Below are 288,358 nucleotides of genomic sequence, written 5' to 3'. Positions count from 1 at the left end.
ATCCAGGTTTTCAACCTTTGCTCTGCAATAATGAAGGCTAGAAACTCCTGAATGAAAACTGAGATTCTCACAGTCATGCTCCACGATAGGAGCACCATTTCATATTTTAACCGTGATCCCCAAGGCTATTTAGGCACCTGAAAACGCAAAAGTTTTTAAGCTTCAGCGGGGTAGCCGAGTTAGTCTGTAACTGGAAAAATTGTAAAAACAACAAATAGTCTTGCAGCACCTTAGGGTATGTCTAGACTACATGCCTCTGCCAACAGAGACATGTAAAATAGCTACCCGACATAGTCAATGAAACGGGGATTTAAATATCATTAAAATAAAAATGGCCACTGCGCTGTGCCGGCTCAGCTGATTGTCGGCACAGCGCCCAGTCAAGATCCGGATCGGTCGACAGAGAATGCTTTTATCGACTGCTCCCTTATGCCTCGTGAAACCTACATATTCGGTAATCCGACCATGTGTCGGTCCCATTTAGGTCGGATGATAGGGACTCTACTGTATAAAGAATATAAGAACATAAGAACGGCCATACTGGGTCAGACCAAAGGTCCATCTAGCCCAGTATCCTGTCTACCGACAGTGGCCAGCACCAGGTGCCCCAGAGAGGGTGGACCGAAGACAATGATCAAGCGATTTATCTCCTGCCATCCCTCTCCAGCCTCTGACAAATAGAGGCCAAGGACACCATTTTAATCCACTGGCTAATAGCCTTTTATGGACCTAACCTCCATGAAATTATTTAGCTTCTCTTTAAACTCTATTATAGTCCTAGCCTTCACAGCCTCCTCTGGCAAGGAGTTCCACAGGTTGACTACACGCTGTGTGAAGAAGAACTTTCTTTTATTAGTTTTAAACCTGCTACCCATTAATTTCATTTGGTTTCCTCTAGTTCTTCTATTTAGGGAATTAATAAATAACTTTTCTTTATCAGCCCTCTCCACACCACTCATGATTTTATATACCTCTATCATATCCCCCCTCAGTCTCCTCTTTTCTAAACTGAAAAGTCCCAGTCACTTTAACCTCTCCTCATATGGGACACGTTCCAAACCCCTGATCATTTTAGTTGCCCTTTTCTGAACCCTTTCCAAGGCCAAAATATCTTGTTTTAGGTGAGGAGACCACATCTGTATACAGTATTCAAGATGTGGGCGTACCATAGTTTTATACAGGGGCAGTAAGATATTCTGGGTCTTATTTTCTATCCCTTTCCTAATAATTCCTAGCATCCTATTTGCCTTTTTGACCGCCGCATGGAAGTTTTCAGAGAACTGTCCATGATAACTCCAAGATCTCTTTCCTGATTTGTCGTAGCCAAATTAGCCCCCATCATACTGTACGTATAGTTAGGGTTATTTTTCCCAATGTGAATTACTTTACACTTATCTACATTAAATTTCATTTGCCATTTTGTTGCTCATTCACTCAGTTTGGTGAGATCATCTTGGAGTCCCTCAAAGTCTGCTTCTGTCTTGACTATCCTAAACAGTTTGGTATCATCTGCAAACTTTACTACCTCACTGCTTACCCTTTTCTCCAGATCATTTATGAATAAGTTGAAAAGGATTGGTCCCAGGACTGACCCTTAGGGTACACCACTAGTTACCCCTCTCCAATCTGAAAATTTACCATTTATTCCTACCCTTTGTTTCCTGTCTTTTAACCAATTCTCAATCCAAGAAAGGACCTTCCCTCTTATCCCATGGCCATGTAACTTATACAAGAGCCTTTGGTGAGGGACCTTGTCAAAGGCTTTCTGAAAATCCAAGTATACTATATCTACTGGATCCCCCTTATCCGCATGTTTGTTAACCCCCTCAAAGAATTCTAATAGATTAGTAAGATAGGATTTCCCTTTACAGAAACCATGTTGACTTTTGTCCAACAAATTATGTTCTTCTACATGCTTCACAATTTTATTCTTTACTATTGTTTCGACTAATTTGCCCGGTACTGAAGTTAGACTTACCGGTCTGTAATTGCCAGGATCGCCTCTAGAGCCCTTTTTAAATATTGGTGTCACGTTGGCTACCTTCCAGTCATTAGGTACGGAAGTCAATTTAAAGGATAGGTTACAAACCACAGATAATAGCTCAGCAATTTTCCATTTGAGTTCTTTTAGAACCCTTGGATGAATGCCATCCGGTCCCGGAGAGTTGTTAACATTAAGTTTTTCTATGTGTTCCAAAACCTCCTCTAATGACACTTCAGTCCGGGACTGAAGCTCAGATTCATCACCCACAAAGGACGGTGCAGATTCAGGAATCTCCCCAACGTCCTCAGCCATGAAGACGGAGGCAAAGAAATCATTTAGTTTCTCTGCAATGGCTTTATCTTTATGCTCCGGAGCCCTTTACATGCATAAAAATTTATGCGGCACCCCAGCGGTCCACTGATTGTATGTGTTGTACCTATTGATGTTTCCAGTTTGTCAACTCGCGGAGCCCCTGGAGGTGTCTCGCAGAGCCCTGGGGCTCCGCGGAGCACAGTTTGAGAAACACTGCCCTAGGCTGTCTGGATCCATCTGTTGGCTCTTCTTTTATACTTAGAATGCAATCTCTTTATAGTATAGATTACCTCTTGGTTCTGCGCTTGTACAGCATCTAAGGTTCTGATCCACCACTAGGTCTCTGGGGCACTACAGTGATACAAATAATAAATTTCTTAGCCCCATATTATAAATTATTTCTGGTATTGGGTATCTTTAAACAAAAGAGAACCCTTAAATCACTAAGACATTGCACCAAGTTTGGATGTACAAATAGTTTTCACTCATAGATATTACAAAATATCCAATTATTTATGACCCTGCAGCACTACAGAGGCATTCCTCTTCCTTAAATTTCTATCACTTTGTTGTACTCATCTCCACAGACAAATCTGCTGTAACTGGAAACACTTGCTTCTCAATTAGATTAGATTAGATCTTTTTGTTTGGGGAAAGAGGAATCTGTACTACTCTAACCTGTAGAAGGTAAATCACCTTGGCTTACAGACAACGTCTGCCTTTTTGGTGTTCGGTCAGAAAGAAGAGTATGTTGCACATTTAAATCACTCCCAAATTGTCTTAATTCACTCCTGCATCCAACACTCGTGCTGTTCTCAGCAACAAAGATTCAGGTTTGAAATACCCACGGTGGAGCAATTTCAAACCTACAGATCCGGACAAGCCATGCGATGAAATATATTGTGTAAGCTGCAAAACACAGACAAGTATACCGAGGAGAAGGGGGTGTACAAAGGTCCCGGTGCCAGGAAGTTGTTGGACGTTGAGGCAGCAATAAACAGGGACCCGGAGCAGTGGGGTGAAGTTTCCCTCGTCCCCTCCCCACCCGAACCCTAATCACGACTCTCGTCCCTCTAATGATCACAATAGCGAGTACCTAGTTCTGCAACAGCCGCTGCACAGGCTGACAGCGTGAACTTGCTGGCTCGGGGCCATCTCTCTGGGAAAGACAAACTCCTCTCCTCCTGGGGGCACATTCAGCTTGGAACATAACAGGCTAACCCACCCAAAAGAATCCGTAAAGAATTAAAAGTCAGCGAGTCACTCGCTTGCGGTCATTTTCCCAAAGGTCCAGCAACACCAATTAGCACTGACTCCACGCCACTCTCTCCTGATAAGTATGCTCCAAAGTCTCTGCTCAGTGACATAAATAAGTCCCCCGGAAAGGCTTCTGGGAAATGTAGTTTTTCATCTAACCTCTGCTTAATCTTTCTCAGTGACTAGTGAAAATTGGGTTAAACACTGTTATTGGCACTCCCCGATATTCCAAAGTCATGAGTCAGTTCACCCAAATCATGACATTGACTGGAAACTAATGAGATTTTTAAAATAATATTCTGAATTCTGTTTTATTTGCCTTCTGTTATCTGAGTCATCAGTAAGATCCAGGTTTTCAACCTTTGCTCTGCAATAATGAAGGCTAGAAACTCCTGAATGAAAACTGAGATTCTCACAGTCATGCTCCACGATAGGAGCGCCATTTCATATTTTAACCGTGATCACCAAGGCTATTTAGGCACCTGAAAACGCAAAAGTTTTTAAGCTTCAGAGGGGTGGCCGAGTTAGTCTGTAACTGGAAAAATTGTAAAAACAACAAATAGTCTTGCAGCACCTTAGGGTATGTCTAGACTACATGCCTCTGCCAACAGAGACATGTAAAATAGCTACCCGACATAGTCAATGAAATGGGGATTTAAATATCATTAAAATAAAAATGGCCACTGCGCTGTGCCGGCTCAGCTGATTGTCGGCACAGCGCCCAGTCAAGATCCGGATCGGTCGACAGAGAATGCTTTTATCGACTGCTCCCTTATGCCTCGTGAAACCTACATATTCGGTAATCCGACCATGTGTCGGTCCCATTTAGGTCGGATGATAGGGACTCTACTGTATAAAGAATATAAGAACATAAGAACATAAGAACGGCCATACTGGGTCAGACCAAAGGTCCATCTAGCCCAGTATCCTGTCTACCGACAGTGGCCAGCACCAGGTGCCCCAGAGAGGGTGGACCGAAGACAATGATCAAGCGATTTATCTCCTGCCATCCCTCTCCAGCCTCTGACAAATAGAGGCCAAGGACACCATTTTAATCCACTGGCTAATAGCCTTTTATGGACCTAACCTCCATGAAATTATCTAGCTTCTCTTTAAACTCTATTATAGTCCTAGCCTTCACAGCCTCCTCTGGCAAGGAGTTCCACAGGTTGACTACACGCTGTGTGAAGAAGAACTTTCTTTTATTAGTTTTAAACCTGCTACCCATTAATTTCATTTGGTTTCCTCTAGTTCTTCTATTTAGGGAATTAATAAATAACTTTTCTTTATCAGCCCTCTCCACACCACTCATGATTTTATATACCTCTATCATATCCCCCCTCAGTCTCCTCTTTTCTAAACTGAAAAGTCCCAGTCACTTTAACCTCTCCTCATATGGGACACGTTCCAAACCCCTGATCATTTTAGTTGCCCTTTTCTGAACCCTTTCCAAGGCCAAAATATCTTGTTTTAGGTGAGGAGACCACATCTGTATACAGTATTCAAGATGTGGGCGTACCATAGTTTTATACAGGGGCAGTAAGATATTCTGGGTCTTATTTTCTATCCCTTTCCTAATAATTCCTAGCATCCTATTTGCCTTTTTGACCGCCGCATGGAAGTTTTCAGAGAACTGTCCATGATAACTCCAAGATCTCTTTCCTGATTTGTCGTAGCCAAATTAGCCCCCATCATACTGTACGTATAGTTAGGGTTATTTTTCCCAATGTGCATTACTTTACACTTATCTACATTAAATTTCATTTGCCATTTTGTTGCTCATTCACTCAGTTTGGTGAGATCATCTTGGAGTCCCTCAAAGTCTGCTTCTGTCTTGACTATCCTAAACAGTTTGGTATCATCTGCAAACTTTACTACCTCACTGCTTACCCTTTTCTCCAGATCATTTATGAATAAGTTGAAAAGGATTGGTCCCAGGACTGACCCTTAGGGTACACCACTAGTTACCCCTCTCCAATCTGAAAATTTACCATTTATTCCTACCCTTTGTTTCCTGTCTTTTAACCAATTCTCAATCCAAGAAAGGACCTTCCCTCTTATCCCATGGCCATGTAATTTATACAAGAGCCTTTGGTGAGGGACCTTGTCAAAGGCTTTCTGAAAATCCAAGTATACTATATCTACTGGATCCCCCTTATCCGCATGTTTGTTAACCCCCTCAAAGAATTCTAATAGATTAGTAAGATAGGATTTCCCTTTACAGAAACCATGTTGACTTTTGTCCAACAAATTATGTTCTTCTACATGCTTCACAATTTTATTCTTTACTATTGTTTCGACTAATTTGCCCGGTACTGAAGTTAGACTTACCGGTCTGTAATTGCCAGGATCGCCTCTAGAGCCCTTTTTAAATATTGGTGTCACGTTGGCTACCTTCCAGTCATTAGGTACGGAAGTCAATTTAAAGGATAGGTTACAAACCACAGATAATAGCTCAGCAATTTTCCATTTGAGTTCTTTTAGAACCCTTGGATGAATGCCATCCGGTCCCGGAGAGTTGTTAACATTAAGTTTTTCTATGTGTTCCAAAACCTCCTCTAATGACACTTCAGTCCGGGACTGAAGCTCAGATTCATCACCCACAAAGGACGGTGCAGATTCAGGAATCTCCCCAACGTCCTCAGCCATGAAGACGGAGGCAAAGAAATCATTTAGTTTCTCTGCAATGGCTTTATCGTCCTTGATTGCTTCTTTTATAGCTCGATCATCTAGGGGACCAACAGGTTTTTTAGCAGGCTTCCTGCTTCTAATGTACTTTAAAATCATTTTGTTATTTCTTTTTGAGTTTTTGGCTAGCTGTTCCTCAAAATCTTTTTTTGCTTTTCTTATTACATTTTTACACTTGATTTGACAGTGTTTATGTTCCTTTCTATTTATCTCACTAGGATTGGACTTCCACTTCTTAAAAGATACCTTTTTGTCCCTCACTGCTTCTTTTACAAGGTGGTTAAGCCATGGTGACTCTTTTTTAGGTCTCTTGCTATGTTTTTTAATTTGGGGTATACATTTAAGTTGGGCCTCTATTATGATGTCCTTAAAAAGTTTCCATGCAGCTTTCAGGGATTTGGCTCTAGTCACTGTGCCTTTTAATTTCTGTTTAACTATCCTCCTCATTTTTGTGTAATTCCCCTTTTTGAAATTAAATGCCAGGGTGCTGGACTGCTGAGGTGTTCTTCCCACCACAGGAATGTTAAATGTTATTATATTATGGTCACTATTCCCAAGCGGTCCTGTAACAGTTATATCCTGGACCTGATCCTGCACTCCACTCAGGACTAAATCGAGAATTGCCTCTCCTCTTGTGGGTTCCTGCACCAGCTGCTCCAAGAAGCAGTCATTTAAGCCATTGAGAAATTTTATCTCTGCTTCTCTTCCTGAGGTGACATGTATCCAATCAATATGGGGGTAATTAAAATTCCCCATTATTATAGATTTCTTTATTTTGGTAGCCTCTCTAATCTCCCTCAGGATTTCAATGTCAGTATCGCTGTCCTGGTCAGGTGGTTGGTAATATATCCCTGCTGCTAATTTCTTATTATTGGAGCATGGAATTACTATCCATAGCGATTGTATTGAACATGTTGATTCAGTTAATATTTTTATTTCATTTGATTCTACATTATCTTTCACATACAGTGCCACTCCGCCACCCACCCGGCCTGCTTTATCCTTTTGATATATTTTATATCCCGGTAAGATTGTGTCCCACAGATTTTCCTCATTCCACCAGGTTTCAGTGATGCCTATTATGTCAATCTCCCCATTTAATACGAGGTACTCCAGTTCACCCATCTTATTAGTCAGACTCCTAGCATTTGTGTACAAGCACTTTAAAAATTTGCTACTGCTTATTTGTCTGCCCTTCCCTGATGCATTGGATTCCTTTGTATGCGGTTGTTTGTCTGCTCTGGCCCATGGTTTGTCCTCTCCCTTCCTCTCTTTCTGACTACAGCTTAGAGAATCTCTATCAATGGATTCTCCTCCAAGAGAAGTCTCCCTCCGATTTACGTGCATCTCCGCACCAATCGGCTTTCCCCCATCTCTTAGTTTAAAAACTGCTCTACGGTCTTTTTAACGTTTAGTGCATTAAATATAACAAACTCAACTCCATATTTTAATTTTATATGTACATTTAGAATAAGCAGGAGATAAGATATTCCTAAGTCCAAGTGCCAAGTTATCAGTTTTAGAGCCTTAACACAGATAGTAGAAACACAAGTTTTTAATCTTGGCACACTATCTGTGGTAGAGATAAATAAAAAATAATAAAATCTGCTTACTTCCTCCAACGTGCTTTGTGTTACCACAATTATCTACTCTATTTTAATCAACTGTTTTTCACTCCACTAAAATGTATTTATTAATTTTAACATACATGATTAAGTTTCTCTCCCCTCTTTCATAAAGAAAAAGAATTTATTTTTCTAATTATTTATGTCTACTGATCACAATAATGTATGTAATTCCCTAATGTTTGACTCCATTGTTACTGTTAGTTTCAGACATGGAACTGCATTTATTTCCACCCGGATTTTAATTTATTTTATTTATATAATAAATATATGTTGAAAATAAGAAACCTTCAAGTGCAGTGCCTAAAATTGTGTGTTTAGATTTTTTTAAGTGACACTGCTAAAGTGAATGCAAGCTAAATTCATATTCTAGAAGGATACTATTATTTGATTATATCACTTTTTAAATGATTGACAAAGCACAATATGGTACTAAAAGTAATAATGATAATTATTCCAGCCAGGAGAGCTTAGGCATTTTAGAACAGACCAGTCAAAAATGAAAATAATAGAACTGTAATCCTTAATGAACTTCAGAGACTATGTGCACTGCCCATTTCAACAGCCAGTACTAAGAAGTAATAACAACGAATCATCTTTGGAAAATCATGGAAGACAGGAGAGATTCCAGAAGACTGGAAAAAGGCAAATATAGTGCCCATCTATAAAAAGGGAAATAAGAACAACCCAGGAAACTACAGACCAGTCAGTTTAACTTCTGCGCCAGGAAAGATAATGGAGCAAGTAATTAAGGAATTAACCTGCAAACACCTGGAAGATAATAAGGTGATAGGGAACAGCCAGTATGGATTTGTGAAGAACAAGTCATGTCAAACCAATCTGATACCTTTTCTTTGATAGGATAATGAGTCTTGTGGATAAGGGAGAAGTGGTGGACGTGATATACCTAGATTTTTGTAAGGCATTTGATACAGTCTGACATGATATTCTTATCAATAAACTAAGCAAATACAACTTAGATGGGGCTAATATAAGGTGGGTGCATAACTGGCTGGATAACTGTTCTCAGAGAGTAGTTATTAACACTTCACAATGCTGCTGGAAAGGTATAACAAAGGTGGGATTCCTCAGAGGTCTATTTTGGGACTGGTTCTGTTCAATAACTTCATCAACGATTTAGATATTGGCATAGTGAGTACGCTTATTGGCTGTACTCTTAAAATCAGGAATAAGGGACCTTTTGGAAAAGGCTTTATTTTCTGAAAGATCCCGTCTAGACTGGCGCTTTTCTCCGGCAAAGCCCCGAGCCGGAAAAAAGCGGGAGCCATGTTTATACAAATGAAGCGGGGGATATTTAAATCCCACGCTTCATTGCAATTCCGACTTGTCTCATCTGCATCCCTTTTCCGGAAAAGGTGTGCAGTGTAGACACAGCCATTAAGTTTACAGATGACACTAAGCTGGGAAGGGTTGCAACTGTTTTGGAGGATAGGGTCATAATTCAAAATGATCTAGACAAATTGGAGAAATGGTCTGAAGTAAACAGGATGAAGTTTAATAAGGACAAATGCAAAGTGCTCCACTTAGAAAGGAACAATCAGTCTCACACATACAGAACTGGAAGCAACTGTCTAGGAAGGAGTACTGCAGAAAGGGATCTAAGGGTCATAGTGGCATGAGATTATAATGTGGCATGAAACGCAGAGCACCACCGTCCCTACATGGTGCCCCAGCTCCAAGAGCTAGAACTTCAATAAAAACAGCCAGAATTTGTGGGGCTCATGAAAGAAATCACAAGAGTTGGCAACCCTGTTATAAAGGAGGCCAGACTAACCTCCAAAATGGAGATCTGCAAAATAATAAACAACCATCCTTTGCACTTAAATGGCACGTTGCTGTCATTGTTATACGGAAGTCTAATCATTTCTATTTGTATTTTAAAGATGGGGAACCTGAGGCACGGGGCAGGCATGTAAATTGCGCAAGGTTACACAGGAAGCCAATGGTAGCACCATAAAAACAGCCCCGGGCATCCAACTGTCACAACAACATCCTCACACTTCACCGTGCTGCTTCCCAAGAAGTAAGCATTCTACAGAACGCGCAAGATCACCTGTTCCACTGGCACGCCTTCCTGCCTCCAAAACTGTACAGCCTGGCCTCACAGAACTGAGACAAGGCACCCATCATGCAACTGCTTCTCTCCTCCACTGAGTTTTCCTTGCATTGCACCCTTTCCTGCCATAGAAGCACTGTGCAGAATCCATTCCTTTGCAAATACATGCCTTGGATTAAATAAAACATCTGGATGATATCAGGGTGTGATTCCTACCAGCTTCCTTCTATATCCCTTACTTATGATGAATATGTATTTCATGTTGCTGGAATTACATGGGTTGGTAGGAGATTACGCAACATAATAAATAATAATAATAATAATAATAAATTAATTAACACTTTAAATTATTTATCCTTTGTATTTATCATAGCCCTGCCAACCAGCCTCAGGACCTAGTTATGGGACAAGACCTAGTTATGGGACAAAACTCCATTGTGCTGGTTGCTTCACGCACACAGAGCAAAGAGTCTCTGTCCTGAAGAGCTTACAATCTAAGTATAAACAGAAACAACAACTAGACACAGGCAGATGGGGAATACACAGAAACAAATGAGACAACATTTGACATGATAATAGGCTGTAATCTCAGGACCTGAGCAGCCGAAGCACTGCTAATTGTTGGTAGGAATCACAGCAAGGAAAGCGAAGGAGGTTTTTGAAAGAGGACAATGAGAAAGTTTTATGGATGTTCACAGTGAGGTTTTTCCCAAGAGAGAGGGGCCGCATGGGAGAAAGAACACAGGTTCCGGGTTGTGCTTACGCTCAGTTCCTGCTTTGCACACAAGTAGTCCCATTGAACCCAACAGGTCTACTCACAATGTGTAAAGTTATTCACACACATAAGTGTTTGCTACAGTGGTGGCTTTGAGGCAGAGATTGCATTGTCTGTACATTCTGCAAAGTTCCTGGCTTTGTATGGATCAAAAGTCTGCAAAAAGTGGTTATGTAAATTGTTTAACGGGGTATAAATTAGAGGAATTTGTTTTAAAAACTCTGGCCCAGCCCTTCACCGAATGAATGCAGTGGGAGCCTGTAACTGCCTTCAAAGGGAGGCGAATCCCAGTGCAATGTCAAACGAAACTAGCAAACGAAACCATGTCAAAGGGATGCTATGATATATTTTGCAACTTGTTATTGTAGATTGTAATCATTACTCTCCGCCTCGAGCATTGCTCTGTGTATTCTATATATTTTGTTGTACTTGTAAGAGTTGATAAGAACATATAACAGGGGTGACCAACCCGTTCCAGACGAAGAGCCACAATAGCAGTGGAGACAGCATGAAAAGACGGAGCAAAGTTGTTGAGAAGAACAAACAAACAAACAAACAAACTCCGCATCCTAGGACATGGCTTTTTTTGGGGACAACTTTCCCCCAGGCCTTTGCGGCCCTGACCGTTTTTTTGTTTTTGTTTTTGTTTTTGTTTTTTTGGCTCAACAACTTTGCCCTGGCTCTTCACACTGTTTCCACTGCTATTGTGGCTCACAAAAAAAGTCCTAGGGAGGGGTGAGAGGTGCAAGCTCTGGGAAGGAATTTGGGTGCAGGAGGAAGTAGAGAAGAGGATGCTGGCTCAGGGAAGGGGTTCCAGGCTGGAGAGTGTTGGGGTCAGGTGGTGAGTTGGGGTGCGGAGCAAGCTGAAGGCTTGTGGCTGTGAGGGTGCAGGAGTTTGGGCTGGGATGCATGAGGGGCTTCGGGCAGGGAGGCTGGGAGTATGATGGGCTCAGGACACAGATTTGCAGTGTGTGGATGGTGCAGGAGTGTTGAGGCAGAAGACTGGGGATGTGGGGGTGCAGGAGTTTGGGGATCTGAGAGGCTCAGGGCAGGGGGATCTGAGAGGCTCAGGTTTGGAGCCTGGGGGGAGGGTGCAGGAGTGTTATGATGCTGCAGCCAGATGGGGGCTTGGCCCCAACTGGGGGCTGGTTGGCCAGGCTTCATTTTTACATATAATATTATGTCAAACAAAAAATGTTTCAGCATTGTCTTTATTTATGAGAGGGGCGGGGAACCTGTTTTGAGTCAAGGGTCACTGATCCACAGAAAAGTCAGTCAGAGACACACAAGTGAGATGCAAAAAAACAACCCCTCCAACCCCCCCCCCCCCCAAGCCTCTCTAATGTGGCCCCAACTGTGCTGGTGGAAGCAGGGGACAGGGTGTTGGGGAAGGGTACTCGTGGGGGGGTCTGGCCAGGAGGAAGGGACAGAGATAGCTGGGGCCACTACCTCGGGATCCCGGGTCTCAGGAAGCGCACCTTCCCCCAGGCATCCCCTTGCTCTAACCCAATCCACCTCCCTTCCCCAGAGCCAGGCACACCCCCTCCAATCCAATCCCCCCCAAAGCCAGGCACTGACCCCCTCTCTATACCAATTCCCCTCCCCCCCAACCTAATTCTTGGGTCCCATGCATCTCCCTCCAGCCACGTGTCTCCCTCCAGGCGCTGGGGTGCGTGCGCTGAGTGGCTGGCCTTGAGACGTGCTGGCTGGGATGCCATGCGTGCCCCCCCCTTGAATCCAATCCCCTTCCCTTCCCTTCTCCTCACCTCCCCTCCCCCACACTAGAGTCAGGCACCCCTCACCCTGCTCTAACCTAATTCTCGGGAGCCGCCGCCGCTACAGCCATGCATCTCCCTACAGGTGCTGGGGCGTGTGCGCTGAACAACCGGTGCACTGAGCGGCTGCCACACCGTGCACACCCCCCCAACCTCCCTCCTCTCCCCCAGAGCCAGACACCTCCCCTTCCCGCTCTACCCAATCCCCCTTCCCCACTAACCTTATGCCCAGGTCCTGGAGCCGCCACTGGCGCCGCCGCCGCACCCGGAGCCGCTGCCACTGCCGCTGCCTGCTTTCAGCAGCTTGCTGCTAGCTCATGCAGCCTGGGATGCTGTGTGCGACCCGGCCTGCATGTGCAGGATATGACGCAGTGCGCTGGGGGCCATGAGTGGAACGGCGCGGGCCGTGGGCACGCATACGGCTTACAGCGGCCCGGACATGAGAGCGGCTGACCTGAGTGGTTCCGGGTTCCATCCCGGTTCCATCAGGTGCCGCAATTTTGCGGCTTGCGAACTGTGGGTTGGCCACCCCGACATATAAAAACAGCCATACTGAGTCAGACCAAAGGTCCATCTAGCCCAGTACCCTGTCTTTCAACAGTGGTCAATGCCAGGTGCCCCATAGAGAATGAACAGGACAGAGAATCAACAAATGATCCATCCCTTGTCATTCATTCCCAGATTCTGACAAACAGAGCCTAGAGACACTGTCCCTGCCCAGTCTGGCTAATAGTTATTGATGGATCTATCCTCTATATATGTATTTTGTTCTTTTTTAAACCCATTATAGTATTGGCCTTCACAACATCCACAGGCTGACTTCGTGTTGCGTGAAGAAATACTTCCTTTATTTGTTTTAATCCTGCTGCCTATTAATTTCATTGGGTGACCTCCTAGTTCTTGTCTTATGAGAAGGTGTAAATAGCACTTCCTTATCTACTTTCTCTAAGGCCCGGTCTACATTAAAGGAGAAAATCGACTTAAGATACGCAGCACTCACTGGAGTCGAAGTATCTTAAATCGCATTTTGGCGCCATCCACACAGCAGGAGTCTCCCTTCGACTTCCTTTACTCCTCACAGGAGCAAGACTGCTGGTATGGATGGGCGCGCCCTCTCAGTTTGAATTAGCGTGTTTTCATTACACCCACTAATTTGAAGCCTGGAAGATCGATTACGGCAGTCAAGCCCTAACTAGTTATGATGTTATAGACTTCAATCTCATCCCCATTTACTTTACTCATCTCCCCTTGTTCCAGTCTTATTAATCTCTCCTCATATGGTAAGTGGAAGTGTGAGGTGTGAGCTAGTTCCACAATGAATGGTCCATCAACAGACCCAACCACTCCATCACGCATGTCAAGCAACAGCCACACCCAATTCTTAAATACAAAATAGTTCTTCAGTTCAGATATATTCAGCTCATTTACGCTGTGCACAGTACAATGCACACCCATGTGTGCAATATAAATACTACACTACATCAATAAGGGAGCCTCAGAAGCAGCAGCAGAAGCCACTGTGGAATCAACAGCAACATTTCTCTACATCTGTCATTGCTGTTAAGGAGGAAATGGACATAGATATTACTGCCATCTTGTCTTTAGTCCTTGGACTTATCATTATCATGTATTTTTTGTTTCAGCCAAGAAACTCAAAGTCCCCACCTTGTATCAGTGGTTGGATCCCTTGGTTTGGAGCTGCGTTTCAGTTTGGGAGAGCTCCTCTGGAATTTGTAGAACAAGCCAGAATCAAGGTAATACACTTGTAGACAAAACTGTGTGTGAATAAGTAATTTATTAATGGAGAAAGTTCTTATGGGTCAGATGAAATCCTGCCCAGGTTTGCAGTGAATGAAAATTGTTAAATTCAGAAGTTTATGTGAATGGATTTGATGCATACAATTGGCTCCTATTTTGCAGTCTCAGAGAGTCCAAGTACATATTTTTTTTATCCTGGAAGCAGATCAAATGTGTATTAGTATTAGTGTCATACCTCACTGTACTATATAAATAGAATAAAAACATGTGATGTTGTTAAAACATTCTAGGGTCAAATTTTTAGAAATCAACTTTGTTTTTTGCAATTTAGGTTATTTAAAGGTCTAAATACCAAATTGCATCAAAATACTTCTGCAAGCAAAATAAAATTCATAAAAACAAGTCTAATTAAGATCAGGCTGAAAATGTTTCCTCATCATTCTGGTAATACATAATTTGAGCTATTCAGGCCTTTTAAACATTTTGAAAAGTTAGTCCTCAATCCAAGTCTCAAAAGTCATTGACCAAAATTCTGAGTGCAAGTAAATTGTTTTCACAACTGGAACCATTTAGATACTCAATTATCTGATTTATGGATGCAGTCAGTTAAGTAGGCTTCCAAATTAGTACATTTGCAGGTTCTGTTTAATTATGCCTATAACTTTGCACCTGTATGTGAATGCCAGTTCATCATTGTGCCCACAGTGTAGGAGGACGTTTTAAAAACTGAGCTCTTTCTGCATAACATATAATACATAAAGAAAAGAAAATGATAGTTCAACAAAAGGATGTCTCCATGAAAAGTTCTCTGCATAAATGTGAGTCAATTCATATTGCTCAGTGCTGGAAATTAACACACAACTGCATTGTGCTCGTACATGAGAACCAGATAGTGAAACTTACAGGACTTCTTGCATTATCCATGGAAATGTAAAAGGTTAAACCCAAAGCATTTTGAGCTGATTTAAAGTCCCATCACTAGCAATACAATAAGTAAAGATTAGTTTTATTTACTGTCCATTTCATTAAATCACTTTTACATTAGTACAAATCCATTGAAAATGTTCCCCCACAAAATGTTCCGTTCAACAAAGTTAATACTATCATGGTTTTGTGGACATTATTTTGCATTCAGCGACAAGGAGTCCTGTAACACCTTATAGATTAACAGATGTATTGGAGCATAAGCTTTTGTGGGCAAAGACCCACTTTGTCAGATGCATGTGATGAAGTGGGTCTTTGCCCACGAAAGCTTATGCTCCAATACATCTGTTAGTCTATAAGGTGCTACAGGACTCCTTGTCACTTTTGCAGATCCAGACTAACACGGCTATTCCTCTGATATTTTGCACTCAGTTATTTGTGGATATAGTCTGCTATATAGGCATCTAAATGACCAAAATTACAAAAACAAAGTCAACTTCTAAAATACCTGGCCCCATAATGTTTTAACACCATGATCTATTATGTAAAACTGTAATAGCAGAGTGCAGAATCAGACTCATAATTTTTCATTTTGGCAGTGTCAATTTAAAGTGTGTTTTAACGTGTGATTAATTGGTAAAGTTATGGGAAATATCTTGCTCCTCTGTTCAACTCACTAAGAATACAGCTATATTTGTCAGGGTATTTTTTGTTATTGTTTGTTATAGTACGGACCTGTATTCACCATGTACATCCTAGGAAATCGATTCACTTTTGTGTCTGAGACAGAGGATGTCCTTGCCTTTCTGAGGTCTAAAGAAGTAGATTTGGACGAGGCAATGCAGCAAGCCGTCAAACGCACAGGTACAGGATATTCTCTAACGCAGACCTCAAATCTGGTCACACATCCAGATTAAGAAGCTTATTTGGATCCAAGGTCAAGTCACAAACTTAAGGAGAAGATTCCAGTACATCAAAATATGGGGCTAGATGCTCAGCTGGTGTAAACTGGCATATCTCCATTTGGCTTCTGATGCATTGTTTTAGTAGTGCCCAAAATCTCAATTCAGGTTCCGCAGGGGACATCTACACTGCAATAACAAATTGGCAGCCCTGAGTTTCAAAGCTCCCATCAGCTGGGTGGGGTTCACAGGGCTCAGATTGCAGGATTCTGAGACCTTCCTCCTTGGCAGTGTCTCAGAGCCTGGGCTCCAGCCTGAGGCCAAACATCGGCACTGCTATTTTATGGGCCTACAAGCCCGAGTCGGTGGACCTGTAGCCTGCTGCAGCCATGGCGTGGGTCTTTTATTGCAGTGTAGACATAACCTTGCTGTTAGATGTTGAAAACCAGAGGGGACAGTTTGCCAACGAGCTTTGTTTCAGTCCTCTAGAGGGAGTGATTGTAACCTTTTGAGCACTCCCTACAACTCGGCCAAGAAGACCAACTAGACCTATGCCATCTGCTACTGTGGCAACAGCAGCCACCAGTGCCCAGGGCCCTTTAAATCACTGCCAGAGCGCTGCACAGTGCACTCCAGGCAACACTGAAGGTGGGGCGCTCTCTGGGAGGCACAAAGGACTCATTAACCCCAGCTCTGCTCCTTTCACTTGTAACCTCGCCTCTTCTGGGGGCGCAGAGCAGGTTCCCCACTTGATCCTAGCATCAGTGGACATGGAGAATAATTGATCACTTTTCTCTTTAAAACAGCTCTTAACATACCTGAAGCCTTATCAGGTCCCCCCTTAATCTTGTTTTCTCCAAACAGAACATACTCCTGTTATTTAATCTTTTCTTGTAGGTCAGGGTTTCTACACTTTCTAATTTGCCCATATTTTTCTTAAAGTATGGCACTCAAATCTGGGTCCAATACTCCAGCTAAGGACTCACCAGAGAGTAGTAGAGCAGGACAATTAATTTGTGTGTGTTTCATATGACAATTCTGTTGATACACCCCAGAATATTAGCTTTTTTTTTTTTACAACTGCATCACACTGTTGGCTCATATTTAATTTGTGGTAATTAGAACCACCAGACCCTTTTCTGCAGTGCTATTATCTAGCCTCGTTATGTATTTGTGCATTTAATTTTTCCTTTCTGCATGTAGTGCTGTGCCCTTTCCTTCTTACTGAATTTCATCGTTTTGATTTCAGAGCATTTCTCCAATTTATCAAGGGCATTTGGAATTCTCAATGTGTCTTTCAAAGTGCTAGCAGACCCTCCCAGCTTTGTGTCATCCACAACATTTATAAGCAGGGCTCGACAAACTATAGACAAACTATATACATTCAGCCGCACGCCCTGTTTATTGGCGGCGCGCTCATGCACAATTCTGCTCTTGCGCATGAACAGAGTAGGCCTGGCGAGTGGCTTTCACCACCGTTTGTCAAGCCCTGTTTATAAGCATACCTCCATTCCATTCAATGTTTTCATGAATGACTTGTGTAGTCATTGTATATATGTATACATTGTCTTCTTGTATTCTGGCCTTTATACTTGTATGCTGGCCTTCAAATTTGACACTATAGAATCACAGAATCATAGAACACTAGAACTGGAAGGGATCTCGAGAAGTCATCGAGTCCAGTCCCCTGTCCTCACAACAGGACCAAGCACCATCTAGATCATCCCTGATAGATGTCTATCATGGGGGCAGGGGACTGGACTTGATGACCTCTCGAGGTCCCATCCAGTCCTAATATTCTATGATTCTATCTAACCTGCTCTTACATATCTCCAGAGATGGGGATTCCACAGCCTCCCTAGGCAACTTATTCCAGTGTTTCACCACCCTGACAGCTAGGAAGTTTTTCTCTCATGGCCTGAACAAAGTTATGAACTGCATGGACCATTATATGCAACACCCAAATGACATCAAAAGCTAAGTATGGGACACTTCCATCCCACTCAATTAGCCTCATTAGTACAGGCACTACAATTGACAGGTGACCCCCCCTTCTTTTTCTGTTGTAAATTGGGATGCTCCCCTTTTTTTTCTCCACTCTCATCTGAGGAAGCAGGTTTTGCCCACCAAAGCTCATAATACTATATATTTGTTAGTCTCTAAGGGTACGTCTAGACTACAGGGTTTTGTCGACAGAAGTTTTGTCGACAGATACTGTCGACAAAGCTTCTGTCGACAAAGAGCATCTAGACTACATCCAGTTCTGTCAACAAAGCAAGCCACTTTGTTGATATAACAGTGTGGACGCAAAGGACAGTGTAGATGCAATAATGCCTTCAATCGACAGAACTCTGTCGACAAAAGGCGTTATTCCTCGGAGAATGAGGTTTACATACGTCGACATATCTGAAAGGCAGTGTGGACGCAGGTATAGTTTTGTCGACAAAAGTCCACTTTTGTCGACAAAACATTGTAGTCTAGACACACCATAAGGTGCTATATGACTACTTGCTGGGTTTTTTAAGTTACAGGCTAACATGGCTACTCCTCTGAGACTTGTATAGTGCCAGACAAGACAAACCTCTCTAGGATCTCACTAGGAACATCCTCCCAGTTTAACAGTAAATCATTGACAATTATGCTTTGAGTATGACTTTTCAGCCAGTTGTGCATTCACCTTGCAGCAGTTTTCTTTAGATCACATTTCCCATATTTGCTGTGCTAACATCAAGATATATGACATCAGCTTCCCTCCACCCAGTACACTAGTAACCCTGTGAAAGAAGGAAATTAGGTTGATCTGGTCTGGTTGGTTCTTGGCAATCCATGTTGACTGATACTTATCAGCCTGTTGCCCTGTAGGTGCTTACAGATTGATTCTTTAATCATGTCTTCTAGTATCTTTCCTGGCATGAAGATTAGGCTGACAGATCTATAATAAAAATTTCCCTTCCCATCAGTAAAATTCAGCTTTAGTGGGTGGGAATTGTTGGATTTCAAAAATGATGTATATTTTCTATTTAAGTTTCAATCTCCAAAGAAAGCTTTAATCAGAATCGCATTAGTCTCTTCAAATTGCTAACACAACAACTGAGTTCCTCTAACATGCATCAGTTCTCTGAGACTCTGTGTAAAGAATTCCATGAGCATATGGAGCACTTGGGCAAAGAAGGATCAGAGGACCTCAATCTCCTAGTAAGGTTTGTGGATTTACAATCTAGTTCTATTACACAGATATCCAGTATGTTTATTAAACACCTAAGTATTTATTTATGGTGGGTGAAATTCATGCCCACATTGAGTATCTACACAAAAATATACATTTAATACACATTGAACATTGATTTGGGGGGTTTCATGGGAACTGAATGATCCAAGGATCTTTGTGCTAGCCCTCTGGAGCAAATTTCACCCGGAGTGCTTTGTGAGCCATAATGGAATCTAATTCATCTTCCCATGACAGTGTTGTTTCTGCAGGGCTTACATGAGTAAAAAGTTGTTAATTTCTTTTAAGTTAGCAGTTCTGATTCTTTTATAGGTAAGCATCTGATCTGCTGAATGAGATGGTTCTATTTTAAATAAAAGACAGGACTATGCAGCACTTGAAAGACTAACAAGATGGTTTATTAGGTGATGAGCTTTCGTAGGCCAGACCCACTTCCTCAGACCCACTTCCTCAGGCCCACGAAAGCTCATCACCTAATAAACCATCTTGTTAGTCTTTCAAGTGCTGTATAGTCCTGTTTTTTGTTTCAGCAAGTCCAGACTAACACAGCTACATCTCTATTTCTATTTTAAACAGTCAGTTTCCCCACCAGAACCATGCTTAAATACTCGTATGCTAACCAGAGAGATTACATTCTTGTCTATAAAATGTTTGATTGCTTTTACCCTTCTTTTTTCACAGGCATGTCATGTATCCAACAATAACAAAAACTCTGTTTGGGAAAAGCTTCTATCCAACTGACAAGAGCACAATTGATGAGTTTGAAAGGCATTTTCAGATATATGATGAAGGATTTGAATTGGGATCCCAGATGCCAGAATTTTTTTTAAGGTGAGTTTTATGCTTCATAAATTGTCTCCTAAGGTGCATTTAAAATACATTTCCAGTTATTATCTTTCCCTCTCACAGGAACTGGTCTAAATCCAAAACGTGGTTACTTAAAGCATTTGAAAGGATTGCAACAGACATAAAGAAACACAAAACTTCAGAAAGTGACTCTAAGGTAAATCTACCAAAGGACATTTTTTAATAAAATGCCAGGTTAGCATTGGTATAGTTGTGGGCTAGTCATTTTAAAAAATGACTATTGATTTTGGGTGCCTCCATTTTAGAATGCTCAAGCTAAGACATTTTTGTAAGACCCAAGAGCGTGAAAACTTAAAAGGATGGAATTCTCTGGTATCTCTATTGGAGAAAAGTCAGCTGTGGTCAGTTTCAGTTACATGAATTAAATTATACTTGCCCCACAATTCCAGCTTCCACGATTTGTTCAAAGTTCAAGCTGAACAGGAGGGAGGGGGAAAGGGCTGTATCCTAATACCCAGGACTGTTAAGTAACAGGACTTTTTTAATCAATAAATTAATGTGCTAATCCTGTAGGCAGAGTATGTTAGCAAACCATTCCTTAAGTCAACATCTAATGTATGTATCCATCCTCTTTATGCAAGACACTAATGCAACATGTCCTGGACAATTTGCATGGAAATGGAGCTGCTGGTTATTTGCTGCTTTTGTTCTGGGCTGCCCAAGTTAACGCTGTTGCGGTAAGTACACTGGCTGAGAAATGCTTTCTTGTATTTCTGATTTGTTAGAAAAAGACAGGGAAAATATAAGAGTTATATCTGGCAGATTTATTAAAAGAGTAAATAAGCTTGTTATGTCTACACTGAAGCTTGTCTACACTGAAAATGCTACAGCAGCACTACTGCAGCTGCACCACTGTAGTGTTTCAATGCATACAGTACCTATAAGGATGCAACTTAAGTTGTCTTAACTACACCACTCAGAGTTTTTCACACCCGTGAGCAACATAGTTATGCTGACCTAATCTTCTAGTGCAGACAGCATCAATATTTGACAGAAAGGAATTCAAATTCAATACTAATAAGGAAAGGTCTTATTCTCCCCTCCCCATTTATTTCTTCCACATTCAACAGTCAGTAACATGTACAAAATAGCAAAGGCTGGCAGGCAGCTTGTGGACAGGAAACTCTTAGGACTTCTCCAACTTCCTTTGGTAGAGCAGGGTCCAATTAGCTCACAAAGCAACAGGGAAATCTCCCAGGAGATCTCTGATCCCCAGCCAGACACAGTTGCAACAGAACATCTTTGTGCTGTGAAGGCAAGACCTGACTTTTTGCTAATGTTCTTGGCATTCTCCTCCATCCACACATACTATGTCACCTCCTCTATTTAAATACCCCTTTGATGGTGCTGGCACTGCTGAGGAGCAGCATAATGAATTGTTAGTGCTGCTACCAGGGAAGGGAAGATACTGCTGGCATCACAGAGCTTTTCCACCAGGTCAGAGGTGCCTCCTCAGGTGATGACCTTGAAAATCCCATTCTGCATCTCATGGAGTTCCTCACACAGCAGGGCAACATGCTGCAGGCCATCCGAATGGCTTGTATAAAGAGTGCCCAACGTGGCCTCCTCACTGGACTCAGGTGGTAGCAGCACATGGAAGATATTTCAGCAAATGCTCAGGCTCTCGCACTGTACATTGGATGTTGTAGAAAGCCTCACTGAAAACAGGCATTATTTTTCTGCAGGGGCGGATGAGAGTTTTGCAGGGCCCAGGGCAGCATAATTACGTGGGGGTTCCCTTTAGAGAAAAAAATAGAAAAAAGGCGTCCCCCCTGTGCCCACTCCTCCAGTAGCCCCACTCTGATCATGTGAGCTACTCCTCCTCATCCCCTCTCCTAACACCTCCCTCTACAAACCTCCCCTGCAGGTGTCTGTCCTTCTGCTTCACCCCCAGAATCCCCTGGCACTTGCACCTTCCCTTACCCCTGCACCTTCCTGATGCCTCCCCCTTCCCTCACTGCCCCTGTGCCCTTTGCCCTCTTTTTACCTGATGCCCACCCCCTCACCGCTGCCCCCATTCCGCTCATGCCCCTGTGTCCTCACACATGACTTGGTCCATCCCCACCTTCCTCATGCCCACCCCTCCTTTCAAGCTTTCTCCCAGCACCTTCCCCTCCCCCCTTTAGTCCCCAATGCCCTTACCCCCTCCTCTTTCAGCATCACCCTGTCCCCCCTCCCACTGACACCTCCCTTCCTGCCCTTTTCCTCATTGTCTCCACTTGGCCTCCTGGCATTTGTCTCTCCTCCATGCTGTCCCTTGGTGCCTTCCCCTTTCTTCTCCTGACCTGCCCCCCTCCCCTCAGCACAAGCCCCTTCCTCTGCCATCCACCTTAGAATCATAGAATCATAGAATCATAGGACTGGAAGGGACCTCGAGAGGTCATCGAGTCCAGCCCCCCACCCTCAAGGCAGGACCAAGCTCCGTCTACACCATCCCTGACAGATGTCTATCTAACCTGTTCTTAAATATCTCCAGAGAGGGAGATTCCACCACCTCCCTTGGCAATTTATTCCAATATTTGACCACCCTGACAGTTAGGAATTTTTTCCTAATGTCCAATCTAAACCTCCCTTGCTGCACTTTAAGCCCATTACTCCTTGTCCTGTCCTCAGAAACCAAGAGGAACAAATTTTCTCCTTCCTCCTTGTGACACCCTTTTAGATATTTGAAAACCGCTATCATGTCCCCCCTTAATCTTCTTTTTTCCAAACTAAACAAGCCCAGTTCATGAAGCCTGGCTTCATAGGTCATGTTCTCTAAACCTTTAATCATTCTTGTCGCTCTTCTCTGTACCCTTTTCAATTTCTCCACATCTTTCTTGAAATGTGGCGCCCAGAACTGGACACAGTACTCCAGCTGAGGCCTAACTAGTGCAGAGTAGAGCGGCAGAATGACTTCACGATTTTTGCTTACAACACACCTGTTGATACAACCTAGAATCATATTTGCTTTTTTTGCAACAGCATCACACTGTTGACTCATATTCAACTTGTGGTCCACTATGACCCCTAGATCCCTTTCCGCCATGCTCCTTCCTAGACAGTCGCTTCCCATCTTGTATGTATGGAACTGATTGTTCCTTCCTAAGTGGAGCACTTTGCATTTCTCTTTATTAAACCTCATCCTGTTTACCTCTGACCATTTCTCTAACTTGCTAAGGTCATTTTGAATTATGTCCCTATCCTCCAAAGAAGTTACAACCCCACCCAGTTTGGTATCATCTGCAAACTTAATAAGCGTACTCTCTATCCCAATATCTACATCATTGATGAAGATATTGAACAGTACGGGTCCCAAAACAGACCCTTGCGGAACTCCACTTGTTATCCCTTTCCAGCAGGATTTAGAACCGTTAACAACAACTCTCTGACTACGGTTATCCAGCCAATTATGCACCCACCTTATCGTGGCCCTATCTAAGTTATATTTGCCTAGTTTATCAATAAGAATATCATGCGAGACCGTATCAAATGCCTTACTAAAGTCTAGGTATATGACATCCACCGCTTCTCCCTTATCCACAAGGCTCGTTATCCTATCAAAGAAAGCTATCAGATTAGTTTGGCATGACTTGTTCTTCACAAACCCATGCTGGCTATTCCCTATCACTTTATTACCTTCCAAGTGTTTGCATATGATTTCCTTAATTACCTGCTCCATTATCTTCCCTGGGACAGACGTTAAACTGACCGGTCTGTAGTTTCCTGGGTTGTTCTTATTCCCCTTTTTATAGATGGGCACAATAGTTGCCCTTTTCCAGTCTTCTGGAATCTCCCCTGTCTGCCATGATTTTTCAAAGATCATACCTAAAGGCTCAGATACCTCCTCTATCAGCTCCTTGAGTATCCTGGGATGCATTTCATCAGGACCTGGTGACTTGCTGACATCTAACTTTCCTAAGTGATTTTTAACTTGTTCTTTGTGTATCTTATCTTCTAAACTTACCCTCTCTCTGCTTGTATTCACTACGTTAGGCACACCTCCAGACTTCTCGGTGAAGACCGAAACAAAGAAGTCATTGAGCATCTCTGCCATTTCCAAGTTTCCTGTTACTGCTTCTCCCTCCTCACTAAGCAGTGGGCCTACCCTGTCCTTGGTCTTCCTCTTGCTTTTAATGTATTTATAAAAGGTCTTCTTGTTTCCCTTTATGCCTGTAGCTAGTTTGATCTCATTTTGTGCCTTTGCCTTTCTAATCTTGCCCCTGCATTCCCGTGTTGCTTGCCTATATTCATCCTTTGTTATTTGTCCTAGTTTCCATTTTTTATATGACTCCTTTTTTATTTTGAGATTATGCAAGATCTCCTTGTTAAGCCAAGCTGGTCTTTTGCCATATTTTCTATCTTTCCTACACAGCGGAATTGTTTGCTTTTGGGCCCTTAACAACGTCCCTTTGAAATACTTCCAACTCTCCTCAGTTGTTTTTCCCTTCAGTCTTGCTTCCCATGGGACCTTACCTACAAGTTCTCTGAGCTTATCAAAATCTGCCTTCCTGAAATCCATAACCTCAATTGTGCTGGTCTCCCTTCTACCTTTCCTTAAGATCATGAACTCTATTATTTCATGATCACCGATCCTTCCAGTTTGCAGGTTGGCTGCGACCCCAGCCCAGGCTCCAGACCATGTCCCAAACCAAGCGGTGCAATACTGGGCTGCACGGTTTTAAAGTCCCAGGCCGTGACGTCATGCCACGCACGGGCGTCTCCCCTCTCAGCGGTTGCACGGCATTTCAGCACACCGCACATGTGCTCCCTCAGCCCCACATGGCCCGTACTGGCTAGCTCCAGGAAATTTAAAGTGCGGGGCTGCGGCGCCCTGTCACAATCCCCCTCCTCCTCCAGCAGCCACCAGCTGGCCCTTCGGCGGACAGGCCACTGGGAAATTCCTGGTATCCCACTGGGCCAGTCCGCCCCTGGTGCTGGCGTGGAGCCTACTGAAGCGCGGGGCCTGGGGCAGCTGCCCCGCTCACCCTGCCCTATATCTGCCGCTGTTTTTCTGTCACCCATTTCAGACCTGAGTGACTGGTCAAAGTTCTGGGGAATGTTCCAGCGGGAGTAGAAATGGATGATGGAGTTTGGGAAAGTATTTTCTTGGAAGCAATATTGCTTATCTGCAAGGAATGTATGAGGAGCTGCTGCTTCAAACTCAGGCCTCGTTAGCCAGCACCAGAACCAGAAGTTCTCTCTCTAGTTTCTTCCAGCATCATGCCATGCTTACAGGCTTCTCCTTGGATTTCTTCAAGCTAACTCCATCGCATACATGCCCTTACCCAAAACAAAATTCAACCCCTCCTCCCACACCGTCCACCCACAAATTCTAAAACTCCTGGGCAGGGTCACATGCACTCCCTTTGTTTTACATGGGGCCATGTGATTAGCTTAACCTTGTACTTATGTTAATTGAAGGATGCATGGCATCCATCAACCTCCATGAAGCTTTAATTAAATTCTTAATGAGGTTTCACCCAACTCATAACATTTCCATCCCATGTCTCTTGGCTGCAGTCACTAAATACAACATTGGACACACATTTCTGATAGCACAGTGGTCAGCGGTGGTTGGATTCTTGGTTTTGAGTCTATCCTTTATAAAGATAAAACTTAAAAAACAACAGATAGACTAGTAGCACCTTAAAGACTAACAAAGCATGTAGATGGTATCATGAGCTTTTATGAGCGCAACTCACTTCTTCAGATGTCATCATGAAACCATCTACATGTTTTGTTAGCTTTAAGGTGCTACTAGTCTACAGGGCTGGCCTTACCATGAGGCAAACTGAGGCAGCTGCCTCAGGTGCCAGACTGTGCGGGGGGTGCCACTAGGACCCAGAGTGTATAAAAATTGTGTCTGCTGCTGGTGCATATGTATTCTCTCTGCACTAGATGCACAGAGATGGTGGAGTGCCATAAGAGTAGAACAGAAAGAAGGTAGAATTGAGACTTTTCAAAGTTTTGGCCCAAGCGAGGGGGCATGGGGGCATCATTTGAGCTCCCCACCTCAGGTGCCAAAATGTTGTGGGCCGGCCCCGCTAGTCTATTAGTCTGTAACAGAGAAAACTTAAAAAACAACAAACTCGGCTACCCCCTGAAGCTTTATAAAGATAGGAACCCTGTGGAAAGTTCATAGTTGAATTGGGATTCTGAGCAGCCTGGATTTTTGGAGGGATACAGGCTGTTCAGTTCAGGCCCATCAGTAGTTTTGGAATAACAAGTAATTTTTTCATTTGAAATAAATATGTTGGAGTGTAGGCGAGTTTCCCAATCGGCTTCAGGGCATACAAACACTTCCCTCTGAAGTGGACAGCTGTAATGATATCCATTTCAATGGGAGCCAGAATAGGACCTAGTTTTGCTAGCCACATAGCTGTGCCAAAGTTGGCAGTTTCATTTTACTAGGTTGTAAGAAGGTCAGCTGCCCCTTGAGCACCTGGTCATGGAAAGATGTTGCTTTGCCATTCCTTGCCTCAATTCCTCTTCCTGGACTTCTCTGCGGGAGCCTCACTCACTCACTGCAGCTTCTGTTGATTTTAGGGGAATCACTTCTCTGTCTAGCGTAACTCTTCAGGAGTCAAGCTTGGCTTGCTCCATGCCTCCGGGCCATAGGGTTAAGCTTCCCTGTTCCAAGGGAACATTGTGGGACCGATTCACCAGTGCTCTCTGGCTGCTTTGCACCACTCAGCAGCCATAAACATGGTAAACCTTCCAGAGGATCATCCCACAGGAGCTGGAGCAAACTGGTGAATCTAGTCCCCATGTTTGGTTTTGGCACCTGTGCTTTTGCATCACAACTTCCGTTTTGAGTTCTGTATTTGGGCAGCCCCCAAAACTCAGAGCAATCTGCTGTGTTTCCGTTCATATTATACCACAAACACGAGAAACTGTGAAATATTCCATGACCCCTAGAGTCATTTGAAACCAGGCTCTGGTTCACTGCAATGGTTTATAATCTTAGCAAATCCTTGATGAATCAGGTAAGTGACATGGGGTATGTCTATACTGCATGCCGATTTCAAAATAATCTATTCCAGAATAGTAATTCTGAAATAGCTTATTTCAAAATAACATGTCCACACTGCTGGGAAGCCTCCAAATTAGTCCAAGGCAGGCTTCCCTAATGTAGATGTACTATCTCGATTTAAAGCCCCAGGCGGCACTTGGGATGAATAACTTAGAATGGTCCAGGTGAGGGACTATTTTGAAATATCAGCAGTAGAGCATCTACGCACGCCTTATTTTGAAACAGCTATTTTTGAATAGGCGTTATTCCTCATAGAATGAGGTTTACAGATTTTGGAATAAGCTGTCCATTATTTCAAAATTATTTCAAAATAACAGAATGGCTGTGTAGATGCTCGCATTGTTATTTCAAAATAACACTTGTTATCTCAAAATAATCGTGTAGTGTAGACGCACCAATGGTGCTTTGTTGTGAAAACAGTTCTAGCTGCCAGCTTCTCTTCTTTTACCCATTTGTAGACACAGAATGCTTAATTTTTAAAGGTGCTGGCCTCTCATAATTCCAGGGGAAGATAAAAAGGGCTCAGGTTTCACTCTGAAAACCAGGCCTGTAACTTATACTGCTTTCTTTTAAAACATGTTATATTTAATTGCATTACCAGCCCTGCCAACCTTATTCACCTGGAAGCCTTGTTCACTAGATAAGGATTACTCATGTGAATAAAATAAGCAGGCTCTGACTCATTATAATGACAGTTTTAATTTACCAGAATTGAAGATCACAGAGGTAATTTTTGTGTCTTTTTAGGGTGCCTTTTGGACCCTGGCATTTATACTCTCCAATCCATCTCTTTACAAGGACATCATGGAAGACATAGTTTCTGTTTATGGCAAAGCAGGTAATAAGTCAGAAATAAGTGACTGCTGTGGTATTGGAACAGAAAATAAAACCACAGTTAACATACAACCAAAACTAGCAAAATCCTCATTCAGAGTTTGCTCTGCCATTACTCAGCCTGAATAAGGTCTTGAGGCCCACCTCTCGGAGATGTGCTTCACTTTCCTTGATTTCTATGGGAATGAGGCATCTAAATGCTGCTCAGGATCTGGGCTTGAATAAAGTCAGGACAACTATTTCTGGATTTAGCCTCCAGTGATTTGGCCCTTATATGTGTGTAAACGCATGAATATCTTCAGCTAAATGACATTTCTTTCATGTGTGCTGTTCCTGTAGACTCTCAGGGGCTTCTGTGAGCGCCAGCCTTATTGAAGTTAATAGGACCCCTGTAATACTGAACTCAAACAAGTGTGTGGAATAGTCACACTGGGTCCTTACTACTGGTTTGTGCCATCTACCCCAATGCAAAATGGCCTCAGCACAGAGGTGAAATATGTCTCTTCCCACCCCCACAGTACAAAGTGGGTTCAAATTACTCCCATTCTGTTTTGCACTTTTCTAAACTGAAAGGGGGCTGGCATATGACTATTCTCTGTCTGTGGCATGCCATCTTGTTTCAACAGAGAAAACCAGGATTGAAGTTGTTGAAGATGACCTTCAGAAGCTTGTATCAATTAAGCGGTGTGTTTTAGAAGCCTTGCGGCTAATGGCCCCAGGTGCAATCATAAGGAAAGCAATGAAGCCACTAAAAGTTAAGGTGTGTATTATTTTAAATGGGCTTTGCATTTTCTTGTAAGCCTTCTAGAAATAGATGCCACCAGTTCATTCAGATTGTCTAGCCCATTATTTTAGAACTCTATGGTAGTTACAATAATAGCCCTGCCAATAAAAATGGGTATTGGGAAAACAATCCAAAAATGTGTAAAATCACAAACAGAATTAATTTTCTTAAATTCACAGATTCCAAGGCCAGAAGGGACCATTGTGATCAGTCAGAGAAGACTGAGAGGGGACATAATTTTGAAGTATAGAAAAGGTTGTTACAAGGAGCAGAAAGAAAAAATGTTCTTACCCTCAGAGGATAGGACAAGAAGCAATAGGCTTAAATTGCAGCATGGGTTGTTTAAGTGGGACATGAGGAAAAACTTCCTACCTGTCAGGATAGTTAAGCATTGGATTAAATTACCTACCATGGTTGTGGAATCTTCATCCTTGGAGATGTAAAAGAGCAGATTAGACAAAACACCTGTCAGGGATGGTCTAGAAATCCTGTCATGAGTGCAGGGGACTGGACTAGATGACCTTTAGAAGTTCCTTTCGATTCCATGATTGTTCCAGAAGCAGCTGCACTGAACTCAATTAGACTGCTTTGGGACCAAGGAATTGCTCACTGTAAGGGAAGCAGAATGCTTAAAATTAAACATTAAAAAATGTCTCTCTCACAAAACAGAAGTTGGCCCAATAAAATATATTACCATCCCCTACCCCCTTGTCTCTCTAATATCCTGGGACCAACCTGAATACAACATTGCTATTTTTAATTGTTTGGGTTTTTTAAAAGTAATGCAGGAACATTTATATGTTCTTAATTAAAATAAAATGGCAGATTTACTCCTTGAAGAGTTTTTCATGATTAGTGGAGATTAAATGTTACCATTGTAACACCTGCTGTGACAATGGGGCGGTAATCATTTTCAGTCTTGTCTCTCCCACCCTCAAGATTCCCTCTCACTCTGGTAAAGGACAAAAACGGAAAGGCTACTACACAGTCTGAACTCTGCCTCCCAGGAGCTGGCTCCAGTGACTGGACACAATGAGTGTGCGTGGCAGCTGTGTTCACGGCGTCAATTGTAGCTGTATTGTGTGGCAGAGGGACTGCGTGCAGCAGCTTGGCAAAGCAGGGCACAGAGTCGTCTGAGGAGCCTTGGCAGAGCTGCAGTTGTGATGGAGGAAATTTGTGAGGGCTCTGCACTCTGGGACTATGTCTAAACTGACCCCGTTTTGCACAAGAAATATGCAAATGAGGCTCAGCATGGAATATTGCCGAGCCTCATTTGTGTAATTAACGAGCACCCGCTTTTTGCGCAAGAGGCTTTTGCGCATAAAGGAAATGTCTACACGGCTCCTTTTTGTGCAAAATCCCCCTCTTGTTCAAGAGCCTTTTTTCCGAAAAAAAATGCGGAAGAAAAACAAAAAGCGGGTGCTCATTAATTATGCAAATGAGGCTCGGCGATATTCCACGCATAGCCTCATTTGCATATTTCTTGCACCAAACGGGGGCAATATGGACATAACCTCAGTGGTCTGATCCACTCCTCCTATTTTTATTTAAAGGAAAGGGCTGCATGCGTAATTTAAAGGATCCATTCTGCCTAATTTCTGTGGTCAATTCGTTAGGATCAGACACCAGCAGTGCAAAGGGATTTTCCTGACAGGGTGATTCTACTATCTATGGGGTGGGAAAGTGGGAGGACAGTTGCTGTAGTATGCAGTCAAGGTACTAACAAACTTCAAGAGGACTTTATTTACCAAAAGCGAAACCTCTTTATCAAGTTGCTGCACCCCTTTGTAGCCAGGGGCGGCCCATGAACCTAGGCAGAGTTGGTGGTCGCCTAGGGCGCTGCCAGCTCGGGGTGCCCGATGATGACGTCACAGGGCACCCGGGTACCCGATGATGACGTCACGGCCATTGCCAGCCGTGCAGGTGGGGGCGCCAATCGTGCCTTCCGCCTGGGGTGCCAGCTGCCACAGCCAGCCTCGGGCCACTCCTGTCTGTAGCTCTCACCTTTCACTCAGCCCTGGCTAATCTTCTCCCCCCCTCCTTCCTGTTTTCTGTGCTTCCAGACTCCCAACAGCCAGTGCTCCCACTTCTAATAACTACAAGCAGCATTTAAAACACCACAACAATGTTCAATGAACTCCTGTGGGTGAACTCAGAGGTGCTCTAACGGAGGCAATGGTGGGGTTGGCAGAGTAGAGGTGGGTGTGCTAATAGGGTCTGGTGGGGCACTGCTTTTGAGAGGGTTGTTTTGCTGAAAGCATTATTCTGCAAGAGGACAATGTACCTCCAGACAACCTTAATTGTGCATTAATTAACTCTTGGGGCCTTTAATTTCCTGGATATTTTTAAAAACAAGCTACCCTCGTATAATTATTTAGGTAAGGAAATGAAGGCTAAGAACTGCAGTGATTTGCATGAGCTTTTCTCCCAGGCCAGAAAGAAAAGCCAGGTCTTCTGAGTGCCAATTCACTGTTCTCTCTACTAGGCCACATCGTGATTTCTAAATGTGCCCCAGCCTAACTCTATGAGCTGGGGAGTAATGGGATGGAGCTGCTGGTTACTCTTTTGTAGTGTTTGGGGTATAGAGTTGCTGAATGTAATCACATTTTCAGCCTCTATTTTAAAAAAGCACAAACATTCTATATTTTTCATATTATATCCTCAAACCTATTCCATGCATCCTACCTTGTATCAGCTTCATTGTCAAGGTGAGTCATCTATTATTTACATAGCACATTAGGGGCCTGAGAGTCTGTATGGTGGAAAAGTGTGCAAACTGCCTGAAAAGTTTAGTGTACTGATAAAAGTGTTAAAAAACAATGACTGTACGTTGCCCATTATTGATGAAAATATGGGGTGTCATCAGTCAGGGTTTCAGAGCTGTCCTGGTGGGTTCCTGACAGGTCCTCTACTCCGTTGGTGATGATAAACTTTCAGCTGTGCGCATACATGCGTGTACTCCCTCTACCTAAAGCATTAAACCCTGTGCACTTGGGTCAATACAGTAGACCTATGAGAGCCCCCGGAAATGACAGATTCAGGCAAGTATGAAACCAATCGAGCAGCTTTATTGCCAAACGCTATGCATTAACAGTTGTTAGCAGACACTCTCAACGCTAAGCCATTGTGCATTCTGCAAGCCTTGGAAATGTACTGACACTTAGCAGGCCTATTGCCAAATGACATACATTAATAATTGGCAATGACCCCCACCTATACAAGTGCACATAGCACTCCCACTTCCCCCCCTGGTCAGTTGAGACTCACCCTTTGTGGTACCCTTTTATAGACATGTACAAACAAGTCACATCACTTCTTACGTACCACATTGCCACTCTTTGTTACCTAGTTACCACCTCTCACCTTGCAGAAGGGGGGTCTTACTATCCTTCATGCTGTCAACTTCGGCCCAGTCCTGAACCTAACTTGGTATGTACATTAGTTTTTGGGGAGTCGGTTGGTACCAAGATGTTTCTTATTTAAATGTTCCGCTACTCCCCTCTGCTTCAAAATCTGTATTTGATCCTTTGTACCCGGTGTCTCCCAATGTTCTTCCACAATTACTAATAGGGCCTCTTTCTTGGCTGCCATGTTACTGAACCAAAGTCTTGCTCGCTAGATTCCAGGCTTGTGGCTGTTTTTATGTTACGGGCCTTTATTCAGGCCTGCTGACTCCATGTTACCGACCCTCAACTTACTACCCGGGGCACATTTCAGAAGAGGATGAACGTCTTATTTATCCACTTTGGCTTAGTCAAGAAGGTCTTTAAAAAATCCGCCTGTTTTCCAGTACTGTTTCGTTTGACTTTTAGTTGCTTAAGATTGGAGTGTCTCCTGTAAACAATGCCTCAGTCTTAACAGAAGAAGTGCCAGAATGATATGCGGAAGCATTTTGGAAGGACTTGAGCCTTGTCTACAGGGTGTCTTCAGTCCACACTTTAGGATAGTTAAAGTAACAAGAATATGTATCACTCTGCCAGTGAAATCAATGAGAGTTTTGCCATTGGCTTCGGTGGGGGCAAAATCTGCACATCACTCCAGGATTTCCCTCCCTTGCACAATTTTTATTGGACAAGACATTCTGGCAGCCTATTAGACTGGCAGTTATATAGTCCTTTGCTGATGATTTTTGTTCCTCATTTAGAATTTCATCGTTCCGGCTGGTGACTTGCTGATGGCATCGCCCTATTGGTTACACAGGAATCCAAAATATTTCCCTGAGCCTGAAATATTTAAGCCTGTAAGTTATTTCTTTCAGTACATTTATTTTACTCTGTCTTTACTGTGGACTGGAAAGATGGAGCCATGTGAATGGCTGAAAGGCCAGCAAACCACGATCGAGGAAATGGTAAGAGCTCCCTGGAAGTACTTACAGTATAAATATAAATATATATTGCCTGTTCATGAAGAAAATACTGCAGTACCCCCATAATTAATTGGTCAGACCCTGCTACCACCCCTCCCGCATCCGGCTTTGATTTTTCTCTGTTTTCCCAATAATTAACTTTAAACAAATCTGAGCACTCTGCAGACCTATGTAAAACTATTAGTAACCCTATGCTAAAGTGCCAGCTATAGCACCTGGACACTGTTCCTGCAGCACAGAGGAGGCTACAGGCTTATCTGGAAGCAAATAACTATTTCTGTTGGAGAAATTAATGACACATGGGTGGCAATGTGCCCTCTAATTTTTCCATCTGTGTGCAGAATAATTTTTGTTATAGGCACCAAGGGCATATGTGTGTGTGCACCACCAGTAGAAACACTTGTTGCTGCCTGTAGATACTCTGCTAATCAGCTGGCATTTGAATCTCTCCTGGGTTGGCTGCCCAAGCACTCAGCTTACAGGGAATACTGATAGGTGCTAATTGCTGTGCTAATGAGACAATTGACTCTGTAAAATGGGAGGAACAGGCAAGGGGAGTAGGTTGTGTTTAATCCATGCTCTGTTTTGCTTAGGAACTGAAGAATAAATGTACATGTGGCAAAAGGGAAACAGCCAGGATGTGTCAGTATTGAGGATATGTCTACACTGCACACTTATTTCATAATAAGTTATTCCAGAATAGTTATTCTGAAACAGTTTATTTCAAAATAGCACATCTATGCTGCACATCTCCACTCTCACTGTACTAGTTGGGTGGGAATAATTCCCCACTTGCTCAAATACCGCAGTGAAGGGAGCAGCAGCAGCAGAACCTTAATACAACATAATTTTTGTGCATATTATGGATTTATAAGTTGACAAAATTAATCTTTTTTTTTTAAACAAGTAAGGAATTTTTTACAAACCCACAGTCTCGGATCAGAGTGGCAACTGGAATTAGTAACAACAAGTTGAAAATAAATGCCAGCAACAATACAATTTCATATGCAAGGATTAGCAGTACAAGGTCATTTTGAGCCTGGAGAAATAAAGTTAAGCCTATTTATACAAAGTTTATTTTGAAAAAAAAAATTCCCACAGGATCGTTGGGAAGAGGCAAATTTAGAGAAGAATGCTTTCTTGGACGGCTACTTGGCATTTGGAGGAGGGAAGCACCGGTGTCCAGGAAGGTCAGTGGAACAGCTGGGATTTGTTTATTCCTAAACTCTGTGGAAAACAACTTTAGTGGAGGTGATTCCTCCTTTATCTCCAAATGCATGTTAATATATTTGCTTTTTGCACCACTGATCAGTAGCATGCCATTTCCGGGGGTCTGTCCAAGCTCAGTCTATTAAAAGACTGCACACACAGGAAGGCAAATTAATCTTTTGATGGATGGGAAAGCAGCATAGAAGATTGGGAGGTTGGGTTCTGCAGAAGAGGAGTCAGAAGTCAGCCCAGATCTGCTGTTCTCCCAGCATCTTTTCATCAGTGGAAAGTTATTTTAAATACAGGATGTGCCAGTTTGAGCTCACAGCATTGGAGTGGCCATAAAATTGTCTTTGCTTTTGAAGTAAGGAATAATGCACTAATCTAAGAGCTTTTCTGCACTGGAAATTTTATAGCTATAGTCTATCTGATTAACACTCTGAGTATGCTCATACTGATATTAGAGGTAGCTTTTTTTTAGTTTAAATCCCTTTTTAGTTTAAACCCCTTTCCAAGTGATATAAACTAAGACAAAAACAGCCCTAATACTACAGTAAACATGTCCAAAGGGGAGGTTATATCAATATAATTTTAAATAAACACCTATAGTTACATTGAAAAAACCTCTTCTGGAAGCAGGATTTAAATGGTTAAGAGATATCAGGAACTAAACATACAATACAATTTCTGTATAAATTATAATACTATAGTTTAACTAATGTGACCCTTTTTCTTGCAGGTGGTTTGCTCTACTGGAGATTCACATGCTTGTTATTATGCTCCTTTATAAATACCAGTTTACTCTTTTGGACCCACTACCAAAGCAGGTAACATGTAACAACATTTGACAATGTCAGTATCTGGATCGGATTGCTTTAAATGCCTAAATCTTTTACCCACAGAGCTTATCTACATGCAAAAGTTTCACTATGCTGGTGTGGAGTGCAAGCAATACAACCACACCAGAGAATAAATGCTTTTACAAATACAGTTTATTCCATACAAGAAAGTGAATAAACTATACGGCTATGTCTACACTGGCAGCTTCTTGCACAAGAACAGCTGTTCTTGCACAAAAACTTGCCGGGTGTCTACACTGCTCACGCGTTCTTGCGCAAGTAAATTTACAGAACAGCGTCGGAAAACAGGGCTTCTTCCGGAAGAGTTATTCCTTTCCCCACGATGAATAAGCCCTCTTGCACAAGAGTTCTTGCGCAGTGTAGATAGGCAACATGAATTTCTTGCGCAAGAAACCCCTATGGCTAAAATGGCCATCAGAGCTTTCTTGCTCAAGAAAGTGTCCACACTGCCATAGACGCTCTTATACAAAAGCACATCTCTTGTGCAAAAGCACATGCAAGTGTAGATGTGCTCTTGTGGAAGACTTTTTGCACAAGAACTCTTCCGCAAAACAGTTCTTGCGCAAGAAGCTGCCAGTGTAGACGTAGCCTACTGGTATTGGGCACTTTTATGCTCATAGCACTGGGTCCAAACGATAGGTTATACTGGTAGAACCATGTTGTTTAAAAAAAACCCATACATCCTTTCCCAAAATAGTGATGTTGATACACAATGTGTAGGCCAGACCTCAGTTGGAATATTTATCATTTTGGGAGGGAACATTATAAACAAAACACAAAGCCAAATTCTGCAGCCCTTCTGCAGCAGAGTCCCCCCCCCAATGGGGAATCAGTAGGCAGGCTGGCCCAGTCCCTAGTCCTTTATGCAGATGCTTTATTTGTGCCTGGACCAACTAGCCACATTCCTGACCCACCCACGTCCCCCTTCACAGCATGCTGTGTGAAGCTTCTCCATAGCCTCACCCTTCCACTCAGTGTAAACACCACTATGCCTTCTCTGAGCATGGACGCCTGCTCAGGCTCTGTCTGAGAATGAGGGATATGGCCAGCTAATGCTGATGGATACTTGGAGCAAAGTGGCATTCCAATGTAATTGCTGATTGCTCGGAGCTGTGGCACACATCAAACCACGTCAGGCTCTCAGTAGTGCACCAACTGTGCCACAATTCAGTGACGAGGCCCCAAGAAGTGCTAGCTTTTTTGGGTCACATTAATAAAACCTAGTCCTTATAGGCTATGTCTACACTCGCAGCTTCTTGTGCAAGAAATATGCAAATGAGGCTAAGCGTGGAATATTGTCAAGCCTTATTTGCATACCTAATGAGCCGCTATTTTTGCAGAAGAGGCTCTTGCACCAGAAGGAGCTGTCTACACTGCCCCTTCTTGCACAAGAAAAACCCTCTTGGTCAATGCTGTTATTCCTGAAAATAATCAGCGTAGCGGCATTGCGAAACAAACATGCCAAATTTCATAATAAGCTATTTTGGAATAGATTCGAAATAAGATACGCAGTTTGGGTAGCACAAATTGCATATCTTATTTCAAGTTTAGGATGCTGTGTAGACATACCCTTAGGCTACGTCTACACTGGCATGATTTTCCGGAAATGCTTTTAATGGAAAAGTTTTCCGTTAAAAGCATTTTCGGAAAAGCACGTCTAGATTGGCAGGATGCTTTTCCGCGATCGGGGCTTTTTTGAGGAAAACAGTACTATGCTGTCTACACTGGCCCTTTTGCGCAAAAGTCTTTCGGAAAAAGACTTTTGCCCGAACGGGAGCAGCATAGTATTTCCGGAAAAGCACTGATGATTTTACATGAGATCATCAGTGCTTTTCCGGAAATTCAAGCAGCCAATATAGACAGCTGGCAAGTTTTTCCGCAAAATCAGATGATTTTGCGGAAAAACTTTCCAGTCTAGACACAGCCTTACTGTTTTAGTCTTATACTTCAAAGGTATTGGAGAATAGACCTAACCCACAAAGTCAAGCTTGATAAAGGCTCATGAACATAAATCTCACCAAATGAAACAGACATTTAAATGTACCGTGCAGTATCTTCAAATTGCAATTGACTAATAAAGAGTCCAGATATCATGCTGGTTTTACAGTGTGTACTCAGTGAAGTTACTCTTCAGAACATTAACAGTAGATTTCTCCCCGATGGGACAGATTCTTACAGTGTAAAGGTGAATATAGTGCCCTGGACTAACGCTGGGATGACCCTGTTCTATTCCCAGTTTACTCCTGGGTAACTTGGGACAGTAGCTTCCCTTTCTGTGCTTCAGTTTCCCTACCTGTCAAATGGATATAACAACACCACAACCCTCCTCTGTAAGTCACTCAGAGTGGCTGATGAAAACTAAGTAAGGGCTATTATTACACTAAGACACCTTTATACTACTCCATAGAGTACTGCCAAGTGTAATTTATTCCTACTTTAAGGGCTCTTTACACTGCTCTTAATACATGTGTATAACTTTAATCTGTATGTGTTTCTATTACTTGTGTGTGTGTGTTTTTTTAAACAGAGTCTTCTCGAATTAGTAAGGGTGTGTCACCCTGCTGGACCATTCAGAGTGCAGTATAAACTCAGGGAATGAAAGATGACTAACTCGGGTTCCTGTACCAGCAACCTCCAGACTGATGGACCATTTGGCATTTTTTCTGTTCTTTAATGAATTCGCAGTATTAAAATTTTTGACTAGAAAAAGGGTCATATGCTGAGAATGTTCAGAGTAATAGCTTTGGTTGGTATAAATGGATGTATCTCCATCGATTTTAGTTGCCTTCAGAGAAGCTTTGTCAGTTTACACCAGCTGAGAACCTGGGCCTCAGTATGTAACTGAAGGACAACGTATTGTGAACGGAATGTTTCTGGGAATATTCTGGCCTTGCAATCTATCAGCAATCTAGTCCGACTTCCTGTCTAAAATAGGCCATAGAATTTCCCTGAAATAATTCCTGTTTGAACTACAGTGTCTCTTTTAGAAAAAAAAAAATCCACTTTGATTTAAAAATTGTTAGCAATAAAGATTACACCATAACCCTTAGTAAATTGTTCTAGTGATCACTTATCCTTATTGTTAACATTTTACTCATTTGCAGGATGGTGTCCCTAGCCTCTGTTTGCTAGAAGCTGGGAATGAGCAACAGGGACTGGATCACTTAGTGATTACCTGTTCTGTTCATTCTGCCTGCGACAGGTGGCATCGGCCACAATTGGAGGACAGGATACTGGGCAAGAGGACCTTTTGTCTGACCCAATATGGCTGTTATGTTCAGTCAGAATTTGTTTAATATCAGCTTCTAACCATTAGATCTTATTATGCCTTTGTCTGCCAGACTAGAGCCCATTATCAAATGTTTGAACCCCGTAAAAGTACTTAGAGACTGATCCAGTCACTCTTTAATCTTCTCTTTCTCTCTTTTTTATCAACATTCTTCTTGAGTTATGGACCTCAGAAATGAACATGGCATCCCAGCAATGGTCATACCAGAAACAGGGGTAAAATAGCCTCTCCACTATTTAAGATTCCCCTGTTTATGCAACCCAGCATCCCATTAGCCCTTTTGATCACAGTGTCATACTAGGAGGCCATGTTCAGGCGATTATCCACCATGACACCCAAATCTTTTTCAGGATATTTGCTTCCCAGAACAGAGTGTCCCATTCTGCAAGCATGGACTTCATTCCTTTGTTCCTAGATATAATAAACACAGAGAGAGAAATAATTATCTGTAGGACTATCACTATGTCCTTGCTACTCATTGCAGAAAAGAAAATGGATTTTCTCTCTGTGACAGAGGAGACCAGTTAGGCAATTAAGACATGTAGCCTCTAGGACTTCTGTGCTGAAAGACCCTATAGAGAGGAGGAAATCCCAATTACAGTAGATTAACTCTTAGCTGCAGAGCCAACAGAACATATCATAGCTGAGTCCAGAGAATTAACACAAGGGGTATGTCTGATGCCTGTGTTAAGACAAGCCAGGTCCATAGATACAAGGCCTTTTCTGGAAACGGGAGTCAAAGTAGATTTGGGGCAGGAAGGCGGTGGAGAGAGAATTCTCAAGGAGCAAAGCATGACTCCCTGGTTTCTATCAGTAGGAACCGTATCTTAAAACTGCCTCCTGAAGTAAGGTGAGGACATGAAACATAAGGACAGGTATCACAGGCCTGGTATGAGGCCTGAGGCCTAGGCGCAATAGTCAAGACTTTGCTCAGATCAAACAAAGTCAAGTTGTGAGCAGGAAGTAAGCTTAATTGATAAGATTAAGTATACATAAAGTTAAGGGTATCAAACAATAGAAGGTGTCAGGTACAGATTGTAAGAACATTTCAGGGGGATGGTAACAGAGCGCTTTACTGGGAGACATCTTGGTACCAACCTCTTTCCCAGCATACCAACCCAGGTTCATGACCAGATCTAAACTGACAGCATGATAGCTGGTCATCAACCCTCCGCCCTCTTGTACAAGGGAGGGGGTGGCAACTAAGCAACAGGAGGTGGAAACCTGATACGTCAGGAGTGAGCTATAACTTGTTTGGACCTGTGTATAAAAGTGAACCCCAAAGAGTTGTCTTTGTCTAGCCAAGGGGGCAACGCTGAAGTCCATTGGATTGACTTCGCTAGGCCATTGTCATGGGTACACATGCATAGTGGCTAGCGGCAAGTATGTTCGCTAACAACTATTACTGTACTCAGGAGCGGCCTGAGGCCAGCTGCGGCAGCTGGCACCCCAGGCGGCAGGCACAATCGGCACCCCCACCTGCATGGCCATCAACAGCCATGACTTAATCATCAGGCGCCTGGGCACCCCGGGACGTCATCATCAGGTGCCCCGGGCCAGCGGCACCCTAGGCGACCGCCAAGTCTGCCTATGCTCACGGGTCGCCCCTGACTGTACTTTCCTTGCAATAAACCTGGCCTGGTGCCTTTATTCCCTATCTGATTTTGTGGTCTTTGGGGACTCTCTCAGAGTCTGTTGTGTTGACTAATTGCACATGTTTAACACCGTAGAGAGGGGAGTACACGCATGCGCACAGCCGAAAGTTTATCATCAACGGAGCAGATTTGTCAGGATGCCACAGTGGTGAATCCTGGTGAATACTTAGGGTTGCCAGGTGTCCGGTATTCACCCGGACAGTCAGGTATTTTCACTTCCTGTCCGGTAAAAAAAAATTCAGAGAATACCGGACACCTGAGATGTATGGTGTCTTCTGATATTTTCCCCAGCCAGAAGGCAAAAATGCAACCCTACAAACACTCAGCGCCCAGTCCCCCCCCCCCACTCCATCCCCAAAACCCTCAGCCCCTCGACCCCATGCTTACCTGGTTCTGCAAGGCTGCCAGCACAAAATGGCTGCCGGCCAAAAGACCAAGGGGAAGAAATGCTTCCCCTGGGTCTTAGTGCTCAACCGCTCCCCTGTTCCTATCTCTGCACTCACTTTTAAAGGGGACGTGCTGTTTTAATGCTGTTTTATTTTAATTTTTTTTTTTTTTTTTTTGCTCAACAAGTTTGGTCTCCCCTCCTCCCCCTTTTATTTCCTTCAACAGAATTTTTTCCAGGTTTTTTTGTGGGGGGTCTGTATGGGTGGCGGGGTGTTCTGTATTTCGTTTCAACCATCTGGCAACCCTATGAATACTACACTTCCCACATGAACTTCAAGACTTCCAGATACTGTATGCCAGGTGACTAATAAATTAATTCATGTGGTTTTTTGAGACAGCTGCTTGCTGCCACTACACAGAGTGTTATGCCCTGAAAGGGCAGAAAAAGTCTGTGGGAATCTGGCTTGGCCAGACTTGCTGCAGGGAGCGGGAGAAAGACAAGCACTGTTGGTGCCTGAAGCCCGAATTTCAAAGTAGAGATGTAAAATCCCATTAAAAAAATTAAATCCCGTGGCAGGGGGCTGTTCCAGCTCAGCGGGGCCTGCCAGGCTGCAGGCTGCTCTGGCTAGTTCAGACCAGATGAGCCCAGCCCAGCCACAGCCGCCCTCCACCTGTGGTGCAGCAGGTTTGGCCTGATCCACCACACTGCAGGTGGGGGACGGTTCCAGTCAGATCAGGTGGGCTCATCACTCTGTGCTGTGAGTGGGGGGGGCTACTCCAGCCAGGCCAGGTAGAGCCTGCTGCACCACACTGCAAGCAGGGGCTGCTCCAGTCTGGCTGGGCCCTCAGGCTGCACCAAACCTGCCACACCATGCGGGGAGTGGGGTGGGGGGGAGAAGCTGCTCTAGCTGGGCCAGGCAGGACCTGCTGCACCATGCTGCAGTGGGGGATGGCTTCAGGTAGGCCAGGCCAGGCCACCGGTTAACCGGTGACCTTGGACTGCATGCTGGTAAGGTTCATGCTTTTCAGGTAACTTGGTAACCCTTTACATCTCTATTTCAGAGTCATGTAGGCCACAGGCCTGCCCCTGAGGCATGGTGTGGATCGTTGGGGGCAGGCAAAGAAAAGGGGTTCTCTCAAAAGATTGGTTAGAGGCACGAGCATAGACCAGATCCTGTGAATCTGTGACAATGGGCATTTATATTTAGCTGTATTAAAATGCATAGCTTTTGCTTATGGCCAGCTTACCAAACAAGCCAAATGGCCCTGTATCAGTGACCTTTACTCATCGTTAATTACCACCATCTTCCTCCCCATTTTGTGTCATCACCACTGATGAAGTTTGCAGATTTTACATTTTTTGGCTGGTTCTTGATAAAGTAAAATAGCCTGGGAGCAAGAACTTGATCCTGGCAGGACTAGTGAGCAGCACACCCAACTGACGATACATCAGCATGAAAATTCATCTGCCATTTTGTCGCCCTTTCACCTAGTTTTATAGGATCCTTTGGAAGCGCTTCACAATCTGCTTTGGACTTAACTGTCTTGAGCAGTTTAGTATGATCTGCAAATGTTGCCACCTCACTATTTACTCCATTCTACAGATCATTTATGAATATGTCGCATAGGACTGGTCCCAGTACAAACCTTTGCAGGACACCACTAGTTACCTCTCTCCATTCTGAAAACTGTTATACCAAAGGTACCTAAATAGACAAGGACTCAAGGATTATACAGAGTTTAAAACAAGATCTTTTCCTGAGATAATCAGTACCAATCAGTCAAAGACACTCAGTGATACCATATGCTGCAATTTAGTGTATTGATCCTATTGCCCAGAACCATTGATAAGTGCAGGTGTGTACTACAGGACTATCCTTACCGGTGAGGTGTGTCTCATCATGATGGCCCTGCTGAAGTAAGGCAAGCTGCTAGGGCAAAAGGCCAGGTGATGGACATCCCGAGTGTTGATGGAGGATAGATGTGGTCCTTCAGGAATGAGCAGATGCTGTCTCTGTAATACATGTAAACAGACTATAAATAGCAGAGGTTAATGCAAAAATGGTGCCAGTCACAGGGCACAGCACTCACCACTTATCAGGTACCTCGCCTGATGCCTCTGGGGATTAGGTGGAGGCAGACACCCATTTCGGTGGTTGCACAATGCCATGTTCTCTTGCCAGGAATGTCAACATTCTCTGTATGACTCAGACTTCTAGCTAGATTGCTCACTGCTTTCCCCCCTTAAAAGGTGCAGGCCTCCAAATTCTCTCAACCCACAGTGACAGAGGAAGTCTCCCCATTCACTGTACCACTAGGACCACTTCCCCAAGGGCAGATGGGGCACCTAGGAACACAGGTTCCAGTCCAGGGACCCTCAATGCTGCAGTTCTAGGATTCTTCCCCCAACCCTCACTGATCCTTCCCTGAAATGTTATCTATCACTCCTGGCCCTGGGTGTGTCAACTCCAAATCTCCTCCCAGGGAGGAACTGCAGCCTACACAGCTCTGTCACTACCAAACCCTCTTCCCAGGAAAGGGCTGCCCTTTCCCAATGGTAACCTGTGTCTTTGGCAGCTTCTTGGCTTGACTGGTCCTGCCTGTTCCTACACAGCAGCACCTGCTTGCAATCAACACCCTACTCCCTGAATCTCCTTCCAGGTGCAGCCTGGAGATTTAAATAGACCTCCCTGGCTATCTTAGTTCCTTCCAGTCCTGTGTGGGGATGACACTCTGTCACAGATACTTGTTAGCCTGATAAGATTGTTGTGACATTGCACCTCCATATGTCTATGGAAGTGTGGTTATGACTATGCATATCTCATGCTAAAACAGGGCAAGTAACCTATCATTCAAGAGCCTGTTATCTCCTGAATGTGTATATTCTATTTGCAAAAATTTATCTTTCTTGTATATGAAGTTAGAAATGTAAAGTGTAAGCCTCTTTTAAATCAAGGTCTCCTAGTGAAAGCCAGCAGTGGTACTTCAGGAACTTAGTGGCTCGGTGCTCAAGACCAGAATCTGTGAATAGCCTTGTTTTTTCCTGTAAGACTAAACTGTGCTTGGTCCTACAAAGATATGTGACCATGCCACTTTGTATTGGTACTCAGTACTTGAATTTGGTATTTTGCCATGGGGGTGGGGAGACTGAGACAAAGAGTTCCCACCCTCGTGAAATTCCATTTAAGGAAAGCCATTCTGGAAAGCCAAACAACAGGAGCAGCTGCCAGATACTGTGACACCCCTGTTTATTATCTAAAATGTTTACTGCAATCACCTGGAAGGATTGGGCACAGATGAGGAAGTCTACCCAGGCTGAGAGAGAAGCTAATTAAAAGAACTTGAGGGTGAGGTTTTACATGTAACGTTTCTTAGTGTATTAAGCTTAGCGGGTAAGTTTTGTTTTAATTTGCTTAGTAACTGACTTTGAACTTTCTTTCCATTACTTCCAGCCATTTAAATCCGACTTTTTATGCTTAATAAAATCATTTTTGTTTTAAGAAATCCAGTGTAAATAATTGTTACCAGTGGGGCACCAGCTGTGCATCTCTCTTTCATGGAAAAGGGAGTGAACAATTTATGAGCATCTGCTGTGTAAAACTTTATACAGAGTAAGACAGACTTATCTGGGGTTCTGGTGCCACAGGGGCTGTGCACCTGGGTACAGTGTGGAGTCCCTTTGAATGAGCCTTCCCAGAGCCGAGCTGATCTGTGTAGCTCTGCTGTGGGTTGTGACCCCAAATCTGCGCCAATGCTGAAGGAGACTGGAAGGTCTGGCTCAGCAGGACAGAGTAGTGGGATGCCCCAAAGGGCAGGCAGGTGAGCTCAGTGGTATTTCATCCCATCAAGTGACAGTCTCTAGGGGATCTCTGTGACTGAACCCATCACAACTAGGTCAAATACTCATAAGACAGGAAATGCTGAAACTAAGGACAGCAAAATATTTTAATGTTTTTCCAGTTTTTTCTGTCTCCGCCCCCCCCTGGGACTAAAGCATTAAATCTGACGTGAATTTGCAGATCATCTCAGTGTTGCCAAACAAAATTTAGCTGACAAATTTCCCCCAGCTCTACAGGCAGCCTGAATGATAGAGCTCCAGGTATCCCATTCACTGAATAAGATCTGACTTGCACACTATACATGAGGCAGGCGTGCTGTGAACTAATAGGAGTGATTTTTCTGTAAACGAGTCTGTGATTGCATAGCTAAAAGGTCTTGACAAGCCTTTGCCCAATGGAGCAAGCCCACAGCAGTGTGAAAGTTGAACAGCTGCCTTACCCTCACTTCTAAGAACTTCACTTTGCAACCTTAGTACTTCTTGAACATCATTTTGTTTAAATAGAAACAAACCACCAACTCCCTCTCAACCTCTGTGTCACTAGCTCCTGGTCATTCCTGGTCTCAGGGTCTGCTTCACGGAGGTTATTTCCTAAAGCTCCAATAATTGCATCAGCAAAATCATTGTGCAGCTACAAATCTTACTTGAAAGCTGCTCTCAAGGCTAAGGATCTCTATGCAGTAGCATCACCGTGTACTGCAGAGGATGCTTCGGGGAAATGTAGTTCCTCAGCCACTTGCAACACACAAGACACTCAGTTTGAGAGGAAGTTGCTGTATATATATTTGTGGCTGAGTAGTCTCACAGCTATTGGAATTTAATTGCTAGCCCCTTGCTATGAAGATAGATAACCACAAACGTTTGCAGCTTGAGTTAGATTTAAACTGCTGTAAATCTTTTCCAGCTCACTGATTAGAAAGCAACCCCCCACCCCCGCCTTTTCAGAGTGGGCAGAACAATCTGGCTGTGTCCTTTGGAGTCTGGGCTCCATGGCAAGAATCAGCTTGCGACATTGATAGGATAGATAGGCTTTTTCCACTGGCCTGGATTGAGCATGGGCAATCTTTCAAGCTGGAAACAGCAGCAGTCAGTCCAAAGGAGCAGCTCCCCAGTCAGAGTACAGGAACATGGACATAGCTCTGGCTATTCTGTTGACCTTGCTTCTGGGACTTCTTATGGCCAAGCTTGCTTTGTTTCAGCCAAGAAACCGAAATTCTCCGCCTTGCATTAGTGGCTGGATCCCTTGGTTTGGAGCTGCCTTTCAGTTTGGGAAAGCTCCCCTGGAGTTTATAGAACAAGCCAGAGTCAAGGTAAGAATTATAATAGGGTACATGCATCTGTGTGTTGGTGAGAGAGGAGGAGGGAAGGATTTCTGGGGCAGTATCAAGAGACAGATGAGGGAGCTTTCTGCATTAAGTTAACCCCTTACACCATTAATAAACTTTCTGTCACTTTTATTGTAACTCAGAAGCCTCTGGGTGAAAAAGGGGATATTTATGTCAGCTGATTGACAGGTTACCCTAGGTACCTTGTGCTTGATGTTACACTCACTGTATTCACACACTAGTACCTGAGGACCTTCTCTGGTCACACAATACAGGCAGCTTTCTTTCTTAGCTGGGTACTGATCTGGGTCCCAGGTGAGAGGAAGCACTGAATGAAGTGCGTCAGGACTGTAAAAGTTTGTGTGAGCATATTATGTGAAATTTTACCTAACACATGGTCAGTAGTGCCAGCGTCATGTGTTCACAAACCACGGGGCACCCCCTAAAGTCAGGATATTTTAAAAAAATAATACATTGGGGAGGTTTTTAAAATTTTCCTCCTTTTTGAGTCCTTTGTGTTCCTGTGCTCTGCAATGAGTTTTACAAACTTGGTAGGGTATGTCCCCCCACTTTCCCAGCTTATCCCATGAAACCTGAGGTTAAAACATAATCTCATGACTCCATGAGCTGGATCTTTAAGGAAAAACTACCAACCATTGCACAACTGGCAGTAAAATAAAGCTTTCAACAGTGTGTTCAGGAAGAACCCCACAAGTTCCTGCAACCTAGCTGAGCTGCAGAAATACTCCCTGGCTTCTGAGTGCATAATAATAAATAAATCAACCCTAATGTTGCATAATTGTAAATTTCTCCCTCAGATCTCTTATTACCTCTCATGTAAATTAAACATCAGTATTAGAGCAGGTGCCTGCAGGACCAGCTTAGGGCCAGGTGAGCATGGCAGTTGCTCCTCAACTTGTGCCTCTCTGTATTTCAGTTGCCTTGTGTTTCCTGCTGCTGCTACACTCCTGGTCAATTATTAACTGTGCTCCCCAGGGGTGGACTTTAGGTTTCTCAACCTGTTGCTTCCTCCCCATTGTGTTTGATCAGCATGTCTGTGGGTCAGTGAGGTCTCTTGTTGACTTCTCTGTTTCTTTTTGTACATCTCCTCCTCCCTCCCCCTTGGTTCCCTTGCCATTATGGTTGCACATCTCTGTGCTGTTCTTTTCAGGGTCGTATTGCTTGGTGTCTAATTGTTCCAGCCCTTTGGAAGGCAGGTACGCTGTTGGCAGCAGACTTTGCCTCTTAGCAGCACTAAAACATGAGGGGATGTTCTGTCAAAAGCTAGGGAATCGCTCAGTTTCCACGCCACAGTTTAACCCCTCCCTCTCTGCTGAAACCACTACTGACTGGAAAATTACTCAAAGGAGACAGGATTTCTGGTCAGAGTAGGCAGAGGAAAGGTCCCCTTTTCCTTTCCCCCAGCTTCAGTGAAAGAGCAAACAAACCTTCATCCCCCACAATGGAGAGAAAAGCTCCTACAATAAGGGCAAACTTGTGAAGTCATATTTCACATAGGGACACAACATAACTCCAGCACTAAGCTTTAAAGGTCCCAGATTCAAAGCTGTCTCGTGGCGGTTACACATCCATGCTACCAAGCCTGTTATTCTGGAATAAGGGGACGTGGAATTCAAACTCTGTAGTCTTGCTTTTCATGAGGAATGTTTTTCTCAAAAGTGTAAGTCTGAAATACCATTAGTGTGGATGCTCTGGTACTGCTAATTTGAACTAATTAGTCTCTGGGAGGCCTACCTAGGGCTCTGAGTCCAAGGTAGTGCGTCCACATTACAGGAACCTGCCTCAGACTAATTCAATTCTTCCCTGCACTGAGGACACGGAACTTTGAATTTGTAAAATCAGGTGCCCAGAAGTCAAACTTAGTCTGAATTTACTAATCTTGAGGGCTATGTCTACACTCGGGGCTTCTTGCACAAGAAGTCTTGCGCAAGAAAACATCCAGACTGCCATGTGCGCGCTGTGCATTTGTGCAAGAGCTCCCATGGCAGTGTGGACGCTCTCTTGCGCAAGAAAGCTCCGACAGCCATTTTAGCCATAGGTCTTTCTTGTGTAAAAAATCCCTGCTGAGCATCCACATTGCCCTCTTGCGCAAGAGCTCCTGCGCAAGACGGCTTACACCTCTTAAAAAGAGCATAGCTCTTGCGTAAGAAGCCCTCTCTTACCACGCCATACTGTACATTTCCTTGCACAAGAGCGAGCGGGCTGTGTGGATACGCTGTGGATTCTTGCGCAAGAAGGGCTATACTTCGACAAGTAGCCGTGAGTGTAAATATAGCCCAAGTATATACATGGCCAAAGGGACTTCCACTGAGATTTAGCATTCAGTGGCACTCAGGGGGAAAAAAGCAATCACCATGGATACGGAATGAAAAGGCCTCCGAATAAAGAAATGTGATTATTTCATGACCTGAGAGCTGCCCAGCTGGACTATTGAAAAGAGACCCGGGACTTGCAAGGAGCAGGGTATTGGATGAGGAGAAGGGGGTTTGATGTTTGAGCTGGGAATATTTGAATGTGTGGGTACATATATTAAAGGTGTGCAAATAATAAAGTTTAAAGGGAACACTAGCCTGTGAAGCTATTAGCTGGTGCATGTTGTGCTCACCATGAATGTATAACCCACAGGGAATAAAAAAGATGCAAGCTCTGAACTGAGACAAAAGTAGGTCAGTCAGCATGGCCGTTTTTGCAGTTTGAATCGCCTAGAATAAGGAAAGTTTATTGCAGAGCCTTGACTGGGCTTTGAAATACACGTCTGGTCAACAGTAGCTGTTGCTTAGCCCCGCTTTGCTCTGCTCCTAAAGTAACAGGGGTTTATGTGTCAACAACATCATCTATGTTCCCAGAGATTCATTATATGTTTGATTGTCACTATGTGTGTACTTAATATATTGTTTGATTTCTCAGTATTTTTGTTACCGTGTTGTGAAAACAAACATTGTCTTTGAAGCAGTTTATTCTGTGTACTGAAGTCTTGGTGGCCACGTACAAAGGGATGCAGTTTAAAAGGGCGATGTTCTTTTTAGGAGAAAAAGATAACCTTTCTCTAGGCTTTCTTTTTCCATTGTTTCTCCGTGACAATTCTTTTTCCTGTCTTTTCTCACCTTGATCGGGCACATTTCAGAATCAGTAATATTTTTCTAATAGAAAATCAGTGTTTTCCTATTTGATAAATGCTGGTGGCTAAAGCAAAAAAATCTTAACATTTCTCTTCTCCCTTGGAAGATCATCCCAAATTGAACATACAGTAAAGACTGTGGGGACACAAGCAATTATGTTATCTGTTCTTTATTGAGTTCCTTAAAACAGAGCTAATGTCTAGTACATCTACACTACAAAGGAAGATTGAAGCTGCCACTGTCTGTCTGCCAGGATTGAATGAGCAGTCTAGTGAAGACAGCTAATTCAAAGTGAGAGAGATGCTCTGGTCAATGCCGGTAACCCTGCTTCCGTGAGGAGTAAGGAAAATCGAAGGAAGAGTGTCTTTCCTTTGACTTCCTGCAGAGTAGAGAGCACCAAAAGCCGAGTTAAACTACTTTGACTTCAGCTACACAATTAATGTAGCTGAAATTGTGTATCTTAATTTGACTTTGTCCTGTAGTGCAGCCATACACTTAGACCGTGGGCAAATAAGGTCCTTTTGGCAAATCATCTCTGGCATAATACTGCAAATTATACAAACCATAGCTACTAGAGATCAGAAGCAAAGGGGGGAAACCCCCATGAACACCAGTAACCTTGAGTAATCTAGCCATTAGTAGGCAGTGAATCCAAACAGTGTTAACATCTCACTTTAAGATGTCTAGCTTTTTGGGTAGGGGTGGGAGGGTGAAGACTCAGGGTTCCTTGATACACTGTAGCATGAACTTTTTTTAGGAGCAAAAAGCATCAGGCCATTTTTTTAAATGTTGCCCACCAAAACATCAGACGTTGTCATAATGAATGTACACATTTTAGTATCTCAGCCAGGGCCCATTGAAGTGAATGTGTAATATTTTAAATAGAGATGCGGGGGTAAAAAATATTTTAAATAAATAAAGTTTTAAATAAATGTGTAGCCCACATAGCTAGTGTGGTTCATTGTCCCATGGAGTGGCACTTAGACTAGTTACAGCGAGAGATAAGTACAAGTATAAGCTGACAGCGGGCTGACTTTATAGCTCAAGCTGTAGCAGCTTCTCCACTAAGCTCTGAAGGTCCCACCTTCAAATCTATCCTGTGGCAGTTACAAATGGAAACTCTGTAACTGATTTCGGTGAGGTCTGGCACATCTCCTTTTTGTTTAAAAATAATCACTAATATGGAGGCTGTTGCACCCTTATTAAAATATTTTGTGAAAAGCTTTAAAATCTGTAAGATTCCTGTTCCTTTTTAGGGGACTGCTTGTTTTTTAAAAAGGACCGTCACATAATTTTAAAGGTGATTGTTAATTTTACCTTCATTTATAGTAAGAGAGTTCTCTCTCTCACAAATCTTTACTAAAATTTCACTGAAGAAAGGCATAGTATTGTGCAAAACAGACACAAACTACAGGGGGCCATGTTTACATTTTTAGAGCTTCATTTCAAATTGTGATCATTGTTACCTTTTTAAGGAAACAATCGAGTGCTTTCATATTGTCACTTTATCCAGCAATACCATAATGCAGTGTTAGCTTAATACACAGATATATTAAACAGTACTGTGCAATCTACTTTTTACTGTTTTTCTGCAATTAATAGGATTTTAAAATCATATAAAATAAGTACTCAGCTTTGACGAGACATTAAGCAAATGTTGTTTGTGTTTGGCTTCATGCTAGAACTTGCAACATCCATGCCTTTAACTCTGCAGACATACCAATTTGTGTGCTCTAATTTCCATTCTCTGAAGCTAAGTATAGTTAAATTGTGCTAACGCTCAGCTGGGAGATCACGCACATAAGAACGGCCATACTGAGTCAGACCAATGGTCCATCTAGCTCAGTATCCTGTCTGCTGACAGTGGCCAACGCCAGATGCCCCAGAGGGAGTGAACACAGCAGGTAATCCTCACGTGATCCCTCCCCTGTCATCCATCTCCAGACAAAGAGAGGCTAGAGACACCATTCCTATCCATCCTGGCTAATAGCCATTGATTAACCTAACCTCCAGGAATTTCTGTAGCTAGTTGCATAGTGAAAAGTACCCTTTCCTCCTGGTCATTACTGAATTAATTTGTCAGCACTCAACTCTGTGCTAGGGTCACCAGTTAAAGCACTTTGTTATTTCAGCTGGATACAACATTCTTCATTGCTTCTCCTGTGCTAAGAGGTGGTGCTGCCATTTTTCAGCTTGAATGTGGCTTACCCTCTGGTGGTAGGTGAAGCGATCAAAAGTTATATAGCATTATAGTTTTGCTGTGGAAAGAAAGGGTGGTCCAATCAATCTATTCCAAATAACTGAGTAACTGTCTGAGAAAAGAGGCGCCTTCAGAACAGATGTGAAATGTATGAAAAGCAAAGTATTTCCAATGCTTTGCATATTTCGAAGAAAAATTAACATTTCACATACAAAGGATTCAAACAACTGTCGTCTTCAGCCACTACTGAAGAAAGCATTTAGCTGAAATATTTCTTGACAAGGCATATACTTATTTGCCTAACATATCTCAAGTTTCATACTCATTTATTTGTTGGCACTCTATCTTACCCTGCACTATTGGCTTCAAAGTGAGTTTTGTCATTGATAGTAGTGGTGCAGGGTAAGGCCCATATAAACATGAGCATCTACCAGCCAGGCCCCGCTGTCAGCGAGCCATCTTGGCTGCAGGGGCAGAGGCTGTGAAGGGCAGGAGTAGGGTTGCTAGCTCTCCTGCCACCATAGCTTCTGCCCCACTCTCCTCTACACACAGAGTGGCCTTGGCTGCTTCTCCCATGATGGGGTGGGTGCCAGTGCAGGGTTGCATAGGGCACCAACATTGGTAGGGACTAGGTCAGAACCTTTAAACACACACTGGTTTAAAGAAACAAAATACAGGACTATGTAGCACTTTAAAGACTAACAAGATGGTTTATTTTGTTTCAGCGACACCAGACTAACACGGCTACATTTCTATCACTTGTTTAAAGAATGTATAGTTTCTGCAGAGACTCGGGCTACGTCTACACTGGCCCCTTTTCCGAAAGGGGCATGCTAATTTGACAGGTCGTAATAGGAAAATCCGCGGGGGATTTAAATATCCCCCGCGGCATTTAAATAAAAATGTCCGCCGCTTTTTTCCAGCTTTTAGAAAAGCCGGAAAAAAGCGTCTACACTGGCCTGATCCTCCGGAAAAAGCGTCCTTTTCCGGAGGATCTCTTATTCCTACTTCAAAGTAGGCTTTTTTCCGGAGGATCGGGGCCAGTGTAGATGCTCTTTTCCGGCTTTTCTAAAAGCCGGAAAAAAGCGGCGGACATTTTTATTTAAATGCCGCGGGGGATATTTAAATCCCCCACGGATTTCCCTATTACGACCTGTCAAATTAGCATGCCCCTTTCGGAAAAGGGGCCAATGTAGACGCAGCCAAGGTGAGTGAGGTAATATCTTATATTGAACCAACATTGGTAGGTGGGAGACACAAGCTTCCAAAATCTACAGGGCTAATCTTTAGGTCTTGGGTTCGAGGAAGTGGGTGACACAACCCCATCAGCCCAATCAAATATATTACCTCATAGACCTTGTCTCTCTAATATCCTGGGACCAACGTGGCTACAACAACTCGGCATACAGGTTCGGCAGGTAAGCCAGGAGAACTTCCACCCTGTGCCAGGTGAGACCAATGGCTGGAAAGGGAGCTGCATATGGTCTCTTAAGGGTGGGGTTGAAACCTGCAGCTCCAGAACCACACGTGGATCGTTGGCTGCCCCCTTGTGGGCAGCCATTAAACAAACCCTGAATTTACTCGCTTCTTTACACTCTGCATAGTGGTCACCAACCTCTGTCAAGCCTGAAGCCTTTGCCAGTCAATCACAATCTCCGGGCCACTAAAAGTCCAGCGACACAGCAGGGCTCATGGCCCTATGCCTCTCCTGGAAGCGGTTGGCTGCGGGCACATCTCTGCGTACCCCCTGGCTGGGAGGCGGAGGCTCCATGCACTGCCCCCGCCTCCAGCACTGTTCTCACAGCTCCCATTGAACTGGCCAATGGGAGCCGTGGGAGTGATGCTCATGGCCATGGGCAGCACATACTCACAGCAACCCACTGACACCCTCCTCCCAAAGGGCACACAGAGATGTGCCAGCAACCACCCACTTCTGGGAGTGGCGTGGGGCCATAGAAGGCAGACAGCTTGCCTGAGCTCTGATGTGCCACCAGCTGGGAGCTGCCGGGGGTAAGCACCTCCCACCTGGAGCCATCTTGTGTCCCCTCCTGCACCCTAACTCCCAAGCCCAGGTCAGAACGCTGTCCTGCATCAGACTTTCCCAGAGGCCAGCTTATCCCATCAGCTATTTTGTTTGTCAGAATTTGTCATCTGCTATATACTTGCTATCTCTGTGTATATGTACAGGCAGTTTTGCATGTGATGTGGCTCTCAAAATGTTTTGGTCAAAGACCAAAAAAATGTCGTCTTCTGCTAACCCCAGCCTTAGGGTCATCCTAGCAATCATGGTGTTACCTTGTGTGTACTTGATCTTACATCCTTAATGCTGTCTTATTGCTAATCCTTTGGCATAGATCTGTGGCACAATAGGTCACACTAATAAGCATTCCCTATCTTTCAAGTGATGGAGCAAGCTCTGTGTAATTAAGCCTTTCTAGCAAAGGTCAAACCTTTGAGGCTTTTCGAGGGTGTTGCTGAAATAAACTGTCACATCACAATGCTATTATTAACAAGCATTTTTAATACAATATACAAATTGAATGACACAAGAGTCTTGGCAGAACTCTGACAGTCTCATCACAACAAAAGGCACATTATCAGTTCATAGAGAAATCATATGTTACTGTGAGATCTAGCACTAAAGACTGTGTTGCAGTTAGAATTGGCTGGATTTTTTTTTTCCTTGTGGGAAATTTGGAGTCTGTCAAACAGTTAAAAAAAAAGACTGAAAATGTTTCCATTTTCAGCTACCAGCCACTGTAGATTTTCACCCTAAATCAAAATATGTTTCAGCTGAAAAGTTTTGGCTTCCATGTTTCTGGAGTGGCTGGTGGTGGTGGTGATCTTTGGTTTTCTAAATGGGAAAAGGCCACTTCTGTGAAAATCTTTGCTTAATCAAAATCCAGTTTTACACACACACACACACACACACATTGTGGATGATTTTTTTTCTAGTTCTAGTTGCAGCCATCCAGGGTGACACACAACTAAGGTTACATAGGCAATCTTAACTTGAGCACTTCATGATTCAAGGGCTTACCCACAGAAACTTCACATCTTCTAAATATATGAGTGGGCTGTTAAAGGGATTTTTTTTAAGATGGGGAAAAGATAAATTTTATGATTAAAACCATGATGTTGACCTTGCTACTTGAATTATTTCAACTAGATAGATAGTTTGCTATTAAAAAAAATCGTTTAATCAAATACCATATTGGTGCTTTCCCCCTTTACCGCTATGCTACTGCTCCTCAGAAGAGTAACGTTAGTTCAAACCAAGGGGTTTGATTTGAATGAACACATCCAGGAACGTATTTTCTGGTTCGAATCAGCTGTTGAGCGGAGTAACGCACGGGCAAGATTATGCTAATGAAGCGCAGGATATTTAAATCCCCACTTCATTAGCAATGTCGGTTGCATCCCTAGCTCTAACTAGGGAACAAGTGTAGACGTACCCCGAGATACCCTGAAATGGAAAATTCCATACAATGTGGATACATGGTCACAGGCTGTACATCTGCCACAGACTTCTTATTATACTATAATCCTGCATGGGCGTGCTTTTTATAGGCTGGGGAAGGCTGTGCCTTCCCAAACAGCCTCACATGGAGCCCTGCACAGTCCTATTCTGCGAGAAGAGGCTCTGGTTGGTTGCTTTGTGTTTTGACCCAGCACTTCCTACAGCATTCACAACTTGCAATTAAATATTTCTTAAGAAACACAAATCACAGTAAACTTTGGTTATAATATCGAAAAGCAAAGCATCAAAGCAAATAAAATAGAGTTAAAGTAAAATAGGAATTAAAAAGCTGCAATTTAGGGTTTCTATTAATGAAGTCTTATTTTCCTTGAGTCTGTGGAGTTTGTTTAATTTACAGACAACAGAATTCCTAGGAATTTCCTTAGCATGGATATTTCATATCATTGAATAAAAATATATGCAGAGGAGGGATTTTTCTCAAAGCACCATATGTAGAAAAATAATTATATGTATCTCCCAAGATTCAATAAATATACAGACATGTTTGTAATGACTTTAACATTTTAAAATAAATTATAATAATTTTATTAGTATCATGTTTGCCTCAATATTGAAGGCTCTTCTTTATATTTCCACTCACTGTTTGTCAAATACAGTTTTATGGCTAAAACTACATTTTAGTCATGGTTATTTTTAGTAAAAGTCATGGACAGTAACAAAAACTCCAATGGATAGTGATCTCTTTGATCTTTATCTCACCAGCCCTGAATTCATTTTGCTACTGCTCTTTTGTAAAATCTATTTTATGTGCTTCTATAATCCCCATTACCATAGTAATCTAAGCACCCCACCTCCTTTAATGTGTTTATCCTCAGAATTTTCCAGCAGAGAACTATTATACCCATTTTATAGATGGAGAACTGGGGCTCAGAGACTAAGTAATTTTGTCCAGGGTAACAAAGGACATCCATGATAGAATGAGGAATTGAACTCAGTCCTCTCAAGTCCTAGACTAAGGCCCTAATCGCTGGACAATCCTTTCACTCTATAAGTCAGTGTGTTGGTTATAAGTCTGCTTACGCATACTTTACCCATCTCCCTCACATAAACTTAGGGTACATCTAGACTACAGAGCTTTTCTGGGATACCAAAGTATCCCGGAAAAGCACTGCTGCATTCAAGGAACGCGTCTGCTTTTCCGAAAAAAAAATTCGGAAAAGCAGACGCATTTTTTTGGCATTCCTGTAAACCTCATTTTATGAGGAAGAAGGGATGCTCCAAAAGAGGGTTTTTTCTGACATTTGGCCCCATGTAGATGGGCCAAATGTTGGAAAAGCCTCTTTCAGAAGAAAAGTGGAAAAAGATACACAAATTGCAGTTCACAATTTGAGTATCTTTTTCTTACTTTTCTTTGTAGTGTAGACATAGCCCTAGACCCTCAATGATAGCTCTGCCAAACAAACTACACAATCATTACAGCCCAAATGAAGTTCAAAGACAAAAAATTGGTAAAAAGTAATGTCCTAGCTTCCAAACAGTTGGGAAAGTTTGGATTCCAGTAGTGATTTCTGTCATTACTGGATGTTTTGGGAAATAACGGAGTTGAAGAGATTTTAACTTACCCTTCTTTTTGATAAGAGTCAGTCTTATTAAATGGGCTCTTTAATCTAGCACAAATTAATGAGAAGATCTAACATTTGGAAGTTTGTTATAAAAATTCAAATTGGAGATAAAATGTGACTCCTTCACAGTGAAGATAATAACTATTGGATCAGATTACCAAGGAATGCACTAGTTTTTTCATCATTTGGAATCTTTAAGTCAAGACTGGGTGTCTTTTTTGAAGTGTATGGACTAGCTCAACCACAAGTTGTTGTGCTCTGTGCCGAAATCACTGTGTGAAATTCTGTGGCTTGAGAAATTCTGCAGCAGCTCAGATGAGATGATAACAATGGTCCCTTCTTCCCTTAAAAATGTATGAATTCAATTATTTATGTCTGTATATTCTTGAACAAGGATTTTAGATAGTGAAGCTGCACTGCTCTATCCTTTCTTTGATTTTATTTTCTTTCTCTCCACCCTCCCAATATTTCTAATATACCAGTGCAAGTCCTGTTGCAGGGTCGGAGCCTTGATCTTCCATAAATGGTCTCAGCAATAAAGTCATTAACTTTTTAACTCCTTGTTGTTGCAGTATGGGCCGGTATTCACAGTGTTTGCTCTGGGAAACCGATTCACCTTTGTGACTGAGGAGGAGGGGATTGAAGCATTTTTTACATCTAAGGACTTAGATTTTGAGCAGGCGGTGCAGCCAACGATCCAGCGTACAAGTAAGAGAGAATTTCACTTTCAATGAAAAGCTAATCTAGCCACCCATCACAGTTAAAGATGTGATCTGTAGCCCATTCATCTTTGGGATAGGTTTTAAATGCATATCTTAATCCACAATCAACCCATAAAGTTAAGGGGCAAATGCAATACACAATGGGCTGGTATATCATGAGAGGATCCGACTGCATGGGCTGATAAAGTCTCTGGATCTGGGTAGTGATAGATCACTGTTCCTAGTTCTGGGACACTCAGGCCCACCTCTGAGGTGTAGATTCCATGGCTGACAGCCCTCATGGCAGTCCAGCCACCTAGACCCCAGAACCTGTGTTCCAGTCCTCCTGAGACCCCAACAAGTTTAGACCTGTTCCCTCCAGCATCTAACAGGATGGATGAGTTCTGGTTTCTCCAGCTGCATCCTTCAGGAGCTATGTAATTAAAGCAAGAAGCTTCACATACAGCTTCACACACACACCTGATTCACTGACTCATATAGCTTCAAGGGGTAGCCGAGTTAGTCTGTACAGGATAAACTTAAAAAAAAAACCCAAATGGTCTAGTAGCACTTTATAGACTAACAGAACATGTACAGCAGAGTCCCTATCATCCAACCTAAACGGGACCAACACATGGTCGGATTACCGAATATGTTGGATGATAGGGACTCTACTGTAGAGAGCAATGGGGCAGTTGATACCACTCCTGCCAGGGAAGAAGCGGCACCGGCAGGAGCAGCATCAGTTGTCCCGTTGCTCTCTAGGAGCAGCTGCTGCCGCTCCTGCCAGGGCTGCTTCATCCCCGGCAGGAGCAGCAGGAGCAGCAGCAGCAGCAACAAGAGTACAACGAGACAGCTGATGCCGCGCCTGCCGGGGAAGAAGCAGCACTGGCAGGAATGGCATCAGCTGTCCCATTGATCTCTAAGAGCAGCTGATGATGCTCCTGCTGGCACCGCTTCGTCCCAGGCAGGAGTGGCAGCAGCTGCTCCAAGAGAGCAACGGGCCCGTGCTGTATCCGACCCTGCAGCTCCCGGGGACTGCAGGGTCAGATAAAGCAGAGTGTTGGATTACTGGGTGACGGATAATCTGGATTCCACTGTAGATGGGATCATGAGCTTTGTGGGCACAGCCCACAGCCCAGGAGAGTAAGAGACCTAGGCAAAATAAAAAAAAAAACACCTGGATGCATCCTTGGGCTGGACTCACCCTTTTATTTGTGTCCGAGGTCTGCCTGTGTGTTGACTGCTTGGATACTCCCTTGTTTCCTTTCCCTCTTGGTGCGGGCAGTGGCCAGCCTCACTCACGCAGTACCCTTCTTGCCTACAGTCTTGGTTATGAGCCTCTCGTATGAAAGCTCATTCTCCATTCACACTGGATTCACATGCACAACCCCTTTTTTCATAGGGTAGAAAAGAATCACTAACAAGCCCATAGTACTTTGGAGCTGGCTGGATGACACCTCTTGTATTAGCTCTCTCCAGGTTGAAAAATGTCACTACCTGTCCTGTCACTACCCAATCCAGTCCTCTCTGACCTTGTTATACATCTTGAGCAAGCCACACTTGTTCTAGTTCAAAATGGCACTCAATGCCAGACACTCAGGTGAGTCATATCCAAAATGGAGGTTCTAACCACGATGCAGGTTACAATTATAAACAATCCATGAAAAGGTCATAAAATTCATAAACTGAAATTCATAAATTGATACCAACATATTACCCACACTGTCACACACAGGTGTAATGATTTGATGTCCAAGGCCCTGAACATGTATAATGACCACAGCACATATCATCAGTAGACTTTTGAACCAATGATTACTATATTGTTATTTGTTTGTATGGCTTACTAATGCCAGTCAGATACCAGGACCTTTTTATGGTGGGCATTGTATGCATGTGTAAGAGCTTCAGAGCCATAGTAAAAACTTCCCTCACTTGAGCAAAAGGAGAAACTGTTAGCTGGCAGCAATACTAAGCTGTTATCCTTTGCCAGAACAGGCAGTGGAAGAGAATGCAGGTCACACTTTGCTGGTGTGTTATGCCAACTCTGAATCCAATTAACACTTCCTTTAAGGAAATGGAAAGCGGATTACGGGGGGAAGTTCTCTTATTGCTGGGAGAGAAAGTCGTTGATAGAAGAGGAGCTGTTTTGCATGTTTGTAGGAATGAGAGCCAAAATCAGGCAGGTCTGACCTTCACAAAAACGGGTCTGTATGGTGTAACGAGCTGCTTCTCTGGTACGCTGCACTTTCCACCTCCAGGTACATATTGTGTAATCTGCCTTTGCTAGCCATAAAACAACAGTGTACCAATGGACAGCTGTGCCAGGCCTCCCAAGAGTTTTCTTTGCACAGGTGTTAAATTACCTATTGCCAGTATTGCCAACCTCAAACTTTCAAAATCAGGAGCCAGACTCACTCCCCCCTCCCCCAAGGCATGAGATTATTTTAAAATAATACATTGGGGGGAGGAAGGTTGCTGCCTGCTGGGCAACTCAGGTCACATTTTCAAACTTTTATTCAGTGAGGAGGGCCAGAAGCTTACTTTGTTCTAAAATGAAAGCTGAAATTCTCATGCAGTTGCTTGATTTCAGCGGCTGGGGCCTCAAGGTATTGCCAGAGTTAGCAGCACTGTATAATCTCTTGGACACACTGACAAGTATTCCCACACATTGGTCCAGTCCAGGCCCGCCAACAAGGGTTGGGGGAGGGGAACTGCCCCGGACGCCGGCCTTACAAAAGGGCCTGGAGCTCTCAGCTGCTGCTACTACTGCCCCCCATTGCCCATGCTGTTGGCCATGCTGGTCCTGCTCTTCTTTCACATTTGCCACAGAGGGAAGATGAATATAAGCTGTGGGAGAACGGAATCAGGCCCATTTACTGTGAAATTTAAAAGCACGCCCATTACGAAAACCCCCACAGAAATGGTGCTCCATATTGGGTCCTGGGACCTGCTGTGATGACACCTTCTATTTAATATCAGGCATAAATAAAGAGAACCCACTGCAGAAGGTTATATAACAGAAGTTACAGCTATTCAGGCATATCTGCAGAATGAGCGACGAGCGAAAAGTTAAGACCCTGATATTTGGCATAATGGATGGTCTGAATAAGAGAGACAGACCCCACAGAGAATGGGTAGAGGATATACAGCGACTCCCCGACTTACGGATACACTGACTTACAACCATCCGTACTTACGACCAACCTCCCATTAACCCCATTATAATATTTTTGAGTTGACTACCAAGTACGTCAAGTTTTTCAAACGGCACGGGCAGCGCGTTTAAGGGTATTTCCAACTTACGACCAAATCGAGTTACGACCACGTGTTTGGAACGTAACCCGTTTGTAAGTCGGGGACTGCCTGTAGAAGATTAGTGCGGAGCTAGTCTATAGAAACTAAGCCACTCTTCACTGGACAGGTAAAGATGGAAGGAAATAGTGAGGGAGGTGTCGGACACCAACCAGCATTGAGCTCATGGCTGTTGTTGTTGATGATGTTGATAAATAAAGGGAAACAATTATCAAAGTGAACAAAAGGCACCTATCACTCCACACTTAGTCAGGGGTCTGTTCTCTACACTTAGCCACTACTCTCACCTTAAGGGCTGGTGAGGCTGCTGGCTAGAGCTCTTGCTTACAGGCCTGTTGGTGTTAAAGCCTTCAGCTGGGACCTGGTGGGGTTGTGGGGTCGTCTTTGTACCTCCACCAGCCTTCCCTTCAAAGTACTATTGTTCCCAAGTGTGGGAAATGGCTTCCGAGTGCACAGCGGCACCTGCTGTGGAGAAGAAAGTAAGGGGGACTGTTGAGCAGTAAACACTTAGCTCCAAAGACCACTCAAGCTTTATAGATTAACAAAAACTCTTGAAATCCCCTGCCCCACACCTAGCAGGTGGTCAGTGAAGGTAATGGAGCAGTGATTCTGTATGCTCTCAACAGGACACTCAAAAATGTGCCTTGGGAACTGCCTGGCACATAAATCAGGGGAAGTCTCTGTCTGGTATGTTTATTTCCAAGACAGAAGGAGGAAGTTCCATACTCAGTAGAAGAAGTAAAACTTAGTGGGGTTGGGGTGTTAACCGCTGCCGAGCCCTTTACAAGGTCAGAAATGAATGCTGTGGGAATAAAATCTCAGCAGGTACAGATTTCGCCCATGAAGAGTAAGATTACAATAGACTTAAACCAGTATGACAAGTAACATACAAAGTGGACACTTTTTACATTTAAAATGTACCTCGGCTTTCTCCAAAACCTTCCTGCCCCTACCCCCCCTTTTTGTATTTAAAGCTTCAATTCCTGCAGACATCTTTTATCGGAACCATACTCGACTCTATCTCACGATAAAGGGAAAAGTGAGTCTCTCTAGACTGTACCTCTTTGCTGGGACTCTGTGCAAAGAATTACATGAGCACATGGACCACCTGGGCACTTCAGGAACGGAGAATCTCAGCGATCTAATAAGGTACATGACGTTTACGATCTTGCTCTGTTGAACTGATATCCATGTTCTTTGCTACCTAAATAGTAACTGCAGCAGTGCCAGTATTATAGAGCCAGAGACTATCAGAGTTGGAAGGACCTCAGGAGATCCTCTAGTCCAACTTCTTGCTCAAAGCAGGATCATTCCCAGCTAAATCATCCCAGCCAGGGCTTTGTCACAATACCATCCCAGTACTTCACCACCCTCCTGGTGACTCTCTCCAATTTGTCCACTTCCTTTCTGTAATGAGGGCCCCAGAACAGGATGCAGTACTCCAGATGTGGCCTCACCAGTGCCAAATAGAGGGGAATAACCTCTTCCCATGATCGTCAGGCAGTGTTCCTACTAATGCAGCCTAATATGCCATTAGGCTTCTTGGCAACAAGGGCACACTGCTGACTTACATTTAGCTTCCTGTCCACTGTAATCCCCAAGTCCTTTTTTTGCAGAACTGCTGCGATAGCAGTGCATAGGACTCTTCTGTCATAAGTGCAGGACTCTGCACTTGTCCTTATTGAACCTCATCAGATTTCTTTTCGCCCAACTCTCCAATTTTTCCAGGTCACCCTGGTCCCTATCCCTGCCTTGCTTCAGGGAAAGAATTTGCCAGCAGGAAAAGATTCTGGTAGAGGTTAGGCTGTGGGGAATGGTATTTTTCCATTGCCCCTACCCTACCAGAGCCTTTTGCTGATGTGTATAGCTACACACCACAGTGTCGACACAGCTTGTTTTTCACAGAGGCTTATAATTACACATTCTCTATTTCCCGTCCTGCCAGTGGTGTGCAGTGTAGGCATAGCCTCAAACTTAACAAGCCAGGCAGGTCTTAACTACGATAACCAACTGCACAAAAACATAGGTGCTGGCTTTATCATTGTCTCAGGGTGCTCAACGCCTGCTTCATCCCAGGCACCACCACTTCTTCCTCTAAGCCTGGGTCCCACCCTGCCTCTTTCTGCCCCCTCTGCCTGTGCCCTTCCCCTTGCTGCCCAGTTCCACCCTCACTCCCCTGAGCACACCCAGTCCCCACTCCTCTGCCTTCCCTTAATACCTTCTGCATGCATGAAACAGCTGATCGAGGTAGGTGGCAGGTGCTGGGAGAGACGGGGAGAAACTGGCTGCTGGTGGATGCTAAGTTCCCTGGTAAGTTTTTTTCAATGGGAGCTCCAAGAGTTGGTGCCTGTGATAAGGAGACTATAATCAGTCTTGGGTAGTACACCTTTATTATGTGCCTTTTGTTCGTTTGGTTATAAAATGGGAACTGAAATACATATGGGGTTAAAAAATGTTTACACTGTATAGCTCACTTAGAGCTGAAGTGCCTTTGGCCAGCAGATGGCTGCAGAGAGACAGCAGAGAAATATTGCTCATGACCAACAGAAAAGCAAACAAAACCAACCCTGGAGCTCAGGGGATGATGTGCTAGGAATTCGCAGCTCTAATGACCCCCAAATGAAATCCACTGGGTTTGTGAGCAGGGGGCAAGAGCAGAGATCAGCACTCTGCGACTGAGGCAAAGACAGGAAAAAGCATTTCCTGAACTAGCAGGACTCGGGATGGGACTGTGTTGCACCCAGGGGTGGGGCTACATTTGTAAGCTGCTGCGATGGATATCACCCAGGAGAAGGGTTTCTAGTGGGTGCAGCCTCTGTCTGGGGAAGTCTAACAAGGAAGCTCATTTGGAATCGGACTGATGGATAATGGGCCATTGAGAGTGGGAGTAGAAAGGGCAGTGCAATGCACAGAGCCATTCTGTAATTACTTGGGTGAGTAAGTGCTTACCAACTGGTAAAATCTGACCACAAGCTGAGGGCTAGAGCAAAGTCTAATGAAGGTCCCACTTAAACATTGTTTTGCTGGCTTAAGTCCCACTGTCCCCCTCTGCACAGGGAGAATTTCATCCTCAATTAGAATTTCATCCTAAATTAGAATTTCATCGTAAGTTAAAGTTCCAAAGTTCCAGAGTTATTTTTCTGTTGATAATCAAACATGCCAGACAAGATGTCAGAACAACTTCCCATTGGCCTGTTGCTCCTGTGCTTCTGTGGCTGCAGGTCTGTCATGTATCCAGCAACAATAAATATCTTGTTTGGAAAAGGTGTCTGTCCAACAAACAAGAGTGACATGAAGGAGTTTGAAGGGCATTTTCAGAAGTATGATGAGGATTTTGAATATGCATCCCAGATGCCTGCGTATTTTATGAGGTAACGGAGTGGGTGGGAGACTAGGGCAAGTCTTGCTAATCTATTAGAAGTGTCTTATTCCCCTAGTAACGCTATAAGCATTTCCTCAGAAAACAATGTTCTTCCTCAACTCCATTTCAGTCAAATGCAGTGTTAGTTGGGCTCTAAATTTTGTCCATTGAAAATTATACTCCTGATTCTCCTCTAACTTATACTGGTGTAAACCTGGACAACTCCACTGAAATCAATGGAATTGCACCACTGCATGAGGAGAATCAGGCCATCTGTGCTGGCTTTTGTAAAAGATGTCCCATCCTGTCATTTTATTGTCTTGGACCAGTATTTTGGTATTTGGTGCCCAACTTGAGACATCTTGGGCCTGATTTTTCATCATAGGCAGCACCCACAGACCTCATTGCATACAGATGGGAGTTGTGAGTGCTCCATGGCTCTAAAAATCAGACCCTTGTGTGACGGACTGGGCCAGGTCTGGGCACAGCTGAGGGCATCCGCTCAGAGCGAATTACTCGAAACCAGGGCTCCTTACAGCCCCAGACTGGAGACCTTTCCCAAATAGGCCACAAACCAGTCACACACAAGTGCTCCAGCTGCCAATCTGGCCAACAGGAAGCCTCGCGAGCAAAACCCCTCAGACACCTCAGCTCTCCCTGTGCTGCAATCAGCCCTGGGCCTGCACACAGGTGAGGGGTTATAGAACCCAAACTCACCTGCCCCGAACGGGTCTTTCCGGTCCCAAAGAACCAGCCACAGATTCACGGTCAGTTTACACTTTGGATCTTACCCACAAGTTCAAGCTGGGCCAATCCTTTAGAATCTAAAATCTAAAGGTTTCTTAATAAAAGAAAGAAAAGGTATGAGAGGAAGGTTGTTAAGGAGATTACAGTACATGCACCAATCACCAAGTTCTTGATGCAGGCTCTCAGCAGAGATGTTATAACTGTTATCTTAAAAGTCTCTGATGTACATCCTATGTCAGGATGGGTCCACGATCCTACCCAGCTCTCTGTCCCTCACAAGGCTGCTTCTGGGAGCGGTAGCAAGATTCAAGACAAGATGGAGTCCACCTCATGGCACTTATGTATCTCTCTCTGCGTACCCCTAGCCAGAGCAGGCCACATGGTCAAGTGACCTGTTTGTGTTTCACATGCTGGCGGCCATTATGCCCTGGCTGGTTTGCATGTTCCCAAACGTATTCCTTAGGTGTGTATTGGGCACCTTGAGAGCAATTGTCCTTGGGGCCATGCTAATTAACATAGTCATTCATTGGACAATCCTCCTTTATAACAGGCAGTGCAGGCCAGTATCAGCACATAGTCCATATTCATAACTCCAAATACAGACATCATATAAGTACACGAGTAGCATGCATAGAATCAGTAGAACATAAGCTTTCATTTGACACCTCACATGGCTGCCTTTGTACAGACTTTGGGGCAAACACCTACCCCCTCCCCCGAGGTAGCAGTAGTGATCTGGCTGCTCCCCTTAAAATCCAATAATGTGACACCTTGTTTTCTCAGACTGGAGGCCCAGTGGTGCTGAGTGTCAGATTCCTGTTCTGGCCACCAGACCATTTGTTTAGTTACTGTGGGGTTCAGTATTGCTGAGCATCCATAGCTGCAGTTGACTCCAGTTGACCCCATGATACTGAAAATCAGCTCTGTCCATCAGTGGAATACTATTGAGGTGTGCCAAGAAGGCTTGGGGTGTGTCTAGACTACATGCCTCCGTCGACGGAGGCATGTAGATTAGACAGATCGGCAGAGGGAAATGAAGCCGCGATTAAAATAATCGCGGCTTCATTTAAATTTAAATGGCTGCCCCGCTCTGCCGATCAGCTGTTTGTCGGCAGATCGGGGCAGTCTGGATGCGCCGCGTCGACAAAGAAGCCTTTCTTGATCGGCACAGGTATGCCTCGTGAAACCAGGTTTACCTGTGCCGATCAAGGAAGGCTTCTTTGTCGACGCGGCGTGTCCAGACTGCCCCGATCTGCCGACAAACAGCTGATCGGCAGAGCGGGGCAGCCATTTAAATTTAAATAAAGCCGCGATTATTTTAACCGCGGCTTCATTTCCCTCTGCCGATCTGGCTAATCTACATGCCTCCGTCGACGGAGGCATGTAGTTTAGACGTACCCTTGGAGGGAAAATGAAGAGTCCTCCTCCATGAACGTGAAGTGGCTTTGTGCTGCCTGCATGTGCATTTCAAATCATTCCTTAGCTATTGTTTTTTCTTCACAGCAACTGGTCTAAATCCAAAAAATGGCTTCTAAAAATGTTTGAAAATGTGGTGTCGGATGCTGAGAGAGTCAGCCAGCCAGAGAGCGATTCCAAGGTAAATCTGTCAGGGTACGTCTACACTACAACGTTAATTCGAACTAACTTAGTTCGAATTAGTTAATTCGAACTAAGCTAATTCGAACTAACAGATCCAGACTAAAAAACTAGTTCGAATTAGCGTTTTGCTAATTCGAACTAGCATGTCCACATTAAGTGGACCCTGAACCAGGCTTAAGGATGGCCGGAAGCAGTGCCGGCAGGGCATCAGAGGAGGACTTAGAGCGTGGAGATGCTGTCTCAGGCTAGCCGAGGGCTGTGCTTAAAGGGTCCCGACCCCCACCCCGGACAGACAGTTCTCAGGGGTGTCCCGCTTGCAAAGCAGTCCTGGCTTGGATTGCCTGGAGTACCCACACTGGGCACATCACAGCACTCGGCCATCAGACTTGCCGCAGGCTGCCATCTGGAGAGAGGGGGCAATTGGGGGGCTACAGGAGAGCTTCCACCCCCAGAAGCCCGCAGAGCCAGCCCAGTCCTCCCCATCGGGGGCGCGTACCCCATTCCTCCCTCACCTCCTTTCACTTACCCTTCCCTAGCCCCTCTTCTTGATGTACAAAATAAAGGACAATTGTGTTCAAAAATGGAATCTGTCTTTATTGAACAAAACTGGGGGAGACTGGGAAAAGGAGGTGGGAGAGGGGAAGAGAGAGGGTGGGAGAGGGGAGGGCAACTAAAATGATCAGGGGTTGGGAACAGGTCCCATATGAAGAGAGGCTAAAGAGACTGGGACTTTTCAGCTTAGAAAAGAGGAGACAGACGGGGGACAGGATAGAGGTCTGTAAAATCCGGAGTTGGGTGGAGAGGGTGCATACAGAAAAGTTCTTCATTAGTTCCCATAAAGAAGGACAAGAGGACACCAAAGGAAATGAATGGGTAGCAGGCTTCAAAGTAGTAACAGAAAGTTGTTCTTCACAAAGCAAAGAGTCAACCTGTGGAACTCCTTGCTGCAGGAGGCTGTGAAGGCTAGAATTGGAACAGAGTTTAAAGGGAAGTGAGATCAAGGCATGGAGGTTGGGTCCATGGAGTGCTATTAGCCAGGGGGTAGGAGTGGTGTCCCTGCCCAAGGTTTGGGGAAGGCTGGAGAGGGATGGCACGAGACAAATGGCTTGGTCACTGTCTTTGGTCCATCCCCTCCAGGGTCCCTAGGGTTGGCCGCTGTTGGCAGACAGGCTACTGGGCTAGATGGACCTTTGGTCTGACCCAGGACGGCCATTGTAAGCTCAGGGCTCAGGGTCGGGGGTCTCACTGGACCCCCTTGATTCTCTTGCACACCTGCTTCTGGGTGGCCAGGCTGGCAGCTCTCCTGCCCAAGCCGGCCACTTTCCTGTGCCTAGTGCGGAGATCGTGGACAAGGTCCACAATGTCCGCACTAGCCCAGGCGGGTGCCCGCCTCTTGCGGTCCCGGGCAAGCTCCCAGGAGCCGCCAGCCTGGTCCCGGGAAGAGGGGGAGGGCTGGGGGGCATCGGGTGGATGGCTCAATCCATGCCAGGTGCAGGGTCTGCTGGCTGGGTGCTGGCAGGCTTGCACCTGGCACAGGCACCGTAGCCAGCCCGTGCCCGTTTAAGGGGTCCGGGGCCGGGAGGGGGGCAGACGAGTTTCCCTGGTGTTGGCCAGAGTGGCCACCAGGGAAACCTGGGGAGGGCTAGCCTCCCACTAGTTCGAAGTAAGGGTCTACACACCCCTTAATTCGAACTAGTAAGTTCGAACTAGGCTTAATTCTCGTGGAACTCCTTGCCAGAGGAGGCTGTGAAGGCTAGGACTATAGTAGAGTTTAAAGAGAAGCTAGATAATTTCATGGAGGTTAGGTCCATAAAAGGCTATTAGCCAGGGGATAAAATGGTGTCCTTGGCCTCTGTTTGTCAGAGGCTGGAGAGAGATGGCAGGAGACAAATCGCTTAATCATTGTCTTTGGTCCACCCTCTCTGGGGCACCTGGTGCTGGCCACTGTCAGTAGACAGGATACTGGGCTAGAAGGACCTTTGGTCTGACCCAGTACGGCCGTTCTTATGTTCTTATATGTTCTTATGTTAATTCTGTATCTGAGTTTTAGAAAACCATACCTTCCGACACTAATATGTGTGTGTGTATATTTATGCTTTTACTTACCACAGACAGTCCTTCAGCATCTCCTGGATAACGTGCATGGAAAACATTTAGCTCCCAATTATGCTCTCTTATTGCTCTGGGCGTCCCAAGCGAACGCTATGCCTGTAAGTATGACAGCTGCAGGAACACTTTCTTTCCTCTTTCCACATCATTCCATATCTGATTTATTTCCCCAATAAAAGGAACCCTGCACAACCCCTTGTTGGGGTGGCCGTGGGAGGAGGGGTTCAGTGCCTGTCCCAGCAGCACTGTCTGGTGGCAACACTCTGGGTTTGGTTGCCCAGTAGCAAGCGTCACTAGCTGTGGGTAGGGGAACCCAGTAGCAAGCGTCACTAGCTGTGGGTAGGGGACCCCGGTAGCAAGCGTCACTAGCTGTGGGTAGGGGAACCCAAGCCACTCCTGCTCCACCAGGTTCCAGCCCAGGGACCAATGAAACAATAATAGAGGGAAGAGTGCTCCTACGCCTGCTTCCTGAGCCACTTCCTACCCTGGCTTCTCTTCCTCTCTTGGCATCAATGAGTAGCCTCTGAGTCCCTCCTAGAGTCCTCTCTGTCTGTAGTACAATGGGTCTTCCTCTCGCAGTTGTATCTCTTTGCCATTGACCTCTTCACCTGAAAGGCCTGGGGTGGCCTGGTTATGAGGCCTGGGCCCCACAGTGTGGGGTCTTGGTGGGTTCTCAGGAGAGGCCTAGACCACACAACTGCTCCCCTGCTCCAGCCACTCTGACTGAGCTAAGCGGCTCCCTTTGGAGCTCAGCCCAGCTGTGTGGTACTGCCCCTTTAAAACGCCAAAGCGCCATGGAGCCTGGCGTCAGCTGTGCGCCGGCTGCCCCTTTGAAACGCCGCTTCTGCATTTCAAAGGGGCAGCCTGGAGCCCGGGGTCAGCTAGGGACTCAGCGTTGGGAATTCTTGTATATTTCAAAGCAGGCACCCATAGTTAGCCCCGAGTCAGCGGGACTTCCCACTGGCCCCATGCTGTACACGGAGTTCCACATTCCTCCTCTGAAATGTACAAGAGCCCCAGCCCTTGACAGGAGAAATGCCAGACGTGTCTATCGACAAGTCGAGTTGTCGATGGAAATTCCATCGACTATGTGACTAGTCAGTTAACTGCATTTTAACACCCCTAGTTTGTACACCCCATCGTACAGTGCTAAACACTAACAATAGTGGACTCAACAGGGATGCTGGTTTTAGGGCTCATTCAGCGGTGGATTTAGGGCAGAGCGAGCGGGGCGGCTGCCCCAGGCCCCGCGCTTCCTGAAGGCCCCGCACATGCGCCGTGATGCCACAGCGCATGTGCCGTGTCAAAGGAGGGGGCCCCGCAAAATTTCACTGCCCGGGGCCCCACGGTGCTGCCCTGGGCCCCGCAGCACTCTCATCCACCCCTGGGCTCATTAGAACATTTTTTGTAGCATAGCAGACCACTGGCTACCCTTAATTGCCCACTTCAAGCCCCTGGGGCATATCATCTAACCCACAGTTTTCCACTTCATTTCACGTTAGCACCTCCAACATGCATTACCCCCATCACGGTAGCGTTGAGGACTCTGGGCTGGGTGTTTTGCAGAGGGAGTGAGCCAAGATTCCTCTCTCACTCCACCAAAGAGGAATGATCAGGGAGAGAGAAACTAGTATAAATACTGTCTGCTGCCTCCCAGGGCCCACGGCAGGGGATATCAGTGAGAAAGACTGACCTGCCCAGTGCCCTGAGAGCTAATTTAGAAGAGGGAGCAGCTGGCAAAGGCCTCACAACAGACTAGCCCACAAGTCAGCTGCATGGAGGGCAGCTGAGTACAAGATGATTTGATTCACAGGACAGAGAAGAGCGCTGTTTAAGGAGAGAAAGTGTGAGGCTAAATCAATGCTCCAAGGAGGAGAGTTTAGGGAAAGACTGGAAAGGAATAACCAAGGCCTAGTCTACTCTATAGAGACAGATTGATGTGAGGCGGCTCATGTGGGCCTAAGTCTGTAAGCATCTCCGCTACAATGCAGCTCCCACTGATGTAATTCACCCACTAAATCAACTTAATAACTCCACCTCCATGAGAGGGGTCGCACTTAGGTTAATGCAATGTCAACACAGTGTAGCTCTGGCTACACTGCAGGGTTTTTGCACAAGAAGCTTTTTGCAGAAGAGATTTTCTGCAAAAATGTCTTGTGCAAAAGCGCGTCCATACTTCAATAGCACGTAGCAAAAGCGATGTGCTTTTGTGCAAGAGAGAGTCCGCACTGCATGGATGCTTTTGCGCAAGAAAGCTCTAATTACCATTAACAGTGATGGCCTGTGCTTTTTGTCATAGGCCCTTTTTGCACAAGAAACCCCTGCGGAGTGTCCACACACGCCTTTTTGCACAAGAGCTGTAGCACAAAAAGGAGTTATTCCTTGTAGGGAGAAGAATAACTCTACCAGCAAAAGCCCTCTGTTCGGACAATTTACTGTATTTTTTTGTGTGCAAAAATGTACTTGAGGTGTGGATGCTCTGCCAGTTTTTGCAGAAAACGGCCAGTTTTGCGCAAAAATCTTGTAGTGTAGACATAGCCTCTAGATACTGCATTGCTTGCATCAAGTGTTACTGCCTTTCAGAAGCTATCCCACAATGACAGTTAAGCCAGTGCGAGCCCTTCTGGCAAGGATGTGTTTTGCTGACTTCTGGCTGGACATTGACATAACTTAGGTCGACTTTACTTTGTAGGGTAGACTTGCGCTAGAGAAGGAACTGGAAAGGGTTCCAAAAGCAGGCTGGTTACAGAGGCAGGAAAGAGTCTCCTGGAGGAAGGAAACATAGATCACTAGTTAGACTGAGCCTGAGACAAATGTCCCCAGATGTATCTGTGGCTATGGTGACACTAGAGAGCTTACAGTGATGGAGAGGCACTGATATAGTTACACTGATGTAAGTTGCCTAGTGTTGTTACTGACAGGAGAGATTTCTCCCATCGACTTCATTAATCCACCTCCAACAAGCAGTGATATCTATGTGGAATGGAGAAGCTCTCCTGCCAACACAGCACTGTCCATATTGGCGCATAGGCTGGAGTAACTTATGTCACTCAGCGGGGTGGCTTATTTACACCCCTGAGCAATATAAGTTATACTGCCATAAAAAGGGGTGTTTAAATACTGCTTGAGTTAGCTCCTATTTGTGCTGATGGCTTTTGTTAATAATAAATGCCTCCCTTCAAATGGGTGTGCTCTTTGATAAAAAGATTTGTATGGGTCTGTTTATAAGCTGGGTAAAGAGAAGTGGGGTGCCAAAGGGGGGGCACCAGGGGTCACAAGTCATCCCACACTCGCAAAAGGACTTGGATAATTGTGCACATTCATTTAGTACAAGGAAAGCCTTTTTATGTGGAACAGGTGCACCCGTGTTTTGTGTGCCCAATAGTATTGCCCTTCCTTCCAGTTAAAACTTAAATTGCAACGCATTGGTTTGCAAGTGTATTTAAGCATTATATTCTCACTAATATCACCTGACTCTCACGCTGGCTTTCCACTGACTTCAATACCTACTTCTGACTCACAAAGGTATACGTGGGATGAGCCTCTGGCTCATTACCCCAGGGCCTTTGGCCATCTCTCAGATAGCTTAGCTGTTTTTGAAACTTTAACACACTGTCCACGTCCGCAGTGAAGCAATAGAAATCACAAATTGTCATACAGTGTCATCCACAGCTGCTTTCAGCGAGGGAGGGGCCCACTTCAAATACCTGTAAAACTTGGGGAGGTTGTGAGCTTTTTGACTTAGAATCATAGACATATAGGGCTGGAAGGGACTTCAAGAAGTTGTATATCCTTAGTATAGAATATCCCCTAAGTATATGCCGACAGGTATGTCTCTAACCCGTTCTTGTGACGTGCAATCTTTACTAGCTTTAACACAGCTCCGTATTTCTGAGGTAACTTCTTTCAGAATCTCTCTTTAGGTGGCATTTTGGACCTTGGCATTTATACTGTCCCACCCTTCTATTTACAAGAACATCATGGAGGACATAGTTTCTGTTTTTGGCAAAGCAGGTAATAAACGAGAAATCAATGACTGTCGTGTTCTAGAACATACATTTAAAAAATAACAGTGTGTTCTGTATCTGTACAGTGCCAAGCCCACTGGGTACAGGACCAGGACTGATGTTTCTAGGTATAACTGCAATGCAAATAATAGCTAATAATATGGGGGCAAACCCTGAGATCTTTACTCAGAATTTGCTCCTTGCTTACTCAAGCAAAACTACCTGTTGACGTCAATGCAAGAACGAAATTGAGAATGAATTGAGGAAGAATGCAGCAAGGATTTAAGGATTTGACTCTTCAGGGTTCAGCCTAGCATTTGGGTCAAGTCTCTTATATCTTCATAGAATCGTAGAATACTAGGACTGGAAGGACCTCGAGAGGTCATCGAGTCCCGTCCCCTCCCCTCATGGCAAGACCAAATACTGTCTAGACCATCCCTGATAGACATTTATCTAACCTACTCTTAAATATCTCCAGAGATGGGGATTCCACAACCTCCCTGGGCAATTTATTCCAGTGTTTGACTACCCTGACAGTTAGGAACTTTTTCCTAATGTCCAACCTAAACCTCCCTTGCTGCAGTTTAAGCCCACTGCTTCTTGTTCTATCCTCAGAGGCCAAGATGAACAAGTTTTCTCCCTCTTCCTTATGACATCCTTTTAGATACCTGAAAACTGCTATCATGTCCCCCCTCGGTCTTCTCTAAATGACATGTGCTTCATCTAAAGGACATGTGCTTGTTCTCTTCTAAGGGGTTTCCTGTCAAAGGAACAAGGCTTGCTTATGATTTCAAAGCTCTTTTAAACTGTGATACTCCATTATCTTCAGTGAGTCACGTCTGGAAATGTTTGGAGCATTCTTAGGGTCAGCGCCAGAAAAAAATTGAGAGAATTCTGGACCTCCTGGCTCTAAGCCCCATGTTTAATACACGATCCTATGTCTTTTAGGAAGTACTACCCAATCCTTCCCTGGAAGGGAGAATGAATGTGCCTGTAATGGCTCAGCTCATTCCTGAAGGCAAACTCCTTGTGTCCCTGCTTAGGTAGTGAATTTGGGCTGAGACTGTTCTGATCTTGCTTCCAAGGACTGATTCAATAGCGGAAAGCAGGATTTCCTTAGTCAAAGAAATGTACTTGTAGAACTCCCTTGTATTGGAGGTCTACATATGTTCTCTGCTGGTTGCGATCGGGGAATGCTGCAAGTTCTACTTGTTTTGGTCTGATTATTGTGAACCATTTATGCCCCCTACAATGTATGATTTATTTAGCATTTGATGAAGCCTCTCTTCCCATTTTGTGTGTGTGCCCAATGAGAACTCTTGTAGATGGCTGGTTTTCTTGAAGGCTATTGCATGCTATTGGGCCACAGAGTATTTTTGTGATGTTGCCTTGCTGTACATTCGGTCTCTCTGCCTTTCTCTTTAAGATGTTTTATTATCTCACGCTGTGGTTCTCGCAGAGTGCTTCTTTGCCTTCAATAGACCCCTTACAAACTGCTTACATGTTTTAAACTCTCCTGAGACCTTGTGAGCTTAACATAGTATCTGAAAGTAAGATCTGCAAACTTTCTCAAATACCAGTTGTCTTGCAATGGACTCTATGTACATACAGCAAAATTAAGGGAATTAAATAAAGAACAGGATGGGGATTGAAGAACTTAATTATTATTATTGTTTTAGTGCTCAAAATTGTGCTTGGATGCCCCACAGAAGAAGCCAAAGCTCCCTTCCCAAAGAGCATGTCAGCTAAATTTAGAGTGGCACAGTAAGTCAGGGTCGTAACACAGGTACAATAAAAAAGAGTAGGGGAGCAGAAAAACACACAGCTATCACGGTCATGTGATTGGGCTATAAAGAATGTAACACATTTAAGGTTCTGTGAATTTAGATGGGTTTTATAAGAAGGGCCAGGGGGATACTGCACAGCAATATTAACTTATGGCACTTTTTAATCAGCAGATCTCAAAGTGCTTTACAAAGGAGGTCCGTATCATCACCCCTATTTTTCAAACAGGGAAACCAAGGCAGAGTTGTGAAGTGACTTGCCAAATGTCACCCAGCAGGTCACCTGCATAGCCAGGAAGAGAACCAAAGTGCCCTAAGGCCCAGTTCAGTGTGTTATCCACTAGGTCCTGGTATCCATCTACATACACAGTTCAACATGATTTAAAACCCAAACTGGTCAAAAATGGCAAAAATTTACATACTCTTGAAAAACCACCATTTTCATCAACAGATTGTCAAGTTGTTGAGCTATCACAAGTCTGAAAGCCCGATATGTTAAAACCCTCACATGCTAAAACAATAACAAGGCGGCTTAGCCAGCCAGAGTGTAAAACTACATTACACTGTTGGAGGAATGCATTCTAGACAAGGCAGAGACAACACTGGAAATTCTGGAGACACTACCAGAAGCCCTCTAGCAAAATGTTTCAGTGCATGATGAAACCTCATAACCCGTGTGGAATTTTGTACTTTGTATTACCTTATTCATACAATATTATTTCTTATCATGCAACAGGTAAAGAGAATATTGAAGTATCTGAAGATGACCTGAAGAAGCTTCTTTTAATTAAATGGTGCATTTTGGAAGCCATTCGGCTAAGGTCTCCAGGTGCAATCACTAAGAAAGTGGTGAATCCACTGAAAATTCAGGTGAGGTTTGTTTTTGCATGGATGTCAGTGCATTGTGATCCATTCAGAAGTCACCATCCCAAATGTATCTGGACATAATGAATTAGGGATAGGGAATCCCAAACATTATTTAAACCCATTGTTTAAGAATGATTTTACTTCCTCCCACAACACACTCTCATCTTCACTTTCTGACTGAAGGAGCTGAGGAATACCACACTAATGTACAGGCCAGTCTCTACCAGGGTAAAGTTCAGCAAACAGATTGGCAAAGTCCCACCAGCTGTTGGATACAGTCCTTCAGCCAGAGTCAGGGGAGAAGACCACATTTAAAAATTCAGGCCTATCTTATATGTAATAAAGAAGCAGCAGCAATAACAAAAAAAAGTGCAAACCCATTTTTCCCTTGCATCACAATTTTCACAATTTTGCTTTGCCAGCTGCACTTCCTCTCTAGTAAGGTCTTTCATTCTGTCCTTGGTGAACCAGACGCATTCATAATCGTATGTTTTTGGAGCAGGTGGAATTTGCAATGTTCGATTTCCTTGCTTCAGAAATGTTTCTCTTGCTTTTAGACTTTCACCATCCCTGCAGGTGACATGCTGATGGTATCTCCATATTGGGCACACAGGAATACAAAATACTTTCCTGATCCTGAAACATTCAAACCTGTAAGTTGCCTATTTTGATATATTTATTTTGCTCTCTTTTCTCCTTTTTCATCTAATCAGATCCCAGCTGTGTGGGGCTCTGCAGTATAAAGAACATATAGATATACTTTATATGGCAAAGCCCGCAGCATGTGTAACCGCTAGGATTTTTAGCATACCCTATTACAAATCCATGCACTAGCAATACAGTGGCCACACAATCTTACCAGGTTGAAGAGAGCTTCGTATGCCAGGATTAGCCATCCAAGATCATTTTTAGCCTGGAAAAATAGCATTAAGCTTATTTATACAAGGCTGATTTGGGGAAAAAATGTTTTCTTCTCACAGGATCGTTGGAAAGAGGCAAATTTAGAGAAGAATGCTTTCTTGGATGGCTTCATGGCATTTGGAAGAGGGAAGCATCAGTGTCCAGGAAGGTCAGTGAAACAGCTGGACTTTGTTTATTCATAAGCTCAGCACAGAACAGCTCCCTTGCTGTGGGGCTCCACTTACTTTGGCTCCTGATGTACTGGCATTGGTCAGTGAGCATAGGTCCATACTCTGTGGGCCTTGCCAGAACTGGTCAGCTAAGATATTGCCCACACCGGAAAAGTAGAGTTAGTTGCAAGATAAAAGCAGAGTCTGAGACCAACATGTCAGGGATCCGCATCTTGGGAGACAGAAGTCAGCCCAGCTCTGCTGCTCTCCTAGGGTGTGTCTACACAGCAGAGTTATTTCGGAATAACGGCCATTATTCCAAAATAACTATGCGAGCATCTACACAGCAATTCCATTATTTCAAAATAATTTCGAAATAACGGACAGCTTATTCTGACTTCTGTAAACCATATCCTACAAAGAATAATGCCTATTCCAAAACAGCTGTTTCAAAATAATGTGTGGGTAGATGCTCCACTGCTGCTATTTCGAAATAGCCCCTCACCAGAGCCATTCTAAGTTATTCCTCTTGGGGTTGTAAATTGAGATAGCACCTCTACATTAGGGTTTCTGCCTTGGTTTCTGCAGTGTAGACGTGCTATTTCGAAATAAGCTATTTCAGAATAAGTATTCTGGAATAGCTTATTGCGAAATAACTGCGCAGTGTAGACATAGCCCTAATGTCTTTTCATCAGTGGACAGTTACTTCAGTTACAGGACATGCTAGTCTACGTATGTGGGATTGTGGTGGTCAGAAATGCTGTCAATTTAAGCATTGTTTCTCTAGTCTAAACCTCTTCTTTCATCCCTCATGATAAAATAGCCTCCTTGCCCATCAGTCAAATCATATCACTTCCCTCTTTGAATCTTTTGACTGGCTCCTCTATGTTTAAAGTTCCAGTACTTGCTTCAGTGCCCAGTAAAGCTATGCCTTGCCTCATGGCTCAAACGCCATATTCCATCAAATCCCTTTTCATTCCTCCATCAAATCCCTTTTCATTCCTTCAGCAACCCTCCTTCTTGCCCTCTTCTTTGTTCCATGCTGTACCCCACCCCTCAATTCATGGAACAACCTCCCCAGCCCACAAAGCCAGCTGCCCACCATCTGATGATGTTCATCAAATATGTATATGGCCATTCTAAAGCGCATGGTGCTCAACTGTTGCTCACAATCACTCAGGGTAGGACAAGAAGTGAACAGCTTAATCTGCAAGAAGGGTGATTTAGGTTTAGTGTGCTGGGTTGTGTACCCCCCGTGGTACAGACAGGGTTAATTGTGGAAACTGTGCACCTGGCGGATGGATCAGGCCCAATTACAGATGAAGCCCAGCTGGAGTTTACTCTAAAGGGAAGAAGCCAGATTACAGGGCAGTAAAAGGGAAAACAAATCTGAATTCCTTTCCTGGGCCATGGGGAGGCCTGAATAGGACTCTTGCTGAGCCAGTGAAGAATTTCCTGGCTGGCACAAAGGGGGAAAGGAAGCAGAAGCCCGGGACAGAGCTAATCTTGGGATTCTCTCCTGAATAGAGAGCTGTGGCAAAAGGCTGGGGGAGACACAGGGTACGTCTACACTAGCCCCCTAGCTCGATCTAGGGAAGCTAATGAGGGCAACAGGAATTGCAAATCAAGCCTGTGATTTAAATATCCCGCACTTGATTTGCATGTTCCCGGCCGGTTGCCATTTTAGAAATTGACTAGCCCGAAGTAACTGCTCGCGTCTACACGCGACAGTGAAACGGGATTCCGATTTAAAGCCCCTAATTCAAATTAGCTAGTAAACCTCATTGCAGGGGGAATACCAGCTAATTCAAGTTAGGGCTTTAAATCGGAATCCCGTTTCACTGCCGCGTGTAGACGCGGGCAGTTACTTCAGGCTAGTCAATTTCTAAAATGGCGACTGGCCGGGAACATGCAAATCAAGCGCGGGATATTTAAATCCCGGGCTTGATTTGCAGTTCCGGTCGTCCTCATTAGCCTCCCTAGATCGATCTAGGGGGCTAGTGTAGACGTACCCACAGAGAAGTTCCTGGGGCAAAGCAAACTCTGGCGTTTAGCCTTGATAGAAGGGCAGGATCTGGTCCTTCAGAGAGCCCCTGGGTAAGGTTCAACCGAGGAAGAGAGCATAGCGGAAACCTGAGAGAGCTGAAAATTCAAGCCTGGGGCTTGTGTGCTTTTTATGCTAATATGCATGGTCGCACCAGATACATGACAGTTTTCTCTTTTGTCTGTTAGGTGGCTGGCTGTAATGGAGGTTCACATGCTAGTTGTTCTGTTACTTTACAAATATGAATTGATTCTTTTGGACCCAGTACCAAAGGAGGTAAAATATTTGTATGTTTAATCGAAATCTTTGAACCTTGTTTATTCTCAACTGTGACTGTCTGTCACGTTGTTTATAAAATGTGTGGGGGGCAAATTCTTCCCTCACTTCTAGCTGTGTAAATCCAAAGTAACTCCACAGAAACCAATGGAGCTACTCTGGATTTACAGCAATGCAGCTGAGAGGGCATTTTGCCCCGAGGATGGCTAAACTCATCACAGCTTCTTTTAATGACGTTGTGCTTTTTGTGAATGAGCAGATACTTAGTACAGGGTGGAGGACATAGAAATGTTTTTAACTGTCACTCCATACATAATCTTATCCAGGCATGACTGAATGTCCCTTTGCCCCTACATACATGCTCAAAGGTTAGTCCCAGGTGGGGGAAACTCCAAGGGACTTGTTCTCCACTGCCTTTGCACTCATGTGCCCAAATAAAAGGACACCAGGTGCAAAGCAAGATAACAGTACCAATGAATTCACATTCCTACTCATTCTGATACGAGGTGAAGGGTTTGCATTCCTTTGCAGAAAGGGCACAAAGTTTCATACCCAGACTCCAGGCTCCACCAGGGGCAACTCTCTTCACACATAGGCCCAGTGCCTGGAATGCAGCATGTTGGGAGCTGCTTGAACATCCCTGTGCCCTCTTGCCCTGCAAGCATCCAATGGCACTATATGATCATTATTAAGTCTTAAATATCCCTTGCTAGTGAGCAGTGTTCCCTGTCAGGTGCACACTTGGGCGGCCACTCAGGAGAGGTTCCAGTGCTGCCCAGCGGATGAGCAGAACACCCACAGACGACAGCCTGTGTTTCTACCGATGGTGCACAGCCACAAATGCCTTGGTGGGCAGGGCAGGGCAGCCTGGGAAAGAGCAGGATACCTCATGGGCAGGATACCTCGGCCAGCAGTTTTGACTACGGCAGCACTGGTGCCTGGACTCCCACTGGAGAGAATTGCACCTGCCAGCTGCTACTCCAAGAAATGATGCCACTGAAAGTAAACTGAGTCCCCTAGAGTTCCAGAAAGTCTCATGCCCTGCACTGTATTAGAGCCACATAATATGTAGCATGGGAGCCAACACCTGCTCCCACTGAAGACAATGACAACTCCCGCTGGCTTCAGTAGGAATAAGCATTGGCCATAATATTGGTTCTGCACTCTGTGTAGCAAAGCAAAACCAATCTCTAAGACACAATGCTGATTACTCTAATGTCAAAGCAAACCGAGAGCAGGGCTGTGTTCAGTAAACTAACCCAAGTGTGTATTGATCATGTCTTTCTACTGCTTTTGTATCTGTTTGCAGAGCCCTCTCCATTTAGTGGGGACACAGCAGCCCATGGGAGCATGCCGGGTTCAGTATAAACCCCGACAATGACAACTGACTTGGCTGACTGGTTCCTTTGCCGGCTTCTGTCCATGAGGGACCATTGCTCTGTTTCACTTCGGCGTGTTGTTGGTGCCCAAATGTAGTTGTGCCTAAAACAGAGTTTAAATAGATTCAAATGCTGTACGTACACTGAGTAGTTGTAATGTCATGCCCATCATTGTATCTAAAGAGCGGGGCCTGCTTGTCTAGGGTGTGGTATTTAAAACAGCCTCTCTATACAACTGCAACTTGTGGGTGTGATCATTGGCAGTGTGTAGGTATCTCACAGATTGCACCCACAACCCAGGCATTTAGGGAACAGATTCATTAAGCTCACTGTGACTTTGGGGCACAAAGTAGAAGGCCTACGCTTTGAACATTAGGTCTCCTTGGCCTAATTCATAGTTGTTCTGCTTGTTCACTTGGGCCAGTGCAAAGTGGCTGGTAAGCCTTAGCAGAGCGGAACAGTAATACCTTGCATTGGTGTAAATGAATGCACACAGTGCAGAACAATAGTGAATTGGGGTCTCTGGACCAGATCCTCAGCTCGTGAAAATCAACATAACTCCTCTGTCTTTGTGGGAATGTTCCTGAGTTACACCAGAGGAGCAGATGCCCTGTGTCTAAACTAAAGCCAAATGATTGTGAATGAAATGTGTGAAAAATGAAAGTGATCCTTTGGAGCTGCCAAAACTTTCAGGGTGTGTCTAGACTACATGCCTCCGTCGACGGAGGCATGTAGATTAGCCAGATCGGCAGAGGGAAATGATTAAAATAATCGCGGCTTCATTTAAATTTAAATGGCTGCCCCGCTCTGCCGATCAGCTGTTTGTCGGCAGATCGGGGCAGTCTGGACGCGCCGCGCCGACAAAGAAGCCTTTCTTGATCGGCACAGGTAACTCTGGTTTCACGAGGCACAGGTAACCCTGGTTTCCGTCGACGGAGGCATGTAGTTTAGACGTACCCTCACTGACTTCTGTTGAGCTTTGGATGCTCCAGGGCTGCAGAATTAGCCCCTGGCTTTATAATACAATGAAAGCCTCACCATGCTGTTTGTGGAACGTGTAAGAAAAGTCTGGAAAACTTTTGCTTTCTTTTAATGATTTGCAGCATGCGAGATGCCAACCTTTTTTGGCCGTTGCACAAATCTAAAAATACCTACCCCTAAAAAGAAAATCTGGAAAAAGCACTTTTAAAGCAAGTGGTTCAACAAATTAAAAGTGTCTTTTAGAATACACAACATTTTAACCGCTGCCACATTTGATACACTGTAATAGCTTTGTTTGTATAATTTTAGTATTAAGTAAAGACTACTGATCACTTTTACAAATATTTGTCCCCCAAAAGGACATTTTACAAAACACTTAAGAACTACAGAATTAAGTTCCATAGGAAAAAAATAACTTATATAGTATGATGCACTAAATTGGTGATCAGATCTTATCTCACTTGGTTTATGCTCCTGATAATATTGCATGATTTTGATAGTGGTATGTTATAGTGATCTCTGGTTGTTACATCTGCAAGACAATTTCCATTGTCACCCTCTGTTCTTAGTTGTTTAAGTCCTGAAACAGTCACCTCTAGAGATGATAGTCTCATGTGTGGTCATTGTCTAAAATTGTGTGTATATATATTTTTAAGTTTTGAACATTTGAGCAAATTTGTTCTGGTATTTTGTAATCATGAGCATGGAAAAACTTCTTTCCTGTGGTTTTAACATAATTGCTCTGGGGTTTATTCCCCACAAAAGGACAACATCACATTGGAAACATCAGTAATCCCTCTTGAGCAGTAAATGACACTATGTGCTAGCTCTAAATATTTTTTTTGCAGCAGTTATGAACATTTGAAAATACATTGCACACGAATTCCAATCTATCTCCAGAGCTGGGATGCCTATGTGTTGCAGCTTCAAACTTGCAAAACAGACTCACAGATTGTGTTTTGTTTTGTTATTTTAACTTCAAGTGATATATGAGATCTACAAATGCTTTTCTTGAAACTCTCTAAAAAATCCCTCCTTGCTAAAATCAGATAGAAGAGGTTTTGTGCTAGAATTTGTTTGTTCTAGAAAATTTGAGTGATTGCAAATAGGGATTAACTATAAATGTACCTGCTCAGCCTTAATAATATTATATTACTCTATTGTAATTAACCTGAAAGTTACTAAATATTTCAATTTCTAAAGCAATGTGCAATAACTGTATCAGATTAGTGGAACTTTGTTGGGTACATTGTGCTAATTTAATCTGTTTTGGTTGTACAATTTAGGCCCTGATGTTGCTAAGGGAACTGTATGGGCTCACTCACACATCTGTACGGAGTCCAACTCTCTGCAACAGGGCATTAGGTGAGACTTTAAAAAGCCTTCTGAGCAAGGACCATCACTGTGTTCTGTACAACACGAAACATTGTTTGCACCCAATGACCAATATATATTGTTAACTCTTTCCCTTGTCGTCATTCTAACAATAAATGTCCTTTCCCTGTTGATTTTTGCCCTAATTTAGCTTGGAATCAGGCCCTTACTGAGGATACAAAGCCTGTATTGGTCCTTGAAAAGACTCTTATTGACTTCAGTGGGCTTTGAGTTTGGCTCTTAGTTTATTCCTGTAGAGGTAAATATTGTGTGGTGTTCAGATAGTCAGAATGCACACTGAGCCAAATTCTACTCTGCTGCTAGTACAGAACAGTGACGAATGGATCTGTGCACCTGTAATGAATGGTAGAAAGTGGGACTGTATTTTGTTTAACACCACAGTGTGCTTGGAGATTTTTAGAATTCAGTGATTAGAATAAAATCTTTTGCATGTATGTGAAAGAGAATTGTTAAGAAAAACCCTGTGGGACAATCTCACCATACACCTTAGGAACTTTACGAGCTGTCCCTTTCTGCCAGGACACAAGGTGTATCTAATACAAAGTGACCAAAGCCCTCAGTTGGCAAGGACTTTAGAAGCTCATTGGTTTAAGTATAACCATTTTTTTTTTCAGAATAACGGCCATCATTCTGGAAAAATAATACTAGTGTCCACACAGCAATTGCGTTATTTCGAAAGAAAATCGAAATAACGGAGGGCTTTTTCCAATGTTGGTAAACCTCATTCCATGAGGAATAACTCCTCTTCTGAAAAAGCTTTTTCGGAAGATGGTGTGTGCGGACGCTCCACTGCTGCTATGTCAAAATACCTCCTCACTAGGGCCATTCTAAAGTTATTCCTACCAGTGCCTCCTGGGGCTCTAAATCAAGATAGCATGTGCACATTAGGGGAGCCTGCCTCAGACTAATTTTGACGCTTTACTGTAGTGTGGATGCTCTATTTCAGAATAAGTTTCTCTGGAAGATATCTTCTGGAAAAGCTTATTCTGAAAGAAGCTTGTAGTGTAGATGTACCCTTAGCCTTGCTTTCATACAGGGGGAAATCAGGGATACAGATTTTCTTCTAGGTAAGGAATAAAATACAGGAAACTAAACCAGATTTGTCACAGGAGGGACAGGACAGGACCTTAGGATCCTGCTTTCTCTGGTAACGGTGGGAACAGCAGTCCATGGCCAACAGTTGCTGCAATCACCCATACCTGTGGAGGTGCAGGTAAAAAAACATCTTGCAATCCTTATAAGCCGTGACCAAGTTTGAAACTCCCCTGCCTTATACAGCTAATGAGTTAATCGCATTTATAATGTGCAAATAAAAAGTCCTGAAAATTAATGCACTTGGTGCCTTCCTAACACTGAAAACAATTGTGAGCCAGATCAGTTGAGAAGATAATTTAATCAAAAATATGTGAAGGAGACATGGGAATTGTTTAAGCAATAGATATGTAGATAAGTAAAAAGCCATCTAGAAAAAGTTTGTATTGATTTTAAAAATGACTTGGTTTAGAAGGGAAATGAATAAATGGAAGAAAAGGGCAGTTGATAGTAATGACTATAAATCAGAAGCTAGGAATTGTAGAAAATTGATAAGGGAAGCAAAGGAACACAAGGATCAATCTATGACCAGCAGAGTTAAGGACAATAAGGAGTTTCTGAAGTATATTAAGAACAAAAGAATTCTAACAATGGTATTGGTCCATTATTAGATGGAAATTTTGAAATTACAAATAATAAAGCAGACAAGGCAGAATTGTTCCATAAATATTTCTGTTCTTTATTTGGGGGTGGGAGAAAAATTAGATGATGTAGTCATATCATATGAGCACACACTTTCTATTGCACAAGAACCTTAGGAGGACATTAAACAGAAGCTCCTAAAGATAGACATCTTTAAATCAGCAAGTGCAAAAAAATTGCATCCAAGGCCTGGCTGAAGAGCTCAGTGAACTATTAATGTTGATTTTTTAAAATGTCTTGGAACATATGGGAACTTCTAGAAGACAGGAAGAAAGTTGATGTCATGACACTATTATAAAAAATATAAATGAGACAACCTTGTTAATTATGTCTGTCTGACATCTATCTTGGAGTGGTTGATACAGGACTCAGGTAACAAATAATTAAAGGAGATCAATAGAAATAATAGCAATCAATATGGGTTTATGCGAGGCATTTAACTTGGTACTACATGATGTTTTGATTCAAAACTAGAAAAATATAAAGTTATTATGGCACACATTAAATGGCTTAAAAGCAGGCTAACTGATAGATCTGAAAAAGTAATTGTAAGTGGGGAATCATCATCAGAAGAGTGGTGTATTTCTAGTGACATCCTGCAGATATTAGTTGCTGGCTCTATGCTGTGTAACATTTATATCAATAAGATGAAAGAAAACATCAAACCATCACTGATACAGTTTGCAAATTACAAAGAAATTGGGGTAGTGATAAATAATGAGGACAGGTCATTGATATAGAGATCTAGGCCCAAGTAAATGATATGCATTTTAATATGAAATATGTAAATGCATACATTTAGGAACAAAAAATGTAGACCATACTTCCAGGATAGGGAACTCTTTCCTGGGAAGTAGTGACTCTGAAAAAGATGTAGTGATCATGGTAGATAATCAACTGACCAGTGTTCCCTCTAAGATTTTCCAACTGTGGGCAGGTTGAATTTTCTTTTGAACAGGTTAAAATTTCTTATGTGCAACACCAATATTGAGATAGTGTGTGGATGTGCACTCACCAGTACAAACAAAAACTGTAGATATAAATGTATATTTTAAATAATCCTCAGGTGTGGAAGAAAATATATTAAAACAAGGGATAATTAACAAAGAACAACAATGCTTATGTTTATTTAATATGAACTCAAATAAAAAGAAAATGAACACTACCTTTGGCTGAAGAGGTAAGTTGTGCCCACAAAATCTCATGATACTATTAATATATTTTTGTTAGTCTCTAATGGTATGTCTACACTACAGCTCATTTTGAAATAGCACGTCCACACTGAGTGGACTCTGAATCGCATTTAAGGCCAGCCGGAACTAGTTCCAGCAGGGTACCAGGTCAGGACTTACTGTGTGGGGCTGCTGCCTGAGGCTATCAGGTGTGTGCTGAAAGGGACCCCCTGGACAGCCAGTTCTCAGGTTTCCCTGCTTGCTTTTGCCTCATTCCTCTCTCACATCCTTCCATTTACCCCTCCTTAACCCCCCTTCCTGATGTCAAATAAAATACACATATTTTTATGAACACAAACTCTCTTTATTTAACAAAACGGGGGGAATGAAACTCTGGTGAGACTGGGGAAAGGAGGTGGGAGAGGAAAGGAGAGAGGGTGGGAGAGGGGAGGGGGAAACCTGGGAGGAGGGAGCTGGAAGGGGGAAGCAAGGGGAAGAAGGGGGAGGGGAAGCTCAGGGATCAGGGTTGGGGGGGGGTTTCACCTGACCAACTTGATTTTCATGCAAACCTGCTCCTAGGTTCGCATGTGGCCTTTGGTGGCCAGGCTGGCAGCTATCCTGCCATAGACAGCCACGTTCCTCTATCTAGTGTGGAGATCATGGACGTTGGGGGCATCCCCCCCCCAAAACCTGAATAAGGTTCATGGTCTCCACCCTGGATCAGGAAGGCACCCAGCTTCTCCAGGCTCTGGCAGGCTCCTGGGAGCTGGCAGACTGCTCCTGGGGAGTGGTGGAGAGCTGGCTGCCAGTGGCTTGCTGGCTCATGTTTTGGAGCCACTGGGTCAGGGACAGTGACTGCTGGCTCTAGATTGGAAGGCTTGGAGCTGGCACAGGCACTGTGGCCAGAGTCTACCCCTTTAAGGGCTCCAGGAAGGGTTGGAGGGAGAGGAGTGTTCTTGGTTGAGGCCAGATTGGCCACCAGGGCACTGTGGGAAGGCTGAAGGCCCCCTGTTTTGATACAAATGTCTACACAGCACTTATTTTGAAATAGCTATTTTGAATTTAGCGTTATTCCTCGTAGAATGAGGTTTACCAAATTTGAAATAAGTGGCCTGCTATTTCGAATTTATTTTGAAATAGTGATTTGGTTGTGTAGACACCAGGAAAGTTATTTCGAAATAAGGGCTGTTATTTCAAAATAACTTTGCTGTGTAGACATACCCTAAGGTGCCACAAGACCATTGTTTTTTAAGTATTTTTAGTTACAGACTAACATGGCTACCCTTCTGAGACCTTGAAGTACTTGTATCATCATCCTTTCTAACAGACAGATGCATATTTCAAAGAGTTTGTTAATAAGGTTTCAGCCTACAAAATAGCTAGCATCACACCTAGCACTTGCTACTTCTGACTCATAAGAGCCAGAACTCTGGCCTTAATGCAATACAATATACCACGTATTAATTAGTAGCACAGGATTTTAAAAAAATCATGAAGATCAGAGTTTTAGATACCTGCAACACTCAAAAAATTCTATAAAAAGAATCTTTTTCTTTCTTACCTTAAGCCATTAACACCTATGTACATTTTGTTTGAAATGTAATCATGAAAATTTCCTAGCAGTGCTCCCCATGCAGCCTGCTCCAGGCCCTTTCCAAGGGAACTCTTATGGTACTAAAAGAAGTCCCCCTTCCATTAATTGCCTAAGATAATATCTACAGAACAAATTAAAAAGTAGATCCAGCTTGTAGTATTCCCGAGGAAACATATAGCTTCAGAATCAACTTACTCTTTAATCCAAAGTCTTGCATTTCACCTCTCACAATGTCTCCTCACAATATGGGGTTCTTTCCCTTCCCCCCCAAATCCTTACCAAATGTCTTGATTCAACCAGAAACCACTCCACCCCCTCCCCCCCCAACCAATTTGCAGTTTCTACACATGTAGACTATGACCATACCAGGAAGGGAAGCTTTCCAAGCATGGAACTCAGAGAGTTAAAAATGTGGCAACCTAAAATGATCAGAGAGATGGCTGAAACAAGGGGGTGTTTCCCATATTCATTGACAGATCAGGGAAAAGTTTGGTCTTGCTCTCACTGGAGGAGATACTGACCTGATTCTAAACACGGTGAAAATATAAAAGAATGGGGAAGGGGGAAGAGAGAGGTGCTGTCTTGTTACCATGGAGCAGGTGGGGATGGGGAGGTGCAAATTGGCAAGAGCAGGAGGAAACTAGGAGGCAGAGAAGTAAAACATCAACTGTCCTGCTCTGAATGGGCAGCAGGGGAGTGGACACAAGGGAAAACAGGGGATCTTTGCCCAACTAGTTCCCCAATGGGAGGGCTAGGGGATAAGCAGCAAGGGGAGACGCTGCTGCCCTGTTAGCAGTTCACAGGGCAGGGGAGGCTTTGGGAGAAAAGTAGAGAAGTTGACCTGATCTGGCAGCACCTGTAACTTACCAGCTTTTCCCATAAGACTGGTGGCAGGCAATGAAACACCGCCCCCTCTTCCCCTTCAGCCTGCAGCTTCATCATGATCTGGTTCACATGATTCCCCCAAGTACTTCCTGCCTCTCTCATTGGAGAACTCACCCATTGGAGAATGGGGCTCGTGCCCCATTCCTCCCTCTCCTCCTTCCACTTACCCTTCCCTAGCCCCTCTTCTTGATGTACAAAATAAAGAAAACGTGTCTTCCAAAATGGAATCTGTCTTTATTGAACAAAACTGGGGGAAACTGGGAAAAGGAGGTGGGAGAGGGGAAGAGAGAGGCTGGGAGAGGGGAGGGCAACTAACATGATCAGGGGTTGGGAACAGGTCCCATATGAAGAGAGGCTAAAGAGACTGGGACTATTCAGCTTAGAAAAAAGGAGACGGAGGAGGGACAGGATAGAGGTCTCTAAAAGCAGGAGTTGGGTTTAGAGGGTGCATGCAGAAAAGTTCTTCATGAGTTCCCATAAAGAAGGACTAGAGGCCACCAAAGGAAAGGAATGGGTAGCAGGCTTCAAAGTAGTAACAGAAAGTTGTTCTTCACAAAGCAAAGAGTCAACCTGTGGAACTCCTTGCTGCAGGAGGCTGTGAAGGCTAGAATTGGAACAGAGTTTAAAGGGAAGTGAGATCAAGTCATGGAGGTTGGGTCCATGGAGTGGTATTAGCCAGGGGGTAGGAGTGGTGTCCCTGCCCAAGGTTTGTGGAAGGCTGGAGAGGGATGGCACGAGACAAATGACTTGGTCACTGTCTTCGGTCCATCCCCTCCAGGGTCCCTAGTGTTGGCCGCTGTCGGCAGACAGGCTACTGGGCTAGATGGACCTTTGGTCTGACCCAGTACGGCCATTGTAAGCTCAGGGCTCAGGGTCGGGGGCCTTAGTGGACCCCCTTGATTCTCTTGCACACCTGCTCCTGGGTGGCCAGGCTGGCAGCTCTCCTGCCCTAGACAGCCACTTTCCTGAGCCTAGTGCGGAGATCGTGGACGAGGTCCACGATGTCTGCACTAGCCCAGGCGGGTGCCCGCCTCTTGCGGTCCCGGGCAAGCTCCCGGGAGCCGCCAGCCTGGTCCTGGGAAGAGGGGAAGCGCTGGGGGGCATCGGGTGGGTGTCTCGATCCGTGCCAGGTGCAGGGTCTGCTGGCTGGGTGCTGGCAGGCTTGCACCTGGCATGGGCACCGTAGCCAGCCCGTGCCCCTTTAAGGGGTCCGGGGCCAGGAGGGGGGTAATAGAGTTTCCCTGGTGTTGGCCAGAGTGGTGTGATGTGCCCAGTGTGGGTAGTCCGGGCAATCCAAGCCAGGACTGCTTTGCAAGCGGGGCACCCCTATGAACTGTCTGTCCGGGGTGGGAGTCGGGACCCTTTAAGCACAGCCCTCGGCTAGCCTGAGACAGCATCTCCACGCTCTAAGTCCTCCTCTGATGCCCTGCCGGCACTGCTTCCGGCCATCCTTAACCCCGGTTCAGGGTCCACTTAATGTGGACATGCTAGTTCGAATTAGCAAAACGCTAATTCAAACTAGTTTTTTAGTCTGGATCCGTTAGTTCGAATTAGCTTAGTTCGAATTAACTAATTCGAACTAAGTTAGTTCGAATTAACGTTGTAGTGTAGACATACCCCCATTGACTCCAGCGAACATTTGGCCCAAGCAAATGCTAAGTAAAGAACCGAGGATGTAATCCTCAGTCTTGTGTCATTTCTGACCGCCTGTTGATATGCAGGTGGGCTCTTGACTGTGCATTGTGTTGAAAATGGAAGAGATGCCTTCTAGCAGCACTTTCATGTCAAAGATTTGTGTTACAACCACACTTGACCCTCTTGCATCATACGTTAAGTAAGCACAAAAAAATCAAGAGACGATCATCAGTTACTTAGTGTAAGGCACATGAGAGCTGAGGCACGAGGTAACATGTTTTAAACTTTCTATGTTGTAAATATGGCTAGCAGGCTTCCAGCTGGTAACTCAAAGATTTTGTATCCCCTAGTCCAGTGTTTCTCAACCAGTGGTACAAGTACCCTTTGCGGTACTCAAGAGAAGTCTGGGGGGATACATCAGCACAACTGAAATTTGGAGAAAACTGAATTTTTGTTTTAAGTTTTACAGCGCTTTATTATTTTTGTACTTTTTATACCCAAAAATTTCATTGCCCGCCCGGCTACGATTAAGTTGTTTAAACAAATGTGTTGCAATGGTAGAAAAAAAAATTGTGTGTCTGAAAACTGTAGGTACTGGGAGAACTTATAATTTTTTTTTAAAGGGGTACTTTATAAAAAAAGGTTGAGATACACTGCCCTAGTTGACTGACAACTGACATATTCAGTAGAGTTTGCTTTGTTACTGCTAATTCAGATCTGAAGTCAATTTAATTTATATGGCCCAAGTTCAGAAAAGCATCCTAAATTCAGTAAAGCACTAAGCACATACTCAAAGGAGGACTGAGTGCTTTCCTGAATTGGGGCCTATAATGACCTCTGCCCAAATGTCATGTCCAGTTTAAATTTAATAGCTAGGTAATGCATGATAAAATGTAAAGTCCCATTAAGTTCACAGACCTTTATAAAATAATTCACTGTCACCTGATATATTGCTATGTGACTCCCCCTCCCCCGCTTCCGCTATCCAAATCTTGGTCTTACCAACTACTATTTTAAGCTTGCTTACAGAACTGGAATAAAAAAAACATGGATATAAAAAGGTGATTACAGCAGACCAAGTCTGAGCATTTAAGTTCCTTTTCCATGGAAACAAACAAAAGAATTTTTATCCAAGAGACAGACAACTGGCTTTTGCTTCCCATGAACTTGTATCATGTACTACTTATTTAGGATTCCAGGCTGATGTTCCTCTAAAAACAAAACAAAAAACCCTCCAGTAGCTGGTCATAGTTTTCTTTTAGATCTAAGTCCATAAATTTAGTTAGAGTCTGTGGGACAAATGTTCAAAATGGCCCCAACTTGACCTTTAAATTTGTAGCCAAGGTTCGTGGGAGTGCACACTTTTGCATATTCAAAGACATGGATTTGTATGACTGGGTCAAGTAGCAAGTAACGTATTTGCCAGCACAAATTCAAGTGCCAGGACACAAAAATTTACAGTGAAGAGGTTTTACTCTCCATCTCATCTCTTTGGGATATATACCCTGACCTTGAAGGCATTTAGGTGTCTAACTCCCATTGTAATCAAGCACTTTTAAGGATCTAGTGCATGGACGGTATGACCGTCTCTTCTAAAGTTCTCTTGTATGTGGTTGGGAGATTCTGTCCTGTGGATTATGCAAAAAGCAGAAGCTCCAATAGGGAACATCACAAAGAGTATGTAATTACAGTATGTAATAGTACAATGTACTATATTTGAAAGAGTTTTTCTGTCTGTGTGTCTGTTTGCCTGTTCAAGGGCTCCTCCTAAAAGGTAAGAGCTAGAACCACTAAATTCAGGATTCATCTTCTTTTATGATAACTTAAAACAAGGTCCGGGTTTGGTTGTGCCATGGGGAATGGGATGTGCCTGGAATGGGATTGCTTCTCATAACACCATACAGAAAAGAGAGAGAATCAACAGGCAAATGAAAAAGGCTGCCCGAGTATAGTGTTGTGTACATTACAAGCCCTTAATTGTCAGGTCCACCTCTGGAGTGACTTGTCCAATATGTCTCCAACTGCAGCAAAAGATACAATATAAAGAGAGCTTCTGTTCTGGTGGGTTCATGATTTTTACTTTTGGGGATTTCTGTTGAGCAATGTTTAAATTTTATGGAGATATCCAAAACTGCCCCAGCCCAAGCCTCTCACCCCGAGGTGCCCTTTAAAGGGGAGGGGCTGATGCTCCTTTGCCTCCCCCCTGATTAGTATAAAACATTGCTCGCTATTCCCCTTCATCAGGGAGTGAGGGGAAAGTGCACAGTTTGCTGCATTCCTGGGGAGCACAGCGGGGAGATGAATCTCCACCTGTTCCAGCTGGGAGACATGCATCCTTTCCCTGGCTGTGCTTTATGGAGCTGCAAAGACCGTGGAGAAATGTTTCTCATCTGGCCCTAAACTACTGGCATGAGAGAGGGCTGGATTAGCCCTCTCTCCCCTGGGCAGCCTGCATACTGAACCCCTCATCCCCAGCCCCACCCCAGAGCAGTGATTCAAATGAAACATGGACATTTTCATTTTATTTTCCAAAACCCAAAAATGAATTAAGGACTTGAGCAAAGCTGGGCAAATCCTCTACTAAGCAATATATGCAATATACATTACTTATTATTGTGTATACAAGGAGAAAGCCTTGAAACCCCCCTGCTTTTTGGATATCTCCATAAAATTTAAACATTGCTCAACACAAATCCCCAAAAGTAAAAATCATGAGCCCACCAAAACAGAAGCTCTATTTATATTGTATCTTTTGCTGCAATTTGAGACATATTGGACAAGTCACTCCAGAGGTGGACCTGACAATTAAGTGCTTGCAATGTACACAACACTATACAAGAGGTGAAATAAACATAGCTTCTCCCCAGAGGATCTCTAGTCTAAAAGGAGCTGAAAACATGTGCACCAGAAAGGCAGGCAGGATAATTAGAAACCATATGCTGGACAGGCTGCTCTCTTCATTTGGGTTTGATTTAGCTGGTGGCATCTTTGACACTCCTCCACAAATTGTTTGTGCTGTAGGCAGATACCAGATGGTTTTCTTGAATAACTGTCCGCTACTATATCCCATTCACCAATTTAGGGAGGAAGGAATCTATCAGCCCGGAAGATCATTTTGACAAACCAGTTGCTGCAGCTTTGCAACTAAATGTAAGGTTGAGTACAGCTGAGAACTCAAATGCTATGGTTTGTAAACATGCAGTACCAGCAGCAACCATGGACCATTTAGTGCCATGAGTGATGCTATCAAGTGGTGCTTCCTGTTCTCATGAGGATGTCTATCATGTGATGGGGTGTCTCCATCCCTCCAAGGACACTTTGACTATATAAAGGACTGTGAAGGGGAGCACAGGCATAGGCTCAAATTGCCCTGCCCTGTAACACTTGTTGGTAGGTGTTAGCTTAGGCCTGGACCCGGAAGGAGGAGGGAAGGAACGACTTAAAAGGAGGGAAGTGGTGTAAAAACCTAATAGGGAGAGCACACAAGCTGATATGGGGTACATCTAGACAGTAGCATTATTTCGGAATACGTCCAGTATCATGAAATAGAGTTTTCCACATCTTAGCAACTAGCCCGTTATTTCGAAATATATTTGAAATAATGGGCTTGCTATTCCGACATCCTGGTAAACCTCGTTCCACAAGGATTAAGGGATTTGTCGGAATAGCACTCTATGTCAACATTTCAAAATAGACTATCTCAAAATAAGCGATGCAATTTGTGCTGTATAGACATACCCGGTGTGTGGAATAAGAAGCTGGTTTGGGGTTAGGAGCTGTCTGAACCCTGCATTATCCCTGAAGCCGTTTTGTAGAAAGGTGGGCCTGAACCACATTATTAGTGTGATGGAAGCCCAGGAACCTGATTTTAGGCCAGTACATTGCAGCTGGGGGCCTGCCTGGCAGGAAGAGGGCTGACAGCCAAGCTGACTAGGCTGAAGATATTTTTTGTTTGGTGTCTCCAGGGAATTTGACTGAAGGGGATAGAGCTTCCTGAAGTGATTTTGCCAGAGGACTTAGCCACATCTTTAGAGGAAGTAGTGTGAATGGCAACCAGAAAACCAATTTCTTTATCACTGACACCATTGTCAGCAATTCCCTATATCATAACGGGGGATCCTTTTAGCCTTAGTAAGGTATGCGTTCACAGCTAATAATTCAGAGAACTCTAATTTAGGCCTGATGGTAACAGATGAGTTTGGCTAGAAGGTGCAGCCAGTAGATGGGAAAACAATCTTTCACTATAGCAGATTGGTATCTACAGGTTTTTAAATTTCCCTTTTATACTATGGTCAACCAGCGCTGGGCACAGTAATCAACAGCCTTTCACTGAGATACTTGCTCTTATGCTTAAGATGAACTGTGTTGCAGAACAAAGATTCTCTCTGCTAACTGAGATGATTTTAAAAGCGAATAGAATTCTTTGTTCCTCTTACTCTACCAAGCATCAAGACTAACAAACATTTCTCTTTGTTAAAAACATTCCTCAGCTAGATACGTAGATACGGTAGCTGAGTTTTCTTCAAAACTGAAGGTTAACTGTAATACAACAAATCATTATTTTGGAGGGCTTTAAATTGGGTCAGGAATTCTACAATGTCAGAGAAAAAGACTTTTAAGGTGACGCATGTGGACCAAACACGTTACTACTTGCTTCTGCTGTCAGTTGCCTTAGAACTCACTGTCACTTCTGATTAATGTCTTGTGCAGGGATAATCATAGTGCCAATGTTACAATATATATTTACTGACACGTATTTTGCAAGACATTGGAATTATACAGCTAATTGGGAAGACAAAGCTCCTATAGCAGTGCTTCACTTATATGTCATTAATTATACCCACTCTACCTGTAGCTGTAGCATAAAGTGTGCTTTGCAGACTAATAAAAGGCATAAGTAACTAGTGCCTCCGCAGTTTTATTTGCTGTCTTCATTGCAATCCGGAGAAGCCACTGGTAGATACCACACAAAAAGAAAGGTCAACATAAGAGCTGTGGGATATAACTAAGTACAGGGAAAGTTCATGGTAAGTTAATGTTGACCCAATGCAGCGTTAATTTTACTCATATTTCTCATTCTGATCTCTGGACTGTTTCTTTAAGGATTGAGTCCTGGGTTTTACTTTCCTCGTTACTGCAATGAGGAGTAACAGTAGTTCGAATTAGGAGCTTTAATTCGAACTACCTAGCCTGTGCCAAGTGTAGCCATGGGCAGGGAGTTCGAATTACTGGGCAATTAAAGACGGCGGCACCTGGGAACATGCAAATAAAACCCAGGATATTTTAATCCCGGGCTTCATTTGCAAGTTCGAATGACTACATTAGCCTCCCTAGTTTGAACTAGGATGGCAGTGTAGACATACCTTCAGGTTGCACAAGTGTGCAAGGAAAACAATTTGACCCATCAAATCAAATCCTGAGAGATGAAGTGTACTTGCCACTCCCATCATCTGCAGTGCAAGCTGCGGGTACCGAACAGCTAAGAATTTGGCTCAATGAGTCTGATCCTACATCTCCTGCAGTCAATAGCCAAATTCTCATTGAATTCTGGGTGGTCAGCACTAGGTCACCATTTGCAGACTGTATAAAGAACAGCTGTTCTGTGGTTTCTTTTCAAGACAGCAATTCCTATGATTCTGTACAGATACTTGGGCCACTGGAGGACTATGAAATGCAGCCCGGCTACTCAGACCCAGCATAATGTTCGAGTCCAAATTAGTAAATGGCAAGATTATTTCAGAAAGGCAGGTTTCATTGGCTACCAGAAAGCTTTCTTTTCTGAGTAGGTTTATAAATATTTAAAAACATAACTGCCCAATTATTTTGTAATTCATCCTTACAAAGGAGGGTATTCAGAACCCTGTCACTGTTTCCACTCTCATTAGTGCTTAATTTGAAAGCCATTTGATACTTCTAACACTGGAATCCTGCACTGGTCTTCCCAGTTGTCCCAATAATAATGTTGGAACTCCTGCAAAGCATTTCCAAAGCCCAGGCTTAGATGTTCCCAATTTTCCTAATTATGGACCAGCTCAGCCCCTACTGTGGAGATCCCCAGGGCTTGAGGGGGAAAAAACTCATCCAGGTGAATCTTGATTTTCCTCCCAGTTTAAACTTCAACTGGAAGAGGGAGTGAAGAATGAATAGGGAAAATGGGGACTGTTGACTTCAAAGAGGAGACATGTGAGAAGGGATCTGATACAGGGATACATCCGGTGCATGAGCGGTGGATAATGTAAGAAAGGGAAGGCATTGTTATCTCAAAACTGCCTACATTCTCTGGCTGGCCAGGAAGAGTTGCAGCAGCAGCACAGCTTCACAGGTGCTGTAGTTGGCCAGGAATGGTGGGGCCACACCACCTGCTGGGATGGGGGACACTAAAGCTATGTCTACACTAGCGGGTTCTAGCACAAGAACACGTCTACACTGCCATGTGCTTTTGCGCAAGGCTTTCCACGAGGAATAACGTTAGCAGTAGTGTGGCCGCACCACTGCTGTGGTTTGGAAATAAGTACTCCCCAGAGTCATGCAAAGTAATTACAGTCACTCCCTGAGTTACGACCACTTCCACTTACAACCATCCGCACTTTTGACCAAAGTGGTCGTAAATGCAGATCTGAGTTACAAACGGCGATCCGTGCTTACAAACAGCACAGTCTCCATGTAACTCTATGGGATCTGAGTTACAAACACTTAGAATTACGGACCGCAACTTGTTCGTACCTCAGGGAGAGGCTGTACTTCCCAGTGCTTCCTGGGACTCCAAGTCAAGGTAGCGTGTCCACATTAAGGGAACCTGCCTTGGACTAATTACAAGGCTTCTCTGCAGGATGGGCACACTTTCAAAATACTGAGTTCAGGAGTTATTATTTCAAAATAATTTCTTAGGCTTAGTCTAGACTGCAAGCCTCTTTCGAAAAAGAGCGTCTAGACTGCAAGCAGTACTTTCGAAAAGGCAAGCCGCTTTTTCAAAAGAGAGCACCCAGGCAGTCTGGATGCTCTCTTTTGAAAAAGCCCTGTTTGCATTCAAGAACGCCTTTTTTCGAAAGAGCACTTTCGAAAAAAGGCTTTCTTCCTCGTGAAATGAGGAATACCGCCGTCGAAAGAAAAGCCGCGTTCTTTTGATTTAATTTTGAACGAATGCGGCTGTAGTCTAGACTCAGGTGAAGTTTTTTTAGAAAAAAAGCTACTTTTTTCGAAAAAACCCTGCAGTCTAGACACAGCCTTAGTGTAGACATGCCCTGTGGGAGCGGTGGAAAAAAGCCTCAAGGGTACTGTGCTGCTACACTGCTGTTCAGCTTGCTGGGGCAAGAGACTGGGAACAGCAACATGCACAGCCACTTCCTCCTCCATGCCCAGACTAGGACTACCGGGAGTACAGAGGTTCTGGTGTACTTCCAAGCTTTGTTATTATGACCCTAAATTAAGAGATGTCTAGCAGCCCCAGCAGAGGAGAATAGGAGTTCTGGCAGGGTAGAGGTCTACACAGAGTGCTTCATGTGTGCCTGGGCTTGCCAGGACTCGGGCACCGCTGGGCTCAGTTGCTCATAGCCCGGTAGGGTTGCCAGGTGTTCGGTTTTGAACCGGACAGTCCAGTATTTGAGCTTTCTGTTCCGGAAACAAATTGAGAAACTATCAATGAGACAATAGAAATGTCTCGGGTATTTTCTAACTAAGATGCACTGTAGATTGTGACGTCGTGTCGGGCATTTTTTTTTGACACCCTCTGGCAACCCTACAGCCCTGGCACCTCTGGCCTTGCTGCCTGGGGTATGAAAATCCAAAAGAAAATTGCTGGAGCCCAGGCACCCCCTCGGCGACCAGCGAAGCCCTGTCTCCGTGCCAGAGGCAGGTGGCGGCGCCGCAACCTGAAGCAACCCCTCCACTTGGCGGGTTGACTTTTCCCTCCCTGCCTTGCAGCGATGGGGGGAGAGGAAACCCCTCAGCAGAGCGGGGGCCGCCAGGAATCTCCACCCCCGCGAAGACAGGCGCCCACCCCGCTCGCCCAGCCTGCGGCAGCAGCCGGCTGTGAGCGGGGGCGCGGAGCAGCTCCCAGCCGGGGCGGGGGCAGGCCGGGCCGCTCGGGCGCTGGTTGGCGGCGGCGGCGGCGGGGCTGGCTGATTGGGCCGGCTGGGGCCCGCCCGCCCGGAGCCGCTTGGGGCGGCCGGGAGCAGCCAGCGGAGCGGAGGGCGCTTGTCTGGCTCAGTGGCTGAGACGCTGCGCAGGGGCTGCGGGGCGGACGCTGAGCCCCAGCAGGTAAGGCCGGGCACGTGTGCTCAGTGTGTCCGCTGCCCACGCAGCGTGGGCCCCCCCGGGGAATAGCCAATGGCAGGGTGAACCCCCCCTCCCCAGCTTGGCTGGTTATATAACACCCCGAGGGATGCTCGCCCGGGCTGCTCTCCCCCTGCGTGGGAGTGAAATCCCGCGGTGCCCCCACCCGCAGCAGGGGCAGAGACATGGAGCGAGACGTGAATGGTGCCCACGGGTGGGTCTGTCATGTCACTGCTCCCATGGGGCGCCCGCAGTGCCCGCTGACACCTGCCCCGTGCAGGGCTGTTCTGAACCTACAGCGCTCAGCGTGCACCGGGGCCAAATAGATGTGTGTAGGGGGGAGAGGATCAGGGCCTGGGGAGACCCAGCTCGGGTTTTTTTGGGTGGCGGGGCTGGGTATGTGAGCCTTGTCACACGCACGTATGGCCCAGCCAAGCTGTGGGCTAGATCTTCGGGGCGGAGATCTAGTCATCTACTGACTACAGCGGTGGTGTGTTGCAAATAAGGGGAGGGGTGTTTGCATAATGTGGGGAAGGGGAGCGTGGGATGGAGTTGGGATATAGGTTACTTATTTGGGGAAGAGGGAATCTGGATTAAATGGGGGAAATGGACAAATGAGGGGGGGTCTCTTGGGAGTGAAGGAATGCAAATAGGATTTGAATAAAAGACTAAATATGGGGAATGCGAAATAGGGTTCTGCTGTGTTGAATTAAACACCTCAACTCACCTAAAACCCCTTGGAAGTGAAGCAACCACAAACCTGTTCAAACTACCTTGTGTCTCTTCAGAGTGTTGAAGTACAATGAAACCTATACCACATGCCTCTCCCTCCCAAAGGGAATTCCTTGTTTTAAGAGACTGATTATAAAGATAGACTGAGGATTCCAGTATGCTTTTATCTGACCTGTACTTAACTGCCGTATCTCCTCAGCAAGCCAGTTTTCTTCTGAGTAGTTGTTTAAGAAAGGTTTGCTCCCCATCACCTTCCAAGTTTCTGTCCTTAAACTCCCCATGAAGTTTGGTTTTTAGCAACTAGAGTAAAAAGAGGTGGCTGAGATTCTATAATGTTTCTATGACTTTGTTAGCAGGGCTTATAGTTCATATTAGTTCTACTTTTGATTTTCATACTCTTCTGTAGTTATAAATATAAAAAATAATTTGCTGCAGTTTTGTTTGTGGAACTTGTAGGGGTTGCTCTGTGGAATAATTAAGCATTGTTCTTTTAAAATTACAGTATTAAGCATTGTTCTTTTAAAATTACAGCATTACTCCTAAGTAACTCTGTTGCTTCAGTAAACATACAAACGCAGTAAGAATAAACAATGCATTTTCATAGTAACTACATCATCATCCTTTGAGAGTCTGAGGTTTAAGACCATTGTGCAAATGGGAAATAGTCACAGGAACTACAAACTAACCTTCTGTTTTGCTCAGAGGAGGGTTACTGAGTGGGAAAGATGTCCATGTGTATTATAAACTTGGCTCTGTGGTTTCTTCAGTGCAGTAAGAACTGGGGACTGATTCTTCATCCTTACCTCAGTTTGAGGAAGCTGGGGCCTACCTGTGTATTTTAGTCTATCTTCTGCCAAACAGTGTGCTTGGCTGGCTGGTTCTTGCTCATGGGCTAATTAATTGCCCAGTGTGGGGTCAGGAAGGAATTTTCCCCCAGGTCAGAGTGGTAGTGGCTTCAGATGTTTTGCCTTCTGCTGCAGCCTGGGGTGCCATCTGGGTATATCTCACGTAATCATTTCCCTGCTATCGAGGGGGCATTAAGGCATCTCAGTCTCTCGTATTCTCTGCCTATAACACTCAGTAGCCTAGTCTCCTGTGGGCTATAATAGCATGTTCTATTTTTGGTTGTTGGGGTTAGTTTGAAGGTGCTGGGTAGTGTTAATGGGTTGTGATATATAGGTATAAGAGTTAATGAGCACCTTGTGGGCCTAACATTCATGGTCTAATATGGGATCTCTTTGTATCCTAGGCTTGGTTGTTCCCCCCGTATTAAGAGCAATAATGGTTGCACTGATGACACTGATATGATTGTGCCTGATTTGTAAACTTCTATTCACCAGCCATGATATCTACAAAGAAAATTTCTCCAAACTCCTATGTTTCCAATGGCTTCAGTTTTTTTATTTCACAATTGTAATGAAAATGCGATAGAAACAAGACTGCCTAGATGGTTATTGTTCAAGAAGACTGTCTTGAATTTATTTTATTTAAAAATGATTTGTTTGCCACATCTTGTCACCATGTGTTTCCGCTCCACATCAATATTTTAAAAAGCAAAAGAAAACTAGATGTGATGCACAGACCCTGCACCCACACAAGTCCCCTCGGCTTAAAAGTTCTGGTCTATTTAGATCGTCATGCCATGTGCATCACCATGGAGTCTTAATAGCTCCCAGAGGTTAATTAAGCAAGGTGGATATTATTAGTCATGTGTGATTCTGTCTTTCTCTTTGCAGTGGCAGTTGGGAAGAAATGTGTGAGGACTGGAGCCACCCATAAATATTGTACTGCCTGGGTATCACTTCACAGGTGGCCTGGATGAGGTCACTTGCACTACAGTGAGAAGAGACCCCTGGGCAGAGGGACTTGTATGTAGTTTTTTTTAAAATGTAGCCAATGGAAAGAGAAACATAAATGAAACTAATTAGGGTCAGGTCTTAATGAAAATTATTATAAATGAAAAAAAGTAAACGGCCCTCTGGATGTTAAAAACTTCCCAAAATTGTCCCAAAGGTTGAGCTAAACCACAGTCAGAATTTCCATGGAAAACGTTGGGGAAAAAGGGATTTGCATCACTTTATGAAAGTCCCTCTTCATTATTCTATAACGTTGTCAGAGGGAGACTGTGGGACATTTTTTTTAGAAGGGGATAACTCTCCAAGGAATGATTTGAGTGCTCTCCATATTTTAGCCATATTTATTGCTGCTGGAGAGAACAGTCATAAATCTGAGCGTGATAACAGGCTATATTGCTTCATAGTCTGCAGCAGTCGATTCCTTTTGTCACTTTGGGACCAATTTGTCTGGCTTTGCTTAGCTAAAAGTTCCACTGGAGTCAACAGAAGTGTTGCCATGGTAGGGATTGTGGGATTGGGATTTTGGCATAATAAACACAAAGACAAGTTCTCCAGTGTGGGTTTAACTCTGCTCTTATTGCAGTCAACCGGGAATTTGAGTTAGAACACAGCACTCATATGTCTGGTAAAGTTCTCATTGACTTTAATGACACATTAGCAATTTGAGACCAACCTAGTTACCACTGCAAACAACCCTTTTGAAAATCTCAAAGTCAAAACTGCCATAGATTTCAAAAGTGGGAGCAGAAATTGGCCCCTTGGTTTTTGTTCATTCCTTTTAGATCTTAGATGGCAACTTTTGGTTTATTTTTGGTTTGTTTTCTTATTTTTCTGTGGAAGTAATTTTCCCAGAAGGTTTGCATCTACTTAGTATTATTTAGTCACTTGCAATTTTTGGTTATATTTAAACTTTCTTCACTGGTAGTATTTGTTCCATTATTCTATTTTTAGTTAAGTAGTTTGTCATGGCTGGCAGCATTAGTCCAAAAAAGAGCTTTCTAGCAGTTTCTAGAGATCCTTAGTTGTATCTTGGAGATGTCCCTAAGGGATCCTTTCAAAACTCTTCTAAGACAAAAAAGTAGTTTCTAAGGAAATACATGATTCATTCCCAGGAAAATGGTGTAGAAATGGATATGGAAATGGTAGCAATTGAGGCTCCAATTCAGAGAAACACATGTCCATACCCATTCAGCAGAACATATAAGCATGAACTTAACTTTAAGCGTGGGCTTAACTGCTTTACTTCCAAGTGTAATTTTAATAATAAGAGAGAATGAAAATACATTTAAGTATTTCACTGTCCTGATGTCAGAATGCCCCTGGTGGAAATTCCAGTAGAATTCATCAACTGGTGTCTATTGGTTCCTGCAGACTTCTACTGATTGTGCTGGAGAGCCAGGAACCAGTAGACTATCGGATTGGTTAACTAGATCCATAATCTAATTGCCAGAAAAAACCAGCAGAGAATTTTCCACTAGAATTCCAACTCGGAGTCACGAAAGTGAGGATTTTAGTTGATATAATCCATCTTGATGCTGAGGGCCATCACAAAGTCTCTGATCCTTTCAACTGTGAGGAATCAGTAAGCTGAGAGGATGAGAGGGACTTTGGCATCACTCCAGCTTAGAATAGGTCAAGATGAAGCACAGCATAGTGGCCGGGAAACTCCACATAAGGGATATGGAAGGGCAGTGGCCACTTGTGGCCACTGGAAGAGTGGTGGCAAGGGGTGTTTACTACCATTCTGTGAATTAGGAATGGGTTTAACAGGCACATGCTATGTATTAAAAAATATGTATGTAATCAATTAACTGGCTATCGGGACAAGGTTACTGGGGTGACAGGTGAACTGGTGCCTGGCCCGTCCGGAGCGGCCTGTCCAGAGCAGCCCAAGTGGGCCCACTGCACCACAGGCCCCCTACCCATTGCTCAGTGCAGTGGGTGGCTAACTGGTTAAACATATAGTTTAATTGGTTAACATATTAAACGGGATTTTAAATCCCTAGCACATGCAGGTATAACCCACACAACTAGTGTGGTTACTAAGCAATGCAAATGGTACCTAGACCACAGCAACAGTTAAGATCAAGAGACCTCTACAGGATGGGCTGGGAGCCAGCTGGCTTTTAGCTCAGAGGGTAGAGGCTCCTATACTCTGCTTCAGAGGTCCCAGGTTCAAATCTGCCGGGTGGGGGTTACACATGCACATGTGGGTTTAACACATTCACAATTGAACATGTGCACACACACCTTCTCTGCATCAATGCTCTGGCTTTATGCAAGTTTGCAGTATTTGCTCTTTTGGAATTGTTGTTTAAATACCCAGAATTAAAACCAACACCCAACCTCAGCAATGATGGGTAGAAAGATGCAAATTGTATGTTGGTAAGGTGATTTTTAAAGAAGCTAACGTACATGACAAGGAGCCAAGAGCAGGTGGAACTTACATGACCTTGGTCTGCAACTTGGTTCTGAATGTGACCTAACGCAGGGGTGGCCAACCCGTGGCTCTAGAGCCACATGCGGCTTTTCAGAAGTGAATATGCGGCTCCTTGCATAGGTACCAAATCCAGGGCTGGAGCTACAGGTGCCAACTTTCCACTGGGCTGGAGGGTGCTTACTATTCAACCCCCGGCTCTGCCCTAGGGCCTTTCCCCCTAGGATCCTGCTACTTCCCACCCTCTCCACTGAGCCTGTCACACCCATGCTTCCCCCCCTCCCGTGTGTCCCACTGAGAAAGAGCTGATCCCAGTGGGCAGGAGGAAAAGGAGAAGGTGGCACTGACCGGTGGGGCTGCCAATGGGCGGGATGTGCTGAGAATGGTGGCGGGGAGATGATCAGGGCTGGTGGCATAGAACTGTTGCTCTTTGGCCATGTGCATTGGCCGGTTCTGGCTCCTTCTCAGGTTTAGGTTGGCCATCCCTGACCTAACGTTTACAGATCTTGCAATGGGATTTGTTAGTTTGGGCCCCATTACCCATGCAAGGGCTGACTGACTTCAGTAAGATTCCAGGCAATAGTGTTCAGTGGATTCCACGATACGATCACAGTGTGCTTGGATCGTTCCATCTGAGGCTGTTTTTCAGTAAACAACTTCTGTTGGAATTGTGAATAATGAATCCTGTACTGTTTTTCTTATAGTAGGTGTTTGTAAAAGCTTGTTTATGTAAAAGTTAAGTTTGGGGCCAAATTTGAATTCATTTTTAAAAATACAGAGGGTCTAATTCTCACACTAAGGCCTGTAATGGGGTGGTCTGACACTTTAAGAGTCAGGGGACCTGGGTTTACACAGCCTCATTGGATGATCAGAGGGCTGAGAAGGGGTCAGGTATTTTCTATAAAGGGCTGAGAGAGTCTAAGTGGAAGAGAGGTGCAGGAATGAGATGGACTCCAAGCTAGGGAATTGAAAGGGAGAAACTGCTTCTCTTTGACATGAGTGATAAGGGGGAACGCCCATAGAAGCAGTGGCAGGCAGAGGAACAGCTGTGTGTTGGTGTTTTGCATGAGTTGTGTTTCAAGGATAAAAAACTGGCCTAGAGGAAGAGCCTGAAAGATTCTAGGTGGGTGCTTCATGGGTTTGGGGAGGCAGGCTAGCAACCTTACAGTCCCCCTTTACATTTTCGGAGCTGGGCAAAGTGATGATAAATAAGTTTTGCAAGAAGCAGTGGAATAGGGCCTTTGTGTAAATCAGAATGTGGCCCAGTTGCTAAATTACACCAATAAACCTGATTAAAACTAACCAGCTTGATGGGCTGCACTGATATATAAGGAATTAGCAATCTTTTGTTGGGGGGAGGAGGGGTGATGACACCATGAGCTGTAAGTGCTTGTATGCTATTATTATTAAATGCCTTGATAGAATTATTGGCAAGAGAATGCCTCTGGCAGAAGTTTGTCTGAGGTGATAAATGGATTTAACAGGTAGGTAAATACTAAAACTGATGTTTGATAACCACAATTTTTTTTGTTATGAGCGTAGCCCAGCATCATGACTTCGTTCCTAGGGATACATAGATGATAAGAATCCCTGCTTGTGAATGGCTGAGAGAGTCATTGGAAGAGTTCGCAAAATTTTCTGTTGCCTATACAGAGACCGAGAAAACTCAGATTTGGAACAAAGGCTGAAAAATCAAATCACATACGTGCATCCTAATTGGCTACAGATGAGTCTATATGTTATCTGTTAGCCAATCAGATGACATACAAATCCCTCTTTCTTGAGGACTTTTATTTAACCCTGATAATGTTTCAGATACTTCCTGGTTGATATCCTGGAGGACACCCCATTTGTAATACTGATAGACCCCTGTTGGCAGTGGCTGGGATCAAACCTGGGGTCTCTGGAGCTTAATGCATGAACCTCCACTGCTTGAGCTAAAAGGCACCTCTCTGACTATGTCTACACTACAGAGGCTTTTTTGGGAAAAACGGCCTTTTTCCAAAAAAACTCTGTGTGTCCACACCTTAAGCGCATTTTTGCGCAAAAAAATGGAAAGAGCAGAGTTTTTCCAGTGTAGGTATTCCTCATTCTACGAGGAACGATGCCTTTTTTCCGAAAGAGCTCTTTCGCAAAAAGGTGCGTGTGGACAGGGAAGAAGGGTTTTTTGCGCAGAAAGAGGAAAAAGCACAGGTGCCCTGGTGGCCATTCTGTGCATAGCAATCAGAGCTTACTTTCGAGAGCACGTCCATGCAGTTTGAATGCTCCTTTTTGCAAAAGCGCATCGCTTTTTCGATGCGCTTTTGCAGTGTGGACACACTCTTGCGCAAGAAGTTTTTGCGGAAGATCTCTTCCGATAAAAGCTTCTTGTGCAAGAAGCCTGCAGTGTAGACATAGCCTCTGTGAGCTAGTCTTGTATCTGGCTCATCAATCTCTAGCTGGCCGAGCCACAACTAGAGGGGGACAGAGTGCCACACCAAGCAGGCACGGGTTACACCAGTGGTGGGCAACCTGTGGCCTATCGGGATTCTGTATGTGGCCGACCAGACTGTTTTGTTTCCTGTTGCCTATGTGCAGGATTACCATATTCCACTGGTTTCCATACACGTAGCTTATTTCCTGCCAGCTTAACCAAAGCAACGTGCCCTTAAATTAAGGGCATGTAAAGTGAGGTGCGTGCTGATTGCACACAACACTGCTCCCTCTGCATCCAGTCAGATCGCGGCTACAGTTAGAGCCAATCTGCAGCTGCCCAAATGATCGGCGGATATCCTCATCCACAGATGTGGATACCTGCAGAAATAAAGCGGAAAGGTGCGGATTGGCAGGGCTCTAGCTATGGTTCCGTCGGCACACCCTGCAGATTTAGTAACGCAAGGACAGTTAGCGAAACTACCCTGTCCCGGGAGACTGTCTTGGTTACAACAATCTTGAGGCCCATTGAGATGAAGTAGGGCTGCTCATGTGGCCCCCTCACTAGCCTAGGTTGCCCCTCACTGGATTACACAGACTTCAAGGATATTAAAGAGACAAGATGGGACCTGTCCTTTATTATTATTTATTATTATTTATTATTACAGGCAGTCCCCGACTTACGTCGGCTCCTCAATTACGAAAGGGGCTTTTCTCACCCCGGAGCTCACGGGCGGCGGGTCGCCACCCGTGTCCTCTGGGGCGAGAAAAGCTTCTCCCGGTCTCCCTGGTCTGCTGGGGGGGTCCAGCAAAGCCGCTGGACCCCCCCAGCAGACCAGGGACACCAGAGCAAAGCCGCCACCTGGGCGGCTTTGCTCGTTTGCCCAGGCGGCGGCTTTGCTCTGGTGTTCCTGGTCTGCTGGGGGGGGGGGTCCAACGGCTTTGCTGGACCCCCCCCAGCAGACCAGGGGGACAGGAGCAAAGCCGCGGAGCATGCCCGCAGCGGGACAGCCCGGGTGCGCTTGAGCTGTCCCGCTGCGGGCGTGCTCCGCGGCTTTGCTCTCCGTCTCCCTGGTCTGCAGGGAGACGGGGAGCAAAGCCTTGGAGCACGCCCGCAGCGGGACAGCCCAGGCGCGCTTGGGCTGTCCCACTGCTTGCGTGCTCCGAGGCTTTGCTCCCCCAGCAGTGGGACAGCCGCGGTGCGCCTGGACTGTCCCGCTGCCCGCATGCTCTGCGGCTTTGCTCCGCGTCTCCCAGGTCAGCAGACCAGGGAGATGGAGCAAAGCCGTGGAGGACTTGGGCTGTCCCGCCACCCCCGTCTCCCTGGTCTGCTGGGGGGGGGGGGGTACAGCTAGTGCCCCCCCCCCCCCAGCAGACCAGGCTTTTCTTGCCTACCCTTGGTGTAGAGCAGCTGGGGGCTGCCGGGTTGGTCCCGCAGCGCCGCTCCGGACCAACCCAGCAGCACCCCAGCTGCTCTGCCTCAGGCGTCCTGATTCAGCTGCTGCTGGTCAGTTTCAGCAGCGGCTGAATCAGGACGCCTGGGGCAGAGCAGCTGGGGTGCTGCTGGGTTGTTCCAGTAGCTCCGAGGAGCCGCGCTACTGGAGCAACCCAGCAGCACCCCAGCTGCTCTGCCCCAGGCAGCCCCAAGTCAGGCGCTGCTGAAACTGACCAGCTGAAACTGACCAGCGCTGACTACAGGAAGCCCGAGGCAGAGTTGCTCTGCCCCAGGCTTCCTGGAATCAGATCAGGCTTCCTCTGATCAGTTTCAGCAGCAGCTGACTTGGGGATGCCTGGGGTTCTTAAGTTGAATCTGTATGTAAGTCAGAACTGGTGTCCAGATTCAGCCGTGGTTGAAACTGATCAGTTTCAGCAGCGGCTGACGCCAGTTCCGACTTACATACAGATTCAACTTAAGAACAAACCTACAGTCCCTATCTTGTACGTAACCCGGGGACTGCCTGTATTATTATTATTGCAGGGGTGGGGAACCTACAGCCCATAGGCTGAATCCAGTCTGCTCCCTCTTTTCATTTGGCCCACAGCAAGTTTCCACGGTGTGGGCTGGAAGCCCTAAGATCGTCCCTGCAGTCTCTAGAAAATTCCATGCACTGCATCCACCCCCCCCCAGAGCAGGCTCCCTAGCTCCCCTTGGCTGGGAACCATGGCTGGTGGGGGCAGTGTCTGCAGGCTCAGGCAGTGTGCAGTGCACGGAGCTCTGGTCTTTCTGCCTAGGATCCGGACATGCTGTCTGCTTCCAGGAGCAGTGCGGAGCCATGGCAGGCAGGGAGTCTGCATTAGCTCCATTCTGACATTGGAGTACCACCTGGCTGTAGCCCACACCTTGAACCCCCTGCTGTACCCCAACCCTGAGCCTGCTCCTGCACTCTAAACCCCTTGGCCCCAGTGCTGAGCTCCCACCTGTACTCTGAACTCCTCATTCCCAGTCTCAACCCAGAGCCTGCACCCCCAGTTGGAACCCTCACCTCCTCATGTACCCCAACTCCCTGCCCCAACCCAGAGCTTTCTTTGCAACCTCAGCTCTCATTTCTGGTCCCGCCGTGGAGCCTAGGGGAAGCTCTGAGCCTCCATACTCCCCCACGGGGCTGTATATGACCTCCAGCTGTTTTTTTTTCCTCTGGTGGATCAGTGGCCCCTGATAGAGAAAAGGCTTCTCACCCCCATTTTATTGGACCAATTTCTGGTGTTGAGAGACAAGCTTTTGGGCAGACACTGAGCTTTACAACAACACTGCATACGGTCAGTAACGATGTCTGTGTATTTGTGGGAAAAGTACTGTATATAGATGCACTTCTCACACTGTCCTGGATAAAGGATACTGTTATCCCTCTACCAAATGGCAGCCAATATCAGCATCATGGCCTCTTGGAGAAGAAATCAGTGGCATGCAATTTGGATATATTTTAAGTGTAACTAGTTTTATTTATAGCGCTAGTCCTGGAACAGAGGTGGTTAGAAAACATGCAGGACAATTCTCTCTCACAAATCTCAACCCAATGCTGCTTTCCAGTTCCCAGAGACCAGCTCTAACCTAAGAACTGATTTCAATTAAAGGCCAAGGTTGAGAGCAAACTTTCTTGCTGCTCATGCAGCAACCTCTGCATAGAGCCTGGCCTAACAGTGCTATCCACAAGTACCTGTCTTTCTAAGACTGACCACTGTGTGTCACACTGAGTAAAAGAATTTTGAAAACTTTGGATAACATAATCTCCAGTGGGACTGGATATAAAAATAATTCTCTCCATGGGGTTTGTTTGTATCGCTAACTTAATTAATAACAAAAACCAAGGAGCTTTCTTCTTAAGCTTGGCCCTTAAGATTTCCTTGCAAGATCCGTATCCTCTGCCTGTTGTTCCTTCTGCTGAGACACCCTCCTAAATTGGGAGTTAATTGGACACACCTGCTCTAACCTCAGAGTGACTCAGAAAAAAAAATATCTCTGCACATCCCTCTGCATAGTTCAAATACCTGACATCAGGGTGACTCAGTTGAAGAGGGGCTTAGGATCTGACACTCTGCTATAATTACATTTGATTTCTTTGCTCCCTTACAGGGCCACCTCCCCTTCCATAACATCCCTGTGGAAACCATAGCAATTGCTTGCATGGAACTGTAATACTAGGAAAGTATTTAATCTATTTTTAGCTGCCTTTTAATGTAATTTAGCACCTGTAAACTAAGGACAGCCAAGACCTTGTGACGATCCAGCTCTCTGCAGGCCATTGACAAACGGTATGGTGGCCAATACACCAGTTTTGGTACCACTGGGTACCACTCCATCACAAAGTATGATGGTCTGACCCCAGGTTTCCAGAACTGCTTATGTCAATATTCATGTGGTCTGGTCGGGTAATTAGCTGGGGCCCCTACAGTTTGATACTGAAAGTGCATGTATACTGCACACTCCTTGTGTGTACAGAGTGCATATGATGTATTCCCTCCCTTCTCCCCCAATAGCACAGTTACAAATAGCAGAGTAGTTGGGGAGGCACTACTTAGGCAAGTAAAAGCACTCCTAAACCCCATGGGCAGTGTTCCCTGGAATGATTCAAATGCTGCTCAGCTGATAAACAGAGCACCCACAGCCAGCAGCATGGGTTTCTACTGCTGGTGCACATCCACACGTCTCAGTGCGCATGACAAAATTTATTCCACTCATGGATGGAAACAATTAAAGGAAGCACTGCTTGTGGGTATGTACCCTACATGCCTCTCAGCTTACCCAAGTAGTGCCTCCCTTTCCATGCTGATATTTTTGGCAGTGTAACGTCCTGCTCCATCCCCACTCCTGGTGCCTTTTTCTGCTGCCGAGAAAAGGGCCAGCTACTCCCTGCTGCAGGGAAAGTGAGAGACTTTTGGGGGCGACTTCAGATTCTTCTTTCTTTATTAGGCCTATGCTCCCACCAATTGCCACTTTAATGTTACTCATTGAGATTGTTGTTTCTCAATGCACTGGTGGAGTTGCACAGAGTACCGTATATTCCGGCGTACAAGACGACCTCTGATGTTAAAAACCATCCCCCAAAAATCGGGGGTCGTCTTGTACGCCGGGTATACATCCCAGGCGCGCCTGGGATGCCCCACCGCCGGAGCCCCTCCGCGGCTTTGAAAGCCTCGGGGGAAGCCGGCGGGGGGGGCATCCCAGGCGCGCCTGGGCTGCTCCCCCGCCGGAGCCCCTCCGCGGCTTTCAAAGCCTCGGGGGAAGCCGGCGGGGGGGCATCCCAGGCGCGCCTGGGCTGCTCCCCCGCCGGAGCCCCTCCGCGGCTTTCAAAGCCTCGGGGGAAGCCGGCGGGGGGGCATCCCAGGCGCGCCTGGGCTGCTCCCCCGCCGGAGCCCCTCCGCGGCTTTGAAAGCCTCGGGGGAAGCCGGCGGGGGGGCATCCCAGGCGCGCCTGGGCTGCTCCCCCACCGGAGCCCCTCCGCGGCTTTCAAAGCCTCGGGGGAAGCCGGCGGGGGAGCAGCCCAGGAGCGCCTGGGATGCCCCCCCGCCGGCTTCCCCCGAGGCTTTCAAAGCTGCTGCGGCTTTGCTCCCGGTGCCTCTGGTCTGCTGGGGACCATCTCCAGCAGACCAGGGACACCGGGAGCAAAGGAGGCGGAGGGGCGCTGGGGTATAAGATGAAACCCTATCTTTTAATTAAAAAGATAGGAGGTCGTCTTATACGCCCAGTCGCCCTATACGCCGGAAAATACGGTATAATCCTGGGCAGAATGTAGCTCTAAGAGTTTTAGTTGCAAAAGTATTTACAGACGTTAACAAGGAACAGCAAGGAGTATGCAAGGAAACAAGGCAAATCAGAAACAGTTGAACAAACTATGGAAATGGAGCTCTCTAACCACTTCCTTTCAGGAAAGAAAAATTGGCCTGTAACACTTGTTTGTAATTAATTGTCTTCGGTAATCTGACCATTATTCATCTGCATGCATCCTCTTGGGTCCTGATCCAAAGCCCTCTCCTCAAGCATATCCTCCCCCGCCATTCATTAATACTCCTCTAAAGAAAGTGTTAGGGCATGTCTATACGGCAACATTATTTTGAAATAACTAGCATTATTTCGGAATATCGTAGTCCGCGTCGATACAGCAGGCAGCTATTTCGAAATAATGTCTTAATACTGTCAAGCTGGAGGACTTCTTACTCTGACTCCTGTCACCCTCATTGGACAAGGAGTAAGGGAAGTCAGAGCAAGAGTGCGCTATTTCGAAATAAGGGCTGTGTAGACGCTCCCAATTTCAAAATAATCTATGCAGCTGATGTAGCTCAATTTGTGTAGCTTATTTCAAGTTATGCCCTGCTGTGTAGACGCACCTTTCATTAGCCTAGAACAACAGGACATGCATTCTACAGCAAACCTTAACTTCTGCAGTTTAATCTGTTTGGATATAGTAGAATCGCAGGTTGTTGTCTGAGCTAAATGCCCTGTTCTTTCAACCGCAAGCACTGACTCGGTGGGTGCTCTGAGACTGGAAAAATTAGTGCGTCCTTAGCACCCGCCTGCAGTCAAGTGCTCCCCCCTAAGTGCCTTTTTCCTGCCAGTGGCCCTGCTGACCCACTCCTCCTGCCCGCTGTGGAGTAGGTGTTCTGTGGTGTTTGGGAGGGGAGAGGAAGGAATAGGAATGGAGCATACTGGGGATGGGAGTGGGGAGAGGAGCCAGGGACTTGGGGCAAGAGGTAGAATGGAGGTGGAGCAGGGTGGGATGGGGCAGGATGGGAGGAAGGGATGGAATGGGGGCAGACAGGGAAGTCTGCACCTATGCTTTCCTTTCTATAAAACCTTTTTTTGTTAAGGAGCTTTAACTTTTTGATTTTGCAATTTGGAATGATCAGAGAACTTTCATTTTTAAATCAGTTTTGAAAACTGTTGGCTTGCAAACCAACCGCTCTTTTGAAAGGGTGTTTAAGGGGGAGAAACATTGTAAGAGACTAGCACACTGAAGTTTTGCATCTGTCTAGCTGGAGTCCAGACTACATGCACCATCATTGGATTCCCACTTACAGCACATTTATCCCTTGACCTAGTCAAAAGACCATTTGTTTTTGGAGGGGACCTTAACCATGTCTTTACTTTCAAGGCCCTTCATGGCCTATTGTCACTCTCATTTCCTATTCTATATCAAGAATTGACTTCCACACCCAATCTGCTGATAATGCCAGAATCACTCTTCCACTTGTTAAACTTTTGAACAAGCACCTTTATACTTTCTCCCTTGTTGCCTTTCATGCTTTAGAGGAGTTCCTTGTACAAATCCAGAAAGCTACTTCACTGTTCTCCTTCAAGTCCTTCCTCTAAGCTCCTTTTTGCCACGATACCTACAATCAACTTGACAGTAGTTAGATTGCTCGTGTGCTGAGACCACAGTTTATCCTGCTGGCTGACATTGACTCTTTACTTTCTTGCACTCTCCTCAATCTCTCTGTGTCCCTCTGTTGTCTTTTGAGTTGTAATTCAATTGTAAGCTCCTTGGGGCAAGGACCATCATTTTGTTTTATGTTTGTACAACCTAGCATAATTGGAGCCATGGCTGAGGCTGACATGTGCTATGATAACGAATATTATTAAAATATGCTAAAGTTAAAAACATGTCCTAGAATTTTAGCATGATTTGGTACGTGGTTGGATCTCGTTTAGTCAATATTTTCATTAATGCCTTGGATGACAGAGTGGAGAGTACGCCTAAACAATTTGCAGATGACACCAAGGTAGAAAGGACCACAAGCTCTTTGGAGGACAGGGTTAACACTGAAAATGATTTTGATAAAGTGTAGAAGTGGGCATCACACTCCAGGAAAGATGTGGACAAATTGGAGAGAGTCCAGAGGAAAAAAATTATAGGTTTAGAAAACTTGGCTTATAAGTAAAGGTTTAAAAAAAACTAGGCATGTTTAGTCCTGAGAAAAGAAGATTGAGAGGGGAAGCTGGTAACAATCTTCAAATACGTTAAGGACTGTTTATATGGAGGACAGATTGGGCATGGAGCACAACGAAGACAGGACAAGAAGTAGTGGGCTTATTCTGCAGCAAGGGAGATTTAGGTTAAATGTTAGAAAGATTTTCCTAACTGCAAGGAATGTTAACCAATTCTAGTACTTAACTAGGGAGGTTGCTGAATCTCCCTCATAGGAAGTATTTAAGAACAGGTTAGAGAAACACATGTCAGGGATGGTCTAGGAATACTTGGAGTTGTTTCAATGTGTGAGGATGGAATAGATGACCTCTTGAGGTCCCTTCTGGCCCTCATTTCTATGACTTTATAATGTAGAAATAGCCCTAAAACTTTGGCTTGGACATCATTGAAGTTGATGGAAATGTCCTGGCTCTTGCATTGCTGTATAATCAAAGTGACTTCAGATTGAGCTTGATTTCAACTCTCTGTTCTTGGACTAAGAATTCCTGGAGTGATTTGTTCGCATAGTGTAAAAGCCTTCTAGACTAACAATTATCTTTTCTTCATGCCATTAGGAATGAGGGGAGAATCGTATTTCCTTGGAATGCGAGGCCTTGGTCACTATAGCTGTATTCCAGAGGATGGGGGAATTTTCCTGCTCTACTCCATAGACAGAGACAAGGATATAAAGAGATGTTTTGCAGAGGAAGATTTTCATGAAATAACTGATTTCAATGATCTCCCAAACTCCCTCTTCGCTTGTAATGTCCACCAGTCTGTGTTTGAAGGCGAGGACAGTAAGGTATGGTGTTACTTTTCCACTTACATGAGAACTATGGAAAATATTTAACATTTGAATGGTGCAATGCTTGTTTTTACTTTATTGGATTTAAAAAAAAAATGTTCATCCCATATGAGGGAACTGGAGCCTACACTTTAGGAGTCTTCTTTGGGGGAAAAGAACAACCGTCTGCCCCAATATTTGACTTTTTAAAGTAATCATATCATAGGCAGCAGTGCAGGGTGGTAGGGAGAGCCGGCCCATGAGGGGAGCCAGTTTAAAAACCAGCTCTGTATCAGAAGCAGTAGCACAGGGCGGTAGCAGCCCCGCCCCACGGACAGAGGCTGCTCCTCATCTCACGGTGATGCCTGGGCCTGCAGTGGGTAGAGGCTGTCTGGTGCTGTGTGCTGCTGCCTCTCCTACAGAGCTGGTTTTTACACTGGCTCCTCTCACTGACCGGCTCCCCTGCCACCCTGCGCTGCTGTCTCTGCTACAATTACCTGATAGCTAACATCTCTCTGTTAAATAAAACTTGCCTGCCAACTGCCAAAACATTGGTTTTGTTAACTTTCTGCAAATCTCACCAGACTTGTGGGCTCACGGATCATAGCAACCATCACTGCAGACATGGTGGAGGTGGCAAAGTTAAACACAGGAAAGAATGTTTCTCCTGCTCATTGGTAACTCATTCGTGTAATGTCACTGCCTTTCCTGTATTGCTTATAAATGTCTTAAATTCTAATCTGAAGTAATTTCTCACCAGGCAATGTGGAAAAAAATCCCCCCCCCTCCCTCCCTCTTGGTTTCATTTTTGCTGATCTACAACTATGCTGGTTATGTGGAAATTTGAAAATATTTATAGTGCTACAATTAGACTTAAATACCCAAATTGGAACCCTTTAAAATCCTCTAGAATCTTGGTGGCTGAGCAGCAGGATTTGGGGTTGAAAAACGTTCAGCAGGAGGTGTGCGATTCTTGTTTCTAAGGAAACAGATGGGGATATTGTTAGATGGGGGTTGGTTTTAAAATAAAACCGATATGGTTCTATAATTATCTGGGATTAGGCTTGGCTAGCTGCTGCAGGGATGTTCAGCCTGGTAGTTAAGGTTACTTGAGTGGCTACACATAAGCTCTCTTTTTCTGCATGGAGAATCTGATGAGATGATTGCAGTGAACATGGGCTTTCATTCAAACGGTTTGGAGAGGCACCTGGACAAACTGGAAGGGCAGGACTAAAGCTTTTTTAGGATGGAGAGCAAAGAACCTGTGCGGTGGTGGGAAAGGTATGGCTTTAGGCTGGCTGATTTGTTCCCAGGCAAATCAACTGCATGAAGGATTATGCAGAAGCAGACTTGCAGCTAAAGGCACTGGCCGGTGTTCTTGGCTGAGGTCCTATTACTTGTGTATAGCTTTGCTATTTGTTTGGGGTAATTTTTTTTTTTTTTTTTTTTTTTACATCTTTCTTCAAGGTGAGATGTCTTGTGTATCCACTGTGAATAACATGAAGTAGGAAGGAATATCCTGAATCTCTGCAACATAAAGAAATGATCTACTGTAGAATCCCAAATAGCGATGTAAAAGTATAGTCGATTAGACTGTGCTAATTAGGTAGTCGAGTGGACTATTCGCTCCCCCCTCCCTTTTGCTCCTTCTGTATCAGAGGCAGCAAGGTGGGGGAAACAGGAGCCAATGCCGAGAGGAGCCGGCTTTAAAATTGGTTCCCCCAGCATCGACTTTGTGGTGCCACCTGCCCTCCCCCTCTGCTGGAGCAGCCTCTGTTTGTGGCAGCCGGGGCTGGCCAAGGACAGGGGCTGCTGGACCTGGCATGAGCTGGAACTAAGGAAGCTCAGCTCAGTTGCAGCTCATGCCAGTCTGGGACTGCTGCAGCTCTGCATTTTAAATGTACTAAGAACCAAGCGGCTCTTACTACATTTCAACTGCAGAACCATATCAACTAATCATGTAGTTGGTACAGATTGTGTTGACTACACAGTTAGTCAGTTACCCACCTCTTAACATCCTTAATCCAAACTCTACTTCCTGCTGGCAACCAGGTTGGCACTAAAGTGACCAGCGGTCTTCTACAAACCCTAAATAATAACCTTGGAGAGCTGTGCAATCTTAGGTCCTAATAGAGAGGCAGCTGCACTAGCAACTATCCCCATCATGCTCTGCTGAGAGATGTCGCCAGGAGATCCGCCACTGTTTATTGAATATGTGCAGCTGGCCTGCATTGGCAGGGTGTTGCCCTGTCTGCATCTTGAGATGTTGATGATGGGGATTGGTTGCTCTTTGACTTAGGAGGGAAAATCCTATTGTGGGATTCTTGGCTCCTGAGCTCCTAAATCCCTTTTGCAAATGACATTTAGGCTAAGCACAGCAATGCCAAAATACCTTTCAAAATCTCAGCCTTGATTTCAAAGGGAGTTGAGGGCACAAAGTATGTTGCAGGATTGGCATGTTAGTTTACCTGGTTCTGGCAGAGTAAAAAGGTGTTCAGGAGGAAGCAAATATGGATCTTTGGGTCGAGCCTTTTCAGAAAGATGAGTTCCTTCTAACCATAATCAGTATCTCTTGAAAGTTTCCTTTAGACACACTGAATTGCTCTGTCTCCTTTTTGAAGCTGGACTAGTCTACTGTTTATCTCAGGGCTACTCAACTTTGGAAGCCCTGGAGGCCACAATGATACTCACAGCACATGCTGAGGGCCGCAACTTAAATATGGTTGCATATACTTGCAAACATATATGCAAATAGCTTCTTTCACACTGATGGGCATGAATACAAAGATTAAGGCAAGACTACACAACATGCAGGCCCTATTTACGTCAGTTCTGCTGCTACTAATAAAATGCAATATTTACCCAATTTCCAGCCATATGACAGCAGTTTTAATGAGCAACGACAGTCCAGAAATTTAACTACTAAAATGCGTATCTACAGAAGACCATTACGTTGACTGTTTTTTTTGTTTTGGCTCCCACCCATGGGCCGTGTGTTGAGCCCTGTGTAAACCCAAACTGCACCATGATCTGCAAACAAACATGCCACGGGCTGCATGTGGCCCGCGATCCGCGTGTTGAGTAGCCCTGGTTTAGCTGATAGCTTAGTGAGTAAAGAAATTGGTGGTAACATAACTGAGTAAAGCACAGCAATCTCTGAAAATGTGCAAGAGTAATAAGTGTATCTTACTGTCTGGAGGCGCACCACGGGTGCCCCTTTTACCCGCCCCCATCCGGGGAAGGAAGGGGTCTCCCCCAGGGTTACGTTGCCCTTTTGTTCTGGCCCGCGGGAGGGACGTCTGGGGGGACGTTGGAAGGCAATGCTTCTGTCCTGACAGCCCTCCCCCCCCCCCCCGCGCGTGTACCTGCTCCCGGTCTGGTCCTTCAGAGCCACTCACCCCCGGGCCCGCCCTAACCTCTGGGAGCAGCCCAGGGCCTGATGGGTCTGCAACGTTGACCCTTTAAGACTGGAGAGAAGTTCTGTTCCTCAACCCTCCAACCACGCGGGCTCCTGTCCGCCCTGGGCTGCTTCCTACCACCCCCACTCACCACTGTGTGCCTGAGTCCAGATCGTCTCCTTCTGGGATGCCAACCGCTTCCCCGGGTGATGACTTGCCGTGTTGTCTCGCTGCCACTGGCTGGTCTTCCCCCGGCCAAGGGGCTCATCTTCTCCCCTCCGGGGGTGTCCCCTTCAATTCTCCGCCTGGCAGGGGGGGCAGGTTCTCCCCAGCACTCGGGTCCCCCTCACCCTCCAATTCGGAGGACCTTCCTTTCCCCCCCTCCTCTGCTTGCTGCGCCGCTGGCATTTAAAGCGCCCGGCGTCTGGTGCAAGCATGCGCTGCAGGGACGTGGGGGCGGGGCTGGGCGGCCACGGCTCCCCGCCACAGTGGCCACCCAGTGGCGGGGCGTTTGCGCTCCGTCACACTTACGAATGGTGACTCAGCTTTGGAGCTAGAGGGTCCAATGTCATGTACACATCAGCGAGACGGAGCGTGCCTCTATAGAGAACTATGGATGATTAAGGAGTTCGGCTTACAGGTAGGTAGTGGCTCATCTTTTATTTCACAGTCTGTATGTCAGTCCAGATAGAATTACGCTACAGCTTCCAAGTAACACAAATGTGTACCAAGGGACTTGATTTCCCTAGAACAAATACTCATGCTCCCAGCTGGTTGAGTTTCATAATCCTTTCTATTATTAACTACTACTGCAGGATAAGAACAGACGTGATTTCGATATAAAATCTTGTACCCTTACTAGGCTAAAGTAACTGTAGGTTGATTTTGGTATTTTAATAAGTGCTGCTAATAGACTTATACCCTGCAGTATTGCTTTTCAGTCTAGTTTATAGCAATAGTACAGTGGCCTGCTATGAAAACCTCATTGATGTAACTTTTATACCTACTATATATGCATTAAGTGTTATGTATCTTAGGCCAGGCATACTCTACATCAGAAAGTCCACCTAAAATACATAACTCCAGCTATGAGAATAGCATAGTTGGAGTCAACATACCTTAAGTTGAATTTCTGTGGTATCCCCAGTGTGGGAGGTTGATGGGAGAAACTATCCCGTTGACTTCCTTATTCCTCACAACTCAGTGGAGTACTGGGGTTGACCGGGCACCATCAGCAGTTGATTTAGCAGGTCCTTACTAGACCCACTAAATTGAACCCCAGAAGATCAATCTCTGGAGTGTTGCTTTCAGGGTAAGTGAAGACAAGCCCCTACAGACAGAGTGAGAACTCTTGCAGTGTGATTGTAATGGCTTTGCTACTCTTTGAAGCACATTTTTTTGGGGGGGGGGGGGGGTAGGAGTCTGTACAAATGGGTTTTTACAAAACAGAGCTAGAGAAAGATGATAGTGTAAAGTATTGTTTTGATCTGGTGTATGAGCTTCCTGCCAAAACATTTTTATTTAATTAAATCTAAGTTCTAGCTGTACATGGCATATAATAATTTTAGCCTGTGGCGCAGTGGTGGGGGGGGCGGGAGGAGGGAGGAGGAAGGGAGTGGGAGGAGAAGGAGGGTGTCACACTGACGATTTAAAAAAAACAACTCAGTTGAATACAATGATGATTTATCCTGGAACTGAAAGCACTTGAGGCAAACTATATTTATAAACACATGGTAGTTTGGAAGATTCTTTGTTTAAAGTAAAACAAACCAAATAGAAGGATTAATATACATTTCTTCATACCAGGGATCTCTTTCCTGCAACCTATCACATGGTGGTTGTGGGTGTTTAAAGTTGAAAAGAGTTGCATAACTAAGTTGTGGCTACCAAAAATTCAAATACCTTCTCCCTACCTCAAAAGAAACTTCATAATAGTTTCTTCTATTTTGCTTTCTCTTACCTATCTCCCTTACATTTTGTATGGTTCTTTTCTTTCTTCTGCATTTTTCCTTTCCTTTTTTCTTAGGGCTGGATCCATCACAGAGCAATCTCTTCTGGTTTAATTAAATGTGACCTAAATTTGGGGACTATCTTATTCTAAGGACTACTGACAATTGCTGCCTGGCTGGGAGAAGGATGGTTAAAGATAAATCTGTGCTGGAGCCATTGGACTTGATCCCAATATTTGATTACAGACCCTTCACAGCAGTGTCTTTTTCTGAATGCAGAATCACTGCTGCTTTTACTGCCCTTGGCCCTCTTCATCTTATGAGAAGGCTTTGTAGATACCAGAATAGAACAGATCTTTCTGAGCTGGAGGATCCTTTTTGAGAAGTGACTGCTTGCTCAACAGTAGCCGAGGAGAGGAAAATTGAGGTTATAAATGCACAAAGCTCTCCTCTGTGAGTGGCTGCACTACAGTAATAGAGTAGCCTTTGGCTCAGAACTGAGTCCTTAGTCTAGAAATAATTTGGAAAGCAAAGAAATCTGAATACCGGGGAAAAAAAATATTGCCCGAGAACTACTTCCTGGTGGATGGATAGGTGGGGAAGAAGAGCACGTAACATGTATGTGCTGAGAATTTCCATGGACAACGTACATATAGACATGACAGGGTTAATGTCAAGACTTTTCATATGAAATATAGACTTGAAGTACCCAGTCTTCAATCTGTTTAGAAAAGACAGTTTCAGAGAAGGAACAAAAAAGCACGGAGAGGTGAAGTGAGTTGCTTTTAAGGTTGCTCAGTTGATTAGTTGCAAAGCTACAGAACCTAGGTCTTCAGACTCCCAGTCTATGCTGTACCCAGTTACTCTTTTTATTTTTAGATTCCAGTGATTTATTTTAGATTCATTCTTTGTAGCAGAGACTGTCTTTTATTCTCTGATTTTGCAGTGATCAGCACAAAGAAGCTGCCTTGATTTTTGGCCGGGGCATGTGGCATTTTGCTACCAGAAAATGAATGAAAAGTAGTAACAACATTCCCACGCCCTGGGAAATGGCACGCAACCCAAGTAACTTAAACATGTTTGGTTTAAGTCACTGCACACTTGTGAGACACTGATGGGACAACTTGTGAGTAAGATTGGTAGAAGTGGGCCTGTTATTTCTGGCTGCTAGAATAGCTGAATGAGAGGAGCTGCCCCTTTCCTGTCCATGATAAGGAAGCTGTGCTATGAAGCCAAAGGGCATGACTTTGATTACTGTTTAAGGACGTGTGTGTATTGCTTCTAATTCAGCTAATTGCTCAGTGTAACCATAGAGTTTTCCATTCCCTGATCTTTCTGTTTAGCACAACAGCCTTTCTTTGTACTGTGTGTATTAGTGTTTTCCTTGTAAACCCCTCCTTTGTGGGAATTCTGTAACTTGACTCTACAATTCCCATTAGGCTGGAATTGGTAAATATAGATGGAAGCAGATATTTATTTTCTTTTGTTAAGATGCTTTATAGTTGTAGTTTAACAAGCTTCAGGATGTGCTTTATGCTTAAATACCAATCTTGGAGATGCCTTAGCAATGTAAAATGGTCAGAGAAGGAACGGACGCTTGTCTGTTTGGTCAAGTCATTGAACGACTCCACAGCTATTTTTTCTCTCCTGCGTAAATCAGGAGTAGTGCTATCAAAGGAGCTGAAGAGGAGAAACTGATGGAAAAGCTAGTGCAAGGAGAGGATCAGGTCTTGTCGATGTAGGTCATTACGGTGTTGCTGTTATGCAACTTTAGCTACAGAGACGCATACAGATTTGCCTTTCCCAGGTTCATTTAATAGTAGTGAGAGAGAAGAGGGTTTTCATCTCCGAATCAGTACAGAGATCTATATAGGAACTAGCAGGAAGTGTTTTGTGCTCTCCTCATCATGGCGATTCTGATCTGTGATTGGAGAGGAGAGTTTGGGGAGGTAAATAACAATTTAAATGTATCCCAAACTATAATGAGCGTGTGGGGTGTCGGGGGTAAGGAGAAGAGTGCAGCTGAGTTGATGAAGCAGGATTGTAGCTTCCCATGGAATTATCATTATTTTGGGGGAGAAGCATAGGGAACAGCTAAATATCATACCTTGAGCGAACCTTTCTAGTCCAGGGCAGGGCATCTCTGTTCACATATGGTCCTGATCCTGCCAAGATTAAAACACAAGCTTTACCTCGAGAGCTTCTAACTATATTCAAAGTGCATTGAAACGCTGAACTTCTGTATTGCTTCTGTGTTTTATATAAAAAAAAAAATCACAGTGTTCTTTCTGGAACTGAAGTAGGAGGTTTTATTTTTCCGATAAAGATCATATAGAAATGAATTGACGTTTGCTTTGGCAGTGGTCCTTTCAAGCAAAGAGTGGAGCCAGTGTGACTAGGTATAATGAATGGAATGTGTCCTAGCTTCTATGTGCCATAGGTCTGGCTCCAGAGGCATATGCTGGGAGACAATTTTTGCGCGTGTGTTTGTTTGTACTTTTTACTTGATTTTAAAAACAGTCTCTGAAAACCCAGAACCTCTCTGGCTGTATGACATCACTGGAGCCTCTAGGTGTTGAGTCATCATTATTTTTAGGAAGTGGCACACTTGTTTTGTACTAATAATAGGATTCAGGCCTGGGCTCTGTGGAAAGTCACCCCAGCAAAGATGAAGTCACCACTCCCAGGCTGGAATGGAATGCAGGCTCCATTCCTGGATTCCTGGTACACTTATTGTTACTTTATTTTACTTTCATTTTTTCTACCTTTTAAGGTTGTCTGTCTGTTGGTGTGATAACGCTATCAGAAACTGCCACTTGAAATGGTGGGATGTTTTCTGTCTGGGATTTTCACGTACTCGGACTATAGCAGAACACAACATGGAATGAATGTGTTGCTCCATCACTCGGTTTAAAAAAACCCAACTCTCCTGCACAGGAAGTGTACTGTACAGGCAGCTTTCTATACAATGCCTGCACAGAAGGGTAATAGCGAAGCAGAATGGCGAAGTAATCCTAACCCTTTACCATTTTATGGCTCGTAGCTTCATTATGAAATCCTAGGTTAGTGTAATCCCATCCTATTCTCCATCTAGGCAAGAGTCTAGAGACCAAAGTGTACTATCTTAGACCTCAGTAGCCCTTGTCTGTTAGGCACTTAGGGCTTTTCTACACTACGAGGGATAGATTGAACTAAGTTATGGAACTTCAGCTATGTGAAAAGCGTAACTCAAGTTGATGTACTTAGATCCACTTACTGCGGTGTCTTTGCAGCAGTGTGTCAACGGGAGAAGCTCTGCCATTGACTCCCTTTGTGCTTTTCTTTGAGATGGAGTACTGGAGTCGTGGGGAGAGCGATCGGTGCTTGACTTATCGTATCTTTAGATTGATCGCTGCCCCCAAGGATACAGCTCATAGCGTTGACCTGCCAGTAGTATAAACAAAAGATGTTTCTTGTTCTGAATTCTACAATCCATCAAGAGCCTTAATGACTTTGATATTCCACCATCTCTACTGATTCAAGTCCTTTCCCAGCAATCTGTGCTGATACAAAATATTAAGCGCCCCATGGGAGAGTAGCCACACCTTTACACAGCACCCAGAAATTTTACTCTCTGGCAACCTCTTGCAGGTGGGATTTTAGTTCGTGGAGCCTTTCATTCCTTTATTTCTACAGATGACTGTCTTGTGTCTCCCACGTCTCCCATCAGGCCCTGTCTATCACAAGCTGGTATCCTTGCTAAAGAATCAGCTCAGTGCCCACTTTTGGAATTAGGGAATCCTCTGGGATAGATCCTAGGGTCAGTTGCAAGACTATTTTGTCCCTGTGTTCGGCAAACACAGGGCTGGTCTCATGCATATCCAGAGACTTGCCATTTATTTGAACCCTGGCATACAGTAGTTCGGGAGCTATCAAATGTGCACTGGTCTTGATGTCCCTAGTGTGGACAGCTGTCTCAACAGTCCTACAACGTGTGAGTTTTGGATTTTCGTTGGCATGTTATATATTCTGGGGTACTGCTGCCTGCTTAGCTCTAGAACGGAGCTGACGTGGTTGGAAAGGTTAGTGGTGGAATGATTCCAAGTCACAAAAATCCTCTCTTTTTTGATAGAGAGAGAAATGTTTCGGTATCTTCATGCTTTTGTCGACCTAGTCTGTCCTTTGACAATTCCAATACCTATGCCCAAAGAGGGACGTTTGCTGCAGGAAACCTCACTGAGAAGTTCCTCATTTTTACATTCTCTCCATTAACAAAGCCATTTACAGAGGGCCCAAAGAGAACTAGGTTTTTATAGACACAGGGCCTGTGTCTTTTGCTCTTATCTGAATCAGTTATAAATTTCCCTGTGAATTAAAAGGTTTTGTTGTTTGCGACTGGCATTCTGTTTCCTAGATGGCCTACAGCCTGCTCTTTGTGTTCCTGTCATTCCCGTTCACGGGCAGGATCATTCAGTAAATGAGAAGAGAAAGCCATGCTAATTTTGCTTTCACTTTCTGGCCAAGTCAACTGTCCAGCTTTCTGATCTGAGAACCTTGTCAAAAAGATCTCTTATGTTCCTCTCCTACAGAAAAGACCTTGCTATCTTGAGGCCTTTTAGGCTTACTACAATCTAGGCAGGTTAAATGCCTGTTCATCGCTACCCTACTGACGTGGAAATTAATAAAAAAATTTCAAATACACCTCAATTTGGCAAACACTTTTACAATAATGCTTAATTTAGAAAATATTTCTAAAAGTAAGGGTGTTTATTATTATTTTTAATTCTGCAATCAGCACTTAATACAGTGGCAGATAGTTCTTGGTAGATGCCTGAAAAAATGTCTGAGTTACTATAAATTTCTGTGGCAGTTTGAGTCTTATTTCCCTCTTACAGGGTGTTTTGGTACAAAAGTGCCTTCCCATGGGTGGGAAAATATCCCTGGGACTAGATCAATTGGGTCAAAGGTAGACTTGTAATTTCTGTCACTGAAATTTGGAATGATGCTTCAAAGCATGCAGTTATAAGATAGCCGTTGCTAATTTTATAAAGATGGACTGATTAATGTTCTTCCCAGAACACGCAAGTCAGTCCTCTTTAAATTTGGAAACTTACTTTTCTCTTATAAGCTGCCATGGAAACATTCTTCCTAGCATTGCTTTCGGTGGTCATGCCCTGCTCAGCGGCATGCAGAAAGTGTTCACTGTACCAAGAACAAAAGCGTGGAGAAGTTTAATTGGGAGAGAACCAATCAATATAAATAACCATAATGACAACTAGGAGACACCTATGCATTTGGGTCATATAAAGCAGGTGCAGCATTTTAAATAACGAGGTGCATATGTATTGGTGAATCCATGCCCAGCTTTAGGAGAACCCTGTGTACTGACATTAGAAAGCAAAGGTTGTGTTAATCTATGAGCTAGAGAACTTTAAGGTGATCTCACTAAAGAATCCCCTTTACATTCATTACAGCCCAGTTCTGTGTCTGCTGTAGCATAAGGGACACTCCAGGATACACAGTGGAGATGGCTCTGATCCAAATACTTCTGAACTTTGTGGAAATTTGTATTAATATCCCAATTCTGAAATTGGGTTCCCTTCTCTAATAGGCTAATCCAAATCCCTGGATCTGAACATCTTTGAGGAAGTTAGGATCTGGATTGGAACTTTGGGGCTGGAGTATTCTTTCCTATTAACAAGAGTGAAGAGCAAGCACGTAGATGGAGAACTGCCAAGAACTTACTCTGAAAGGGAACGTATTTTGCTGGCTGTTTGGACTTCTACATAATTCTGTATGAAATTGAGAAGTTCGATGCACTTACAATGTCTTCACTGTGCTAGATCACAGCGGAGTCTGTCAGAGGACTGTAGTACAACACAACCTTCTGGGAAGATAAAAAGCAAAACAACCAAAAATACTGCTATAATCTACCGTATAACTTTATGCCTTTTTATTCCTCACCAGCTCGGAGAGTTTTGGATTATAGTGCTTTGTGTCAATATTCAACGGTGACATATTTTGGCTAAGTTTACTAGCAACTGGTACTATTTACACCTCATGCCCTGCATTGTTTCTGCATTGTTGCCTCTCTAGCCAGGGCATCTGTGGAGAGGCATAGCTTTTCCTGACTTCAAGCAAAACCATAGGGAGGCCTGACCACAGATAGAATAAATACCCGCAATAAACTTAGACTTTCAGATATACATTTTGCATTTAAATGCTAAAAATGTTGGCCCAGTGCAGTGTTAAAGAAAGAAGTAAACTCCTTGAGTTGTGATGAAGGCAACTAAAATAACTGAATCTTCTAAATGGAAAGAGGTTCATGTGTGTGATTTATAGCAAGGATCTTGGTTCATTCCCTCAGACCATTTTAATCTCCACTGAGAGCAATATTTTTTTTCTCATTCTTTCTTTTTTTGTCCTGCTTCTTTGGTAAAGAAGACTCAAGGGAGTCCTCGTTCCTAAATAGAAAGTCAACAAATATCAGTTTTTCTCGTTGATAATTATCAAAAGTGCAGTAAAGCCATCCTAATGCAGTTAATGCAGCAGCTGTTCCCAATCTTAATACCATTACTGATATCAGGATGTGTGGCTGGATTAGGATCTATTTTCTGGTCCAAGGAAAAGGTTTCCATATGAAGGTCAGCCTTTGCTACAAGAAGACATGCATCATTTATGTAGAGGTTACATTCTGTTTGAACTATGTACAGTGCAGTAGGCTTGTAGTTATTTCTGAAGTAAATTGCAATTAAAAGGCAGCTTTTAAATTAGTACAGAACACCTTTTATTTTGCCTACCACCTGTTAATCAAACAGTACTTGTGCAGAGTTAAATTATATTGTTACCAAGTCCAGTGATAAATAATAGCAAAGGGAGAGAGAAATTAAGCAAGGGGGCAAAATTATTTTCAAAAGTTGAAAAGAAAGGAAGACTCTGTAAAGCAAAGAAATACAGGAATCTATGCTAGGGATGTCAATGTGTAGACGACTACACGATTAACCAATAAGCCTGGGCTTATCAATTAATCTTGTCGACCACACGCATTCTTCCCCCTTGTTGCTTCTGTATCAGCCGAGGAGTGGGGCCGTATCAGAGGTAGCAAGGGGAGGGAGTGGGAGCTGGTGCCAATGTTGAGCTGATTTAAAAGCTGGTTCCCCACAAGCACTGGATTTGCCCATTGCTATCCCTGCACTATTGCCTCTGATAGAGAGGCTGCAGGTGGGAGCCGATACGCGTGGGGAGTGGCTTTTAAGCAGCATTCCGTGTGTGCTAACTTTGTGGACCTGCCTGCCCTCCCTTGCTGCCTTGGAGCAGCCTCTGTTCATGGGGAGCTCAGACCCCAGTGGAGAGGGATTGCTGCCACCCCTCTCTTCTGCCTCAGTATCAGAGGCAACAGCACAGGGTAGCAGGTGGGAGCCAGTCTGTGTGGGAAGCTGGTTTTTAAACTCGCTCCTCCCATGGATCGGCTCCCTCCTGACACGTCGTCCTACTTGAATAAGGGATCTCCAGGAAAAGGGCTTATTTTCCGGAAAATTGCGTCTACACTGGCGCTTTTCTCCGGCAAAAACCCCGAGCCGGAAAAAAGCGGCAGCCATGTAAATGCAAATGCCGCGGGGGATATTTAAATCCCCCGCGGATTTGCAATTCCGAAGTGTCTCATTAGCATCCCTTTCCGGAAAGGGATGCCAATGTAGACACAGCCTGTATGTCCCACCCAATCATGGTCCAAGAGAACACACTGTTTATCAAAATTCCTCAATGTTAAGAGGCTTTTTTTTTTTTTTTTTTTTTTTTTAAAGCTTGAGCCAGAGGTATACTTGGCTAAAAATGGCTATATGCCAAGGCAAAGGCAAGAACTAATTCCCACAGAAGTCAAGGGGGCTCTTTTTATTAGGCTAGATTGCATAGCACCAACCCACAGCCCTGACTGTAGTGGTGTGGAGCTGCCTTACAGCTGGGTAAATGGTGAGGCATATGAAGGCATAAATACCATTCCCCAGTTCCCTGACATGCAGAGAGAGTGGACAGGCTGCACTACCCTTTATCATGGTGCAGTCTGCTCCCTTGGGTGAACACAGCTAGTTTATGGGAAAGTCCTACGGAATTAATTAGAAAATGGTGAGCTCATTCCCTTTTAAACACTTTGGGTATGTCTCGACTGCAGGATTTTTTTTGAAAAAAGTGGCCTTTTTTCGAAAAAACTTCCCCTGCATCTAGACTGCCACTGTGTTCTTTCGAAATTAAATGGAAAGAATGCAGCAGGTTTTTTTTGTCCGCAGTAAACCTCATTTTATGAGGAAGAACGCCTTTTTTCGAAAGTGCTCTTTTGAAAGAAGGCGTTATATAATGCAAACTGTACTTTTTCAAAAGAGAGGATCCAGACTGCCTGGGTGCTCTCTTTTGAAAAAGTGGCTTGCTTTTTCGAAAGTACTGGTTGTGGTCTAGACGCTGTTTTTCGAAAGAGGCTTGCAGTCTAGACATAGCCTATGGAATTGTAGGGTACTTTTGACAAAGCCCTGTTTACGTCCACACTGATCGTTATCGATTCCATACCTATTACATTATTTCAGGCTTGTCCATAAAGTTTTGCAGGCTGGGGCAAAGGAAGAGAGTAGTCATGACCCCTCCATTCTTTATGAGGATTAACATATGAATATGCATAACTTGAAGATGCTTTATGCAAAACAGGTCAAGTAACATCAATTTTACAGTTACAATTTGTTGACTGAGTATATCCTATTTTTGTGCATGTATTATTCTTGTATATGAAGTAGAAATATGAAGTCTGGATCTGTTTTATAGTTCTAAATGTGTTAATGAGGACTATTAGTGGTTCTAAAGACATTTAACGACTGTTCTCAAACTAATGACTTTTTAATGATTGTGTTTGTCCTGTGAACCCAAACTGTCCTAAAAAGACACGTGACCATACCACCTAGTGCTGGAATCCATCTTGAACCTGTTTTTTTTTCCATGGGGATGGAGGATGGCAAACAAACGATTCCCACCTTGTGCTAAGTCTAGTTAAGCAATGAGAAGCAATCACCTTTTTAGCTCTTCAGCTGCCTTTTGAAACTGCCTTGCCCACCCTACAAGGAAACAAGAAATTTTGAAGAACTGTAGACCTGCGCCAGAATAAAAGATCAACTCTGATTTGAAGCTTTTACCTGAAATAAGAACAGGTATTTAGAGTAAGAATTTGCATATAACAAGCTTCTTAGTGGATTAGGACTAGCAAAGCATTTCTGTTAATTTAAAATTAATAACTTACTTAAATTAGTAACCACTTAAATCCTACTTTTTACACGTAATAAAAACATTTTTATTTATTATCAAGCCTAGTGTATATAATTGTTACCTGAGGGGAGCAACCACTGTGCGTATCTCTCTTTCATTGGTAAGGTGGGCAGACCTTACCTTCTAAGCTTTCCCAGTATAAAAATTTTTTACACAGAGTACAATGGATTTATTTGGGGGCTTGGTCCCATTTGGGGGTTGGTTTCATGAGTGCTGAGCCCTTCAAATTGAGTCCTCCCAGAGCTGAATTGGGTGAATCAGGGTGTGAGCTAAAGTGGGGGTTGATAACCCGATCTCTGTGCTTTGACTGGGGGAGACCAGACGATCTGGCCCAGCAGGACAGGGTGGTGGGGAGCCCCAGAGAGGAGGAAGGCAGGCATCAGTGGCATGATCAGCACAACAGTGGACAATCCTAATGGGACTTCTGTGATTTTTTTTTTTAACCCATCGCAGGGGCGTGTGAGGGTCCTCCTCTCTTCTTCACCCTATCTGGGGCAGCCATCTCTGGGAAAAGCAGGGAATGCAAAGGAAGCAGTATCCATGATAGCTCTTGGGGATTACAAGGATCTTTATATTTCTCTACTCGCCAGACCCTCATCCTGATCTCCCAGGGCCCTTCTGGCCCATTGATTTTAATGGTGGTTTAATCAGGTTCCAGATCCTAACCTTGCTGTCCAAAGAACTAACTCTGTTACATGCTACCACTGTCATTAGCAAGTATATGAGGTATTTTAATTATTCATCGTGCCTCCTGGTGGGATCGCTCCCCAGCCGAGGGAGCTGACCTTTCTCTATCAGTTTGGTGGGTATGATCTTAGTTTAGTCATGTGCTGCCTTATGTGACATCATTTTGTTTTTAATTATTTTCTGAGTCCTTTGGGTTGGCCGCCTACAAATTAACGTAGATTATTATTCTAAACCCTCCTCCAACTCTGGATTTGAAGGGGTGGCTCCCATGTTAGCTCAACTCTATTTGGGAAATTCAAAACCACATGGTATACTATACCAAGAATTGCTTTTTCTGCTCCTGCAATATTCTCTCCCTTATAGGTTTTTTTAAAAAGAGGCCACCAAGAGCCATTCTGTCTCTTTTGTAATCAGATCTCAGCCTGATTCATTAATAATTCACATTTCCTGTTAATTATTTACACTGGCCAGATTCACGTCTTCTAGAGCTTATTTTTCTGATGGGTGAGAGTGGATGCTGCCTCGTATCTCCTGGCTATCCATGACTCTAAGGGCTTGATCCTGCCTGGTGCTGAGCTGCCTCAAATCTTCTTACCATTGGTGAGAAAGAATTGAAGGAATTCAGCACCTTGCAGGATAGTGCCTTTAGTGTCATTTCCTCCCTCTGTAATCGAATTCTCAGCATCTCTCTGCATACACTGCTCACAAAGAGCCTTCCTTGCTGCTCCTGACAGCTGTTTTGAGCAGCAGCGCTGGATCTCCCCCCCCCTCCTCTCCATTCCCCACCCTGCCTCTTCCTGTCCTACTTCACTGCATCCCTTGCCTCTTCCTGTTCCCTTTTCTCCATCTCCCAACCCAGGGCCTCCTGCTTGCCCCTGAACAGCTGATTGTGCCAGGCAAGAGACTCCGTGGAGGGGGGAGGTGATCCACAGGCTTGATAGCGGGTGCTGAGCATCCACTTTTTCTTTTTCCACGGGTGCTCCAGCCGTGAGCCCTTTTAAAGTGAACACACCACTTTTGTCACACTTCCAGAGCAATTTGTGATGGGGAAATCCATCCCTCTGTAGGTACAGAATTGTTTCGAAAAGCAGTGCCTTGTGCTTTCCAGTTTCAAATGGCTTAAATATCCCAGGGCTTATGTTGCTTCTCTTGGGAGACTGAGTCACAGACTTGCACCTCTCGCCCTGAGGAGCCTTTCCTTAAAGAGTCTAACTCTCACTTTCTGAATTTTGCCCTTTGACCCCCGATTACACCCACCTGTAAGAATTTACAGCATCGCTGTCTCTCCTTGGTGTTTCAGCCCTGCAGATAACTCTCCTGTGTAATGGTGAGTATATCTATACTGCACATCCATTTAAATTTCTAGGAGCCTCCTTGTTTGCATAGTTAGCTGCTGCTTAGCAAGTCAAAGTGAAGGTAGCATGTTCCTGAGAAGATACAAGTTGTGCTCTCTCAGGGCACATCTAGACTACATGGCTCCGTTGACGGAGCCATGTAGATTAGGGTTGTAGGCAAAGGGAAATGAAGTGGCGATTTAAATAATCACCGCTTCATTTAAATTAAAATGGCTGCCGCGCTGTGCCGATCAGCTGTTTAGCGGCACAGCGCTGTAGTCTGGACACTCCGCGGTCGACATCAAAGGCATTTGTCGACCTCCCCGTAATGCCTCTTGGGATGAGGTTTACCGGGGAGGTCGACAAATGCCTTTGATGTCGACCGCGGAGTGTCCAGCCTACAGCACTGTGCCGCCAAACAGCTGATCGGCACAGCGCGGCAGCCATTTTAATTTAAATGAAGCGGCGATTATTTAAATCGCCGTTTCATTTCCATTTGCCGAGTAAACGTTGACGGAGCCATGTAGTCTAGACGTGCCCTCAGAGCTTACTAGCTACCTCCCCCTTATTAAGACTGAAAATGTTTGGCTTTATTTAATAAATATCTTCTTTCTTCCCAGTAAAATAATGTGTTGGCCGGGGTGTATTCCCTAGTTTCCAATCTAAAAATCAAGTCCTTTAAGCTTTTGACTGAGAATCCCATGAGATTAGACAATATATTTCCCGTCTCAGTATCCTTCCTGACTGCAGCATCCAAAGAGATCTTGTTGATTTGACATGCTGATCTAGTCCTCCATCTATAACCCCAGTAATTTCCATCTCATTTGGGACAGATTCTTGTTTACACTTACAGGGGCATAGAAATTTTTTTTATTTGAAGGGAGGGACCAAAGAGTTAAAATAATAATAGGAATAGCTGTTGACTGTCACTTCAGTGAGTAGTTTCATATCAGAAATGGATTTGTCCACTTTACTGAAAGTGAGATAAAAGGGCTTCTCCTACAAAATCAGTGTTATTGCTAATTAATAACCCAAGCCTGAGGCTTTTTTCTTGGAGAAGTGGTATAAAGCAGACTGGGGCACTACTTCCCGCGGTTCCCATTGGCCAGGAACAGTGATCCGCAGCCAACCAGTACTGCAAGGGGCTGTGGTAAATATAGTGTCGGTGGCTGACCAGGGGCTAACCCAGGCGAGCTCTGCAGCCCGCAAGGCGCTTATTGCCCACCCCTGATGCCACTTCTTTGTGCACATAAGGATCAAGCTTATGGTTAAAAGGGGTCACTAGAATACACTTGCTTTGAAAAGTCATCAGTCAGTCAGCAAATGGTAACAGTGGCGTACAAAAACTTGGAAAGCTGTTCCAGGGTCATTCCAAATGACAATGGTGCCATCTGCTGCCCTGATGATATAAAACAACACCAGTTCCTTTTTTCTGAAGGAAGGATAAATGGCAACATCCACCTGTCCATTAAAGACTAGATGAAGAGTATAGGTTTAAAAATGTCGTTCCCTGTCACTGGGGTTATTTCATATGCGTGTCTCACACACATTGAATTCTTAGATGATTAGTTTTTATGCAGGTAGAATTGACACACTGTGCTCCTAAAATATCTGTCTTAGGAAGTTTGACAGTTATAAGAGTGCACTGTTTGTTCTGTGTGTGATGTTCCCAAGCCACAGCATTCAGATCTGGGTTCGAAAAGTCATCAGTCCGGATGTTTGGACCTGCAATGTGAAGCTGGCCAAATGTCTTTCCTCATTTCCCATATCCCACAATCTAGTCCTATTAGTCTCCTGTATTTGGCTAGGGCATGCAACATCAAATAATCCACACTTGTGTAAAACACCTCAGAACAGTGCCCCAGTGTGGAATACCAGTAGCACTACTAAGTTTGGACACCAGACTCTAGGATGATAGTGTTACCAGTATACTAACCGGAGCTCAGACAGCAGTCTGTTACAGACAGAAGTTTGATCACAAAGTCAGCATGCAATGGGAGATTGGTGCAAAGACAGAGTGGCGAAGTAGGCGAAACAATTTCTCTACCAGCATCTTCCATATGGAAAGCGCTGTTCTTACAGAAAGGGGCCGAAATCTAAGCAAAGCTGGCTATGCATTCTGCACTGTGACACTGGTGTAGATCTAGTAACCCTACACATACCAGTGTGCTGCAAGCAGAATTTGTCCATAGAGCAAGGGCTGCCAACTCATGGGCCAAATTCTGTGGGGCTATAAATGACAGTGTAAGCTACATGAAGTGGGGGAGTGACAGTGCATCTTGAACCAGCTGGGAATTTAGTGAGTGCAAAAGGTGATAGGATGCTCTGTTAGCCTCTGAGTGTGCATCTCAGGAGATGGCAGTGAGTGGACTGGGCTAGGAGAGGAGTGGCTGAGCCTGGGTAAATGTCCGCCATTGGCCTTCTCCACCAACCCTTCCAGATTCAGGATGGAAAACAGCCTGGGTGTCCAAGGAGCAGTGGTTAAGTGCCAGAGCTCTGTCAGAGATGTTCCACCAAGGCTGTGCTCTTGGTGGGGGCAAGAAGGCACAGGAGTGTTACTCTGTAGTCAAGGATCTGGTCTTAGCCTTCAACTGATACTTGAGAACTGTCTCCCCCACCTCGGTCAGATTGAGAAGAAATCTCTGAAAAAAATCCATGCCCATTCCTGTAGGCTCTCCTCCTTTGGCCTGCCATTTATAGAGTCTAAGGTTAGAAGGGATCACCTAGCATGACCTCCTGTCTAGCACTGGCCATAGAACTTCCAGCAATTAATTCCTGTTTGACCTAGAACCGTATCTCTCAGAAAAATATCTGATCTTGACTGAACATTTTCTAGTGATGGCATTGGTGCTATGTCACCATGATTCGGGGAGGGGAGAAACAGATAGTGGAGTCATACTCTGCCCATTCCACTAGTATTTCAGTGGGGGGGGGGGTGTTTAACAGCAGCTACTGAAATTTGACATTTTTAAATCGGCATGTTCGGTTACCGTCTATCCAAGAGTTTTAAAAGCTGTTTGAGGAACTCGTTGGACAGTTAGTGTTGACTTTCCATGTCTTGAAACACGACAGAAGTTCAAGATGACTAGATGAAAGTGAATGTGCCAGTATTTAAGAAGTATAAGCAGAATTACCCATGTAAGCCTTTTGGAATGGCAATGATTGTTTGGCAAGATAATGGTGTGGCACATATGGGCCAGTCAATATGAATTTATGGAAAACAGGTTCTGTCAAATTGTTGATATTTTCAAAGAAAAGATGTCACCTTTGGTTGATAAAGATATAAAGGTTGATGTAATACACATGTTGAATCTCTGTAGTCCAGCACTCTCTGGTCCAGCGATATCTGTGGTCTGGCATGATTTTAGTTAGCTGGATGTCCACTTATCATGGGTGTGGCCAATTTTTCTTGCAATCCCTTACAGTTTGTTTACAGCCACCGGTTCTGGCTCTCGGTGTTCTATGCAGTTATTTAGCTCTAATTTACCCCTAAATGTCTTCTAAGAGCCCAGTAAGCAGTGAAAATATTGGTAATGCTGCTAGACAGTATCAGCCTCCTATGGTTTGGCAAATTCTCTAGTTTGGCACTGCTCAGGTCCTGAAAGTGCTTGACTAAAGATGTACAACCTGTATTTAGACTTCTGTAAAGCATTTGACTTAGCAGTGAAGGACATTTTGATTTTTAAAATACTAGAATGCTCTGAAATTAATATGGGCCATAATAAATAGATTAAAAATGTAGCCACTGACAAGGGTCAAATTGTAAATATAATAGGTGATTTTGTAGTGGGTCCCACAGGATTGGTTCACGGCACTACACTATTTAATGTTTTATTAATGACCTGGAAGAAAATGTAAAATCATCATGGATAAAGTTCGTAGCTGACACACGAATTGGGGAAGTGATAGAGTACGAAGAGGTCAAGCCACAGCTTCAGGCGGATCTGGATTGCTTAGTAAAGGCCACAAGCAAACCGAATGTGGTTACTGAGGTGTGAGGCGTCACCGAGCCCTGCATCTCCATCCTCAGTCAGATGTGAGATTCAGCCAGCAGGTAGAACAGAAGGTTTATTAGTCGACGGAGATCTCTAAGTCAGGGACTTGATCCTCCTGCTTGACCGCAAGCCCACGGGGACTAACTCACTCTCAGCTCCTGGTCCCAGCCCCCAGCTGGGCTCCTCCTCCAGCCTGTGCTCTGCTTTTTGGGCAAAAGGTGTCCCTTGGTGGCGCCACCTCCTGGGCTCAAGTTACAAAGGGCATCAGCCATTGTGTATCACATCCAAAAATCCCACCACTATCTAGGTATTAGTATAGTCCACAGGGAGACTGAGTCACACACACACAGGGTTATTGGAGGACAGTAGAAATCACATGCAACATAACAAGGGGAGTAAAACCCTCCACAATCCCCATGTTGTCACATATATACATTTAGCTGTATTAAAAACACATCTCTTGGATGAAAGAATGTAGGCCAAACTTACAGGTTGAGGAACTCTGTTCTGGGAAGAAGTGACTGCAAAGCATTTGAGGATCACGGTGGATAATCCAGTGACCATGAGTTTCCACTATGGTGCTGTGGTGAAAAAGGCTTGGATGTATCAACAGGTGTACCTCCAGAAGGAGTTAGAGAGGTTTTTATGTCTCTATCTGGCATTAGCGTGATGAGTGCTGGAATTCCATGTCCTGTTACAGGGGTGCTGGAACAGTTTGTGTAGCGGAGGTGCTAAGAGTATTTGACTCAAGCTGCAAACACTATATATGATAAAAACCACTTCAAGCCAAGGGATGTGACAGCACCATTAATACCAGAACCTATGTCCATTTCTGGTTCTGCAATTCAAGAAGGATGTTAATAAATTGGCAAGGGCTCAGAGAAGAGCCATGGGATCATAAGAGGATTAGAAAACATCTTAGCTTGAGAAGGAGAAGATTAAGAGGTGGTTTGATTAGCCTATAAGCATGGACAACAGGAACAAATATTTAATGATACCCTCTTCATTCTCGTAGAGGAAGGTATGACACACTCCAATGTCTGGAAGTTGAAGCTCGACAAATTCAGAAATAAATCATCAATTTTAATAGAGTAATTTAATTTATCAAATTGTTGAGGATGCTCCTTCATGGATAGTTTTCAGGATTAGATGTTTTTGTACAAGATACATTCTAGGAATGTTTTTCAGGAAGTCCTATGGGTTGTGCTATGCAGACTGTGTGATCTGTGGCATCAGTGGAGCTATGCTGACCTATACCATCTTAAGGTCTGGCCCAGGCTCGTTGTAGGATGCATGAATGTGAAGAACTGAGCAGTCATCTCAGTCATAGTCTTTGTGTGCATGTGTGAAGACATGAAATAATGCATACTACAGCCGCTCTCCGAGTTATGAACAAGTTATGGACCAACACTTTGTCCGTAACTTGAAGTGTTCATAACTCGGATCCCATAGAGTTACATGGAAACCGCGCTGTTTATAAGCGCGTATTGCCGTTCATAACTTGGATCTGCATTTACGACCGCTTTGGTCATAAGTGCGGATGGTCATAAGTGGAGGTGGTCGTAACTTGGGGAGCGACTGTACTGTAAAACAATCTACCAGTTATGATTCGATGTATGTAGTTTGCGATATGAGACTGCAGAATACATTTTTTTTAAACGAGTGATAGGACAGCAGTTACTTTTTAGTATGCAATGTTTGATGCAACGTCTGCCATTTCAGCACCCCTATCATTGGGACATTAATCATCCAGACAGTACAAATTAGTGTTGTCAAAAATGTAATCATACTTTTTGCTGCTTTATCTGCCCTTCCACAAAATCTAAATCAGTCCTTCGGCAGAGGAAATGAAACACTATCACAGACAAAGCATGAGAAGGGCTCAGTTTCCCTTCACCTGTGGAAGCCCAGCTAAAACTTTCATAGCATGCACCTTTTGTTCCATGTATATTGCCTACTAACGTTGAAAAATATAAACCAATTTCAGCAGCTGTGCAGAGAGGCTGCTGCCTCGCCACTAGAGTTGTAGTAGCAGATATTTTAGCTGCATAGTCACGCTCCTAAAGAAGTGCTCACTGAACCAACTAAAGACGTTTTCACTTCTAACTCAGAAATCAGGTGATGCTATTTGATCAGATGAGCAACTTGGCATACAGGTCCAGGAGCGGTTTCTTTTTAATTCCTTAGAGAAAGAGAGAGGGTATGTCTACACTACCACCCCAGTTCGAACTAGGGCGGTTACTGTAGGCAACCGGAGTTGCAAATGAAGCCTGGGATATGAATTTCCCGGGCTTCATTTGCATGTTGCCGGGCGCTGCCATTTTTAAATGTCCGCTAGTTCAGACTCCGTGCCCGTGGCTACACGCGGCACGGACTAGGTAGTTCGGATTAGGCTTCCTATTCCGAACTACCTGTACTCCTCATGGAACGAGGCTTCCTATTCCGTGGAACTAGGTGTACAGGTAGTTCGGAATAGGAAGCCTAATCCGAACTACCTAGTTCATGCCGCGTGTAGCTGCTGGCACTGAGTCCGAACTAGCGGAGATTTAAAAATGGCGGCGCCTGGCAACATGCAAATGAAGCCCGGTAAATTCAAATCCCGGGCTTCATTTGCAACTCCGGTTGCCTACATTACCACCCTCGTTCGAACGAGGGTGGTAGAGTAGACATACCCAGAGAGATGTTAAAACAGGGAACATTATTCTGTTCTCATGTACACAGGTGTGAATCGGGAGTGACTCTCTTGGAATTGCAGCGACATAAAACTGGTATAAAAGAGGAGGCTCTGGTACTGTGAACATTGCTCATCTCCCTTTGTGCTGAGACTGCTAGTGTGGAGGAGCCATGAGCATGCAGAGAGCTGGCATAGATGACTTCTGCACTGCCTTCCTCAGCCGTTGGCATAAGGGGCCTGTTGCAGGCAGAGAGGGGACATCGCCACAGACCGGTGCTCTCCAGCTCCTTTGGGGATAGTTGAGCTGAGTCCTTGCAGGGAGCTGCTAAGGGAGGATCCTGACTGCTCTAAATGAACTTCCCTGCTTTATTTGTCCTTTCACTGCAGGCCAGTCGACTGCCTTCCTTTGCATTACTTCATAAGCAGCCCCATTTTCTCCACTGTGGAGTACGATACTGCTCAGCCTAAGGGAGGGTGGCGGAACCTGTCCCTTATTTAATATTTAGGGTTATGCAATGTGTATAGTTGTTGTCGGCCTATTGCTGCCATAGGAGCTAACAGTATAGTCCTATTTTAACCTTATTAGTCATTTTGTTAGTGACACAGAATCTTTGTCAGAGGGATCCAGAGAGTCTGCAGTATTAAAATCTCTGGTGCAGTTTCACTGGCTCTTCTGTATTCCCCTCCTGTGGTGAAAGCAAATGACCCAGCAGTTCCAGATAACTGTATCTGAGCTTCAGGAATATTTCCTAGGCAGAAATGTGCATCGTTAGCGCTGCTGTATTTTATTTCTCTGTGTCACATGCCGTGGTGCTACATAAGCATAAATGAGGGCAGAATTTGGTCCTTTTAATTTTTTTTTTTTTAATGGAAGGGACATTGCTTGACACTTCCCCAGTCCCCACTGGCGGCTGTTCTGAGTCCTAGTGCCTGCCTAACAGATGTCAACACAAAGGGGTGCCCCCTTGTCGCAATTACAAACATCTGCAGGGGTAATTGGATGGAAAGTAAACTGTAGGTGGCTGCAACAGCCCGGAGTGTTTAGACAAGACCAGCATGATTAGTTAGCACCGAGAGGCAGCCACAAAGAAGCTAAAAGAATGAAACCATTGCCATAGCCTGTACCTGGTTAGCAGGCAGCAGCGGCAGGGGCAAGCCTGAAATAGTAGTAGAAACTGTAAACAGTAAAGGATCCAGGAAGGAATTCAATCAGAAAGTTCTCCAGGGACACTTTGGAATCGGTGTCATGGGGAGGAAGGATAGCTGACCGATTAGGGAGCTAGCCTGTGGCGGGGTTGGGGTATCCATATTCAATTCTCTGCTCCATCCAAGCTTCCTGTTTGACTTTGACCACCACACTCTGACTGTGTGTGTACTTTCTGGGGTAGTGATAGTTCCCCACAAAGGTGTTGTGAGGATTAATATGGGAAAGGTGGTGGAGTGCATTACAGGTTGATCCTCTCTGGTCCAGCACTCCAAACACCTGACTGGTGTCAAACCAGAGAGTTTTCCAAACCCCGGGAGATCAATATTGTCTAGCAGCATCACCAACACTTCCGCTACTTACTGGGCTCTTAGAAGATATCTTGGTGTAAATTAGAGCAAAATAACAGCATAGAACACCGAGAGCCAGGACTGGTGGCTGTAAACAAACTTTATGGGACTGTAGGAAACTTGGCCGCATCCATGGTAAGTGGGCATCCTGCTAACTAAAATCATGTCAGACCATGGATGTTGCCGGGTTAGAGTGCTGGACTAGGGAGATTCAACCTGTATTAGGGTGATGGGGGCCATGTAAGTTTGTCAGATGTCTATCGGGATAGTCCTAACTTCAAACAACTGATTAAATAGCTCACTGGTACCGGGACTCTTCCACCATTATCTAAGGTCTACGCAAAATGGACAATATTGGTAAGGGGTAAATCATTCAGGATCAGAGATTTGCAGGAGGATAAACAAGGTAAAAATATAACCATTTCTGTGTATAAACCATGCCAGGTCCCACTCCATTCTAACGAGAACAAATAATAAACTAAGACCCGACATGCTTCTCTTTTTACCCTGTTTGACAAAAGAGCTGAACACAAATTGTTTTGGCACATTTAGTGAGCCCTCTTATTTTAAAAGTGGAGTAATGGTACTCGTTTATCTTTGTGGAGCGTCACCTGCAGAAATATTTACTCTAAATTGCCCAGAAATTCAGACAGTTATAAGTATCCTGGGTCTCTGTTCAAAACCATAAACAACATAATGTCTATAATAAGGTAAACTCTCTGTAGAGACAGCTTGAGCTGTTCTATCATTGTTAGCTTTCCACCATTTGAGCCGTCAGCTGTATTGTTTTGTACTGTCAATCCTGGGCGTTCGAGAAACCTGGACCATTGGACGCATTTGGCATGCCAGAGACAGGGCTGGTCATCCATGAAGACAGAGTGAATGTCCTCTTGTTTTAACACGTATATTTGAAAGCTTGTAAAAATGAAAATAGAGTAATAAAAATAAAATACAGGCCTAAGTCTGATGGAATTTTCCTCTCTATCTCATACCAATAAACTCAATTGGGAAAAATTGAAATTCAGGGCCTGTTTATTATTTATTCACACATATATACGTACAATCTGGTTTCCAATTTTGTACCTACATTTAATTCAAGGGCGGGCATGATATGGTCCTGGCCTATCAAACCTCTAATTCAGCCTGCCTCACTGGGACCCTCAGGCATGGAGCAGTTCCACGCTGCTCAAAGCTGTTGGTTTCTCCATGTGGCTCTCTGGGTTGTGCACTGGGCGGAGGGAGGCTTCGAATGCTGCCCTCACCATTAACACCGTCTCTCTGTTTCTATTGGCTGGAGGTGGGGGTAGCATTTGAAGCCTCATTTGCCCACCTCTATACGTGGTGCAGAGAGGCACATGGAACATTCAACCACTTGGAGCAGTCTGGGGCTGCAGGCTGGCAGAGAGCCTGCCTCAGTGTCCTGCTAGGCTGCTGGCCCGGGGAAGTGCCTCCTGGCCAGAGCCTGCATCTGGCACCCCACCCCTCCTACATTCCAACTCCTCGTCCCAGGTCACAATTTCCTCCCATACCTTGCATCTCCTCCTATGCCCTTCCCCCTGGCTACACTCCTCTTCTGCACCCATCCCTGACCCTGAACCCCTGCCACAGGTCACAACCCTCTCCTTCACCCAAACACTCTCTCAGATCCCACATCCTCTCCTGCACCCCAGTCTCCTACCCCAAGCTCCCTTTTGCATCCATCCTCCATCTCAGACCCCACGCCCACTCTACAGAAAAGTGCAGCCCTCGACCACGTACCAAACTCTTGTAGTGCCCTCCCCCGTGAAAAATTATTGCTCACCCCGATTTAATTGCAATGCCAGCACAAAGGATAACATGTACATTCCTAAGTTTCTGATTGTGTCCTGCTCTACACACACAGTTGTACCAAGTGCCTGATCCTTTTTAAAGATTAATGCTGTTCGTATGAATTGCCAGTTGATCAGAAGGTGATACGGTGCTTGTCCCAGAACCTGGCTACTCGGAACTAAACCCAAGAAGTTCGTTATTGGTGCGCGACCTCGTGGTGCATGGCAGTGACACACTAAGGGCAAAGCAAAGTCCTAGATATTATTCAAATCAGAGGAAAAAACTGGAGAATTGTCAAGACACATGAGCACATAAGAATAATACAGTATTGGGGAGAGCTGTAATAACTTTCTTTGCATCACCTCTTAGATTGTCATATTTACACCTAACCCTGAGGACCTGGTGGTCAGACAGAGGACCAGCCCTGTCTCTGGCATGCCAAATGTGTCCAATGATCCAGGTTTCTCGAACGCCCAGGATTGACCGTACAAAACAATACAGCTGACGGCTCAAATGGTGGAAAGCTAACAATGATAGAACAGCTCAAGCTATCTCTACAGAGTGTTTACCTTATTATAGGGCCTGAACACCATTACGCTAATGCTTAGCCTTCCATGCCCAAATCTAACTTCCTTACCCACATAACACTGAGTTGTACTTATTTTATAGGCTAACGTATTGGTTGGACCTTCCTGGTCTGGCACCCTCGAGACCTGAGTGGTCGTGAAGGAGGGAGTTTGCTGGACTAGAGGAGGTCAGGCCTCAGGCTCTCCTAGGGCTTCCCTTCTAGCCACCGGCCTGGCCAGTGCACACCCAGCTGCTGCCTCGCTCTGGCTGGAGGGGCTCCCTGACTCTGGATGGCAGAATCTCTGCACCTCTGGCCATAAGGGCTTTCCTGCCTCCAGCTGGTGGTGACTCCCACCCAGCCCTGCTCCCGCTGCCAGCCAGGCTGGGCTCCCTGCCTCCAGTACACTGACTCTCCAGTGGTTTGTCTTTAGCTGCTCCCTGTAGCGAGACCGGTGGCATATCACTACAGAGAACAGCTATAAACAAACCACTGGCTGAGCTCTGAGCTGCTGGCAACCTCTGTGGTTGGAGCTCTCTGGTCCAGAAACCAGTCTCCCGGAGCAGAGAGGTTCAACCTCTGCTATTTAGCTCAGCCTCACATCCACCACTTCTTGCTTACGCTGGTTTATAGTTACCACTGCCACATTCCTGCATTTGCCGTTTCCATTAAGTTCCAATTCCTGCCAGTAAGAAAGCAACTGTAAGTTCCCCAGCATCCAAGGGTGACTGCCAGACCAATTGTCTATGCCAGAGGTGGCCAGACTGCAGCTTGTAAGCAACACATGCCTCTCCCCCACCCCACAATTCTCTGCCTGCTGCACTCAGAGGGGGAACCTTAGGTATTGTGCCCTGCAGCGGGGGAGGAGGGTTTCTGGGGGTTTCTGCCAGAGATGGCTGGTGCCTGCTAGACAGGCATAATTTGTTTGCCCCCCCAACAGCTTGCATCACATCCCCTTTACTTTCAATAGCCCCTCCCTGCAGTTCCCAGCTGGGCTTGCCAACTTTCTAACTGTACAAAACCAAACACCCTAGCCCTGCGCCTTCCCCCAGACCCACCACCTACTCCCTACACTCCCCTTCCAATAACTGGTTCAGACATTTCTTTAAAACATTTCCTATGTGAAAATGTCACTGATGCGAAAACTTTTTTGTCCTGAGTGTCACCTTGCTTGGGACTTATCCAGAGCTGTCTTCTAGCTACAGTGTTAGAATCATAATCCAGCTGAAAAGAAATGTGCAACAATATCAGTATGTGTGACACGAGAGAGATTTTACATACAGATACCAAAGCTTCGTCTTTAAATGATTCTTCAATGTCATTACACCTTAAAAAGCGTGGGGACAAAGATGCAGTTTGCATGTGGTGCTTCAAAATTTCTTCTTCGCAAGGACAGGAAGAAGCCTTTTTACTGGAAGTTGAGCCCAAGTTTGCCTACCTCAGTATCAGTGTGTCACAGAAACTGGGTCTTTTAAGGGGGTTGAAGGAGTTTGCTACTTAGATACTGCTGAATAGCATTAGACTCCTACAATGACAAGTATCCCTGTGGCACCAGAGGTCATGTCTCCACTAGGAAATTATTTCAAAATTACTAAATTTGACATACAAACTCCCAATTTAACAAATTCAAATTTACGTGTCCTCACTAAGGGGAAGCATTGAAATCAGTCCGAGGCAGGCTCCGGGAATGTGGACATGCTGCCTCAGACTCAGAGCCCCGGGAAGTACTCTGGGCAGTTGTGGGAATCCTCCTGGAGACCAGTTAATTCCAATTAATAGCTCAAGATAGTCAAGACAGAAGCAGACCGCGAAGAACTTCAAAAAGATCTCACCAAACTGAGTGATTGGGCAACAAAATGGCAAATAAAGTTTAATGTGGATAAGTGTAAAGTAATGCACGTTGGAAAAATTAACCCCAACTATACATATAGTATGATGGGGGCTAATTTGGCTACGACAAATCAGGAAAGAGATCTTGGAGTTATCATGGATAGTTCTCTGAAAATGTCCACACAGCGTGCTGCGGCGGTCAAAAAGGCAAATAGGATGCTAGGAATTATTAAGAAAGGGATAGAAAATAAGACACAGAATATCTTACTGCCCCTGTATAAAACTATGGTACGCCCACATCTTCAGTACTGTGATAAGATGTGGTCTCCTCACCTCAAAAAAGATATTTTGGCCTTAGAAAGGGTTCAGGAAAGGGCAACTAAAATAATCAGGGGTTTGGAACAGGTCCCATATGAGGAGAGGCTAAAGTGACTAGGACTTTTCAGTTTAGAAAAGAGGAGACTGAGGGGGGATATGATAGAGGTCTATAAAAGCATGAGTGGTGTGGAGAGGGTGAATAAAGAAAAGTTATTCATTAGTTCCCATAATATAAGGATTAGAGGACACCAAATGAAATGAATGGGTAGCAGGTTTAAAACTAGTAAGCGAAAGTTCTTCTTCATACAGCGCATAGTCAACCAGTGGAACTCTTTGCCACAGGAGGCTGTGAAGGCTAGAACTATAACAGAGTTTAAAGAGAAGCTAGATAATTTCATGATGGTTAGGTCCATAAAAGGCTATTAGCCAGGGGGCAGGAATGGTGTCCCTAACCTCTGTTTGTCAGAGGCTGGAGAAGGATGGCACGAGACAAATCACTTGATCATTGTCTTCGGTCCACCCCTCCAGGGCACCTGATGTTGGCCACTGTCGGCAGACAGGATACTGGGCTGGATGGACCTTTGGTCTGACCCAGTATGGCCATTCTTATGTTCTAATTAGCAGCACTGGAGCATCCATACGACTGTTATTTCGAACTTACAGTTTCAGAATTAGCATTTTCCTGATGAAAAGCAGGAGTACAGAGTCTGAATTCTGCAGCCCCTTATTCTGAAATAATGGGCATTGTAGTGTGGATGCACCGCTTACTAATTTGGAGTGGTGGGCGGGGGAGCGGGGGTGGCGGTATTTTGAAATAAGGTACTAATGTAGACCAGGACTTAGGGTGTGTCTAGACTACATGCCTCCTTCGACGGAGGCATGTAGATTAGCCACATCGGAAGAGGGAAATGAAGCCGCGATTAAAATAATCGCGGCTTCATTTAAATTTAAATGGCTGCCCCGATCTGCCGATCAGCTGTTTGTCGGCAGATCGGGGGAGTCTGGACGCGATGCCCCGACAAAGAAGCCTTTCTTCATCGACACAGGTAAACCTGGTTTCACGAGGCTTACCTGTGTCGATGAAGAAAGGCTTCTTTGTCGGGGCATCGCGTCCAGACTCCCCCGATCTGCCGACAAACAGCTGATCGGCAGATCGGGGCAGCCATTTAAATTTAAATGAAGCCGCGGTATTTTAATCGCGGCTTCATTTCCCTCTTCCGATGTGGCTAATCTACATGCCTCCGTCGAAGGAGGCATGTAGTCTAGACACACCCTTAGAGACTAAGAAAAATGTATATCATGAGATTTTGTGGGCAAAACCCACTTGATCAGCTGAGCTGGAGTGGAATACAGAAACCCAAAATTTAAAGTAGAAAAAGAAGGGAGGGAAGTGCCTGTCAATTGCAGGGATGGTGCTAACGAGGCTAATTAAGTGGCCTGGAGTTGTCCCATACTTATCTTTTGATGTAAAAATAAGATGTTAGGTTTCTTTGAAAGTCCCAGCCAAAAACAGTCCTGTGCATGCTGTCCCAAAGGAAAGAAATGAATAGTTCAGCCAAAATGCCATATTCTTTCATGGAGACCCAGAGGGGTCAGAAATGGAAATAAATGCATGGCTTAAAAAGAAGCCTGGGACACGAAACAAAAACCTAATACCAAGATGCTGTGTGGGCAATGGAAGTAATGCATGCTGACCTGATTATCCTCTCACCAGGTTGTATATCAATATAACCTCACTGACTTCATTGGATTTAGTCCTGATGTACATTAGTTTGTGAGAGAAGAACAAAACCCCTGTATCATAACTTAAATGTTGTTACAGCCGTAAGGCAGTTGATTGTTTCAGAAATGTCTAAAACATTTCTTTAGCCTTTGCTTGGCATAGTTTAGGTTGGTAAAGAAATAGTGATTTGTGGTGACTAATGCACTGTGCCTTCTGGGAGGAAGGATTTTCACCAATGTAGCTATTAGATCACAGTGCGGAAAGAGACAACAGTTTTATTGTTAAATAGCCTTGCACAATGTGAAATTTCATTGCTTGGTCCCACATGATACGGATTTATGATTCATTCACTGATGTCCCAGAACTGAAAACTTAACTTTTGTCAGCAAAATTGTCTACTAAATTTGGGGGTTTGGAGTGCTACTGATCCAGATGAATGGATACATCATCATTACATAGGAGCTGCCAATCAAGTAGCACTGACACTTAAGTGCCTAAGAGAGTTAATTGATACTTAAGTGCCTAAGAGAGTCTTCAAAGTTCCTCTGAAATGTCTACAAGGGTTAAATGTGGGGTAGTTGTAGCTATGTTAGTCCCAGGATATTAGAGAAACAAGGTGGGAAAGGTAATATCTTTTATTGGACCAACTTCTGCCAGTGAGACCCAGGCTCATACAAAACTATGGAGTCTAACCAAGCTGTTACAACTCGAGAAAGATTAAGATCTTGGAGTCATTGTGGATAGTTTTCTGAAAACATCTGCTCAATATGCAGCAGGAATAAAAAAGCTAACAAAATGTTAGGATAGTAATAGAGATGTAGCTGTGTTAGTCTGGTCTTGCTGAAACAAAAGACAGGACAATGCAGCACTTTAAAGACTAACAATAAACCATCTTGTTAGTGTTTAAAGTGCTGCATCTTCCTGTCTTTTGTTTCAAAATGTTAGGAGACATTAGAAAAGGGATAGATAAGAAGACAGAAAATACATATAAAACTGTGGTGTGCCAATATCTTGAATACTGTGTGCAGTTCTGGTCACCCAGTCTCAAAAAAATATACAAGTGGAGAAGGTACACAGAAGGCGAGCAAGAAAGATTAAGGGTATGGAACAGCTTCTGTATGAAGAGAGATTAAAAAGACTGGGACTGTCAGCTTGGAAAAAAAAAAGATGAATCGGGAAGGACAGAAGTCTATAAAATTATGACTAGTGTGGAGAAAGTGAACTAGGAAGTGTTATTTACTCCTTCACGTAATTCAAGAACTAGGTGTCGCCTAATGCAGTTAATTAGCAGCAGGTTTAAAAGAAACAGAAGCATTTAATCACAGAGGATGCAGTTACATTGCATCCGTAAGTCAAAATAAGATATGCAATTTGAGCTATGCAGATTGCATATCTTATTTCGATCTAATTTGGAAATAGCTACATAGCGTCAGATTTCGAAATAAACTTCTATTCCAGAATGTCCCTTAGCCCTCGTGGAACAAAGGTTATAGGGATGTCAGAATAGCAAGCCTGTTATTTCAAAATCTATTTTGAACTAACGGGCAGGTTCAAAAGATGCGGAATAGCGCCACAGTCTAGACGTACCCCCAAGTCAACCTCTGGATTTCATTGCTAGCGGACGTAATTGAAGGCAGTTGATCAATATCTGAAACTTTTATTTCAAAATGATAATGGGGTTTAAAAGAGAACTAGATGAGCTCATGGCGATTAGGTTAATCATTTATATTGACAACAGTCCCTTATTACATGGGATGTCCCTTTTTTAATCTGTGTACAACAAGATTGCTGAGTGCTGCAAAAAGCAGCATTACCCTGCCGAATGTAGGTGAGTAGTAATTCTTGATGATGATGCTAATGGGAGGAGGGATGGCGTAATGGTGCTAAGAACACAGACCCTTATTTTTGAAATACAGTGTTGGCAACATCAATGTTATTAGTCGTGATGGTCAGGGATGCAAGCTAGGAGTGGATGACTAGGGATGGGTTACTCAATGACTTCCTGTTCCGTCCATACTTTCTGAAGCACCTTCCATTGGCCACTGTCAGCAGACAGGCTCCTGGGCTGGATCAGTGGTTTTCAACCCCTTTTCATTCGTAAGACCCTACAAAATTTCAAATGGATCTGTGGACACCTTTGGAAATCTTAACCATAATCTGTGGAACCCTAGGGGTTCATGGACTACAGGCTGAAAATTGTTGTGCAAGATAAACAATCAGTCTGACCTAGTATGACCATGTTACATTTTCAGGTTTAGCTTTTGAACCACACTGAGCTCTCTCTTGAAAGATCCCTTAGAATATGTGCAAATCACTAATGCTAAACAATCTGTTCCATCTTGTATTTCATTGTGACACTTGGAGTACCTCTCCCAAGCCTGAAGAGTTCTGTATGGTTCAGAAGCTTCTCTCTCTCACCAGCAGAAGTTGTTCCAATAAAAGATATTACCTCATTCACTTTGTCTCCTCTTACTTCGTCCAGATCTGGTATTTTGCTTTGGGGAGCCCCAAAATTGGAGAGAAATATAGACGCTCCCCGAGTTACAAACAAGTTACGGACCAACGCTTGGTCCGTAACTTGAAGTGTTCATAACTCGGATCCCATAGAGTTACACGACGACCGTGCTGTTCATAAGGGCGGATCCTGTTCATAACTCGGATCCGCATTTACGACCGCTTTGGTCGTAAGTGCGGATGGTCGTAAGTGGAGGTGGTCGTGACTCGAGGAGTGGCTGTAACTAAGACAGCTGCAGAGGGAAGACTGTCCAAGGGGTATTTGATAAGCATGATGCCTTAGTTATGCAAATTCTTCTATCAAAACACTATTTCAGTGAAGTCTATTTCAGGTTAGCCCATTAGTTCACCCTAGATAATCCACTCAGAAGCCTTCTCAGATGTGAAGCCAATAAGCATCTGATTGCCACCATGTGTGTGTAGAAGATAGATACTCTTAGCCTAATTTCAAATCCACTTTAACATGATGGGTTTGAAAGTACAACTCAGATGTTATTGGATCCATTTCCACTAGGGAAACACTGAAAAAGAAGTAGAGTAGAGGAGACAAGAAAATCTTTAATGGAAACTCCAGAGTTAAACATCCTTTTTGGTAGGATTCTTCCACCCCAGTACATAGGCAAAACTTGCATTGATTTTTTTCTAAGTACTCAAGTCTGCAAACTCTTATTCATCTGAGTCGTCCTTTTGAAGGTGGGTAAAGGCTCTTAGAATCACACCCCACCTTCTGACTTCAGAATTTGGCTTATCACCACCATGTGAACAATCCTGTCGTGTGTATTCAATGTATCATGACATGTGTGAAGACTCATGCTGTTCATATCATAAATCCCATGATGCTGGCAGACCAGGTGCCAACTCCTGCCAACCCCCAGACCAATTTGTCCTTGTATTAATATAGATGAAAGTGATTGTTAAATGTATAAGAATGTATGTGGTGTTTAAACTTCATGAAAACTAATGGCATCTTGCATGCATTTTTTTCACTAATCTGTATCTTGTTATGATGTACTAACAAACATTGTATATACCCCTGTATCTACACTTTCTCTGTGATGGGTTAATGCGAATGAAGAACTTTAGCCCTTGTTTTGCTTCTCTAAACTCTTCCCCCTTTGTACAGCACCTTCTTTCCACTCACCATCTTATTTACATCAATTTCATCCGATATAAATAATAATTTAAAAGATTCTGCGGACACCCTGACTTCTAATGTTATAACAACATCATAACCACAGCAGCATGAAAACAAATGTTCAAGAGATGAATGATTAATTCATCCAGCCAGCTATCCATAAAAAGGCTTCTTTCTGCGTTCTGGCATTCTGGGAACTTAGCTTCAACCTTATCCCAAGCCCCTTTCACATAGATACCTTTTGCAGAATGCCGAGAGTTACAGAATGTAGGTTATTTTGGACTAAGAAGGGGAAAGTGAGTTCCTTCTTTTATGTTTTCTTCCCTGTTATCTCTTCTGAGGTTTAGAAGTTTCTCTCTTCTAATGTGCCAGACCTCCCTCTCTTCAAATCACAGAAAACATAATTCTTCCACTCTACTCCATGCTGATTAAGGCCTTAGCTGGTATATTGTATCCTGTTCTGTGTGCCACATTTCAGGAAGGATGTGGACAAACTGGGGAGTCAGAGGAGAGTAATATAAATGATTAAAGGTCTAAAAAGCATGACCCATGAGGAAAAATTGGAAAAAATCGTCTTGCTTAGATTGGAGAAGAAAAGACCAATGGGGGGCGAGGGGAATAACATTTTCCAAGTTCATAAAAGATTGTTACAAAGAGGTGGGTGAACATTGTTCTTATTAAACTTTGAAGATAGCACAAGAAGCAGAGGGCTTAAATTGCAACAAGAAAGGCTTAGATTGGACATTAGGAAAAACTGGAATAAATTACCATCATTAGGGATTTTGAAGAACAGGTGGACAGACACCTTTTAGGAATGGTCTGATTATTACATAATTTTGCCTTGAGTGCAGGAGTCTGTAGTAGTTGATATTTTGAGATCATTTCCCATCCTACACTTCAGTGATTCTGTGATTTTTCTGCATAACCTCCTATCCAGATTCTTAAATCACCTGAATTCTCACTTCCTGGTATCATGCATATGAACTATATTGTCTGTGTTTGTACTAGATTGTGAGCTTCTCGGGGCTTTGTACAGCACCAAGCATGATATCTGAGCCCAAGATGTAGTAACAATTTTTCATTTAGGTATGACATTTAAGTCTCTGAAATCATGAAACAGCTGCTGTTCACCACAGTAGCATTTTACTGTAACTGCCTGCAAGACTAGGAGAAGGAATCAAATATACATGTATACTTTTTAATTCTCCATCAATTGCATGTGGCCTGGTACTTCAAACTCCACTGAAATTGCCGGCATAAGTGGAAAAAATAATAAATGCGTCCCATGGTTATTCTGTTTTTTGCTTCAAGCAATTTTTTTTCTTCTGTACTGTATTACAAACACAATACTTTATAACATCTGTTTTTGTGCAACTACAGGCAACTTTTCCTAACTATTTGCAATTTTAGCTTTTTAATGATTATTTAATTTTTTTCCCTCCCCAATCAGCTCTTAGATCTTTGCTGCATTGCTGGTAAAAGGCAGCATGTTATTTGTGTGCACTGCCACCTAAAAATAAGTAAATAACATAAAGGCTGCTTTCATCTTGTCTACTCAGCTTGAACAAAAGGTTTAATTCCTGTTTTAGAAGTTTGTTTAGTAATAAAAAAAGAAAATTAGCAAGAACAAATTATTCATGCTTATTTTAAGGGAAGGAGGAATTATTTAGGAAGAATGTAAAATTTATCACAGCTGAGGAGCGCTTCGAAGGGATTAAAGAAAAAAAATAAAGGATGACTTTCATTCTTCAGGGGGATTAATAGGTCACCCTAATTAAACAATCTAGCTAGATATTGAACTGACATTTAAAATTCCTCCTAACCAGTTGAGCCTTTGATGATGCACTGTGGCATTATTTTACACTTGGTAAATACTGTGCCTTGTAGAGAAGGCTTTATAAATAGTTTAAAATCTAAGAATATTTTCAAAATGCCAAGAAGGTTATTTAGTAGTTTTAGAGGGTCAGATTCTGCTTGGAGTTCAGCATATGGGTTAGGGCTAGTGCACAGAGTTTCCTATCACTTCTCATACCTCCCCCCTTTTTTGTAGCCTGCCTGAGGACCAATAGGAATTCCTATGCCTGTGCCCAGGAGAATTTCGGCGACTGCTTGGTGGTGCATAGCACAAAAGGAGAGAGGTCACTGCAGGACTCTGTCCTCTTCAGGGGAGCCAACTGCATCTGTGGGCCCCAGCGCAAGATGGGGGGCGGGGCCTCAGGCAGGGGGGCGGGGCCTCAGGCAGAGGGGGCGGGGCCAGGGTCAGCACAGCCTGGAGCACGGTGCTGACTCCACCGCAGCTCTCAGAGCAGTGCTCCTGCAGTGATTTAAAGGGCCCAGGGCTCCAACCGCTGCCTCTGTATAATGCTACTGGACTGCACCTTTCATGTCTGGGTGGGGTGGGAAAACAACAGGACCCTGTTGGGCTCAGCTCTTCCACCCCTCCCAGCTCATGCTGTGCCTGGTGCAGTGAGAACATGGAGCTGTCAGTGCCTCGTGCTGCGGCCTGCACAGAGCACAGCAGGAGAGGTGCAGGGGAAGGCCTCGCCCCCGTGCTAGCCCCACAGGCTGGAGCTTGGGGGGATCGTGTCAGAAAATGACTTGACCGAGTCAGGGGGGAGTAGGCTTAGGAGTTGTTCAGGTCTGGGCTGAATTTAGCAATTAGGCTTAAGCAAATCTCTGGTTGTGGGCATGCTGGTATAACAGCAACAGGCAGAACTGAACCTGGGACCTCTGGAGTTTAGTGCAGGAGTCTCTACAGCTTGAGCTAAAAGCCATTTGGCTCTTAGCTAAGGCTGTAGAGCAGACCCATTATTCTTTCTGTAAGTGGTCTAAATGCCATTACATGGGACAGTGAACCACACCTAGTAGGTGTGTGGGTTACACTGGGACGTCTCCTAGCAGTACAACTGTGCATTGCCCTTTATACTCTGGGGTATCTCTTGGTACAAAACCAAAAGGCACAATTGTACCATTTGAGGCCAGATGTTCTCTTTCCTTTTCCTTTTGCTCTGTGATCCCAGGTATGCCATTTGGACCACTGAAACTTTATCCCCCTGCTCATATAAAATGCCAGCTCAATGGCACCCATTTGCAGCAGTGAACGTTCTCTGAGTAAAAGATGAGTGCATTAGCATTTATTATACATTTTCTCCATGAACCAGAATGAAATTGAGGGCTTTGAGCCAACAGCTATGTGTCATAAATGTGTATTTATTTTATTATTTAAAATATTTTTACCCCGCCTCTCTCTTTAAAATATTCGAGGTGGCTTATGTAACCCTGCTGCCAGGCCGAGTAAATAGCAGCAAGGGCCGGGTTCTGTATCTAGGGGGTCTCCTCCCAACAAGGTAATACAACACCTGCTCGAGCCTCCACCCAGTGACCTGGGAAATCTTACATACACCTCTGGGTGCCTCAAAAGAGGCAATTCTTCCCCTCTCGCAAGCACAGAGCCTCAGTATAGTAGCAAACCTTTAATAACATGAGGTAACCGACATCAGCATTGAATTGGGGAAACACCAGAACTCGGATTTACAGACCAAACATGAGCGAAGGCCCTCCCCCCAGCCACAAATCCCCCCAAAGTCGCAAAAGTGCAACACTCCAAAAGTCTCTGCCCTGGTCAGTGCCGCCTCAGGGTTCAAAAGTTCACCCGGCAGGGTTTCACCATCCCAACCTGGAGGGGCGGGGATCGATACACCTTACGTGGTCCGCCAATGGCTCCGCCTCTCCGTGGGGTTCTGCCGCCACCGTCAACGCAAGTCACTCCGCCACGCTCCGCCTGTCGTCCAGTGAGCCGCCTCCACTGTCCGACTCCGCCAGCCGTCTTGGTCCACGCCCCTGGCTGCCAGCTGGTTGCTCCTGCCCTGCTCCGCCAGCTGTCTTGGTCCACGCCCCTGGCTGCCAGCTGGTTGCTCCTGCCCTGCTCCGCCAGCTGTCTTGGTCCACGCCCCTGGCTGCCAGCTGGTTGCTCCTGCCTGGCTCCGCCAGCTGTCTCAGTCCACGCCCCTGGCTGCCAGCTGGTTGCTCCTGCCTGCCAGCTGGTTGCTCCTGCTGCTGGTCCATGCCCCTGGCTGCCAGTTGGTTGCTCCTGCCGCTGCTCCGCTGGCTGTTTGCTGCCGTCCTACCAGCCGCAGGTCGTCCCCGTCAGCTGCTCTGCTGTCTGCCCACACCCACAGGTTGCCCCCGCCAGCTGCATCTGCTATCCGCCTGCAACCACCAGTCGTCCCGGCAAACCGCTCTGCTGTCCGCCTGCGCTTGCTGGTTGTCCCTTGCAAGCTGCTCTGCTAGTAGCCCAGCAGCTTAGAACCAGGCTCCCCACAGCACACAGAGATTTCAGCTCATAACAGAGGAGCCTTAGCACTTGTGCTCCACTGGCCCACAGTGAAGTTAACTCCACAGCTCACAACTAGACTCCTAACAGAATCCAAATTAACTCTGATATTCCACAGTGGAGAGAGGAGAGGGCGAGGGGTGCAATCAGTGTTGTTTAGGCCCTCAGACAGGGCCCCACCACCAGGTACAAAGACCTGTCCCCAGCCTCTCTCAATTTGACTGAGTTTGGAACCCATGCCCCTTGTCTAGCGAGTGCTACTTAGTTTATGGCGAATCCCTCTGTCATAAACAGTTCCACCATTCCATTGTCCTTGATTCGCATAATCAGGGTAACAACACTTTTATCCCCCCTGCCTCAATAACAGAGAGACTGGGGATCCCACAGTGGTCAAAGTGACCATTTGGGCTGCTGTGAGCACATACTAGACAGGGTGGGTGTGTCCAGCTGCCTCTGTAACACTAGCTGTAGTGGCTCCTTCACTAAGCTATAGAAATCCTAGGTTCAAATCTGCTGTCAGCACTTGCAAGTGGGAGCTCGCCCAGGATCTCAAATGGGTTTCCCGAAGCTTGGGAAGCACTTTCAGGGCTAAGGGAAGTATGTAATCCACACACAGAGTGGCTGTGTCTACACTGGCAAGGTTTTGCGCAAAAGCATTTGCTTTTGCACAAAAACTTGCTGCCTGTCTACACTGGCCGCGAGTTCTTGCGCAAGAACACTGACGTTCTAATGTGAGAAATCAGAGCTTCTTGCGTAAGAACTATGACGCTCCTGCTCAGGAATAAGCCCTCTTGCGCAAGTGTTCTTGCGCAAGAGGCCAGTGTAGACAGGCAACATGAATTTCTTGTGCAAGAAAGCCCGATAGTTAAAATGGCCTTTGGAGCTTTCTTGCGCAAGAGAGCGTCTACACTGGCACGGATGCTTTTGCGCAAAAGCCCATCTCTTGCGCAAAAGCACATGCAAAGGTATTTGTCGACCACCCAAGTATGCCTCCTGGAATGAGGTATACCTCGGTGGTCGACAAATAACTTTGATGTCGCCACCCGCGCATCCAGACTATAGCGCTGAGCCGACAAACAGCTGATCAGCTGTTTGTCATCTCAGCACGGCAGCCATGTAAATTTAAATGAAGCGGCGATTATTTAAATCGCCGCTTCATTTTACTATGTCTGGTAGCCTAATCTACATGCCTCTGATGACAGAGGCATGTAGTCTAGACGTACCCTAAGGCAAGTGTACATAGAACCTCCCGCCCTTTAGGACAGAGGAATCATATCATGTTCTTAAAAGGGTGATTTAAAAAAATAAAGAGAAAACAAGTGGTGAAACATTTGCTTGGTTGATAGGTGTTAAAGAGCAACTGAAAAAAAGAATTAAAAACACAGAAATTGCTTCCCTGGGATTCAGCTTGGAAAGTTACAGTGTAAGGGAATATTTATGTTTGCTCAGCACAGAGAAGGCCAACAAACAAAAAAAGAAAGAAGGAAACCGGATCACATCTGACTAAACATTCCCTATTCTACTCACATATTTGCGGTTTCAAGACTTAGCCCTTCCCTAGGCATGTATGTCGCTGAATTGTCCGTGCCTGGCTCCTTTCAGGTCCTCCCAGGCTCTCCTCTGGCCACACAACAGAATCAAGAAGGGCTGCTCCTTCCAATTCAAAAGCCCATACTCTGTTTCCATTGTCTCTTCTGGCCTCCTGCCAATTCACTTCCTGCTTCCCTAGCATTTCTGGGGATTTAGTATAGTCTATTGCGGTGGTTCTCAATGTGTGGCCCATGGACCCCTAGTGGTCTGTGACTGTCAGGGCTGCCCCCCTCCCCGCATCAGAGCCCACACCGGTGCTCCACACCCCCTACCATGAGGTTCGCTTCCCGCTGTGGGGAGAAAGCCCCAAGCTTTGCAGCCAGATCCTTGCGGGGGGAAGAAATGGCTCAGTGGATGCTGATGGTCTCTCTTCCCCTCCCCGTCTGGGGAAACAGCAGTGCAGGAAACTGTTCACCTGGAAGCTTTTTCCACTGCTCCCATTGGTTGCTCCCAAGCAGACCCCCCCCACCCTCAGCCTGCTCCTCCACCTACTGGTGAAATCCTGCACCTACATTACTAGGGATGTGTAAGAGTAATCGATTAGTCATCTACCTGATAAGCCTAGGGCCTAGGCTTATTGGGTAAGTCAAGTAGACCACTCGCATTTCTCTGCCCCCACCCCCACCCCCACCCCCACCGCTTGCTGCTTCTGCTCAGTCCCGGTTTGCACCACGTCCTGGACCACTGTGCCTCTGCCTTTTAAATGTAGCAAGAGCTAGGCACTCTTACTACATTCCTTACTATTATGTGCAGAGTTGTTTTTTTGGCACAGAATTCCTCCAGGAATACAAAATTTGGAGCGCTGTGACTGAGAATATCATGATTTAAAAATCCAGTTTGTCATTGCTGAAATGATTTGCAGAACTGATAAACTACGTAGACAATGGACACACACTTTGATTTTTCCTTTCAGAAACAATGAAATGGAATTGCTTTGCTGTCAGCAGTCAGTCCTGTTCACATTACAGTCACGCACACAGTAACTCTGCAAGACAAACAATAGCACCCTCTGCTCTAATAAGATCTCATCTCATTAGCTGTTCATGGACTATAATCGACGGGAGTAATAAACGTCAGCACTGGAACACTGCTTCTGTATGCAGTTGCACACAGTGGAGAGAGGAATGATTGCTTTGAGTAAGACTCCCAGTTGACTCCCACCTCAGCTGGGAGGCTGTGCATTGTGCTCAAATTAGGGCTGTGGGATTGCCTTTAATTTATAGAATTTCTTGACTTTTGAGCATTTTTTGGTGCTGCAGCAACCTAGCTGCGCTATTTGTGTTTTTGCATTCAATTAACCTATTTGGGGGTTTTTTGTATTAAAAAAAGAAATGCAGAGCTACTTGGGTTGCTAATGGTAAAGTAAACTTCTGAACTTCTTCATTCAGTCTTATTTGGCTTGCCAGCTCACAGGACCAGTTTTCTTCCTGTTCTCTGTTCACACCTGCACAAAAGGGGAGCCAAGTGTTACCACGCTTTGCTGAGAGCATTCTGTGCTCAGTGCATGGCAGGAGAGAAGCAGGTCCCAGTCCGCTTCCCCACAGAGTGTAATCATGGGTCTAAGCTTAAATTTTCCTTGTCAATGACAATGCAGCTTCCCTTGTAGCATTTACAGTGATCAATACGATCCACTGTCCTGGCTGTGCTACCACAGAGATGTCATTAACCTGTGCTATATAAATCTTCAATATTAATGTCTGGATTAAAATTAAATACAAAGTTCTCTGAGGCAGGGACCCTGTTTTCTTATCTGTACTGAAAGATGCCTAGAATGCATGTGTTCGCCACAAGATAATAATTGCCTTGTTATTGCAAGTTCTTCATTTACCTCAAGGGTAAAATTCTAGACACATTGCAGAGAAGACAATAAATTGTAGAAACTGCTTAATCCTCTAGGCATTGTGCAGACCTGTCCACATCTTGAGTGTTTTTTCTCTTTTACTTAATCTCATTTTTCTGAATTGTTAGTCACTTTCTTCTCTTAGAATTTTCAAAGCACAAATGACTGAAGATCAGACTAACTGTATTTTCTTTTGAAGTCTGGAAGAAATTTTATTCATAAGCATATTTATTCCTTGATTACATCAAATGACCATATGGTAAATTGATATTGCATTTCAGAAATTTGCACAGCAGAACCACAGTGCAAATGTTTCGGGCTGTCAATTAATGTGTGTCAACACCTCTGATTAACGCAGGACAGAATTAATGCATTAAAAAAAATTATGTGTGTCAATCTAGGGTTACCATATGTCCGTTTTTTCCTGGACATGTTCTCGTTTCCACTTGTTAAATCTCTGGCAGCCAGCTTTTTTTAAATGGCAAAACATGTCCATCATTTTGCCCTGCAAAGAGGATCGGGGAGAGGGCAGCGGCACATGCCTGTTAAATGGAACATTCGGAGCTGTGAGCGCGGACTGTTCACAGCCGCTCTGCGCACATGCCCCAGTGCCTGAAGGGAAAAGCACGCAGCGGCGGCTCTGGTGAGACCCAGGGCAGGTCTGATGTTGGGGGAGTTTGGCTGCTGCCACAGAGTCACTGCATTACCCTCCGCCCCGCTAGGTTATGTCCCCGGTTCTGCGGGAGGGCTGGGGCACTGGGTTAGAGCAGGAGGTTTGGGGGGTCCCTGGCTCTGTGGGAGGGGTGACGGCATTGGGTTGGGGGGGCTGTATTATTCTTATTCTTATTCTTATTGTTTAACAATGCAATTAATTGCAATTCATTTTTTAAAATTGCTTGACAGCCCAACAAATTTTGTGATAAAACACACAAAGGTAAACACTGGAGCTGGTTGAAAATTTATAAAAATGTTTGCATTTTTCACCAAAATCTGATTTGGGGGCAAGGGCCTTTGAAATTTAAAGTTCACTTTTTTTTCCAGTGAGCTGTGGAGTTGGTTGAAAGTTAGATGATATTTGCATGAAAATTGAGCCATTTTCTCTGAAATTTGGTTGAAAGCATTCATCTTACTGTGATTTTTTTCATCCACCGCAGAACACAAGAATGGCCATACTGGGTTAGAAAGGTCGCCCTTCTAACCACGTATCCTATCTGTTAACAGTGGCCAGTTCCAGATGCTTTGGGAAAATTAACAGAACAGGGCAGTTTATCAAGTGATCCATAAACTTATCTAATTTTTTTGAACCCAATTGTACTTTTGGCCTTCATAACATCCCCTTGCAGAGTTCCACAGGTTGACTGTACATTGAAGAGGTACTTCTTATATTTATTTATAAACTACTGCCAATTAACTTTGTTGGGTGACCTCTGGTTCTTGTGTTATGGAGTAAATAACACTTTCTCCACCTCAGTTATGATTTCATAGACCTGCATCATATCTGTCCACTTAGGTGTATATTTTCTAAGCTAAACAATCGCAGTCTTTCCTCAGTCTCAGGGTCTCCTCAAATGGGAATTCTTCAATATGCCTAATCATTTTTATTGCCCTTGACTGTGCTTTCTCTTATTTTTACATATCTTTTTTGAGATGGGGCTACCAGAACTGCATTCATGATTCAAGGTATGGTCATACTATGGGTTTATATAGTGGCATTATGATATTTTCTGTATCGTTAGCTAGACTTTTTTAACGATTCCTAACATTCTGTTATATTTTTTGACTGTCACTGCACATTGAGCAGATGTTTTCAGAGATTTCATAACAGCTTTAATATCACTTCACTGAGTAGTGACAGCTAATTTAGATCCTATGATTTTGTATAGTTGGAATTATGTTTTCAAATGTGCATTACTCTACATCAGCTAATTTAGATCCTATGATTTTGTATAGTTGGAATTATGTTTTCAAATGTGCATTACTCTACATTTATCAACACTTTATTTAATTGGCCACTTTGTTGTTCAGTCAACCAGTTTTGTGAAGCCCCATTTAATTCTTTAAGTCTACTCTGGACTTAACTATCTTGTGTAATTTTGTGTCGTTAACAAACTTTGCCACCTCACTGTTCACACATTTTTCCAGATCATTTATGAATATGTTGAACATCACTGATTTTTGGTATCTTTTGATAGTTGCCCTTTTTTAATCTGCCTAATAATAGTTTTACAATTGACTTCCCAGAGTTTGTTCTTTTTTATTTTCCTCTATGATTTGACTTTCAATTTTTAAAATGTCTTTTTGACTCTAGCTGTTTAGCCAGGGAGGCATTTTTTTGGTCCTGTTACTGTTTTGTTTATGCATATAGTTTGAGGCTCTATTTTAATCAATACTGTTATAAGCTCTAATCAGCACACTGAATTCAAAACTTTGTCAGAGAAGTCTACATGTGAGCCAACAGTGTTGTTATCACCGCAATGTAGAAGACTTAATTTCCACAGTGGATGACAGAGAAATAGTGTGTCCTGAGAATCAAAAGCTCATCAGTTCTAATTCAACACAAACTCTCTGTAAAAATAACAAGTAGTCCTGTGGCACCTTAAAGATTAAAAAAACCATATATATGGCTACGTCTACACTGGCATGTTCTCATGCAAAAACTCTTTTGCGGAAGAGTTCTTCTGCAAAAACTCTTCAGAAGAGAGCATCTACACTGGCATGTGCTTTTGTACAAGAGATGTGCTTTTGCGCAAGAGCATCCATGCCAGTGTAGACACTCTCTTGCGCAAGAAAGCTTTGATGGCCATTTTAACCATAGGGCTTTCTTGTGCAAGAAATTCATGTTGCCTGTCTACACTGGCCTCTTGTGCAAGAACAGTTGCACAAAAGGGCTTATTCCTGAGTGGGAGCGTCGGAGTTCTGGTGCAAGAAGCCCTGATTTCATACATTAGAATGTCAGTGTTCTTGCGCAAGAACTTGTGGCCAGTGTAGACAGGCAGCAAGTTTTGGCGCAAGAGTGGCTGCTTTTGTGCAAGTTCGTGCCAGTGTAGACACAGCCATAGAGTATCATGAGCTTTTGTGAGCAAAACCCACTTTATCAGATGAGCTGGAAGCTACAGTAGAAAAAACAGGAGCCCAGAATTTATAACAGAAAAAGAAGGGGGGGGGGGTAGTAACTGTCAATTGTCGTACCGGTGCTAATGAGGCTAATTGAATGGGCTGGAAGAATCCCCATTTTTATAGTGGGGATTTCAGTTGCTTCTCAGGCATATAATGTTAGAAACATTAGAAGCTGAATGCATTATTACAGAGCTAATTTAAAACTCAGTATCAGTGGTAACTCAGGTGACAGGTTGATCTCAGAAAAGCTGGTGTCCTGTGCTCTTTGATACATAGGCTGCAATGGTGTCTTTTTCACCAAGCACCATCCATATCATCCCTGATGGATGTCTATCTGACCTTCTCTTAAATATCTCCAATAATGGAGATTCCACAACCTCCCTAGGCAATTTATTCTAGCGCATACCCACCCTGACAGTTAAGTTTTTCCTAATGTCCAACCTAGACCTTTAATCATTTTTGTTGCTCTTCTCTGGACCTTCTCCAATTTCTCCACATCTTTCTTGAAATGTGGTGCCCAGTGTCATGAGAACCACAGGTCCGATGATGGGAGGGGGGCGGAGGAGGACAGAACCAGGTGGACCATTTAGCAAATAAGAGATATTTATTTATGACAGCAATGAATTTATGGTATTTATTCTAAGATTTTTAATAGACCGTGTTAATAATGAATTTACAGTATTTATTATATTCTACAATTTCTAGTTAAACGTGTCAGAAATATAAGGATGGGAATGGCAAGGGGAATAGTCTCTATTCTAAAAATATCCAGCTACACTAATTAAATAACAGTGATAACTACAAACTCTGTGTACTACTCAGAACAACTACAACACTAAGCTTATACAACAAAGAAAATCAAATCATACATATGAACTTGCACAGCACACGGAACATTTCAAAGATATCGGTTCGGTAGTGAAAGCCTTGGTTATGCCCGAGAGTCGGGGGAGGTGGCTGGTCGGTTGATCAGGCCGGCAGCGCTTTGAAGTACAGGCAGTCCCCGAGTTATGCGGATCCGACTTATGTCGGATCCTCACTTACGAACGGGGCTTTCTCGCTCCGGAGCTCGCAGGCAGCGGGACCACCCAGAGCGCAGCGGTCCCGCCACCTCGACCTCCGGGGCGAGAAAAGCTGCTCCGGGTGCTCAGGCAAAGCCGGGGAGGCGCGGGACTCCGCCGCCGCTGCCGCTTTGCTCCCCGTGTCGCTGGTCTTCTGGGGGAGGGGGGACCCAGCTAGTGGCCCCCCCCCCCAGCAGACCAGGGAGACGTGGAGCAAAGCCCCGGGCCTGTGGTAGAGCAGGTGGGGCGCTGCCGATTGGTCCCGCAGCACCGCTCCTTGGCGCTACTGGACCAACCCGGCAGCACCCCAGCTGCTCTGCCCCAGGCGTCCCCAAGTCAGCCGCTGCTGAAACTGACCAGTGGCTGACTGCAGGAAGCCCCTACCCCGGGGCTTCCTGGAATCAGCCGCTGATCAGTTTCAGCAGCGGCTGAATCTGGACGCCAGTTGTGACTTACATACAGATTCAACTTAAGAACAAACCTACAGTCTCTATCTTGTACGTAACCCGGGGACTGCCTGTATATGGGAAGGCACATGCACAGTGTGTTGCAAAGACCTCCTCGAGCGAACTGTGCGATGGGTATTTATCTCCAAATCTGCACATCGCTTTCCCACGCTTGCATATTACCATATACGGCCCAACGGTCACCAAGTGGGGGTCTGTGTCCCAGGGGTTGAGCTGAAACTGTGCAGGTTTCATGCGCCCAGGTAAGTCTCGCAGTTCTCAAGCCAAGGTGATGGGTGGGAGAGTTTAAGGCTATTTTCCCCTTTTCACACCTTCCCTTTTTCTAAAGACAATGGTATGCAGGAAGGGTGCGGCCGGTTTCTCCCAAGGAGTACTGCAGCCCACTATAGCAAGAGCGGCCTGGCCAAACTTTTTACTGGGGGGAGGGAGTTTTTTTTCCTAACACCCAGAAATGGACATAATACTCCAACTGAGGCCTTATCAGTGCAGAGTAGAGGGAGGAATGATTTCTCGTATCTTGCTCACAACACTTCTGTTAATGCATCTCAGAATGATGTTTGTTTGTTTGTTTTTGCAACAGTCTCTCACTGTTGACTCATATTTAGTTTGTGATCCACTGTGACCCCTTGATCCCTTTCAGCAGTACTCCCTAGACAATCACTTCCCATTCTGTATGTGTGAAACTGATTGTTCCTTTCTAAGTGGAGCACTTTGCATTTGTCCTTGTCGAACTTCATCCTATGTACTTCAGACCATTTCTTCAGTTTGTCCAGATCATTTTGAATCATGACCCTATCCTCCAAAGCACTTGCAACCCTCCCAGCTTGGTATCATCTGCAAACTTTAGAAGGGTACTCTTTATGTCATTATCTAAATCGTTGATAAAGATATTGGGCAGTCTGGTCCCAAAACTGATCCCTGCAGAACCCCACGTGTTATGCCCTTCCAGCATGCCTGTGAACCATTGATAACCACTCTCTGGGTGTGTTTAAACTACATGGCTTCGTTGACAGAGCCATGTAGATTAGGCTGATTGGCAGAGGGAAACGAAGCCGCGAATTAAATAATCATGGCTTCATTTAAATTTAAATGGCTGCCCCACTCTGTCGACCAGCTGATGATCAGCTGTTTGTCGGCAGATCGGGGCAGTCTGGATGCGCCGTGGTCGACAAGGAAGCCTTTGTCGACCGGCTCAGGTATGCCTTGTGAAACCCGATCTGCCGACAAACAGCTGATCATCAGCTGGTCGGCAGAGCACGGCAGCCATTTAAATTTAAATGAAATCGCAATTATTTAAAGCGCGGCTTCATTTCCCTCTGCTGATCAGTCTAATCTACATGGCTCCGTCGACGGAGCCATGTAGTTTAGACACACCCTCTGAGAACAGTTATCTAGCCAGTTATGCTAGAACATTATCTAGCCAGTTATGCACCCATCTTTTAGAAGCCCCATCTATGTTGTATTTCTCAAGTTTATTGATAAATCATGTGAGACTCTATCCCATACTTTACTACATACTTTTGCATATTATTCTTTTGTTCATTACAATGTAATTAACATGACCCATCTGTGAATGGGTTTTGGGGTGCGATCACCTCCTGCTGGCTGGCAGGGAGGTTTGGTGGACCCCACCGTTTGACTCTGTGACGTCAGTTGCCGGGTCAGTCCCCTGGCCCGCTTCGTCGGGTGCGATCACCCCGCTCCACCGAGTCCGGGGGATCCGCGAACCCTGCAGTCGCTCCCTCCTGACAGAGGCGTTGTCAATTCTGAATTGCTCGGGGAATTTGCTCTCATGGGACTGGGGTGGCACCAGCTCCCAAAGTGATGTGAGGGGAAGGAGACCCGGGCCCACCTTCTCCTCCGGGTCCCAGCCCGGGGCCCTAAGTGCAGGGGTCTTCTAGCCCCCTGCAGGGCAAACGTGAGATGCATTCCCTCAACACGTCTGCCCATGGGCGCCAAAAGGCCTCCGCCCCGGGCTGCTTCCTCCCCTCTATGAGTCTCGGCCCCCCCCCGCCTGAAAGGCCTCCGGGGCCTACCGTGGTTCTGGTGCTCGGCTCGATGGATGTCTCCGCTCAGTGTCTGGTAGCGGCTCCGGAGTTGGGAGGCCTCTGCAGAGGTCTTGGGCCTCCGGGGGTTGGTGTCCGTCCGTCAACCACCCTTGGGGGTGGCGCCAACCTGATCCCGACCCAGGGAGTTCCAAGGGGCGGCCTCGGTGGCTCCCTCCTTCGTCGTTGCCGGTGGGCCCTTTTGAACCGGCCCGCTGGTTGTGACGTGTTCGCGAGGCCCTGCCCTTCCCTGGACGCAGCGGGCTCGCCCCCGCCCGTCAATCAGGGCATCTGCCCCTGGTGGACGCATGCAGGGGGCAGGGATAGCCACCGCCGGACTGCGCAGGCGCGGAGGAAGGCTCCAGTGCTGCCGCCCGCTCCCCGCAACACCACAGCGTTTGGGCCCTGCAGCCGGGGCCACGGTTTCCTCTAGCCCCGCCTTGTGCTCCAGCATGCAGGTCGCTTGTGGCTCGTCACACCATCCAAACATAGAATCATTTCCATTGTTACCATAATCTTATACTGCATAGCTGCTCAGCTGAAAAAGTATTTTGTTCACATGACTCACATCATTCTATGCCAGCCTTTTATATGACATATGTGTATAGAACAAAAAAAGTGTGTGTGTGTGCGTGTGTGTGTGTGTGGAGAGGGGAGATGATGTATTTAAATGCTGCAATTATAGAACATCAGACCACTATTGCCCTTACAACAGATAAAGGAAACATAAACAATACTGATATTCTTACAAGCACTGCTTCCGGTATGTCTCACAAAATAAATGAGTGTATAATTTTAAAAACGCAATTTGTCTGGTGTTGTCTGCTTTTTACTTATTCATCATCTCCAGCTGTGAATCTCTCTCAGTTTTGTCCTCAGCTTCCTTTCCAATTTCCAAGCCACTATTATTGCATATCCTGTGGCAAATGTCCACAGCAAGTAATTGTGCTTGAAGCCAAAGCTCTGGGGTGCCCTGTCTGATGAAGTTATTTCTTTTGGCTCTTCAACCTGTGGATGCTTAGAAGCTATGACTGTCTCAAGAAGGTCCTCTTCATTGAGCTCACCTGCCATCTACATGTGACTGACACACTTGATAATGACCTCATCAGATTATCTGGAACGACAGCATTGGCCAGCACATCAGTGTCCGCCAAGCCCAATGTTGTCTGTGATATATGCAAACCCTGTCTCTTTGAACACTCTGAGGGTATGTCTACACTACCCTCCTAGTTCGAACTAGCGGGGTAATGTAGGCATACCGCACTTGCAAATGAAGCCCGGGATTTGAATTTCCCGGGCTTCATTTACATAAGCGGGGCTCCGCCATTTTTAAATCCCCGCTCGTTCGAACCCCGTGCAGCGCGGCTACACGGGGCACGAACTAGGTAGTTCGGAATAGGAATCCTAGTCCGAACTACCTAGTTCGAGCCCCGTGTAGCCGCGCTGCACGGGGTTCAAACCAGCGGGGTTTTAAAAATGGCGGCTCCCCGCTTATGCAAATGAAGCCCGGGAAATTCAAATCCCGGGCTTCATTTGCAAGTGCGGTATGCCTATATTACCCCGCTAGTTCGAACTAGCGGGGTAGTGTAGACATACCCAGAGAGAGATCAACAGCCCAAAGCTCCTTAGCAAGACAAAGTGCATCAATTGGTGTAGTGGCTTTTGTAACATTCAGCACTGGATGACTTGGGCCAGTCGCAAGAGGAGCAATGGCAATGATGAACACATTCAGATGAGCGCACTAAGGGCCTTTGAAGTTGCTAATGACACCCTTGTCCATCGACTGCAAGCCTGAGATTGAATTGGAAGGTACAAATTTCAACACAATGTACAATAGACCCGTGTTGATCTGAATGAGCTAGACACGTGTCGATCAGCAGGCACACACGATGGACCTTGTAGTGCAGGTCTCTGTTCTAGTTCTCCAGCCACTTGTCAGACAATGAGCTAAATATCTAATCCTTAGCAGATTTCCTATATAGGTGATCTCTGGAAAGAACAAGCGCCTTCTCTGTTTCCCTCTTCATCAGAAGTGGCCATTTTGCCATCCTGTCCATGGTTTACCCGCAACAGCAAAATTTAATTGATAAATTGCAAGGGGGAGGAGGCGGGAAACAGCTCGTTTGACAGCATACCAAAGCTTCTGCCTAGAAAGCCCTGGTAGAAGTGTACAGGTTGGACCTCTCTTGTCCAGCACCCTTGGGACCCGACCGGTCCCAGAAGAGGGAATTTGCTGGACAACGGGAGGTCCCCTGATACCAGCTCCTCAGCCTCATGCCCCTCCTTGCTGCCAGCTCCTTCAGTCTGGCTGGGCTGTCTGCATACCAGCTTCAGCCCTGGCTTTGTGCTGGCCGGCCAGGTAGCTCCTGTGCCACTGCCAGAATGGCACGCTGCCCGATTGGGCTGCGGCAGCCCCAACAATGCTGCCGGGCGGCACGTGGCCCCAGCTGCGCTGATTATCCTGGGCTGCCATGGCTGGCTTCCCCTCCTGGACTGCTGCAGCCACAGCCCCGCTGCTGGGTAGCAAGCAGCCCCAATCACGCTGCTGCAGCCGCCGCTACCACAACCCGGGCTGCTGTGGCCCAGCCACCTCCCAGGCTGCTGTGGCCTGGCCAGGCTTCTCTTCTTGGGCTTCTGTGGTCCCGGCCTGGCTGCTTGGGCAGCAGACAGTCCTGCTCATGCCCCATCCAGGCTGCTGCGGCCCTACTGCTAGCAGACTCGCAGGGTCGCACTGGGCTCCCAGCTGGTGGCCCTCCTGCTCTGGGTCTCTCATCCAGGAACGTCCGTGGTCATGCCAGACCACAGATGTTGCTGGATGTGGGAATCCCGGATTTGAGAGGTGCAACCTGTAGTCTCTTCACCACTGAAGACGTCCTGTATTTGGAATCCTCAAAATGTACTGGTATTGAGCTACTATGGCTGAGGCTAAATCCCTAGGATTTAAAACTCGAGGGTGCCATCCCACTCAGTGATGGACTCTCCAGGTGCCTTTAATGCCTGGGTGAGCAACATAAGCTTGATAAATGTTTGATCTGACACTTCTTTCCCAAGAGTGTGCAGAAAGCTGAATTAGCCCTCTTCCTTTTAGAGCAGTCTTGAACTGTGTTCCGCGGAACACTGGTGTTCCGTGAACAACTTGCAGGTGTGCCGCGACCTCTTCTTTGTTTTTGTTACTTCTTTGTTTTTGTCTTTTTATTTGTCTGCCAATTTTTTTTATGTACATTTTCATAGGTGTTCCGCATAAAAAAATATTATTGTTTGGTGTTCCGTGGTCTCAAATGTTTAAGAAACACTGTTTTCGAGAACTCAGTGAGGGCCTCTTTAGCGCCTGAAGCTAAAACTCTTGCTCAGCCTCCTCAGTCTCTTTTGACAAGTGACTTGATGAGCCGGGGCTCCACTTTGAGCTCTCAGGCTTATTCTTTGTCTACGGCCTGGTCTGCACTGCGGGGAGAAGGTTGGCTTAAGGTATGGCAATTCCATCTATATATGTATAAAATGTAGCGGGCGTTGATGTACCTTAAGCAAAGCTTGGCACTGTCTCCACAGCAGGAGGCTGATGAGAGAAACACACCTGTCAACTTTCCTTACTCCTCGCAACAGTGAGGAATACCGGCACCGATAGGGGTGCCCTCAGCATTTGATTTATCAGGTCTTTACTAGACCTGCTAAATTGAACCCTGGATGACAGACCGCCAAAGCATCGATCCTCTGGTAAGTGGAGATGTGGCCTATCAGATCTGGCAGAGCAGACAAGAACTCCTCCATCTAGCTGTCCTATGAAAGAGGTAGAAAGGAGCCTTGCTCCCGGGGTGAGTGCAGGCAGAACTTACTTTATCCAGCACCCCTGCTATGTCCTGCAGGCTCGTATCATTACAGCATCTCTGAGATAAGCAACTTTCTAGGAATCCTCTTTCTCCTCTCTCTGCCTCCCCTAGAAGAACCCTGGATCTGCTCGAGTTAATGCGGTCTCACAGTCTGTAACAGCCAGAATGTGACCATGAGGAAGAATAGTAGGAGAGCGACTCCTGGTTGAAGGATAGAATTGATAGGCACTATGGGTATGTCTAGATGACATGTCTCTGCCGACAGAGGCATGTAAAATAGGCTACTGACATGGTCAATGAATCTGGGATTTAAATATCCCTGGCTTCATTAAAATAAAAATGGCCGCCGTGCTGTGCCGGCTCAGCTGATCGTCGGCACAGCGCACGAGTGAAGACGCGATTTGTTCGACAAGGGAACCCTTTGTCGACCGCTCCTGTAAACCTCATTTCACGAGGCATAACGGAACAGTCGACAAAGGCTTCCCTTGTTGACCGATCCGTGTCTTCACTCGCGCTCTGTGCCAACGATCAGCTGAGCTGGCACAGCGTGGCAGCCATTTTTATTTTAATGAAGCCAGGGATATTTAAATCCCAGCTTCATTGACTATGTCGGGTAGCCTATTTTACATGCCTCTGTCGGCAGAGGCATGTCATCTAGACATACCCTATGTTAGGTACAAGAACAAGAGCAGCTCCCCTGCCAGAGGAGGGGTTTCAGTCTGCAGCAGACCTCATCAGTCTGTAAGTGTATGCATCAGTGTATGCATTAGTCTGTAAGCATATGCCTCAGTCCCCTGGGTCACATGGTCTTCTGCATTTGTGTCAGAGAACGTGCCGGTTTTCACCGACACTCCATGTGAGCTGCACTGTCCACATGGATCAATTGAACCACACTTGTTGTCTGCTTCCACAGAGTTTTATATCTGGATTCTATATTGATGAAAGAACTGAGAGATGTTTGGGCCCCACTCTGACTTTTATGCCTTTGATGCGGGAGAGGGAGTGAAAACACCAGGAGGCACAGGGGGGGCAAAAAAAAATCAGATTTCTCAGGCAGGGGGCAAATGAACACCATCAGTGGACAGCTCATCACAAAGAACCACTTACTGTAAGGTATGGAACGTCTTTCTGCTGGGGTTGAAATATTGTTCATAGCAGTAATTCTTTGAACAGGGTTGAGTGTTTTGGCAAAGCTATGTCAAGTCACATAACGACAGAGCACTATAAAAAGCTAGCATTACATCACTGAAGAGAAGCATCATGTTACTACTGCATACGCTAGGCAGGGAAAGATGACTAATATTCTGCATACTGGATTTTCAGCACCGTGAAATTCTTTACCCACTGTGATGTCCTCATAGACCTGTCTCTGAGCTCAGTGGAATAAATTATCTCTCTGAGATTAATGTACCAGCCACAAATCAGATCAGAGAAAAACATTATTTTCTGCTATGCAGTTAGAGTGATCTTCAGTTCTTGTATTTTTCCACACAATTCTGAATGCTGCTAATGAATCTTCTTGTTGTGCACTTTGTAGTGTTGTTAAGCAGAATACCAAAAATCTGTGCGATAGAATAAAGCTGTATTTTTTCACTGTATTGTACAGTACAAAGAACAATTTCTCTTCTAATCTTATTTAGGTATGTGAAAGAGTAGTCAAATAGCTGACTACTCGATAAGTCTAAGTTTATCATGTAGTCGAATTGACTATTCACATCTCGCACCTTGCTGCCTCTATGTCAGAGGCAGCAAGGAGGATGGTGGATGCAAGGAGTGGGTGCTGGGGGGAGCTGGCTTAAAAGCCCGATCCCACCCCCAGAACCGTCTCAGCGGGAGGAGGGAGAAGGGGAAACAGAGGCACAGCGGCTATGTCTTTTTAAACGTAGTAGGAGCTGTCCGGCTTAAATCTGCTTCATTCCCAGCTTGTGCCGGGACCAGACCACTGTGGCTCTGCCTTTTAACTGTAGTAAGAGCTGTCCAGCTTTGTCTACATTTAAAAGACAGAGCCACAGCGCAGTACCCGGCGTGAGCTGGGGAAACAGTCCTGGTCTTGCACTGTGGCTCTGCCGTTTAAAAGGTAGAGCCATAACAGTCTGGACCCCATGTGAGCCGGGACAGAAGTAGTCCTGGCTTCCATTGAGTCCTGGAGCTACCTCTGCTGTGGCTCTGCAGTTTAAATGTAGTAGGAACTGAGCTGCCTGCATTTAAGCTGTAGAGGTGCAGCAGCCCCTCGTTGACAAATTGTGTCGTGTACACGATTAATCGTTTTACTTAACATCCTTATTCTTAATAGTGCTCAAGTTGGCAGCCCCCTGGCCTGTTTTGCCAGAGGGTTATGGATTCAAATTAAGACTTGCGTTCATGGTCAGAATGCCAATAAAACACTAAGATTGCAGATTTAAAAGTACTCAGAATCAGGAAATGGAGACATTAATTTCAGCAGCAATTTCACCATTTCAATACAAATGTGGAGGACACGTCACATTTTCTGTTCTTGCTTTGGTTTTGACCTAACGTACTGTTTAGCATATGGGGCACACTAAGGATTGCCAACGAAAGGTAATGATAAATGACAGCGAGACGACCTCATGAATCACGAGGGGCTAATTGAGCCCCTTTAGAAAGCTCTGTTGGAACTGTCTGGAATATTGCATTGAATTGTGGGCACCATCTTACTGGACAGAAATTGATAGATTGGAGTTCATTCAGAAAAGATCAACACCAGTGCTCAGAGAACTGGAATAATTGACTTGTGGGGAAAGCTGAAAAGAGCTAAATACGCATAGCTTGAGTAAGAGATGAGTAATGTGAGATAAATTTATAACACTGAGGCAAAAAAAGAATTGCTTAGGGTAGTATAAGGAAGTATAAGGGAGATATTTAAGTGACTATGAGGAAAAAACATTTTTGTAGGAAAATCTATTAGGCTGTGGAATAATCTACAGAAAGAAGTGGCAAAACCCCCCATCATTTGGGCATTTAATGTTATCTTGGGCAAAACACCAGAAGAAAGTACTTCTAAAGAAAGATTTTGCACTGACATAAAAGTTCTCTCTCATCTCTGGCTTGCAGAAGTCTTTTTGATATGTGATGGGCAATGTGATTGAATTAACGACCTTACAGGATTTTAAGTTTGCCTTGTCTCACTTCAGCGATCTTTTCCAACATGCAGTCTGAATGTTGCAGTAACAGTTTCTTTTTACATTTAATATAATAGGCCCACTATCTCTACATCTTGATTGCTGCTATCTGGCTAGTGATCTGAACAAAGACTACCCACACATATCCATTTATCCTAGGCCTACCTTCAGGCAGTGGCGCCAGTTAAAGAGGCTTTAGAGCTCTTGCAAAACTTAACAGCTGACACGCTCCAGAAAACAAATAACTCTGCATGACAGATCCTGCCAAAACTATAAAGCAAAGCTACTGAACACGCGGCCCCCAGGCCACATGGAGCCCTGAGCCCATTTGTTTGCTGTTTGGGTTTACGTGAGGCTCAACACTCAGCCTGCAGATGGGATCCTTTGAACACGGCCTCCACTGGGAACACGCTCCACAATGGCAAGACATCTCCCAGGCATGATGAGCGCTGAAAGACACAAGCGGACAGGTTGGCTGGAACAGACGGGTACAAGGTGTCAACGTTTCTAGTCCCCAGAGAGGAGATTCCGGGAACACTGGTGCACTGTGGGAAGTGCTGATTGCTTAGCCTTGTGGTCAGAGCCTGAGAGGTGCTGACTGGCTCACACTGGTCATATTTGGGTCCAGCATCGTGGCTTAAGGCTTAATCTTTGTATTCATGCCCGTCAGAGTGAAAGAAGCTATTTGCATATATTTGCATATATATTTGCATGTATATGAAACCACACTTAAGTTGTAGCCCTTGTCACGTGCTGTGAGTATTCTTGTGGCCCCCGGGGCTTCCAAAGTTGATTGGCCCTGCTATAAAGTAACCCAAAGACCAGCATCGCCAGATTCATCATTGCCCAAAGCAGACCAAGTTGCAACAAACTTTAAAGACTTAAAAACACCTGCAGCTATAACTAAAGAGGCATCTTATTAAGTCAAAAATCATAGAATCATAGAATAATAGGACTGGAAGGGACCTCGAGAGGTCATCGAGTCCAGCCCCCTGCCCTCAAGGCAGGATCAAGCTCCGTCTACACCATCCCTGACAGATGTCTATCTAACCTGTTCTTAAATATCTCCAGAGAGGGAGATTCCACCACCTCCCTTGGCAATTTATTCCAATATTTGACCACCCTGACAGTTAGGAATTTTTTCCTAATGTCCAATCTAAACCTCCCCTGCTGCACTTTAAGCCCATTACTCCTTGTCCTGTCCTCAGAAACCAAGAGGAACAAATTTTCTCCTTCTTCCTTGTGACACCCTTTTAGATATTTGAAAACCGCTATCATGTCCCCCCTTAATCTTCTTTTTTCCAAACTAAACAAGCCCAGTTCATGAAGCCTGGCTTCATAGGTCATGTTCTCTAAACCTTTAATCATTCTTGTCGCTCTTCTCTGTACCCTTTCCAATTTCTCCACATCTTTCTTGAAATGTGGCGCCCAGAACTGGACACAGTACTCCAGCTGAGGCCTAACTAGTGCAGAGTAGAGTGGCAGAATGACTTCACGAGTTTTGCTTACAACACACCTGTTGATACAACCTAGAATCATATTTGCTTTTTTTGCAACAGCATCACACTGTTGGCTCATATTCAACTTGTGGTCCACTATGACCCCTAGATCCCTTTCCGCCATGCTCCTTCCTAGACAGTCGCTTCCCATCTTGTATGTATGGAACTGATTGTTCCTTCCTAAGTGGAGCACTTTGCATTTCTCTTTATTAAACCTCATCCTGTTTACCTCTGACCATTTCTCTAACTTGCTAAGGTCATTTTGAATTATGTCCCTATCCTCCAAAGAAGTCGCAACCCCACCCAGTTTGGTATCATCTGCAAACTTAATAAGCGTACTCTCTATCCCAATATCTACATCATTGATGAAGATATTGAACAGTACGGGTCCCAAAACAGACCCTTGAGGAACTCCACTTGTTATCCCTTTCCAGCAGGATTTAGAACCATTAACAACAACTCTCTGACTACGGTTATCCAGCCAATTATGCACCCACCTTATCGTGGCCCTATCTAAGTTATATTTGCCTAGTTTATCAATAAGAATATCATGTGAGACCGTATCAAATGCCTTACTAAAGTCTAGGTATATGACATCCACCGCTTCTCCCTTATCCACAAGGCTCGTTATCTTATCAAAGAAAGCTATCAGATTAGTTTGGCATGACTTGTTCTTCACAAACCCATGCTGGCTATTCCCTATCACTTTATTACCTTCCAAGTGTTTGCATATGATTTCCTTAATTACCTGCTCCATTATCTTCCCTGGGACAGACGTTAAACTGACCGGTCTGTAGTTTCCTGGGTTGTTCTTATTCCCCTTTTTATAGATGGGCACAATATTTGCCCTTTTCCAGTCTTCTGGAATCTCCCCTGTCTGCCATGATTTTTCAAAGATCATAGCTAAAAGCTCAGATACCTCCTCTATCAGCTCCTTGAGTATCCTGGGATGCATTTCATCAGGACCTGGTGACTTGCTGACATCTAACTTTCCTACGTGATTTTTAACTTGTTCTTTGTGTATCCTATCTTCTAAACTTACCCTCTCTCTGCTTGTATTCACTACGTTAGGCACACCTCCAGACTTCTCGGTGAAGACCGAAACAAAGAAGTCATTGAGCATCTCCGCCATTTCCAAGTTCCCTGTTACTGCTTCTCCCTCCTCACTAAGCAGTGGGCCTACCCTGTCCTTGGTCTTCCTCTTGCTTTTAATGTATTTATAAAAGGTCTTCTTGTTTCCCTTTATGCCTGTAGCTAGTTTGATCTCATTTTGTACCTTTGCCTTTCTAATCTTGCCCCTGCATTCCCGTGTTGCTTGCCTATATTCCTCCTTTGTTAGTTGTCCTAGTTTCCATTTTTTATATGACTCCTTTTTTATTTTGAGATCGTGCAAGATCTCCTTGTTAAGCCAAGCTGGTCTTTTGCCATATTTTTTATCTTTCCTACACAGCGGAATTGTTTGCTTTTGGGCCCTTAACAACGTCCCTTTGAAATACTTCCAACTCTCCTCAGTTGTTTTTCCCTTCAGTCTTGCTTCCCATGGGACCTTACCTACAAGTTCTCTGAGCTTATCAAAATCTGCCTTCCTGAAATCCATTACCTCAATTGTGCTGGTCTCCCTTCTACCTTTCCTTAAGATCATGAACTCTATTATTTCGTGATCACTGTCCCCTATACTATCTTCCACTTTCAAGTTCTCAACTAGTTCCTCCCTATTTGTTAAAACCAAATCCAGAACAGCTTCTCCTCTGGTAGCTTTTTCAACCTTCTGTGTGTTTTAATTTAACAAAGCGAAAGTTACAGCAGGTAAATGAAGAACCGCTGGTAGACCAGCCAGAGCCACAGTATCTGTACTAAGAGGGTAGTGCCTCTCAGTCTTCCTTACGTGATTAACATGATGTGCAGAGTAAGATTAGCAGAGAATGGTGTGGATGAGAGCTAAGGTCTTGTCCACACTGGTGATTTGCTTCATTGTCAGCCTTGGTAAGTACGGCCTTGTCATTTTCAAGCAGGGGTAAGTATACTCCTGTAAACAGTGGCTTTACACTGGGGTTACACTGGTACAGCTACACTGATGACTGTAATTGGGTGGATAAGGTCTAAACCTTGTACAGTTTCTGTGGCTCTTGATGGCCCCAAGGCAACAATCTTGACATTTTCTAAAGAGCTTCACAATCAAAATTGATGCAAGCCTTTCTCAAGCTTATCCCAGCCCCAAGCAGTCCTTGAAAGGGGGAGGAGGGAAACCAACAAGCACCCCCCCCCCAAAAAAAACAGGTGAGTTTAGCCAAAGTTAACTGTGTTGCTCTGAACATAAAGTGCTAATTGATATAGCAGCAAATGTAATAGGCCTATAGCTAATGAATTTTAAAAACATTACTTAATCATTTTGCCAGAAGATATGCCTATCCTCAGCAATGAATATGTATTTCTTGTGCTGGTAAATATATACTTTTAAAGGTGATTTTGAATCAGTTTGTTTCATCTGTCAACATGGCTATTCCAGTATCAGAAGTTAAGACACTATTCAATGTACTAACATATTGTGTGGGTCTCTAGAAGTGTTCGTCACTGGATTAATGCAATTCTGAGATAAGCAGCAATAGAGTTCTCTGCAATTCTTTATATTTTTTAAATGACCAGTGGCTGGAATTGAATTATCTTAGTATCTTTTTATTTCCTATAATTTTATAGCAAACTGCCATATCTACATTTACTTTTACATTTACTTATGAGTTCTCCCATAAGGTGTATTGCTTGCACGTTTGGATCTTCCAGATGCACAGGAAACAATTAAGGATCGTGACGACACATCAACATTTCTGACTGTTTTGTACTTATAAAAGAATAACCAGGTTTGCTGAGAGAGACAGAGATATATTTTGCCTTACCATGAACAAGCACATTTACTAGCTGTGACGCCCCCTCCCCCCCACCATAACTCACCGATGATTTCTGTAAAACAGGTCATGCAACATGTCAGTTTTTACAGTTACACTCTGCTAAATATGTTTATCTATTTTTGTGAATGTACCATTCTTGTATATGAGGTTAGAAATATGAAGTTTAAATCTGTTTATAATTCTAAATGTGCTAATGAGGCCTATCACTGATGCCTGGGAAATTTCAATTTAATGACCTGTGAATAGTTTTGTTTGTCCTATAAGCCCAAACTGTGGAAAAAAATGTGAATCCATCTTGAGCCAGGTATTTTTCCATAAGTAACAAGTTTTTTAGTGAATTAGAACAAGCTAAATGGTTTTTGTTCATTTTAATTTAGTAACTTACTTTGATCTGTTTTCATTTGCATCCACTTCAATCCTACCTTTTATGCTTAATAAAAAGACTTCCATTATCAAGCCCAGTGTAAATAGTTGTTACCTGTGTGGGGAGCGCAACCACTGTGCATATCTCTCTTTCATTGATAAAGAGGGCAGAACTCCTTCTAGGCTTTCTCTGTGTACTAGTATTACACAGAAAAAGCAAGATGGGTTTATTGGGATTTTGGTCCCATTTGGGGTTGGTTACTAGGGTGCTGAGCCCTTGGAACTGAGTCCTTCCAGAGGTAAAGTGATTCACTATCGGTTCTGCGCCGATGGAGGGGAGTTGATAACATCAACTCTGTGCCTTATCTGGAGAATAAGGTGGTGGGGAACCCCAGAGGGCAGGAAGGCAGGGGCCAGCACACCAGGAGGATAACCCAAGGGGACTTCTGTGATTTCAATCTGTCATGTTAGCTATTTTTGACACTCCATTTTACAGAAGGGGAAACTGAGGCAAATAAGTCAATAGACTTTCCTGAGGCAACAGAGATAGTCGGTAGCAAAGCTGGGCTTTGAATTCAGAAGCTTCACATTTCCAGTCCACTCTTCTCTCTCCTTCTCCTCCCCTCAATCACTTTTTTCCACAGTCCAGTACACTCAGCGTGTAGGTGTCAGATCCTTGTTTATATCTCTCCTCTGTAAGCACAGGGGGGACTTGAATTGGGGGTCTCCCATGTCCTCATTCCCCTAACCAGTGAGCTTATGGTTCTGAAGGTGTGCTCTCCTCCTTTGTTTTGTGCAGTGTTATCGACCCCAGAGCATGCCAACTGGACTCAGTTGCATGCAAGGTCAGGGCTCCTCTATCTACCTCCCCCAGTTTCTGGTTCGTTCTGGGATGAAGGTGGGAAAGGGGCATCTGCATGCTTAGCGTGAGGCAGCAGTGTATATGGCCAGCAGCAGAAACATAGTCTGTGTGGAAACTTTTACTGCACAAACTTCACTGCGGAGTGCGTTTAGACACCTACAGGGCTTAGGCAGCAGCTGAGCTGAGCTAAGTGAGCTGGAGTTTTGTGGATTGCAATGATGCCTAATACTGAACATAAGTGCCTAAATCCCTGAGGGTATGTCTATACTACCACTCTAGTTCGAACTAGGGTGGTAATGTAGGCAACCTGAGTTGCAAATGAAGCCCGGGATTTGAATTTCCCGGGCTTCATTTGCATAAAGCCGGGGCGCCGCCATTTTTAAATGTCCGCTAGTGCGGACTCTGTGCCACGCGGCTACACACAGCACGGACTAGGTAGTTCAGACTAGGCTTCCTAGTCCGAACTACCGTTACTTCTCGTGAAACGGTAAAAGGAGTAACGGTAGTTGGGACTAGGAAGCCTAGTCTGAACTACCTAGTCCGTGCCACGTGTAGCCGTGCGGCACAGAGTCCGCACTAGCGGACAATTAAAAATGGCGGCGCCTGGCAATATGCAAATGAAGCCCGGGAAATTCAAATCCCGGGTTTCATTTGCAACTCCGGTTGCCTACATTACCACCCTAGTTCGAACTAGGGTGGTAGTGTAGACATACCCTGAGTTAGGCACCTAAATACCTTTGTGGATATGGGCCTACCTACTTCTAAAGGCCCCCATATCCATAGTACCTGAGTGTTTTACAGATGTTAATCAATTTATCCTTGCAACACCCCAGTGAAACAGACATGTTTTGTGTATGCTAGAGGATTACAAGGGGATAATTTCACCGAGAGTTACTGGCATGTGTTCAGAAAAGGGGACCAACACTTCACATACCAGTACTCAAAGAACATTGCAGGTGTTGATGGCTTTGAACTTTTATTCTGAGCATGCTGAGATCATCAGAGGGTCTTGTCCCAGGGAGTAGGGAAACCAGGCAAGAAACTGGAACAAAAACTTTCTGACCCTGGATGAAAAGTTCCTGAAGAGCAGGGAAGAGAGAAGCAGAGACTTCTGGGGAGCAGACTAAGGCCAGGTCTACAGACAGACCTATATTAGTATATCCATGACTCTCAGGGGTGTGAAAAATCCACCTCCTTGAGCTACAGTTATGCTGACCTAACCCATCGTGTTGACAGCTCTATGTTGATGAGAGAGCGTCTCCTGTCAACACAGCCACTGCCTCCCAGGGAGGTAGATTACCTATGCCAACAGGAAAAACCCTCTTGTTGGCACAGGAGTGTCTTCACTAAAGCACTACAGATGCACTGTTGCAGCATTTTAAGGGTTGATCTGCCCTGACTGGGAGTCTGCAGAGACTGGGGTATCTGAGATAAAACAGATAAATGTGCCGATTAAAAGCTATTTTCTTTTGTTATATTTTTTCCCTTTCTGTTGAGAATAAACACCACTGTGTTTGGATAAGGCAGTTTTGGGTCATTGTATTCACTACCAGTCACTGTTCCTGAAGGGAAGAATTGTAGCTGAGCAATCATGTTTGGCACACAGGGTGCAGTAACCCCAGCATCAGCCTTAAGAGAGGGAGAATTGTTGGATTCGATCCCAGAAAAAGTGGAGCCAAGAGGCCTAAAACCCTAGGGCTGCATCTAGACTGGCATGATTTTCCGGAAATGCTTTTAACTGAAAAGTTTTCCGTTAAAAGCATTTTTGGAACAAAGCGTCTAGATTTGCATGGACGCTTTTCCGCAAAAGCACTTTTTGCAGAAAAGTGTCCGTGCCAATCTAGACGTGCTTTTCCGCAAAAAAAACCCGATCGCCATTTTTGCGATCGGGGCTTTTTTGCGGAAAACAAATCTGAGCTGTCTACACTGGCCCTTTTGCACAAAAGCTTATGGAGGCAGCTTAGTATTTCCGCAAGAAGCACTCATTTCTGACAGTAGGAAGTCAGTGCTTTTGCGGAAATTCAAGCGACCAGTGTAGACAGCTGGCAAGTTTTTCCAGAAAAGTGGCTGATTTTCCAGAAAAACTGGCCAGCCTAGACACAGCCTAGGGGTATGTACCACAAGAAATCAGGAAAGAAGACGTAAGGTGCAGCTAGTTCATAACCTGCTTGGTTCTTGGTCTTTCCTATTAGATTTGTACGTAGGGTTCTGTAAAGCATGTGATTTGATACCTCTCAAAACTTTGATTAAAAAAAATTAGAAAGATCTCAAATCAGCATGTCATACCTTAAATGAATTTAAAACTGCCTGGCTGCTAGGCTCACAATGTAATTGTAAATGGGAACTGTCAATGAGAGGGTGAGTTTCCAGGGGCCCTGCAGGGATTGGAGTTTAACATCCTCATTCATGACCTGGAAGGAAAGAGGAAATCCTCACTGATAAAGTTTGCAGATGACAAAACTTGGGGAGGGTTAAATAATGAAGACCACAGGTCATTGATACTGAGTGATCTGATCACGTGGCCGTCTAGGTGAAAGCAAATTTAACATGGCTAAATGTCTACATCCAAGAACATACTTAGCAGATGGGGGCTCTGTCCTGGGAAAATAGTAACATTCAGAAAAGATCTGGTGATTGTGCTGGATAATCAGCTGAACATGAGCTCACAGTTTGATGCTGTGGCTAAAAAAAAGCTGATGTGATCCTAGGGTGACTAAACAGAGGAATCTTGAGTAGGAGAAGAGAGGTTATTTTATGTCTACAATTGGCAATGGTGTGGCAATAGTGTGTCCGCTTATGGTTACCATAATTCAAGAAGGATGTTGGTAAATCCGAGAGGGTTCAGAGAAGAGCCACAAGAATGATTAGAATTGGAGAACATGCCTTCTAGTGATCGATTCAAAGAGCTCAATCTATTTATCTTAGAGAAAGAAAAGTTGAAGGAGTAACTTCATCACAGACAGTAAATACCTACAAGGGGAACACATATTTAATAATGGGCTCTTCAGTGTAGCTGAGAAACATGTAACAGTTGGCTGGAGTTTGAAGCTAGACAAATTCAGACTAGGAATGAAGTGTAAGATTTTAATGGTGAGTAATTTAACCATTAGAACAATTTCCCAAGGACTATGGTGGATTCTCCATCCCTGACAATTTTTAAACCAAGATAGAATATTTTTCTAGAAGAGCTGTTCTGGGAAATGAACTTGGGGCGCTTCGCTGGCCTATGTTATACAGGATGTCAGACTAGATGATCACTATGATCCCTTTTGGCTTTGGAATCAGTGGACCTTTGAATGGACAACACTGATATTTAGAGTCATGAGGGTAGTGGTTTGTGTTCTGGGGAGGAGTCTTCCCTGAAAAGTGGGCTGAACCTCAAACCTCACTTGGGAGCCATTGGGAAATCTTTATATTCCACTAGAGCAGTGTTTCCCGATTTTATTTGTCCACGGAACCCTTCTGAACCTGAAAAATTTTTGCAGAACCCCTGACTGACTGCGCGCATAGCGCTGAGTAGTAACATCATCGTCCCCGCTCTCTGGCTCAGCTGGCATTACACAGGGACACTTATCGTGGCAAACAGAAATGAAAATTGTTTTCAATAAAATTCATAAATGAATGAAAATTCCATTCCAATAATTCAGGTTTTAATGGAATTTTCTCGCGATACCCCTATTTTCACTTTGCAGAACCCTGGGGTTCTGCAGAACACTGGGGTTCTGCAGAACACCATTGGGGAAACACTGCCCTAGGGGATTGACCTGGCATTGATCAAGTCCTTGTAGGGGCTCAGGGCAGCGGGGGGGGGGGGGGTGCAAGAGTCAGTGCTGGGAGGTCAATGGGGGCTCACCCGCAGAGCGGAAGTGGCACTGCTCTGGTGACGGTGGCTTGGGGCCACACTGCCTAGATGTGGCTCCTCCCAGGGGTCCAGAGCTGCACTGCTAAGCCCTGATGGGGGGCTCCTCTGGAGGGGGGCGGGGTTGGGGCTGTGCTGCCTGCTCCTGCCGTGTGGCTCCTTGGCGGTGGGGGGAGGGCTGGCGCTACACAGTCTGCACCACAGGTCCTTGAGGGTGGGACCAGCCCTGTCCCAAGCAGCTCCTTGGAGGGAGGAGGTGTGCTCCGCTGGCAGCCCTGCCAATACTCCTGGGGGGCTGTGGCAGTAGAGCCACTGGTTGCTGAGGTCCCCCAACTTGTGCTGCACCCAACAGGCAGAGGGAAGGGTTTAGGGCAGGGGTGCCACTTACCCATGGCCGGTGGCCAGCAATATGGAGAGCCTCAGCTATCGACTCTCTTCCTAATGTGGCTGCCCCCTCTCTGGTCACTCTGCAGTATAACAGTCCCCCACACTCTCTGCCCCCAGAGGTCATTGTGGAGCATGACTGTCACTGCTCTCAGACCCTTCCCTGTCTGTGTTATGGAGAACAATTCCATTCCAGACATGTCCCGTTTTTGTGGTACAACCAAACTCTGACCTTGCTTTAAGTTAGGATAAGAGGATGTGGCATTACTAATTTGGTGGTCTTAGCTCTTGTAGTTTAGGAGGCGTTCTTGAACAAACGGACTCACAATCGGACAGATGGACTCCCAGATGGACAGACAGATATGCACAAACTCTCTAAAATATATACCTATAGATGACGTGTTCCAAAGTCTTCCACTCTTTAACTGGGCAGGTCTTTCCCTCTGCCTTGAAAGGAGGTGAGGGTGGGTAGCTGATGACACTAATTGTAAAGTGGGAACAATTTGTTTTTCATGGAGGCAGTGGGAGTAGTGAATATCTGCATTTAAGAATGCCTGAAATTAAGTAAATCCCTCATCTTCCCTTCCCACTTCAAAATATCTGGACAGTGACTGCATGAAGCATCATATTTAATGTTTCACTGATTCATTAGGTGTTATTTGCTGTCTGACTGCATCCTGTTTGATAGTTTATCTTTTCCCCTTGAGCTGGCTTGGTTTTGCTGGCTTGTCTGCAAGCCCTGTTTTCTCTCCGAAGGGCCATTAAATCTCTCACCTGCATATCCTGTTCAGTGCTGCAGTTAGAAGATAAGGTCTCTCACAGCTGAGAGCATTGGTATTCCAACCTCTGTCAAGGGCATTCTGCCTAGGGAAAGCATCTCACATGTCAATGAAAACAAAAAATGCATGTTAAATAAATACCCTTAATGGGCTGACACAAGCAAAGTAAATGAAAGTCATTTAAAAATATTTTTTAAAAATGAGATTTCCCCAGGTATTAACAGAATTCATCAATAAATCTGAATTTGGAAAATATATAAATATGTTAATTATTATTCATTAGGAACATTATAGCAATGTCCGTAGGCTCTAACCAACATCAGGCACCGAACAAATGTGTATGAGAGAGCTCATAATATAATCAAAACAGACAAGACAAAGGACTCAGGAAAGGTGTGCTAACAACCTCTTACTGAACATCTTGACTCAGATAATTTGCCCAGATATCACAGGATATCTATGGCACAGCCAAAACTTGAATTCATCCCTCTTGCACCCCAGTCTTATGCCTTAACCCAGGAACATCCTTAGGATTTCTTGAGCCATACACAGTACTATTAAACTGGTGTCCCTATGCCTGATGGCAGCCCAGGAGAAGGGAGGGACAATGTTTTAGAGATGTGATTTTATAATCTTCAGCAATGCATGAAGGAAATATTTTTAAATCAAATTTTACACTAAGGCCCTGTCGACTAACACAGTAAATTCAGAAACTGGCAGTATATACCTGGCACATGCCTGTTAAATGGCTTCATTACTACTTAAATGGCTCTTTCTCAGGTTCTGCTAATGGGTCAGTCAAGCTTTTCCAATTTTAAGTTAACTAGGTACTCTCTGGAGAAAGCAGAGCCACAAAACAGATATAAGAAGAGGCAGTTTGGTGGACATTAAGATCCAGTGGTGCCTGAAATTTTTGGATGCCCTATGCAGCTGCATATTCTGCACGGGGTAAGGATGCTGCTGCCTTTACCAAAAGACTAGCCACCCTCCCCAAGTGAACTGAACTGTATTTTTGCCTACCAGGAGTCCTAGGTTATGTCCTTTGGGGTTTGGACTGCTCCTGAAGTAGTTGATGGTCTTCGTGACCTCTCCAGTGAACTTAGGCTCTGCACACCCTGTACTGTGTCAGTCATCATTGTGACTGGGGTAAATAGGAAGCCTGAACTGAGGTATTGAAAGTCAGAGACAGAGGGTCTATTTGTATGTAGAGATGAGCCTAAGCAATAACTTTCATATATGGATTTTGAGCACTCGGTGCTCTAGACGAGTGTTTCTCAATCTTTTTTTTTTTTTTTTTTTTATAAAGTCCCCCTGTTTAAAAAAAAAAAAGTATCCCCAGTACCTACAGTTTTCAGACACACACATTTTTTTTCTACCGTTGCAACACATTTGTTTAAACTTAATCGTAGCCAGGCAGGTGATGAATTTTTTGGGTGTAAAAAGTACAAAAATTATAAAATGCTGTAAAACTTAAAACAAAAATTCAGTTTTCTCCAAGTTTCAGTTGTGCTGATGTAGCCTCTGGACTTCTCTCGAGTACCCCCAAGGGTACTCCTACCACTGGTTGAGAAACACTGCTTTAGACATCCAGAGCTAGGGATTTTAGCAACTGCAGTTTTTAAGAACGTAAACAATTTTTAATTTTTTTTCATGGTTTCGGAAAGGGCTGGCTCCAGCTTTGGAGACCATATGTGTTTCCACACAGTGCTCTGTGTTTTGGGAGATTGCATTTAAACAACCCCTCCCACCATCCACCCAGAGCCTTTCCCATCTGCTGGCTTGTAGCAGACTCCTAGTTCTCCAGCCTTCCCAGGTTAATTGAAAAGGCTTATTTCCCCCATTGTCCCTAGTTCCTGAAGCCCATTTCACCTCCTTTCATACAAAATCCTTCTAACTCCATTGCTGTTACGAGCACCTTTTTACCCATCCCTGGATATGTGAACCACTCACTCACCCTGTGAGGTTGAGAACCTCTGCCTGAGGTGCTACATATCATGTGTAGCATAGTTTCCCATAAAACCATGCTCTGGCCCCGATTTCACTTGACTTCTTAGGCAGCCTCTCAGTTTTATGTGCTATTGGTATTGTGGAGTCAACTTGTATGTAACACTTGGTTAACAGGTTGAGCTGATAACTATGCTTCAGTTTCTCTTCCTTTGAATAGTTGTGTAAAAATGAAAAGAAACAGAAAGGCCAGTAGATTAGAAGGCTAATATGTACAGCTGGGAAGTAGTATCATCCCTGTGGTCCAGATGAGGAAGCCGAGGCACAGGGTGGCAAAATGACTTGTGCAAAGTCCTGAAGTCAGTGGGACTACTTGTGTGTAAAGTTAAATGGGCATGCATTCTGCAGGAGCCGGGCCTTGCAGTATAAGTCATTTTGGATAAAACGGTTTGTTCTCTAGTTACAGTCCCTAACGCAATGAGGCACTGACCCCAGATGCTTCTATAATACAAATAGCTAGCAAAAATAATTGTCCAGCTCTGCCTCAGAGCTGAAAACTAATTGTATTCCTAAATGAGATGGCAAAATCAGCTGTCCTAGGGACATGGTCACTTATTTAAGTACCAGTTGGCTTTTTGACCTTGGCTAAACTGTATTTTCTGATTGTTCCTGCCACCAAAAACTTATCAATTTTGGAAGATCATTTTAGCATTGACTATGGTTTTTTTCGTGGTCCAAATTCCATAACCTGTTATAAATCTTAAAACTTAATAATTAGAATTACCATGTATGTCTAGCAGAGACTCTCAAAAAGCCTTGTGGTTATATGTTTAAAATGGAGTTGGAGCAGAGAGGGGCTTTTTTCAGTGTTTTTGTCAAGCAATATTTCAATGGAACTTTGGATGGAGGGTCAATCGCAGACAGCAAAGACTGATGGTATTATAGGTGCAGGATACGCAGCTGCTGCTTGCTTACCATGAAATTCAAGTTAATATATTCTGGCCTGAGAAGATTTGGATCTGACATGCCATTTATCTGGTTAGCATCACTGAAAAAAATCAGCGATGCTTTATTTGATGTCTTTTTTATTGATGGTCTTCCTATAAAAGTATCTCACCTCTGGAAATTTGTGCAAACCTGATGATGCTTTAGAACCTAGAGCAAAAGTGACAAAAACCACACAGCTGGTTTCATCCAGAGCCTAATTCAATATGGTTTTAGCATAAGAACATAAGAGCGGCCATACTGGGTCAGACCAAGGGTCCATCTAGCCCAGTATCCTGTCTTCCAACAGTGGCCAAGGCCAGGTGCCCTAGAGTGAATGAACAGAACAGGGAATCATCAAGTGACCCCTCCCTTGTCATCCATGTCCAGTCTCTGACAAACAGAGGCTAGGGTGCGGGATACCATCTCTACCTTCCTGGAAAATTAACTATTAGCTTGGATCCAAAAGATTTTGGTTTAAGAAAAAGATCACATCCCAACAGCATTAGAATCCACATGTAGCACCCTAAAAAAGAGGGTTAATTTAGCGTGATAGGTTCAGTAGCCATTGTGCTGGGAAATACAGGTGGGGCAGGGTCTCTGGGATTTTGTTTTAGCTAATAGTGGACCCAACTTTTTAGTATGGGGAAAACTGAAGAGTGATTCAGAGATATATTTTAAAACAACAAATAGTTTGGTAGTACTTTAAAGATTAAGGGTATGTCTACACTGCCACCCTAGTTCGAACTAGGGTGGCTAATGTAGGCATTCGAAGTTGCAAATGAAGCCCGGGATTTAGATATCCCGGGCTTCATTTGCATCTTGCCGGGTGCCGCCGTTTTTAAATCCCCGTTAGTGCGGACTCCGTGCCCGCGGCTACACGCGGCACAGAGTAGGTAGTTCGAATTAGGCTCTCTAATTTGAACTACCGGTACACCTCGTTACTCCATGAGGAGTAACGGTAGTTCGAATTGGAGAGCCTAATTCGAACTACCTACTCCGTGCCGCATGTAGCCGCGGGCACGGAGTCCGCACTAACAGGGATTTAAAAATGGCAGCGCCCGACAAGATGCAAATGAAGCCCGGGATATTTAAATCCCGGGCTTCATTTGCAACTTCGAATACCTACATTAGCCACCCTAGTTCGAACTAGGGTGTCAGTGTAGACATACCCTAACAAAACATGTAGATAGTATCATGAGTTTTCATGGACACGGCCCTCTTCTTCAGGTTATGGACTTCCAACAGTCTGGCCATTGGAAGAAGTGGGCTGTGCCCACAAAACCTCAAGATACTATCTACATGTTTTTTTAGCCTTTAAAGTGCTAGCAGACTATTTGTTGTTTTTTAAGTTTTTCCTGTTACAGACTAACTTGGCTACCACTCTGAAACTTTAGAGATATATTATGTAAGCCAAGGAGATACTATGCCCACTTCCTGATCCTAAATAATACAGCCAGCTTCCAAGAAGAATCCATTAAATGTCTTTGCCCACAACAGGGAAAGAATTGCTCCAAAAAGGAAAGCCATGAATATGAGAGCAAAATTCACCATTGCCCACCAATAAGCAGTACATAAGTACTTGAGTTATCACACAGTTCAGTGTTTAGATACTTATAATACACACTCTGCCTTTTTATATCTACGGTCTACTTTATCTAGATTAAGCCTTTAGTATTTATGATGATTGGACTTTTTGGGGAGAAAGCCACACTTCATGTATGTCGATTCCTATGTGCAAGAAAGCCGGTGAGCATGATGTGATGCTTCCCCCTCATGTCTCTTGCAGTGAGCAAGTGGTAGAGGGGGGGAAAAATAAACCCTTACTTGTGTGCTTTGCCACACGCCTGAAAGACTCCATGGTCTATTTGGGGGGTTCTCTTCAGAACTCACATGGACAGCTGCGCCCAGGCAAATGGGTTCTGGTCCAAGACTCCAGGCTTGTAGATATGATCATAGTATCACCACCATCATTAATAATGTCCACTAGTTCCTCATCCTCAGGATATTAGTACTGAGAACTGGCGAGGCTAAGATACAGATACCTCCTCAGAGATGCTGAGTGCCTTCTGTTCCCATAAGGCATAGGTAGGCAATAATTTTTGCAGGGGGGCCACTTAATGAATTTTGGTACACAGTCATGGGCCTGAGGTGGAAGTGGCAGGGTTGCAGACTAGTCTCTCCTCAGAGTTGTGTGGGTCTGGAGGCTTTGAATTAAAAACACAGCAAAGGATTTGCAGCTCCTGGCCCCAGCACTACTGTGTTGCCTGGCAGCCGTGCGGGGTTGTCGCATCTGTTTGAAGAGCTCATGGCTCCGGCCTCTGCCAGGGAAGTGCTGTGACCATGAGCCAGAAGCTATTTAAATAGGATCCTGTTGCCTGAGCCACTGCCTGTAAATTGAGTGGTACAGGCAGCAGGCTGTAAATAGAAAGTGGCCAGATGCCATCCGCGGCCGGATCAAAGTGTTAGGTGGGCTGGATATGTCCCCTGGGTCGCATCTTGCCCAGCCCTCACCTGGGGCCACATCATGGGCTAGTTGTTTGAGGACCTTAGGATTTGGCCCTTTTACTTCAATAAGAATTGAGGGCACTAAACACTTTTCAATCTTGGATCTTAAGTCCTCTAGCTCCTGCTTATGTTTATCAACTTAGAATGTGTTTGCAACTGTAGTTGTTGGGTTTTTTTAATATATTGCTTATTATTTGTATTGCCATAGTACTTAGGAGCCCCAAACATGGACCATGACCTGAAAGATGGTTTCTTCCCCAGAGAGCTGAACTTCTATTGCTTCGTGTAGTCTGAGCAATTCTATTTGAAGGCTGAAGCATGATTCTTCTCTCACTCTGTGTAAATCAAGAACGGCTCCATTGGTATCATAGTCATGCCGATGTAGAGGAGAGGAAAATTGGACTCCCAGAGCTTTGCTGTTCAGCAGTGCTGCAAGCTTTAAAGTTCATTTGATGGTTTCATACGGAAACACATAACAAAAATCTTCTCAATGTCCAGACCCAGACCATTTGATGGGAGGTCTCATTTTCTTTTAATTACCGCGCCTGAAGCATCCGCACATTAACATAAGAACATAAGAACGGCCGTACTGGGTCAGACCAAAGGTCCATCTAGCCCAGTAGCCTGTCTACCAACAGTGGCCAGCACCAGGTGCCCCAGAGAGGGTGGACCGAAGACAATGATCAAGCGATTTGTCTCCTGCCATCCCTCTCCAGCCTCTGACAAACAGAGGCCAAGGACACCATTTTTTCCCCTGGCTAATAGCTACATGGAACTCATCTGTAGCAGTGCACAATTTTTATGATGGGCAAAGCAAGACCTTTTTATGAAAAAGTTTAAGTGACTAATCAAAACATGTTGCAAAGGAACTAGGACAGGGCTACTCAACTTTGGAAGCCCAGGGGCCACAATGATGCTCACAGCACATGCCGTGGGCCGCAACTTAAGCGAATGCAAATATATATGCAAATAGCTTCTTTTACACTGACGGGCATGAATACAAAGATTAAGCTTTATGCTGTGGGGGCTGGACCCCAAAGTGGCCAGTGTGAGCCAGTCAGCACCTCTCAGGCTCTGCCTACAAGGCTAAGCAACCAGCACTTTCCACAATGTCCCTGCGCTTTCAGCACCTCCTCCCTGGGGCTAGAAACTCCGACACCCTGTACCCGTCTGTTCCAGCCAGTCCATCCACTTGCATCTTTTAATGCTCACCCTGCCTGAGAGATGCCTCACTGTTGTGGAGTGTGTTTCCAGTGGAGGCCATGTTCAAAGGATCCCACTCATGGGCTGCGTGTTGAGCTCCATGTAAACCCAAACTGCATGCGGCCCACGGGCCGGCCGTGTGTTGAGTAGCCCTGAATTAGGATAAATAACTGAGGCACTCATTCCACCTGTAGAAAGAGTGTGACTCCATTGACTTCATTTCATTGACTGTCTTTGTAGTTTCCAGATGAAGTTTAATGTCACACTCTAAGGTGGTTCAGTGGCTAGAGTTCAGTGGCTTGGGGCAAGCCAATTTAAGAGATGCCTCTGTCCCATTGTGTTACTACACCCATTCTGAATAGCATTCCTGGATTAAGAGAGTAGGGATTGAAATCTTATAATGTCTGTTACCTGGCCATAGCTGGTTGTGAGAGTTCGGTGACGTAAGTCTAAATATTGTCAAGCCACTGGTAAGTATTTTTTTTATTCTCATACAAACTGAACTAAACACAGTAATGATCAGGAATTAATTATGTTAATTTAAGATTACACAAAACTGTATGGGATTTTAGAGAGATCTAACAAAGCTTGGATAAATATAAGATGGAAATGGAATATGAAAATAAATGGAAGATGAAAATTAGTTTTAACAGATGGAAGGCGATGCACATTGGAAGAAATAAGTTGAATTGCCCATAAACCCTGTTGGGTTTTATATGAATATAACCATTTGGCAAAAAAAAAAAAAAGAAGAAGAAAGAAAGTTGATTGATGCTGTAGACAGCGCAGTAAAAACATTTCAATATGCAGTGGTATTCAAAAGCATACAATATGATTGTGCTAGGAATAGGTAAAAAGAAACAGGAAACTAAATAATTAGAGGCACTGAAAAATGCCTTTTATGAGAAAGCAGTGAAATATTGGGATTGTTCAGTTTAGAGACAAAATGTATAATAGGGGCATGATGGAAGTACAAAAATTAATAACAAAAGGTCAGTTGGTGTTCCTATGGACTGATTTTCATAATAGGAGGAGAAGGGAACAGTTTGTGGACTTTAAAGTGAACAAATTGAAAACTTTAAAGAGGAAATAATTTATTACACAACATATAACCTGTGGGGCTCATTTCCATAAGATCTTGCCTCCTAATATTTCTTGATCATTGTGGTAAATACACACTGTCCTTTCTGTCATGTAGGTCCATAACCTGGTCATCATCTTCAACTTGGTCCTCTCTCTAGATCCTCGCACCCATGCTAAATTGTGTGTTCACCTACACATCTATAGCTCTTATCCAGGCTGTCCTCCTATCCTATCTTAATTACAGCAACATCCTTTTTCTCCAGCCGTGACAAATCCAATCTCGTCCTGCTTATATCCATTCAAAATACTGCTGTAAAAGATCTTATTAGTAGCTTGTTGCTTTTACTGTGTCACCACTCTCTTTGCCTCTCTCCCCTTGCTCTTTTTTTTCTACCACATCAAGCATAATGTAGTTGTGTTCACTTACAAAGCCCTTTATGGCATAGCCCTATTCTGCCTATCATTTCCCATTTGCTATCAAAATGCCAACCGCCTCTTGGGATCAACCAAAGATGCCAGCCATACTGGGTCAGACCAAAGGTCCATCTTCCAACAGTGGCCAATGCCCGATGCCGCAGAAGGAGTGAATAAAACAGGGATTCATCAAGTGATCCCTCTCTTGTCATCCATGTCCAGCCTCTGACAGGCTAGGAACACTATTCCTACCCATCCTGGCTAATAGCCATCGATGGATCGAACCTCCATGAATTCATCTAGTTCTTTTTTGAAACCTGTTAAAGTCCTGGTCTTCACAACATCCTCTAGCAAGGAGTTCCACAGGGTTGCTGTGTGAAGAAACCTCAGTGGGCAAAGGCTTCCCCAGCCGACAGATCTGTGTCTAGACTGCCGTGCTGTGCCGGATCAGCTGATCGTCAGTACAGTGTGGCGGCCATGTTTATTTTAATGAAGCGGGGATTATTTAAATAAGTGTGCATACAAGAAGTGGATCAACACAGATCCAAACCGTTATCCACCACGTTTAATTCGAAAACTTTAGGAACAAAAAATGAACTTGAAATATTGCCGCAAACGGTGGGGTTAGTTATCATTTATATTTTAGTGGGAGATCAACAAGGTGATGAAGTCCATTTGTTCATTTGTGTTACTGTGTCATCTAGAAGCTCTGCTCATGGGCCCCGTTGTGCTACATATTTTGCAGGGGTGCGATGGGGTGTATGCTGAGCGTTAAAGAACAGCTCTGGGTCCAGAAGGCCCTGCCCAGCCACAACCATGCTCACAATGGAGGCAGGTCTCAAAAGGGACAAACAGTCCGCTGCTCATTCTGCGTACACAATGGGAGTTGTGGGAAGGGGTAGCCCAACCCGTGCTGCTTCCTGCAGTGGCTGGGAAAGGTGAACTGCTGCCAACAGGAGCTGTGAGTGGCCGTACCTGTCAACGTACAGGTAAATAAAGCATTGGGTGGCCCACCAAGGGCTAACCCTAGCGAACTGAATCTGACCCATGAGCTGCTTATTGCGCACCCCTAGATTAAACTGACACCAAAGGAAGCTCTGTTGCCATGTGCTTATTAAGGAATAGCTCTAACGATGGGTAAGGTAATGGTGGGCCAATGAAGAATCCTATTCGAAGAGACTGTTTCCTTCAATTCTTTTTTGGGAAGTGTGCCAAATTCTTATTCACATGCTGCTAGCCCTTACAACTGTCTGGTTTTAGTTATTGCTACCTGTGTGTACAGTTACAGGATCCAGTCTTGCAGTGGTCAAATCAGCAAGGCAGCTGGACCATCTTCTGTTCAGAGGGGTTGTGTTCTGTAGCTTTTCCAATACAAACATACAGCTGTTAGAAAAATTCTACCACAGAACATTAGCACATGCAGTACAGTAACAAACAAAAACCTCAGCATCTTCATTTCCCCTGATCCTTTTTTATTTTTAAAGGAGAGTAAATAAACTCTTCAGTTCTAAAGTTTGGCTGCTTTAAATGCTGAATTAATTTACACACAGATTGGAGCTTTCAGTGTGAGGAGATTTTTTTTTCTGGCATAAGCACTCAGATGAAACAACAGCTATGACTCAGTTGCCAGTGAATTCTGCCTGAATTGATTCAGTCCGAGTTCAGACTTAGCACATAATCATGTTCAATTTGATCCACTGCGCTGCCCGGAGATAAAAGGGTTGAAAAAAATAGATGTAGCTTATGTCAGTCTTTGCGGTGATGTCATTGCCAGGAGAGATGGAATAGCGCTGTTACTAGGCTGTGCCTGCTTGGCTGGTGGGTGCACTAGGCAGAAGCGAGGAGTGACTCAGTTCGGTGCAAAGAGTGTTTCAGAGGCTTACGGCTGTCGACAGCCCTGAAAAGCAGAATTTTGGACTGTTCACTAGCCGTACTGAATCGGAGGCTTTCGAATCATTCATAACTCTGAGGTTGCCTAACTCTTTGTGTACAAGGGGGGGGATGCCAGCCCGTAGCATGGACTGTGATGTCTCCACTCTGGTTGCCTGTGTGGTGGATGTGGAGGTTTTTACCAATCAAGAAGTTAAGGTATGCACCTGCAATCCATTTGTTACAGCCGCTTCTTGTAAAAGCCTTGAGAGCAGTAGGAGTTGGGGGAGAGCAGTTTCAAAGAAGCAGGCTGATAGAATTCTAGTAAAAGCACATGCCGTGCATGGATATCTTAATTATAGCAAGTGAGAGAGACTGATGATTGCTTTTCATTAGGTTTTGATATGCTGACAGAACAGCCTTCTGTTGACCATTTAGTGATAGAGGAAATGTGTTGCATAACTGAAGTCTGTGAATGTTTCACCTTGATAAAAAAATGACTTCTTTTTTAATTTCTCAAAGGTATTTTTAATCCAGTGTCACTTTCCTAGCTCTGAGCTGTCATAAATACCAGTTTCTGCTTGATGCTTTAGGAAGGGAAACAATACATTTGTTTGTGTCTTAGCTTTATGGCTCGTTTCCCTCCCTCCCCCCACAATTGAATAACAGCAATTACTGTGGTCTTCATGATTCCTTCTTTTTACAATTAAATCAAGTATTACATTTTATTAAGGGGTTAAAGTGGAGCAAGCATTTTTTGGTGCATCTGCAATGTAGCTGTATGTAAAAAGCTGGGCAACTTAGGTATAATATGAATGAATTGAAACCAGTGCTTGATTCATTCTGAAGCTTAATATGCTACACTTGTCATCCTCGGTTTTCTGCAGCAGTTGTCAAATACTCATGGGTAATTGCTCCCTGATGAAACCAATTATCTTTTTCATTTATTCTTATATTACCAAAAGAGAATCCCGACAAATTAAGTTTTGAAAAAGGAATTGTAAATGTATCTTTAAAAATCATCTCAAAGATCTCAGCGGTAAAAAGCATGCAGATGCATCTTATTTAGAGAACATAGATACAAACAACTGAACAGGGTGCACTATCCGAGAGGAGGATAAAAGCAGGGTTTGTGCTAATTTAGGACAGGAATCAGAACTCATTCCTCTAAGTACCCATGTGAATAGTCCCATGAAAATAAATGGGACATATTTGCATGAGTAACGGTTCAGTGTAAGTAAGGATTGAGAATTTTGTTGTTAGTCATTTTCTAGCAGACTGTGTGCTCTTTATTTAACACTGTATTGCTCTGTTAATGCATGGTCAAGTGGAACTATGTGCACTTTTCACAAGTGCTCATGTGTTAATAGGAGGAAGCTGTTTAGTTTAAGAGGCTATCTCTCTCTCTCTCTCTTTTTTTAAACACAATAGCTTTAATACCATTTGTAAACAGATTCAAAAAGTCTAGTTGCTGGTGTGTATTTCAGGAATGCTTGACAATATTCATGCCAGCACTGGCGTGATTCCTGTACTTGAAGTGGTGCAATGTATATGGAATTGTTTGATTGTGCTTATGCTTGTTCATCTAAAAACATCATAGTGCTGAGGTGTGGAATTTTAAGAAATAGTCACAGGAACTGACAACAGAGCGAAGAATGCCTTTTGACATCTTTCCAAGTGTTATGCTGAATACAGAGTATGCAGTAAAAAGATGGTGCAATTTTAGAGCATATTTGTACTACAGTAATGACAGAGCCCAATGCAGCTTCCATGAAAGTCAATTAAAAGACTCCTACTGACTTCAGTAACAGTTGGATTAGACTCCGCATGGGTAGTGTCATGCAGGAAGGCAGGCTGAGGAATGTGGAGTGAAAGAGAGCAAACGTAACAGAGATGTTGACGGAATAGGCGTATGGATCCACAATTCAGCGATTGAGAAAAGGGATTATGAATCATGCTGTTCAGATGCAGGGGGTTTTGTTTGCCTTTGTTAATAAGTTCTTTAAGTTAAACATCTAAATAAAGAGTAGGGAGAAAAGACTGTTAAAAAAATTAACATTCCTGATCCTAACAAGGTTGGTGACAGCTATTGCTTCTGCTCTTTGGTTCTCCAAGGAAACTCCCAGCAAAACCAGGGCAGACTGGTTTCTGAGTTCTGTGAGGGACCTCACTATTGCTTTTGATTTGTACAAAGAAGGCTCTAAGACACTACAGTGATGGGCATTAGGATAAAACTCAACAAATAGATAGGACTTGACATTGATTTTTTTACCACAGAAATAGTGGACTTTTGGGGCAGATGAGCATGGGAATTCGAGGGGAGGGAGAGCAATACAGTCACAACACTCTTTTTCCAATGCCATTAATGCCTCAAAGTTGACCTGCAAAGAAGGAAACTGAATTTCTATTTTCCTGTGGTTCAAGATATTGCTCTGTAAGATTGCCTGCTTCTGTACTGTTTACCTGACCCCTGGACTTCAGGGAACTATCTCTTTCAGTGTCTGAAAGGCACATTATCTCAATAATAATGGGAACATACGTATGTGGTAGTTCATTAGGTTTTGCAGTATGGGCCATAAGTCATTTAGGAGTCAGTCTTCCACAGCAGCAAGGAGACTTTTAGCCATAAGACTCCAGTTACATGCAATGGACGTTGGGTGGTGTCAACTGAGCTCTTCTCATTTCATTGAAACCACAGTTATAGAGTTGAAATGAGGCCCCAGAGAGTGATGGTGAATAGACTAAGCTGTTCAACCACAGGGTTAAATCACATGTCCACTTTATCTTGCATGAATTGGGCCTTTGAATAATAAATATGGCTGTTCAGAGAGGACGTTAGGTTAATGCAAATGTTAATGGTTCTTAAATATCAAGGAGAAACACCCCAGATGGATTCAGAGACAGATAAAATAGGTAAATGCAAATAATAGACATGGAAACGTCAGACTAATTTCCACTCAGGAAGTTACGTAGCTCAGTTGTATAATGAGAATTCTACTTTATTTTAATACCTCGAGGTTGTAATTTTATTGTAAAGCAAGAAAATATGTTTATTAATGAAAATTGTATTTATTTCGAGAAGGGATACTCAGACATCAGTGAATAAGGGAGAGAGAGAGAGTAGTATAAAAATGAGGGAGACTTTTAAGTTACAAATAGGAGATTCTTAGACTGCATCCTCTTCTGGGCTGAGAATCTCTACACTTCATTTTCGTATAGCACCTAGCATTTTGGGGTCCGAGCCCTGATTGAAGTGTCTAGGCTCCACACAATGCAAATACTAAATATTATTGAAAAAGGATTGTGAGGTAACTGAATGCACTGCAGATATGGTACAGTGTGGCATATGGAAGGTATCTCAATGTTAAGAGAAAGTTGTGGTGTATATGCAGAATAGGCAATGTTTTGCTTTAACCAATAGCGTGCACTTCGATGAAGCACAAAAGAGCCATGCAGCAGTGGGAGAACTATTCTTACTGGCTATCGGGACTTTGAGCTAATGTACATTGGAGCCAGATGTGCTATCTGCATTTAGACAAGGTGCAGTAGGTATATTCCTACCCCAGCTTCACTGTTGAATGTACATTTGGAGGGGTTCTGGTCATAGTTCTGCTCTTTCCTTGATGCTCTCCCTTTGGAAAGTGTAGTCACTGCTTCTAGATTTGTGACGTTCACATTCACAATGGCAGTAGTGGTTGTCCCCTGAGAATGGTCTCTTCGGCAGTCTTGAGCAAGTCACTTAATTTCTCTCTACCACACTTTCTCCCATGGTGAAACTGGCTAACTCACTAAAATATTGGGAAGCTTAATTTTTTTTAAAGACAGACAATGAAAGGCATTTTAGAAGGGCACAGTATTAACTGCTTTTTTTCATATTGCCAGCCTCAGACATCAGAAAAAATCATGAGGTGATCTTAAAAAGCATGAGATTATTATTTAATAATATATTTTGAGTCTATTATTTATCTTCTGGTTCTTGAGCCTTTAGAGTTCATGTTTTCAGATTTTTCTCCACAGTCATGGGGATTGTGTTTTTGCAAGCATATCTGAGATGGTCACATAATCTCATGATTCCAGGGGGTGGCATTTTAAGAAAAATACCAAATAACATAAGAATTGCAATAAAATGATAACTGGCAACACTGTAATTTATAATTGCTCTCTAGAGTGCTTTTATGTCTGATAGCTGCTTCGACTTGGCAGAAGTTTAAGAAATCAGGCAGAAATATAATTACTACATGGAAATCATCTGTGAATTGAACCCAAGTGCAGTAGCTCAAGTTGAAGAAATGTGAAATGCTTGTTAACTGTTCCTGTGTACTACTTGATTAAGTAGAATACATAACAAAGGTGTATGTGAGGGGAGAGTCTCTTTCTTCTGACTTGGAAAGCAGTCGATGTGTATATTAGTTCATGTTTTAAAAGCAGGATCGCTTTGGCTTCGGAGAGAGAGGATATGGAGATTACATTTGAACATACAAGTAAGATGCTAGATATCAACATAAACTAAGAAAACTTAAAAAACAGCCATGGTCCAATAACACCTTAGGGTATGTCTACACTACCACCCTAGTTCGAACTAGGGTGGTAATGTAGGCAACCGGAGTTGCAAATGAAGCCCGGGATTTGAATTTCCCGGGCTTCATTTGCATATTGCCGGGCGCCGCCATTTTTAAATGTCCGCTAGTACGGACTCCGTGCCCCGCGGTTACACGCGGCACGGACTAGGTAGTTCTGATTAGGCTTCCTACTCTGAACTACCGTTACTCCCCGTGGAACCGTTACTCGGAATAGGAAGCCTAATCCGAACTACCTAGTCCATGCCGCATGTAGCCGCGGGGCACAGAGTCCACACTAGCGGACATTTAAAAATGGCGGCGCCCGGCAATATGCAAATGAAGCCCAGGAAATTCAAACCCCGGGCTTCATTTGCAACTCCGGTTGCCTACATTACCACCCTAGTTCGAACTAGGGTGGTAGTGTAGACATACCCTTAGAGACTAACCAAAGTCTCTAATAGAGTTTAAAGAGAAGCTAGATAATTTCATGGAGGTTAGGTCTATAAAAGGCTATTAGCCAGGGGATAAAATGGTGTCCTTGGCCTCTGTTTGTCAGAGGCTGGAGAGAGATGGCAGGAGACAAATCGCTTGATCATTGTCTTCGGTCCACGCTCTCTGGGGCACCTGGTGCTGGCCACTGTCAGCAGACAGGATACTGGGCGGAAGGATCTTTGGTCTGACCCAGTACGGCCGTTCTTATGTTCTAAGTGCTACACAACCATTGTTGTTTTTTTTAAGTTTTTTTAGTTACAGACTAACATGGCTACCCCTCTGAGACTTATAAGAGAGTTGTAAAGATAAATATTTTACTTATGTTTGTAGGCTGGGTAATCTGGGCTCTGGTTTTTGGTATAAAATCCTGGTTGCCAGCTGATTATGTTTGTAAAGAGGTACAAAATCAACACAGATGCTCAACCTCCAAATTATCAGCTGTTTTCCTTGTCTGGGGAAGATTGTATAAATGGAAAGCAACTGAAAGCCCTGAACGTTGTGCATGCTTCTCAGGAGCCCCGGAAGCATCCTGGCGCTATTAGCGCTTTGGGATATGCCCCATTATTTCAGTTCCTGTGGTAGGCCAGACTCTTAGCCAGTGATGTGGCAGTGCACGTTGGGGTGCTGCTTCTAGCACAGGAGGGAAGACTGCGAGGCACTTGATGTAGCTCTTTTAGGCGCTGCATGTTTTCCCTTCCCAGCATTGACTTTCCCTGGATGGCCAAGGAGTAAAGCAGGGATGGGCCATAATTTTTGCAGGAGGGGCCACCTCACCATTTTAGGTAGTGGTTGTGGACCAGCTCCGCCCCCAGAAAAGGTGTGGCCTTGGACGGAAAGGGCGGAGCCTCGACTGGAAGGGGCGGTTCCTTCCAGGCGCTGCATACCCCTGGTGGGAAGAAGAGACTTATTGCATTTCCCCTCCCCCGCATTGGCCTGGGGGTGGGGAAGCACTCAAAATCTCTCCCTCTGCTCCTGTCCTAGAGGGAATCGCCAGCTGTTCATAATGGGCCAGTAAAGAGGCACTCGATCCATTGCTCTAGCACTCAGTCACTGTCGCTCTATGCCAGTCTCTTTGCTGGCCACTCGCCACTCTCTCCTGCTGGCCACTTGTTCACAATTCTTGCCACTCCGCGGCCTGCTGGCTTCCCGCTCACCACTGTTGCACCTCTCCATCAGCCGCTTTGCTGGCTGCCTGTCATGCTTCACCACCACCGCCCGCTTGACCACTCATAGCCCCTTCTCCAGCCTCTCGTTCATCAACCGAATGTCAGCCACCTTCTGCTCCTACCTGCCTCTCTGCTGTGACGGCTGCACATCAGTCTCGTAGTAATTTTCAGTTCTTTGCAGGCTGAGCAGAAACACTCAAATGATTTCAGCTCTGCGATTGCTTAGCTCTTTGCAGCTGGGCAGAAACAAAGTACAGGTGGAAGCTCTGTTAACTGGGACTCCGTGGTCCAGCAGGGCCACAGATGTTCCAGGACCAGAGAGTCCCAGTGGAAGATTGGGTGCTGGGATCCCCGCAGCTGGGCTGTCTGGAGTGCCACAGCTGGGCTGCTAGGGACAACCTAGTGGGGCTGCCTGGTGGGGCCAGGAGCCTAGCATATGCAAGAGCCTGGCTCACCACAGAGGGACTGCCTGGCACATCCAAGAGCCCAGCTCACCATAGTGAGGCTGCCCGGTGCATCGAGGAGCCCAGCGTGCTGCAGTGGTGCTGTACAGTGTGTCCAGGAGCCCGGGGCACTGTAGCAGGGTGTCAGGTGCAGCCAGGAGCCCCGTGCACAGGGATCTGGGATGCCTGGCTTTGCAGGAAGTGGGAGGGACTAGCAGGGCAATAGCACTGGTGGTGGGGGGACAGCCAGGAACAGGCAGCCAGTTCAGGGCTGGAGGGGGGACAGTAGCAGGGGGACCTGATATGACCATCCCTGGTCTGGCAAAATCCCTCATCTGTAGGGATGTGAATGACAGGTCAATTAGTCGACTATCTGATAAGCAAATGCTAATCGGATAATTGGCAGGATAGTCGACTAGTCGCTTCCCCCCTCTTGCTGCCTCTCTCAGGAAGAGGCAGCAACGGGAGGAGAGGTGGAGAGGAGGAGGTCCTTCAAAGCGGCATTCCTAGCTGGCCCCAGACTGCACACGGCATTTCAAAGCGGCAGTGCTGCGTGGAGTCCCCAGCTGACCCCGGGCTCCATGCGCTGCTGCCGCTTTGAAATGCCATGAGGTGCACAGGGCCAGCGGGAGACTGCTTGAGTCCCCCACTGGCCCTGTGCTCCCTGCAGCACTTTCGCCTTTGAAGTGTAGCAACAGCCCTGGGGTTGTTGCTATGCTTCAAAGGGAGACATGCTCTGATCGACTAATGAATATTTGATGCAATTTGCATCGACTGTTCGATTAGACAAATAATCGAAATGTTACATCCCTACTCATCCGGGACTGGTCAGGTCCAGAGGGTGCAGGACCAAGGAGGTCCAACCTTTACTACCACAAGGGAGTTCATCTGGGATTGAGCATTTAGCATGACAAAGGAGCTCCTCATTAAACCTATTTAGCTCTTTCTTTGACCAGTGGAGTGAGAGGGGCAGATTAAACCAATCCAGGGAGAACTCTTGGGTAGGCTTTGCAGCCTTCTGGCTAGGACACCTGTCCCCACCTCTCTTACTTTCCCATGGCTCAGACATTCACGCGCCCGGTTCTTTCAATTGAGGGTGGCCCCTTCATTTGAGACAGGCTAAGCACAGTCCTGCTGCCCTGTCTTCCTACACAAGAAGTGTAACATGGGTAACCCTCTATCACTACCACTGCATTCAGTGCTAAAGTGATCTGTACCCAACACCAGCCAAAATTGATCACTTTGACACTGCTCTGTCTACTGAATATGTAAGCAGGGCAGAAGTAAACTATTTACATAAACACAGCTGAAGCCTCTCCCCTTTCAAGCTAGCTGTCAGGAAAAGAGAGAACATATTTTCTGAACCTGCCTATTGCGCTCTCTCTCTCTCTCTCTCTCTCTCTCTGTGTGTGTGTGTGTGTGTGTGTGTGTGTGTGTGTGTGTGTGTGTATTAAAAAAAATTTCCTGTGGGGCAACAGAGTGACATCATTACATCACTCTATGTCCCACAGCCTCGCCCTCAGCTGCCCTGCCTCCCTCCATCCCTCCCTCCCTGGTACTCTGGCAGGCCAGGAGCTGCGCGCCCTCCCTCCTCATTGTGGGAAGGGGACTGGGAGCTGTGAGGCCTTCCCCCTTCATGGGGAGGGCTGGGAGCCACCCACACTCGCCCCTCCCCGCACCTCCAGCTGCCTCACACACACCCTTGGCCGAGACCCCACACTCCTAACCTCCTCACTCACCATACTGCCGAGACCTTGCACCCCTAACCCTCTTACTCACCCCTTCCACCAAGTCCCCACGCCCCCAGCTTGCTCTTGCACCCTCCTCCCTGGCTAGACACCCTGCCCTCAGCTCATTCCTGCACCCTCGCCCTGGCCACACACCTACCCTCAGAGAGAGGGGTTGGTGAGTGTAGCGAGCAGGGGCACAGTCCCCTAGTTTTAATTAAAGAATTAAAAGATTAGCGACATTAAACAATCTCTTTTGCTTTAGCAGTGAATAACCAGACTTGATACATTTTGTCAACAGCAGTGATCTAAGCTATATTTATTTACTTTGCTGGTTCCCAAATTATTTGTGTGTCTCGGGAGAAAGATTGTGGCATCACTGAGTACAGCTGAATGGAGATGTCTGTTCAATGTGCAGCATCAATCGTAAAAACAAATAAGAGGCTTGGCTGTATTAGATATTGGATAGGGAATAATATGGTAAATATTGTAATAATGCTCATTATGAACATTCATGATTCCATTCTCTAGTGAAATGGTGTGTGCACTTTTAATTAATCCTTTTTCAAAGATATCGTAGAAGGGCACAAATGATTATTGCTGATAGGAGGACGATTTCATATAGAAAAAGCTGTCATGGTGTATTTGCCCAAACAGGAAGAGTATTGACTGCATATGCAAGGAGAAGCTGAAGAGGTAAGTGTGTGTGTATTTTATTCACACACACACACAGTTTGTACACATGCATGTAAACAGTACGTATGTGGCTACTGAAGGTTAAGGACTGATAATCATCTATTGCTTTGAAATCTAAAGAACTACAGATATTTTATTTTGAGCAGGAGAATAAGGTCGTCTTTGTCCGTAAGAAATATATTGGTCTGGCTTACTTTTAGCTGGACTTTGTTACGTCTAGATGTAGCTATATGTCAGTTTTCTCTTTTGGCTGTGCTAAGCAAGTTGCACCCCAAAAACCTACAACCGGTCCCCCCGAATTGTTATTGTTGGCTTGATAGGCCATAGATTACTCTTTTACAAATCATTATTCAATACTAAAATGGCATGTTTTCTATTTTTCTTCTAAAATGTGTTAGTTTTACTGTTGCCCCATCATCCTACCCTATCTCGTATCCTGTTTGTCTGTTTTGTCCTTCTCTTATGTCCTCTGTGACTTGTGGATTATGAGTAATCTGAGGCAGGGACGGTCCTTTTTGGTACTTGTTTATACAGTGCTTTGATGCTGGGTCCATGATTGGGGTTCCTAGATACTTCCATGATGTAAATAATACATTTTAATAAATCAATCCAGAGCATGGATGCAATTATCATTAACACCGCTATGCAGATTATAAAGTGCTGATGATTAAAATGTATCAACAGGCATTTAATTGTTTAAAATTACATTATAACAAAAAAAAGACTTAAGATAATTTAGTTGTTACTCCTGCCACTTGATACTCTGCATTTCATACATACTGTAATCAAAGAACTTTACAATCAGTAATTCCAAAAGAGTAGGTAAGTATTATTATCCCCATTTTACAGATGGGGAAAAAGCTGAAGCAGTGAGAGCAAATGGCCTGTTTCAACAAACTCTTAATTTTGTGTGTGATCCTCAGCATGGTCTGATCCTAAGCCCCGGAAGTCAAAAGAAATGGTCCCATTACTGTCATATCATTCTAGTTCTGAAAAATTATACTCACATGAGTAGTGCCATTGATTTCAGTGTGATTACTCACATGGAATACAATTTTGCACAATTGAACTTTTAAGAGCCAGATTTACACCACCTACAACTTCAAATACACCTACAAAAGCACCGATGCAGATTAAACACTTATCTGTCATCATTAGACACCACTGACTTTCATTGGTAGTTAAGTGACTTATTCACTTGTGAATCCCATTTTACCTGCATCTTTGGGTGCCTAAATATATTTGGAAATGTGGCTGTAAATGACATGAAAAGTCACACAGGAACAAAGCCCACTGTTGTGGTCACCCAATCTCTTCTGCAATCACAAAACGTCCCTGCCTCCTCACCAGTGATTTCTGTAGTAGCATTAGATGCAAGGGTGCATTGTACTAAACAGGTCCAATCCAATAATATCCTTTTCACTGTGATTTGCTGATTGATACTTTTTTCTCCATGTTAATAAATGAAAAAAAGATATTTAGAGAAACTGCAGTGTTTTAGTTGTAGAACAGAATTATTGTTCTTTCCTATTTTCGTGTTTCAAAGACAAAATCTCTGCCAAATGGAAATTAGCCATTTGTCTTGAAGTGATACGTGTTGTTCACAAACTGGAGCTTTCTTCAGAGGTGTGTACCACTGCTTGCCAAACTGAAGAAGAACAGTTTGGGGATTCTCCCCACCCCCACAATTGCTAGACTGGATCAGATCCATGCTCCATCTAGTCCAGTGCTGGGTGGAGAGGTAGGTGCCAGAGAAGCCTTTTATAGGTAACTAGAAGATTTACCTGGTGTTGCTCCAGTTCCTAACACTGTTAATTTTTATTTTTTGGAAAATAAAATGAAAATGTCCATGCTCCATTTAAATCTTTGCTGTGGGGTGGGGCTAAGGATGAGAGGTTCAATATGCAGGTTGCTCCAGGGAGAGAGGATAGCCCCAGCCCTCTCCCACTGTAGCAGCTTGGGGCCAGGTGAGAAGCACCTTTCTATGACTACTGCAGCTCTGCTGGGCACAGCTAGGGGATGGGTTCATGTCCCCCAGCTGGGGCAGGTCCGGTTCACCTGCCCCCTGCACTCCCCAGGTAGAGTAAGGAATGCAACAAACTGTGCACTTTCCCCTGGCGAAAGGGAACAGCCAGCAATGTCCCCCTACAAATGGGGGAGGGAGGATTTAGCCCCCCCCCGGTGCCCTCCTTAAAGGGCATCTGGGGGGGGCGGGGAGGCTCAAGATTGGGGCAGTCCTGGAGGGTGGTGTGCTCCCAGACAGCCCCTTTCACCTGCCTGGTGATTGTCTCTTTTCTGTATGGTTTTATGAGAAGCAATCCCATTGCGGGCACATCCAGTTTTCTTGGCACAACCAAACCTTGGCCTTGATTTACATTATGATAAGAGGAAGCTGTATACTGAATGTGATGGTCCTAGCTCTTACAGTTTAGGAGGAGTTCTTGAACAAAGAGATAGACAGGTGCACATTCAGATGCACAGACAAACTCTCCCAAATCTCCGGTCATAGGAAAAGTTTCTTCTTGACCTCTAGTATTTAGAGGTTGGCTTATGCACTGAAGCATAAGTGTTTTATAACCTTTCCAAGCCTATTGGTTTTGAAATTTTTTTTTACTGTAACTCTAGATGTTCTTGTTAGGCATATGAATATCCAGTCCTTCTTTTTATGTTGATTCATCCCAAAATATAAAGACAATTGTGTGTGAAGCCTTATATGGAAGTCAGAAGGACATTGGGGACTCCCAGCCTTCCTTTTGTTCTTTTTCAGTGATAGCTTTTGACCAATGGTTTCCTTTTGACACTCTTTGTGAGTGGAGACAAGATTGTTCTGAAGAGGAAAGTAAGACTCATATATTGAAGAGCGAAATCCAGACTTTAGAAGCACACCCCATCTCTCCGATTCATTTCAGCAGCCCACGTGTCTGATGGTGAAATTTGGACCATAATGTGTGTGGTCTTCCTTCCTAACATTAGAGCGGGGTTATCTTGCCTCCCTCCCTTGTGGAAGCGGATTCTATTGCTCATATCAAGAACAGTTTTGACCAGTGAATATCTGCTCTACCCCCCTGTGACAGTCAATCAGTGGAACAGAAAACTGGCAATGAATGAATCACCTGATGTTTTATTTTTCTAACTGCAGTTTTGGCCAGACCACCCTGGAATGATTAATTTAAATTTCTCCTGGTTTTTCTTTGTGTTTCCACTGGGAATGTGTCACCAAGGGAACTTGTGTAGAATGCACTTCAGTATTGCAAAGCTGTTTACTTTTCAGAAAAATCTTGCCCCCATGACAGCTGTTTACCTACAGGCCAGACTGAGGGAAGGAGTCAGAGAAAGAAAAATGGGCCAATAAATTCTTAGTCTGAATTTCTAGAGAAGGGCTCAGACTGGTTTCACTCTTCAGTGTCTGCAGTTGATGCAAAGCCTCACAAAGGTGCCTGGCAGTTTTGGATCAGAGCTTGATGTTTTTATTCATTCCATAAGTCAGGTTAACTCTCCCTTCCCCCCAGAAGTGCAGGATTTAACCCTCTGCTATTTATTTAGCCCTCTATTTTTTATTTAGGCACATAAAATGGCAGCAGTAAAGACACTGAGCCAGATTCAGAGATAAGCCTAAATAAATATAGACAATTTCAAGTTAATGTAACTTCTGCCTTCTCTCACCTTCCTCAGTTTATATTTATTCCAAGTTAGGCTCCTGCTGAACTTTCGTAGACTTACTCGTTCGCTCAACATGTAGCATGTGTGCACTTAGCTGCCTTGCACATTGTGATCTTCCCAGGGGTATTTGACTTATCAGTCATCTCACTGACACCTGCCCTTGGTGTGTGGAAGCACTGTCTGTGCCCACTGGGGATCAGCTCACCAACTCCACTGGCTACCAGCAGCACAATTACTCCCCTCTTGGTCATCACAGGCCTCACTCTCTGCAGGTTAGCAATAGACACACAGCAACCTTGGAACATCACCCTGGCATATGTAACTCAGGTCTACTGGACAGTTCAGCATTTACCTGTAACCCAGAGGCACCGAGACCACTGACAATGGAGAGTGAAGTCTGCTCTACAACATTTGCTGAGAGCAAGTTGGCTTTTTGCTCATGTGGTAGAGGCACATGGCTTTGGCCCTTCAGGTCACAGGTTCAGTCCCACCTGATGACTACTAGGGTCCATCAGCTTTGCACAGTGATTTACAGCTTTCAAAGAAGCAGGACACCCAGCACACCAGTTCCACCTCCGCTCACTACTCCATTTAACTCACAGCATTTAGATTTGTATATAGTGAAATCAAGTAAAAGTTTAATTAACAATGCACAAAGATACAAAGAATAGCGAGTAGGAGTATTGGAAACAAATGGTTACATATAAAATAAAAAACATACAGTTTAGACTTAATGAGATACTCTCATGTCTAGTAAAGAATTGGACACCCAAAATCTTTGCTCCATTGTACAACCAGGCAAGCCCTAACTGTTCTTCCATGAGACAGGCATGTTATCAGTTTCCCTCCTCGGTGGAGGTTCAGTGTGTCTCTTGCTCTCCTACATACACCAGCCCTGTTCTTTGTCTTTATCCATAAACTGGACACCCCCTGCTGTTTGTTTCTTTCTGAGGAAATTCTCTCTTGGCCCTGGTCTACACTAGGGAGTTATTTTGAAATAACCCCCCCTTATTTCGAAATAATATGCAGAGCATACACACTCTCAAGCCTGTTATTTTGAAATAATGGGCTGGTTATTTCAAAATCTGTACTCCTGCTTTCCTTGGGGATTAAGCTTATTTCAAAATAGTTATTTCGGGAGATATTATTTCGAATTTCATTATTTCGAAATAATTTCCTAGTGTAGACAGGCCCTTGTTGATTTCACAGTCACCCCATTCGCTCCAGCTCAGTATGCAAACAGGCCAGCAGTGTGAAGCGGACAGTACATAAAGGCCAGACAGGGAAATAGGTGTCTGTTACCTCAGATAGAACCTTGCGCCAATACAGATTGATAGCTGCAGATGCAGATAGCCATGGATGCAAATTGGTATCTGCGGAACCAGCCCTGCCACGTCCCTTCCACATAGCTCTCTGTGTCTCCTGTCTGGGGGCATGCGTGCTGCTTGAGTACAAGAGCATGACCAGGTATAGCTGTCGGTGAGGTTGGGAACAATACAGCCATACTGGGAGAGCCCTGTGGTTCCACAGATACAGATTTATAATCGCGGATATAAATTTGAACCTGCACAGGGCTTTAACCTCCGAGATGTTCTCTTCAGGCATGAGGTATATCACTTCTAGGGGTGTGAAAGGTTTACTGGTTCTGATTAACCGGTAACCAGTGGGGCTGCTCCAGCCACACAGGGGGGCCAACCAGGACTGATCTTGTCCGGAGCAGTCCCTGTCTGGCAAGCCCGGGCGCCCTGCAAGCATTCAGTGAAGCCTCTGTCTATGGGGAGCCCGGCCTGCCGTGGATGGGGGCTGCTATGAGTGGGACTGGGAGCCACCAGCAGCCTCGGCCCTCACGCAGGGCTGGGAGCAGGACCCTATGGTCTGGGGGGGAAGGGGGTTGCTTCAGCCAGGCGGAAGTGGTGCCCCACCTGGATCCCATTAGTCGGATAACTGGTTAAACATTGGGTTAACCTAACATTTAATTGGGTTAACTGATTAACTGGGATTTTACATCCCTACTCACTTCCTAGTCACCTACCTTAACTCCAAGACTTCAAAAGCACAGTTTTCAGTGTAGACACACAACTCCTTAAATGTTCTCCGTAAAAACACTTTACAGCGATTATAATGACCAGTGGGCTACTGGCTTTTGATAGAGACCTCACACACCACCCTTTGGTTAATTAGGTTTCCTTCTTTCTTGTTTGATGTCCAGACAGTGGCTACAGACTCCTGCACTGCTGCTCCTTTCTGCTGCCAGCTTTCTGGCTTTATCCTAGCCCTGCCTATTCCTGCTCAGCTCAGTTCCATCATTATTCAGGGGATTACTTAGGCCATCTAATTCCCCTTAGCTGTGGCCTATCCAGTTAAATGGTCCCTTCTCAGGTTCCTTAATGCCTCCTACGCTAATGGGGGGGTTAACACCCCATCACAGGGAGCTAATTCTAATCTTGCAGCGGCGTTGCATTTGTGCAATCCAATTATTGTGGAGAATTATTCCAGCTCTACACCTAATTGATGTGAGAGGAGAAACCAACCCAAGGACTTTAGGAATGGGCCCTAAAAAGAGCTCTGTATCTCATGCGAGGTACGGGTTGAACCTCTCTAGTCCAGCACCCTCGGGACCTAACCAGTGCCGAACCAGAGAATTTTCTGGACAACAGGAGATCAGTATTGTCTAGCATCATTGCCAACACTTTCACTGCTTACTGGGTAAATTAGAGCTAAATCACAGCAAAGAATACTGCGAGCCAGGACTGGTGACTGTAAACAACCTTTATGGGATCACAGGAAACTTGGCCACACCCATGAAAAGTGGACATCCGACTAACTAAAATCATTCTGGACGATGGATATTTCTGGTCCAGAGAGTTCTGGACTAGAGAGGTTCAACCTGTACCAGTATTGCAAAAGCTGTTCTGTTTAAAGCAGGAAGGAGACTACTGCCTTGTTCCATATCATTTCCTTCCCACCTTTTGGAAAAGGATGGAATTCTTTTCCACGCATCCCTTGCCCCTTCCCAATACATGATTTTTGATCAGCTATGCCTTAGCTCAGTGGCTCAGGAAGCAGTGCGGGCTGAGAGACTTTCTGGCTACCGGCACGGAGCCTCTCAGCTCAGCTGAGGGATGGGGGATACCACTCAGGAAGCAGAGTGGGCTGAGGGACATGCAGGCTTCAGGCACATCTATATTGTTTGTGGCGGGGGGAGGGAGGGAGAGGGAAGTCTGTAAAATGTTAATAGATTGAAAAGGGGTCCATATGCTCAAAAAGGTTGGGAGCAACCGCCTTAGCTCAGCATTTTTCAAACTTTGGTCGTGGGGCTGCCAGGGTAAGCCACTGGCAGGCCTGCATCATTTTGTTTACTTAACGAGTCGGTAGTCACAGAGCCTCATGGCTACCATTGGCGGTGGTTCACCTTTTCCAGCCAAGCTCCCCTAAGGCAAACCGCAGCCAAAGGGAGCCGTGAGGCTCTGTGGCTGTGGACACTTGAAGTAAACCAAGCAGAGCAGGCCTACGAGAGGCTTACCCTGGTGGCCCTGCGACCCACGTTTTTAAAACGCTGCCTTAGTTTAACCGTATGTGAAATTAGTTTATCCTGTTTCCAGTTGTGTTTAGAATATACTTGCACTGTTTGTCCTTCCTGGTATAATAAAGCAGACCCATCTACTCACTTTCTCTGGAGAGTTCATTATTGATCTATTATTATTACTATTTATTTTATTGAATATTTATTTTGCATCAAGGAGGCCCCATCTCAAACCTGTAGTGAGGAATGCTGTAAAAACACAGCAAAAAGGTAGTGCCTGCCTGAGGAATTTACCATCCAAGTATAAGAGAAGATAAATGGACACAGACAGACTGGGGAGCACAAGGAAACCATGAAAGAATAGTAGGCAGTGGTCACAGCAGAACAGGTGCCTAACCATGGTCTGGCCTTTTGTAAGTCTGACGACAAAGGAGAGTTTTAAGGAAGGAACTGACGGGACAATGAAATGACTTTGTCTCTGTTTATAGGAAGCTTTTCTGCTGTGATTAAACTGTGAAGTGCTGGAGCAAAGGAAGTGTCACACTTAGCCTGGGCAGTGCAATTTCTACCTCAGCAACCTGACTATGACTCCCAAAGAGTCTGAAACCTTGCTTCTAGTCAGCCCCAGTTCTCTCAGAGGCTGGACTTCCGCGCGGTGTCTCTCATCGTGGCATGTCTTGTGAGAACAAGATAACTGGTCACGTGTCCTCTTGAACCTACTTCAGCAGGGCATTTGTGAGGATTAATAAATGTTTGGAAAGTATTTGTAGAATCCTCCTGGGAATTGAGCTGTAGTAGTAAATACTATCAGTATAACAGCAGATGAATTCTGTCCGCTGTCTGACTTTGCAGAGGGTACCTTCAGTGTGTTTTGGTTTGGCCTTTCAAATTTCAAGCAGGTAGGCACTATCTTTTTTTAATTGTGCTGGTGCAGTTATTTGCAGTTGGTCACTTGAGCTTTCCCGCATGACTGTGATTGGGAAAACCGCTGAAATGATACAAATGTGAATCACGTTGGATAGAACAATAAATCAGGAATGAGCAAGCCAAGCTTTTCTTTTTAAACTGTTCCATGGTTTTTCCTCAGTGTATCTTTCTTGTCTGAATGGAGCGACAAAGCCTGAAAATGAGTAGCGCATATTTAGGGTGTGTTCATAACATTGCAGTTCCTGGTGAGCTTATAAAATAGCAGTGCAGCCACAAAACAACATTCTTCTGCTTGTAGTTTTCTTTTGAGCCTGTTTTCCTGGTATTTAGCATTTCATTCCCATAAGCCTGATCCTGTATCACTGATATTGATAGAGATCCTGCATAAGTAGAGGATCCCAGAGTTCGGATTCCAAACATCTACACTGCAGTTAAACAACTTGCAGCCCACGCTGGACTCAGCTGTTTAGACTTATCCTTATGGGGAGAGTTCTGTTTTGCCAGAGGAGTGTAATTGTCAATCATGGCTGTTGTCTCGGAACTTTAGGTGACCTGTTAGCTATTCTGGGCTTAGGCAATAGTGTGCTTTAAAGATAAGCACCAAGAACTTGGACTTGGCTCACAAAGGAACCACGAAGCTAAATGTAAGTTTTGTGATGCTCATTGACATGAATGTGGTAATAAAAGTGCCAGATATGATTGTGATTGTAGTTCTTTTCCCCAGGCTTTAGTATTATGAATCTGAAGATCTTTTATATGGTTACTCACAATAGATCATTTTGTGTTCAATTACTCTGTTTTCTTGCCTAAGGTTATCTCAGGATTCATCCTCTACTCTCCCAGGATTCATCCTTGTTACTTTTCCTAGCCTTATTTTTCCAGGGGCAGCCAACTACCACTTCATTAAGCCAGTTTCTTCCTTAACTGTCTGTTGATTAGGATAATAGCAGTCTTTCAATTTCTCATCTCAAAACAGGCTACATAAGGGGAGAGCAATCCTTCTTCGTATTACGAGTTGTTTGACAAGCCTTTATGAGCTGGATTCAAATTCTTCCAACAGAAGAGCCAGATGTAGCGCCAGCACTATAATAGGTTCGTTATTGGATGAGGATAGGGAGATATATTGAAATGCCAATCGGAGTTTACTAGGTACATTATCTAGCCATTATTGTTTGGACTTGCACCAGAACGGATGCTCCTTCCATAATGGCAGCCTTCGAGCACTTTTTCTCTTGCCTTGATGCTCAGTTTAATTTTTCAAGGTGCTACCCATTTTAACCTGTGGAGGATTTCCTGACACAAAAATAAGGTTACTAACATTGAATTCTGGGGGTGCATTAGCTCCATCACAGACCCATGCTCACTTTTCCCCTTGTCAGCCTAAGGGATCTTACAGCAGAATTGAGGAGTGCAATGCAACGGTTTTCAGGCACAGAATCTGATGCGGCTTCCTGGAGAGGCAAAAAAGCCAGCTGTACAAAACATTCCATGTTTCCAATGCTAGCGTAACTCTGACAGGTAGAACAGAACCTGGGACCTCTGGAACTCAGTGCATGAGGCTCTAGAGCAGTGGTTCCCGAACTTTTCAGCATCACACCCCCTTTTTGATTTTTGAGAACCCCCCCCCCCCCCCAAAAAATAGCAGTAAAACTTGTTGAGGAAAAAAAAAAAAGAACTGACCAGGGCAGCAAATCTTAAGGGTGGGCTGGGTCACCTCGCACTCCCCCTGGAATTTCTTCACTGCCCCCCCACCAGGGGGGCACGCACCCCCAGTTTGGGAACTCATGCTCTAGAGCTTGAGCTACAAAGTCAGCTGGTGCTGTGCTAAGGTTGTAGAGAAAACTCATTTTCTCTCTTTCTCTCTGTAAGTGCTTTAAGCACCACGGCATGGAGCAGTGAACCATACCCAGCAGGTGTGTGAGTTACACTAGCAATGCGACTAGTAAGCCTGTTCCAGCTGTGCATTTGACCAGCTAGTTGGCCACTTTTAAAACAGTTTTATGAAAGTGATCATGCTTGGTACAGTGTCTGTACTCTCAGAAAGCTTCAGACATGAAAGTCCTTTTGCTTTTCTACTGTATCAATTCATACTGTTGTACAGAAAAAAAAAATCCAAGCCTCAACGGGTTGATTAGGTGGAGGGGGGCTGGTACAATCACAGGGGTGTGAAATTGAATTGAGAACTCTCCAAACTGTATTAAATCACCCCCTTGGCACTGCTAGAAGAACAATTTATTTTATCTTGAAGGAGCCTTTGGTTTCCAGATGAACGGAGCTGAGCAGTAGGAACGTGCGTCATTTTGTGAAGGTAAACAGAGATGTGAGCTGGTTAAAAACTGAAAAGGCAACGCAGCAGCATTTTCTGCCCCGACACTTGTCGGCCTTTCCTGAAACGCAAATATGAGTTTCATTACGCACTTGGGGAGATAGTATCTTGTGCCCCTTTGTTGGATGGCTATATTGGAAGCTGAACACAAAGGCATACTGAAGCCTAGCCCGTCTGAAGAGTTCTTTTCATCTTTTCAGAGCTGTTCTCAAATCACTCTTTGGCGAGTTGCCGTGTGCAATCGATTAGGGGTTCTGCTGCTTCACAAGGGCACTTCACCCTTACCTCACACTTGTACCAGTTTTTTATGTGGCTTTGTCACAGCCAAAACCACGTATGTGAGTTGCCACTGCCTGAGTTCAGGGTCTGAAGAAGCTGCCAAGGAACAGCTGTCCTGCGCTCACTCCCAGTTGGAGGAAGGAAACATTCCATCCTGTAGCCCACTGTCTGTTGTAAATCCTCTTTTACAAAAGGTCCACAGCATTTTTACTCAGGCAAAATTGGTTATGGGATTGTGACATGACAGTATGTGCTTTTGCAACCCACACACCTATTGGTGTGGTGTCCCTGTAGTGGCACTTAGACCATTTACAAAGAGAATAATGAGTCTGCTCTACAGTGTTAGCTGAGAGCCATGGCTTTTAGCTCAAGTGGTAAAGGCTCATTCATGAACTCCAGAGGTCCCAGGTTTGGTTTTGCTCGTCAGTGTTACACTTTCATCCTAAAGGAATAGGGAGTTGGATGCTTATCACATTGTGAATTAGTTCTGTGCATTATATCGTAGAGGCTAGAGATGGATGGCAGGAGACAAATCGCTTGATCATTGTCTTCGGTCCACCCTCTCTGGGGCACCTGGTGCTGGCCACTGTCATCAGACCTTTGGTCTGACCCAGTACGGCCATTCTTATAGAATCATAGAATAATAGGACTGAAAGGGACCTCAAGAGGTCATCGAGTCCAGCCCCCCCCCCCCTCAAGGCAGGACCAAGCTCCGTCTACACCATCCCTGACAGATGTCTATCTAACCTGTTCTTAAATATCTCCAGAGAGGGAGATTCCACCACCTCCCTTGGCAATTTATTCCAATATTTGACCACCCTGACAGTTAGGAATTTTTTCCTAATGTCCAATCTAAACCTCCCCTGCTGCACTTTAAGCCAATTACTCCTTGTCCTGTCCTCAGTAACCAAGAGGAACAAATTTTCTCCTGCCTCCTTGTGACACCCTTTTAGATATTTGAAAACCACTATCATGTCCCCCCTTAATCTTCTTTTTTCCAAACTAAACAAGCCCAGTTCATGAAGCCTGGCTTCATAGGTCATGTTCTCTAAACCTTTAATCATTCTTGTCACTCTTCCCTGTACCCTTTCCAATTTCTCCACATCTTTCTTGAAATGTGGCGCCCAGAACTGGACATAGTACTCCAGCTGAGGCCTAACTAGTGCAGAGTAAAGCGGCAGAATGACTTCACGAGTTTTGCTTACAACACACCTGTTGATACAACCTAGAATCATATTTGCTTTTTTTGCAACAGCATCACACTGTTGACTCATATTCAACTTGTGGTCCACTATGACCCCTAGATCCCTTTCCGCCATGCTCCTTCCTAGACAGTCGCTTCCCATTTTGTATGTATGGAACTGATTGTTCCTTCCTAAGTGGAGCACTTTGCATTTCTCTTTATTAAACCTCATCCTGTTTACCTCTGACCATTTCTCTAACTCGCTAAGGTCATTTTGAATTATGTCCCTATCCTCCAAAGAAGTTGCAACCCCACCCAGTTTGGTATCATCTGTAAGTAGGAACCCCAGTCATAGACTGGAGCCCGACTGTTGTAAATGCCAAATGCGAAGATACCCCTCCAGAAGCTTTACAATCTCTCTAATTCAGTGTTTCTTAAACTTTTTGAGACCACGGAACACCAAACAATAATATTTTTTATGCAGAACACTTAGGGTTTGATAAAAATTTGTCGAGCCAAAAAAAAGCTGGGGAGTAACCAGGAAGACCTCGGGAGGTCAGGCCAAAATGCGGTTGCTGCATGGCCCAAACGGGCTTCCGTTAGTTGCTGGAAAAAGCAGAAAAACTTCCTTAATTAGAAAATACCGTTGGAACACCTATGACAATTTTCTTCAAAAAAAAATTTTTTTTTGTCACACGAAAAACCCCAAAGAAGTAACAAAAACAAAGAAGAGGTCACGGCACACCTGTGAGTTGTTCACAGAACACCAGCGTTCCACAGAACATAGTTTAAGAAACACTGGTCTAATTTAATAAGAAGATACACAGAAGCACCCAAAAACTATAAAGTATTAGGACATGAAATAACACATTAAATAACATGAAAAAAATAAATACAGGATTCTTTTCATCTGCCTGCCTTGCTCATGCTGGTGTGAGCCCTGCTAGTCCAAAATGCTGTGTCGCCATGCCTTTTACCCCTCTCCATATGACATCCAGAATGTCTCTCACACATCCAGTTCATCTGAGGAAGTGGGTTTTACCCATGAAAGCTCGTGATTCTCTCTATATATATGTTAGTCTCTAAGCAGCCACAGGACTACTCCATTGCTTTTAAAGTTACAGACTAACGCAGTGACCCCTCTGAGACTTTTCCGCACACAAAGGTGATTGTAGGCTAAATTGTACATGTTGATGGGCATATTTCTCCATTTCAGTGCACACGGTAGCTCTTAGCACGGCTGTTGTCATATGTCTATTATGTACTGTATGAGGGCTCCCTTTGAAGTTAGTGGGAATACAGGCAGTCCCCGAGTTACGTTCCATCCACAGTTACGAACGGGGCTTTTCCTACTGGGCTGTCCGCTGCCCGCGTGCTCCGCGGCTTTACTCTGCTTTGCTCCCCGTCCCCCTGGTCTGCAGACCAGGGGGACGGGGAGCAAAGCAGAGCAAAGCCGCTGCCCGCGTGCTCCGCGACTTTGCTCTGCTTTGCTCCCCATCCCCCTGGTCTGCAGACCAGGGGGACGGGGAGCAAAACAGCGGAACACGCGGGCAGCAGACAGCCCAGGGCTGTCCACTGCCCGCATGTCCCGCCACTTTGCTCCCTGTCCCCCTGGTCTGCAGACCAGGGGGACGGGGAGCAAAGCAGAGCAAAGCCGCGGAGCACGCGGGCAGCGGACAACCCAGACGCGTCTGGGCTGTCCGCTGCCCGTGTGTTCCGCCGCTTTGCTTCCTCTCCCTGGTCTGCTGGAGACCAGGGAGAGGGAGGGCCACGTTCGTAACTGCGGATCCGACATAAGTCGGATCCGCGTAACTCGGGGACTGCCTGTAATAACAGAAAGTTCTTCTTCACAAAGCAAATAGTCAACCTGTGGAACTCCTTGCTGCAGGAGGCTGTGAAGGCTAGAACTAGAACAGAGTTTAAAGAGAAGTGAGATAAAGTGATGGAGGTTGGGTCCATGGAGTGCTATTAGCCAGGGGGTAGAAATGGTGTCCCTGGCCTCTGTTTGTGGAAGGCTGGAGATGGATGGCATGAGACAAATGGCTTGGTCATTGTCTTCGGTCCATCCCCTCCATGGTACCTAGTGTTGGCCTCTGTCAGCAGACAGGCTACTGGGCTAGATGGACCTTTGGTCTAGCGTAGTACGGCAATTCTAAACTCAGGGCTCAGGGTCGGGGGTCTCACTGGACCACTTTAATTTTCATGCACACCTGCTCCTGGGTGGCCAGGCTGGCAGCTATCCTGCCCTAGATGGCCACTTTCCTGTGCCTAGTGCGGAGGTCGTGGATGAGGTCCACGATGTCTGCACTAGACCAGGTGGGCACCCGCCTCTTGCGGACCTGGGCAGGCTCCCGGGAGCCGCCAACCTGGTCCCAGGAAGAGGCGGAGGGCTGGGTGGCAGAGGGTGGCTGGTTCGTGCCGTGCCAGGTGCAGGGTCTGCTGGCTGGGTGCTGGCAGGCTTGCACCTGGCACGGGCACCGTAGCCAGCCCGTGCCCCTTTAAGGGCTCCGGGGCCGGGAGGGGGGCAGAAGAGTTTCCCTGGTGGTGCCCAGAGTGGCCACCAGGGAATGCTGGGGAGGGCTAGCCTCCCACTAGTTCGAATTAAGTGGCTACACAGCCCTTAATTCGAACTACTTAATTCGTACTAGGCGTTAGTCCTCGTGGAATGAGGTTTACCTAGTTCGAATTAAGCGCGCCGCTAGTTCGAATTAAGTTCGAACTAGCGGTTTGCTAGTGTAGTGCCTATCAAAGTTAATTCGAACTAACATCTGTCAGTTCAAATTAACTTTGTAGTGTAGACATACCCTTAGATATATGTTATTAAAAATCCAAATAGCTATTTACATACAAGAATGAAAAATCAAAGCAGACAATAATGCTTTAAATGGCCACCTTGATCCTATGCAAATGTCTAGGAAAAGGAATACAATTTTAAGTAGCTGTTCCATAAGTCAAAATGTGAAACAAGGATGGTAATGGACATACCAAATAATAAAAAGTAATTATATTTTTACTCTGATCTAAAGCTCCCTGTAGTTAGTGTGTTGATTCCATTGACTTCAATAGGCTTTGGCTCTGGTTCTAAATGAATAAAATACTAATAAAGTGGTCCATGAAAGAAGCAGGAATGCTGGATGGAAATATTTTAGTATATAGTGTGCTCTTTTGGACAGGGATTCTTATCTTCTATCTATTGTACAATTTCTAGCCATGGTGCTAAAAATGTATCTCACAATCTTTGTAAGACCTTTCTTTCTCTAATATTGCTCTGTTATTGTCCTCCACTATCACCCTTATCTCTGTGCTGATAGCAGTCTATGCATACAATTATTTGTTCACTATTGTTTGGCTTCCATTGTTCACAGTTGGTTTGGACTAATCTCGGTGTGGCAGTGCTTTACTTAGTGGATAATTCAACTGTTGTCAAATTACAATGGGGCATTGATATACTGATGTAATACTCACCCTAAATTGAAATAATTCTGGATGACCTAAAGCCACATGTTTGCGAATACTGTCCCTCTGACTCTCTGATCAGTGGTAGTTTTTTGGGCAGGTCAGTTTCCCAGTGAAGGAAAAAATCAATGTGATGAAGCCAAGAAACCTCACGCCAGCTGTAGCCAATGGTAGGCCTGGCAGCAGGAGAAGAAAAGGAGAAAACGTAGCTCAGGGCTGACTGGCAAAGAGGCAGGAACTAGCTGCCTCCCTATCGGAACAGAGCATCACTAGGAGTTTGACAGCTGGAATAGCCCCTAGGGAAGAAACACTGTGTCCTTGACCGAGGGAGACTACTGAAATATAGATATACTGTGAAGTTAAACCCTGTCAAACCTACAGCTGCCCCATATGGAGGAGCCTGAAGCTGTGTCAGGATGCTGGTCAAGGTCCACAAGGGGGCGCTACTTGAGTTAAGCCACTATGAACTGTTTGGACTGTCGGGACCATGCCTCAGACTTAAGGACAGCAGCAAGAAATAGCCTAGAGCAGTGACTTGAGACTGTCTGCTGGGAGGTCCCTGTTCAGTGGTTCATGGTTGTGACCTAGTAGAGCAGGGGAGATCTAGAACACCCTACCACACTGCCTTAAGAACTAAGTCACCTCCGCCAGAGAAGCAAGGGGCTAGAAATCAGGTGTGCCAACCACTAGGCCACCCAGCCCTCTAAGCCTCCTGTTGCAGGATATTTTCTCATAATAACGTGTGCATTTACACTGTGTAGGCCAGTCCTTGAACAGAGGTGGTAACAAACAGCACACAATCATCCATTTTTAGGGATCTCTTTGTGAGTTGCACAATTTAGGCCAATGTCATGATATCACAACTGCCTTTATCTGGCTGCCTTCCCCATGTGCCCAGCTTTTGCAGAAGATCAGCCAATCAGAGTTTCAGTAGGCAGCCAGCGGAGCTCTAATCCTTCCCCCTCCCCTCCGCCCCCCCCCCCCCCACTATTAAGGAGCCAACCCTATTCTCTCAGGAGGAGAGGAGGGATCCAAATGAGCCCGGTTGTTCAAGGTTGTTTTGCTCTCTCCTCCCTTCCTCTGAACAGTGAGTCTGCTCTGCTCTGACCCCATCCATTCTCCATTTCTCCAGCACCAGGCCTAAGAAGGAGGACATCACTGCAGTTGTCCCTCAGGCCTGGAACATGGGTGAGAAGAACCCAAGGAGCTGCAGGCCGAATGGAAGTGCGGTGAGGGTGGGGACTTGGAGATAGCTATGATGAGGGAGCTGGGGGACAGCATTAATTGCTGGGCAGCAGGTGAGTGGACAGATGTGAGGCTGAGGGGAAACAAGGTAATTAGAATTGTGGGGACTGGGAAGAAGCGGGAGGGTTAACAAGGTTTACAGGAGTGGTCGACAAAAGCTTCCCTTGTCGGCCAATCCGCGTCTAGACTACCGCGCTGGGCTGGATCACCTGATTGTCGGCACAGCGCAGCGGCCATTTTTATTTTAACAAAGCGGGGATTATTTAAATCCCCGCTTCATTGACTATGTCGGGTAAACTAGTTTACATGGCTCCGTCGACGGAGCTATGTAGTCTAGACGTACCCCCCAGTGCCCCGGCAACAGCTTCTTACTGGGGCTAAATAGCAGGAGTCTCCTGGAACTTCAGTTCCCACTGTCTGTATCACTGGCCGTTGCAGATCCAGAGCTTTGGCTGGAGGTCCTTCTCCTTTGCTGGCCAGCCCGGACTGAGCTTCTTCCTGCCTTCTATGCTGCCCCAGCCCTTGGAGCATGCCCAGTCTGGTTGACAGGGCGGAACTTCTTTCATCCACAGGGTTTTCACCTCTCCTGTTCTAGCGCAGGGTATGCATACCCCTTCACAGGGTCTGACTCATGAATCTCAATGTTTGGGATTAGCAATACTTTTAAGAGAGACTGTTATTTTAAGCCTCTCTTGCAATCCAAAATTTTTAAAATATTATATAAAAATGTAAAAAGGCAAACTGAGTTGGTTATAAATCTTGTCTTATTTACCCAAGAAACTTGAAGGAGAATTTGCATAAAGGGAGGGAGCACATGTATTTCTTTTCAATGCATACAGTGTACTTTTGTGTAGATCAGAATGGCCTAAAGGAGTTCTAACATTCTACTAGTGCAGTATGTACATTTGGCATGTATGAAAAGTCAAAGGCAATCATAATCGAGGGATACGGCATTTCCTGCGGATTAATGACCAGCTGGGAGGAATTGGATGGGTTGTGATATAGTTGAGGGCCATTAACTTGCAGCTGATTGTGAATGCCCTCTGTTGAAGTCGTTGTTATTCTCAGCTAAAAATGAAGAAAACCCTAGCTAGATAGTTTTTTTTTTTAGTTGGAGCTGCAGTTTCAGTTGTTCTGCAAAAGTGCCCTCTACGTAGTGAACAAATGCTCTGTATATTACTCAAATAGGGTATGTCTACACTAGCCACCCTAGTTCGAACTAGGGTAGCTAATGTAGTCATTCGAACTTGCAAATGAAGCCCGGGATTAAAATATCCCGGGCTTTATTTGCATGTTCCTGGGCGCCGCCATCTTTAAATGCCCAGTAGTTCAAACCCCCTACCCGCGGCTGCACGTGGCTCGGGCGAGGTAGTTCGAACTAAAGCCCCTAATTAGAACTACCGTTACTCCTCATTGCAGGAGGAGTAACGGTAGTTCTAATTAGGGGCTTTAGTTCAAACTACCTAGCCCGTGCCGCATGTAGCCGCGGGCACGGAGTTAGAACTATCGGGCATTTAAAAATGGCGGCGTCCAGGACCATGCAAATAAAGCCCGGGATATTTTAATCCCGGGCTTCATTTGCAAGTTCGAATGACTACATTAGCCACCCTAGTTCAAACTAGGGTGGCTAGTGTAGACATACCCATAGGGACTCTGATTCTGCTGTGACTGACACAAGTGTAAATCAGAACTAGCTCCATAAAGCTGACAAGTATAAAACTGCTAAATACTGTAATCATATAAGGCCCACAGCGTTTTCATGATTTCTCAATATTACATTCAACTTCCAGTATTAATCAATCAGCTTTTTTTAGCCAAGTGATGAGAATGTGTATCACTGGTACACACAAATGTGTGCAGAATATCTTTACATTTACTGTCCATGTAATCACTGTACCATTTTTATCTTCTTCCTTTTTATGTATGTTACAGAACCAATCAGTGGCCCAAATCAGGATCAATATTCCATTATGGTTTTATGCTGTATAAACATAAAACAAGATATTTCCTTCTCCCTAGTTGGGTAATGGTGGTGGAGATTCTGCTAGGACAGTGGTTTTCAAACTTGTGGTCCGTGAACGCTTGGGGGTCTGCAGACTTAGATTTCTAAAGGGGTCCACACTTCCATTTGAAAATTTTTTATGAGGCTGCAAATGAAAAAAGATTAAAAAGCAATGTCCTAGGCAGTGACATAGCAGGGAGGGGCGCGGGTGGGGGCAGTTGCTCCTGGGCACCATGCTGGGGGGGGCGACAATTTAGTCCCCTCTCCTCCCCCTGTCATCCCTCGGCTTGCCTGCTTCTCCTCCGCCTGCCGGCTGGAGCCTCCTCTCCACCTTTCCATCCCCAGCCCGACCCTCTTCCATCTCCGTTGGCGGGTTAGTGTATGCGGGGGCCAGGCCCAAAACTGGAGGGGATGAGGGAAGATGTGGTACAAGCTCTCCCCCTGTCCTCTCAGGGTCGGGCTCAGCCATGCGCCATGTTTGGGGCCCCGCCATGTGGCAGCAGCGAGCACAACTTTTGTCTTTGCCCCCAGGCGCATAACACCCTCGCTACACCTCTAGTCCTAGGAGGTTTAAATGAAAGGTTTTTCTTTCTGTCTTTCTCTCTCTCTTTCTCACACACACATATATATTGCTGGGTTATTGTGTGCTACCAGCTCTATATTGCACACAAGTGGCCATTTGCAATGCTGATGACAAGTTTGACAGGTCACATTCCAGGAATTATGATTCTTGAGCACCGTATTGTGTCAGCAGAATCTGTGTGTTGTAAGACAGGAGACACTGAACTGGGCTGCTGCCATCTGTGATGTATCGCTGCAGTCCAGTATCATTGTTAATGGGTCTTCAATTATCTCAGTTGGCCTTCTTGGCAATCTTTATGGGTTGCTTCTGCTTTGACGTGGAGAGAATGCATGTTCAAACTCTGACAATGCTGCCACTGCTGCAAATTCACAACAGGGAAACTGAGGTCCATCACGTCTGGAATTCTGTGTTGAGCAAGCTGAACTTGCAGCATTAAATGAAAGAGGCAGCTGTTGTAAGTTAGAGATTGATTTCCCAATAATCCACATAGTAATCAACTATGGTGAGTAGTACTTGATTTCCACCATATGGTAGTTCATGCCTAACTTGCTTCATGGATGATCAATTATTTCTTCCACCATGAGAAATTTGTTGCAAACCCTGCACTGGCCTTTCACCTCCCTGCTATTGTTTGGCCATTACAGAACTTCTTTCATAATATTGCAGTCTGGGACTCAAGAAGTCATTTGTAGTGCATAAGAACAATCTTATTGAGCCTATTAACTTGGGATTTAGAACTTGTGAACAATTCTGCTTATATTTGTGCCAGTAGATGACACTCTTTGTATTACCCTTCTATTTGTATATGCATATGGCACGCACAAAAACTATGTTACGCTAACACTATTAGGGCTGCAAAGTCAAAATTTGGGCAATGTCAGAATTAAGATTGCCTGTGTGTCTCGTGTTCGCACAAGTAGTGGAGGCCGAGAACTTGTCAAAGAAAAGGTTGCCAGTATTTTTTAACATGGCAAAAGATTATATTTTTCATTAGCCTCACTTTTGGAAATGGCTGAATGGCTTTGGCTGACGTTTAAAAAAAAATCAGCTTGAGGCAGACAATTTCAGTGTAAACAGTTTAAAGTTGTGAGAAGTTTATAAGCAAAGCAGTTGAAAACTTACGAGGATATATCGGGCAACCTTTGTAATAAGTGATGCTACTAGCTCTACCTATAATACAGACACAGCATCTTTATATACTCCCACAAGCTAGTAGTTCTATCTCAGATCACATACCCATCTCCTTCCTTCCTTCCCACGCACCCTGGTGTATCTCCCATTGGGAAAGGTTAGGAACTGGTATTTAGTCAGTGAGTAGGACGGGGTGAATCATAGAAGTCTCTTTAGGGTTGTCTCCTGGTGGGCTGATCATTCCACTGACACCTACTTTCCTGCACTCTGAGGCTTCCTACCACCCTGGTCTGCTGGGCCAGATCCTCTGGTCTCCCTTAGACAAGGCACAGAGATGGGGTTATCGCCCCCCTGCAGAGCAACACAGACACGATCCACTTTAGCTGTGATAAGGCTCAGCTGTCAGGGTTCAGTCCCCAGAAAATCAGCCCCCTAAAGATACCCAAACCCCAAATAAATCTGTCTTACTCTGTGTAAAAGTTTTACACAGGGAAAGCTCATAAAGTCTGCTCACTTTATCAATGAAAGAGAGATATGCACAGTGGTTGTTTCCCTCTCCTGGAACCATTATTCATACTGGGCTTGATAATAAACAAAAGCTTTTTTATTAAGTATAAAAAGTGGGATTTAAGTGGCTGCAAATGAAAACAATCAGATCCAAGTAAATTACTAAATTAAAATGAGCAAAAAACACTTAGTTTATTCTAATCCACTAAAAAACTCATAACATGAAAATTCTTACCGTAAACAGCTGGTCTTGTCTCAGGTAAAAGCTTTAAATCAGATTTCAGTCCCAAGTTGATCTTTACTCTGGCTTAGGTCTACAGCTTTTCAGGGCAGGCCAGGCAATTTTGAAAGCTAACTAAAGACAAAGGCTGATTGCTTCCCATTGCTTTAGTAGACTTTCCCCCAGGGCAGGAATCCTTTGTTCGGCATCCTGGAAAAACGTCAGGGGGTTTGAGATGGATTCCAGTACCAGTTAGCGTGGTCACGTCTTTCTAGGACCAACCACAGTTTGCGCTTACAGGACATCCAAGACTATTCACAGGTTGTTGGTTTGACTACTGAGTCATTAAGTTTCTGGTGTATCAGTAATGGCCCTCATTAGCACATTTACAATTATAAACAGATCCACAGTTCATATTTCTAACTTCACCTACAAGAATGATACATGCACAAAAATAAGATATGTAGAGTCTGAAGGTTGTGACATTACAATTGAGATGTTACAAGATACATTTTGCATAAAGCATCTTTGAATTATGCATATTCATAAGCCAATTTTTCATAAAGCCTGGGGTGGGGTGACACTGAGGCTATATTAGAAGCTGAGCAGGATGCAACAAAAAGGCCAAAAGTGGAATATAGGGATATTAGATAGTGAATAATTGAATAATCGTTTAACTGCATAATATTTTAGTGATTACACAATTATTTGATAGTCTCCAGTACGCTCACGGCCCCACCCCCAGAGACCCTTTTGCCACCCTGAATTGTATCAGGTGGCAGTCGGGAGCTGGTCCACGAGGGGAGCCAGTTTAAAAACAGGCAGCAGGGTGGAGCAGCAGCAGCCCCTGTCCACAGGGGGTCCGAGCTCTTCACGACAGGAGCTGTGCCAGCATCCAACGGAGCAACCTCTGTCTGCAGCGAGCTTGGGCCTGTCACAGACAGGGGCTGTTGCTGCCTCCCCCACTGCTGCCTCTAATAGAGGAACCAGCGCATGGGAGGGGGAAGGGGAGGCAGCTCCATGGATCCGGTGCTCGTTGGGAGCCAGCTTGTGGGGAGTCAGCCCACGGGCACCAGCTCCTGCCTCCCCCCACCCCTTGCTGCCTCTGACACAGAGGCAGCAAGAGGAAGGGGAAGGGGAGGGGGAGAGTACGTGTAGTCAATAAGATTAACCAATAAACCCAGGCTTATCAGTTAATCGTGTAATCGACTGAACATTGCCATCCCTATAAATATAAATATTGGAGAAGAGGACCCCTGAGGTGGAAATGAAGGAAGGAGGGAGGCAGGTAATTCAAACACGTGCCAGGAAAGCCCCATAACCCTCACTGGGACATTAGTTTTGGGTTTCATAATTAACCCTTTAAGAGGCATATTGTATTGACAGTGGGGACTCTCATGATGCTGACATCTCCTGCTGATGCTTATGTGCTATATCTGCTGTGAAAAAGGTAGTTCTGAAAAGTGCTTTGTCCCTCCTTCCCCCCCACATGTATTACAGACTGCTCGGAACTGGAGTATTGATTAGATATTATCAGTTGAATTTTTCATATCTTTCTTCTGCAGCCTTTTCTCAATTATCTTCTCTAGGAGGTCAGGAATTGTTTTGCCCCTTTAGCGCTAAAGAAGGTGAACCTCAGGACATGAAGTAAAATTCTAATTTAAGCAGGCGATAATTCAGTTGTATCAAAAGGGTTGCCAGGCATCTGGTTTTCAAGCAGAATGCCTAGTTGAAAAGAGACCCTGCCGGCTCCAGTCAGCACTACCAACTAGGCCATTGAACGCCAACTCAGTGGCATGGGCATGCTCCGTACCTGGCCCGTGTGGCTCCTGGGAAGCTGCCAGCATCTCCCTCTGTCTCCTAGGAGGAGAGATGGCCACAGGGCTGTACACACTGCCTGACCACGAGCACCAGCTTAGCAGCTCCCATTGGGCCAGGATGGAACTGTGGCTAGTGGGAGCTGAGGGGGTGGTGTCTGCAGGCGGGGGTGGTGTGCAAAGCCACCTGGTTGTGTCTTGGCTTAGGAGCAAAGAGGAAATGCTGGCAGCTTTCCAGGAGCTATCTGAGGTAAACACCACCCAGAGACCACTCCCTGCACCCCAACCCTCTGCCCCAGCCCCGATCCCACTCCTGCAGGCCAGACATTGGCCCCACCCCAGAGCCCACACCCTCTCCTGCCCCCCAGCCCGGACCCCTCTCCAACACCGTGAACCCCTCATTTCTGGTCCCACCCCCAGAGCCCTCACCCTCTCTCACACCTCAACTCCCTGCTCCAGCCTAGAGTCCTCTCCTGTACCCCCAAACCATCATCTCTGGTCCCACCCCAGAGCCTGCACCCCCTCCTGGACCACAACCCTTTGCCCTAGTCTAGATCCCCCCCAGCACCCTGAACTCCTCATTTCTGGCCCCACCCCACCGCAGAGCCCTCACCCCCTCCCATACCCAAACACCTGCTAAATTGAATGCTGAAGGCGCGCCCATCAATGCTGGAACTCCTACTCCTCGCGAGGAGTAAGGGAAGTCAATGGGCCCTCCCATGGTGAGGATGGTACAGAAGCTTGGCTTAACATATGTCAACTCTAGCTACATTTTTTACATAGCTGGAATTGCATTCCCTCAGTCGAACTTCGGCTGTAGTGTGGACCTGGCCAAAGAGGGATGGGAAGTTCATTCTCTTTTCAATGCCTAGTGAGAGAGGGTTTGAATGACGATCTAAGTGATTCACTTTTGGCAAACGCAAACTACTTTGTGACACCACGGAGCTTTGCTCTGCTTGATGCACTAAACTGGTAGGGTTGGCTTGCCCTCTGCCTACCGAACCCGAACAGTTGTGTTTTCCACTCGCTTTCAACACCTGTAAAAAAAGATGCTACAAGGTGCAAAGCAGGAAGGAAGGAGGCATCTTATTAGAATCTCCTGCTCGTGGAGCTGAAGGACATATAAGAAACCTGCATTTGCAGGAGAACCTAGACGACAACTGGCATTTAGCCGAGTCTGAGAGCTTGGTCCTGAATAGTTTTGTGACACTGAGTAATTTCTGTTTAGTTCTTTGTTTTGGCAACGACCCAAAGGCCTGGAAGTGGTGGCTAGTTGGATGTTATGCCCAATGTCTTGTAAATCTACATCTGGCTACTGTTTCTCTGTGCATATTAGCCCAGACCATTGGTGTACATTGGAGCCAGTGGAGCTGTGCCGGGTTACACCAGCTGAAGATCTGTCCCATAGGATCCAGCTAGAGAAGAACCCCCTGTTGCTGCCCTGTGCCATGGCCCTCAGGTCACCTAATCCTGCTCCCAGAGCCATCCTTAGTCAGGTGCGGGGCTCAGGGCAACCACCCCTGCTGCATGCCCCATCCTGTCCCACTTTTGCTCCACCCCTTCCCACCCCCGCTCCGCCCCCTGACCCAAAGGCCCCTCCCCCGAGCAATGTGAGCTGCGTGATTACTGGGGGGAGGCGGGGGGCAGGCACAGGGCAGCAGCACTTACTGCACTTACTACAGTGGTGAGAGACACAGAGACCCAGCAGCCAACTCCACTCTATCCTGCTGCCCCCTCCCAGCCCGCTGCACTCCGCTTCACTGCAGTGGTGGGAAGTGGAGCACTCCAGGGCTGGGGCCGCTCAGCTTCCTGCTGCTGTGGTGAAGTCAAGCACAGCTGGCCAGAAGATGTGCGGCAGGGGGTAGCAGAGCAGGCAGTGGGAGCACCGTGGTAAGGTGAGGGCAACTCCTATTGCTGCCCTGCATCAGGTTCCCCAGTTCATCCTCCAGGACACTCTGGGCCCTGCCCATAGGATGGTTGAGGCAGCTGCCAGGGGGCCCCCCAAAGCACAGGGCCTGGGGCAGCTGCCCCGAACTGTCATATGGATGGGACGGCTCTGCCAGCTCCCAACCAATGCATCACTATTGCTCCTAGTACAATTTTAGTGTCTTTCCACTTGCATATCGAATCCTGTTGAAACTTATTTAGGGTTCCACGGTGTTTTGTGAATTTCACTAAATTTTTTGTGTGCAGTGTAGTTGTAGCTGTGTTGGCCCCAGGATATTAGAGAGACAAGGTAGGGGAGGTAATATCTTTTATTGAACTAATTTCTGTAGGTGATAGAGACAAGCTTTCCAGCCACACGGTGCTCTTCTTCAGGTCTCGGAAAGGTACTCTGAGCCTCACCGCTAAATGTAAGGTGTAACCGATGGTTTAGCATACGTAGTTAGCGCAGATTCTAAGGCAGCGGTTCCCAACCTTTTTTAAAACGCAGACCGGCAAACCCACTCTCAAACTTTGGGCAGATCGGTGACATTCTATTTGCATATTCATTGTGCAAATAATGAATATACAAATATGCAAATGTTACTGGTACACCTCTAGCCGTTTGTCACCTCCCCACCCCCCCCACCGCATGCCGGCCACAGGGCTGCAGGGCCCTGTCAGCTGTTCCCCACTCTGGCACTCTGAGTGCAGAAGGAGGGGCCCAGCGAAGACTTTAAATATACCATGCCACTACAGGCACTGGTTATGAAAACTTTCCCCAGAACTACAATACACAGATTTTAGGGGGTGGCTGCCACCATCAAGTGATTTTTATCCTTAAAACTGGGGTCAAACACTTCAGCCCACCCCCCGGGTAACCCAAGATCTTCTGCCACAAGAGAGCTTGAAAAAAGACAAGAGAAAAACAAGCTGCAGTCTCTAGTAGCTGACCCAGGGGTGGGCAATAATTTTTGTCTGGGGGCCATTTCCAAAATTTTGGAAGTAGCCCCGGGCCACCCCAGAAGGGGTGGGGCCTAAACAGGTAAGGGTGGGCCTATCCCACCCACAGACCATGATTAGTCTGGGGATAGGAGATCCCCTTTGCCCCCCCTTCCCACTAGGCACCCATGCCCTGGAAGAGGCTTGGCATGCTCTCCCACCCCCAGGCCAATTGAAGAGCCACACGCTGATCGCAAGGCGGGGGCAGAGAGGAGAAGGTTTTGCGTGTTCCCCTGCTCCCAGGTCCTAATTGGCCTGGGGGCGGGGGAGCAGCAGGGCCTCCATGGGCCGGATCCATTCACTTGGCGGGCCGAATCCAGCCCGCTGAGGCTCTTTTGCCCACCCCTGAGCTGATCTCTGAGTCTAAGGTATGCTGATACACACACACACACAGACCTCCTGTAACTTCTAGGACACAAGAATCAAATCATCACCTCAAAAAAATTATTTTTTATTATAAAACAAAGATATACTTGGTTGCTAGATGTTACAGAACTAAGGAAAACAAATTAAAAACACAGAGAAAATCTCTAGAATCAGTGCTTAGATGGTAAATGAGGAGGAGAGACATAGATTCACACAGAGCAGTTCAAACCAAACTACAAAATAAAGAAAAAAATACCCTAAACGTGACTTGATTCACCTTTTTTCCCTTGACTTACTTCCAGTCTTCTCTTTGTTCAGTCCTCTTCCATGCCATGAATTCCTTGGAGGTATGATCATGCCCCTTAGAGGTATGGTAGTCCTACCTGGGTTTAAATCATTCTCTGCCTCTCATCTCCTGGTTTAAGTCACCCACACAAAGAAAGCAGGCAAGGAATCTTATACAATTCAAATTTCAGCACCATATGCCCATGGTTCTTCTTGCTACCTGAGTTTAACCCCTTAGTCACCAGGTGCGGGTCAACACTTCTCCTATCCATTACAGGCCTCTTGACTAGGGTTGCCAGATGATTGAAACAAAAATACCAAACACTGCCCCCCCCAAAAAAAACCCACAGAAATAATTCTGTTGAAGGGGAAAAAAAAGGGAGGGAGACCAAAGTTGTTGAGCAAAAAAACAGATCGTCAGTGTTCTTGCGCAAATTCAAGCAGCCAGTGTAGACAGCTGGCAAGTTTTTCTGCAAAAGCACCTGCTTTTGCGGAAAAACTTGCCAGTCTAAAGGCAGACAATATGTCTTTCTGTTTCATACCGACTTGTTTTGGGTAATATGGGTTGTACCTGGAAGTAGCAATAAAATATCAGGGGTGGCAAATTTTGTTCTGACCTGCACGAAATAAAGGCCTAGCAGAATTACAGATGTGATAAAATGCAGAAACCAGTAAATTACTTACTTGTCAAAGACACTATAAACGTGTCCATTTTTTAAAAAAATTTATGTGCATAGCAGGCTAACTTCACCCCAGCATAAATCTGTTTCACTTTGCTATCCATCATTTTGTGTTATGTCAAAGTGGGCTATAAAAATCCAACTATACAGAGATACACAGGATACATTGCTTTTCTATTAAATTGGTGATTAATTTAAAGCAGTACCATGAAATTGACAGTTATTGTTCTGATAATCAGTTTGGATGGCTCACTAAAGTGCTGTCTTTTGATTGTTTTTAAATTGATTTTATATGAGAAAGCAGGCAATAAAAAACCACAAATGCCAACTTACAACTTGTATGTTGCCAAATGCCACATTCTTTTTGGGATATTGAACAAAGTAATTTTTTACAATTCATCAAAGTTGCAAAACCAGACAATTAAACAGGCAATACTCTATAGACATAAACTATTTACAGTAGGAAGATAAAATGAGACCAGTGTTCCGGTAAGCTGAGTACTTGGGTGGCCACCCAGGAGAGATTCAGGTGCCACCCAGTTGATTAGCAGAGCACCCACATTCAGCAGCATGGTGGTGCACATTTGTACATGCCTTGGTGCATATAATAAAATGTATTCCATCCATGGGTGGAAAAAATTAGAGGGAACACTGGACAAGTCATGCATAAATACGGAAGGAAAATCAATGGAAAGACTATTAACTTCAGTGGGCTTTGGATTGACCCTACGTACCAATAACGAGGCTGTAATTTGCATATATGTGGAATAGTTCACATTTTTAACACAATACCCAGGATGTATCATTTTGGAATCACTGCCTGTGAATGGCTGAGTGGATGTCATGGGTAACAGCTAAACAAATCCGAAAGAACAAGCTGCAAAGTCATGCTTCAGCACAGGGCTGGAAAGGAAATTACTAGGCTATGTTTAGACTACAGGGAAGATTCGAAAGAGGATATCTTCTTCCAATCTCACTTTCGAAAGCAGAGCTTTTGAAAGTGAAAGTAGTTTAGATGCGGCTTTTTTGGCGAACCTCCGCCCTTTGTCGAAAGCCACGTAAACCTCATTTTTTGAACGAATTACTTTGTTCTCTAGACCCACACCAAACCTGGCCACTGGAGTCTGGATCAAAGCTCAGTTTCCTGAGAGGTTATGAATTTTTCCTTACCCTTCACCTTCCCAAGATATGCAGCGAAAAGGATTTAAAATAAATCTGGGGAGATGTGTTTAATTGACAAGGAGGCATTTTTCATGTTCCAAATTTCAGACTATGCCCTGTTCTTGATAATTGTACTGAAACGGGAGAAACAAAGTCATTTTGGATACAAAATCATGTCCGAGACTTCAGTTAAGTTACTGTGGGCATGATTTACCTCTCACTTACACTAACATTTAAATTATTACTATGTACACTCATGTAAATGAAGTCGCGGTCATGCCCTAGATTTAATGATTTCTCCCTTTCATCCTGACTTCTAAAAATGTCCATAACCATCACACTTGTGCTCTGTGATCATCCATGCAAGCTCTTAATCAAACCACTCTCTGATTTTGTTACCTGCTTTCTATAAGACAATGTTTCATAGAACTTCAGTTTCCCCCTACCACAGCTAAAGTCTTTTCATTTTTTACAGGAGAAATTTGAGGGCTTGTTCCGTGCCTATGACGACTGTGTGACATTCCAATTGTTTAAAAGCTTCAGACGTGTGCGGATAAACTTCAGCAGTCCTAAGTCAGCTGCTCGGGCCAGAATAGAGCTGCATGAAACACAGTTCAGAGGGAAGAAGTTAAAGCTTTACTTTGCACAGGTAAGAACTTTTTGGCATGAAAATCTTTCTCTCCATACGTGTTAATGGATGGCTGCTCTAAGTTATTGTGTTACTGAAGACACATTGTCTTATAGAATTGGATGAAAATAATAGCTATATTTATTTATTTTGAAGTAAATGGGACAAGTGTTTCTCTTAGGCTACGTGTAGACTATGGGGTTTTGGCGGGATCTCGCAAAACCCCCGCCACATCGAAGGAACGCGTTTGCTCTCCGCTTTTTTTCGCGGAAGAGCAAACATGCTCTTTTGGGGAGCCCTCTATACCTCGTTTCATGAGGCATAAGGGCTCCACCAAAAGAGGAGGCTTTTACTCCATTTGGCTCAGTCTAGACAGGGACAAATGGCGGAAAAGCCTCTTCGGAAAAATAAAAGTGGAAATAGCTTGTAGTCTAGACCTAGCCTTAGTTACAACTGTGTAATTCGGGATCAACTCCTCTGGAGTCAGTAGCATTACCTTGGATTTACACTGATATACTTGAGAGCAGAATGTGTTCCTGGCTATACTGCACCCTTTTTCCTCAAAATCTTATGCAAATGAAGCACGGATTAGCATATCCTGTGTTTGAAGCACTCATAAAAGGCTCAGGTAAACGGTGTGAGTTTCCTGAGTCCCAGATTAGGGATGTTAAAATTAGATTAACCAACTAAGAGAATAGTCAATGGAATTTCCGTTGACTATTCGATTAGTCGATAAGGGTGCTTCTGCTTTGAAATGTAGCAAGAGCCTACCTGGCTGTTGCTACATTTCAAAGGCAGAAGTGCCCTGCGGTGGTCCACCTTTGAAATGTGCAAGAGCCCCAGCAGGGGCTCTTGTGCATTTCAAAAGACTGAAACACTGCGTGAAGTCTGAGGCCAGCGGGGGACTCTGAGTTCCCCACCGGTCCCAGGCTCCATATGGCACCTCTGCTTTGAAATGTACAAGAGCATCAGCGGGGACTCTGTACATTTCAAAGGTAGAATGCTGCTGCTCTGCCCCTGCCCCATCCCACTGAGCTGGAGCCGGGGGGAACCGGCTTTTAAGCCAGCTCCCCCCAGCATCTCCTCCTCTTTCCCCCACTTGCTGCCTCTTTCTGATAGAGACAACAAGGTGGTGGGGGGAACAACTAGTCAACTAGTGTCTTTTGCTTATCGGATACTCAACTAGTCGATTAGTCACTTACATCCCTATCCCAGACTAAAGCTGTGCCCTCTTTTTGGAGTCCAAATATCATCCCCCAGCATTCTGATTTATTAACTGGAAGTTCCAAAATAATAGTACATGTACCCTCCCCCCTTCTGCTTAGCACTCGCCTGTCCCAGCCCTAACTCTCTCTTCTAGAAGGCCACTCAGACCTTCGCCTTCCTTGTGTTCAATACTGAGTCTAAGCCACACCTGCCCCAGTGAGTACCCAGTAAGCCTGAAGTTCCCTGCAGAGTTCTGAAACCTACTAAGAGGATGGGCCCACAAGAGACCCCCTTTATTCTATTACAGTACCTCGGGGGGAGGAAGTTTCCAACTGAACAAAGCCATGTAATCTAGCAGTCAAAGGCATAAAGAAGTTTTGTCTTTCACTCACTAGAACTAGAGGAATTCAGTCTCGAAATAATAAACCATTTTTTTACAGTGAGTATAATTAGCCATTTGAACAATTTGCCTAGAAGTTGGTGAATTCTTCATCACTCGCAACCTTTCAATTATGACTAGATTAGATGTCTTTCCAAAAGATACACTCTGTCTTATTTGGAAGTTCTGAGTTTGATGAATGATTGGGTTAAATTCCACAGCCTATGTGATGCAAAATGTCAGACTTAGATGGTCACAATAGTTCCTGCTGGCCTTGAAATCTATTCATGAAGAGCTCTGGAGCCTGAAGCACTGCATTTAGCTACGGATGGGGGAGGGGAGCAGAGGCACTCCAGGCTTGCTCACACAGCTGCACCTAAAGCTTAGAGCCCTGCATGGATACAAAATTTGTATTGGCATCCACATCCGTATCCACAAAAATGAGCCATGGATATCGGCACTGATATGGATGCTTGTGGATATCCACGGATTTGCAGGGCTCTATGAATGTGCCTGCCGTGGAGGAACCACCCCTAGGCATGAGATGATGGTTCTGTTTCCAGACCCATGCAACCCTTGGCCTCTCTGCAGAGACTGCTAATGAGTGCTGGTTGTGGCTGTGACCTTTGTGAATTAACAGCTGCGCCCAGGACAGTTGACTGAGGCGCCCCAACTCATTTCCCATACGCTACCAAACAAACAGCAGTATCTGCTCTTAGAATTCTAATCATTGTTCCAGTCACATGCCCGATGCTACAATAATCTGTGTTTCTGCTCTGTTCCAAAGGTCCAGAACTCTGAGACAGATGGGGACAAGCTTCATTTGGCTCCTCCACAGCCTGCAAAACAGTTTCTCATCTCGCCTCCAGCCTCCCCTCCTGTAGGGTGGCAGCCCATAGATGATGCAACACCCGTCATCAACTATGACCTCCTTTATGCAGTTTCTAAACTAGGACCAGGTAAGTTTTGTGGCCCTCTGGTATGGACAAGTGTCAGCTTAAACAGATTGGAAGCAGCGTGGAGATGAATAACTAAGGATGCAATTCAGTGCTGTGCAAAGACCAGCACAAGTTTTATATACAGCTTAAATCCAAGGTTTTACATAGGGATTACATAATGCGTAGGCCAGGCACTGGTTCTCTGCTCCAGATGAATTTTAACTATATGCATAACTGTTATTTCTTTCGTCTGTGTGCTTGGTGCAGTGCACAACACAAAGATATGGGCCATGCTCCCAGGAGTTTACAGTCTAAAATGCAGACTGTCAGGGCATTCTCCTCTCATGCCAGAGCCAGAGGATGATTATACCAAACATTCTCATTGCACTGGTTTGCTTTTTATCTAGGAGGGAGAATTGTGTGTGTGTGTGGGGAGTTATACATTGTACTATAGAAGGGCAGGAATAAATGTGGTTGAGCAAGTTCTAAGAGTTTCTTGCAACAAATACAGTGGGGCCAAACCTGCATGGTAATTTTGGTCTCAAGAGACCTAGCCCCAGCTAGGGTCAAGTCAATTTTGAGATTGCAAAAGACACTAGAATTCTAAGGGTGGCTCTGTGGAGATTGTTCATTTAGAGAATTAATCAATGAACAGACTTGAAAGAAGTGGGAAGAAGCTACAAGGTGAATGAAATCAATTGTGGCATCCAGGGAAGTCCTCTTATATGGGTTTCCCCCCACAAATGGGGATTATCAGTCCATATATTATAGCCCATTATTCCCGGCATCAATGCTATACACTTCCAAACTGCTGAATAAAAGGAAAACAAAGAATTGTCCTTTCCTCTTGCTGCGGCAGCATTATAAATGGAAACATGTAAATGAATCCTCTAGCTAACTGGGTAATAAATCAATAGCTGTTCTGGGGCAGTGAAATGTGAAATATCGCTCATTATTGTGCACTCTGGGACAGTGCTGCAAGAAGGTCATATTCACTCTCATTTAAGGAGCCTGCAGGGAGCAATATGAAAAGTCATTGTCAGTTCTTCCCCCTCCCTGCCCGCTTTCTATTTTTAGCTCTCGTTAGGGAGATCAATTTTATTTAACTGCAGAAGAGATCTGAGAACAGTGCTGCCATTCTCAGTCGTGCACTTGCTATAGTTAGTATTTCATTAAAAAAACAACAGAATCCTGCAGCTCATCTCTTTTGAAACAAGCTGCTGTGGGTGAGGACAATACTGCTAGCATCTTATGCTCACTGACTCTGACAGGACTTGTGTCCCTTTTCAAAAATCTGAAATTGTGGTGTATTTATTCCCGAGAAGAAAGGGCTATTTCACAGTGTGGTTTCTAAATACGTAAAATACAGGAGTCAGGCTCCTACAGCCCTTACTCACCTCCGTATTCTAATGGGGCGACATTCACTCCTGTGCAGATATTCAAGACAAAGCCCATGCACCATGTAAGTCCCACCACGTTAGTTCCACTATATGCCAAGAAGTAGAAGTGCGAATGCTTACATGTGAGCATAGTGGGAGAATTTGGGTTTTATGTTCATATTTTTGCAGTATAATGTTGACAGACAATAACAATGTTTCTTCTTAAGCATTTTTTAGATTTTTCCCTATTTTAAATTTTCACAGTTGCAGGGAATTGTGGTGAGTTCAGACAATTATTTCACGGCATGCTGAGATTCAAAGAGAGGAAGCTTTACAAGCCCCAAATTGTTAACATCGCCTGTCATAATTATGCCAAGTAATATCCTTAAACCAACACATTGGGCCCATTTCTACAATTTGTTCCCTGATCCATTCGTAACCAGCACATTGAAAAAGGCCACATCACTGGATTTTGACTCTACATTGTCAAGCAGCATTTTGCTTGCTTTGCCAATTGTAAATGCTAATTAGCGATGGAATTATTTGTCATCAGTTTGCGTGTGTATGTAACCCACATCCCTTCTAGGCGTGGTTCATTGTTCCATGTAGTGGCAGTTGGACCACTTGCAGAGAGAATAATGAGTGTGTTCTACAGCCTTAGCTGAGAGCCAGCTGGCTTTTAGCTCAAACTGTGGCGGCTCATGCATTAAGCTCCAGAGGTCCCAGGTTCACTTTTGCCTATTGACAATATATGTGCATGTTGAAATCAACATTTACATATAAAAGTTTAAGCCTTCCAAGTGATGGCATATCCAGCAGAGTCCAGTTGGGTGGGCCCCAACTTCAGGTGGATAGGCTATGATGGGAGCAGGGGTTAAGCCCCAGGCACAGCATCGGATGGAGCAGGATCATCCCCTGCTTCCTGGCCAGAGGGCGAGGCAGAGCAGGTAAGCTCCAGTACCCTGATTCTGCTCTCAAGCAGCAGTTCCCGGTGAAGTGAGGTTAGACTCCACACCCCATCCCAGCCCCTGGCTAGAGCGCAGACCAGGCTGGTGGATCAAGACAAGAGCTGGGGCACAAGGAGAGCCATGGGAGCTTTCATTAATGGGCCTGAATGCAAAGTGGGTGGGCCATGGCCCACTCAGACCCACCCGTGGTCACACCACTGCTTCCAAGCTTAGATTTCAATGGGCCAGCAAAGGGGTAAATTTCACCCACTGATTTCACTGTGACTCAAGTCCCAAAACTGGACCTAGACAATTTTTAATCCAACAAAATGAATACATTGTGCAATACTAGTAGTTATTATAGGCACCTATAAGCAAATTTAGCTCTTCCCTTCAGAGGGGCTCTCTTGTAGCAGAACCAGTAATGTTTCCTACCCTTGCCAAGACCCTGCACCCCCAGCTTGCTCCTACACCCTCCCTCCACCCTCTTCCCCCAGACTGCTCCTGCTTTCAGTCTGACTTTATCCTTATTCCTGCTAGTTAGGCTATTTATCTCCACTAGGGAGCTACAGGAATGGTCCTGCAGTTACTCACTTCTATATAGTAATTCATGCACAGTGACAGATACCTCATTGTGTGTGGGACACTGATTTCATAGAACCAAGCTCTGTCAAAGACCAGTTTTTCGGACCTGTTCCTACCGCTTTTATTCCTGTTGAAGTCAGTGGAGCTATTCATGTAGGTAAAATCTGCTCATTGGAGGGCTAGATTGTGACTAGTCCTAATGCAGCCTTGCAAGAGAGTCAGAAACTTTCACCTTCCTTCCACAACTTATATTCGAAGATCCCTATATCTTAGTTCCAGGAGTTGTGGGCAGGGGAGCACATGGATTATGTAGCCGACACCACTCCCCCACCCCGCAGAAGGCAAAGGACAGCAAGGAGAGGTATAGGTAGACCCATGCTTTATCCCCCCAGCACTGCCTGTGCTGTCCTGTGGAACTGGCTGGTCACATGATGGGAGTAAAATGCCTCCTGAAAAGGGTTGTAGCAATTACTGTGTCTTGCCATGTGTAATTGCCTCAGGAAATATGCGGTTGCTGAGTCACAATTTCATGGTTCCTCCACACATGTTTCAGTGACAGTTAAAATACATAATCATAATCGGATCCTACAGCGGATACATATTTAATATCACGTACATTCTGTGTAAATAAGCCTATTTTTAACTATTTAATGAAGCTGCAGTTTTGATTTTTTTTAAGTAAAAAATTAGTGATTTAATAAACATAAAAAGGGTTGGAGATGCCAGTGACTTTCAATTCAGAAAACTATGCAGGAAACAATTTAGGACGCATAAGTGGAAAAACTACTGACCATCAGGCAGTTGCTAAAGTCAGCAGAATTCTGGAAGGGTATGTCTACACTACCCTCCTAATTCGAACTAGGAGGGTAATGTAGGCATACCGCACTTGCAAATGAAGCCCGGGATTTGAATTTCCCGGGCTTCATTTGCATAAGCCGGGCACCGCCATTTTTAAATCCCGGCTAGTTCGAACCCCGTGCCGCGCGGCTACACGCGGCACGGAGTAGCTAGTTCGGATTAGGCTTCCTTCCATGAGGAGTACAGCTAGTTCGGATTAGGAAGCCTAATCCGAACTAGCTACTCCGTGCTGCGTGTAGCCGCACGGCACGGGGTTCGAACTAGCCGGGATTTAAAAATGGCGGCGCCCGGCTTATGCAAATGAAGCCCGGGAAATTCAAATCCCGGGCTTCATTTGCAAGTGCGGTATGCCTACATTACCCTCCTAGTTCGAACTAACGGGGTAGTGTAGACATACCCCAAGAGTAAATGCTAGCAGGATTTAGTCTTTAAGCCCCCATGCTTCCCCTGACTGGAAATCTTGGCTACTGTTTCCAACTTCTGGGCTAGTCTTGAAAACCTCTAGTCTCCACATCATTTAAACTATCCGATGGCACATACAATACCTCTCCCTTCAAAGAACAATTTCCTCTCCACCTCCCCCAAACCAGAAACCCTAAAACAATATTTCCTGATAAGTCATAAGAAGGCTTTATAGGAAATCCCTAGAAATAGGAGATGGAGGGTATTGTTATGCCTAGAAATAGGAGATGGAGGGTATTGTTATGAAAGATAGGATCAGTCTGTACTACTCAGTGCAACATGGCATGGCATGGTTCGAGTGCAGTGGTTTCCAAACTTTTTTTTTTTCATGATCCAGGTGAAGAAAATTGTTGATTCCTGCAACCCAACATAATTTACTAGGGTATGGGCTCCAGTGTGGGGCTGAGGATGAGAGCTTTGGAGTGTAGGAGGGGGCTCTGGATTTCGGGGGATCATGGCTGTGACAAGAGAGGCTTACCTTGAACAGCTCCCTGTTAGTGGTGCGGGGGGGGGGGGGTGCTAAGGAAGGCTTTCTGCTTCTTCTGGCATCACAGATAATGCTGCACTCCAGAAGCAGCCAGCATCAGGTTCCAAACCAATGGGAGTGTGGAGCTAGTGGCTTGGGGCAGGGGCAGTGCGTTAAGCCCTGCGTGCTCTCTCTCTCCTCCCCTTCAACCCCCCCCCCCCCCCAACTAGTAGCCGGACCTGCTGCTGGTCGTTTCTAGGGAACAGCGCAATCTGCAGTGCGGGACAGGCAGGTAGCTGCTTTAGCGCCCCCACTGGTTATCTGCTCCCCCTGCAGCAACAAGATCCAGTGCCCGACATTCCACGAGCTAGTACTGGGTTGTGACCCATAGTTTGAAAACAGCTGTCCTAGTGCACACTCCAACTTGTGATAACGAGGAGCAGAGTCACGATCAACGTAAATACTATGATAAGATCCTGAATAATCAACTGATGATATCCATGTTACCCTGGATTACCTTTTACCTGCAAAATTAAAGATCTCAGCTCTTCAGCTGAAGTAAATCTTCTCAGTGATACTGACTTTGAAAGTGCTATGCCAGTTTACTGTGACCTAGGATCCAGCCCCTGTTGCCTTTTGATGCACCTTTGTGTAGGCTTCTTATCTTTCAAATGACTATGACTTCACAATAGGCCCCAGTGGTGTTGTTATTTCAGGACAAATCAATAGCCCTGTGGCTAAGAGATATTTTTGGTCATCTGCCACCTTCACTTAAGGATAATGGATATGCTGGATTCCCGCCACACCTAAGCCACCTGCTTTCTGCTGAGGCAGGAATCCGACAGCAGAAACAACATTTTTATACATCTAAATATATCCACAAGCCTTTTTAAAGAAGGCAAGTGGTAATTCCAGTTGGTGAACTGATGTCATCAGCATGGAGAAATAGATGTGGTATATATAGCAGCAAGAGAGCCCAAAGCTGCTCTAAGAAGTTCAGTGGTTCAGGTTGCCTTTTACGGCAGTGCAAATCAGGACTAGCTCCACAAAAGTCTGAGGTGTGTCAGAGCAGTGTTGATGAGATGGACTCAGACCAGTGTTCTTACGGACAACTCTTCACAGTGATTGAAGAGGAAGGTGGACTTAAGGCTGGCTTTGTCAGGGTAGTGATGACCAGAGCATGCTTGAATTGTGAGGGGAAGGAACCAGAGGGGAGGTTGAGGAAAAAGAAAGAGGATTAGGAGGCAGGAGAGAATGGGATCCCTTGGGCAGGGAGATAAGAAATGGATAAGGAACTCTGGATATTAGTGATGGGATGAGGGAGAAAATGGTAGGGAGTAGGGAGATTGCGACATACTTTATCTGCCTGTGCCTAAAAAGGGCCATCAAGATCCTGTGTGGGGACGGAGAAGGATTTATCATGGAGTCAAATGTTACAAGTCAGTGAGGGTATGTCTACACTACAGCGCTAGTTCGAACTAACTTAGTTCGAATTAGTTAATTCGAACTAAGCTAGTTCGAACTAACGCATCTAGAACTAAAAACTAGTTCGAACTAGCAAGTCCACATTGAGTGGACTCTGAACAGGGCTTAAGGATGGCCGGAAGCAGTGCCGGCAGGGCATAAAAGGAGGACTTAGAGCATGGAGATGCTGTCTCAGGCTAGCCGAGGGCTGCGCTTAAAGGGTCCCGACCCCCACCCCGGACACACAGTTCTAAGGGGTGCCCCGCTTGCAACGAAGTTCTGGCTTGGAGTGCCCTGAGTGCCCACACTGGGCACATCACACCACTCGGCCATCAGCCCGGCTGCACTTGCCGCAGGCTGCCATCTGGGGAGAGGGAGTAATTGGGGGGCTGCAGGAGAGCTTCCACCCCCAGAAGCCCGCAGAGCCAGCCCAGTCCTCCCCATCGGGGGCTCGTACCCCATTCCTCCCTCACCTCCTTCCACTTACCCTTCCTTAGCCCCCCTTCTTATTGATGTACAAAATAAAGATAACGTTTCTTCCAACATTGACTCTGTCTTTATTGAAAAAAACTGGGGGAGACTGGGAAAAGGAGGTGGGAGAGGGGAAGAGAAAGGCTGGGAGAGGGGAGGGCAACTAACATGATCAGGGGTTGGGAACAGGTCCCAGATGAAGAAAGGCTACAGAGACTGGGACTGTTCAGCTTAGAAAAGAGGAGACGGAGGGGGGACAGGATAGAGGTCTCTAAAAGCAGGGGTTGGGTGGAGAGGGTGCATTCAGAAAAGTTCTTCCTGAGTTCCCATAAAGAAGGACTAGAGGACACCAAAGGAAAGGAATGGGTAGCAGGCTTCAAACTAGTAAGAGAAAGTTGTTCTTCTTCACAAAGCAAATAGTTAACCTGTGGAATTCCTTGCTGCAGGAGGCTGTGAAGGCTAGAACTAGAACAGAGTTTAAAGGGAAGTGAGATAAAGTGATGGAGGTTGGGTCCATGGAGTCCTATTAGCCAGAGGGTAGGAGTGGTGTCCCTGCCCAAAGTTTGTGGAAGGCTGGAGAGGGATGGCACGAGACAAATGGCTTGGTCATTGTCTTCGGTCCATCCCCTCCAGGGTCCCTAGGGTTGGCCGCTGTTGGCAGACAGGCTACTGGGCTAGATGGACCTTTGGTCTGACCCAGTACGGCCATTGTAAGCTCAGGGCTCAGTGTCGGGGGTCTCAGTGGACCCCCTTGATTTTCATGCACACCTGGTCCTGGGTGGCCAGGCTGGCAGCTCTCCTGCCCTAGACGGCCACTTTCCTGTGCCTAGTGCGGAGATCGTGGACGAGGTCCACGATGTCCGCACTAGCCCAGGAAGGTGCCCGCCTCTTGCGGTCCAGGGCAAGCTCCCGGGAGCCGCCAGCCTGGTCCCGGCAAGAGGGGGTGGGCTTGGGGGCATCGGGTGGGTGGCTCTGTGCCGTGCCAGGTGCAGGGTCTGCTAGCTGGGTGCTGGCAGGCTTGCACCTGGCACGGGCACCGTAGCCAGCCCGTGCCCCTTTAAGGGGTCTGGGGCCGGGAGGGGGGCATAGAGTTTCCCTGGTGTTGGCCAGAGTGGCCACCAGGGAAACCTGGGGAGGGCTAGCCTCCCACTAGTTCGAACTAAAGGGCTACACAGCCCTTAGTTCGAACTAGCTAGTTCGAACTAGGCGTTAGTCCTCGTAAAATGAGGTTTACCTAGTTCGAACTAAGCGCTCCGCTAGTTCGATTCAAATTCGAACTAGCGGAGCGCTAGTGTAGCACCTATTAAAGTTAGTTCGAACTAACGTCCGTTAGTTCGAACTAACTTTGTAGTGTAGACATACCCTGACACCTTTAGAGTGGGCTCCTCACACAATGATGCTGTCTCAGTGCAAATAACTGTTTAACGAACACCAAAGCTGTGCAGATCCCTGCCCATACTGAAAAATTGGGGAGGGGGACTGTTTGGGGTCACAACAAAAGTTTAACTCAATTAAAAACGAAACATTGAATGAAGAGTTATTCCAAATTGAAAAATCAAAACACTTTTTGTTTTTAAAATGTCAAAATGAAAGGTTCAATCGAGACAACGCAGTGAATTAGACACATATCTCAAAATGTTTTTAGTCAATCCAAATATACTTTTTTGACAAAAAATAGTTTTCACAGAAGAGTTTTTTCCTGCTTTAATAGATACATCAGTTGAATCCAGCTTTCACTAAACAACATAAAATTCAATCTAGGAGGGTTATGTGCCATCTGCTTGTACCTTCACTTTGGGAGTGCATGAAGTGTGTGTTAGAACTGACAGGTTTGTCTGGAAGCATTAATAAGTAAATGGATGGCCCTTCTAAAAACAAAGGATCTGTACTGCCTTGCCTCCAGTACTATATTTAAAGTATTTGGGCCAGTCTAATTCTTGCCTTCTAAAAATAACTAATTCACAGATTAAAGTTGAAACAACAGCTCTGATCCAGCCCTGGGGTAAGCAGGTGCAGCTCTATGGCAGACCACAGAGTTGCTCTTACTTGCACCGGGGCTGAATTTGGCCCAATATGTTTTAATAAAGATTTAAACACTAATCCCCACTTTAAGGATTTAAAAGGAGGGTTTTGAAACTTAAAAACACATTTCTTTCAAATGAGTCAGGTTCGCAGGCTGTGTTGTGGTCAGTTTCCCCTCACACCCGAGTACTAAGTAATGTACTAAATGGGGCAAATGTTTAATAGTTAGCTTTCTTAGTGATTGTTTCAGTCTTTCAGTCGAAACAAACCTCTTTCCTGAATCTCGATGGTGAACAAGAGGTTAACCTTTGGGGTTCTCTCCAGTCCTCTTGCAAAGATGTCTAGGAAGACAGAAAGATGAGGAAAATACCTTTGGGAAGTTAGACTTCAGCACCCAGAATGAGTAGGTGAACTTCAACCTGGGGAGATTCCTATTTCTCGTTCTAATGAGATTTATTTTCTTTCCTTTGAACAAAAGCTAACTATTAAGGTAGAGACCTTGCTGACTGCCATTGTATTTTTCTGCTAGCTGACAGTATTTTTATATTTCTGATTCTAGCTGCTAATTTACTTAATCTCTGTGTTTGGAGAGTGCCTAGTATATTTTGGCACTACTACAATCTAAATAATCAGCAAAAGTAAACTGGCATTTAATTAGGTCTGTAAACCTAATTTGGGACTAAGACATTATCACCAAAACACCAATCACTTCAGTGGAGACACATCAGTTCATATGAGCTGGGATTTGGCCCATGATTTTTGGCCTCAGTGTCCCTTTAAAATGTTGGAAGATCTTTTCATACTGTAGTTATTACCTTGGTATTTGAACTATTAATAGTATCATGGTAGGGTTCTTTTTAAAGACCTAAATAACAATGACATGTAGAAACCAGATTCTGTTTTTATAAAACCATTTTTGACTGTTTTATTGGCCTCATTTTCAGTCCAGCTGTAACAAGGCTTCCGTATTCAAGTCCGCAATTTTGTTTTCATTAAAAAGTGAATACAAAATTGTAGCCACAATTATTTGTGAGCATAACTGAGCTTCTTGAGTTTCCAAAAGGTGATAGAAACTTTCTCTAAGCTTTAATGTCCTTTAGAGCTAACCAGGCCAAGCATGGTAGAGCTTCTCCATATGCTTAGTAATCCTTGCCTCTCAGAGTCAAAGCAGCATAAATCTTCTTATCATTCTTCCACCAGAATTCAAGCTGATAGGATGAGTCCTCCTGCAGGTCTCATCTTTTTCCCATTTGTGTTCTACAGTGGTTTGTCTAGGGTCTATGAACCTTCTTTTACTGGACAGGAGATACTCTTGTGTCAGACCATTATTTCATACCTGTTAATGCTTCTCTTCTGACTGGCGGTTTAAAGTGACACTTAAATATTACTATATAACATTTGATACAGATGCTATGAAAGAGTAATGCAGCAACTTCAAGCATTTCCTAAAGTATAAAACACTAAATACCTTTTTACAAATCTATCAGGCCCGCTGATGTGTGGGACAAAGGGGGCAAATGCCCTCAGGCCAGGTGATTCAAAGGGGCCCAGGACTCCGGCTGCTGCCTCAGTAGTAGCAGTGGTGGTTGGAGCCCTGAGCCCTTTAAGTCACTTCTGGAGTGCTGCGCCACACACTCTGGGCAGCACTAAGAGCTGGCAGCCAAATCAGAGGCCAGATTCAGGACAGGCAGTACTTTAATCACTGTTTGACCAATGCAACTGAACTTCAGGGTGGATTCTGCTTGCCTGACCTGTCATGTGTGATTCACACTGACACATACGTGAAGAAGAAAAATACTCTTCACAGTGTTTTGAAATGGGATAGTCAGTTTGCATCCCACAACCAGACTTTCATTCCTGCTTTTCAGAGTCCTCAGCCACACAGGCTGTGAACTGTAAGGGACCTATGGGGAGATTACAGCCCCCCTGCCATTTCTGAACTTATGCAAGAGCATAGGGAGGCACAAGTTGCATGACAGAAACTTCTAATCAAGAAAAATCTGGTGTTGTGTGCATAAGATGCTTGTGTTCTGTTATTGGAAGGCATACATAGACACCTTCAGAACCTGATTTATGGGAGCAGTGAATCCTGATTTGTTCAAGTGACATTAATTGCCACTGTAGTTATTTGTGCTAGAGGCTTCTAAATGTTTGTCCCAGTGTCTATACTTATTTCGACTTCTCTTTTTTGGTAAAAGAAACCTTTGAGGGAAAATGTGAGCATAAAAGAATGTGGCATCTGAACTGGGATTATTACCTTTTAAGATGACAGTGGATGTGAGCTACTCCATGTGGAGTGCTAGGGAAATGGCCCAGCTTTATGTATGTGCTCTGCACCACAGAGCTGTTTGCAGCTGACAGCAACCAATGTGGCCCTCGGTGCTGGTTGGCAGCATTGACGTCAGCCCATAGCTGAGAAATTAACTGCAGCCTGCAGGGAAAATAGGCAAAGCAAAACCATATAATTTCTCCATACCGCATGACCAAGCTGTTTCCCATTTTATATTTTAGCTTCTCACCCAGCCCCATAGTGCTTTACTCAATTTGGATTCAGGAAAAGATGTCAAAAAATAGAGATGGGTTTAATATCAGCATTAATGGGATCATAGCAATAAAATATCTTCTTTTACCAAGAAGCCTAATTTGTGATTGTAAATTTGCCTCCCACCTCCATATAAAAATGCATCCTGTCCACTAATCCTAGGCCTATAAGCTTCACTCAGATAAACAGCAAACTACCAAAACACCATGCTTTCCTTTTGGCAGGTGGAGTTAATTGAAATGACAGAGGCTTAATACTGCAACTTTTTATTCCAAAGGGGGTGTGTAAGGCATAATCATGTAAATGAAGATTTTGAGGATCAGGCTCAGTAATCTATAAAACCTGGAAGAGAACCAGTTATTGGTCCTTTGTTTATGTAGCCCCTAGCAGTATTTATATAGCCCCCCAGGGCTACTAGGCACTATCACAATACAAATAATAAGTAGCCTTAGTAATTTATTCTGCAGCAAATAAGATTGGGGGGACGGGACTGATCTTCCTTAGCTATATGGCACTTTGCTCTCCTCCTAGAGCATTTACAGTAAATTTGCATTGGCCGTTCTTAACTCAAAGCAGTCATATAAGCACAGTTTGTTAAAAACACAGTAGGCTTTGTCAGGATCTTAATGCACCAGTTTGTCAAGCTCAATTAAAAATGCATGGTGCTTGCAGGCATCAGAGATGAAAATGACCTGTTCCAATAGTTGATTTATTCTGCCCCTGCCAGGGCAGTATCGTTTCCTACAACACATTTTCTAATCCTTTCTCCAGTTGAATTTCAACTGCCAAGCCATAAGAATTCCCCTGCTTCCTCGAGGAGACCAGGCCAGTGTCTCTCAAATCTCACCGTTAAAATTTTTTCCTGTTCTTCTTCTTAAATTTATTTTTTCTTGGTTCCATCCCATTGGGCTTAGTTACAGCCCCATATACCACACTGAATAGAGGCAGCATTGTTTAGGAGGTGGTGCAAAGGAGGTAGGAATTACTGAGTTCTGAGCTTGGCTTTTATTTGGGGGCTGTAGGCTAGTTATTTCATTTCCTGGCCACACTTTCCACCTCCACAACACTGACCCGTGTCACAGGAGAACTTGGAGGGTTAAGTACTCAGTGTGTTACAGGTCCCCCTTGGCACCTGATCTGCAGAGAAGAGGACTGTGTTACAACTACCACTAAAGAGCACTGGCTCCAGCAATAGCTGCTCATGCTTTTAGCTCTAGGTCTCTGGTTCAGTCCTTTGCCCGTCCATCAAGATGATGACTGTCATAAGAGCTATATAGATTCTGTGCCTACGTGCAGTGAAGGATATTTAGAAATGTTTACAGCTGGAACTGTTATCAATAATAAACAAATCCTCTCCCTCACAGCAGCTAGAGAAACTAGAGATGGGGCCAAGCTGCAGTGTATGTAACTTGATCTGAATGATCCTAGTGTGGAAGAAAGTTTGGGCCTGGGATACTGAGGTTTGGCTCATCTTAGATACAAGGAACTGCCAAGAAATTTTGTTTCTAGAGCTAAACCCCTCCCGCCACAGAGAGTGGATTTAGGAGATGTGGTTTTGAGCTGGGCCCATCTCCATGACCTTCAGCTGCCTTCTCTGTCCTCTTACATTTACATTTACACCTTGTCTACTCTGTGATTTCAGCTATGAGTGTAGCTGCATTTGTGCAAAATCCTGGCACAGACACTAGTGCAGTTTGTTTTAACTAGTCCAGATTATCGTGGATTCCACCTTTACACCTTGTTTACATTTAGGAATAGACCTGGTTAGTAACCTGTGGCCAGCTTTCAGTGCAGTTGCAGGGGTGCTGACCCCTACATGTAGAACGGGGCATGTAGAAATAAACTTGCATTAGCTCAGTCAGAGCAAATTCCTGTATGTCTTTGTCTAGGCCTAAGGCTCAGCTGTGGTGCAGATGTAACCCCCACACTTGGGCTACGTCTACACTGCACCTCTCTTGCACAAGAGCCTATGCAAATGAAGTTTGGATTAGCATATTGTCACGTTTCATTTGCATAATTAATTAGGGGCCGTTTTTGCGCAAGAGGCTTTTGAGCAAAAAGGAGCTGTGTAGATGTCTTCTTTTTGCGCAAAAACCCACTCTTGCACAAGAGCCATTCTTTAGCCCTAGTGTGGTTCACTGTCCCATGCAGTGGCACCGAGATCACAGCAACAGATAAGACCAGGAGACGTCTACAGCATGGGCTGGGAGCCAGGTGACTTTTAGCTCAAAGGGTAGAGACTCCTATACTAAGCCTCAGAAGTCCCAGGTACAAATCCTCCTAGTAGCAGTTACAGACGCGCTGATTGAGGAATCAGGGCTATTCCTAGAGGCTATGTCTACACTGCCTCCGTTTTGCGCAAATGAGACGAAGCGTGGAATATCACTGCACCTCATTTGCATAATTAATGAGGCTCCGTTTTTGTGCAAGAGGCTTTTGTGCAAAAAGGAGCTGTATGCACAGCTCCTTTTGGCGCAAAAAACCCTTCTTGCACAACAGCCGTTCTTCCACATTTTTTTCAGTAAGAACAGCTCTTGTGCAAGAGAGGCTTTTTGCGCAAAAAGAAGCCTCGTTAATTATGCAAATAAAGTGCGGCAATGGTCCACCCTTCACCTCATTTGCATATTTTTTGCGCAAAACGGGGGCAGTGTAGACCTAGCCAGAGACAGACAAAGGCCAGAGTCAATGTTTGGCTCTCCCAGACTGGTAACCTTTGACCTAACTCCATGTGTCTGCTTCCAGGGGAAAAGTACGAGCTGCATGCAGGGACAGAGTCTACCCCGAGCGTGGTGGTGCATGTCTGTGACAGCGACATAGAGGAAGAAGAGGACCCAAAGAATTCTCCAAAGCCAAAAATTATTCAAACCCGGCGCCCTGGCCTGCCTCCCGTGTCTAACTGAGCCTCTCCAGCCGGAGCAGCACTTCTCTCCTCCAGCACGGCTCTCTGTTTTTCTGTTTGCTATGTTTTGCTGAAGGGCAGCCATTGCCTCTTGGGTAATGGGACATCAAGCTCATTGAAATCCCTTCTTTGTACTCAAGCCTGTCTAACAAAAGGGCTAGGAAAAAGTTCTTTGTACATGTAACCATATCACCTGCCATCAAGTGTCAAGGATCTTGTGAAAGCGGCTAGAATAGGCTGGGGAGAGGGGTGGGGGGTTCAATCAGACCGTTCTCATTGAGATGATAGCAGAACCAGAAGCATTGCTTAGTAAACTAGTGATGGGCAAATAGTCTGATGCTGGGATTAACATTCAGACTAGCAGAACATCACTCTCTGCTCCCTTTCCCATGGGATCCCATTCCCCACCTCTCCACTATTCTCAGCAGAACTGAGACTCCCCTTTGTTCCTCATTCTTATATGGTGTCATCTTGTGAGATAGCAGCTCAGAGCCTTTAACCTCCTTCACTTCCACTTACTGAGCATTTATCTTGGGGGGGGGGGGGGGGAGGCAGCAGGGGCAACCTAGTGGCCTTTCACTCCCCCTGGCAACTTTTTGGGGAAACAGCAAGTTCTCTGTGTTTACACAGATGTCTCTGTTACATCCAGGGGACTGAAACTTTTCTGTCCCCCAACTACTGCTGAATACATTGGCCCTTTAAATCTGGGACTGAGACACCCTAAAGTGCACCATGCTGAAAGGAGAGAGGATTTTTGAAAGGGGACCTGGGATATCCCTCATTCCTTGGCCATGCAATGAGAGGGAGCCAGGCTGCTAGTAGTGGGGAACATTCCCTCCCATTAGGAAGGCAAAGATGTTACTTCTCTTGTCCTGGGCCCCTGAGGTTAGGGTGGAGAAGCTAACTTCCCATGACCCTGGGATTCATTGCTAACTTCCCATGACCCTGGAATTCACAGCAAATTATACTGACCGGCAGAGGTTTCCGGCGTGGATAGCCCTGGTGCTCCATCTATTTGCAAATATTTGCCTATCCCTAATAATCAGCACATACGTCCCCTTTGCTTGATGTGTTTTAAGGTCCATATTTAGCTGTATGCAGTACTCTCTCCTCACCCCCATACAAATAAAACAGGATCACACTTAAACTTGAACTTAGACTGCATGGAATTTACTCTCCTGTCCCACTCCTACATGTCCCTGTCACTTATAAAAAGTGCAGAATTACTCACATTTTTGTGCTTTGATTGTGTTTGGTAGCAGAGAATTCTTTGCTATTTGGATTTTCTACCTGGACAGATAATCTCTGTTAATTATTCTCATGTACATTCATCATTTTGAGAAATGCTTTCTAGAGATTTAAGTCCTGCTCTTACAAAGGCCCTTGAGCTTAACTTTACACATGTAAGTAATTCCATTAAAATGAATGTTCTGAAAGTTAAGCATATGCCTATGGCTTTGCAGGATTGGGACATAAGCAAATGAGCTGCTAACTTTCCCTTCCTCCCATGAAAAAGACTGTAGAGATGGCACTGAGGGATTCCATGTTTAAAGTCTCATTGCCTTTCCCATCAATCTGCTCCGTTTACAAATAAAAAGAAAGTTTTCTCTATTTTCTCAACCCTGCAAGGTCACCTTGGGATATGAAACTCAAGCTAGATTCTGTAATGAAACCTTGTTAGGAAGTTTCTGAAAATTATAGTGGCAGAATCTTAATTAACAATAAGGACTGTATGTGCGTCAGCAGGACTCTAGTTCAGTCTCTCTCAGTGCTCTATTGACTCAGCCATACTGACAGAAAGAAAAACATGTAATTTTGTCATTAAAATCAACAGAGAATTCACAATGCACATGGGGAGAACAGAGCTGTGGGTGTAAGAATGTGCCATTTTAACAAGAGTTCCTTTTCTGGCCATCACCATTCTTTAATATCCCCATTGAGAACCTTGCATATGCATAACCTTTATGGTGATACTTCTTAGTGCATTATGGATGCCACTTAGCATACATTTACACTTAGGTTAAACAAGCCTGTTCAGTGCAGCAGAGACCTAACCTAAATGAGACTTGACTTTAATAGCTTTATGGTATCTAGACAGATAACCTTTTCTTAAATAAAAAAAAAAAAAAAAAAAAAAAAGCTTTTCAGACATTTCACATTGTTACTTTATGGCAAAGCTTTCAGAATTTATTTAAAGTATGATATTGCTATTATTTTAAATCATCTTGCACCCTGGACTGTTATATGACAATTCCTGCTGAAAATGGTACATCGGGCAAGCAATAGTATTTAAGGAGAACAAATCCCCTCCTGTTTCCTATGTCACTGCATAGTTAAAAGGCTAGTTTGATGTCATGATCCTTTGGCTTTAGGCAATTAATTAAGAATAGTATTTTATGTGAGATTTTTATGTACCATTTTCTGAACAATATGAACACTTTGAGATGGCAGAGATTTGGGGTTCAGATCCTGTAGCTGCAGATCTGTGAAGTTCCATTTACTTCAGTTTACACCAGCTGAGGATCTGGTCTTTTATGTACAAAAAGAAAAAAATGAATAAGGAGCCCAAACCTAATCACCACATCGAAGCAAACTCAGACTTTGGGGGGTTTGGACCCGAGTTCAAACTACACAACTTGGGTGCATCTCAGATTAAAAATCCTATTGTGATTGACACATCAGTTTTAGTTTAATGTTCTCTTCTGTCTTATTGTCTCAAAGCGCAGTATGGGACATGCACACTTAAAGACAGGCATAGTTAATTAACTATATAAGGTCCCAAAAGAGTGGAGCTGTAGGGTACTATGCAGGAAGGAGTGGGAAATAGCTTCACTGTCCAAATCAAAGAAAAAAAAACACCCTCAGTTGAAAGACTGAGACAACCCAAAGGAATCCTGTTATGGTTGCAACTGGGGTTTATAAATCACTATACAAAAAACACCATCTGAAAAAAACAATGCTTCTGATATTACAGATTAATTTCTCTAGTATGAAATAACATTTGCAAACCTGGCAAGCGAGCTTTGTATCTCATCAGCAGCCTAAGCCTGACTCAAAGTGGAAAACAGGCTTCCTCAAAAAGGGCTGACCATTTTGGAAAGTAAATTTGTCTCTGTGGGGTCTTCAGACTCAGCTACTATGACTTTCACTCGCTGTATAAGGATTTGCAGGAGCACTATAAATCAGGACTAACACGGCTGGCTTCACTGGAGTTACTCCTGATTCACACCAATATCAATGACAGCAGAATTTGACCTTGATTCTTTTAACTTGTTTTTAAACGGGTTTCTGATGTATTATTGACATTACTTACTAAAGGTGAAATGGTGCCCTCTAGTGGATGTACATTGCTTACTGCTCTGGTAGAGAAAATTAAATTTATAATTGCTATTATTGGTGTTCTCCCTACCCGACTTGTCCTCCCCATTCCTCTCCAAATTTAGACTTTTTTCATACTCTGCACATGGTGACCTCTTTTGTAAAGGTATTTGTGCATTTAACTTCCCTAACTCCAAGCAAGGTGCTCAAACATTTCAAAAATAAATAAGTCAATGTCAAAAGTCTCTGTGTTGCAATGGGACCCCCACATCCTTGTGAGATCCCACTATCATCAGTAGAACAGCACACTAGCTGATCCCATGGCAGGATTGCTTCCCCCCCAAAAAGATCTTACTATAATACCTGAACTAAATGGATCAGTACTTTTAAGAAAAAACTTAATATGGCTAAAAATGTGTCCTGTAGGTAAACTGCAAATCTGCTCTTTCACATTTATTTGCTCCCAAATTGGCTAGTTCTTATTTCATGCATTGACAGTGAAAAGGGTCTTCTTGAGGCAAAGGGAATGTCTATTGTAGAGAATGATAATCAGCTAAACAGTCTTGTGAGACTTTACAGTAGTATGTCCTAGCACTGTGAGAGTTGTGTCACCATTTCCATTGTACTTCACACACCTTTTAAAAATAATCTATTTAGTCATATTTTATAGGAGTATTAAAAAGGTTATTGGCTGATGAATCACTTTTGCACTTGTATAACTCAGAGCTTAGTTTAAAAAATAAATATGGCAAATGATGATTTGTCCATGTGTTCTACTTGGTTTTGGCATTATGAAAAGGAATCCTCAAAAAGGCTAAAACTGGCTAGTGAAGTGGCTAGTGTGAATGCACTACGGCTCACTACTGGATGGAATCAGGACAGCTTAAATATGCATCATAAGCTGCATGATGGTGACTGGAGATTATTATTTCATTCAAGTGAGCCTGTGTTTCTGGAGCAGGAGGATAAAGGAAATATAGGTGTAATATATACTTGCTTTCACTTCAGTCATTTCTGTAACATTAAGACAATACTTGGCAAGATATGAAACTAAAATTCAGATTGAATTGAAATAGTTGCAATTCCATTGACTTCCATGAATTTACACTGCTTATATTGTATCTGAATTTGCTTGAGAGTATGTAAAAAAATAGCATACTGCTTCACTTCAGAACAGCAAATATGTATCTCTACCAACTGAAATGGCCCCACAGAGGCTGTTAAAAATAGTAAACATGCTGCATATGAATATTTAAATACATAACTAGGCATTGAGAAAATTCCCAATCTTAAAAAAATACTAATCCTGATTACTGCAAAATATCAGAGAGATAGTTTATGGTCTACCATGGCAATTTATATTAGGGTACTTTTCCTCTTCCTTTTAAAACTGAAAGATTGTTCAGTGTTTAAGAGAAAGGACTGGAGCCAGAAGATATTGGTTCTCAACCCAGAGATCCTCCATAGATTTCTTGTCTGTGACTTTGTGCAAGTCATTTAAGTCTAATTTTTGGAAGCGTTTAGTGATTTTGGGAACCCAATATGGGGCATCTCAAAGGGGCCTGATTTTCAAAGTGATGGTGCTCAGCATTATGGGAACGTCAGGGCTCTTTAATGCCTCAGATTGGCATCCAGAAATTTGAAGCACACAAAAATAAGTTGTCTCATGACAACATAGACCTTATTCTTTGTGTCTCAGGTATAAAAAAGACGGTGGTGATGAGCTCCAGGGATAAAATAGTCAGTATAACTCCTCATAATTCTTTCCTGCTAGGTGGCCACTGAATTTGCCCCCAGCTACTATGAGAGAAGATTCTTTAGTTGATTTGTACTACAACGTGAAAACTGTTTAAGTGCAACTGTGTTTGAATAGTGCATAAGAGGGAAAAACACATTGTGCGGCAATAAGCCCAGTGGTTGCCAAAGTGAACATTGAGGGCCATGTTTCCAGATATGCCTCACCTAGACTCTATAGGGTAAATGTAAAAAACAGAAGTTAGATACACAAAACCCAATTAAGCACTTAATCTGATCCCTACAAATGGGCTGTTACACTTCTGTAGTAACATTAAGCATTTACACACACAAGTGATAATGTGCAATCAGGGCCATATTCTGCAAGATGCAGAGTGACTCTTGGTAGTCAGAAATGAAGACATGTCTCCCCTCCACCTTCCTGGTTCATGCCCTGATTACGTGCACAACTGATTGCACACACAATTCCCACTCCATAGAGTTTACAACCTAAGCAGGACAGACATTAGAACAGACAGGATGCACTGGGAAGTCCAAAGGAGGCATCAACTAGAATGATTATTACAGATTCACATTTTGCCTTGAGGCCTTGTTTTCAAAGGTGACTGAACACCGCACAGGATTGGGTTCAGAGGCTATGTCTTCACTATGCAGAAGATTGACGCTGCAGTAAATCTTCCAGGGTTCAATTTAGCGGGTCTAGTGAAGACCCACTAAATTCAACTCAGAGGGTGCCCCTGTCACCACTGGTTCTCCTGTTCATCATGAGGAGTAAGGGAAGCTGATGGGAACAAATGCTCCTGTTGGCCTCCCACTGTGAGGACAGCTCGGAAACTCGATTTAACATACATCAACTCCGGCTATGTAATTAACATAGCTGGAGCTGCTATCTTAATTCGACCGTCCACTGTAATGTAGATGTGTAATGTAGACCAGACCAATTATTTAGTCTGATAATGGAAAATTATGTGTTAGGATTACTCCCAGACTTATCAGAAATGATTTATCTGAAATGATAACAGCCCTACAGTACTTTGTCATAGTTTGAATAGGTGAGGTGTAGGATGTGTGTGTGGGGAGGGGGAAAAGGCGGGAAAGCAGGAACTATTTTTTCCTGGAAGAGGGATGTTGGATAGGTTATTCTGAATAATACTAATTAGAACAACTGCTATTTGTTTTGGTTTTCATTCAGTAATTTCCAACTAGCCACTGAAATTCAAAATCACAGAATACTGTATAACCCATACACCTCATGAGGTTCACTGTCCCGTGCAGTGGCAGTTAGACCACTTACAGCAAGAGATAAGAACAAGGGAGCTCTACAGCCTAAGTTGAGAGTTAGACGACTTTAAAGCTCCAGCTGTAGAGACTCCTACACTAAACTACAGAGGTCCCAGGTTTCAAATCTGCCTGGTGGCAGTTACAACTGCATGTTTCCCACCTACATTCAGGAATATTAAAAATAAAAGCCATCTTGCAACTTTAGTTTAAGTATTGCAATTACTTATGCAGTGTGGCAACATATAGTATATGAAGCAAAGTCTTATCTTGAAGCATTTATGTTCTCCTCAAGGAAGCCACTTTATGATAATGGTTACCAAAATATACAATACAACATAAGGTACAGATTAATGTCCTGGACAGACTCTGGCTAAGATTAACCCCTGGCGTAAAAACACTGAGATTAAGTTTGCTCTGGTGAAGAATTTGGCACTTTTTATTCAGGAAGCTAATGCAGGGGAAAGTTCAGCTACCCACCCTGTACTATGTTAACTTGAGTAGAAAGAGATCTATCTTTGCAGCTGGAGTTATGGTGTTGCTAAAAGCTCTGTGCAGATGTGTAAGGAGGAGTGTGTTGCAAAAGATCTGTTATCTCCTGTCTCGGTGAGGATTGGCCATGGTTCCACTGTTGGCTCTCAGAAGAGTGAAAGGACTATGAGAAGCAAGTGCCATGACCAACTTGCAAACTGTCCAGTGCAGATGCTCTGGCTTGGAGAGGAGCATAGGCGCACAGCACTTGCACATCCTAAAACACAATGCTATCTTGCATTCTCGCCAGGGCAGCAAGACCCTGCACTGTCTCTAACAAAGGGATTTTCAGAAGACATAACAAGGTTTACCAAGTCATTTAACAGATGCTTATTCTTTGTGACTTTGTAAAGGTCACCCAGGGACTGTCTAAACACCAGTATTCCAACAATGCAATATCTTCAGGTCCCAGAATACAGTATTTCTCTGATTAAGGAATCTTTTTCAAGTAAGCACAGGAGTCTGATTCAGTGAAGTGCTGTTCGTCCTCAGACAATGTGAATTAAAGGCACTAAGCAACTGAATAAAGACTCCAGGATTTAATCTCCTTTAATTCATAAAGTGCTTAATTTTGCTCTTGATGAAGTCAACAGAGGATTTCCCATTGACTTCTTGAAAATAGGATCAGGCCAGCAGGAGTAAACTGGTGTATCTTCAGTACATCAGAAACTCAGCCTTGTGCGATAAATCTCTGAAAGTGATCCATCATTAATCTAGTACAAAGCCATCATTGTGTCTATATGAGTGTCCTGCAGACATGTTTTTGTCACTATTCAATTTAGGGAAAAAAACAATATAAATGTTTTGAAACCATTTTAGAGCAGACTGCTTCTTACTCAGAAATTTCTGAAAGGAATGTGTTATCCTTATTGACCGATTCATCCTTAATGTTGATTTGCCAAGTTGTCCTATTGTGGTTAGCTGGAAAAGCATTTCATGTATGTTATTGTGGATCTGAGACCATTAATCATGTTCCCTTCATTCAAATGTCTGGATTTCTGACAAAGATGTGACATATCTGTACATATTATAAATCAATACTATTTTTAACCATATATTTTGTACCAATACTCACATTAGCTCTGTACTTCACTGGAAATCTAATACGTTATTAAACATTTTGGTGGAATTACTGAACTTCTTGGCTATGCTTAATTTCCTTTGATTATCAATAATTACCACAATGTATTGATTTCAAGCAGACAAAGCATTTCCCATATCCAAGAAAACATTATCCCCATTCTGGCTATTTGTAACAATAGATCAATGCACCATGCTGGTTTAATGTGTGGGCCCATAGCTCACTCTCATGGGTAGCCCTGGCAACTATAAGCTTGCCAGACACCACTTCAGTTAAGGAGGCTTCATTTTCACTCAAGTTGTGCACAAAAATGAATGATTAGAATAACAACCATGTTTTATATTTTAATCCCCAGCACAGGCTGGGTTCAGATATCAACAGAATACCACTCCTCCACATTTACAGAAACATAGGCAAAATGGTGCTTACTGAAAAATACCCTTGAAATAATTGCTGTTAGTCTCTAAGGGTGTGTCTAGACTACAGGGTTTTTTCGAAAAAAGTGGCCTTGCATCTAGACTGCTGCCACGTTCTTTCGAAAGTAAATCGAAAGTACATGGCAGTTTTTTCAACAGTGGAAAATCTCATTTTATGAGAAACTTTTCCATTAAAAGCATTTCCAGAAAATCATGCCAATCTAGACGCAGCCCTAAGGATGGAGATTCCACAACCTCCCTAGATAACCCATTCCAGAACTTCACCTCCTTCCTAGTGAAACAGTTTTTCCTAATATCCAACCTAGACCTTCTCCACTATAACTTGAGACCATTGCTCCTTGTTCTGCCATCCATCACTACTGAGAACAGCCTCTCTTCAGACCTTTGGTCTGACCCAGTATGGCCGTTCTTATGTTCTAACTTCATTCATTTCTATACTGCCTGTATTTTATACTGCGCCCATTTATATGGCACTGAGCATCTTTGGCTATCACTGGAATTACTGAATCCTTCAAATCTGAAGAACTTCTGTACTGGGTGTTTGATGACTTAGAGATATTTAAAAGCCCAGCCCTTTTCATTGGTGAAATAATGAAAAGTATGCCTGAATACATACCGTATATAGCAATCCTTTCCCCCCACCAAATCAAAATACAACTAAAGAATGAAGATTGTCTCACCAACTGGCTTTCCCTCTTTCTAGCTCAGAAATGTACAGTTAACCCCCCCCCCCCCCAAAGTTGGGAAACAGGGAAAAAAGTGTTAAGGTGGTGTTTCTCAAATGTTATAAAAACTCATAATCAAGAGGAAAAAGGGAAACCAAGATTTGTTACACTTGTCATAGCTTAGCACTGTACTCTAATATCAGAACACATTAACGCTGCACAATACCCAGTACTTATTGTAAATGGGAGACGATGCCCTCCACCAAATAACCAACTTTTTGTATTAGGATGTGGCTCCTTGCTAAGACAAAATTTAAAAAACAGTGATAGAGCCCTCCAAATCTGCAGATAATCACTTCAGTTCTGCAACTCTGGATATCCCTGGCTCATTTTTGGCAGAAACAGATATGGATACAAATTTCATATCTAGAAGCCTGCAAATTTATGGATATCTCCTTTATATCTGCAGGTATCTGCACCCGTGGATATGGCTGCAGATATCTACAGCCCATTTTTGAGCCTGCAGCTGCCAATTGCGTATCTGCGCAAGGCTCTATAAAAATAAGGATGTGAAATTGTGTTTAATCAGCTAAAGGAGTAGTCAATGGAATTTCCATCGTTTGGTTGATAATGGGGGAAACTGCAGAGCCACATTGGGGTTAGCTCCTGATGTAATGTAGAAAGCTCCTACTTGGGGGACTAACAAAAAACAGGACTATGTAGCACTTTAAAGACTAACAAGATGGTTTAATAGGTGATGACATTTCTATCACTTGGGAGATTGTGCTACTTCCACACCCGCCCTGGGAGCTAGCTCTGCTGCAGTTCTGCCTTTTAAACGTAGTAAGAGCTGCCCACAGCAAGAGACTGGGCACAAGCCAGAAGTCCCAGCTCCCACCTGGTCCCCCACTGCGCCTGTGCCTCACCTGCCCCCCCCCCCCCATGGAGATGGTGTTGGGGACAGGGAAAACCTGTTTTTAAGCCAGTTCCCTCCAGCACCTGCTCCCACTACCACATAAGCCTCGGCTTCTCAGGTAGCCGCCTACCCGACTAGTCCCTTGCAGCCCTACACTGGCGCTGGTAGCTGGTATGTGGGGCCGGAGTGGGGGAGGCTAAGAGGGGCTGGTTTGGCCAGTGACACATTAGTCTCTGGGCCACCTGGGCTGGTTGGACGCCCCCCCCCAACAGGGGCGGGGCAGGCGGAAGCCCAGCCCCCCCCCACCCCATTTGCCCGGCCAGAGCGGGGGGGGGGGGGCACACAACGGAAGTTCGCCTCCGGGTTGGGCAGGCAACGCCTCAGCCGCAGGGACAGAGGCTACGAGCAGCGGCCAGGGCTTCGCAGCGCCAGCCTGGCCGAGCCCCTGCGGCCCGGCCCAGCACCTTCCACCCCACAAGCTGGCGGGCAGCGCCGAGACGGGGGTGGGGGAGGGCCTCAAAGCGGCGAGCGTCCGCGTGACCGGGGTCACCATGGCAACACCCAGGCAGGGCAGCGGCTCTCCCCCAACGGCGCGGGCGTGCCCTTCCACCCCGCCCCACCCCAGCACGTGACTGGCCGCGTCGCTGGCCATTGGGGGCCGGCCGCGTCACACAAGGCCGTGCGCACACAATAGGCGGGGCGGCGGAGGCGGGGCTTAGCAGGTAAGGGGGCGGGGTCTGCGATGCGAGCGGCTTGCGGTGGTTGAACTCGGGGACCTGCCGCCGGGAGCGCGTGACCGAGGCGCTGAGGTACCCGCACCCTCTGCCCCTCCCCCCACCGCCTGTCCGCCCCCCCCCACTCCCCGCCCGCTCGAATAGCGGGGCCTGTGGCCCGCGGCGTCGGGCGGGGCCGGCTCCATCGCTGCGGCGCCAGGGCATCGCTCCCCCCTTCTGTGCCCCCCGGGGCTACCGACCTGTGGGCGCGTCCGCTGCCTCCGGCCCCATGTATCGGGGTGTCTGGGCAAGGGCCTGGGGGGGCCGCCTCTGAGACTCGCTTCCCTTGGTGGAGAGCTGGGTGCCTGGCTCCTGATCCGGGGGGGGGGGGGGCGAGAACAGGAGATGCCTCCCCCGCCGCCGCCCCCACACCCACCCTTTGTTCTGCTTGATCCCAAGGCTCCGTGCTGACCCCTCTGCATTTCTACCCTGATCTGCTTGGATTGCAGCTTGTGTTACTGTCTGTGGTCCCTGAACCTATCCGCCTGGTTTGTCTGAATGCCTAGGGCTGCTCTCGGGGACTTCATCCAGGCAAGGTGCATGTGGCAAAAAAAAAAAAAAAAGTTTTAAAAAAAATCCTGCTGTCATGTTACAGGAAGCAAGACAGATCAGTTTGAAATGACGGGCATGAATGCCATCAGGAGAGCCTGAGAAAGTGCCACTGGGTGGATGATCCAGCTCATTACTCGGTCCCTATTAATCTTCTTTAGTATTTCATCCCTTTATATCTCAAGCTATGATGAAAGTCTCAGAGGGGTAGCTGTATTAGTCCGTATCTGCAAAAACGAGTCCTGTGGAACTTTAGAGACTAACAGATTTATTAGGACTTAAGCTTTTGTGGGTAAAACCCACTTCAGTTTTATGGCTTATGCCCTAATAAATCTGCTAGTCTCCTAAGGTGCCACAGAATTCCTTGTCTCAATGTATTTCATAGATTCATAAGGCAGTAAGGGATAAGAGGAGTGTCATACATTCAGGATCTGTGCTGCACCCCAATTTTTAAATAGTCCCTTGGAGGAACACCCTTCAGTGTACCAGACCCCCAAGGAGTCCCAGCCTTCCTTAAAGGTAGGCCATTGTGCCTCTGGGCTCTGAGCATACTTGTTTCACACTATGAACTTTGCCCAGTGAGTCCAACTGTGATAGACTCATGACATCTATGCTTTTCTGGGACCAGTGCACCTCCGCTAGGGAGCCTTTTAAAAACAGAGTAGGATGTATTAGTTAACTAAAACACAGCACAGCGAAGTTCTTAGAATAGCACCATACAGAAACAAAGGTTAAGATATCCTGGCCAAGCCAGTGCTCCATCCAACAAAGGTTTCATGGAATCTATTTGTTGGGGCTATCCTGTTTCTTTGTCAGGCTGTGGTCCACTGTAGAATTAGCTCAGCATAAAGCACTTATTTGCTCCCACCAATGTAAGTGCTGTACTATGCTGACATAATCATTCTACCTCAGTGAGAGGCGTAGGATTTATGTTGGTATAATTAGGGTGATGCAGTGACTGTGCCTTGGTTTTTGGGTGTGGTTCTTGTCAATTTTATAGGTAGGCACTGGAGCCATGAAATTGGTAAGAAAAGCTCCCTGCTTTGAATCCTGTAGTGCTCACAGCTAGGGCTGTTACCCCTGGCAGGTGGTGGGGGGGGGGGGAGGGGCGGCGGCGGCGGGGTGTCTCCTGTTGGAGCCTAGTACTGCCTGGATTCCCCTGTAGGAACAAGGTTCCTAGCTCCCCACACCAAACCCAGCTGCCTCCTGGGCTCCCACTTCTCTGCCATATTAAAGAGATGTTTAGTACCTGTTTTGTATTCTTTTCCATAATCTTCATTATCTACTATATATTTGAGAGAGTATCCCTGCTTTTTCAAGAGCTCCTCCAAAATGGTAAGCACTAGGACCATGAAATTCGGTATACAGCTTCCTCTTATAACTTAGGGTTATAACTTAGGGAAACTCAATTAGCTGATTAATCAAAATTTAACATCCCTATTCTGTAGTACAAGTTATCAAGTTCTTCTGTAAAACCTTCATTTTGTCCCAGCTCCATCTTAAATCCATTACTATTTGGTGACTGACAATAGGAATTCATCCCTTCGTATATCTGAAAACTATAATGTTGTTTTCCTCACATGCCCAAATCTTTCTTTTGCTTAGGTCTACTTCTCTGTCACACTTGTTGCTATGCTTTCAAGCATTGCATTGTGAAGCAGAAATTGTAAAAGCCATGAGGCATGGTAATCTTGAGATTAAAACACTGAATTTGTCCTCCGGAGATCCAGCTTGAGTTCTTGACTATGTTACTGGCCAACTGTATAATGAAAATAAAACTTTCTGATCACAGACAAGTGTTTTGAGGATGAATTTGTTAATATTTCAAGGTGTTCATGTATGAGTGCCTATGTAGGTAGTTCACATTAATTGCTAGAAAAAAATCGCGAAAGGGTGTGGGAAAATTTAGACTTTGGGACTTGATTAATGGGATAATAAAAGCTTTGCCATTGCAAGTAAAAAGTTAACCGTTTAAACATTACGTTTAACTGGCTATTTAGGATCCCACGTGTTGTGGGTGAGGGGAGCGGGAGCTGTTTGGGCTGGGTCAGGCTGACAGGGGATGCCTCAGCCCTAGCGGGAGACTGGTTCACCACCCGTTAACCCTTTACATCCGTAATGGCAAGCGATAATGTAAACAGCGCTTTATCTGCAGCAGTGCTCTCCTGTGAACAAAACAAATACTGCTCATGGAGGGAGGAGAGTTTTTGTTGCCAGAGATGTCAACAAACAGTGATTACATTGTTCAACTTTTAATGGTACAGAATCAATCTTTGTCTCACAAGTATTTGATCAGTTTCCCCAGATAGATAAAACAAGAGTTCGGCCTTCTTTTATTCTTCAACTTTGTCTTTTAGGGAAAGTTCAGCTTGAGGGATTACATGCACAAGGATAAACAATCATAAGCCTTGTGGATGTGGTCTACTTGGTATTCACTGAAAAACTAATACTGATTTCAGTGGAAGGCTGTATATTGTTGATTTCAAAAGAATGCATAAAATAATGAATGTATTGGATAAAGAGTGAAAGGCAAACTTGCATGATGTACGGATGTTAAAACAGTTAACCAGTTTACCATTTTAACTTGGGGCCTTCTGCCTAGCCCACCCCCCAGTCCCATCATAGCCATGGGGACCTGCTGTGGCATCCTTTTGCCTGGTCCCATCATGGAAGTGAGGTCCCACCACCTGGCATGCTGGCCTCTCTAAGGCGGGGGCTATTCCAGCATGGCTTGGCTGGCTGCCATCAGAGTTTACCAACAAGCGCCAGTTAATTAGTTAACCAGTAAGAGTACTGGTACCGGTAAGCCTCGTGCTTACCAGTATGCTTACCAATTAATGGTTTAATATCTGTAGCATGAGGTGCCTCACTGATGCAGATATGTAGGTATGAGCTAGAACTGTTTACAATAGTAACAGAACCAGGAAACAACCAAATGCAGTAAACCTGTAGCAAATAGAGAAATAATGGGCTTTTGGGAAATGAGCTGTTGTCAAGGCTTTACAGGAAATATATGCCAGCCTTGTATTGAAATAAGTTTTGATTAGGCGTGTATGGGAAGGATAAAACTCAAGCCTTCATTGTGAATAAGGAGCATCACAAGAGAGGATGACTTCATTTTGTGTGTGCTCTGCACCTGCTGCTGTGTATAGAATACTCTTTTCAGGGTTTCTGCAGGGCAGCTGACTTCATGATGAATCAGCTGATTGGACATAGAGCTAATTTTCATGGCTATCTAGAAACAGGAAGAAAACATTTCCTGCATGCAGCCCATAATAGTCACTGGTTTTAGTTTGCAATGGTCAGATTAAAATGAGAATATTCTCATATCTAGCAAGACATTTCTTGTGTTTTTTCTGTAGTAAGTATATTCAGAAGCCAGTGACCCTTATTTTTTTTTTAAAGTGGATTTTTGTTTAGCACTGGACTGATTGGAAAGTGCAGTTGTGAATCATCGGAGATGCCAGTTAATCTTTCTCCCTTTCTGCCTTTTCCCTTTATAAATCAAGATACTTTATATTCCAAACATGGCAGTGGCTTAAGGTGAAAACAGGGTATCTACTAGAACAGGGCTACTCAATACATGGCCCACAGCCCGTTTGTTTGCGGCCCACGGTGTGGCTTGGATTTACGTGGGGCTCAATGCGCAGCCTGCGGGTGGGAACCAAAACAAAAAAGTAGTCAATATAACAGTCTTCTGTTGATATGCGTTTTAGTAGTTAAATTCCTGGACTGTCTTTGCTCATTAAAAGTGCTGTCATATGGGTGGAAATCCGGTAAATATTGCATTTTATTAATACCAACAGAACTGACTTAAATGGGGCCTGTGTGTTGTGTAGTCTTGCCTTAATCTTTGTATTATGCCCATGAGTGTGAAAAGCTGTTTGAATTTATTTGCATATATATTTGCATGTATATGCAACTACTCTTAAGTTGCTGCCCTTGGCATGTGCTATGAATATCATTGTGGCCCCCGGGGCTTCCAAAGTTGAATAGCCCTTTATGAAAGGACTATATTGTGTAATATATGTAGCTAATCTGCTTTTCAAATAGATATACATTGTGTAAATGGGGTAGGATCTGAGACTAAATAGGGAAATAACAAGTTAAGAATTACTTACACTAACTAGATGTCTTCAAGTCTGCAGAGCTTGATTAAATACATCTTAGAATACAGGCAGTCCCCGGGTTACGTACAAGATAGGGACTGTAGGTTTGTTCCTAAGTTGAATTTGTATGCAAGTCGGAACTGGTACATATTGTAGGGGAAACTCTAGCCAAACATTTCTCCAGAGCTCAGTTTTATTCTCCCATACCTCACTTCCCTCAGTCCTTTATTCTCAAGCTGAGGTGTCTGCTGAGAAAAGCCGCTCCACGTCTCCCTGGTCTGCTGGGGGGGGGGGTGCTAGCTTCGCGTCTCCCTGGTCTACTGGGGGGAAGCAGCTAATGCGGGGTTGCCTTACCCCGTTTGTAAGTAGGATCCGATATAAGTCGGATCCATGTAACCCGGGGACTGCCTGTACTTCAAAGAACTAACTAGCTGAAGAGATCTCTGAGCCAACAGCAATTATCTTTGGGAACTCTAGAGGATGGTGGGGAACCCAGAGGACTGGAAGAGAGCAAATGTAGTTCCTAACTATAAAAAGGGGAAAAAAGACAACTCTAGGAAATTATAGACGTAGCAGCCTTGTCATTAACAGTGACAAAAGTTAATGGAACAAATAATCAATTTGTGAGCACTTAGAAAATAAGGTCATAAGTAACAGTCAACATGCATTTATCAAGAACAAATAGTGGAAAACTTACCTATCCTCTTTCTTTGAGGCAACAAGCCTTGTGAATGGAGGGAAGCAGTAGATATGAGAGAGCTCAATTTTAATAAGGTTTTGGATACTGTCTCACATGACCTTCACATAAGCGAACTGGGGAAATACAACCTTGACAAATCTTCAAGTACACAACTGGTTAGAAAATTGTACTCAGAGTAGTTATCAATAGATAGTCTAGCTGGAAAGGTGTTTCCAGTGAAGTCTTGAAGAGATCTTTCCTGGATCTGTTTCTGTTGAAAATCTTTAAGTGGTTTGTATAATGACAGAGAGAATGCTCATATGTTTGCATCTGATACCAAGCTAAGTGGGGTTGAAAGTGCTTTGGAGGACAGGATTAGAATTCAAAGTGATCTCAACAATCTGGTGAAATCTTCTGAAATAGGATGAAATTGAATAAGAACAAATACAAAGTACTGTATTTAGGATGGAATGATAAACCGTGGAAATACAGAATAGGGTGACAGGCAATCATTAGGAAAGAATAGTGCAGAAAAAGATCGGGGATTACGTTGGATCACAACTAAATATGAGTCGGTAACATAAATAATGTTACCAACAAAGGAAACATCATTCTGGGATGTATTATCAGGAGTGTTGTAAGCACGACATGAGAAGTAATTCTTCTGTTCACTCAGCACTGTTAAGAGCTCAAAGTAGAGCAGCAAAAAATCATTAAAGGTTTAGAAAACATGATATACAATTAAAAAAATTGGGTTTGTTTAGTTTGGAGAAGAGAATAGCCTTCAGGTATATGAAAGGTTATAAAGAGTAGTGTAATAAATTGTTCTCCTGATCCACTGAGGATAGGCCAAAAGCTTTATTTGGACTTGAGTTGCATCAAGGAAGGTTTAGATCAGATATTAGGAAAACCTTCCTAAATGTAAGTATAGTTAAGCCCTGGAACAAATTATCTAGGGATGTTGTGGAATTGCCATCATTGGAGGTTTTAAACTCCACGTTCGACAAACACATCAGGGATGGAAAACATTTTTTTTCAGTCTGGGGTCAGTGATCCACAGAAAAATCAGTCAGACTACATAGAAGTGAGAAGCAAAACAAACAAACCAAAACTGAGGCTATGTCTAGACTATAAGCCTCTTTTGAAAGAGGCTTTTTCAAAAGAATCTTTCAAAAAAGCCTCTTTCGAAAGGGAACGTCTACACTGCATCCACTTCTTGCGAAAAAGCAAGCTGCTTTTTCAAAAGAGCACCCAGGCAGTCTGGATGCTCTCTTTTGAAAAAGCACAGTTTGCATTAAATAGCGCCTTTTTTCGAAAGAGCACTTTCGAAAAAAGGCGTTCTTCCTTGTAAAATGAGGTTTACCGCAGTCGAAAAAACTGCTGCATTCTTTCGATTTAATTTCAAAAGAATGTGGCGGCAGTTTAGATGCAGGGGAAGTGTTTTTGAAAAAAAGCCACTTTTTTTCGAAAAAATCCTGTAGTCTAGATACACCCTCAGTGACCTGGCTCCCAACAAGCTTAGGGCTTCCCTTAACTGTACAAGGAGACAGCACTCCTGCTTCAGCTTGTGAAGGGGGGAGAAGGAGGGACTGCTGAGGCTCAGACTTGCTGTCCGGTTGGGGTGTGAATGCCAGTTCTCTCTGCTCTCTGTAACCTCACTGTGGGCTGGATCCAAGTAAGGCGGTGGCCAAATCCGGCCAGTGGGTCGTAGGCTCCCACCCCTGGTTTAGAGAACACTTTGTCCTCTCTCAGTGTATGTACTGGATTTGATGACCTATTGAGTTCCCTTCCAATCCTACATTACTATGCTATGTGGATTTTTTTTTTTTTTAAATGTACAATATCTGGAAAACAAAATAACTATCATAATTATCATCAACTAGCATTAATCTAAAATGTGCTTTATATTTAATGTACCACTTTCCCCATTATAAAATGCCCTGAACATATGATATTCCAGTATCAAAATACACTTAGTGACATTTTAATAGTAGCTGCAGCTGACACATACTTGGTGACTGTTTGGTATCTTTATTGCCACAATGTGGTGTTAACTCTTTGTGTCTTTTAGACTTTAGCGTTAAAAGATTTTAATTCCCTCTATCTCCCAGGAACTTGAAATTCAGAGTTGCACTCTGGCACATGATAATTACTCTGCACAGGTTGAACCTCTCTAATTTGCCACCCTGGGGACCTGATTGGTGCCGAACCAGAGAATTTGCCAGGCCTCAGGAGGTCAATATTGTCTAGCATCACTACCAACACTTCCACTGCTTACTGCGCTCTTAGAAGATATATAGGGGTAAATTAGAGCTAATAGCACAGAACACTAGGTAGCTGGAAACAAGCTTTATGGGATTGCGGAAAACTTGGCCACACCCATGAAAAGTAGACATTCAACTAAACTAAAATCATGCCAGACCACAGATGTCACCGAACCAGAGAGTGCCAGACTAGAGAAGTTAAACTTGTGGTATCACTTTAAGAAGCTGCTGTCAAATGTCTTAAAAAAATTTAGTTGCACATATCAGATCTTCAGCTTAGATCTAGTGAAAATAATTATTTATTGACTTGAAGAGAAAATATTATCTAACAAGGATTTGGAAGCTTTAACTAAATAGTTTTTTATACGAACATTTTTTTTTAAACCCCATGTAAATCTGTCTTGAGCTTCTAATTTATTTGCACACATACTAGGGGGCTGTGTCTCCTGCTTGCTACACTTGCCAACCCCCATGTCTCTGGGGGTAGGCAGACCCAGCTCTCCCCCCCGCCAGCCACTGGGGAGGGAAGGAGAGGGCCAGCCCTGGCCTCTTGCCCTCCACTCCTGGGTGCTAGGGAGGGGAGGGCTGGGGCCACACCAGCCCCGGCCTCTCACCTTCCAGCCACCGGGGAGGAGAGGGCCAGGGATGCATCCAGCCCCAGCCTCTCTCCCTCGTTCCCCCCCCCCCCCCACCCTGTCCACAGCCAGCCCTGGCCTCTCGGGGCCAACCCCTTCCCCTCCCAGCCACAGCCCTGATCTCTCAGCCCCCATCTGGCTGCCAGAGGAGGGCTGGGGCCTAGCCAGCCTCAGCAGCTAGAGCTCTCCCCCAGCCACTGGACAGGAAAGAGGAGGAGTGCAAAGTGACATGATGACTTCACTATGTCGCCCAACAGGAATTTTTTTATATATAAATAAATAAATAAATATCTTTTATTTATTTATTTATATTGTCCTATGACCTTTCTCTGTAATGTCACCTCCCAGTGTCAACTGTTGCTTCTAAGATATTGGGATGATGTTGGGAGTCACTCTCATTCTCTGAGGAATTTCTCACCTCCAAAGCCCACCACAATCTACCTATTTTGGAAACTTCTGGGGCTAAAAACACCAAACTGAGCTCTCGGTCTCCCTCCTCATCACTTACTAACCCTTTTAAAATTAGCCCACTTCTCCATGTAAGTCCAGTCAAACCTTCTGTTTGTCTTCTGGTTCCCGGTGACTGCCCAGTCACAATTTCAGTTCTCCCTTTGTGAAGATCTACTCCACAACTGTCACCTTCATGAACCTCTCCACAAGCTCTACACTCTCTGGAGCCTCAGTAGTAACTTCACACACCCTTTTCCATTGCTTTAATTTGATGATTACAGTCTGATTAGAGAAGACAATGCATTCCATTATGAGAGGCAAGAGAAAGTCTTTTTCTTTAGTCTCAAATGTTGGCAAACTTCTCAGGGTGAAAGAGGAAGAATGATTTTTTTTTATCAAAATGCTGTCTCTACCACAAACTCTTGTATAATGTTGGATAAATAATTAAATATTTCTGTGCCTCTATTCCTCATTTGTAAAATGGGGATAATACTATTTCACTACCTACCAGAGGTTTTGTGAAAGGAAATCCACTAATGTTTGTGAGGTATTCCACAGTGATGGTAGCCACATTAATACTTCTAGATAAGGTTTACTCTCAAGATTGTTCCAGATTCTCTTACACTGTAGTAAGGATAAGTATTCAAGATAATTCACTAGCAAAAGTGGTAACTGAATTTTGCCTTTGTATTCTACAGACACCAACTTTGTGCCTGCCTGAAAAAGCTTTTCCAAGATGTCTTTGAATTGCTACTGGGAAGTTATGGCAATCTGTGTGATGACTTCTCCAAGCATACTTTCTTTCCAGCAGGACCAGCCCAGAGTATTACTATTATCTTTTGATGGATTTCGATGGGATTACATTTATAAAGTCCCAACACCTAACTTTCATTATATCATGAAGAATGGGGTTCGTGTTAAACAGGTTACTAATGTGTTTATTACAAAAACGTATCCTAATCATTATACAATGGTGACAGGTCTCTATGCAGAGAGCCATGGCATAGTTGCTAATGAAATGTACGATCCTGTCCTGAACAAAACTTTCTCCCTGAACAACATGAACATCTATAATTCAAAATTCTGGGAAGAGGCCTGTCCAATATGGGTCACCAACCAAATGGAAGGACATAGAACTGGAGCAGCTATGTGGCCTGGAACAGATGTAAAAATACATGGAGTCTTTCCTACACACTATCTGTTTTACAATGAGTCTGTTTCATTTGAAGATCGAGTTGCCAAACTTATTGATTGGTTTATCTCCGAAGAACCCATCAATTTTGGTCTTCTATACTGGGAGCAGCCTGATGCAATGGGGCATGTTTTGGGCCCAGAAAATCCACTTATGGGTGCAGTCATTAGTGAGATTGATGGCAAGCTGGGATACCTTGTATCAGAACTGAAGAAAGCAAAGTTGTGGGACACACTGAATATCATAATAACAAGTGACCACGGAATGGCACAATCCTCTTCAGAAAGGCTCATAGAGCTTGATCAGTACGTGGCTAGAGAGCTGTATACAATGGTTGACCATTCTCCTGTGGTAGCCATTTTGCCAAAAGAAGGTAGGAACTATGACATTAAAATGACAGAATAAAAGCCTTGTGGATCGGGGAGAATGGTAGATGTGGCATATCTTGACTTCAGTAAGGCTTTTGATACTGACTCACATGACCTTCTCATAAACAAACTAGGAAGATACAACTTAGATTAAGCTACTATAAGGTACTTGTATAAATGGTTGGAAAACTATTTCCAGAGAGCAATCAGCAATAGTCAAGATGGAGGCATATATTGAGTGGGGTCCTGCAGGGATCAGTTCTTGGTCTGATTCTGTTCAATATATTCATCAATCATATAGATAGTCAGAGAATACACTTTTAAAGATTGTAGATCATACCAAGCTGTGAGAGATTGCAAATCCTTTGAAGGATAGGATTATAATTTCAGCATGATCTGGAGAAATGGTCTGAAGTAAATAGAGTGAAATTTAATATGGACAAATGCTAATTACAGGCAGTCCCCGGGTTACGTACAAGATAGGGACTGTAGGTTTGTTCTTAAGTTGAATTTGTATGTAAGTCGGAACTGGTACATATTGTAGGGGAAACTCTAGCGAAACATTTCTCCAGAGCTCAGTTTTATTCTCTCACACCTCACTTCCCTCAGTCCTTTATTCTCAAGCTGAGGTGTCTGCTGAGAAGCCGCTCCGTGTCTCCTTGGTCTGCTGGGGGGGGGGGGAGGGCGCTAGCTTCGTGTCTCCCTGGTCTGCTGGGGGGAAGCAGCTAATGCGGGGTTGCCTTACCCCATTTGTAAGTAGGGATCGGATGTAAGTCGGATCCTGTAACCCGGGGACTGCCTGTACTCAACTCAGGGAACATCAATGAGTTGAACACATGCAAAATGGGAAACGACTGCCTAGGAAGAAGCACTGCAGAAAGTGATCTGGGGGTCATAGTGAATCACAGGCTAAATATGATTCAGCAGTGAAACCTTGTTTTTTGTTTGTTAAAAAAAAAAAAGGCAAACATTCCAGGTAGGGATGTAATCGTGTAGTTGGTTAAATGATTAACCGATAAGCAAAAGCTAATTGATTAATGCTATCATCTGCATGCATTCCTCCCTCCTCTTGCCCCTCACAGTTTTGTCAGTAAATTTTGATAGGGCTGGCCAGTAGCCTGGCTCAGTTCTGGCTTGCACTGGGTCCGGGGAGCTACCTCTGCTGCGGCTCTGCAGGAAAACTCATTTAGGAGCCTGCAGACAAGCATCCTGGCTCAGTCCCAGCTCGTGCTGCATCCTGGGAGCTACTCCCACTGTGGCTCTGCAAGGAGAGGTGTGAGCTGGGACTAAGATGGGCTGCTTGCCTGCCAGCACCTGAATTACTTTTTATGAAGTGCCTCAAAGGGGGTAGTTGCTGGACAGGGCATAAGTTGGGACTGAGTGCTTGCAGTGCTAAACATTATCGATTAATCGTGTAGTTGACTAAATTAACTGTCGGTCTGCGGACTGACACTGGGCCACAGACTGCTAGCTGCCAGGCTGTGGTGGCCTTGGGAGCTGGGCTTGGGTACACTGCCTAGCACCTCCCCTACCGCTGCGGTTATTTGGGAGAGGCATGTCCTGTCCTGCCTCTCAGCCAGCCAGTGCCGGGGAAGGGCAGGGTCTCCTCTCAGCCGCAGAAGAGCAGTTCATTATGCAGTAGGAGGGCTGCACAGAGCCCAGCACAGCAGACTTAGGGCTGCCATGACAGGGGTAGCAGCGCTCAGCTGGCGACTGGGAGGCATCACAGGGCTAGGTGAGAGGGGCGGGGCAGGCACAGGGGGCTCTGGGAGTTGGGCTAATGCTGGGAGATATAGGGATGGGGGCTGACACTGGGGGGCTCTGGGATGAAGCTAATACTGGTGGGTTCTGAGGGTGGCTCTAGTGCTGGTGAGCTTTAAGGGGTGGCAGGGCTCTAAGTACTAGGGGGCTGGCACTGAGACATCCAGGGTGGGGAGCAGGCAATGGGGGACTCTGGGGACAGGGCTGGAACACTGGGGACAGACCTAATATTGGGGGCTGTCACTAGGAAGGGGCCTTTGAGAGGTTGGGGTGTAGTTGAGCTCTGGAAACAGGAGGCTGGTACTGGGGGGAGTCTGTTGGTGGGGGGCTCTTAGGGACAGGATTGTCACTGAGACATTTGGAATGGGGGCTTGCACTGGTGGGTTTTGAGGGCAGGAGGTTGGCACTGGGGGAGTTGGGTGCAGGGGATTCTTGGTTCTGTTGTTGGCACTGGGGGGTAGTGGAGGGGTGGGGAGCTGTAGGGGTTAGAGCTGGGAATGGGGGGCTCTGAGGGCTGGGGCTTTTTATACCGTGGACGGGCAAACCCATTCACAACCTTTTGGTCAACTGCTAATGTTTTATTTGCATATTTGTCAGCTAAAAGGTTGTGAATGGGTTTGCCTGTCCGTGGTATAAAAAAGGTTGGGAAGCACTGAACTACACAACTAACGAATTACATGGAATAAGTTGCCTAGGGAGGCTGTGGAATCTCCATTTCCGGAGATATTTAAGAGCAGGTTAGATAGACATCTGTCAAGGATGGTCTAGATCAGTGGTGTGCAACCTTTTTCCTGGCACGACCCCCGGGAAAATTTTGGTGAGGGGGAAGGGAAGCGCAGCCCTTTTAAATGCCATTCTGCTCGCCTGCTGCACCCCTGACCCCACCACGTACATGGAGCCAGGGAAAAAATGGTGGCTGGCCCGCTACTGTGACACCCCCGACCCTCCTGGGGACTTGACTTGATGACCTCTCAAGGTCCCTTCCAGTTCTGGTGTTCCGATTCTTAACCTCCCTAATTCCAGGATGTATTAGTTGAAGTGCTGTAAGCAGGACATGAGAAGTGGTTCTATTACACACTGATTGGGCCTCAACTGGAGTATTATGTCCTGTTATGGGCTCCACATTTCAGGAAATATGAGGACAAATTGGAGAAAGTACAACAAACAGCGCAAAAGCCCCCCGAAACTATTATTTGAAAAAACTGAGTTTAATATGGAGAAGAGAAGACTGAGATGGGATATAACCTTTTATGTACTCGAAAGCTATTGATAAAAGGAGAAAAAGAAAATATTGTTCCCCTTAACCTCTGAGGTTAGCGCAAGAAACAGTTGGCTTAAATTGAAACAAATGTGGTTTAGGTTGGACATTAGGAAACATTTCCTGGAATAAATTGCATACATAGGTTGCAGAATCTACATAACTGGAGACTTTTAAGAACAGATTAGACAAACACCTATCAGGAATGATCTAGTTAATGGCTTAGTCCTGCCATGAGTGCAAGGACTGGACTAGACATTTCCAGGTTCCTTCCAGTTCTGTGATTCTATGAAAACTGTGACTTGAGAGAGAAAATTGACTATCAAAATGGACTTGTTCTTAGAGGCTTGGGTCCTTATTATGTCGTCAATCACATTGAAGCCAGTAGGACTTCTGTCATGAACTGACTTGCATGGGAAAACTTAAACAACAAATGGTCTTGTAGCACCTTATAGACTAACAACAAATTTAGATAGTATCATGAGCTTTCGTGGGTGCAACCCACTTTTAAAGTTTGTAGGCTCATGCCCTTGGTTAGTATTTACAGCTGTGTAAAATGGATTTACTCATTTTTAAATTACTGTAATACTCACCATCCCAGAACTCTGACAGACCGTATGGCTACATCTACATTGCGCTCTCTTGTGCAGGAACATATGCAAATGAGGCATAGCGATGAATATTTGCTGCCATTTTAGCTCAAGGGGCTTTTGCGCAAGAAGGAGCAGTCCACACTGCACTCTTGCACAAGAGCCATTCTGCCTCTTATTTTCAGGCGCAAAAGCCTGTTGCGCAGAATGGTGGCTCATTAAGTATGCGAATGAGGCACAGCGATATTCATCGCCGTGCCTCATTGGCATATGTTCTTGTGCAAGAGAGTGCAATGTAGTCGTAGCCTATGTGTTTAAATAGAAGCCAGATAAAGTGCCTAATAATTGTATCTCATTTCCAAATGTGATGTGGATGAGGATCCATTGGGTTTTCTCCATACTCATACTTGACTTGAATCACCAAGTGCCTCATGCTGGTTTTACTTATTTACCTTCATTGTCTTGCACAGGGTTACCCTGATACTCATCAGCACAGAAACAGAATAGAAATACAACTCTCCAGCAATGACAGTTAGTGCATTTATCTAGGACAGATTTTTTTTTTTTGATTCTGTGCTGATTATATAACAGACAAGAAAATAGTGTCCCAGAATTTTTAAATTGAACACAGCCTTCTCCCTTGAAAATATTTTAATATATTTCTCATAAACTTGTATTTTTAACTTACTTCCTACCTATTTTTGTAATTCCTCTCCATGAAATATAAAGACACATTAATAGGTGATCAAGAGCCTGTCTATGTTGAATTTAAAATAACTATAATACAATTTTATAGGAGCTGATTTTAATAAGTGTATTCAGACTTTTGAAATATTCATGTTTAGGATGTAAGCACATTTGCAGCATTGTCCTAGTGCATGAAAACAAAGTGAAGTTCACTAGAATACTTGCTATCCAAGCTTAGTGAACTATAAGCAAATGTTAAAAATACGTTTTTGAAAGCTCTTTGGTTTAATTTCTTAAACATTACTGATGGGTAGGATTTTTAAATGATTTCCAACATGTCCCTTTAATAGGAGTGATATCTTAGTGCTGCAAACATGCTTCCCCCCCTTTTATCTAGAGATCATTTGCTTTAAATACCATCTTTTGTCTGAAGGTGCTGATCTTCCTGTTTTGCATCAGTTCTTAATTTGCTGCTAAGATAAAATTAGTCTTTCATATGCATAGCTAAAATTACTCTTTTTTTTCCTCAATTGGTTTTTAACTCTTTGAATTGTCCAACAATTAACTACAGGTTGAACCTTTCTAGTCTGGCAACCTTGGGACCGGACTGGTGCTGAGCCAGAGAATTTGCCAAACCACAGGAGGTGGCTGTTTTCTCACAGCATTACCAACACTTCCACTGCTTACTGGGCTCTTAGAAGACATTTAGGGATAAATTAGAGTAACTGAGAGCCTGGTGGCTGTGAACAAACTTTATGGGACTGTGGGAAACTTGACCACACCAGTGATAATTGGACATGGAGCTAACTAAAATCATGCCGGACAACAGATGTTGCCAGACTAGAGAGGTTCAACCAGTACTTCTTACTCAGTCATAAGTCACAGCTGGAAGATTTTTTCAATTTTTGTGAGAAATTATGTTTTAAGAAATTAGAGTCAATTCTTGTTATTAATTCTGCAGCTCAAAATTTAGCCACTATTATGTTTAACTTGTTCAAGCCCCTAGACTCAGTACATGTGTCAGAAACAAAGCAGTAGTGCCTGTCTTCAGCAAGTAGAGGGGAAGCTTGTTCTAAAAAGATTGGAATGCAGATTATTTCTGCCAGTGATTAAACCAGTGCTTCATTGTATCTTTTTAGCTAGAGTTGACAGGTTGAAGGCAATGACTTCTATCAAAGGTAAAAGCTAAAAAAGCTTTTAGGTGTTTGCTACTAAGTTGGTATATCGGATCCCTCCCATCAGAACATGCTCTTCTTTTCCCTCTTCCTGTGTGACCTCGTCTCCTGACCTCATCCAAAAAAAAAGCAGACTTGGCCTTTTTCAATTTGGGGCTACCCCTGTTGTATGATATACTTAAAGGATATTTTACTCTTTCTGAGAGAAGTACATCATTCGACATGCTGTTAATTGCAGATTAAATTCAGCCCTTGAGTTACATACAAACGTGACTGTTTAATCTGAGGCTAAAGTTTTATGTCCAGGAAAAGGTTACTATCTCCTCTCAGTCTTACATGTGGCAGTTAGAATGTATTGATGTAACTGAAGACAGAACTTAATCCAGTGGACAGAGGAGAGAAAGGAGACCGATGACCCACTGATAAGAAACATTCTGTGACCTTTTTACTAAATAAGGTAGTAGTTTTAGCCCCAAAGACAAATAAACATGTGGTGACGGTTAACAGCCACACTTCCTACTCTTCTGGTTTTTTTAGGCTGTGAAGAGACTGTCAGGATCTGGCTTGCTGCCTGTTTTGAAATGTGGATGCGTGAACCACAAAAAAGTTAGCAGCTTTATATCTAAATATCAACTAGTGCTGCAGAAACGTCCTGCTCAGCTAGAATGAGAGTGACTTTACGACTTGCCTAGCATATGTGACAGCCCTTATTATATTGTAGTAAGCCTACACATGCTGAATCTATTTACTATTAAAACGAGGAAGGCTGCATAGCTTAAATCTTGAAAACTAGGCACATATATGAGCAAGATTTGGAACTGACTGCACCTGTTTTCAACCCACATGTAATTGAAAATCCCTTGTCTATTTAGCCTGCCAAGTCTTGCATACAGAGTTCTTTTTCTGAAACCTTGTTCATATGGTGGAAACACCACCATATAAACAAGGCCAGGAAAGCCAGGTGACTGTTCTGTAATGGCAGATGCCATCTATTATCTGTGTTCTGTGTAAGTGGTGGTAGTATCACTAAGCCCCAATCCTTCTCTCACTGTAGCTGGGGACAGAACTCCCGTTGATTTCAGTAGGAGCAGGATCGGGCCTGTAAGGCAGAGGGAAGCTGAAACCCTGAGCACAGTACTTGTCAAGAACGGAGTTGAGAGTGACACTCAGTTACGTTTATATTTTTTTAAATGGAGTATATTGTATAGCTGGAATTAAGAACATGACCTCAAGAGATGGTTGCTAGACACTTTCATCTATAAGATCCTGTTTTCAGGTGCTTAAACTTGCCAAAATGTAACCACTGGAGGCGATATTTTCCTTGCCCAAGATCTATATCAAGCTGACTTTTTAAAAAGTTCCTGCTAAAACACGTCCATTATTTCAGGGACTATGATTAGAGGAAAATACATTGCTGTGTGTTTAAAAAATGTACAGCCATTTTATTGAAGCTCTTGTGCTTCCAAGCTTTGGCACTGGGACTTAAAATTTGGCAGGTGGTTTCTCTGGTTATGTCTACACTGCAGAAAAACACGTATGGCTGGCATGTATCCACTGTCTTAGGTTCATGGGGCTAGGATCGGATGCTATAAAGTTGCAGGATAGATACTTGGGATTGGGCTGGAGCCAAGGCTCTGGGACCCTACAAGAAGGGGGGGGGGGGGGGTCTCAGAGCTTGGACTGCAGCCTGAGCCCAAACATCATCTTGGCTCAAGCCAGGCAAGCCCAAGTCAGCGGACACAGGCTTGCCAACGGTGTTTTATTGAAATGTAAATATTCCCTCTGGTGTTAGGGATATGCCTTTCACTGTCCCTCAGTCAGGATGTGGTGAAGCAAAGTGGTAGAAGAACGGTCGGGGGTATGAATAAGACCAGAAGAGGATGAAGAGGTGTGTATGTGCAGAAGGGGTCTGGGACAGGGGCCGTTAGAGTAGACAGGGGAACAAAGTGGCTGGGAGCACAGGAGCAGAAAGGTACGTAACCGACAGCACACATTTCCCACCGGAAACTGTAATTGATTGCACAGGCAGTTCTGGAATTTCCTGACCTTTGATGTCAGACTTTGTAACCTTAACCTTTTAAAGTATTTATGTAACATAAATCAGATTTATTTATTGATTTTAAACATTTAACAGTATCTGTAAAAATACAGGTCAGTTTACTTGTACACAGGAAGGAGATTAATTTGCTGTGTCCTTAACTTTCTTTATGAATGCTCATGATTTTTCAGAGGTGTTTAAAAAGACCCACATGTTTAGTTGTAATTGAGTAGGGTTTCTTTGGGATTTTCTGTTTTGTTTTTATGTGGTTTTAAGCTGTCCATATTGGGACGAATATAGATACGTGATCTTCGAGCTTGTAATTAGAGATTAACACTCAATGGGCTTTAAAGTAGAATGTAAAATCTCCAGTTCTCGCTGAATCACAGGAGAACACTGTTAAAAGAAAGGGATAACAACAATGGCAGATATTTTTTCAAAACAATACCTGTGACTCCTCCGGTTTTCATTAGTGAAGTTGCTGACATTTTACTGATGCACATTGCTCCTCCTCTGTTACCCTCCCATCATCTTCCTCCACTTCCCATTCCATAGTTGCTTTTGCATCAAACTTTACAACAGAGGTGGGGAACCTCTGACACAGTGGAAACACGCAGTTCATCAGAGTTAGCTGCTGGTGGGCCACCAGATACTTGAGCATCCACAGGCACGGAGTCTTGCAGATTCCAGTGGCTGTGGTTTGCCATCCCAGCCAATGGGACTGTGGGAAGCAGTAGCCCAGCCCACACCACTTCCTGCAGTTCCCATTGGCTGAGAATGGTGAACTGCTGCCAGTGGGAGCTATGAGGCTCTTTGCCCACGGATGCTTAGGGAAACAAAATGTCTGGTAGCCCACCAGCTGCTAACCCTGACAACCTGCATATGACTGAGGTTCCCCACCCCTGCTTTACAGAAAACAGAAGTAGGTAAATTATTATAGTATGGAAATAGATCTCTAGCAATAGAGGCAGATTTTAAACATTCTGAGACGAAGAATATCTTTACTCCGTGTCTGTTCAGTGCCTAACACAAGGGGTCTTAGTTCATGACTGGGGCCCGAAGCACTACAATACAGATAATAGACAATAATGAACAGAAATTTTAATGCAGTTTGAATATTCAAATTGTGAACGCTGTTTGACTATGTCTAATATTATAAATGACTTTCATCTTTCTTCCCATTCCACCTTATTGCTTATATCTTGTTTGCTGTATTTTGTCTTTAAGTTGTGTAGCTCTTGGGCAGGGATCAGTTATTATATCTTACCTAGTGCAACAATGTCCTAATCTGGATTTGGGTATTAACGGAATATTAACAATAATAAAGCATTTCCAAAGACACAATATATCATTAGGATCAGTTTTGAACATTTTCCCCCTAAAATCATGAGCTGATGGGTTAGCTGAATAGTTGGGAACTAATTCTCATTTGAGGAAAATTGCCACGCTTATAATTTGAAATGGGGGAGATAGAGGAGACAAAGTTCATTAAGGCCAGGTACCAGTGTGGGGTCTGAAATTCTTTTAAAGTAAATACTATGGACTTCTAAAGATTGTTAGTTTTCCATTAAGTAAAAGTTATGTTTTCGGGACTGCTACTGAGCACCATATATGGTTTCTGGGGAAACATGGCAAGTCTCTTTGAAGCTCTGCTCCCTCAGCAATCAGTGTGCACTCAGCAGAATGTCAGAGAAAGTGTCACTTCCCTACTCTCAAGTGTTTTATGCAACTCGGAAGAATCAGTTTCTCCACAAAGGGGCTTATCTACATTCCTCTTAACTGAAGTTAAATACATGAAAGTTTCATGCTGCTGTACACAGTGGTGATAAACCAAGGAGGAGACCATTTTATGCTTGTGTTTTAAATACAAAGAAAAGCACAACATCCGAACTGTTGTAATTCTATATTGAGATGACATGAGAACTTACTGGAATGTCTGTTTATGGTCATATGATTTCATCAGACCTTTACGCTGGAAAAAAATGACCATTCAAAAATTAAGTTCTTGTTTTATTTACTATAAGGGAAACTTGATGAAGTGTATGAAGCCTTGGTCAATGCTCATCCCAACATGACTGTTTATAAAAAGGAGGAGATTCCAAGTAGATTACATTACAGATATAACAGTAAAATTCAACCAATCTTAGCAATGGCTGACGAAGGATGGGAAATCTTACAAAACAAGTCTGATCAACTTTCCCGTAAGTATATTTTTCTTCATTCTGTTTCAGATTTATAATTCTTTTCTATTCAAACTAGCACAATTAAATTATTAAATGCTTGCACACACACCTCAGGATCAAAAGCCCCATAATTGGATTAAAAAGGGTTGAAGAGTCTTCAAACGTATGGGTGGAATTTTCAAAAACCTCAAAGGATGTACAGTCACATTGAAAGTTAAGGGGACTTATGCTCCTTATTCCTTGTAGGGGCTTTTGAAAATACAGTGCTAAAGTGGCTTTAAAAACTTCAGCAGATTACGAATATAACTTGAAAAAGAAAAAAAAAAAGCTGCTTCCTTTTGCAAAAGCTGGGTCTTGGACCTCTTAAGAACTTAGAGCCCAATTCTGTAACGTTGGGTGTTGTGATATGAAGCACTGCAGCTCAGCCTGTTGAGCTGAGGGTGGTTAGTCTCTAATGCAGAAAACAAGGAAATGGCTTTGGAAGGGACCTCTGAGATGGTCTGTTGATTCAGAAATTGGAGAACACTTTTGTTAAACTGAGCAAAGGATATCCTGTCCACAGATTGGCTGATTTTCCTCTCACCTAAATAATTGATGCAAGAATTACTGTATTTGTAAGTATATCAGGATATTCTAAATTGGATATCCATGGGGCTTTGATCATTACCTTTGTTTCGGTTTATCTTTTAGGGCATGATCCTCTGAGTTTTGGGTCTAAATTTTTAAAAGTGACTCATGCCATTTTTGTGTGCCCACCTTGAGATATTTTGAAGGGGCCTGACAATCAGAAGATGTGTGTATTTTAGCACTTTTTGAAAAATATAGACCTTGGACTTTCTTCCATTTGTTAGTGCATCCTCCTCCAGGATGTTCACTATTTCCATTCCATCACCTACCTACTTTGTCTATGAGGAAAGATGTGTTTAAAAAGTATGTTTGTGGTGGTCTTTGAAAGATGGTATAAAGTGATATGATACAGAAGGTTATGACCCTAGCCCCTTTCATTGGAAAAACAGCTATTGATGTCTACAAATTTAAACGAAATATTGAGGTGAAGAGATCCATGCAGGAAATCCAATCTTGGGATTTCATTGGTGACTTTTTTTCATTTCTGTGTTAATAATGAAACTGGGTTAATACTGAATGCTCAGTTTGGAGGTGATACTCTCAAGAAGTTTAAATGTTGATTAATGAATTAGATTCTGTCTTATGCTGCCTGTCAACTCTAGGATGAAAAGCTGATGTCAAAGCACTCTTCACACCTTACTAAATATTTTCACTGTTCATAGTAATCCAACTTTTTCTTCACTTTTCCTCCATGATGCATTATTCACGTGCACACCTTTCTCCTGTTTTAGGGCTGCCTATGAACTCTCAGACCATGATCTTTTTAAGAAAACAGCATTGAAACACTAAGGCTACGTCTAGACTGGCATGATTTTCCGGAAATGCTTTTAACGGAAAAGTTTTCCGTTAAAAGCATTTGCAGAAGAGAGCATCTAGATGGCCACAGACGCTTTTCCGCAAAAAGTGCTTTAGAAAAGTGTCCGTGCCAAATCTAGACGCGCTTTTGCGCAAAAAAGCCCCGATCGCCATTTTTGCTATCGGGGCTTTTTTGTGCAAAACAAATCTCAGCCGTCTACACTGGCCCTTTTGCGCAAAAGGGACTTTTGCCCGAACGGGAGCAGCATAGTATTTCCGCAAAAAGCACTGATTTCTTACAGTAGGAAGTCAGTGCTTTTGCGAAAATTCAAGCGGCCAGTGTAGACAGTTGGCAAGTTTTTCCGTAAAAGCGGCTGTTTTTCCGAAAAAACTGGCCAGTCTAGACACAGCCTAGTTGTAAGACTGCTCCATGTTTCTGTCTTTGAATCTTTTCCATATTATTGACAGGCATGTCGATAGAAGATGAGTTCAGGGTCTCTCACTACTCAGAGTTCCAAAAGGCCAAGAGTAAAGTAAAGGCCTCCATTCAGTATGGAACTGCCAACCCTTTAAGCAGGCTTTAGTGCATGATGCCAGTGATTGCGCTCTGAACTCTAAATCCTTGTGAGCATAGGTCTCTCTTGTCTCTGATTACTTGAGTCATCTCTAGCCTCCCCATCAATACAGAAGTTTCCTGCAGTAAATTCTTAAATGCTTTAAGTGACTCCCTTGATTTATGTGAAATGAATGCTGGCCCTAAGACTAAGTGAACATTAGGATTCACAGTGTCTAATATTATGGCTATTACTACTTAACATTTGTGTGCTTGTTTAGAAATGTGATTAAATTGTTGCTACAATAAATTAGGCCATATGCTTTCCTTTTGCATCATGGATTTTCTGGGAAAAGGTCCAAAGATTCAATATTTCCTACTTTTAGTGAGTAATGGAAGTGTTTTAACAACTTCAGGCTGTCAGTAAGTTTTTGATAACTCACTTTCTCTTCTCTTTCTAGTGGGTAATCATGGATATGACAACATCCTACCAGAAATGCACCCAATCTTCTTGGCCTATGGTCCTGCCTTTAGAAAGAATACCACCAAAGAAGCCATGAGTCTCACAGATCTGTATCCCTTGTTGTGCCATCTGCTTGGCATCAGTCCATTGCCAAACAACGGGTCATTCAGCAATGTGGAAGATCTGCTGCTTAGGGAAGTTCCAAGAGACCCACATCCTAAATTTTATGAACAGGAGTCCTATGCTTATTTTATAGGAGTTTTTCTTGGTAGCACTCTTGTTGTTGTTTTTCTTCTAGTTTTTACTAAACACTTAACCCACCGCCAACTTCCTAGCATGCAGGTGCAACACACTGACATTTCCCAGCCATTACTACAAGGCTAATATTACTTTCCAATGACGGCATTTCAAGAAAAACTGTGAAAAGTTATTCTAGCTATTTTGAACTTAAAAGTTTTCAGAGACTACGTAAATGGATCTGCAAAAATAAATACATGCAACGTAAAGTGAGTGCTGATCCATTGGTGCACTGGATAAATGTGTAACATATGCATGTTTTTGTTGCACCATATAACCACTTAATTTTTCACGGGTTGAAAACCCTTCTGGATAACACTGGAAAGATATGTATGTAGATATTTAGTAACCTTAAACCCTTGGATATTTCATCCTGAACTAATATAGGTAAATTAAAATCATTTTAAATTCACTGAATTTGTGGTCTTTATCTTCTGAATTTAAACAAATTACTGATAGTTTTTTTTAAATCAATTTAAGTTAAAGTGGAAAGGTGGACAGATTAAATGAACACTATAAAAATGCTGCCATTTTGTGCATGCAACATAAATATCACTAGAATAGTTTTAGCACCAGTTGCATAGCCATATAGTCTGAATTCTTTCTAATTATTACATCTAAAATAAATGCCTTGATATATTCCAATGGTATTACAGTTGGATAAGTCAGCATTAAAGTTATTTGAACCTCTACTTTGTTCAAATGTTTTAGGCTTCAGTGAGCTAAGATATTCCATAGGAAAAAAGCTGATTAACAAGAACATACATGGGTCTGTAAGTAGCCACAGGAAACTGGGCTAAATTATCAAAAGGATTAATGCATGTGGCTGTCTCCTGAAGGTAATAAACAACAAAATATTGAACACAGCAGGCCAAAAATCTCTCCTTGACCCCCAGTTTAATCAACTGCAATTCCCCTCATGCCAATGGATTTGAGCCCCCACTGGTCAGCAGTTAGACTGGATCTTTTTAAATAATGTGTCTTTGAGGCAGGGGATGTTTAAGACTTTCTTAGCAGTTGCAGGGAAGTCTGCATTACATTATGGTGTTATAGAGTAATACAGAAAGTTTCCACAGAAACTACCAATAAAATGTGGAGTAATGTAACGAGACCCTCTCCCAGTCAAGAGACCCTGTAATTCTAAGCTCTTTAATATTACAAGTTATTTATGTAAAAACAGATCTTTCTCTGAATTGTGAAAGGTGGTTTATGCTTGAGAGTGGATCAGACAGAATAATCTGAAATAATGAAGCAAGATAATTTGCAGTAATTCTTCCTTAAAGCAACTCACGGAACAACATTTGCTTGAGGCATAATCATAACAAATTCCACTTTTGTAGCAGACATTGTTATGACTGAAACAGGGCATTGTGATCTATAATTCATATTGAGCAGTGTTGTGCATTTCTAATTGATATTACAAATAGGTGCCTGTAGCTCTATGGTGGGCAACCATCAGAGTTCTGTGTGTGATACGCGAGACATTTTATTTACTATTGCTCATGCCTTGGGTTACCAGATTCCACTGGTTTCTGGCTGTGATGTTTTTTCCCAGCAGTTTTATTAAAGTGACACGCACATGAAGTGAGAGTGAGGTGCATGCTGATTGCACTTTCTGCATGCTATCAAAGTGCTGCTACAGTTTAATCAAAATTCTAGGTATGCAAGTGTAGTGAGCAAAACTACTCTATCTTGAGAGACTCTTATAGCCCACTGAGATGGAGGGCCATTCATGATGCTCACTCCGTTGCCTATGTTGCCCATTGCTGCTGTCCTTTGTCAAATTGGGCCAAGGAAGAATACTGAAACTGTGTTGGTAGTCACATAATTCAGTTTCAAAACTCAGTGTTGTGTATAACTTAATCCGACCCATGCCTGTGAAATTCTGTTGTAATTGTCCTGGGGAGTACATACTATTGCTTCACTTCCCCCTTTGCATAGTTGGTTTAGGAAAATCACCTTATGATGGCCATAATACCTATAAAGAACGGTTACTTACCTCGTAACTGATTCTTCGAGATGTGTTTCTCATGTCCATTCCAATATAGGTGTGTGCGTGGAGTATGCACGTGTTGTAAGGTTCCCCCCCCCCCCCTCAGCAGTACCCTTAGGGCCAGCAGGGAGCCCCCTGGAGTGGTGCTGGTGCATATATACCCCTGTTGCACCCTTCCCCACTCTGTTCCTTCTTACTGGTATGTTTCCGGCAAAGGGTGGTGGGTGGGGATTTGGAATGGACAGGAGCAACACATCTCGAAGAATCACAGTTACAAGGTAAATAACCGTTCTTTCTTCTTTGAGTGATTGTTCATCTGCATTCCAATATAGGTGACTCCAAAGCAGAACCTAACTAGGTGGAGAGCCAGGGGAAGAAACTACAACTGAGCTAAGAACAGTGATTGGCAAACATGTGGACCAAAGACCATGTGGCAGCCCTGCAGAAGTCGAGGATGGGACCTGCGCTGCAAAAGCGGTGGCCATCGCCATCGCCCTTGTGGAGTGTGCCCTAAGAGATGGGGCTGGGATGTCTGCTAGAGAGTAGCACTCCTAGATACAGGCAGTTATCCGTGAGGCAATCCTCTGGGTGGATACGGGTTGGCCCTTCATACATTTCACAATGGCTACAAAAAGCTGTGGTGATTTACGGAATGGTTTGGTCCTGTCCAAATAAAAGGCTAACGCCCGTCAAACATCTAATGTATGTAGGACCTGTTCCTTTCCAGATGCATGTGGTTTCGGGCAGAAAACTGGCAGAAAAATATCTTGGGAAGTGTGAAAAGAAGAGACTACCTTAGGCAGAAAAGCTGGATGGGGGCAGAGTCTGACCTTGTCTTTAAAAAATACCATGTAAGGAGGATCACATGTGAGTGCCCTAAGTTCGGGTATGTGCCTCACAGACATGATTGCCACCAGGAGGGAGATATGCTTGCATGATAGGCGAAGGAGTGAGCATGTGGCCATCGGCTCAAACGGGAGCCCCATAAGCTTGGAGAGGACCAAGTTTAGGTCCCATTGGGGAACAGGTTGTCAGACATGCGGGTAGAGCCTGTCCAAGGCTTTCAAAAATCTATTAACCATCAGGCTGGCGAACAATGTTTTGCCCCCCCTCCCCTGGGTAGAAAGCCGAGATGGCTGCCATGTGGACCTTAATGGAGGAGGAAGAGAGATGCTGGAGCCTAAGTTCCAGCAAATAGGCCAGGACCCTGGGTACTGATGTCCATCTTGGGTACGTTCCCTGTTGGGATGCCCAGGAGCAGAACCGCTTCCATTTAGCAAGGTATGTGGATCTAGTGGAGGGTTTCCTGCTACCCCATTGGACTTCCTGGACTCGTTGAGAGCACTCGAGCGCCTGAGCAGTTAGCCATGGAGCTTCCATGCTGTCAAGTGGAGGGACTGCAGGTCGGGGTGGTGCAGCCTGCCCAAGTCGTGGGATATGAGGTCTGGGACTAGTGGGAGAGCTATGGGTCTTTTGCACGAAAGACTAAGGAGCATCAAGGACCAGTACTGCTGGGGCCATGCTGGGGCGATCGGGATTAGTAGTACCCTGAACTCCCGCACTTTCAACAGGACCTTGTGGACTAGAGGGAATGGCAGGAAGGCGTAAAAAAGGCCTTGTGTTCAGCGAAGGAGGAGAGCATCCCCTAGGGAACCCCGACCCTGCCCCATTAGAGAGCAGTAGTGGTGACTCGTGGCGTTCTGAGCTGTGGCAAACAGGTCCAGGTGGGGAAACCCCCAAGCATGGAAAATGGATTGGGCTATGTCCCAACACAGAGACCACTCGTGTTTTGCAAAGGACCTGCTCAGTCTGTCTGCCAGAATGTTCTGGGAGCCCGGGAGGTACGAGGCCATCGGGTGGATATCTGCCCCGATACAGAGCTCCCAGAGATGGACCGCCTCTGAGTACATGCGGGAGGATCGGGCCCCGCCCTGCTTCTTTATATACGCTACGGCAGTTGTATTGTCTGACAGGTTGAGAACCGACTTGCCCCTCAGTTGGGGAAGAAAAGCCGCTCAAGTGAGCTGGACTGCTCTGTTCCCTGACATAGATATGCAGGGAGGTATCGTGGGGGGACCACGTACCTTGAATGTGCAGCTCCTTGAGGTGAGCTCCCCTGCCTATGTCCAATGCATCTGTTATGAACTGGAATGACGGGGCTGGGCGGGAGAACGGGACCTCTGAGCAGACCTCCTCTTGGTGAGTCCACCACTGCAGTGCGAGGAGAACGTTTGCGGGGACGGTCAACATCCTGTCCCAGGAGTGGACAGTTGGCTTGTGGAGTTGAGAGAGCCACCTCTGCAGTGGGCTCATGCGTAGCCTGGCATGTGGCACTACATAAGTACAGGCAGCCATCAGGCCTAACAGCCGCATGCAAGTGGTCATCGGGAAGCTCTGAAGTGACAACCTCCAATTGCAGCGTGAGGAAGTGGGAGCTGGGCAGGGAGGCTTTCTGGTATAAGGTGGCACCCACGAATTCTATAGTCTGGGTGGGAGCTAGGGTGGATTTGTCCAGTGAGAAAGTAAATTATATCCTCAAGGGTATAGTAAGTGCTCGTAACACTTTTATTAAAAAATGGTTGTTGTATAATTCATTCTATTAGGCAGTTGAGTAATTTTGGAGGAAAAATTCAGTACATATGTCAATAACATTTGTACCCCTATATACAGTTTAGTGAAGTGGATGTGTTCTACTTAAAGCAGGGGTGGGCAAAATACAGCCAATGGGACAGATCTGGCCTGCAGGAACTGTCAAGAACAGAGCAGCCAGCAGCTTCAAAGCAGCCTCATGACAATGTAAGTGGCTAGCTATTCCTTGAGGCACTCTGCTCTGGGGGAAGGTTTTGCATGCTACCCCAGCACCCTGGTAAATTTGAACTCCTGTTGGCCAGGAACCAGCCAGTGGGAGCTAAGACTTTGCTGGGAGGCAAGGGCAGTGCACAAAGCCTCCCCTGGTGCCAAGAGCAAAGAGCCATAGGAAGCAGCTAGCCATTTTGAGCAGGCTGGAAATACAGCAGGCAGGGACCCTGTTTCAGGATCCTGCAGGGCTGCTGACTGGGAGCCATCTAGGTAAGGGACTCCCAACCACAGCCTGCCTCTGGCACCTCAGCCTCTCTCCCCCTCAAACTCGCTAGCTCAGGCCACCACCCTTCCTGCCCTGGGTCATCACCCAAACCCTCTGCACCCCCACCATCCGCAGATCACAATGCCCTCCCATAGAAGTGTGGCAAGTCTCACCAATCTTAGTGGCCCCCCCAATCAAAACTTATTGCCCACTGCTGGCTTAAAAAAAATGTTTTTGTGTTTGTGAGCCAATACCCACTGGAAAAAGGATCCTATTAGTCACAACATACACAAATGATAGCTTTTGAAGGGAAAAAGTTCTGTGTTCAGCTATTAATTTGATTTTTGTATCCATTCAGAATAAAAGCTGTCTTCATGTTTTCTTTTAGCGTAAATAAGCTTTACTCTCTGTCTATCTGTAGAAATATTTGCAGAAAACCTAGTATTGGTTAAGTTTACAGATGCACAAACCTAAACCTGTAAGCACAAAAAACGGTACCACTGGAGAAATGCTGAGATAGATGCTCCATACCATACTCATTGAGAGGGCACAGGGGGCAACTTATGTGCCTTTTCAGTACTTAAGATTGTGTGTGATTCGGTTAGCAAAAGCTGAAATTAATATATATTGCAGCTACGAGGCTGTGGAATGGAAAAGCTTGTGCTTCTTAAAAACTGCTTACTGTGGTGTACTTTGACTCTAGTAATGATCCTATTTGTACTTGTAAATTCAACATTTTAATCATTGCTAGTAGCTTGTCATAACTAAGAATCTGTTTGTTTAAAAAAAAAAACCCTGTAAACTGTAACAGTTTTATGAAAAGATTAATGGGCATGTTTTAATTACTGTTATTATGCCTGTTAAATAGTAAAGAAACTTGAAGTTCTGGTCTCATAAATGGGATGTGAATGTTTGGTATGTCATACAATTGTAAGACTGCACCTGTATTCATCTTCATACTTTGACATATGTAGCTTAACCATCTTCATAAAGGAGTCTACTGAGCTAACTACTCCAATCCTGTTTTTGCTATCTTAAGTATTAAACTTCACTGGAGCGAGAATGTATTTTATTGGACCAATTTCTGTGGGTAAGAGACATTTCACACATGCCAAGGAAATCACTGTTTTACTTGAAGCAAAGAAACCATGAAAGTTGGTATCCACCAGCTTCACTGCGCTTCTCCTTCTCCCATTCTAATTTTTAGCATAATTCAAATGCGGACTTCCAGCTGATACAAGTTTAGGGGTCATAGTCAGCTCAAATCCCACTGAGACACATACACGGCCGTGTGTACTTCAGAACATGTGGCTTTTTAGCATCCAATGCTGGAAGGTAAATTCCAGAAACAGGACCCTGCTAAAGGGGATACTACAGCCTTCTTTCACTTATGGTAAGGTTTTTATACACCTCTATTGCTCTCCTCTCTGGCATATGGACTAGAGCCAGAAAGCTAGTCTCCAGCTAACCAGGGCCCATCATACTCCAGAGCAAATCTGTCCCATTCCTAATGTCCTCATACTGTGCCAACTGAAGCTACCAGATATTAAAAATAGCACAGAGACCTAATGCAATATTTACTACTGCAATTAACGCAGTTTTTATTTACAAACATGTTTAAACCCAATTAATGAGTATTTAGGAAGTATGAAAACTCAAATTGCTAGCTGCAACCTTCTCAAATAGGTAAAAACTGGCACGTTCTGCTTCTTTAAGGACAGTGGAGACCCTGCCTTCTGCAGAAGTAGGAATGTATTGATGGTTACTCAAGAATTCAGTATTTCCCTGGCTGGTGAAGACCTGCCAGAAAAACCCATGAATCTCAACTTCAGGACCTTAATGGAAACTGCTGAGGACTAGCATTTGTCTTTACAAGACATTGCTGTTGCCAGGGGTAAAATTCAGTACAAATCTGGCTGATTTTCATTTACAAAGCACCATGAATATTTGTCAGAAAAACAGACAGCTAAATGGATGTTAGTTTATTCTGGGCCAGGTGTGGTGGAAGTAAACACTTTTTTCCACTGTATGCACAGCTTCAGCTATACCTTTTAAAATGTGTCCTTTTAGAAATAGCTCGAGTAGACTGAAGAGGAAGTGCTTCTACTACTACACTTTTTTTCTCCAGCAAGGGCTGTAACTGACACTGAATTAGTTTTAAATGCAGTTTCAGAAGAAAAAAGTGACAATATAGTACTACACACTGATTGGCTTGCAGATACAACGGCATGTAATAAGTATTGATGGATTTCCTGGATCTCTTTCATCATGTTTAAAACTTAAGCTGCCACAACATGTTATAGGATTTAAAGGAAGTACCTGTGATAAAGAAGAGTAGGAATGCAACCTCATACAGAGTAGTACAAAGAAAGGGACTTCCTTCATCCAGAATCCTTAGAGCTGAATATACTAAGCAGACTCTTTGCATCAGACTTCAAGTGCTCCACAGCAATATTCCAAGCTACCACATGTTCAAGTATTTTAGTTACCAGCAATGGTACAGATATTTTATACTCAATATTTAGTATAATCAAGAGGTTGAGTTGAGGACAGTTACAAGTTGTTTCTGATTATTTAAGTATTAAATTAATCCCTGCCCTCATTTTTAAGCATATGGTACAGCTCAAGGCTGTACACTGGACTGACAGGTACTGTAGGTATCCTCTACGTATTAGTGGTAAGGTTAGCAGCTTCAGTAGTCTATTACCCTTAATAGAAATATTCATCATGAAGGGAGAGATGGATCTGTTTACTGTAACTAGAGTAAGAAGCATCCTGAAACCCTTACATTTGAGTAGTACCATTGCACATGACCAATAAGCTACTTCAGGCTGAGTAAAGTGGTAGAATCTGACCTGAAAAAAAAAATTGATTTGATGTGCATTCCAGTACAGAGGTTTTACCTTTCAAGGTGAGAGATTTGCTTATGGCCAATAGAGAGATGTGGTCAGTCTCTAAAGTGCTTTAGAATAGTGTTTCTCAACTTTTTTTTTTTTTTTTTTTATTAAAGAAAGTACCCCCCACTACCTACAGTTTTCAGACAATTTTTTTTTCTACCATTGCAACACGCTTGTTTAAACAACTTAATTGTAGCAGGGCAAGCAATGAAATTTGTGGGTGTAAAAAGTACAAAAATAATATAGCACTGTAAAAAAACAAAAAAAATTCAGTTCTCTCCAAATTTCAGTTATACTGACATACCCCCAGACTTCTCTCAAGTACCCATAAAGGTATTCGTACCACTGGTTGAGAAACACTGCTTTAGAAGCTGATTCTACTCTATAGCCTAAAATCTAGAGTTTAGTTGGGGAAGCGAGGTGGAGAATCTCCTTCAGTGTTTTCTCCAATTTGGAGAGATTTAAATTAAAAAAAAAAAAAATAGGGTGTCAGAGGTTTATTTACTTATACCTAGCACAATTTCATAGATTTTTGTAGATACGTTAGCCACTTTTGGAGGCAGCACTTCCCAGTTAAAGAGGATACTCTGCACTGTCATGTACCATAACAGCAAAATCTATATGAGGCCCAAAGGGTTAAACAACATGACATACACCTTTTGCTTTAGGGGGGGAAAACCCTCACGCAATTTAAGAAAAAAAATGGGACACTTACAAAAATTTATTTTACATATGCGAAGTCCACAAGAACCAAAACCATACAATCAAAATATAAAATAAATATTTCATCAAGTTATAAGGCACTAGCCATTTAAAATAGTCTGATGTTAAGCACATTATACATACACACACACTTAGAGGTGGGAAAATAAGATTTATTCTTGATTCCTATTATTTTCCATTCTTTCCACCCCTGGAAATCTGGACAAAGGTTCTTTTGGCCTCACCAGTGCCACTGAATATCAGCAAGGCACCCTTCAAAAGCAAAAGTTCACACTTTTGAGCTCTTCCTCCAAACTCTGATCAGCAGCCTGGGCGTGAAATGGCATGTAGCAATCATTCTACATCACAAACAGAAAGCTATATGCACATCCTAATGGCTGAAAATGGGGAGGATTACAAGTAATTTCAGTGGCTACAGCCCATCTCACTGTAATTAGCATCTTCAGGGGGTAGCTGAGTTAGTCTGTACAGAAAAAAACCCAACAAATAGTCTGGTAGCACTTTATAGACTAACAAAACATGTGTTACCAGACCATTTATAATTAGCATGACAGTTCAGCAATGGAAATTATGTACCTTGACTGCAAAACCATTTTTTTAAATCTCTAGAAACCATTGTTTAGCAGCAATAGTAATTAGACTGTATGTAAACAGATGATGTTGCCTTTTGAACTAATGATTTACGCTAAACATTGTTTAAGATAAGATGGATTTGTGAAAGTTTTGCCAAAAAGTTAACCAAATGAAGCAGAGATTTTACTCTATTTCCCCTTCCCCCCCAAAAAGCAGTTAGTCCCACCCTCTAGCAGTAACAATGGTACTTTACAATTTCAAAATTGCTTTCCCCAAGCTCTACAGAAGGCTCAGCTCTTCACTTGCTGACACCTAGGCAGAACAGGAAGAAAACAAGACCCTCCTGCCTTGGAGCCTAAGAAAGCTGACTTCACAAGCTCCCCGCACAACTTGGGATATATAAGCGACTAGTCGACTACCTGATGACTATCCAATAAGTTTATGCTTAAGTAGTCACATGACTAGTCACTTCCCCTGCAGCTAGTCACTTTAGAGAGGGGCAGCAGGGAAGGGGGCCAAGGAAATGTGCTGGGGGGGCCAAAATCAGCTTTTAAGCCAGCTCCCCCCCCCCCCCCCGCCCCAGCACTATCTCTGTGGCAGCTCTTGTACATGTCAAAAGAAGTGCAGGATAGCAAGTGCCCAAAGGAACTAAAAAGTTAAGATGCAATTCAAGTATACGTTGTTGTACAGCTCTAACTTCTCAATAGAAAGGTGACATACTGTCATTCTGTCTAATATGTTGTTAGCCTTTTAAAATTTTTTGTGAAAGCAAATGTAAAAATAAGTCATATGCTGTTAGAATTATGTATTTGGCTCTGGTTTTTGGCTTCTACTGGCTTACATCTTGTGCTAAATACAACTGTTAGAAATCCAGCACGTGCTTAGTTGAAGTTGGAAAAAAAAAAAAAAAAAAGGAAGTGCCTATGGTAATCATAGGCATGTAAGTAAAATGAGTTTAACTGCACCTTTCAGGTCACAAGACAATTTCAATCTTACAGCAAGCACCATTCAGGATAGCGGTATAACCACTAGCTAAAAACTATGTACTATAAAACAAAGACATTTAAGCTTTGATGTTTCACTACCAAGAATGTCGCCTCTTAGATGAAAACTTAGATGTTACCTGCTTTTAAAAAAAAAAAAAGTGGGAAGGTGAGGTACTTTGGCCACTTCTACAAGTGATGGTTCAATCTTACTTTGTGTACGAAATGATTAACTGAAATTACCACCAAACTTTACAAGCTCTAGTCAAGTGAGCCAAAAGAGTATGGAAAACAAACAAGCAAACCTATGTTGTCAGCAATCTCAGCTGTCATTCTACCATCCTTTTCTATTACTGCCAAAGAAAGTTGGAGTTCAATATTTACCAAGGTTCTCCTCATGGGCCAATAGTCAATTATGATTACTGCACACACAAGTGTTCAAAAAGTTATTTTCTGGTAGTATTTATATCTGCTCAACTGAACAATAGTTCTGAGTTAAAAAAACAAAACAAAAACAATGATCCCATTAATTA

The 288,358-nt window shown here is 44.4% G+C and overlaps 5 protein-coding genes across 8 annotated transcripts in view; 4 read left to right on the top strand and 1 right to left on the bottom strand.

The window, feature by feature from the left end:
• The first annotated feature begins 13,922 nt into the window (after positions 1–13,922).
• Positions 13,923–40,178, top strand: LOC102458362 (24-hydroxycholesterol 7-alpha-hydroxylase-like). The gene is made up of 12 exons (XM_006120677.4): positions 13,923–14,247; positions 15,904–16,039; positions 19,103–19,277; positions 19,985–20,134; positions 20,213–20,306; positions 20,752–20,847; positions 27,933–28,023; positions 28,646–28,779; positions 32,948–33,043; positions 34,271–34,359; positions 35,118–35,205; positions 37,766–40,178. Exons 1-12 carry the CDS (start codon positions 14,065–14,067, stop codon positions 37,835–37,837), a joined length of 1,404 nt encoding a protein of 467 aa, XP_006120739.3. The 5' UTR covers positions 13,923–14,064; the 3' UTR covers positions 37,838–40,178.
• A 5,204-nt stretch (positions 40,179–45,382) lies between these two features.
• LOC102457950 (24-hydroxycholesterol 7-alpha-hydroxylase-like) lies at positions 45,383–79,672 on the top strand. 2 transcript variants are annotated; one of them, XM_006120675.5, is made up of 12 exons: positions 45,384–45,717; positions 56,748–56,883; positions 61,169–61,343; positions 63,416–63,565; positions 65,806–65,899; positions 68,013–68,111; positions 71,934–72,024; positions 74,538–74,671; positions 75,226–75,321; positions 75,649–75,737; positions 77,971–78,058; positions 79,368–79,672. In XM_006120675.5, exons 1-12 carry the CDS (start codon positions 45,535–45,537, stop codon positions 79,437–79,439), a joined length of 1,407 nt encoding a protein of 468 aa, XP_006120737.2. In that variant the 5' UTR covers positions 45,384–45,534; the 3' UTR covers positions 79,440–79,672. The 2 variants fall into 2 exon arrangements, with proteins under 2 accessions (XP_075779501.2, XP_006120737.2); XM_075923386.2 differs by lacking the exon at positions 75,649–75,737 and having other exon boundaries at positions 45,383–45,717.
• A 17,259-nt stretch (positions 79,673–96,931) lies between these two features.
• RCAN2 (regulator of calcineurin 2) lies at positions 96,932–252,184 on the top strand. 2 transcript variants are annotated; one of them, XM_075923385.2, is made up of 5 exons: positions 96,932–97,089; positions 112,517–112,743; positions 227,395–227,568; positions 229,920–230,091; positions 244,009–252,184. In XM_075923385.2, the coding sequence occupies exons 2-5, from the start codon at positions 112,519–112,521 to the stop codon at positions 244,164–244,166; spliced, it is 729 nt and encodes a 242-aa protein (XP_075779500.1). In that variant the 5' UTR covers positions 96,932–97,089; positions 112,517–112,518; the 3' UTR covers positions 244,167–252,184. The 2 variants fall into 2 exon arrangements, with proteins under 2 accessions (XP_075779500.1, XP_006120736.1); XM_006120674.5 differs by lacking the exons at positions 96,932–97,089; positions 112,517–112,743 and adding an exon at positions 189,463–189,779.
• Positions 252,185–254,834: 2,650 nt separating this feature from the next.
• ENPP5 (ectonucleotide pyrophosphatase/phosphodiesterase family member 5) lies at positions 254,835–283,712 on the top strand. 2 transcript variants are annotated; one of them, XM_075923384.2, is made up of 5 exons: positions 254,845–254,955; positions 255,515–255,608; positions 264,304–265,170; positions 274,699–274,875; positions 277,294–283,712. In XM_075923384.2, exons 3-5 carry the CDS (start codon positions 264,342–264,344, stop codon positions 277,677–277,679), a joined length of 1,392 nt encoding a protein of 463 aa, XP_075779499.2. In that variant the 5' UTR covers positions 254,845–254,955; positions 255,515–255,608; positions 264,304–264,341; the 3' UTR covers positions 277,680–283,712. The 2 variants fall into 2 exon arrangements, with proteins under 2 accessions (XP_075779497.2, XP_075779499.2); XM_075923382.2 differs by lacking the exon at positions 255,515–255,608 and having other exon boundaries at positions 254,835–254,955.
• Positions 283,713–286,252: 2,540 nt separating this feature from the next.
• Positions 286,253–288,358, bottom strand: part of ENPP4 (ectonucleotide pyrophosphatase/phosphodiesterase 4) — a 12,165-nt gene continuing 10,059 nt past the window's right edge. The window contains exon 4 of the mRNA XM_006120671.4: positions 286,253–288,358. This exon is cut by the window's right edge and continues 1,525 nt beyond it. The gene's annotated coding sequence lies outside the window, so the exon portion shown is untranslated.

Source organism: Pelodiscus sinensis, chromosome 3 (assembly GCF_052426305.1).
Source record: "Pelodiscus sinensis isolate ZL-2025 chromosome 3, ASM5242630v1, whole genome shotgun sequence".
NCBI classification, from domain to species: Eukaryota; Metazoa; Chordata; order Testudines; family Trionychidae; genus Pelodiscus; species Pelodiscus sinensis.
The sequence above is the reverse complement of the archived record's forward strand: the minus strand, read 5'-3'. Positions and strand labels throughout refer to the sequence as shown.

Bases quoted from the DNA above. Each gene is read 5' to 3' on its own strand.
- LOC102457950 (XM_006120675.5), top strand. From the start codon at position 45,535: ATGGACATAGCTCTGGCTATTCTGTTGACCTTGCTTCTGGGACTTCTT. The intron at 74,672-75,225 runs GTGAGGTTTGTT...TCTTGCTTTTAG, and splicing joins TGAATCCACTGAAAATTCAG to ACTTTCACCATCCCTGCAGG. The intron at 75,322-75,648 runs GTAAGTTGCCTA...TTCTTCTCACAG, and splicing joins ATCCTGAAACATTCAAACCT to GATCGTTGGAAAGAGGCAAA.
- ENPP5 (XM_075923382.2), top strand. From the start codon at position 264,342: ATGTCTTTGAATTGCTACTGGGAAGTTATGGCAATCTGTGTGATGACT. The intron at 265,171-274,698 runs GTAGGAACTATG...ATTTACTATAAG, and splicing joins AGCCATTTTGCCAAAAGAAG to GGAAACTTGATGAAGTGTAT. The intron at 274,876-277,293 runs GTAAGTATATTT...TTCTCTTTCTAG, and splicing joins CAAGTCTGATCAACTTTCCC to TGGGTAATCATGGATATGAC.
- RCAN2 (XM_075923385.2), top strand. From the start codon at position 112,519: ATGAGGGGAGAATCGTATTTCCTTGGAATGCGAGGCCTTGGTCACTAT. The intron at 227,569-229,919 runs GTAAGAACTTTT...TCTGTTCCAAAG, and splicing joins TAAAGCTTTACTTTGCACAG to GTCCAGAACTCTGAGACAGA. The intron at 230,092-244,008 runs GTAAGTTTTGTG...GTCTGCTTCCAG, and splicing joins AGTTTCTAAACTAGGACCAG to GGGAAAAGTACGAGCTGCAT.
- LOC102458362 (XM_006120677.4), top strand. From the start codon at position 14,065: ATGGACATAGATATTACTGCCATCTTGTCTTTAGTCCTTGGACTTATC. The intron at 20,135-20,212 runs GTGAGTTTTATG...TCCCTCTCACAG, and splicing joins ATGCCAGAATTTTTTTTAAG to GAACTGGTCTAAATCCAAAA. The intron at 33,044-34,270 runs GTAAGTTATTTC...AAATTCCCACAG, and splicing joins AGCCTGAAATATTTAAGCCT to GATCGTTGGGAAGAGGCAAA.